Below are 288,358 nucleotides of genomic sequence, written 5' to 3'. Positions count from 1 at the left end.
AGGGGTGATGGGGAGAGTAACAAATGTGTTCTGGAGAGCAGCTGGAAGATGGGATTTGGTGCAGACAGAGTTGGCCCCGGGAGGTAACCACCTGCGACATGGCCACATCCCTCTGGAGCAGGGAAAGCAGGCGAGACAACTCTATCGCTTCCCAGAGGAGCTCCTCTGTGCCCTCCTGCAGCCGAGGCAACAGAGTCTGCAGGTAGGCCTGCAGCAGCATGGTTGCGTTGGTAAGGCGGCCAAGAGAGCAGAGTGACCCATATGTGGCTTTCAAGTCCGTATCAAAGACTCTGGAGGGTCCCAGCTTCAGTCGCAGGTGGCTAACCGAGTGAGTAGGCTCCTCATAGCCTTTCGAGCCTCTGGGGGTGATGAAGCCCCACTGCCGGCTTCTGATGGCCTGTCAGAAAGCGAATCGGAGGTACTGCCAATGTGCTGGGTGAACAGGAACATGGAAGTATGCATCCTTCAGTGCCAGCATCGTCCCCCAGGAACAGCCTATCACTGGCCAACAGAGAACAGCTGTCGTCACCATCGAAGCTATCAACCTCCTGACCCAGGGCTTGCGCCCTCCGTTTAAGGTAGTCCCAGCGGTCCCACTCCTGCCCCCGTCCAGGACTGGCAGCAGATGGGCTCTGCCTGCGGTGGCTCCGACCACGCTTCCTGGGAGCGGTACTGGGCCCAATAGAGGGACTAACAGCTCGCTGATGCACCATTCCGGAGGGAGGGAGCTCGTTGCCAACCTGAGCCTGGCTGACACACTCGCGCATGGCCTCAAGCGTTCTGAGAACACCACACAAAACAGGCATCCAGTAGGGTGCTCCACCGCCCTCTCAGCGTGGCTCAAACCCAGCCAATCCATACACGAGGTATGCGGATCCCCAGGGGGATGCCACCATCACACCTGTCACAAAGGGAAGCCATAAGCTCAGCCAAGCCAACAAGGCCACGAAGCAGGGGTCCGGCGCCCTGGGAAAGCTTATGTTGTGACCCGCTTGGAGGAATAGGAACCCGGTGAGTAATAAATTACCCAGTACCTCTGCAAAAAACAGGGAAGACCTGTGTGGGAAAAGCAGGCAGACAAAAAAACAGCAACCAGGTAATGGATTTAATATATTTATTTTTGTTTTACGGCAACTGCAATATTACCTAGCCGGTTGAATGTAAAAACAGCACCATATGAGTTACCATATGAGTAACTCTGTTAATTAAGGAACTCCAAAGTTAATGTCTCAACGTCGTGGAAAGCACACCACTATACTCTTACACTCTGCAGGGGAAAGAACAAGAAGAAAACAAACCTGCATGGTAATTAGCAGAGAATGTTTAAGCAATTCACAACACACACATGCCAGTCGACAAGTTGTGTAAGGTAAATTACAGTGTGTGGCAGCAAGAGCCACCATACTAATGGATGCACACGGAGTCGTAGTGTAATGCTAAGGAAACACAAGTACGACAAACCACGGGCGGAAGATACAGATCAACCGTGCGCAGCGAGTGGAGCACTCAAGATGAGGGGCTGGCCATGTGGCCGGCTGGTCCAGGCTGCAAACAGCCAGTGAGTATACTTCTGCGCAAGATATTACACTTACCAGTGACTTACCAAGCGAACTTCAGAAAGTTTGTACCTCAAACCATACGGAGGTCCGCTTAGAAAATGAAAGAAGATGCGTGTGGCTGTACACAAGAGTAAATCTGTAAATTCTCTCCTCGGATGTATCCCTCCGCCGCGGAGTGATAACAATTTATTGGAGTGATCCAATATAGTGAAACATAACATTGTATTGCTAAGATGCTCAAACTTAACTTCATAGCTACACTAGCTACACAGGATAAACTTTATCCCTCATGCTGGCCCTGACCAAACCGGTAAATCGCCCCTCACTATAGCTGCACTTCTCCACATGGCCAGAAGTGGTCTTCTTCCCTTTTAATATTCTTAGGCTCATTCTAGAAAAATATCATAAGGTCTAAAATAGACACCAATGTCGACATACGGTACAAACAATTATCTAGGCTAAGTAAACAAAGTGATTTTTTGATCTACTGTTCTGCTAATTATCTCGCTAAAGTGTAGTCAGTGGCTAGCTAAGAAAGAGAAAGGGGACGCAAATTAATGGATTGGGCACAGAAGTTCTCTGGGCACTTAGGTCTCTGATAACTCTGGTGAACGGTAGCTGACAGTGTCGGCTGAAGATGACGTGCAGGAATTTCCTGCAGGAATTTGTAGACTTGCTGAGATCTTCTCTGCTGAGGTTTTGCTGAGGTTTTACCGCTAGGTTTCATGGGTATTATGACGCGTCCACTGTGCCGGTCTATGTACACTGAACAAAAATATAAATGTAACATGTTAAGTGTTCCATGTTTCATGAGCTGAAATAAAAGATCCCAGAAATGTTACATACTCACAAAAAGCTTATTTCTCTAAATTGTTGTGCACAAATTTGTTCACATCCCTGTTAGTGAGCATTTCTCCTTTACCAAGATAATCCATCCACCTGACAGGTGTGGCATATCAGGAAGCTGATTAAACAGCATGATCATTACACAGGTGCACCTTGTGCTAGGGACAATACAAGGCCACACTAAAATGTGCAGTTGTTGCACAACACAATACCACAGAATCCTCAAGTTTTGAGGGAGTGTGCAATTGGCATGCTGACTACAGGAATGTCCACCAGAGCTGTTGCCAGATCATTTTATGTTAATTTCTCTACCATAAGCTGCCTCCAACGTCATTTTAGAGAATTTGGCAGTACGTTCAACTGGCCTCAGAACCGCAGACCATGTGTAACCACGCCAGCCCAGGACTTGCACATCCAGTTTCTTCACCTGTGGGATTGTCTGACACCAGCCATCCGGACATCTGATGTATTTCTGCACAAACTGTCTTAGGGAAGCTCATCTGCATGCTCGTCGTCTTCACCAGGGTCTTGACCTGACTGCAGTTTGCCGTTGTAACTGTCTTCAGTGGGCAAATGCTCAACTTCAATGGCTACTCCCATGCTGGAGAAGTGTACTCTTCACGGATGAACCACAGTTTCATCTGTACCGGGCAGATGGCAGACAGGGTGTATGGCGTTGTGTGGGCGAGCGGTTTGCTGATGTCAACGTTGTGAACAGAGTACCCCCATGGTGGCGTTGGGGTTATGTTATGGGCAGGCATAAGCTACGGACATCGCACACAATTGCATTTTATCTATGGCAATTTGAATGCACAGAGATACCGTGATGAGATCCTGAGGCCCATTGTTGTGCCATTCATCCGCCGTCATTGTCGTGGAAATACTTCTTAAAAATATCTCTTAAACACCGGAGCTTGTGAATTCAATATAGACGTTATTACAAAGTAACAAGCCGAGCTTGTCCATGGAGCAACTGCCGGTCCCAGACTCAGAGATCACTTTCTATACAGCTTCAGTTTGACACCACATACATAGTCACTCCTCTTTTATGTATATGATCCACATCTTTTAGTATTCTGCCACTTATTGTTACTTATCTTACTTCTAGTCTGTCTATGGCCATCTTCACTTGGTTTCTCCTCCCCTTCTTGGCACATACTTCAGGGCATAGATTATATTGGTGGCATAACCATAGCAACGATACAACAACAAAAACATACAGACATTCATTCATAATGCAGGTGCATGTCCAAGGACACCCACAGGACTAGGTAACGGCCTCCCTCAAGCCCACAGTGGCCCAGTCACACACACACAATGGCCTCCCCCCAAGCCCACACTGATTGTGCTCAACACTCCGAGACGCACAACACATGCACTGGAAAATCCCCCATATCTTCACCTCATGTTTCAGCATGATAATGCACAGCCCCATGTCGCAAGCATCTGTACACGATTCCTGGAAGCTGAAAATGTCCCAGTTTTTCCATGGCCTGCATACTCACCAGACATGTCACCCATTGAGCATGTTTGGGATGTTCTGGATTGATGTGTACAACAGTTTGTTCCAGTTCCCGCCAATATCCAACAACTTTGCACAGCCATCGAAGAGGAGTGGGACATCATTCCACAGGCCACAATCAACAGCCTGATCAACTCTATGCGAAGGAAATGGAAATGTGTCGCGCTGCAGATACATTTGTTGGTCACACAAATGGTGGTCTCACCAGATGCTGACTGGTTACCTGATTCACGCCCCTACCTCTTTTTTTACAGTGTCTGTGACCAACGGATGCATATCTGTATTCCTCTTCATGTGAAATCCATAGATTAGGGCCTAATTAATTAATTTCAGTTGACTGATTTCCTTATATGAATTGTAACTCAGTAAAATCTTTTAAATTGTTGCATGTTGAGTTTATATTTTTTGTATTAGGTATTTTTTTATGTATGATTTGTGACCTTTTCTGTGTAAATTGTTCAATGTAGCCCTTGTGCATAGAGTCGTATGGTTTGTGAAACTTTGAAATTAATTGTTTTTGTTTGGTATACATTTTAAAGGGAGTCCAAGCGTAATTCCATTTTCGTGGAATTTCCCATAGCTGTTGGTGTTGTTTAGGCTTATTTTTATTTATTAAGGAAACACATAACTGAATGTACTTGTCTTTTTATGAGGGCCCTGACAGCAGAGATTGTGACATCCGTGACATCACCGGCCTTAATCCACAGGTAATGACATCTTTCTTTAAAATAAATACTTGTTGTTCAAAATACCTGTGAAAGTATCTCCCAATGTCTAGATCAGGGTTTCTCAAAGTGGGGCCAGGGGTCCGCGGAAGTACAGCACGCGGCGGTCCGCGGCCAGATCTCAAAATATCTAAATATATACCATGAGTGTACAAAACATTAAGAACACCTTCCTAATATTGAGTTGCACCCCCCCCCCCCCCCCCCTTTTTTCCCTCAGAACAGTCTCAATTCGTCAGGGCATGGACTCTACAAGGTGTCGAAAGCGTTTCACAGGGATGCTGGCCCATCTTCACTACAATGCTTCCCACAGTTGTTTAAGTTGACTGTGTGTCATTTGGGTGGTAGACCATTCTTGATACACAAGGGAAACTGTTGAGCATGAAAAACCTAGCAGCGTTGCAGTTCTTGACACTCAAACCGGTGCCTGGCATCTACTACCATACCCTGTTCAAAGGCACTTAAATCTTTTGTCTTGCCCTTTCACCCTCTGAATGGCACACATACACAATCCATGTCTCAAGGCTTAAAAATCCATATTTAACCGGTCTCCTCCCCTTCATCTACTCTGCTTGAAGTGTATTTAACAAGTGACATCATCATAGACTGACCATGGGAATCCAGGTGAAAGCTATGATCCCTTATTGATTCACTCTAATTTAAGCTTTAAAACTTTTCTATCCGCCTCATGGAAGAAATGTTAGAATTGCAGAATATTAGTGTTAAAGCTGCAACAACAACAAAAATCTCTCTGCCCCATGACAAAATGTGTAGATTTACAGTAAATAGCTTGAAAACGGCAACAACAAAAAAATCCTATGCCTAGAGGCGGACCTTTAAAATGTTCCTTCCCAGAGCCAGAGACTTGGTTCGTCCAACCATGCTCTGCCGAAGTCATAGTAAAACTCATTGTATGCAATTCTTTTTTTTTTTTACCTCACTCGAGTTGTGTTCTGATTATGAGGGGATCCCTAATGAATTTGCTATCACAAAAGGGGTCACGACCCCAAAAAGTTTGATAACCCCTAGTCTAGATGAGGGTAATTATGAATGCATTAATAGTCCATAACGCTTATGTTTATTCTAACACAGTGAAAGTTACTGACACAAATCTTTGTAAAAGGTTTTACTTCAGATGCCCACGTTTTTTTTCTTCTTCAGCCTCCCTTTAATAAACGCATGAGAGTGTCTGTCAAAGACTATAATGTAATTGTATCTGTCTATATGCAGAGAGTCTGTTCTTCAGATGATGCAGGCTGGGCAGAGAGTAGTGGACAACCCCTTCTATCTGAGTGACATGGGAGCCGCTCTAACGGGCTGAGTCACACGAGCTACAGGACTTCCTGGAAGAGACCAAAGTGGACAGGGATTGTCCTTACTAGCAAACATTATCAGCTCTTTACAATCTTTTTTTGGCCTTTTCTCTCTCTGGATGTTCAAACTAGAAAAATAAAAAATAATGCCCATAAGTATATCCTTTGTAGCTTTGTAGATCCTTTGTAGATCAGTTGGTAGAAAGAGTGTGGTGTTTGTAACGCCAGGGTAGTGGGTTCGATTCCCAGGACCACCCATACTTAAAATATATGCATGCATGACTGTAAGCCGCTTTGGAGAAAAGCATCTGCTAAATGGCAAATATTATATTAATATTCTATTATATCGACATAACATAAAATTCTCAGTACTTCGTCAAGACAATACTTTTTCATTAACTTTAACATTCTCCTCAGATTCCCAAACGTCTGTACAAGGCTTTATTGCTGCTGAAGAAACAATATGAGTTGCAGCAGCGCCTTGGCAGGGAGGTAAGTGACGTCTAACTCCTTAGCCAATTTTGAGATGTACATTACCTCTTCAAAACCATTTTTTCATCACCTCTTTGCAAAAGTAAATAACACATTTTACTCAAAAATAGTGTCTTAAATGAATGGAAAAGATGGGCCATGCACCAATCCAATATGACAACCCTGGACAGAATTAAATAGATCACAATATTTGATATAATTATGATATTGTATCTGTATTATTCTGTGTCTCAGGTGGAGGAGAAAATCAAGCTGACCCATAGGAAGTACCTCCTGCAGGAGCAGCTGAAGATCATTAAGAAGGAGCTGGGCCTGGAGAAGGAGGACAAGGACGCCATCAAGGAGAAGTTCAGGGAGAGGCTGAAGGAGTGCACTGTGCCCCAGCACATCATGGACGTCATCAATGAGGAGCTGAACAAACTCCGCCTGCTGGACAACCACTCCTCAGAGTTCAAGTCAGTCCCTGAACCCTGAATCAACCCCTAGCCTGTCCCTGCCCCATAGGAACGTGTATATCGGAGAGGATTGCATGGGTTTAAGCAATATGGTGACAATTCCACCTGGCCTTTCAGAGGGCAAAATGGAGCTTACCACCATATTGCTTACACCTGTCCAATCCTCATAGATGTATGCAAGTGCCATGGGGGTAGGGGCTAGGGGTTGATTTTGGAATCAGAGAGTGGCCTCACCTTTGAAAAATCACTGAGAAAGATCATTAAACATTTTTGTCACATATGTCCTATTTTAAACAAACTCTGAAAAAACGCTCTTGAACATGTATGTGATGAACATGACTCATCTATTAAACTCTCTGTTGATTCTGTGTGCAGTGTGACCCGGAACTATCTGGACTGGCTGACCTCAATGCCCTGGGAACTAATAGTGAGGAGAACCTAGAGCTGAAACGGGCTGAAGAGGTGCTGGAGGAGGACCATTATGGGATGGACGACGTCAAGAAACGCATTCTGGTGAGAGAATTGCAATGTGGGATCACCATGGTTACAATCTGACAGTGATTGACAGTACGATAATGGATGTAAAAAATCTATAATAATCTGTACCAAATATTTCCTCATCAAGAAAAGACAGTTTTCCCTTTACCTCACCCATCTTCCTCTCTTTCCTCCTGCAGGAGATTATTGCAGTGACCCAGCTGAGAGGCTCACCCCAGGGAAAGATTCTGTGTTTCTGTATTATTATTGGACCATGCTGGTCATTTATGAACATTTGAACATCTTGGCCATGTTCTGTTATAATTTCCACCCGGCACAGCCAGAAGAGGACTGGCCACCCCTCATAGCCTGGTTCCTCTCTAGGTTTCTTTCTAGGTTTAGCTACTGTTCATTGCTCAATAAAACAATTCTGTCACCATTTGAAGTACTATACAATACAGAAAAACCACTGGTCCTTATTGATGAGGTGAATAATAACTTTATTTTCAAAGATCTTTTGCTATATAGTCAGCTCTTATTTGATTGACATTCATTTTGTTGTGTATTGTTTGTATCACTGTATTCTTGGTGAAGGAGTTGATTGACCGTTCGTTCTGTGTTTATTCTTCCAGGTTGACAAGATAGGTTTTGGTTACCAAGGCGACCCGTCCTCAGCTCTACTGGAGTTCCTGGACCCGGAACAGAATTTCAACTTTCTGGATCACTACCTAGATGTGCCTGTGGTCCTGTCCAATGTAGGTGGACACACACACAAACCCCCATTAGGATGCAGTGTGTGCAGGCTTTAGTTACAACACTAATAATGAATGGGATCATGGTCTTGAATCTAACAGTTTGTGTCCTTGTGTTCTTTCCAGGTTCTGTTTATCTGCACTGTCAATGTGACTGACACCATCACAGAGCCCCTGAGACCGCATGGAGATGATCAACATGTATGGATAAGTGGCCCAGGAGAAACTAGCCATCGCTGAGGTAATGTGTTACGAGATTAGATTATTAAAAAAAAAATGTTTACCCCTTTTTCTCCCCAGTTTTGTCATTATTCAATTGGTAGTTAGTCTTGTCCCATCGCTGCAACTCCCGTACGGACTTGAAGAGGCGAAGGTCGAGAGCTGTGCGTCCTCCAAAACACAACCCCGCCAAGCCGCACAGCTTCTTGACACAATGCACGCTTAACATGGAAGCCAGCCGCACCAATGTGTCAAAGGAAAACACCGTACACCTGGCAACCGTGACATCTGTGGCATTGTGTTGAGTGACAAAACTGCACATTTTAGTGGCCTTTTAAGCATTCAAATACAGTTAAATAGTTAACACACACACATGGATGCAGCGGTCTAAGGCACTGTATCTCAGTGCAAGAGGCATCACTACAGTCCCTGGTTCGAATCCAGGCTGAATCACATCCGGCCGTGATAGGGAGTCCCATAGTGCAGCGTACAATTGGCCCAGCGTCGTCCGGGTTTGGCTGGAGTAGGCCGTCATTGTAAATAAGAATTTGTTCTTAACTGACTTGCCTAGTTAAATAAAGGTTACACACACACACACCACACTGACTAAAGAGTTATTTTGTTGGCATTTACGTATGTCCTCATTACCAGTAAAACATAATCAAAACCTTTTTCTTTCACATTTCTCACCTTGGATTCCAGTGGCCATCAAAAGTGAGCATTTGCCCACTGAAGTCGGTTACAACGCCAAACTACAGTCAGGTCAAGACCCTGGTGAGGACGACGAGCAGATGAGCTTCCCTGAGACTGTTTCTGACAGTTTGTGCAGAAACTTCTCAGGTGTACAAACTCTTATGTACAAACCCACAGTTTCATCAGCTGTCTGGGTGGCTCATCTCAGACCATCCTGCAGGTGAAGAAGCCAGATGTGGAGGTCCTGGTCTAGCGTGGTTACACATGATCTGTAGTTGAGAGGCCGGTTGGACATGCTGCCAAATTCTCTAAAACTACGTTAGAGGCGGCTTATGGTAGAGAAATTAACATTAAATTCTCTGGCAACAGCTCTGATGGATATTCTCAGTCAGCATGCCAATTTCAAACTCCCTCAACTTGAGACATTGGTGGTATTGTGTTGTGTGACAAAACTGCACATTTTAGTGGACTTTTGTCCCCAGCACAAGGTGCACCTGTGTAATGATCATGCTGTTTAATCAGCTTCTTGATTTGCCACACCTGTCAGGTGAATGTATTATTTTGGCAAATGAGAAATGTTCACTAACAGGGATATAAACAAATTTGAGCACAACATTTTAGAGAAATAAGCTTTTTGTGCATATGAAACATATTTTATTTCAGCTCATAAAACATGGGACCAACACTTTACATGTTGGTTTAATATTTTCTTCAGTGTGGAAGAGATGTGTTTTACAAACATTATCCATAGAGAACAATACCAAACAACACAGTTCTGATTTTAAAGCCCCCCCCTTCATCACTCATCTCCAGGTGGCACTACGCTGTTTATAGAGACGTCCACGGGACACGGGGGGTAAGGATAAGGATGGCCACAGGGATGGGTCCCTGGAGATCACAGGGCAGCTTGGAGATGTGATGGAGAGTGCTAAGATCGGCCAGTACCTTCGCCAGGGCCTTCCTCATGAAGCAGCAGCCGGACAATGACTTATTTTCTGTCTCCCATCTACATCTGCACGTCCCTGATGTAGGGTTGATATCATGGCACTGTCCTTAGACTGTAGCAGTTTTAACGTTTTGTCTTGTATACACCTGTATCTGCACATCTCTTTCGTACAAACTGTGTCAGTTTGGTGTTTTTGCCTCTGTACATATTTCGATGCACATGTACTGACCATGTTATCTGATCTTCATGTCATATACCTGGCAGGTAGCCTAGTGGTTAGAGCGTTGGGCCAGTAACCGAAAGGTTGCTGGATCGAATCCCCCGAGCTGACGTTCTGCTCCTGAACAAGGCAGTTAACCCACTGTTCCCCGGTAGGCAGTCATTGTAAATAAGAATTTATTCTTAACTGACTTGGCTAGTTAAATAAAACAATATATATAATAATTACAGTATTATATGAAAAGGGACCTTCAATGTACACAAACATCCATTGTAGACAAGCAATACCAAAAGGAACTGTGTTCTGTATTGATTTTTATACATAACTACAACATGAAGTTTCTTATTAAAACCTCTTCTCTCCCTGTATCACTCACTGAGGACTACTATGGTTGTTTACAGGGTGCTACTCCCAAGGACAGTGCCGGCTGCACCATCGTTACGGGTCTGCTGTCCCTGGCGACCAACACGCCAGTGCGAGGGAATGTGGACATGATGGGAGAGGTGTCCCTGACCAGAAAGATCCTGCCTGTGGGAGGCATCAAGGACAAGACTATTGCTGTGAGTCACATCACTTTTACTAATAACACAGTTTATTACCCAGGGATGTTCGTGGGATAGATTCACCCATTGATACCTTTTATGAGGACATTAACCAAGAAGGAAACAAAATGTACTTCAAGTAGCCTGTTAGTTTGTTATAGTAGAACAGTATGTGAAGTAACTCTTCCAGATTAGCTGATATTCAAAACTAAATGCAAACAATGTTTTGTATGTGACTTATTTAATTGATGGTTCAATATTTTATTCTGAAAGCCTGTTCATAATAAATCATGAGGGCACAATGGTAGTCTGAAACTGGAAATGCCAGTGTAGTATGCATAGATATCAGAGGCTGGTGGGAGGAGCTATAGGACAGACTCATTGTAATGGCTAGAATGGAATAAATAGAACAGTATCAAGCATATGGAAACCACAGGTTTGACTTCCATTTATACTATTCCAGCCATTACAATGACCCTGTCCTCAAATAGCTCCTCCCACCAGCCTCCTGATAGATATGGTTGAATACAGTGCATTCGGAAAGTATTCCGACCCCTTCCCTTTTCCACATTTTGTTACGTTACAGCCTTATTCTAAAATGGATTAAATGAATAAAAATCCTCAAATCTACACACAATACCCCATAATGACAAAGCGAAAAGTTTATTTACATAAGTATTCAGACCCTTTCCTATGAGACTTGAAATTGAGCTCAGGTGTATCCTGTTTCCATTGATCATCCTTGAGATGTTTGTACAACTTGATTGTAATCCACCTGTGGTAAATTTAATTGATTGGACAGGCATACACCTGTCTATATAAGGACCCACAGTTGACAGTGCATGTCAGAGCAAAAACCAAGCCATGAGGTCGAAGGAATTGTCCGTAGAGCTCCGAGACAGGATTGTGCCGAGGCACAGATCTGGGGAAGGTTACCAACATTTCTGCCGCATTGAAGGTCCCCAAGAACACAGTGGCCTCCATTCTTATATGGAAGAAGTTTGGAACCACCAAGACTCTTTCTAGAGCTGGCCGCTTGGCCAAACTGAGCAATCAGGTGAGAAGGGCCTTGGTCAGGGAGGTGACCAAGAACCCGATGGTCACTCTGGCAGAGCTCCACTGTGGAGATGTGAGAACCTTCCAGAAGGACAACCATCTCTGCAGCACTCCACCAAACAGGCCTTAGAAAGTACACTACCCAGATGATTAGACACTCGGATTTCAAATAAAGTTAATGTCTTATTTAGACACAGACGTGCCCCAAAGACATCTGAAGAGCTCCACTCCAGGTCTAATGTCTGCAGGCATCTCACCCTAGTAAACTTGAAAAGACATGCAGCCTACAAGGCATATATATGCTCAAAGATAAATTGAGATAAGTAGTTCAAGTCCATTGCTAAGCATAGTACCACTTAGTCATTCTAAAATGAGAAACAAGGAATTAGCTGACAACTCTCTTTTTTTTTTTTTTTTTTTTTTTTTATAAATACAAATATTTATTTGCAAGAACCGCTTAATCCTTCTTGGCAGCGGCTTTCCTCATGGCAGCCAGAACATTGCTGAGCTCTTCCCTCTTTCTCTTGGCGCGGATGTGAGTTCCAATCTGTGGAGCAAACACACATTAGAATGTGCAACAGGAAAAACCCAACAAATGCATCTGCAACTTTCAGAGCAGGTTAACTACCATGCTCAGGATGAAATTAACACGGAAGCATGATTCTGGGACAGTTATGTCAGCGACAAATTCAGTAATCAACAAATATGGGGCTAGCAGTTCAATAATACAGAAATGATTGGACAAACTATAGGAGAATAATTTTACTGATCCAATAGTTTTGATTCATCTTACCAATAAATACTCCACAAAGGAAACAGTCCATCACATTTCAGAAAGCTGCCCACTTGACAGCTGCACAAAATGCTAGACATTCCCAAACATATGTCTAATACAAAATCTGTTTGGTTTGAAAAATGTACTTATTTGTTCTGAAACTGTCACAAGAGCAGCTGCAGAAAGCTGACGACAAATGCATCCATACTGCCAATATCAACACAAATACACCCAGCCATGTTAGTAGCAGGGGAATCATACATACCCTCTTCTTGATGAACTTGAGGGCACGCTTGTCCTTGGAAACTTTCAGCAACTCCATGGCGCGTCTCTCGTAGGGGGCGAAGCCACACACCTCACGGATCATGTCACGCACGAACTTGCTGTGCTTGGTCAGACGCTGAAATACAAATCAGCGAAGAGACACTGAGTTAGAACTAACAGTAACTGTGGCCTATGTTTCAGCCATATTGTGGACTACTGGGCCCATTATCTCATAATAACAGGTTCAAACATTTGTGGTCATCTACTTTGTTTCAGAACATATACATGTCGCTAATGTAGAGGAGACAGCCGAAGTGAATCCTGAACCCCGGCCCTCAATCACTACACTGCAATGGGATTAGAACACAAACTTGAACCAGCACCCAGCAGTTCTAGGACAAGCAAACAACCTGTGGTAAAGGGTCTAGACCCTTTACCAGAGGACATAGTGACCTGATAGACTCTATCAATATGACACTATTTGTGGTTGTCATGTTTCTATCCATTCAGATGAACTCACCCCTCGCCTACGAGCATGTTTAGGTGCTGTCACATTCTTGGTTACTGGGTGGCCTTTACTAAGGCCCACGGCCATAGGATACCTGATAGCCATGTCTGTGGAAAGAAAGAACAGTGAGTCAGTGGTGCCTGCACCACGTGGAGTTAAAATAAATGTCTGATCAATAAATAATCTATATCTTCACATTTCTCGAGGCCTAAATAATTTAATTACCTACATCATGTTATCCCTTTGGAACGCAACGTCACGTTGATAAAAAAGATGCCTAAATTGGAGATGCCTATAAGTTGGGAAATATAAGGCATCTAGGGCTTATGTTAACTTTGATTGTGTTTGATGAAAACACTGTATGCAACATTATCGGCAAGAGACTTGATGCCTATTGTGCCAAAGAGATTTAGTTGTTAAACGGGAGTGACAACGAGTGTGTTGATATAACGGTAATTTTGTTAAAATGCCGCTTTAACCATCAGAATTCAATAAAGTTATTCATGCCAACATATTAGCTAATAATTAAGAGTAGGCAAAGTGATTCAGGCAAATTATATCAAATGTTTCACCATAGCAACATTTGATGTACAGCCACATTCACGGTGGTTGTCTGAAGCATGCTATTGGAGTTCACAGCTTGATGATGCCTCATGATTGACGTTGCAAATGATTGGAATAACCAATGAGCTTCAACCTTTCCTTTGCAGTACCTCAAACTGACGTGATTACTAGCTGAGAAACTTACGAGTTGATTTTACTCCTGGTTCAAAGTTTGTCTAGGCAGTGTCTTAACATCATCCGACAACCTACGGAGTTTTTTGTGTGTCTTAAACAGGTTTACAAGATTCCTAGGACCTTTTCTAAGATGCTTTGTGGATACAATCCCTTGTCTGGCCTTACCAGAATAATGTTTTCCTACAATGCCATCACAGTATTGTCAACTGCAACGAACATTTAAAGGACAATTACGCCACTATTCACACCCCCTTAACTCTTTCCACATTTTGTTGTGTTAAAGTGGATTTAACTTTTTTAAATTGTCAATGGTCTACACAAAATAGATAAGTATTCAACCCAGAGTAAATACTTCTGTGAAGCACCTTTGGCAGCAATTACAGCTGTGAGTCTAAGAGCTTTGCACACTGGACTGTACAATATTCTTAAAAATGTTTTTGCTACACAGCCATTTAAGTCAAAACAAACTAGGCCACTCAGGAACATTTAACTAGGCAAGTCAGTTAAGAACAAATTCTTATTTACAATGACTGCCTACCCCGGCCAAACCCAGACGACGCTGGGCCAATTGTGCGCCGCCCTATGGGACTCCCAATAACGGCCAAATGTGATAGTTTGGATTTGAACCAGGGACTGTAGTGTCGCCTCTTGCACTGAGATGCAGTGCCTTAGACCGCTGTGCCACTCGGGAGCCCTCCAGTGATAAGTTGCATGGTAAGCAACTCCAGTGTGTATTTGCCGTTGTTTTAGGTTGTTGAAAGGTGAATGTGTCTGTTTGGCTCTATCCCGTTTATTTTTATCATAAAAAAACTCCCTAGTCCTTGCTGATGACAAGCATACCCATAACATGATGCTGCCACCACCATGCTTCAAAATATGAAGAGTGGTACTCAGTGATGTGTTGTATTTGATTTGTCCTGAATACCAAGCGTTAATTTGACATTTTTTGCAGTTTTACTTTAGTGCCTTATTATAAACAGGATGCATGTTTTGGAATATTTGTATTCTGTACAGGCTTCCTTCTCACAATGTCATTTAGGTTAGTATTGTGGAGTAACTACAATGTTGATCCATCCTAGTTCTCCCATCACAGCCATTAAAACTGTTTTAAAGTCACCTTTGGCCTTATGGTGATATACCCTGAGCGGTTTCCTTCCTCTCCAGTAACTGAGTTAGGAAGGACGCCTGTATCTTTGTAGTGACTGGGTGAGACACCATCCAAAGTGTAATTAATAACTTCTCCATGCTCAATGTCTGCTTTAAAAAATATATATAACCCATCTACCAATAGGTTCCATTTTTTGCAAGCTATTGGAAAACCTCCCTGGGCTTTGTTTGAAATTCACTGCTTGACTGATAATTGTATGTGTGGGTTACAGAGATGAGCTAGTCATTCAAAAATCATGTTAAACACTACTTGCACACAGAGCGAGTCCATGCAACGTATTATGTGACTTGTTAATAAGCACAGTGTTACTCCTGAACTTAAGTATTCGACCCCTTTATGGTAAGCATACATAAGACATTTCAGCTTTTCATTTTTAATTAATTTGTAAAAAATATAACTCCACTTCGACATTATGGGGATTGCGTGTAGGCCAGTGAAACAAAATTTAATACATTTTCAGCTGTAACAAAATGTGTAGAAAGTCAAGGGGTGTGAATACTTTCTGGGTCTTTCTATAAACTAGGGTACAAGTGAGGATTTCCTACTGCTGTTAAGTCATTGATAGTAATCTGCCATTTTTTTCTTAATGTCATTACATTTAATATATAAGGGGTGAACATAGCTATATTCAATCAAATTCACGAGTTGAAAAAACCTGTTCCAACCCCTTCTCTTAGATTGGTGACATTTGTCAAATTGTTTGACATACGATTTATTTATGTCCTTGCATTTATGGCACTATAAGTTGTCGTTATATCGGACACTCCTTCAATGAGTGGATTCAGTTTCTGACAGGTGTATAAAAATCGAGCAGAGCCATGCAATCTACATAGACAAACATTGGCAGTAGAATGGCCCGTACTGAAGAGCTCAGTGACTTAACATGGCACCTTCATAGGAGGCCACCTTTCCAACAAGTCAGTTGGTCAAAATTCTGCCCTGCTAAAGCTGCCCCGGTCAACTGTAAGTGCAGTTATTGTGAAGTGGAAAAGTCCAGGAGCAACAGGCTCAGCCGCGAAGTGGTAGGCCAAACAAGCTCATCGAACGGGACCGGTGAGGGCTGAAGCGTCTATCCTTGGTTGTAACACTCACTACCGAGTTCCAAACTGTTAGTCGGGAACTTAATGAAATGGGTTTCCATGGCCTTGCAGCCGCACACAAGCCTAACACCACCATGTACAATGCTAAGCATCGTCTGGAGTGGTGTAAAGCTCGCCTCCATTGGACTCTGGAGCAGTGGAAATGTGTTTTCTGGAGTGATGAATCACACTTCACCATCTAGCAGTCCGACGGACAAATCTGGGTTTGGCGGATGCCAGGAGAACGCTACCTGCTCCAATGCATTGTGCCAACTAAAGCTTAGTGGAGGAATAATGGTCTGGGGCTGTTTTTCATGGTTCGGGCTAGGCCCCTTTGTTCCAGTGAAGGGAAATCTTAACACTACAGCATACAATAACATTCTAGACAATTCTGTGGTTCCAACAGTTTGGGGAAGGCCCTTTCCTGTTTCAGCATGACAATGCCACCGTGCACAAAGCGAGGTCCATACAGAAATGGTTTGTTGAGATCGGTATGGAAGAACTTGACTGGCTTGCACAGAGCCCTGATCTCAACCCCATTTAATGCCTTTGGGATGAATTGGAACGCTGACTGCGAACCAGGCCTAATCGCCCAACATCTGTGCCCGACCTCACTAATGTTCTTATGGCTGAATAGAAGCAAGTCCTCACAGCAATGTTCCAACATCTAGTGGAAAGCCTTCCCAGAAGAGTGGAGGCTGTTATAGCTGCAAAGAGGGGACCAACTCCATATTAATGCCCATGATTTTGGAATGAGATGTTCAACGAGCAGGTGTCTACATACTATTGTGTATATTAAGAATTGATCTGTTAAAGTAGATATTGACATTGAACCCTGTAAGAATCTTGGATCTAGCTGTCGGACAATTCTTGTAGAGTTCTCAGAAAAGGCAGTGTAACTAGGCAACACTTCATATCTCCTTTTGTTACAGGATGAAAACAGTTAATGGGCATACAAATCCCCCAAAATGTATGTGGTTGCAAAATCAAATGAGTCTAGCCGAAACAGTCACCTTGATACCTAAAATTGATAATGTCATTAATAGAGCCCGACCAATAGCATTTTTTATTTTATTTTTTATTTTTCTCCCATTTTCTCCCCAATTTTCGTGGTATCCAATCGCTAGTAATTACTATCTTGTCTCATCGCTACAACTCCCGTACGGGCTCGGGAGAGACGAAGGTTGAAAGCCATGCGTCCTCCGAAGCACAACCCAACCAAGCCGCACTGCTTCTTAACACAGCGCGCCTCCAACCCGGAAGCCAGCCGCACCAATGTGTCGGAGGAAACACCGTGTACCTGGCCCCCTTGGTTAGCGCGCACTGCGCCCGGCCCGCCACAGGAGTCGCTGGAGCGCGATGAGACAAGGATATCCCTACCGGCCAAACCCTCCCTAACCCGGACGACGCTATGCCAATTGTGCGTCGCCCCACGGACCTCCCGGTCGCGGCCGGCTGCGACAGAGCCTGGGCGCGAACCCAGAGACTCTGGTGGCGCAGTTAGCACTGCGATGCAGTGCCCTAGACCACTGCGCCACCCGGGAGGCCCCTCGACCAATAGCATTTCACAGAAATATTTATCGGTCTTTATGCCACCAATAAAATATACATAGGACTGACCCTATTTAGTCGACCAAGATTTCTTTAGTCGAGCAGTCGAACAATGAACAAAAATTCCATGGTGCACAAGCCACCTGTGGATAGCCATGTGAGGCCATGTGGATAGCACAGTCCTATCACGCTAAGACATGTGATACTAAAATTGTATATGGTTACATTGTATAAAAATAAATGGTGAAACACTAATAATCTAATATTATTTTATAACAAATGCGCTTTCTCCCACGTTGGATATGGTCGCTGTCCACGGTTCTGAAACAATCTAGAATTGGTGCCTTTCCCTATGTTGCTGTGTCCATAATAGCAAAGTTAACCAGCATGTTGGGATTGAGTAGAATACGGCGGAGGCAGCAGCAGCAGAGACGAGGAAACAGCCCTTACCATAGCCTAAATGTCTAAGAAAATTGAGGAAACCTACTTTAATTTTAGACTAAAATCAATAGCCTGGTTTCATAAATCATCCATATACAGTGCCGTTGGAAAGTATACAGACCTCTTGCCTTTTCTACATTTTGTAATGTTACAGCCTTATTCTAAAATTGATTAAATAAACATCCTCAGTAATCTACACATAATACCCCATAATGACGAAGCGAAAAGAGGTTTAAACATGTTTGGGAATGTATTTTAAAGAAAAGCCTTATTTACATACTGTCAAAAGTTTTAGAACACCTACTCAATTCAAGGGTTTTTATTTTCGACATAATAGTGAAAACAAACTATGAAATAAAGATATGGAATCATGTAACTACAAATGTTAAACAAATTAAAATTATATATTTGAGATTCTTCAAGTAGCCACCTTGGCATTCTTTCAACCAGCTTCACCTGGAATGCTTTTCCAAAAGTTCCTACATATGCTGAACATTTGTTGGCTGCTTTTCCTTCACTCTGCAGTCCGACTCATCCCAAACCATCTCAATTTTGTTGAGGTCGGGGGATTGTGGAGGCCAGGTCATCTGACGCAGCACTCCATCACTAATTATTGGTCAAATAGCCCTTACACAACCTGGAGGTGTGTTTGGTCATTGTCCTGTTGAAAAACAAATGTTGTCCCAGTAAGCACAAACCAGATGGGATGGCGCCACTGTACAACAGATGTCCTTAAATTACAATTAGTTCTTGAAAAGTCCCTGCAAGTCCTTGAATTTGACTTACCAATGTCTGTATGAACCCCGCTTAAAGGATGTATAGTCTGGCCTATGTTGTTGTTGTATAGGTGGAGTTATGGTTCAATTTGCATATTCAAAACGTCACAATGGCCCCATTTATTTATCGAAAGACCCATATGAACTACTGCAAGATTTCACACATTTTGATGGTCATACTGCACAATTCCTTGTTTTGTAATTGTTTAAGCTTCTGCCTTGCCCTCGTCTACAGTATACTACAATTCACAGGGTGCATCTCATCTCCCATGATGCAATGCTCCACCTTGTGAGCCTGCAGTTACAGTAGCTTAGTTGATTAGCATGCCAAGACGTCATAAGTTATGAGTGCATTTCACATTGCTTTTGGGTTGTATTATAATGCTTGCATGAATATCAAGCTGGAATGTATGTTAATGTTGTAATTAATCAACTGCATTATACTCAAAAATAACTTGAAATGAGATTCTAACGAATGCTAACCATAAGTTACTTTGTCTGACGCTGTGAGCTAACATGCTAGCCAGTCCAACTGCTACAACCAAAATAGTGTTTGCTACAATAGCCCAGTTTAATCTTAGTGACTGTCTTAAACAGGTAGGCCTGTTAGAAAACAACATTTATTATGAAATTTACAGGCAAATCACTACAGAATCCTAATCTCTTATGTTTGAAACTTGCTGTATCTTTGGTGCTATTAGCAATGCTAGCTAGCTAAACCTGCTGCATCTGAAAGCGTTTAAAAAAAATAACAGCCAATACAGTAATTTACTACGAAAACAGTCTATTTGGAAAGGGCGCAATGGTTGCCAGAGCTGCAACTTCAGCACAATTTTTGTGTATTGTTCGTATATTGTTGTATTTCAAATTTGTGTGACTGTCCTTGTCTATCAGTGGTGTTACTTGTAGCTGCTGCTTCTGCAAAAGCTAATGGGGATTCAAATAAATAAGTGATGTGGGAGTGGTTTTGCCAAATGGAATCATGGGTGTTTGAGCCTTGAACAACAGAAAAATACTGAGAGTGAGCTAACTATAAATATCATTGTACAGGTTTTTGACCATCTATTAGACTAAGACAACCAGAGCTAAATAAAACAGGGATAATCCGAAAACTACGGACAGCTGGCTATCTACTCCGATTTCAGAGCACTCTCATCTGAGTGTGACAGAGAGCAGAATAACTGATGCATTTAAAACACTCAACTATTAAATATGGCATGTGTCATTAAACGTGTGCAAAAAAAGCATAATTAAATTGTTGCCAGCAGCAGTTACAGGCAATAACATACTTAATAACATCCAAACAGCTTAACCAGCTCTGCTAGGGTGAGTAAAATGGTCAGTGAGATTCTCTCATTTGTGTCTGGAAGTAGCTAACCCAACGTTAGTTTGGGTGCTTGACTGCCCTCGGATCGACCCCACTCCCCGGACAGAGCGTCCAGTGTGCGCTCTGAACGCATTTAGCTTAAAACGCTCTTAATTTAGAAACGGACAATCGAACTACTGGCACTCCAGAGTGAATTTAAGAACACACCTTAAGATACATTGTATATATGAGCGGGGTTTATGACTGTTTGTGGTAACTAGTTAATAGTAGACATGAAATCATAACATTACACAAACTGTGTTGGTCATCACTAAATACTTCATAGATACCCAAATATTAAGTGGCGCAGAAGAAGCTAGCTCAACAAGCAGTCTAACGTATTGAGGCGTATGTCTCTTGATTAAACAAGTTAGCTAACGTTAACCAAATATGGCTGTTGTAACAGACATAATGCTACCAATGTTAGCTAGATAGCCAACTAACGTAGCTATCTAGTAGTTGCTTACTTCTGTCGAGGAAAATGACTAGAGGCCGACTAAGTTATAGTAGACAAGGACATACATGTCATCTATCTGCAGTCATTACGGCTCGTTACGAAAATCCAGCAACAAGGCGATATGATTACGATTCTCATATGTAGGGGAAAGTCATGTCAACGCAACAAATTTCCGGTGACGTTACAGCTAAATTATATTATTTATCACCACAATATTGGCGCCATGCTTTTGGTAACAAATAAACCTTATGTTGGTTCTATCATAATTGGTGATAAACGAAGGATGACATTGATTTCGTAAAGATTTCAGCTGATGGTAAATCTTCAAAAAAATTCTTACCTACTTTCTTTAATGGCGGACAAACCGGAAGGAACGCCTAGCGGTGGATGCTGGGTCATGAGGGTTTTTAATCAAATGTAAAACATCAGGAAAATCTTTCTAGCGCCACATGAAGGTGTGGACCACTCAGACAGTAGTTTTTCAATTAAAAACTTTATAGCTAGCTATGTAATCCAAACGAGAATAATTTAGACCTCTCAGCAGTATCAACAAAATTAAATCAAATGTTATTCGTCAAATGCTTTGAAAACAACTTGTGTAGACTAACAGTGCAGAGAGAAAGAAAATAGAGAAATAATAAAAAAGTAAAACACGTAATAATAAATACACAATGAGTGCAAAAAGGGTCAATGCATATAGTCCAGATAGCTATTTGGTTAACTATTTAAGTTAACTAACTATTTAGCAATCTTATGGCTTGGGGTAGACGCTGTTCAGGGTCCTACTTGTTCCGCTTGCCGTGCGGTAGCAGAGAGAACAGTCTATGACCTGGGTGACTGGAGTCTTTGACAATTTTTAGGGCCTTCCTCTGACAACAGCTGGTATAGATGTCCTGGATGTCAGGGAGCTCGGCCCCAGTGATGTACTGGGCCATACGCACTATCAATCAATCAAATGTATTTATAAATCCCTTTTTACATCAGCCGATGTCACTAAGTGCTGTACAGAAACCCAGCCTAAAACCCCAAACAGCAAGCAATGCAGATGTAGAAGCACAGTGGCAAAGAAAAACTCCCTAGAAAGGCAGGAACCGAGGAAGAAACCTAGAGAGGAACCAGGCTCTGAGGGGTGGCCAGTCCTCTTCTGGCTGTGCCGGGTGGAGTTTATAACAGAACATGGCCAAGATTTTCAAACGTTCATAGATGACCTGCAGGGTCAGATAATGCAAATCACAGTGGTTGTAGAGGGTGCTACAGGTCAGCATCTCAGGAGTAAATGTCAGTTGGCTTTTCATAGCTGATCATTCAGAGTTAGAGACAGCAGGTGCGGTAGAGAGAGGGTCCAAAACAGCAGGTCCGGGACAAGGTAGCACGTCCAGTGAACAGGTCAGGGTTCCATAAGCACAGGCAGAACAGATGTACACTCTATAGCACCTTGCAGTCGGATGCCAAGCATTTGCCATACCAAGCAGTGATGCAGCCAGTCAAGATGCTCTCAATGGTGCAGCTGTTGAACTTTTTGAGAATCTACAGGCCCATGCCAAATCCTTTCAGGCTCCTGAGGGGGAAGAGGTGTTGTTGTGCCCCTTTTCATGATTGTGTTGGTGTGTGTGGACCATGATAGATCCTTAGTGATGTGGACACCGAGGGACTTGAAGCTTTCGACCCACTCACTCTAGATATCCTCATTAACACTTTTATATTTGAATAAAGAAAATCAAAAAAGAAAATAATTGGGTAAATGTCACAACCATTTATTTATTGTGTTTATTTGTATTTTACAGAGAAACTTCTATCCAACCAGTAATTTTCCAACTCTGGACTACAACTACCAGCTAGATCAGAGGCAAAACTCAAGCACAAGGAATGGCTGAAAGGACCTGCAGATAGTGGATGACTGTAGGTCGAGTATAGGCCTTAGCATGGCCCTCAAGGAAGCAAGAAAGAGATTATGACTTGGAAAAGTGAAAAATATTTTCAGGAGTCGGGTAATTGGTTAAGGGAGGAGGATTAGAGAGAAAGAGATGAGGTTAAAAAGACTGAGGTAGGCAAAGGATGGGTGTGAATCCGTTGAAGATGGCAATAACAAGGGAGAGGGTATGTCGAGGAAGATTGGTGTCAAGTTCAAACAGAGTGAGCCAGACACCAGTTTAAGGTGAAATGGAAGAGGTGGAAGGTATGATGAGGAGCTTGGAGCCCAAGCCTTGCATCGATGGACAAGGTTATGATAGAAATGTTTGGTCCAGTGGGAAAGAGATTTTTGAAGAGGGTGGATCCACGCCTTTTGGCTGATCCATGGGTCGTTTCAGGTTGGGTGGAATATGGTGGGTGCTGTTGAGTCGGTGAAGGTAACCCAAAGTGGACTTCTAATGTTTGTTTGTGTTTCTTAAGATCAGAGGGAGCAGGCGCAACTTGGGGAAAGACCTGTATCTTGCTTTACGCTTAGGCACAGGGCACCATTGAAGGGAGTGATTTCTGGGGTAGAGTTAAGTGTGAAGGTGGAGCAATTGAAGTTGAAAATGCCAGGTGTTTGTGGAGCCCACTGTTTGGTGCGATGCAGACCCGGCGGAGAGCTTGGTGAAACAGAAGTGTTCGTTTGAGCTTTGATTTAGTCTTTACCTGACAAAGTAATGTTAGGATATATGAATTATGCTGTTAGAGCTTTTCTGCCAAATCCACTGTGGTGTTATAGGTGTCATGTTTATGGGCATGTCGCAGCACTGTGTACAGTGCTGCGACATGCCCATAAACATGACACCTATAACACCACAGTGGATTTGGCAGAAAAGCTCTCCTCCTACACTGTAGGAGGAAGATGCACACGTGGGAAGTGTGCAGGAGGACATGGGACAGAGGAATGTGTAGTTTCGGTTGAACGTTGTGTGTGCCAACTGTAGGGGTGCCCATGTAGCTGGGGATCGGAGGTGTCCGGTGCGAGAGAGGCAGGTTGAAGTGGCCAAGGTCAGAGTAGTGCAGAAGGTGTCGTATGCTGAGGCAGTGAAGAAAGTACAGGAGGGTGGATCAAGGGTGAGTGATTCTGAGAGGATCCCTGTGAATATTAGAGCTGTGCCAGAACAGAAGGATAGCCAAATGAGTGATATGTTTCAATAATGTTGGCTTCTTAGCGTTCATAGCAATGGTTATCAACTGTAAGCCACAGAAAATAGATGTTGTGGTTGCAGCTGCAGAGAAGTACAGTTGAAGTCGGACGTTTACATACACCTTAGCTAAATACATTTAAACTCAGTTTTTCACAATTGACACAAAATTATACAATTACTATGAAGTTAAAGTGCAGACTGTCAGCTTTAATTTGAGGTATTTTCATCCATATCAGGTGATGAATGGTAAATAATGCATTGTCACTTTTATTGTAAATAAGAATAGAATGTTTCTAAACACTTCTACATTCATGTGGATACTACCATGATTTTGGATAGTCCTGAATGAATTGTAAATAATGACGAGTGAGAAAGTTAGACGCACAAATATCATACCCCCAAGACTTGCTAAACTCTCACCATTAAAATAACATGGGAGGTTAGCATTTTTTGGGTGGTATGATATTTGTGCGTCTAACTTTCGCACTCATCCTTATTCATGATTCGTTCAGGATTTTCCGTAATCATGGTAGCATCCATATTAATGTAGAAGTGTTAAACATTCAATTCTATAATTTATAAAAAATCTACAATAAAAGTGACAAAATGACAATACAATATTTACCATTCATTTCTATAGGGCACAAAATTATCTGAAACAACCTAAATAAACAACAAATGCTGTTGTCACATGCTTGATGTAATCATTGTGTGCTAGGAATATGGGACCAAATACTAAACTTTTGACTACATTAATACACATGAATTTGTTCCAATACTTTTGGTCCCCTAAAATGGGGGGGGGGGGGGACTAAGTACAAAAATTGCTGTAATTTCTAAACAGTTCACCCGATATGGATGAAAATACCCTCAAATTAAATCTGATAGTCTTCACTTCATCCTCATAGTCATTGTATCATTTGAAATCCAAAGTGCTGGAGTACAGAGCCAAAACAACAAAATATTTGTCACTGTCCCAATACTTTTGGAGCTTACTGTAACTGCTTGGATCTGGGTGGGAAATCCGGATAAGTGAAAGAAGAATGGCACAGGTCAACTAGAGAATGCTATCACCTGGGCACAGTTTGATTGAAATGATCCTGTGTTAAATTCTGCTCCCCCTTCAGATGTGGCCCCTCCTTGCTTTTGGATGCAAGAGAAAACTCAATCACATCTCTTACATACCACATCATATGCCAAAATAAATATCATTTTATATGATCCCATGACATTTGGTGGTGAAATATTGTCTTTCTAAAATGAAGTGGGAACTCAATGGGGGATCAGGATTAAATGTTTGGAAAATCTGGGCCCTGTGCAGTTTTATTCTGATCAGGGAAATGGACAAGGAGGCTGCACTAGGGTGTTGAGATGTAGACACTGATAGGCACTGCTATTCTAATATTGTCAAGTAATAAAGCTATCACAATAACCATATCAGAATTAGGTGGGAGGGAGGGCATTTTGGACATTTCTATGTAGTATGGACAGAGTTTACTAGTGCATCTTTTCTAACCTTGTAGAAACAGTACTTGGCAAAAGCACTCAGTTGTAATCATGCAGTGCTGTTGCATTCATCATCTTTGATCATTTAATTTGTGCACCTTCAAATTGTACTGACATCGTTTGGATAGCCTTGATTCTCTTGACGGATCAATTGTAGAGGAAGATGAGTAGTGGGTGAGAGAACCATGCACTTTTATGTAGAGGATTCAGAATGTGGGCATTGTCTGTTTTACATCAAACGGTTTACATTGGTACTTCAGAAAGATTCAGATCAAAGGTAGACTTAAAATTAGCCATTATGGATGTAGATTGTCCATGTTTTTAGACTTATGCATGCCTGACTAATGTATTCCATGACTTTGCATATTTTTTTTCCGAAAAGAGTATGAGTGGCTGAATGTTAATTAGAATTTTATAAAGCAATGTTGTTAAATTGTTTACAGGATTTTTAGATATTGCCATCTATCCATTTTTTGTGAGTACATTTCTGCCAAGAATTATGTGATCAAACCACTTCACTAGCTAGGTTTCCTTCCAATTGGCAACAGATTTTCAGTCAAATGTTCTAAAATCTACATAACCATATGTGCATTTTCCAACCAAAGATTTTTCCATCAAATTGAATTGTTGCGGAAAAAGGCTGTGCATGATGTAGTGCACATAAAAATAACTTAAATTCCCATGGTTTTAGCATGTGTGCTCTAGCAAATAGCTTGCAGAAACAGTGCGGGTATAGTCTACTACATGATGAGATTATTATAGACAAAAGAGCAAGATTTTTATTTGTCAAACGGCAGCCAAGCATCGATCATCATGTCACCAGAATAAAATACCTTTTGCTATATATCCAATCCAGTCCAGTATCCAGTATCATCATTTTGTGTTTTCTCAGGCTCATCATTTAAAAAACAAAAAACTATTTAAAACAACAATGTAGAATACATGAATAAAAATAAAAGAAGGCAGGATAATACAATGACGAATGATGATGGCCAAAATTGAACTAGGACAATATGTCTGGAAAGTAACTGTAAAATTAAACGGTTAACAATTTCGTCTTGGGTCCATAACGGCTAAATGCTCAAATTTGCCTGTAAGGCATATCTTAGATCATCATAGTGGAAACACAAAACGGACTTGGATCAGTGTGTGGTTGAGGTCCTGCCCGACTAGACGCGTAGGCGTTGCATTGCATTAATCGATGGACATTCAACAGACATTCGCCAAAAGCCATTTAAAAATGTAAAAATCAATAACTAATTCACAGTGTCACAGAATCATCAAACTAGATATGATTTATTCTATAAATGTCTAGCATACTTTTACAACCTTTGTTTTGAGTAGAAATTCCAGTTTTGACTTGATAGAAATACATAATCTATAAAATGCAATTTAAAGCGGTAAAAATCAATAACTAATTCACCATTTGTCACAAACATCAACCTAGGTATGATTTATTCTATAAATGTCTAGCATACTTTTACAACCTTTTGTTTTGAGTAGAAATTCCAGTTTTGACATGATATAAATACATAACATCTATAAAATTACATTTTAAAGCTATACCAATCATTAACGTTTTCACTGATTATGACAATCATCAAACTAGGTATGATTTATTCTATACATGTCTAGCATACTTTTACAATCTTTGCTTTGAGTAGAAATTCCAGGTTTGATTTGATAGAAATACATACAATCTATAAAATGCCATATAAATCAACGTTTTCACTGATTATGACAATCATCAAACTCGGTATGATTTATTCTACACTGCTCAAAAAAATAAAGGGAACACTTAAACAACACAATGTAACTCCAAGTCAATCACACTTCTGTGAAATCAAACTGTCCAATTAGGAAGCAACACTGATTGACAATAAATTTCACATGCTGTTGTGCAAATGGAATAGACAAAAGGTGGAAATTATAGGCAATTAGCAAGACACCCCCAAAAAAGGAGTGATTCTGCAGGTGGTGACCACAGACAACTTCTCAGTTCCTATGCTTCCTGGCTGATGTTTTGGTCACTTTTGAATGCTGGCGGTGCTCTCACTCTAGTGGTAGCATGAGATGGAGTCTACAACCCACACAAGTGGCTCAGGTAGTGCAGTTCATCCAGGATGGCACATCAATGCGAGCTGTGGCAAAAAGGTTTGCTGTGTCTGTCAGCGTAGTGTCCAGAGCATGGAGGCGCTACCAGGAGACAGGCCAGTACATCAGGAGACGTGGAGGAGGCCGTAGGAGGGCAACAACCCAGCAGCAGGACCGCTACCTCCGCCTTTGTGCCAGGAGGTGCACTGCCAGAGCCCTGCAAAATGACCTCCAGCAGGCCACAAATGTGCATGTGTCTGCTCAAACGGTCAGAAACAGACTCCATGAGGGTGGTATGAGGGCCCGACGTCCACAGGTGGGGGTTGTGCTTACAGCCCAGCACCGTGCAGGACGTTTGGCATTTGCCAGAGAACACCAAGATTGGCAAATTCGCCACTGGCGCCCTGTGCTCCTCACAGATGAAAGCAGGTTCACACTGAGCACATGTGACAGACGTGACAGAGTCTGGAGACGCCGTGGAGAACGTTCTGCTGCCTGCAACATCCTCCAGCATGGCGGTGGGTAAGTCATGGTGTGGGGTGGCATTTCTTTGTGGGGCCGCACAGCCCTCCATGTGCTCGCCAGAGGTAGCCTGGCTGCCATTAGGTACCGAGATGAGATCCTCAGACCACCCTTGTGAGACCATATGCTGACACATGCACATTTGTGGCCTGCTGGAGGTCATTTTGCAGGGCTCTGGCAGTGCACCTCCTTGCACAAAGGCGGAGGTAGCGGTCCTGCTGCTGGGTTGTTGCCCTCATACGGCCTCCTCCACGTCTCCTGATGTACTGGCCTGTCTCCTGGTAGCGCCTCCATGCTCTGGACACTACGCTAACAGACACAGCAAACCTTTTTGCCACAGCTCGCATTGATGTGCCATCCTGGATGAACTGCACTACCTGAGCCACTTGTGTGGGTTGTAGACTCCGTCTCATGCTACCACTAGAGTGAGAGCACCGCCAGCATTCAAAAGTGACCAAAACATCAGCCAGGAAGCATAGGATAACCCTGATAAAGTTTCAAGACAAAGTTTCTTAATTCTAAATGTCTTGAAGGATGAAACTACATGAGTTTTCATAGCCTACTGTTATATTACACAAAGACAAGCGCAGTTCGTCAGATCATCATTTTCTCTGGATGATGCAAAGCACACATTGAGCAGTCTTGCTTTGACTGGAAAAAGGAGGACCACATTTTTCTGCATTGTTGACACATTTAAAGATGCTTTCTGGTACCCATAGTTCTCAAGGTTGTGCTTCAAAGACTAAATATGTCCCTCACAGTTGCATACTACATTGTTCTCTCACTGTCTGTGCTTTGCCCCCTTCCCACACCCTATAGCAAAGGATTCCCCAAAGATTGTCCTTCTGCTTTCTGCAAAAGTTTACCTCGAACACACCTAGTCAACCTTGTTGTAAGCTACTGTAAGTCTGAGAATGTCCCTCCTTTTTTTCTGTATTTGCTGTTAGTCTAATGTACGGTAGAATAAAAAATAACACCTCCCCCTAGTGGCCAAAACAAAAACAGCAAGGTTCCATGAGTTCACCATGTGGGATTTAGAAATATATGTAACATGAATTACAATAACTATAGTAGGTACATTAAACCTACGTCAAAGTACACTAAACCTCCCAAAATGTATTTCCTAGTATAAGTATTTCCTTTTTCAGGCTTTTTTCCTGAGGTAATAGATTCAACTGTTCATCACTTACAGCCAAATGTTTAATACCTCGGGTATTCCCAGAACACATTCTGGAAAGTCTATAGATACAGTGGTCACTTTATTAGGTGCAACCCCCTTTGCATACTGGAACAGCGTAAATTCAAAGCTGTTGATGAAACTGGGAAAGGAGATAGACTGTTCAAGGTAAGTGCAGTTGGAGTTTATTACAGTCAGTACAAGCTGAGTGTTGAAATGATTAAAAAACAGTTATGGAACTTTTCTGCGTTACAAAAGACCATCACAGACTGTGCTGTCATTTCACACATTCTAAAGTTCAAACAAACAGCAACAGAATACTTGAATACTTCTTTGCATGCTTTAGTGTCTAGCAAGCAAAGACCACTGGACTTGGTGTATGTAGGAGCAATTTATTTTCGTGAATAGGGTGGTGAACCTAATAAAGTGGAAACTGAGTGTAGATATCACAAATAACTTATTTTGAGCAGTGTCTGTCTGTTATACATTTGATCAATGGGTATAATGGTAAATCTGATCCCCCAAGGTCCTCATAGGCTCACTTGGATATATAGAGTTGGAGGTAAAGAAAGAAATATGAAACTAGGACATTAAAACAGTGGCAGAATTCTTTCATTCAAATCCATTCACATAAAATGTGTATTTTAAAGTATAAATACCCTTCTAAGACCAGTCTTTCTGGATGTCTTAAAAGGTTTGCAAATAGTTCTTTCTCCAAGGAATGTGAATTGAACGGGATATGGTAATACCTATGAAGGTTACTTAATTTCTACACTGGTATAATGGGTATAATGTGTGCTGAATTATGTAGACCTGATTTGGGCCAGTTATCTTTTGTGAAAAAAACACATTTTCACTTAGGCTTTGTGCTAGCAGTTTAAGAGAGAAAGAGAGCAAATAGCATAGGGACAGCCTGGTTGAAGTCCTAGTATTTAATGGTTAGTGCCAGTAGATTGCAGAGGTGTTCACATACAGTTCAGAGGCAAATCATAATGTATACATTTAGCCCAAAAACCAAACATGTACCGTCTACTTCTTATATTAGTGCTTTTTCTGTTATCCACCCTCTGGTATCTTTCAATACCCATGCTAATATATACATGTATATACGTATGCTATGGTTCACTCTTAGTTTTCCTTATCTCCACTGTGGAATGTCCATGTTGATCCTCTTGGTTATCTTGGTCCTCTTAATCCATCCACCTGTCTTCTTTGTTAGTCAGGCCTGACCCCTTCATCCCGTAGTTTTTTTTCCTGATATCTAATTTAATATGACTGAAGATGCAAAATTTTCTGCCAGGACCCTTCTAATAGGGTATAACAGACTCGTTAGAACTTTGACCACACGCCCTCTAGACAGACTACATGCCCTCTATAAAATCAAAACTGGAATTATTCCTCAAAACAAAGGTTGTAAAACTATGCTAGACTTTAGACGTTTCTGTGACAAACGGTGAATTAGTTATTGATTTATATTGCTTTAAATGGCATTTTATAGATTTTATGTATTTCTATAAAATTAAAACTGGAATCTTTCCTCAAAACAAAGTGTCAGGTTTTGGCCAGGACTGTTCAGGTTTTGGTCACTAGATGTCCCCATTGCACCTTTTTTGTACCTTTTGTTTTTCCTTGCTCTAATTATTGTTTGCACCTGTGTGTCGTTCCCTTGTTAGTATTTAAACCCTGTGTGTTCCTCAGTTCCTTGCTCAGTGTTCGTATGTTAGCACCCAGCCCCAGCCCAAGCCTTGTTCTGAACATATGATTCTCTTATTGGATTTTCCAGAGGTTCTCTGGTTTAGTTCTTGTGTATTTTTGAGTAGTCTTTTGAGGTTTGTTTTTCCCTGCTGTTTTTACCACTTTGTGGAGTTTCTTTGTATTTTGGAGGATATCCATTTTGTGCTTCTTGGCTTTATGTTTGGACATTGTGGATTTAGATTCTTTGCCTGAAGATTTTGTTCTTTAATTAAACCACCATCTCTAGTACTGCTGTGTCTGCCTCATCTTCTGGGTTCTGACGATTATTAGTGACTGTTTCTCGCGCCGGGTCCTGACACAAAGGTTGTAAATCTGTTAGACATTTATAGAATAAGTCATATCTAGTTTGATGTTTCTGTGACAAACGGTGAATTAGTGATCGATTTGTATCGCTTTAAATGGCATCTTTTCGATTTTATGTATTTCTATCAAGTCAAAACTGGAATTATTGCCCTAAACAAAGGGTGTAGAAGTATGCTAGACATTTATATAATAAATCATATATAGTTTGATGATTCTGTGACAAACGGTGAATTAGTTATAGATTTTTACATTTTTAAATGGCTTTTGGCGAATGTCTGTTGAATGTCCAAATGTGTGAATATAAAACCAACTTCACCTCGGTCGGCTGTGCAGTCAGGCATCAGATTGCTATCATATGATGAGGTTATGTTACGAAACCAATTGATCTAGCCAGCTCCTTCTTGACCTCTTGGTCAACTGCTGTGCAGTCCATGCAGATTATTATTTAAAATCAAATTAAAGTTTATTGGTCGCGTATACAGATTTGCAGGTGTTATGCCAGGTGCAGCGAAATGCTTGTGTTACTAGCTCCAACAGTGCAGTCGAATGTCTCGCAAATACAATACAAATACAAAATTTAAAAAAAGAATAATAAAAAAATCAAGAAATAACAATCCAAGTATACGCATTAGAGCGAGAATATAAGTATGTGGTGTGTATAAACAGAATATAATTTGGAAAATGGTATGTACAGTATGGTATATTAGAATGAGCTATGATGAGATTACAGTATATACATACACAGTGAGTAAACAACAGAATATGAGGTGACCAGTGTTCAATGAGTATGTTTACATGCATACTAATAATTTGATATTAAACTGATTATGGTAGTAGGCAGAGTATGGCATTAGTCATGTGTACATCTTACTCTATCTTAATGAATCAGTGTACGATCATAATCAAAGTAAGCATACACCGATTAAAACACCTGGTTTTCTGAGCAATCTTTCTCCTTATTAGGACATCTAAACACCTTAATCCGAGTTCCAGCGGTGTATTTGATCTGCACATGTGCTAGCACCAGCTGAGCGAGCCTCCATCTTTAGCATGTGTGAAATGAGTTCGGCAAAAACAACTGAAAGTATGCATCTTAAAGTCATTTTCACATAGAAACTTTATATGTCCGAATTTGGAAATAAATAGACTTCCTTAAAATAACATGTTCATTGTGTTACAACGTTTATTTTGATTGGCAATTGTCTGCATTTATCAAAGTCCCATCAGGTAGCCTGATTTCAGATGTGTAAACAGAATTATTAGAGAAATCGTTCTTCTTGCAAAGCATGTAAACGTTTTAATCAAACAATTATATTAATCTGACTAGCCACACAATCGTATTGTTGTGTGCATGTAACCATACTCAATGATTATATATATGGGGCATTAGTCTGAAGGTGCAAGGCTGAGTGCTGGGCAGGTAGCCGGCTAGTGATGGCTGGTCAACAGTCTGATGGCCTGGTGGTAGAAGCTGTTTCTCAGTCTCTCTGTCCCGGCTCTTATGCACCAGTACCCTCTCTGTCTGCTAGATGGTAGCAGAGTGAACAGACCGTGGCTTGGAAGCCTGATGTCTTTAATGATCCTCGACACTGAGTGCTGTAAATGTCCTACGGTTGAGGGCGGTGCAGTTGCCATACCAGGCAGTGATGCAGCCCGACAGAACTTCTGTAGAAGTTTGTGAGGGTCTAAAGCTTTACCGTATGCTTCCCAGTCAAAACAATGTGCGCATATATTATGACAATTTTGTGACGTTTATGTTCGTTTTGGTGTTCGGCAGGTTTTTTTGTCTGTTCAGCACACTTTTTCTTTTTCTACGCCCCTTCGTCAGTGATTGGTCAACAGCAGGGATTCTTCAATTAAGTGTTTGTTGTCATTCAACGACAGACTAGTTTCATGCACATTTTTTTCATTTGAGAAATACTGCACTAAACATCTTAGTTGTATGTAAAATGTTGCTACTAAATCTTTGTTCACACTGGCAATTGACTCAAATTACTTTTTGCATATCCGATTCAAATCGGTTATTTTCCCTGCAGTCTAAACAGACAAACAGATGGAATAGGATATTTCAAGCCATATTTCAAACCACCTTTGTAGGTGTTTTGAAATCAGATACAAATCTGATTCCTGGCCATGCGACTTGTCTGAACGACCAAATCTGATGTATTTGCCCTCAGTGGTTTTTAGACTGTTATTTGGCATATCTTGTTGCTTGCTAGCTACTCTGTTGACAGTTTGACAAGAACATACTGGGGCCATACTTGCGAACATAAGTCACCCATTTCGTTAAATGGGTTCTCCAGCTCAAAATGCATGTCAGCCAATTAAAATTGGCAATTTACTTGCACGTGACAGAGCGCTAAATTGGAAATTGTACCTTGTCCCATCAGATAACATGGCATATGTTAGCCCAATGCTAATTACAACAGGTGGCACTGATTATATCCTGGCACAAGTACATTAGCCAATTAAAATCGTCGAAGTAGTTGGAGGTAACGCTTGTTTATGGATGGATGACAAAGTGAAAGCATGTTTTTAGACATTTGCTAATTTATTGAAAATGAAATACAGACATCTAATTTACATAATGCTATGAGCTCAGGTGCAATCAGTTTACCTTGATCATCCTTGAGACGTCCCTACAACTTGATTGGAGTCTACCTGTTGCTTGTGTAACAGTATAACTTTCGTCGGTCCCCTCGCCGGGCTCGAACCAGGGACCCTCTGCACACATCAACAACTGACACCCACGAAGCATCGTTACCCATCGCGCCACAAAAGCTGGTGCACTTGCAGAGCAAGGGGAACAACTACTTCAGGTCTCAGAGCGAGTGACGTCACTGATTGAAACGCTATTAGCGCGTACTACCGCTAACTAGCTAGCCATTTCACATCGGTTACACTTGGACATTATTTAGAAATAAACACACCTGTTTTTACAAGGTCCCACAGTTGACACTGCATGTGTTACTATCCTAAGATGGAGATCTGAGAGCAATAGGATAGTAATCTGAGATGCGGGGAAAAAGTGCATGAGACTGTTTCAACTTTTTCCAAGTTACTCGTTTTAATAATGAAGCCAGCTCAGAACTCCCTTGATTCCTAGTTCAACACCAAAGTTAGAGTTCCCTCTTGTGTCTTGAATGTAATTGCATCTACTACTGCATAGAAATGGATAGACTCAGTCCAGCAAAATAAAATAAAAAGTATCCCCTTTTAGTTCTAACTCAAGGATTGTCAATCCGCTACACTCTCCTGCTCTTTAAATAGTGGCTCCTGCTATTACTAATTAAGTCTGTAACTGAGCGGGTATGTCTGGTGTTCTGTATAGGTTTCGGTACTGGTATTGATATTGGCCACACTGCTGACATTGGTAAGTAGGCATACATACTGGCAGAGTGGGTGGTAGAGTTTGGTATGAGGCATGGACGTTAGGTTTCCACACCTGGTTGGTTGGCCGCCCAAGTGTGTCATAGGTTAGCATGCCCCTTGGTTTTTGGATCCGTTGGGATCTTCTGACATCCATCCCTTCCTCTACGCACTGCTGAATTGAATCAGTGAGGTCATTCATACATGAGGAACCATTGTCTGGATTGGGCCCAACTTCAGTTTCGGGAGCGTCATTTCTCCTTTCAACATGGTCCTCTCTCTTCGGCATTGTCCCCATCCACATTGTTTGGTTCTTTTAAGATCTCTGATTCCTGCTCCATGTTCTCATCCTGATTACTTTCTGTATCCTGCATATATGGATGAAATGCATAGGCCTGTTATGTCAGTGATTTTGTCTTAGGTCTTGGTTCTTCTGCGCTTGCAACTGGATTAACTCCTGGAGTCCAGAAGTCTTCCTCCTCATCAGAGTCTGCTGAAGTGTCATCCCCATCTCCTCCATGTTCTGTGTTTGATCTTCTTTTTCTAGCAGGCTGTTTCCTCTCGTCCAAGGTCTCATGTTCTACAGTTAAGTTGTTCACTAACATCATCATGTTGCGATTGATCGCTCTGATGCCCTTAGCACCATTCTCCCTTTTCACCTTGTAGACAGGTCCTTCCCCAATCTTATTTTACCACCCAATGTATGGCAGCCTTCCAGTAGGCCCGCAACTTGCCCGGCCCTCCTCTCTCTGACATATTCTTCACTCTGTCTCCAGGTTGGAAGGCCACTGCCTTTGCACCATGATCGTAGTGTCTTTTGCCTTTAGCTGTGGACTTTTTAATGTTTTCAGATGCAACTTGGTAAGCTTCCTGCATTTTGATGGCCCAGTTCTGAGCGTAGACAGGGTGTGACACCTGTTCATCACTCTGATTGAGGCCAAACAACCGGTCAATGGGCAGGAAGGGTGGCTGGCCAATGAGAAGGAAGTGTGGTGAGAAGTCTGTTGCTTCGTGACGAGTGCAGTTGTATGCATGTACGATATGAGGTAAGTGCTTTCCATTGTGATTTATTTTCTTCAGGAAGGGTGCAATTCATCCATTCCACTTGGTTCCCCTGGGGATGATATGGTGTTGTGCCAGCTCCTGCCAGCTCCTGAAGGCTCCAAAGAGTTTGTTTTCAAATTTACGGCCTTGATCGTGGTGGAGCCTCTGAGGATATCCGAAGATGGGTATGAAGATTTTCTCTGCTGCTGTCTGCAGACTTGTTGCGGGTGGCGTAGGCCTGTGTAAACCTGGTGAAATGATCGACTAATACTAAGATGTACTCAAACTAGTAGGGGGGTTATAAGTGCAAAAAGTCCACTGAGACCAACTCAAAGGGAGCACTTGCTGTGAGCTTGCCCATTGGAGCTTTCTGTGGCACATTTGGTATTTTCTGCTTGATGCAACTACATTTCTTTGTGACATAGTCCTCAACTTCTTGTTACATAAATGGAGAGTAAAATCGCTCTCTCACCAGGTGAGTGACTTTTTTCTGCACCCACATACCCCATTGTCATTATGTAGGTGTTTAAAAACAGTGATTTTAAAAAAAAAGGGATGACTAACTGCTTCCTGTCACCAACCCTTCTGTAAATGATTCCATCCTCAGGCTGCAGTTTTGTCCACAAATGCATAAGTGTTTGGCTCTCACACACAGTTGCCTTTTCTCTATGTCTGTTTGTTGTTTGTTGTTCTGGCAGAACGCCCAGAATATGTTCTAGAAGTTAAGATAGGAGACGGTGCCAGACACATGCCGGAACCAACCCTATGAACTATGCCTATGTAATGTGTATGTAACCAGTATATAAGAGATCTAACTGGACTGCCCAGGAAGAGCTCCTGATAGAGGTGTACTATGGTGCATCAAGTTTGTTGGAACCTCTCCAGTTGACTGTTAAAGTCAATCTTCATGAATCATTGTTTATTGAGTGTCTCTGTGTAGAATTTCCACGACACTAAAATTTGTAGCATTCCCTGCTGCCTCTGGTAGAGTACTGCACCAAACCATTTTTGGAGGTGTCTGTATGTAGGGTGAACGGATAGGATTGGGTAACTACATCCACTAACCTGTCTACAATGGCCTGGTAGGCTTCTGTCCATTCTAATTAGCATCTTTGATCGCAATTGACCTGAATATTTTGTTTTAAGCTATCCTCTGGATTTTGATGTTCTTTTGGACATTTTGCTTTCCTCTGTATTTTCTCTGTCGGTCTGGAGCAGGTCATACAACGGTTTTGCGAGTCTCTAGAAATCTTGTATGAAGGACCTATAGTAAACTAGAAATCCGAGAAGAGGCCACACCTCTCCCACTGTACTGGGTGATATTTCTTTAAACACCTGCACTGCCTCCAGGTCCTTTGGATCGATACATACTCCCTCACTGGAAACCATGTGGCCAATGTGTCTCCCTTCCTTTTTGAAGAGCTCACACTTAGTAGGCCTAAGCTTGATTCCATGTTCACGCATCTGTTTGAGGACTTCTCTTAGGTCTTCCACATGCTCTTCAAATTATTTGGAGTAACACAACACATCATCCAGATAGTGTGAGCAGCATTCATTTCTAATTCCCTGAAGTTTCTCTTCCATGCACCTCTGAAATGCCGCTGGGGCATTCATCAAGCCTAATGGGATCCTGACCCATTCATACCCATGGTGTACTAAATGCTGTGAGGTGTCTTGACTCTTCTGCAACAAGTCCTTGATGATATGCAGAGTCTTGGTCAAAAATAGAGAACCATGAGAAACCTCCCAAGTTATCCAGCAAGTCTTCAATTCTTGGCAGTGGGTGTATGTCGGGAATTGTTTTATTGTTCAGTCCTCTGAAATCAATGCACATCCTGAGACGCAACAGGTGATGAGTTTGACGACTTTGACTTTCTTATCCACCCTCTTTCAAGTAGTGCGTGAAAATACTCCTTCACTTCCCTGTACAATGGTTTTGGAATGGAGTTGTATGATTTCTGTACAGGTATATCATCACGTAGGTTCACTTTCAAGTTTTAACTCTGGCACACAACCTATATCTCCATCATTCTCAGAAAACACATCTGATTCCTCCAACATTTGTCTCACTATTTCCTCCTGTCTTGAATCTAGATTACTTAAGTTCACCGGGGGATGCCATTTCACACGTTGCATTTGGGGTCTGTTGGATTTGTCATTGGTGCCATCACTTGCTGCTGGGTCTGTCTGCATGGTAAAGAGTGTAGCCTTCTGGTCTCCCTGAGAGGTAAGGTAAATGGGCACAGGGACTATCAACTACTGACTCAATACTGCCTCGACATGATCTTGATGCAAGCAACCTTGTTTCACACAGTTGTTACATGTACCCTTAGTATCCTTCATAGACACTGCCGTGTTTTCTACCATAGTCAGCATACCGTCCACTCTCACTTTTTGGTCTGATCATTTTTCCAGGTTCTTTGCAATGGCTGGGACTTGACTAGGTAACTCTTGGATGGGTACTCTGTTTGCCTGTAGATCTCCTTGTATGTGACCTTGGTTAGGGTTTTGTTCTGTCGCACTTTCATCCTTTGGTGTGATACATTAGCAGCTACTGAGCGTTGTCTGTAAGACCCTCAAATGCGCCTTTGAATTTCTGCATCCTCCCTTGCTGACTCAGTGATTAGATCTAGGAGGAAATCATCTTTAGCCTTAAGATCAGATACATATGCTTTGAAATCACTTCTGATGTTTGCATGTTTGACACTGAACCCTTGATATACAGTGCAAAGGAACACACACTTGGCCAATGGTTTGTCATGTTAGTGAGTCTACACCCTCATGGCCAGCACTGTATGCACTGTTTCAACCCAATAAGCCTACTACTTTACTGAAACAGCTCACTAATGTCTTTACCTTTCATGCGTGATTTGAAAACATTTCAATTCAGCAACTGTGAGCCCCTCATAGTAAACGAACATCTCTTTGAATGTGCCCAGTTTGATAACCTTGAGGACAGCTCTAACCATCTCAGATTCAGAAATGTTTGCTCTTGGTCCCTCATCAATTTGCTTACAAATGCTACTGTAACTCATATCAGCACCTGAATCGGTTATTTGACCACCAAAGACCTTAAATTCACATTGTGGCAGAAGGGCTGCCATGTCTGACACTCTATGAGGCATGTGTAAGGTCCCTGGATTGCTGACGTCCTCAGGAACCTGCACATGGCCACTGCACGTTGGTGTGTCTGAGAGTTTGTTGTCTGTTGACTCCCGTTGTCCTTGTTCGTTTCTTCTCTCTGGCAGTTGTGTAGTCGAGGGTGTTCCCCAGCAGCTGGGTGACAAGATCCTGGAGAAAAGACAGCTGACCGACCGCTCTTATCTTCCACCTGACCTCAGCTGTTTACTGTTCATGTATCTCACAATGTAGTCATACATTTCTGCTTCGTTAGCCCCTGTGACAGTGGGAGCCTCCATTTTCTCACTCAGGACAGCTGCCAGTTTGTTTAACTGCTCTTCTTTGAGCTGGATCAACCATTTTTGTCACACCCTGATCTGTTTCACCTGTCTTTGTGCTTGTCTCCGCCCCCCCTTTAGGTGTCGCCCATCTTCCCCATTATCCCCTGTGTATTTATACCTGTGTTCTCTGTTTGTCTGTTGCCAGTTTGTTTTGTTTTGTGAAACCTACCAGCATTTGTTCCCCTGCTCCCGTCTGTTCTTGCTCCTGTTTTCCAGTCCTTCCCGGGTTCTGCCTGCCCTTACCCTGAGCCTGCTTACCATTCTATACCTTGCCCCACCTCACTGGATTATTGACCCCTGCCTGCCCTGACCCTGCCTGCCGTTCTGGACCTTTTGCACCCTCTCTGGATTCCTGACCTCTGCCTGCCTTTGACCTGTCGTTTGCCTGCCCCTGTACTAGAAATAAACTTTTGTTTCTTTGACACTGTCTGCATCTGGGTTATACCTGAAACCTGATAGTACGAATTGGCCATGACTGACCCAACAGACTCAGACCAGCTCCACAATGCTGTCTCCCTGCAAGGAACCACCCTTGGAAGACACAAGGAGTTACTTCAAGGTCTTATGGATGGACTCCATACCCTGACAGAACGCCATGACCAGGCGTTCGATACCTTGCTGGAGCAATTCTGCCGATTCCCCACCGGGCAGCGGGTTACACCAGTAAGTTAGAGCGCCCTCTTGTGTCCTGACTTTAATTGCATCATCTACTGCATAGTAAATGTCTGACTGCATAGGAATGGATATACTTAGTCCAGCAGAAAAAAAGTATTCCCTTTACTTTTAGTTCCAAGTCAAGGATTCTCAACCCGCTACACATGTCAGAGCAGAAACAATACCATGAAGTCAAAGGAACTGTCCTTAAGTCTCCGACATATGATTGTGATGAGGCATATTAAGGTAAGGGTTAAAAAACTATTTCTAGAGTGTTGAACGTTTCCAAGAGCACAGTGGTCTTCATCATTGGGAAATTGAACAAATATGGAACTACCCAGACTGCCTAGAGGTGGCTGTCCGACCAAACTGAGTAAGAAGGACCTTGGTCAGGGAGGTGACCAAGAACCCATTGATCACTGACATAACTACATTTCCTTGGCTGAGATGGGAGAACCTGCCAGATGGACAAGTCCCTATAGCACTTCACCAATATTGGCTTTATGGGAGAGTGTCCAGACTGAAGCCACTCCTGTGAAATAGGCACATGACAGCACACCTGGAGTTGGCAAAAAGGCACATGATAGACTGAGCATTAGGCAAAATATTCTGTTGTCTGATGAGGCAAAAATTGTAATCTTTGCCCTGAATGTAAAGCACTATGTCTGGAGGCACAGCTGATCACCCATCTAACACCATCCCAGCAGCATCATGCTATGGGGCAGCAGCAGGGACTGGTAAGAATAGAGGAAACAATGAATGGAGCCAAATACAGGCAAATCCTTGATGAGAACCTGCTTCAGAGTGCAAATGACCTTAGAGTGGGGTGAAGATTTACCTTCCAACAGGACAATGACAGCCAAAGCAACAATGGAATGGCTTTAGAACAACAATGTGAAAGTCCTTGAGTGGCCCAGCCAAAGCCCAGACTTGAATCCCATTTGAAAATCTGTGGAAAGACTTGAAGATTGCTGTTCGTTGCCACTCCCCATCTAATGTAAGCTTAAGCTTGAGAAAATCTGCAAGGAAGAACGGGAGAAAATACCCAAATCCAGATGTGCAAAGCTGATACAGACATACCAAAGACGACTCAAAACTAATCGCTGCCAAAGGTGCTTCTACAAAGTATTGACACAGCGGTGTGAATACTTATGTAAATGAGATCTGTATTTCATTTTCAATACATTTGCAACAAATTCTAAACATGTTTTCACTGTCATTATGGGCTATAGTGTGCAGATGGGTGGGGAAAAATCTATACATTTAATTAATTTGGAATTTGGGCTGTAACAACAAAATGTGGAATAAGCCAAGGAGGTATATAAAAACTTTCTGAAAGCACTATAGGTGCCGGAATTCATTTTGGGTGACGGTACTGTTTATATTTAGGTTCAGGAACTGCACAATACTTTTGAGCTAATACTTTTGAAAATATGCAGGAACTCAAGCAGTAGAACATTTTAGGTGCCAGTTTTCAGTTCCGGTGAGCTTCTGCCCAAGTCCAAGCACTGTTAGTGTTGAAAAGGGACACCTACAGCCTATAGCTTAAAAAATGAAGGTCATGAATTTAATAAGTTTATTGTGAATCTGCAAGACTCAAAATTTTGTCTCATCACTGCAACTCCCCAACGCGCTCGGGAGAGGCGAAGGTGGAGTCATGCATCCTCCGAAACATGACCCACCTAACCCCGCTACCTTAACACCCGCCAGTTTAACCCTGAAGCCAGCCGCACCAATGTGTCGGAGGAAACATCATTCAACTGGTGACCGGGGTCAGCCTGCAGGCACCCGGCCCGCCACAAGGAGTCGCGAGAGCGCGATGAGCCAAGTAAAGCTCCACCGGCCAAACCCTCCCCTAACCCGGACGACACTGGGCCAATTGTGCGCCGTCCTATGGGACTCAGGCCACGGCTGGTTGTGGCACAGCCCGGGCTGTGATGCAGTGCCTTTAAACCACTGCGCCACTCGGTCTTAATGTAGGAAGACGGTTGGCTTTCATTAGTATATTCTTATGTAGGCTACACTTACATGCTGGCTAACTGCTATGCATTATTATAATCATCCACTTAATCACGAGTTTTGAATCGAGCATAAGGACCGGCAGTGAACAGTTTTTTCCTCAACAAAAAAGCTTGCTGTGAGGGGGGCTCGAATCCACAGTTAAAGTGCACTATTGATTGCAAGTCAACATGTTACAAGTGACCAAATCAGATTTGTGTGTGTTCAGACAGCAGTCATTTGCTGATATACCTACGCTAGTCGCTGTAGTAACGACGGGTGTGTGCACAGTGGTCTAGGCTGATTGGTGGTGGTACTCGTGCTTCCTACAAGCTAAGGTGACAACAGTGCCTGCCATGGACATTTCCCAGTTGTTTTGAATGTTTAAAATTATAAGTGTAAGAATTTTTAGGCCTCAAAGGATAAGATGATCCAACTTTCAAAATGAATCCTAACTAGCTAGCTATGTATACTGTAGTTGTTTAGCTTTTTAACACATTCACTAATTTGTTTGTAAACAATTAACAAGCTAGTTAGCCATCATGGGGCCATACTTGTGAACATAAGCAACCATTCAAATCTAAATGGGTTCTCCAGCACAAAATGCATATCAGCCAATGAAAAGCGTCTATTTACTTGTATGTGACAAAACACCAAATTGTAGCTGGTCCCATCAGATCAAATCAAATTATACTTGTCACATGCCCGGAATACAACAGGTGTAGACCTTACTGTGAAATTCTTACTTACAAGCCCTTAACCAACAATGCAGTTCAAGAAATAAAGTTTAGTTTATTCAGTAAATATTTTCAGTAAAAAATAAAAAGTAACACAATTAAAATAGCAATACCGAGGCTATATACAGGGCTATATACTACTATATTCCTACATTACTGATTATATCCTGGCACAACTTCTTTATCAGCCTATGAAAGATCTTAGACTTTATATCCACCAACCAATGGCATTTCTTAAAATGGTTCAACCCTGGGCACTAGAGGGATATTGTAAACCTACAAAACCAAGTTTATTTTGTTCTGTTGGTCTGTAACAAAACGTAGTGTGCCAATATTGCAGTGATGCATCCTTGACTAGGCTACTAGCTACTATTTACGTTAAAGACATTTGCACGTTTTCGCATATGGCAAAATCCCATGTTTCTGTTGATCAGTTTCACACACATCCATGTGCTTTTATTGGAAAAAGATAAGAGGTCCTTACATGTAACCTTATAGTACATCATTTAAAAAAACGATAGGCCTTATGGGTTTGTCAAATAGTAGTCATGTAGGCCAGTGGTTCCCAACCTTTTTTGGTTACTGTACCACCAACTGAATTTTGCTCTGCCCCGGAATACCCCTGAAGTACCCCCCTCATGTGCATTTTACCAGTAGGCCTATGGTTTCGAATTTTCTGAAGTCCTAGTACCCCTGGTTTGGAACCAATGATGTTGGCTATGATTGCCATCGCTTCACACTGGCACACACTGCTAAAGCTGTTTGGACAGCCTGTATTCCAGGCTGTGTGGCGGCAGGGTAGCCTAGTGGTTAGAGCGTTAGACTAGTAACCAAAAGGTTGGAAGCTAAAATCCCCGAGCTGACAAGGTACAAATCTGTCGTTCTGCCCCTGAACAGGCAGTTAACCCACTGTTCCTAGGCCGTCATTGAAAATAAGAATTTGTTCTTAACTGACTTGCCTAGTTAAATAAAGGTAATAAAAAACAGATTTGAAAAACAAAGCTGATTTGAGCATTAAGGCCTGCAGTGAACAAGGCTTTAGACCTCAGCAACGATGGTGTTGAAAGCAGAGCTGTAATCAATGAACAGCGTTCTAACATGGGTATTATTTTTGTCCAGGTGGGATAGTGGCTGGTTTCCCCTTTATAATCCGTGATTTTCAGAAGTCCCTTTGTTCAGATGGTGACGAAAATAAGCATACAAAACAGAAAACTACAAACAGGCATGCCCAAATGAAAGACTCAAAACCAAGCAAAAGGCCTCATGGCCACCAAACAAACCAGCAGCCTCACGACTCTGCAAGCTGAGACACTGACTGACGATCACCTTATTTGCCTGCACCTGATGTGCTTATCAAGCCTTCCTGGCAGAGCACTGCCCTTAATGGTTAGTGCTGCCACCTGGGAATGAGGTGTGGAAGTGCTTGTTTATGTCCTAACGCTAACCTTTCCCCCCATATCATAACAGTTAGCTGATGTGATGTATTAAATACCTATCCAGGCTTTGTAAGATCTGGCATACGTCTGCAATGTAGTGGGGGAGGAATTCAACCATTGTCTATCGGAAAACTTCTAAACTTTAAAGTCCTCTAATAAGGTTAGAGGTCACCCAGGTGGGAGTCTTGCTGGTGTGAAGTCATTGTGACAGATCAGCAGAGGATATTACACAGGTGCTTCCTGTACATCAACTTACTGCACTTCCTGGAACCATCTACACTTTAATGGCTATTTGTGGTTGAATACTAAAAGTTACTGGATCAGCGTGTTAAAAGAAAACGGATGTGTATAAGAACGTTTTTAGGTCAGTCGAATGTAGTCATTCATAAAGCCTTTAAAAATAACATATTACATACCGGTATTTAAAACAATGTAACAACGCTAAAATGATACAATTACAAGCTTGTAATCAACGTATGATCATTGTTATAGAACATGATGAAAGAGCATAACATGTAGTGCTAATTAGAGGCATGACACAAACAACTTAAACACAACACACAAAAAAACTAAAATTGCTCTACTGAAATATCCGCGTACGTAAACCTTTACTGACTGTATTCCGTAGGTCTGCCTCTACCCCAGACTATTGAAGGGTGATGAGACTGGTGTCAGGGTAGCTCTAGTGACAGGTGGGTTTCTCAGGGTATGGGGTGTATGGAGGGGGCAGGGGGTTCTGTGTCAGACATCAGCTGAACTTCTCCCAAAGTCAACTGTTCTCAGAGACAGGTGCACATCGCCAGAGAGCCTACCTCGGCTACACTTAGAGCTGTGTGTGTGAATCAGAATCTCAGGCACAGCTAAAAAATGAGAATGAGCAATGTGAACAAGTGGATTCATCCTAATCCTTTAATGAGAAACTGATTCTTGCATCATTCTTGCATCTTGCAATCATTTTTATTCTATATTGACCTTCAATTCAGATGCTGTCTCCACTGTAGATGTAGTCAATGTTATGTGGTTGAATACGATCCCTGTTCACTATCTGATCGGGGCTTTCCCTGGCATGCCAGACAGCTTTGGGTTCGGGCTGGGCTTGGGCATGCAGTGTTACCCAAATGTTACATCAGGATGACTCGTTTGGTTGTGGCTGTACTGTACTAGTCAGGCTGTGGCAATACAAATATACATATTATTTATTTTGTGTTACATCAACGTTCTGCACCCATACATAGTCTACCTCTTGACCAAAAAACTTCCAATCCAGAGGAAAGTGTTTACTTTCTGGTCTTGGAGAAGATGCTACATTATGGGGTTGTTGGTCTGAGGATGTTGTAGGTGTGCAACCTCTGTAACATTATGGGGTTGGCGGTCTGAGGCTGGACATGGACCAGTGAACACAGGCCAGACCATACAAGACCCACCACGGGAACACAGGCAAGGCCAGCCAGACTGAAGAGGGGATTGGCTGCTTGGTTGGTACATTGTTGAGGACAGAGTAATTGTCCAAAGGAATTGGTCTAATGGATGCCATCTCAGATTTTGACATTACAAAGGACAGCTGCACCCTCTGTGGAGTACAAGGGACTTCTGGTTGCTTTTATTATGGGCTGTGTTACAGTTTCACACTGTGGTTACAACCTTGAAGTGCCACCGCCTGGGTAGCATAATTCTATTAATTTATTTAAAAAATGTAAGAAATCTCTTAACCATTCATGAACATGGAGCATAATTCAGCCCACTAAATAGAGATTTAACCTGCTGCATTCCGATAGCCTAATGTTGATATTTTCATCAACTGAGTGAGCCAAAGGCATATTTACGCTGTGCATATGTCACGGCCGTCGCAGGGAGGAGACCAAGGCGCAGCGTTGTAAGCGTACATTCCTCTTTATTTAAAGAACGAACACTGAACAAAACAACAAAACGAACCGTGAAGCTAATATGGATAGTGCAGACAGGCAACTAAACATAGAATAAGAACCCACAAAACCAAAAGGGAAAATGGCAACCTAAATATGATCCCCAATCAAAGACAACGATAAACAGCTGCCTCTGATTGGGAACCAATTCAGGTCACCATAGACTTACATATACCTAGATTTATCAAAACCCCTAGACATACAAAAAAACCTAGACAATACAAAACAAGCATACCCACTCTCGTCACACCCTGACCTAACCAAAATAATAAATAAAACATAGATAACATTAGTGATTACTCACAAAACAGACAAAAAATACCATAATTTGGGTCATTTCCATGAAATTTAATACGTAGAATAATCCTTTGGTGGAAGGATTGTTGACATATATTTCACATTTGTATCTAAAATCTGAATTGAGAAATAATTAATCAAAGTTGGCATATTTATGACATTTTGATCTTGCCCCGGCCTCCTTTAAGACTCCATAGAGCTTCATCTATAGGTGCTAAAAAGCAAATATTGGTGTCAAGAAGCTTTACTCCTTGCTCTGTAATATAAATAGTATTTTGGATTTCAATTACATATTTTTACATTCATTGATGAATATTGAAATATAAAATGTTTGACTAATTATTCTATATATATTGTTGAATATTATATACAGTGCCTTTTGGAAAGTATTCAGACCCCTTGACTTTTCCCACATTTTGTTAGGTTACAGCCTTATTATAAAATGTATTAAATTGTTTTTTCCCCACTCATTAATCAACACACAATACCCCATAATACAAAGCAAAAACTGTTTTTTAAATGTTTTGCTAATTTATTAGAAATTAAAAACTGATACCACATTTACATAAGTATTCAGACCCTTTACTCGGTACTTTGTTGAAGCACCTTTGGCAGCAGTTACAGACTCGAGTCTTCTTGGGTATGACACTACAAGCTTGGCACATCTGTATTTGGGGAGTTTTTCCCGTTCTTCTCTGCAGCTCCTCTCAGGCTCTGTCAGGTTGGATGGGGAGGGTTGCTGCACAGCTATTTTCAGGTCTCTCCAGAGATGTTAGATTGGGTTCAAGTTCGAGCTCTGGCTGGGTTAAGGACATTCAGAGACTTGTCCCGAAGCCACTCCTGCATTGTCTTGGCTGTGTGCTTAGGGTCATTGTTCTGTTGGAAGGGGAATCTTTATCCCAGACTGAGGTCCAGAGCGCTCTAGAACAGATTTTCATCAAGGATCTCTCTGTACATTGCTCCGTTCATCTTTGCCTCGACCCTGACTAGTCTCCCAGTCCCTGCCGCTGAAAAACATCCCCGCAGCATGATGCTGCCACCATGCTTCACCGCCATGCTTCATGCATTCAGGACAAAAGTTAAATCTTGGTTTCATCAGACCAGAGAATATTGTTTCTCATGGTCTGAGAGTCTTTAGGTGCCTTTTGGAAAACTCAAAGCGGGCTATTGTGTGCTTTATACTGAGGAGTGGCTTCCATTTGGCCACCCTACCATAAAGGCCTGATTGGTGAAGGGCTGCAAAGATGGTTGTCCTTCTGGAAGGTTCTCCCATCTCCACAGAGGAAATCTAGAGCTCTGTCAGAGTGACCATTGGGTTCCTGGTCACCTCCCTGAAAAAGGCCCTTCTCAAATCAAATCAATCAAATCAAATGTATTTATATAGCCCTTCTTACATCAGCTGATATCTCAAAGTGCTGTACAGAAACCCAGCCTAAAACCCCAAACAGCAAGCAATGCAGGTGTAGATACACGGTGGCTAGGAAAAACTCCCTAGAAAGGCCAAAACCTAGGAAGAAACCTAGAGAGGAACCAGGCTATGAGGGGTGGCCAGTCCTCTTCTGGCTGTGCCGGGTGGAGATTATAACAGAACATGGCCAAGATGTTCAAATGTTCATAAATGACCAGCATGGTCAAATAATAATAATCACAGTAGTTGTCGAGGGTGCAACAAGTCAGCACCTCAGGAGTAAATGTCAGTTGGCTTTTCATAGCCGATCATTAAGAGTATCTCTACCCCTCCTGCTGTCTCTAGAGAGTTGAAAACAGCAGTTCTGGGACAGGTAGCACGTCTGGTGAACAGGTCAGGGTTCCATAGCCGCAGGCAGAACAGTTGAAACTAGAGCAGCAGCATGACCAGGTGGACTGGGGACAGCAAGGAGTCATCATGCCAGGTAGTCCTGAGGCATGGTCCTAGGGCTCAGGTCCTCCGAGAGAGAGAAAGAAAGAGAGAATTAGAGAGAGCATACTTAAATTCACACAGGACACTGGATAAGACAGGAGAAGTACTCCAGATATAACAGACTGACCCTAGCCCCCGATGCATAAACTACTGCAGCATAAATACTGGAGGCTGAGACAGGAGGGGTCAGGAGACACTGTGGCCCCATCCGATGATACCCCCGGACAGGGCCAAACAGGCAGGATATAACCCCACTCACTTTGCCAAAGCACAGCCCCCACACCACTAGAGGGATACCTTCAACCACCAACTTACCATCCTGAGACAAGGCCGAGTATAGCCCACAAAGATCTCCGCCACGGCACAACCCAAGGGGGGGCGCCAACCCAGACAGGAAAATCACGTCAGTGACTCAACCCACTCAAGTGACGCACCCCTCCTAGGGACGGCATGGATTAGCACCAGTAAGCCAGTGACTCAGCCCCTGTAATAGGGTTAGAGGCAGAGAATCCCAGTGGAGAGAGGGGAACCGGCCAGGCAGAGGCAGCAAGTGCGGTTCGTTGCTCCAGAGCCTTTCTGTTCACCTTCACACTCCTGGGCCAGACTACACTCAATCATATGACCTACTGAAGAGATGAGTCTTCAGTAAAGACTTAAAGGTTGAGACCGAGTCTGCGTCTCTCACGTGGGTAGGCAGACCATTCCATAAAAATGGAGCTCTATAAGAGAAAGCCCTGCCTCCAGCTGTTTGCTTAGAAATTCTAGGGACAATTAGGAGGCCTGCGTCTTGTGACCGTAGCGTACGTGTAGGTATGTACGGCAGGACCAAATCGGAAAGATAGGTAGGAGCAAGCCCATGTAATGCTTTGTAGGTTAGCAGTAAAACCTTGAAATCAGCCCTTGCTTTAACAGGAAGCCAGTGTAGGGAGGCTAGCACTGGAGTAATATGATCAAATTTTTTGGTTCTAGTCAGGATTCTAGCAGCCGTATTTAGCACTAACTGAAGTTTATTTAATGCTTTATCCGGGTAGCCGGAAAGTAGAGCATTGCAGTAATCTAACCTAGAAGTAACAAAAGCATGGATTAATTTTTCTGCATCATTTTTGTACAAAGTTTCTGATTTTTGCAATGTTACGTAGATGGACTGTACATGGACTGTACAACCATCAAGATTAATTGTCAGATTCAACAGAAGATCTCTTTGTTTCTTGGGACCTAGAACAAGCATCTCTGTTTTGTCCGAGTTTAAAAGTAGAACGTTTGGAGCCATCCACTTTCTTATGTTTGAAACACAGGCTTCTAGCGAGGGCAATTTTGGGGCTTCACCTTGTTTCATTGAAATGTACAGCTGTGTGTCATCCGCATAGCAGTGAAAGTTAACATTATGTTTTCGAATGACATCCCCAAGAGGTAAAATATATAGTGAAAACAATAGTGGTTCCAAAACGGAACCTTGAGGAACACCGAAATTTACGGTTGATTTGTCAGAGGACAAACCATTCACAGAGACAAACTGATATCTTTCCGACAGATAAGATCTAAACTAGGCCAGAACTTGTCCGTGTAGACCAATTTGGGTTTCCGCTCCGTTTGGTCGGGCGGCCAGCTCTAGGAAGAGTCTTGGTGGTTCCAAACTTCTTCCATTTCAGGATGATGGAGGCCACTGTGTTCTTGGGGACCTTCAATGCTGCAGAATTGTTTTGGTACCCTTCCCCAGATCTGTGTCTCGGCACAATCCTGTCTCTGAGCTCTACGGACAATTCCTTTGACCTCATGGTTTGGTTTTTGCTCTGACATGCACTGTCAACTGTGGGACCTTATATAGACAGGTGTGTGCCTTTCCAAATCATGCCCAATCAATTGAATTTACCACAGGTAGACTCCAATGAAGTTGTATAAACATCTCAAGGATGATCAATGGAAGCAGAATGCACCTGAGCTACATTTTGAGTCTCATAGCAAAGGGTCTGAATGCTTCTGTAAATAAGGTATCTGTTTTTAATTTTTAATATATTTGCAAAACATTTTAACAAACCTGCTTTCCCTTTGTCATTATGGGGTATTGTGTGTAAATTGATGAGGAAAAACATTTATTTAATCCATTTTAGAATAAGGCTGTAACATTGTAACATAACAAAATGTGGAAAAAGTCAAGGGGTCTGAATACTTTCCAAATGCACTGTATATATACAGTATCAGTCAAAAGTTTGGACACACAGACTCATTCCAGTTTATTTTTTATTTTTACTATTTTATACATTGTAGAATAATAGTGAAGACATCAACACTATGAAATAACACATATGGAATCATGTAGTAACCATATATTTTATATTTGAGATTCTCCAAAGTAGCCACCCTTTGCCTTGATGACAGCTTTGGACACTTTTGGCATTCTCTCAACCAGCTTCATGAGGTAGTCACCTGGAATACATTTCAACAAGGCACACCTGTTAATAAACAGTTCATTTATGGATTTTCTTTGCTTCTTAATGCATTTGAGCCAATCAGTTGTGTTGTGACAGGGTAGGGGTGGTATACAGAAGATAGCCCTATTTAGTAAAAGACCAAGTACATATTATGGCAAGAACAGCTCAAATAAGCATAGAAACGAAAGTCCATCATTACTTTAAGACATGAGGGTCAGTCAATCAGGAAAATTTCAAGAACTTTGAAAGTTTCTTCAAGTGCAGTCGCAAAAACCATCAAGCGCTGTGATGAAACTGGCTCTCATGAGGACCGCCACAGGAAAGGAAGACCCAGAGTTACCTTTGCTGCAGAGGATAAGTTCATTAGAGTTACCTGCATCTCGGATTGCAGGCCAAATAATATAAATATTGCCAAGAGTGTGCAAAGCTGTCATCAATGCAAAGGGTGGCTACTTTGAAGAATGTCAAATATAAAATATATTTGGATTTGTTTAAAACTTTTTGGGTTACAACATGATTCCATATGTGTTATTTCATAGTTTTGATGTTTTCACTATTATTCTACACGGTATCATGTAATGAGTAGGTGTGTCCAAACATTTGACTGGTACTATATATGTGTGAATTCGGAAAGTATTTAGACCCCTTGACTTTTTCCACATTTTGTTACATTACAGCATTATTTAAAAATAGATTGATGACATTTGTATTTTTATTGAATCTACACACACCCCATAATGACAGTAAAAACATGTTTTTAGAAATTGTATTTACTGTACATAAGTATTCAGACCCTTTGCTATGAGAATAAAAATTGAGCTCAGGTGCATCCTGTTTCCATTGACCATCCTTAAGATGTTTCTACAACTTGATTGGAGACCACCTGTGGTAAATTCAATTGATTGGACATGATTTGGAAAGTTACACACCTGTTTATATAAAGGTCCCGCAGTTGACAGTCCATGTCATAGCAAAAATCAAATCATGAGGTCGAAGGAAGTGTCCGTAGAGCTCCCGAGACAGGATTGTGTCGAGGCACAGATCTAGGGAAGGGTACAAAAATGTTCTGCAGCATTGAAGGTCCCCAAGAACACATTGGCCTCCATCATGCTCAAATTGAAGAAGTTAGGAACCACCAAGATTCTTCCTAGAGCTTGCCGCCCAGCCAAACTGAGCAATCGGGGGAAAAGGGCCTTGCTCAGGGAGGTGACCAAGAACACGATTGTCACTCTGACAGAGCTCCAGAGTTCCTCTGTGGAGATGTGAGAACCTTCCAATAGGACAACCATCTCTGCAGCACTCCACCAATCAGGCCTGGTAGAGTAGAGTGGCAGGACGGAAGCCACTCCTCAGTAAAAGGCTCATGACAGCCCGCTTGGAGTCTGCCAAAAGGCACCTAGACACTCAGAGAAACAAGATTCTCTGGTCTGATGAAACCATTTGGTTGAACCCTTTGGCCTGAATGCCAAGCGTCACGTCTGGAGGAAACCTGTCACCATCCCTACGGTAAAGCATGGTGGTGGCAGCATCATGCTGTGGTGATGTTATTCAGTGGCAGGGACTGGGAGACTAGTCAGGATCGAGGGAAAGATGAACAGGGCAAAGTACAGAGAGATCCTTGTTGAATACCTGCCCCAGAGCGCTCAGGACCTCAGACTGGGGCGAAGGTTCACCTTCCAATAGGACAACGACCCTAAGCACACAGCCAAGACAACGCAGGAGTGGCTTTGCGACAAGTCTCTGAATGTCCTTGAGTAGCCCAGCCAGAGCCCGAACTTGAAGCCGATCGAACATCTCTGGAGAGACCTGGAAATAGCTGTGCAGCAACGCTCCCCATCCAACCTGACAGAGCTTGAGTTGATCCGCAGAGAATGGGAGAAACTCCCCAAATACAGGTGTGCTAAGCTTGTAGCGTCATATCCAAGAAGACTCAAGGCTGTAGTCAATGCCAAAGGTACTTCAACAAAGTACTGAAAAGTACTGAGGAAAGGCTCTGAATACTTATGTAAATTTGATATTTCCGTTTTTTTGTTGTTGAATAATTTGGCAAAATAATTAAAAACCTGTTTTTGCTTTGTCATTATTTGGTATTTTGTGTAGATTGATGAGTGGAAAAACAATTTAATCAATTTTAGAATAAGGCTGTAAAGTAACAAGGGGTCTGAATAATTTTCGAATGCACTGTATATAGTTGAACATAGCATCCTGCAAATAACCAGCAGAGGGTGACTCCATTTTCACATTCACACTGTTGGTTATGCTTACAAATGGGATCATAGCTATAAAAGTAGCAGAGATCTCACCCTTGAACTTTGATATGCTCAGAGTATATTATGTTAAACAATATATTTAAAAAAATTACTTTTTTTAAATGTTGATTTTTCTATATTCATAAATGAATGTAAAACTTAAAAAAAAACGGTAAAAAAAATCTAAATACTACTCATCGTACAGAGCCAGCGGTAAAGCTTCTTATGACACCATATTTACTTTTTAGCACCTATAGATGAAGCTCTATGGAGTCTTAAAGGAGGCCTGGGTGAGGACAAAATGTAATAAATATGCCAACTTTGATCAATTATTTCTCATACGTTTTTAGATACAAATCTCAAATATATATCGACAATCTTTTGCCAAAAAGACTATTCAATAGTTTAAATTTCGTGAAATTTTCCAAAATCATGGTCTTTATTTTTGTCTGGGTTTTGCTAGGAATAACTCATTAGTGGATATTTTAGATTAAAAAAAAAAACTTTGGATAACATCCACCATGAGTAGTCTAACTTATGTTGACATAGTAATGAAATGATAGCAAGCACAGTGTTTTTGTCATTTTTTCTAATGTAGGCCTCTGGACACACTATACAGAATTGGCCTCTGTTGAATAAGTGGGAGTGAAAATGCACTATGGAGGGAAAAAGTAGTGTAGCCTACATCTTTCATGTTACTATATATGGGCAAATTAATGACAAAACATCTCAGAACTTCACAAGTTTCAAGTTATTATTCAACAGATGGGTAATTTTTTCACTACCTTACATTCAAAATGATTTCACTTGTCCAATCGACAGATAGGCTCTGTGGACAGTTTTCAACTAACTTTCAACTATTCTTAACATCGTTTAAATTCATAGTCTCTAGGCCTATAGACAGTCCCCAAATTATCTCCAAATGTAACAGAATGAAGCAGCCGTGATTTATTGCTAAAACAAACTCTCAACTCTATTCCGCAACTTTGTGGCGTTGAGTTGTAACTATTTAAACATTTTCATAATTGTTACACCCGCCATCAATAGTTTCAGTCGTTTGAGAGATTGTTTTGTAATCACGAAACTGTCCTAAACCCCTCTCGCGCAGGAGCTCATGAATAATTCATGAACGACTGCTGACACAGGCGTCGTAAAAAAGTTGAGTTAAACTTTGGGACGGGAGTGAAGTTCGGGCAGCACCAACAAGAGCTATCGAACTGGCCGAGGCAAAGAGAAAGTACAGTTCTTATTACTTTTCTAATGTAAGGATACATTTTAGTGTTTTTTTTTATCTAACTCTTTCAGAATTGTTTTAACGCGAGTTTGACGGCAGCAAGGTGATAACTATTTTTGTCCACACAGAGGAGGGTTTATGAACGTTTCAAGAGAGCTCAAGGTTTGATATCTCTCTTCGCCTCGAAACGATTTCGTTGTATATTTTCTGTATTGCGTTGTAACTTTTCTACTAAGCCAAAATGAGCAACCCACTGCAGCCAATGCCAGGACAACAAGTTATCCATGTCGCTCAGGACCCTGATACGGATCTTGAGGCGCTTTTTGATTCGGTTATGAACCCGAAACCCAGTTCATGGAGGAAAAAAATGTTACCCGAGTCTTTTTTCAAGGAGCCAGATTCTGGATCTCACTCCCGACAATCGAGCACTGATTCGGGCAGCCACCCGCCCAGGCTCACCGTACAACACGTACGGTCACATTCCTCGCCCGCGTCCTTACAGCTTGGATTGGGAGCCAATCCAACTCCAAGCCCAGTACATCACTCGCACATCCGGCACCAGTCTTTCGATGTTGCCGAAGAGTTGCCCCTGCCTCCTGGATGGGAGATGGCCTACACGTCAACTGGACAGAAGTACTTTCTCAAGTAAGGTTTTTTTTGTTATACAGAAAACACACAAATGTCCCCAGTCCCTTTAAAAAACAAAACACCAGGTTCAGTCAGTGCAAGCCTCACTTCAGATAACTTTGGTTCATCTCAAGTGATGGGCCTAAATGGGTTGTGGAAAACAAGTGTAATTTCAGTGTAAATCCCAACAACAATAGTTTTGGATCACTGTGCGGTACAAGTGGCCCCTTTGAGCGCTGTGCGGCCAGTTTGACTGTCTTTGTTTGGCGCTGTCAGCTAAGACCCTATAATGCCACCACTTATGCCGCGTTCAAAACAACTGGGAACTCGGAAATCTCCCACTTACGACTTCAGTGCGTTCAAAACAACTGGGAACTCGATCATCCAACTCGGAATTCAAACTCGGCCTCTTTCTAGAGGTCTGACTTTCCGACTTGAAGATCACCGATGTCATGATTAGACCTCGTATTTTTCAGAGTTCCCAATTGTTTTGAATGCGGCATTGTTCACACAAGTCGAACCCAATAGCCTCAAATATTTTGCGTGAGCCGCAGCCTACCTGTCTGTGCTTGCAGTGAACACTGTCAAATGCAGGCTGGAAGGTTAATCTCATTGCTAGAATTAGTCAGTGTGTTGTGCTAGACCTATATAATAATATAAACACACACCTGGCCCTAGTAAATTTTAGTGAAGTATCTCCTTGTGCAATGTGATCACAGACCACCTCTAGTGTATTGTGCAACAGCAGTGAAGTTGTCTTTGGTTTCGTTCTCTGAGCCCCAACCGGTTAAACCACAATGGCTGTAGTGTTTCTAATCCTCACCCATGGGATAGATCGCACAGGGATAAATCCTATTTTATTTGTCACATGCGCCAAATACTACAAGTGTAGACTTTACTGTAAAATGCTTACTTATCATCTCTTTCCCAACAATGCAAAGTAAGAAATTAGCGTAGAAATAAAGGAAATGGTAACACAATAAAATAGAAATAATGACACTATATACAAGGGGTACCGGTACCGAGTCAATGTGCAGGGGTACGAGGTAATATGTACATGTAGGTAGAGGTGAAAGTGACTTGGCAATCAGGATAGATAATAAACACAGTAGCAGCACCGTGTGTGAAAGTATGTGTGTTTGTGTGTGATATCAATATGCGTGTGTTGGAGTGTCAGTGTAGTATACGTGAGTGTGTGGGTAGAGTCCAGTGAGTGTGCTTAGAGCTCGTGCAAATAAAAAATGGGTCAATGCAAGTAGTCAGGGTAGCCATTTGATTATCTGTTCAGTCTTATGGCTTGGGGGTAAAAGCTGTTCAGGAGCATTTTGGTCCCAGACCGGTACCGGTTGCCATGCGGTAGCTGAGAGAACAGTCGATGACTTGGGGGGCTGGAGTCTTCGACAATTTTTAGGGCCTTCCTCTGACACCGCCTGGTATAGAGGTCCTGGATGGCAGGGAGCTCGGCCACAGTGATGTACTGGGCTGTATGCCACTACCCTCTGTAGCACCTTACGGTCCGATGCCAAGGAGTTTCCATACCAAGCAGTGATGCAGCCAGTCAAGATGCTCTCAATGGTGCAGCTGTATAGCTATTTGAGGATCTGGGGACCCATGCAAAATCTTTTCAGCCTCCTGAGGGGGAAGAGGCATTGTCGTGCCCTCTTCACGACTGTGTTGATGTGTTTGGACCATGACAGGTACTTAGTGATGTGGACACAGATGAACTTGAAGCTCTCGACCCGCTCCACTACAACCGTCTGTGAATGGGGGCGTGCTCCGCCCTCCGTTTCTTGTAGTCCATGATCACCTCCTTTCCTTTGTTTTGCTGACACTGAGGGAGAAGTTGTTGGTCTGGCACCACACTGCCACGTCTCAGACCTCCTCCCTATAGGCTGTTTCATCGTAATCAGTGATCAGGCCTACCACCGTTGTGTTGTCTGCAAACTTTGATTTATTTAACCTTTATTTAACTAGGCAAGTCAGTTAAGAACAAATTCTTATTTACCCACGAACTAACCCGGACGACCCTGGGCCAATTGTGCGCTGCCCTATGGGACTCCCAATCACGGCCGGTTGTGATATAGCCTGGAATCGTACCAGGGTCTATAGGGATGCCTCTAGCACTGAGATGCAGTGCCTTAGAACGCTGTGCCACTCGGGAGCCCACACTTAATGGTGGTGTTGGAGTAGTGCACGACCAAGCAGTCGTGGGTGAACAGGGAGTACAGGAAGGGACTAGGCATGCACCCCTGAGGGGCCCCCGTGTGTAGTTGCTTACCCTTATCACCTGGGGGTGGCCCGTAAGGAAGTCCAGGATCTAGTTAGAGGGAGGTGTTTAGTCCCAGTGTTCTTAGGTTAGTGATGAGCTTAGAAGGCAATATGGTGTTGAACTCTGAGCTGTAGTCAATGAAATGCATTGTCACGTAGGTGTTCCTTTTGTCCAAGTGGTTAAGGGAGGTGTGGAGTGCAATAGGGATTGTGTCATATGTGGATCTGTTGGGGCAGTATGTGAATTGGAGTGGGTCCAGGGTGTCTGGGATGATGGCGTTGATGTGAGCCATGACCAGCATTTCAAAGCATTTCATGGCTCCAGATGTGAGTGCTACGGAGTGATAGTCATTTCAAATCAAATTATATTGGTCACATACACATATTTAGCAGATGTTATTGCGGTTGTAGAGTAATGCTTGTGTTCCTAGCTCCAACAGTGCAGTAGTATCTAACAATTCACAACAATACACACATCTCAATGTAAAATAATGGAATTAAGAAATATATAAATATTAGGACAGGTTACCTGGGCGTTCTTGGGTACAAGGACTATGGTGGTCTGCTTGAAACATGTAAGTATTACGGACTGGGTGAGGGAGAGGTTGAAAATATCAGTCAAGACACTTGCCAGCTGGTCAGCACGTACTCTGAGTATGTGTCCTGGTAGTCCATCTGGCCCTGCTGTGAATGTTAACCTGTTTCAAGGTCATACTCAAATTGGCTATGGAGAGCATGATCAGACAGTCGCCCAGAATAGCTGGAGCTCTCATGCAAGGTTCAGTTTAGCTAGCCTCGAAGCGAGTATAGAAGGCATTTAGCTTGTGTGGTAGGCTCGCGTCACTGGGTAACTTGCGGCTGGGTTTCCCTTTGTAATCCTTGATAGTTTGCAAGCCCTGCCACATCCTACGAGCGTCAGAGCTGTTGTAGTAGGGTTCAATCTTTGTCCTGACGCTTTGCCTGTTTGATGGTTCACCTGAGGGCGGAGCCAGATTTCTTATAAATGTCTGGATTATAGTGTCCTGCTCCTTGAAATTAGCAGCTCTAGCCTTTAGCTCAGTGTGGATGTTGCCTGTAATACATTGCTTCTGGTGGTGATATGTACGTCCGGTCACTGTGGGGACGACATCGTAGATGATTTTATTAATAACTGATATGGTAAATTCCTCAATGCAATCAGATGAATCCTGGAACATATTCCAGTCTGTGCTAGGAAACCAGTCCTTTAGCTGAGCAGCCGCTTCATTGGCCCACTTCCGTATTGAGCATGTCACTGGTACTTCCTGTTTGAGTTTTTGCTTGTAAGCAGGAATCGGAAGGATAGAGTTATGGTCAGATTTGTCAAATGGAGGGTGAAGGAGAGCTTTGTTTGCGTCTCTGTGTGTGGAATAAAAGTGATAGAGTTTTTGTTTTTCCGCCTCCAGTTGCACAAGTGACATGCTGGTAGAAAGGAGGTAAGACCGATTTGGGCCTGGTTCGGAATGTGCAGTATGTAATTCGCCTCAGTGTCATTGAAGTAGAAATCCTCATTCACATCGAGGTTAGTGATCGCTGTTCTGATGTCCAGAAGCTCTTTTCGGTCATAGGAAATCATGGCAGAAACATTATGTACAAAAAAAGTTAGGATCAGATAGAAACAAAAAAAATGGCATAATTGGTCAGGAGCCCGTAAAACAGCTGCTATTCCCTCCAGCGCCCTCTTTTCAGAATAAGTGACCTTTCACCTCTCACTTTAGCACATGCCCAAGGTATACTGATACGAAATGTGTGTGTTTGACAATATCAATGTGAGGCTCTGTTTTGTAACCTGTTTCAAACACACACACACACACACACACACACACACACACACACACACACACACACACACACACACACACACACACACACACACACACACACCTGTGATCCCTGTTCTTGTTCACCTTCATAAGAAAGGGATTACCTCTGAAAATAAAATGACAAACTAAATAAAAAGTGATTACCTTATCAGTGCAGAGCCTTCCTCTGCTGGCTCATACCTCTCCTGCTGGAGACAGTCAGTCTTAATGCAAATGAGTGTTGTGACTCTTGACTCTGTGGAACAAGATGACCAGGCAGACCCATTCTTCCCTGCCCCAGGGGTCACCATGGCTATTTGACTAGGCAGAGGTTAGGGTTGTGTGGTAGGGGTCAGCTCAGCAGGGTGTCCTCTATAGGGGCAGCAATTATAGAAGGTGTGAACACACCCTGATCTCCACAAAGTCTCACTGCAGCAGAGGCCTCTCTGCTAAAACATACACTCACTTCATACACTTCTAATTTTTTTTTTAAATATTTTTTTTTACACACTTACCTGGATCTGTTCCTGGATTACTCTATTTAACAGTATCAACAGCCCATCAAGACATTAGCCCGATGTTCATTGTCTCCAAGAGTAATCCATATCAGTTCAACATTAGCTTAAACGCCAGTTTAGGTGAAATAATGAATAACAATACAGAGGGGGTGTTTTTCCCAGGAAACAGGCAGGCTGAAATGTAAACACAGTGTGAGATGATGAGAGAAGCAGAGGGACATGGCTGGTCTGTACTGCCTGGCTCTATGGCTGGCTGGCTGTATGCTGACCCTCAGGAGAACTAGCCACGTCAGGAGAACAACCACGGAACAGACAGAACACTGATCAGTAGGTCTGGGTGTTCATTAGCTAGATAACTTTCCACAGAAAAAGGAGAGGGGGTTGGCTGTGCTTGCATGTGACGATTTTGTAATGGGAGAAAAACAGAGAGGGGAGGAGAGACTGAGAGATGGGAAAGGGCGAGAGGGGGTGGACAAGTGGGAGGGAGAGAACGAGAGAAATAGAAGGGTGTGAGAGTGGAAGGAGAACAAGTGGGAGTGAGAGGCAGGGAAAGAGTTTGAGGGGAGGGATGGAAAGACGCTGAGGCTGTTCTTTGTGAGCGCTCTTGTTGGCACCTGTGGAGAGGAGGAAAGGAAAGGAAAGGGAGGGAACGACTGCAGTCTAACCCCAGGCTCAAGGAGGTGTCTCCTCTCCCTCTCCTTTCTCTGGTTCCCGGCCGGGGGAGAGAACATGCCTGCTCATGCAGAGGTTTTCACAGTTGGCTCTGTCACCACCAACAAAGCTGGGAGCCCTGGCCTCACCGCACCCTGCAATTAACTAGGCAGGAAAACAAAGTCTGCCTGCTCGTCCCGAAGCTACTGGATCTTTTTAGTTTCACTCTGAGCTCTTTGTTAAGGATGCCACTGCTGCTCCATCATGTCTCCTGTCCTGTCTGCCTTTTAAAACCCTTTAAGGCATTAGTTTTTTCAGAACTTTTTCTTTGTTCTATTGCAGAATTTTACTGTACAGTTGAATGTTCCAAAAAAGGATGGGATACACTGTGTGTACTACTCAAATGAAAAATAATAGGGTTAAGGCCTTTATGGCTTTAGAGTCCTGACATTTTTTTGAGTCCTGTGGTAACACCTGGTAATAGGTCAGACATGTAGAGCTGGGACAATAAACCGAAAATTACTGACATCCACATTGCCTTCCTCTCACCAAAGCATTTTGCATAAGTCTGTAATTTTCTGTGATTATGCGACACAACGTTCATGTAGATTGTACTTAAACCATTATTTACTAAAACCATTACAGTAATAGTCGATGCGTTTTGTTGATTCCTGCTAAAAAAAGTAAATGCCTGTCCCTGTTTTGCTGTCAGCTGTTGTGTGAGCGAGCCACTTACTCCCTCTCCCCACTGTGCACATGGAGGAGGGAGATATGCATTCAGAGAAGCACAAGCATATGTGACCTACCGTCTCATACAATGTAGTTGGAGGAAACAAGTAATGCTGCTTTAAAAGTTCATAAATGTATAATCCCATTTAGGAGCAAAAGGCATTCAAACATTTTGCTGTGATTTTCACACTTGCTCTACATTAATCGAATCCTTGGGAAACATAGAGAAAAGGAATACTTTCACCAAATTTCCAAAATGGATTCTCTGAACATTATCTCACCAAGTTACCCCATTAGGCAAACCATTTACAGTATTAAATAGCCTATTGTTGTATAATAAAGTACCACTCCCATTGAACAGTTTAACTTCTTGAGCCTATGGGGGGGTGCTATTTCGATCTTGGAAAAATTGGTCTCCAAATTAAACTGCCTCGTACTCAATTCTTGCTCGTACAATATGCATATTATTATTACAATTGGATAGAAAACACTCTAGTTTCTAAAACCGTTCGAATTATGTCTGTGGGTGAAACAGAACTCTTTCTACAGCGAAATCCATGACAGGAACTGCGAAGGTCTGAAAACTAGGCTCTGCTCTCAGATCAGTTTAAAGCTCTGTCTGTATCCTATGGGTCGACATGAACTGCACCCGCCTTCCCCTGGATGTCAGTAACCAATGAGAAGTGGAATGGACTTTCTACGTAGCTCTCAGAGTTCATAAAAGGCCAAGGAACGAGGGGACCTCTCTTTTCAACGCTCGCCATTACGCAAAGCAAGACCTCAGGATGGCGTTTTGAAATGCTCAGTTATCGACCTTAGATATATCCGTCTGTAATTTAATTCGATATAGGTGTTAGAAACATCATAACGAAGTTATTTTAAACCGAGTTATATCAGTTTATGCGAGTATATTGCTATTTTCGGAATTTCCTTAGTATTGAGTTTGAGGATTTGGGCATGCTGTGGCCGCATAGCTATTGGTAGCTGCTAATTCCGAAGTTGAACACGACGTTTTACAACCAAGCAACAATTCTTTTGGACAAAGGACCACTTCGCCAAGATTCTGATGGAAGCTCGTCCAAAAGTAAGAGCTATTTATGATGTTATTCCGTATTTATGTGGAAAAATGTAAATGTACTTGTCCGCCATTATTGCGGCACTAGTCTGGCTGTAACGCACACTGTATGTCTAGTAACGTTAATTTTAAAAATCTAACTCAGCGATTGCATTAAGAACTAATTTGTCTTTCAATTGCTGTCCAACCTGTATTTTTTTTAGTCAAGTTTATGAATAGCTTTCGATAAGAATAGGTGCCTTTCCAAGATGGCGCAGGACAGATTGCTTGATTTTTTTTGCCCACTAATCACGTTGTGTAACCACGAATTGTGCGGCTAAATATGCACATTTTCGAACCAACTCTATATGAATTGTGTAATATGATGTTACAGGACTGTCATCTGAAGAATTCTGAGAAGGTTAGTGAAAAAATTAATAGCGTTTGGTGGTTTATAACGTTATTGCTATTTTTGCCTTGAATCAATGCTGCTGTGTGACTGACTATTGTAGTAAGCTAAGATAACGCTATATTGTGTTTTCGCTGTAAAACACTTAGAAAATCTGAAATATTGGCTATATTCACAAGATCTGTGTCTTTCATCTGCTGTACGCTGTGTATTTTTAAGAAATGTTTTATGATGAGTAATTAGCTAATACACGATGGTCTCTGTAGTTATTCTAGTCATTTTAGTGAGAGTTGTGATGGGGGCTGCAATTGTAAACTATGATTTATACCTGAAATATGCACATTTTTCTAACAAAACCTATGCTATACAATAAATATGTTATCAGACTGTCATCTGATGAGGTTGTTTCTTGGTTAGTGGCTATTTATATCTTTATTTGGTCGAATTTGTGATAGCTACTGATGTAGTAAGAAAATGGTGGAGTAAGAAAAGTGTTGTCTTTTGCTAACGTGGTTAGCTAATAGATTTACATATTGTGTCTTCCCTGTAAAACATTTTAAAAATCAGAGATGATGGCTTGAATCACAAGATCTGTATCTTTCATTTGGTGTCTTGGACTTGTGATTTCATGAACATTTTATTTTATGATATCCCTGTAACTTTAGGCTAGGCTATGCTAGTCAGCTTTTGTGATGGGGGGGATCCCGGATCCGGGTTTGGGAGGTGTTAGAGGTTAAATCAAAGTTTATTTGTCACGTGCGCCGAATACAACAGGTGTAGAAGACCTTACAGTGAAATGCTTACTTACAGGCTCTAACCAATAGTGCAAAAAAGGTGTTAGGTGAACAATAGGTAAGTAAAGAAATAAAACGGTAAAAAGACAGGCTATATACAGTAGCGAGGCTACATACAGACACCGGTTAGTCAGGCTGATTGAGGTAGTATGTAGATGTGGTTAAAGTGACTGCATATATGATAAACAGAGTAGCAGTAGCTTAAAAGAGGGGGTGGTGGGTGGCGGGACACAATGCAGATAGCCCGGTTAGCCAATGTGCGGGAGCACTGGTTGGTCGGGCCAATTGAGGCAGTATGTACATGAATGTATAGTTAAAGTGACTATGCATATATGATAAACAGAGAGTAGCAGCAGCGTAAAAAGAGGGTTTGGGGGGCACACAATGCAAATAGTCCGGGTAGCCATTTGATTACCTGTTCAGGAGTCTTATGGCTTGGGGGTAAAAACTGTTGAGAAGCCTTTTTGTCCTAAACTTGGCACTCCGGTACCGCTTGCCATGCGGTAGTAGAGAGAACAGTCTATGACTGGGGTGGCTGGAGTCTTTGACAATTTTTAGGGCCTTCCTCTGACACCGCCTGGTGTAGAGTTCCTGGATGGCAGGCAGCTTAGCACCAGTAATGTACTGGGCCATACGCACTACCCTCTGTAGTGCCTTGCGGTCAGAGGCCAAGCAATTGCCTACCAGGCAGTGATGCATCTAGTCAGGGTGCCCTCGATGTTGCCGCTGTAGAACCTTTTGAGGATCTCAGGACCCATGCCAAATCTTTTTAGTTTCTTGAGGGGGAATAGGCTTTGTCGTGCCTTCTTCACGACTGTCTTCGTGTGTTTGGACCATTGTAGTTTGTTGTTGATGTGGACACCAAGGAACTTGAAGCTCTTAACCTGCTCCACTACAGCCCCTCCTTTTCCTGTAGTCCACAATCATCTCCTTAGCCTTGGTTACGTTGAGGGATAGGTTGTTATTCTGGCACCACACGACCAGGTCTCTGACCTCCTCCCTATAGGCTGTATTGTTGTTATCGGTGATCAGGTCTACCACTGTTGTGTCATCTGCAAACTTAATGACAGTGTTGGGGTCGTGCCTGGCCATGCAGTCGTGGGTGAACAGGGAGTACAGGAGGGGTCTGAGCACGCACCCCTGTGGAGCTCCAGTGTTGAGGATCAGCGTGGCAGATGTGTTGCTACCTACCCTCACCACCTGGGGGCGACCCGTCAGGAAGTCCAGGATCCAGTTGCAGAGGGAGGTGTTTAGTCCCAGGATCCTTAGCTTAGTGATGAGCTTTGAGGGTACTATGGTGTTGAACGCTGAGCTGTAGTCAATGAATAGCATTCTCACATAAGTGTTCCTTTTGTCCAGGTGGGAAAGGGCAGTGTGGAGTGCAATAGAGATTGCGTCATCTGTGGATCTGTTTGGATGGTATGCAAATTGGAGTGGGTTTAGGGTTTCTGGTATAATGGTGTTGAAGTGAGCAATTACCAGCCTTTCAAAGCACTTCATGGCTACGGACGTGAGTGCTACGGGTCTGTAGTCATTTAGGCAGGTTGCCTTTGTGTTCTTGGGCACAGGGACTATGGTGGTCTGCTTGAAACATGTTGGTATTACAGACTCAATCAGGGACATGTTGAAAATGTCAGTGAAGACACCTGCCAGTTGGTCAGCACATGCCCGGAGCACACGTCCTGGTAATCCATCTGGCCTCAGTGTTGCTTGCCGCGAAGCGAGCGTAGAAGCTTGATTTAGCTCTTCTGGTAGGCTCGTGTCACTGGGCAGCTCGCAGCTCTGCTTCCCTTTGTAGTCTGTAATAGTTTGCAAGCCCTCCCACGTAAGACGAGCGCCGGAGCGTGTGTAGTATGATTCAATCTTAGCCCTGTATTGACGCTTTGCCTGTTTGATGGTTCGTCACAGGGCATAGCAGGATTTCTTGTAAGCTTCCGGGTTAGAGTCCCCCTCCTTGAAAGCGGTAGCTCTACCCTTTAGCGCAGTGTGAATGTTGCCTGTAATCCATGGCTTCTGGTTGGGGTATGTACGTACAGTCACTGTGGGGACGACGTCCTCGATGCAAATTGATAAAGCCAGTGACTGATGTTGTGTACTCCTCAATGCCATCAGAAGAATCCCGGAACATGTTCCAGTCTGTGATAGCAAAACAGTCCTGTAGTTCAGCATCTACTTCATCTGACCACTTTTTTATAGACCGAGTCACTGGTGCTTCCTGCTTTAATTTTTGCTTGTAAGCAGGAATCAGGAGGATAAGGTTTTGGTCAGATTTACGAATTGGAGGGCGAGGGAGAGCTTTGTACGTGTCTCTGTGTGTGGAGTACAGGTGATCTAGAATTTTTTCCCCCTCTGGTTGCACATTTAACATGTTGATTGAATTTTGGTAGAACTGATTTAAGTTTCCCTGCATTAAAGTCTCCGGCCACTAGGAGCACTGCCTCTGAGTGAGTGGTTTCCTGTTTGTTTATTTCCTTATACAGCTGACTGAGTGCGGTCTTAGTGCCAGCAACTGTATGTGGTGGTAAATAAACAGCCACAAAGTATAGCTGAAAACTCTCTAGGCAAGTAGTGTGGCCTGCAATTTATCACAATATACTCTACTTCAGGCGAGCAAAACCTAGAGACTTCCTTAGATTTCATGCACCAGCTGTTGTTTACAAATATGCACAGGCCGCCCCCCCCCCCTATTCTTACCGGAGTGTGCTGTTCTATCTTGCCGGTGCAGCGTATATCCCGCTAGCTGAATATCCATGTCGTCATTCAGCCACAATTCCGTGAAACATAGGATATTACAGTTTTTGATGTCCCGTTGGTAGGATATTCGTGATCGTACCTCGTCTAATTTATTGTCCAATGATTGCACGTTGGCGAGCAGTATTGACGGTAACGGCAGCTTTCCCCGTCGCCTTCTCCGGGTCCTGGCCAGGCATCCGGCTCTTTGTCCTCTGTACCTGCGTCGCTTCCTCTTGCAAATAACGGGATGTCGGTCCTGTGGTGTGTTTGGAGAATGTCTTGTGCGTCGTCTTTGTTGTAGAAAAAAATCTTCTTCTAATCCGAGGTGATTGATCGCTGTCCTGATATTCAGAAACTCTTTTTTGCCGTAAGATACGGTTGCAGAAACATTATGTACAAAATTATTTACAAATAATGGTCAACGAGAGCAGATACAAATTCATTGCTTTAACTAATTATGATAAATGTAAAGAAAATGTTGAGCAATGCAATAAAGTAATGACTTTTCAAATATGTTACCTTAGTCGTTATATTGGCTGACAATTTGTTAGCTATGCTGTCCTTACAAACCACATAGCGTATCATTACAGCAGTATGTACCGGTAAGTTGTTAGCTAGCAACCTAACGTTAGTTGGTTACTTATACATCAAACTTGCCAGTATATTAACTATAGGCTATCTAACTAACTACCAAATGTTTATTGACTTGATTATTTCCCGTCATTCTTAGCTTAGCTAAATGGTATAGTCGTTGTGCGTTCTCAATGGACATTCGGGTGCTTCCGTAAATTCGCTCTGGCTATCTACTCCGATTTCAGAGCACTCTCGTCTGAGTGTACCAGAGAGCGCGAATAATGAATATACGAGCACTCAACACCCGTTGAATATGGCCGGTGTCAGTAAACGTCGGTAAAAAAAGCGTAATTAATTTGTTGCCAGCAGCACAGTTACAACCACCAACACTCTGGATAACAAGAGAACTGGCTAACCAGCTCTGCTAGGGTGAGTAAAATGGTCAGAGTGGTCTCATATATATATATGTGTCTGGAAGTAGCTAGCAAGCTAGCCAACGTTAGCTTGGGTGCTTGACTGCCGTTGTAAGGTCAGAAAGCTCAAATCAACTCTACTCCTCAGCCCGAGCGTCCAATGTCCCCCCCCCGAGAGCCAAACGCTCTGAATTTACGGACAATCTGACAATGCTCTGAATTTACGAGCGCACTCTGGCACTCCAGATTGAATTTAAGAACACACCCAAAGTTATAAAATAATAGTAATTTGTTATGCTAACTAGCAAGCATAGCAACAGCATCAACTTCCGGTAGACATGCGAATAGTTAGTACGCTCAACTGAAAGCATACTGTTCATTTACAGTATACTAAAATTAACTAGTAGTATATACTCATTAAGTAGTTTAGTATACAGTATGTTAGTATGAGTATTGGAACACAGCTAAAGGCTTTTAAGTAACTTTGCTGCAGGTTATGATATGAACAAAGGAATCTAGCCTGAGAGCATATTTCTCTCCTGTCCTTTGGAGCAGGACATGTAATGTTCATGGCCTTTTCATTGCAAAACTCCTTATCTTCTTAAAAATATATGTTTGCCGAGTTGTGTCCAGTCCGGGGAATGCTTTCACATCTCTGGGAGGAAGGACGTCAACATTGTACAGCAGCTGAAACCTTGTTACATCTGAGTGAAAGGCCACAACAACACCAGGCTCTAGACAATTAAAGCTGTGAAGGAGGAAAGCAGACAAAATAGACAAGACATTAAAACCTTGCATACCAGCAATAACATTCATTCAATAACGTCCAAGCAATAAACTCCAAGTACAAAGAAAAAAATAGCAGAATTGTTGCTTGTTCACCCATGATCATCTTGTACTGGTGGTTTATGCTGAAAGACAAATTCCAGAAAAATTGGATAAAACATGAATTAAAGTCCTATAGCTTGCTATTTATTGCCTGTTGACTGCTACAGCTGTACTAAAATGCCCTGTACACGCCTGCTTCCAACCCAACAAAGGCAATGCAGACACAAGATAACTAGCTAGATTTAGCAAACGTTAAGCTTCATAATTACCAGCTGGCTAGATGTAAATGGTATTCATCTAGCTAACCAGCTAGTAGAGCATGCAAAAAACTACCTTAATCTATAATCCAATAGCTATTTAGCTATCATTTCATTGTGGCTAGCCAATTTAGCATGTGTCCCTATAACGTAACATGGTGTTTGATTAACTTGCTAATCGATTAGCATTCGGACCACAGTGGCCATCTGTAAACAATGGCTCATTGCGGGATAAAGCAAGCTACAATGGTACCAGTATGCCATTGTCTAGCTAGCTAGCAATATAGCTAACAATAGCTAGCAATCAAATGTAAGAAGGGCTATATAAATACATCAGCTGATATCTCAAAGTGCTGTACAGAAACCCGGCCTAAAACCCCAAACAGTAAGCAATGCAGGTGTAGAAGCACGGTGGCTAGGAAAAACTCCCTAGAAAGGCCACAACCTAGGAAGAAACCTAGAGAAGATCCAGGCTATGAGGGGTGGCCAGTCCTCTTCTGGCTGTGCCGGGTGGAGATTATAACAGAACATGGCCAAGATGTTTAAATGTTGTTCAATGAAGATGTTCAAGATGTTCAATGAAACTACTTTGAGACAATAACGCATGTAGCTTATCTTAGCATTTTAACTGTAGACTCTTACCGGTCTATGGATTATAATGATTCATGGCAGACTTAAACACTTTCAAAATAATCCTTCCCACTCGGCTTCAACCAGTCCAGACAGCGTCAGCGACAGAAGACAGAGCTGTGTCGATACCAGCAGCTGTATTCAGGACAACACTGGTATTGAAAGCTGTAGCTACACTTTGCATGTAGTCCATGATTCAAATATTAGTAAAAACAATGGATCTTTCAAATATCCGCGGTAGCATAGAGCAGGATGTGCCATTTGACAGAAGCCTTGAGTGACAGAATGGACTCTCGTTCTCGTGAATGTCCCAGCCCCCTCATCTCAACCAATCATGGTTCGGCAAGATTTTGTTTTTCTCAGTGTCTTAACAACTTTGTGATTTCACATTTTAGTTACATTTACTGATTGCATACGAGTTTGTTATTAAGGCACATGAAAGCTCACATCTTCAAAAAGGCATTTTCCCCCCCCCAAAAAAATGCATTTTGTTGAAAAAAGGTTTTTGGTTCAAATGCCTCTCCTGTAAAGTAGTGACGTGCGTCATATGCTCAGCTATCTGTAACGGGTCACATATGACCGTTGCTCAAAATGCAATTGCGGGAAAAATACAGTTTTCAAAGCAACTACTGTTCTAGTTACAAAGAGGACAGTGTTTCCACCAAACGGACTTGCTGCAGATAAAAGTCAGTGCATGAGGACGTAGTGCACACAATGTACTTTTTCGGTCATGTACCGAATAAAAATCAAAAGTTCAATGTGTTTATATTTGCATTTTCAATAAAATAGCAAATGTATCTGCTCTGGTCTTTGCACGTGCGCTCTAGCCAACAGCTTACAGAAACAGTGGGCGTAAGCTGTGCAGGTAGGCTAGACTACATGATAAGAATAATTTTTATTTGTCAAATGGCAGTCAAGCATCAATCATCCTGTCACCAGAATAAGACCCTCAATATTTATTGAACAGGAGCAACAAGATAACTGTGCACTTTCACCACCCTGTGAAGTTAATCTGTAGCCTAATAGACTGCATGGCTTCCCGAATCATAGTGGACCACACACCATATCATCACACACCATATCATCACGTGACTCCAAGAGTACTTTGATATGATAGTTATTATATCAATATTTGTGCAGCACCACCACCATTTCTCGCTTAGTGGGATCTTTTTGTGTCTGTAAAATGAACTATGTCAAACGAACCAATGATATGTACCCTATTTTGCATTGATAAATATAATCTCAGTGACTGTTCAAACAACATTGTAACCTTATTAAATTATTGGAATCCCCCGAAAAGGTATTTTATTTAGACCGCTGCTTGCCGTGTGATATTCTTTTTTTTCTGTTCTTGACAAAAAAGTATGACATTCTATTTTTAGCTGAGACGGGAGCTATTACATTACAGCAGCATCTCAAACTGGTATACCTTTGTAGGTTACACTGGCAAGTAAAATAATATTTGCCAGGGCATATTATTTTATTATAAATCTCATTATTTCACATGAGGGAGATGTGGAAAGCTAAAAGACTAGCTTGCTTGCTGATTATTATTTTTTAGCCAGCTAGCAAGCTGCTAGCTGAGGAGCCTACAGCCTACTGGCAGACACAAAATTAGGTCATGTAAAACAAACCTAAACTTTTAATTACGTGTAGCTATTATTTAAATATGCTTTTCTTTCAAATTAGCTTAAATTGTGAGTGTTGCTATTTGGGAGTCTAGGAATGCATGGACCGGTGAGGCATCATGTTACCAAAAGATGCGCGTTGCTCCAAAAAATCTGACTTCCCGAAGCACCAGTATAATAACAGAGTAAAGTGAGCGGAGAGCTTAACCCTGCGTTCCCAAGCTGGACTGAGTAGTAGCTGCCTAGCTCGCTTCAGTAGGCCTGATAGAGGTGTGTGGGAGGTACAGTACACAGTATAACTTACTGTAAAGTCTTACTGGTCTGTGTGATAGGGAATGATGGTGAGAGGGATAGAAAGAGTGATAATAGAGAGAGGGAGATCTGCGTGGGTGGCTTTGACATCCCTGGATTCAGGACTGGAGGAGGTAGGTGATTAATGCTGAGGCAGAGGAGCAGAGAGGTCAATCAGTGTTTAGCTAACCAATGTCTTGTTCTCTGCTGGGTTGAGTTAGTACAGGGGTTTGAGTTGGGACTGAGATCTGGACAGTCTGTCCTGATGCATTGAGGCGGAGGTGAAAGTCATGACACCGGAGAGAATGGAGGAGATAAACGAAACTTCATCTTCTGCTTGGAGCCCTTCATAGATCCTTACATGTCTGCTATCTAGTTTATGCCTAGTGTACTGCCTTCATCTGGGCTGCAGACTCCAAGCTGTATGTGTGTCTCATACACAAGGCTGTCTCACACACTGCATACCAGGGTGTCTGCTTTACTTGGAAAGCCCAAAATTCCTCAATGTATGGATGTTTTTTTGTAACAAAAATCTATGAATAATAAGGGTAGTCTGTAATTAAGCATGAGTTTGATGTTAGATGGCGGTCAGTATCTTCAAAGTGCTTCATACAGACCCACATGAATCAGACCTAAATCTGATGCAAGTTGAATTCTGTGTAGCTGAAATTCTATGGCAGATTTTATATGTAATGTATAACAACATATTGGTTGTGATTGTTTCCATTTGTGGAATCTGACCTATCACAGACCAGCCGTATCTGTAGTGCTGCCTGTGTTTGTCCTGGTCTTATCAAGGTTCCGACTGAGAAGTTGTTGCCAGACGCGTGTTTATAATAAACACTCAAACGAGCACAGACACACAGGCCCAATCGAACCAATGCTTGAGTTAGACTAACCATGGCCTGGTTTCCCAGTAACAATGGAACTTAGGCTTACGAGTGTTTTTAACGATGCATCTTTTCTACATCAGATGTAGAGATGTAATATGCATTTCCCAAAACACCACGCAGAGAGAACAGTCGCTAAGGGCGTCATGGGTCATGTATCTACTGATGGGATCGAAAGACCGTAGCCTACAAGTAGCAAAATGGAACTCAATTTATTGAACATGAATAGTATTTCAGTATGATCTGTCGGTGCCGACAGATGGTCGCCTCGCTTCGCGTTCTTAGTAAACTATGCAGTATTTTTTTTTTTATGTATTATTTCTTACATTTTTACCCCAGGAAATCTTAAGTCTTATTACATACTGCCGGGAAGAACTATTCGATATAAGAGCAACGTCAACTTACCAACATTATGACCAGGAATACGACTTTCCCGAAGCAGATCCTCTCTTCGGACCACCACCCAGGACAATGGATCTAATCCCGCAGCTGACCGAAAACAACGGCGACGCAGAAGGGGCATGCGGCGCGATCTTCTGGTCAGGCTTCATAAACGGGCACATCGCTCACCACTCCCGAGCATACTACTCGCCAATGTCCAGTCTCTTGACAACACGGTAGATGAAATTCGAGCAAAGGTTGCCTTCTAGAGAGACATCAGACATGGTAACATTCTCTGTTTCACGGAAACATGGCTCTCTCAGGATATGTTGTCGGAATCGGTCCAGCCACCGGGCTTCTCCATGCATGGTGCCGACAGAGATAAACACCTCTGGGAAGAGGAAGGGCGGGGGTGTATGCTTTATGATTAACATCTCATGGTGTGATCATAACACACAGGAACTCAAGTCCGTCTGCTCACCCGACCTAGAATTCCTCAAATGTCGGCCATTCTACCTACCACGAGAATTCTCGTCAGTTATAGTCACAGCTGTGTACACCCCCCCCCTCAAGCGAACACCAAGACGGCCCTAAAGGAACTTCACTGGACTCTATGTAAACTGGAAGCTATATACCCGGAAGCTGCAATTTTTGTAGCTGGGTATTTTAACAAAACTAATTTGAGATCAATGTTACCTAAATTTTATCACTATATTGATTGCACGACACGTAGGGCTAATGCTCCCGATCACTGTTACTCTAACTTCCGCGAGGCATACAAAACTCTCCCCCGCCCTCCCTTTGGAAAATCCGACCACGATGCCATCTTGCTCGTCCCCGGCATAGGCAGAAACTCAAACAGTATGTACCAGCTACGAGAACCATTCAACGCTGGTCTGACCAATCGGAAGCCACGCTCCAAGATTGTTTTGATCATGCGGACTGGAATATGTTCCGGTCAACCTCCGAGAACGACATATTTAATCGCTCCCTATACTAGTCTGTTGTCCCCATATGCTTCAAGTTGGCTACCGTTGTTCCTGTACCCAAGAAGGCAAAGATAACTGAACTAAATGACTACCGCCCCGTAGCACTCACTTCTGTCATCAAGAAGTGCTTTGAGAGACTAGTCAAGGATCATATCACCGCCACCTTACCGGCCACCCTAGACCCACTTCGGTTTGCATACTGCCCCAAAAGGTCCACTGATGACGCATTCGCCATTGCACAGCACACTGCCCTATCCCATCTGGACAAAAATAATACCTAATGTAAGAATGCTGTTCATTGACTACAGCTCAGCATTCAACACCATAGTACCCTCCAAGCGCATCAAACTGACGGCCCTGGGTCTCAACCCCTCCCTGTGCACCTGGGTCCTGGACTTTCTGACGAGTCGCCCCCACCCTCAACACTGGGGCCCCACAAGGGTGTGTGCTCAGCCCTCTCCTGTACTCCCTGTTCACCCACGACTGCGTGGCCATGCACGCCTCCAACTCAATCATCAAGTTTGCAGACGACACTACAGTAGTGGCTTTGATCACCAACAACAGCCTACAGGGAAGAGGTGAGGGCACTCGGAGTGTGGTGACAGGAAAACAACCTCTCACTCAACGTCAACAAAACCAAAGTAGATGATCGTGGACTTTAGGAAACAGCAGAGGGAGAACTCCCCTATCCACATCAGATGGACAACAGTGGAGAAGGTGGAAAGTTTTAAATTCCTTGGCGTACACATCACAGACAAACTGAAATGGTCCACCCACACAGACAGTGTGGTGAAGAAGGCGCAACATTCCCTTCCTCAAACTCAGGAGGCTGAAGAAATTTGGCTTATCACCCGAAACCCTGACAAACGTTTACAGATGCACAATCGAGAGCATCCTGTCGGGCTGTATCACAGCCTGGTACGGCAACTGCACCGACCTCAACTGCAAGACTCTCCAGAGGGTGGTGCGGTCTGCACAACGCATCACCGGGGGCAAACTACCTGCTCTCCAGGACACCTACACCACCCGATGCCACAGTAAGGCCAAAAAGATCATCAAGGACAACAACCGCTATCATCCAGAAGGCGAGGTCAGTACAGGTGCATCAAAGCTGGGACCGAGAGACTGAAAAACCGCTTCTATCTCAAGGCAATCGGACTGCTAAACAGCCATCACTAACTCTGAGAGGCTGCTGCCTACATTGAGACACAATCACTGGACACTTTAATAAATGGATCACTAGTCACTTTAAACAATGCCACTCTAAATAATGCCACTTTTAAAAATGTTTACATTACTCATCACATGTATATACAGTATTTTATACCATCTACTGCACCTTGCCTATGCCACTCGGCCATCGCTCATCCATACACTTATGTACATATTCTCATTCACCCCTTTAGGTTTGTGTGTATTAGGTAGTTGTTGGGAATTGTTAGATTACTTGTTAGATATTACTGCACTGTTGGAACTAGAAGCACAAGCATTTCACTACACTTGCATTAACATCTGCTAACCATGTGTATGTGACCAATACAATTTGATTTGATTTTTGATCCTACTCTTTATATTTTCACGCAGTCATCTTGGTTTTCATTTGAAGCATATTTTTAAACATCGCTTGTTTTTTGCAAAGACATAAGTTGCCATTTTTTGTTTTTAAAAAATCCTGACTTTGTCGGCGGTCACATGTATAGACAAATAAACCATGATCTTCTATGTGTAGCGGAGATCAAAAAAGAATCCAACACACTTGTCTGTTGTACGAGTGGTCTGAGGCTGGTGTTAGATTATGAACATTTTCAAGTGTGACAATAACGATGGTTTTGGGGAAACAGCTCAGAGATTTAACGACGCTCCTATGAATGTTCTAACGATAAACTTTGCCTTAAGATGCTTTTGGTGAAGCGGGACCAGCACATTGAAAGTTTTACTTTTACCCACTGTTATCATCTCATCAGTATTTGATCAATGTTATAGTAGCTACTTTAAGATTACGGTGTTTGGGGAATGTTTATGAACAGCTTGTTTGATCCAAAGGGTCTTTGAAAAGGCCAGTTCTTTGCCCGGTGAGTACCAGGTGCAAACCACAAACATGCCTGGATGGCCCTTGAACAGTGTATTGCCAACTTGAAAGCATCCAGTGCATTTTAATCATTTAATGTTAGTGGCTCAGTTGGGACAAAAGGCTGATTTTAATCTCTGGGTCCTCACCGCACAGAGGGATGTGATTACCACTTACTACAGCACTACCACAGCAGGCTTGGATAAAACAATCTGTTTGAAGCCCTCTTTGATATCAAACCAGTAGGGGAATGTGAGAGGGGGGAGTGATCTGATAGCGTCACTTGAGCCTGAACCTTGCCTTCTGTTATAGCGGTCCTAGATCCCAGGGAGTGGGGGTGTAATCATGGCCCGGCTAGTCCCCTGGGTGTTTATGCTGAGTAGGGTAGGCCTAACGGTCAGTCTGCTGAGAGCAGAGTATGTATGCTTGTACACTGCTCCAGCTCAAGTCCTTTCAAACATGCTCTGCTAAAAAAACGCTCCTTGCGGCCTCCCGAGTGGCGCAGCGGTATAAGGCACTGCATCGCGGTGCTAGAGGCGTTACTACGGACCCGGGTTCGATCCCGGGCTGTATTGCAGCCGGCCGCGACCAGGAGACCCATGATGTGGCGCACAATTGGCCCAGTGTCATCCGGGTTAGGGGAGGGTTTTGCTGGCCGGGATGTCCTTGTCCCGTCGCACTGTTGCGACTTCTTGTTGTGGGCCGGGCGCATGCACGCTGACTTCGGTCGCCAGTTGTATGGTGTTTCCTCCGACATATTGGGGTGGCTGGCTTCCGGGTTAAGCAAGCAGTGTGTCAAGAAGCAGTGTGGCTTGGCAGGGTTGTGTTTCAGAGGACGCATGGCTTTCGACCTTCGCCTCTCCCGAGTCCGTACAGGAGTTGCAGCGATGGGACAAGACTAACTACCAATTGGCTATCATGAAATTGGGGTAAAAAATAAATATGCTTTTTTTTTTTTTGTGTGTACCTGTACATTCCATTTACTTTTGAATTATTGAAACTTAACCATATGATTTGAATAAAAAGTATTTTAATAAACAACATGAAAAGGTGATGGCAAGAAGCACTCATCATTTAAAATAAGCTACATGTTGTATTAAACGGCACTCTAAATAGGTCAGGAGCCAGACGGGTGGCCTAAGAAGGAACGGAAATGAATTATTTAGGCTATTTTATTGTTATTATTTCAAGGCTATAGCCTACAAATAAATAAATTGAAGCATTTGCGAGTGTGACACTAGGCTGGTAGGAACATTAAGCACCCAGCATTTAAACTACGTTTCGTTGTATTCAATCATTATATTCTGGAAATTGCGCGTATAGGCTGTGACTTACTTAGAATTAAATAAACATTTAACGAAAAATTCCTTCAGGCTCTGTCTACAGTGCCTTTTGAATTCACTTTTAGAAACACTGGTTTGGCCAGAGCCTGTGGCTTCAGGCTCATGCGATGGTGTTTGGAGAGCAGGCCAGCAGCTGAGATTATCCTCTCTGTGCTTGCAGAGCCACTGGGGATGCTTTTCGGGCCACTTTTGCCAGGCTAGACAGGGATGCAGAGTTGTTTTTTAAAATGTTCTATAGGTAGTCCTGAAGGTTTTTCCTTGATAGAGATGTGTAGATAATATAACAAAAATTGACAAATCTTTTAAGAGATCAGATATGTTTGTAAATACTTTGCTAGAATGTGAGTAATTTTTGTTCTATTATTTATGGGCCGGGCAGTGAGCTCTATTGGAGCGGGCGAGAAGGCCGACGCTCCAGCCTTTGGGGGAAACTCGCTCCAGTCAAATTGGGCGCACTCCAGCTCCATTCTGCTCACATGCTCTGGCTGAGAGTAGGGTAGGCCTAATGGTCGGTCGGTCAAGCTGGGTTAGGGCTCTCCCAGGGCTATCCTGGGTGGATTTATAGGTCTAAATGGGAAGGTGGGATTTTTGTTCTGTTTTGCACCTGTAAGATGGACTGGTGGCTAAGCGCCAGGTGGATTGTGGGGGTGGGCTCTACCAGGAAGGTAGGGTGGGGAAGTGGCTGAAAATAGCACCAGACCACCGATTTAAAATTTGGGTAAGTCTAAGTGACTGGTGAATGTTTTGATTAAGGTCACAGCTACATCTTAAGGGCAAGACCAGGTCAGAGCAGAGTCAGATATTCTCAGAAAACTATCCTCCATGTTGGCACAATGTGTTCCATGACAACAACGTTCTAATTTGGATTCTTCCTAGAGAGTGTCGTTGTTCTGGAATGCTTGGTGCCAGACGTTCTATGGCTTGGGCCAGAGCACTCTTGACCAATGGCAGAAGAAGAATGAACGATTAGTGTGGCAACAGTTGGCACTAGTAGGACCCAAACTTACAGTAGGCAGCCAGGTAGAGTACAGTTGATTTGAGTGTCTTTTTTATTTTCTGCCCGTTGGCCAATCCCAACCACCAGTGTTTTGGTTGGTCAGTAACATTTTAGTTCACTACCCTGGAGGTCAGAGTTTCACTGGGTCTCTATAAGCTGTGAGCCACCTAGCTGTGACATGTTACATCTGCCGGGCAAAGGCACATGGTCTCTCTGGTCACTGCTTGAGCAGTTGTAGGGCCATAGAAAATCACAGAATCCAGACATTGAAATGGAATTCAACAACAATTGTTTTTTATTGAACTTAGTACGAAATCAACTAAATGTATTGAACTTATTAGAAAATGCATTAATTTGCCCAATTTAATCATAAGACATGAAGAAAATGCATCAGTGATTTGTATTTTCCTGCAACTTTGTGTGAGCGCGCCCTTTGTGTTGTGGTTAATGATGATGCTAAAAATAAGCTTCTTCTGGTAGAGATGGAAAGGCTTTCCCAAAAACCTTATCAATTAAATGTTAACTACAAAGTAGCCTATGCCTGGCAGAATATCATGAGTTTTGTCTCCTGATGTTGTTTTTGTAAAAATCGAAAGTATTAGTGTGCTTTAAAAAAATATATATATATATATTTTTTTTTTATAAGAGTGAAAACCTGACAGAACGAGGAAAAACAAAACAGAATTTGGTAAAAAACTAAATGGAATCAGATAAAAAATAAAACTGAATATATAGGGCCATACTGTTTTTTGGGAATAATTGAAAAGCCTCCATCCTCCTCCTCCTTCCTCTTGCTCCTCCTCTCCCTCTCAGACTTGGCTAGAAGTAAAGGCTCAAATTCAGGGGACACGAGGCTCGCCCTCCCTTTCTTGATCTGCTGCCTCATACACTGCTCTAGGCCAAAGGAAGGAGGGGGCAGAGGGGTAATGGTTAGGGAGTTGTACACAGGGAAAGTGAGGGAGTGGAAGTTCTAAACCCACAAGGGGCATGATAAAAACAATAGCCTGTACTGCTGCAAAGAAATAGCCCTGTCTGCAACACAGACAGATCTGAAGCCTCTGGGCCTATCTGGAACAGCAAGAACAGATGTTTGTCAAGACTGGCAATCAGTCTGCCAGGCAGTGAAGCAGCTAGCCAAGCAAGCAAGCAAGCAGGCAGACATGCTGGATACCTCTGCCTCTCCTTTCTAGACAGGCAGACCCTGAGGCTAGCTCTGTATTTTCCTGGCTGGGGCCTGGGCACTGCGGCCACGCCGGATCCACTTTCTGTCCTGATATGTTAGTTGGAAGAGCATGAAGACATGCTTGTTTGGCCGTCTGGGCCGCTCTCCTCTCCTACTGATGGGGGCTAAACAGGACAAGAGGGGCTTTGTACAGCAAGAGTTGCACAGCTCCAGGTCCTTGCGTGCCTCGCAGATTTAAATGGTATGAAAGCAATTCAAGTTGAAGGAAATGTCATGTGGGCTGAATTTAAAACCAATGGAGTTTGTGGTCCGAGTCTGTTTTTCTCTCTGGCCTTGAATAGGAGCAGGGCTGGCGGCAGAGGTTAGTGAGTTGGAGTGGTCTGAGCTCGGGGTTAGAGGAAAATCCTCCAGGGCTCTCGGTTTAAAGGGACAACAAAATGGCCGCTTTGAAGCAGCCCAATAACACAGAGCAGAGTGGAGAATAAGGCAGTACTTTAGTTTGTCCTCTATTGAATCCTAACAAGGGGAGGCATACAGACTAAGTGAACAAATGTTTCGTTACTGCAGTTTAACTGTTGGTTTGAAGTGTTAGCCAAGAGTAAGGCGCTCAAGATGTTCACTAAAACTATTCATGAGAATATTACTTTCACATGTACTTTTTTACCCATTTGGATTGTAAATACATACATTATAATGTGTGTCAGTGGAGGGAGAGGAGGAGCGCTACATGATAGTAAGGAAGTTAGCCACAACAGAGAAAGAGAACAAATTAGAAAGTGAGGTGTTGAGGCAAATGGGGTCTGCCAGCACAAAGTTTGTGTGTGAGAATGTATGATAATCTCACTAAGGTCTACTACAGTCTTGTTGTAGTTCCCTTCCGGTATCCTCCACACAACAGCTGAGGGCACAGCTCTCTCTCCTGTGGTGCCCCCGTCCAACCCTCACCCAGCCTCCAGCCCCATTCCCTAACACACAGTAAGAAAAAGGTATGAACATTTATGCACTCGCTACTTGAAGTAGCTACTTTAGCGTCTGCTAAATGACTAAAATGTCATATTTAATCCATGGAAACAGCCCTGATATTTATGGGCCAAGAGCCAGAGACTGCCAGGATGTGTATGGGTGTGTTTGCGAGATACCTGACCTTCCCTGGTCTCCCTAAAGGACACATCCTCTGGGGGCCAGGCGTCATGGTGTATATGGGGCGACGGAGGGGTAGACTCCCTCCTTGTTTACCCTGGATGTGTTGCCCCTTTCTTTAGTCACATCAGTCTACTGCCCTAAACAATGCTCATTTTGAGTTGTGGCGTTGAGTTGATCAAAATAGATATATTTTTGCACATCACAAGGTGTATTTTATATGTGCTGATATTCAGCAGTGATTAAATTTACTGTACACTAAGAAAATAAAAACGCATCTGTGTTTGTTGGCAAACAAATTCTCTAGTCTGAAATATAATATTTCTGATGCTGAGAGAGTTCAGGAAAGTTCTAGACGTGTGTGTGTGTGATATCTGTGTTGTGCTGTCCTGGCTGTGAGTTCTGAGCGCAGCAGTGTATGTGTTTTTTTTTAATGGTGTTTAAATAAAGAAGCAGGTCATTGTCAGAGCATGCGCACATATGTGACATTGACCCCCCCCCTTTCCCCCCACCTTCATTTCCACCGGGTGGTCTTCAAAGACACCATGTCCTCTGCATTTCATCCATGTAGTTGTTAATTGTTTTTTACTTTTCCCCCTCGTTCGCTCTCTTTCTGCCTCTCTCGCTCCCTTTCCATTCCAACATGTACAGTATGTTGTCTTTGGCCCGTCTCTGTTGCATAACAAGCCTTATTTGTTCTTGTTGATGTATGTCTCCTTTTTACAGTGATAGAAGGAAATAAAGAGCTAGTGCCAGGGTTTTCCACATGACGATGGAGATGGGCTGTTTTTAATGGCAAAGTGGTATTTTCCATAGACTACCTCACACAATAAGCAGTTGAAAGATGGTGCAGTCCACAGGATATAGAGCTGGTCATTTCCTATTGTTTTGAAGGGAGAGAGAATGGCTACAGGGGACTCATAAGGCTCTCTCTGGGCTCTGACAAAGTAAAACAATGATCATGACTCACTCACTTCAAAGGCACGTACAGCGGGGAAAGAAATGGACAAGAACTCCCTGACACACTTAACTCACAAAAAATGAAATTATTGCCTCTTTCCACATTACTTCCTGTCTGACTGGGCAGATGGCTGTCGAGCCAGAATGGCAAATCAAATCAAGGTTTGTGCCTACTACAGCAGGTGTAGACCTTACAGTGAAATGCTTACTTACAGGCTCTAACCAATAGTGCAAAAAAGGTATTAGGTGAACAATGGGTAGGTAAAGAAATAAAACAACAGTAAAAAGACAGGCTATATACAGTAGCGAGGCTATAAAAGTAGCGAGGCTACATACAGACACCGGTTAGTCATTTTGATTGAGGAAGTATCAGCTCAGCGTTCAACACCATAGAACCCTCATCTCATCATCACTAAGCTAAGGACCCTGGGGACTAAACACCTCCCTCTGCAACTGGATCCTGGACTTCCTGACGGGCCACCCCCAGGTGGTAAGGGTAGGTAAAAACACATCTGCCACGTTGATGCTCAACACAGGGGTACATGCTCAGTCCCCTCCTGTACTCCCTGTTCACTCATGACTGCACGGCCAGGCACGACTCCAACACCATCATTAAGTTTGCTGATGACACAAGTGGTAGGCCTGATCACCGAGAACGATGAGACAGCCTATAGGGAGGGGGTCAGAGACCTGACCATGTGGTGCAAGGACAACAACCTCTACCTCAACGTGATCAAGACAAAGGAGAAGATTGTGGACTACAGGAAAAGGAGGACCAAGCACGCCACCATTCTCATCGACGGGGCTGTAGTGGAGCAGGTTGAGAGTTTTCAAGTTCCTTGGTGTCCACATCACCAACAAACTAACATGGTCCAAGCACACCAAGACAGTCATGAAGAGGGGCACGACAAAACCTATTCTCCCTCAGGAGACTGAAAAGATGTTGCATGGGTCCTCAGATCCTCAAAAGGTTTTACAGCTGCACCATCAAGAGCATCCTGACGGGTTGCATCACTGCCTGGTATTGCAACTGTTCGGCCTCCGACCGCAAGGCACAACAGAGGGTAGTGCGTACAGCCCAGTCATCACCAGGGCCAAGCTTCCTGCCATCCAGGACCTCTATACCAGGCGGCCACCCTAGTCATAGACTGTTCTCTCTGCTGCCGCATGGCAAGCGGTATCAGAGCGCCAAGTCTAGGTCCAAGAGGCTTTTGAACAGCTTCTACCCCCAAGCCATAATAATCCCAAACAGCTAATCAATTGGCTACCCAGACTTTTTGCATTGCCCCCCCCCCCCCCCCCTCTTCTATGCTGCTGTCTCACTCTGTTATTATCTATACATAGTCACTTTAATAACTCTATCTACATGTACATATTACCTCCACCGGTGCAGCCGCACATTGACTCTGTACCGGTACCCCCTGTATATATATTTTTCAGATATTTTCTTAACTGTGTTGTTTAAGGGCTTGTAAGTAAGCATTTCATTGTAAGGTCTTCACCTGTTGTATTAGGCGCATGTGACAAATACAATTAGATTTGATTTATAAGGTATTGAGCAATCAATACAGCAGAAGGAATTAAATTCATGATGGGTCGTCAGGCAACCATTTTCCCCCAATATGATGACAACATTTTAGTAAAGATAGATGGGGGAGATTGGTTTGGTTAAATTGATTCTACTTCTTTTGTCTGTTTATCTTGTTTAATTTGGTACACACGGTTTGTGAGACAACAATTCACATTATATACTCTGTGCCTGTCTTCTTTTCCAAGCCAAAGCGTGTGAAGAGCCAGAGAATAGCCCACCGGACTCCTTTTCCACGGCTATTATAACAGTTATACATTTAAAAAAATATATATCTTCCTATAGGCCGATCTCGCTCCTCAATGCCCACTATAAATCAATTTCTAAGGCGACGGCTAATAGATTAGGACAATATTTACCAAACCTGATTTAACAGGCTTTATACAGAAAATATCCTCCTCCCAATAATTTGTGCAGGTTACTTAATGTAATTCACATGGCCAGTGTGAGGAGTGATCCTAGTATAGCAGTATGCTGCAGGATGCTGAAAAGGCCTTTAATAGGTTGGAGTGGCCATACCTATTCAAGGTCCTTGGTAAATTTAACTTTGGTCCTTCATTTGTCAACTGGGTTAACTTTATTCCATAAACCGCAAGCCAAGATCACCATTTAATGGTATGACGTCAGCCATATTCCCACTCTTTAAAGGTAGTAGACAGGGCTGTTCACTTTCCCCACTGCTTTTTGTGCTAGCCATAGAACTGCTGGCGGAGGCCATAAGAACGGATCCTGGCATAAAGGGCTTTCAGGTGGGCCAGGTAACACACAGGATCTCATTGTTCACAGACAACATATTTTGTTCCTCTCTGACCCGACCGGATCCCTCTCAAAACTACAGACGCTTTTGGGTACATACAGCTCTATATCAGGTTACAAAGTGAAATACTTCCACTGACTCGCTTTGACTATAACATCTGTGAACGAACGCGTCCCTTCAGATGGTTGCCACAAGGGTTCAAATATCTAGGAATCACAGTTGATAATGACTTAAGAAATGTGTACAAGCTTAACTACTCTGTCTTGGTTCAGAAGGTGGTGGATGACTTGAATAGATGGATAGATCTGCCTCTTACATTATTAGCTGTATTAAGATGAACGTTCTGCCTAAGATGATGTACCTATTTCAATCTTTACCCATATCAACACCGAGAGTTTCTTGAAGTCCCTTAACAAGTCCACAAGACAATTTGTATGGAACCGTAAAACTCCAAGGGTAAGCCTGGACAAATGAACATGGGATTATAGTCTAGGAGGTCTCCGCCTACCAAATTTCAAGATGTATTACTGGGCAGCGCAAATTAGATTAATTTCATTTTTATTTGAAACTGATACAGCCCCTTCTTGGACTCCGATGGAAATGTTTGCTTTTAATGAAGTGGGTTAGAGTAATATTATCTACAAGTGGAACCCCAAGACCATATCAAGAAAAATGAGCAATCCCCGTACCATCAGTTTGGTAAGATCTTGGTATGAAATTTGTAAGTTATTTGGTCTGAAACAAGACTTGTAACCTAAAACACCCCTGTGGCAAAACAGACTCCCGCCAATGATCTTGGATAGCAACATTTTTAAACATTGGCATGAGAAGGGAATAACGCATTTAGAACATTTGTTATTTAGATGTGGTACTTACAGTTGATGTCAGAAGTTTACATACACTTAGGTTGGAGTCAATAAAACTTGTTTTTCAACCACTCATCAAACCAGAAGACATTTCTCCAAAAAGTACGATCTTTGTCCCCATGTGCAGTTGCAAATCTGTAGTCTGGCTTTTTTATGGCGGTTTTGGAGCAGTGGCCTCTTCCTTGCTGAGCGGCCTTTCAGGTTATGCCGATATAGGACTCGTCTTTACTGTGACAAGATTGTACTTTTTGGAGAAATGTCCTCTGGTCTGATGAAACAAAAATAGACCTGTTTGGCCATAATGACCATTGTTATGTTTGGAGGAAAAAGGGGGAGGCTTGCAAGCCAAAGAAAACCATCCCAACCGTGAAGCATGGGGGTGGCAGCATCATGTTGTGGGGGTGCTTTGCTGCAGGAGGGACTGGTGCACTTCACAAAATAGATGGCATCATGAGGCAGGAAAATGATGTGGATATATTGAAGCAACATCTCAATACATCAGTCAGGAAGTTAAAGCTTGGTCACAAATGGGTCTTCCAAATGGACAATGACCCCAAGCATACTTCCAAAATTGTGGCAAAATGGCTCAAGGACAACAGTCAAGGTATTGGAGTGGCCATCACAAATCCCCGACCTCAATCCTATAGAAACTCTGTGGGCAGGACTGAAAAAGCGTGTGCGAGCAAGGAGGCCTACAAACCTGACTCAGTTACACCAGCTCTGTCAGGAGGAATGGGCCAAAATTCACCCAACTTATTGTGGGAAGCGTGTGGAAGGCTACCCAAACGTTTGACCCAAGTTAAACAATTTTAAAGGCAACATTATCAAATACTAATTGAGTGTATGTAAACTTCTGACCCACTGGGAATATTTGGCTAAGGTGTCTGTAAACTTCCGACCTCAACTATATGTCATTTGAGCAACAAAGAGAAATACCAGTTATCCAATAATAATTTCTTTGTTTATTTACAGTTAAGAACATTTTTTAGGATCACTCTTGGAGATATGACTTTACCAAATCTATCAAGTATTGAACAACTACTTCATGATAACCCATGACCCATAAATTTATAGTGTACTCATTGCTAATGCAACATTGCACAAAACCAGATGTACATAAGTCAAGAGAGTCTAAGGGAATCCGATTTGAATACTACAATTTATGAGGGGCTGTGGTCAGACCTATGCCAAGATAGTGTGTCAGCGACCATCAACTCTAGAAATAGACTTATACATTACAACTTCCTCCACCAACTCTGACACCTCAGAGGCTACATAGATATAACCCTGAAATATCAGAAATGTGTTTTCGATGTGGAACAACAGAAGGCACTTTTTTTGTTGCATTCTACGTGGCAGTGTACTAAATTTCAAGCCTTGTGGCATGATGTTTGTGACACCCTGGCCTTTATTATGGAGGTCCCTTTCCCACTTGACCCTGAAATATGCCTTCTGGGTAACTTCACAAATGTGAATTTGAGGAATAACTTCAACATCAAATTGACAGAAATCGCCCTTGCCACTGCAAGAAAACGTGTTACATTGACATGGAAATCAGAATCCCCTCTACCAATTACATGATGGCTCTCTGAAATGAGTGTGTATTCCTATGGAGAAGATTACCTATGCTTTAAAAATAAATTAAACTACTTTGTGAAATATGGCAACACTTCCTGGACTATATGGAAACACTTCCATTGGGGTTGGTGGATGTGAGCTTGTAGATTAACGTAGCTATTGTCTCTCAAATGTACTGTTTGAGTTGCTTTGTTTATATGTTGGTCTTTTGTCATGTCTTATTTAGTCATTATTAGTATTATTACTATTCTCATTTAATTTATTAACATTTTTTGTTAAAAAAAATATTTTGGGGATTAGGAGGGTTGAATGACCTTTTGTCGTAGTACTTTTGCTGTATTCTGTTGAAAAATAAAAAATATATTTTTTAAAGGATAGTGATGTAGGGTCTTTCACTAAAGAAACACTGTAAGACAGAGTGTGAGAGCTGTAGTGCCACTGACTACAGTCTCTCAGAATGAGAGTGTCTGTATCTGAGTTGAGCTTGGACAAGTTAGTCTACACAAGTTAGTCTACACGCGCTCTCTCTCTCTCTCTCGCGCTCTCTGTCTCGCTCTCGCTCTCAAAATGTATGGGCTTTATTGACATGGGAAACACATGTTAACATTGCCAAAGCAAGTGAACTAGAGTACTAGATAAGCAACAAAAATCAACTCTTACTCTCTAACCTACCCACCCACCCGACTCCCTGGGTTCCCCAGGACCCCCTCCCCCCTCTCTAGCCTATTTCCCCCCCCCCCCCCCCCCCCCACTTTCTCTCTCTCCACTGCAGTCTGTTTATGGCCCCAGGAATGTGAGCAGTAGCTATGTTGGTGTATTGTTCCCCAGGCAGAGCAGAGGCTTTAACAGCCCTCTCTGCGCCTCTATCCCATACCACTGGCATTTCATTCACCAGTTACCATGCCCAGACTACGACACTGCTACTTTGTGCCACAGCATTGTGCTAGCAGCTCATTGGACTGGTGCGGTGGTGAGGATGGGGAGTTTGTATTGGCACGAGGGGGTTGCCCTCCTTCATTGGGGTGTTTCAAAGTATATTTGCCACGTGCGCAGCATACAACAGGTGTAAAACAGTACGGTGACATTCTTACCTTGATAGCCCATTCCCAACAATGCAGTAATACTAATAATAGAAACCACATAAGAACTACGATGTGAATAAGACTCCAGCTTGCCGCCTCCAACAACTCCCCAACAACCCCCAGTCTAACGGCCAGTCGGAGTGAGCCAATCAAGACCTGGACACAACTCTTCACTGCCTGGTCTCTGCTAATCCCACCACTTGGAGCCAGCAGCTCGTGTGGGTAGAGTACGCCCGCAACACCTTCCCTTGCTCAGCCACTGGTCTCTCGCCTTTTGGGTGCTCCCTGGGATATCAGCCCCCGCTCTTCCTGGAGGAAGAGGTTAGCATAATCATGTAACAATTAATTGGATGTTCTTATAGGCACTTTAGTATTGCCAGCCTAATCTCGGGAGTTCATAGGCTTGAAGTCACAGCGCTGTGCCTCATGCATTGCTAAGAGCTGTAAAGTGCTGTTTGAATGAATGCTTACGAGCATGCTGCTGCCTACCACCGCTCAGTCAAACTGCTCTATCGAATATCAAATCATAGACTTAATTATAATAAACACACAGAAATACGAGCCTTTGGTCATTAATATGGTCAAACCTGGAAACTATCATTTCGAAAACAAAAAGTTTATTCTTTCAGTGAAATACGGAACCGTTCGGTATTTTATCGAATGGGTGGCAACCCTAAGTCTAAATATTGCTGTTACATTGCACAACCTTCAATGTTATGTCATAATTATGTAAAATTCTGTCAATTAATTACAGTGTTTGTTAGGAAGAAATGGTCTTCACACAGTTCGCAACGAGCCAGGCGGCCCAAGCTGCTGCATATACCCTGACTCTGCTTGCACTTAATGCAAGAGAAGTGACACAATTTCCCTAGTTTATATTGCCTGCTAACATGCATTTCTTCTTTTAACTAAATATGCAGGTTTAAAAAAAATAAATACTTATATATATATATATATATATATATACTGTGTATTGATTTTAAGGAAGGCATTGATGTTTATGGTCAGGTACATTTGTCCAATGATTGTGCTTTTTTCGCGAATGTGCTTTTGTTAAATCACCCATTTCGCGAAGTTGAAATAGGCTGTGATTCGATGATAAATTAACAGGCACCTCTTTGATTATATGCAATGCAGGGCAAGTTAGTTAACCTAGTAATATCATCAACCATGTGTAGTTAATTATGATTATGTTGAAGATTGATTGTTTTTTATAAGATAAGTTTAATGCAAGCTAGCAACTTACCTTGGCTCCTTGCCTCACTTGTGTAACAGGTGGTCAGCCTGCCACGCAGTTTCCTTGTGGATTGCAATATAATCGGCTTCCAAAAAGGCAGATTACCGATTGTTATGAAAACGTGAAATCGGCCCTAATTAATTGGTCGACCTCTACTCCCAATATAAGTGAACCCCAAGTCAATGTGGTTCTCATCATATTTGCGCCTTTTCGATGGTCCAACGTCCCTGTCTGTTGTTCGGTGCTTTCCCGGGTAAGGGGGCAGTAGCTCTTCGGCTTCATCAGATTCACAACTGTCAGTGTCCATGGTAGCTGTGTTAACAAATGTAGAATTACTGATGCTAGCATTGGATGTGCAGTACTACCAGTAGAGCTGGTATGTGTGTGTCTGGACGCGGGCCTTTTATTTTTTTTAACCATTTATCAATTTTCTAGCAAGCGGAATGAGCAGCAGCTACGTTTGGCTACATATGGACCGTTAGTGGAATTCCCGCGAGAGACTAACGGTTAATGTGATTGGATGTTAATTATTTGATTAGGCTACCTGTATTTAACGTTGTTGTTCGCAAAATTTTATTTTTGGCAGTGGAACGAGGCTACTCGGGCGAGGAAAAAACCTCACCCGAATGTATTAAAAAAAATATATATATTTTTTAAAAGTGAATCACATTTTTATTTGACATACCCCCAGATTGCATTTGGCATTGCATGTACCCCAGATTGGGAATACCTGTATTAGACAGATGTTCTATTCCGGTCCAGTGCTGCTGCTTTATCAATATTGTTTGTGAGAGGTAACCTCCCTACAGTGAATGAATGCATTAAGTCAATCAATAGACATTGATTAATTATGATTGTTTTGCTGCACCTTTAAAACCTCACTATTTAATGCTGGAAGTACCTGTAGCCTTCTGATGCGATCAGTGTCCTTCACATCCATAATGACGGAGGCCTACTGCTACCTGCCTGGGTGTGAAGTAAGAACAGGTATGACCACATAGCAGCCAGCCTGCAGGTTAGGCCTTCCACCCACCCTTCCTCCTTACCACACTGATACCAGACACTGATTGCACCCATCGCCTTTACCAATAACTCCTCTTTCTCATCAAACCAAATGTTATTTGTCAAATGCTTTGTAAACAACAGGTGTAGACTAACTGTGAAATGCTTACTTATTGTCTCTTCCCAACAATGCAGAGAAAGAAAAATGTAAAAATAGAAAAGTAATAATAATAAATAGACAATGATTAACTTGGCTATATACATGGGGTAGTCGGTGTGCAGGGGTAAGAGGTAATTGAGGTACATATAATTAGGAATAAAGTGACTAAGCAACAGGATAGATAATAAACAGTAGCAGCAGCGTACAGTGCCTTCGGAAAGTATTCAGACACCTTGACTTTTTCCACATTTTGTTAGGTTACAGCCTTATCCTAAAATATATTTTAAACTCATCAATCTATACATAATTACCCCATAATGACAAAGCAAAAACAGGTTTTTAGATTTTTTTTTTGCTAATTTATTAAAAATAAAAATAACTACCACATTTATATAAGAATTATGACCCTTTACTCAGTACTTTGTTGAAGCACCTTTGGCAGCGATTACAGCCTCGAGTCTTCTTTGGTATGACGCTACAAGCTTGGCACACCTGTATTTGGGGAGTTTGTCCCATTCTTCTCTGCAGATCCTCTCAAGCTCTGTCAGATTGGATGGGGAGCGTTGCTGCACAGCTATTTTCTGGTCTATCCAGAGATGTTCAAATCCGGGCCCTGGCTGGGCCACTCAAGGACATTAGGAGACTTGTCCTGAAGCCACTCCTGCATTGTCTTGGCTGTGTGCTTAGGGTCGTTGTCCTGTTGGAAGGTGAACCTTCACCCCAGTCTGAGGTCCTGAGCGCTCTGGAGCAGCTTTTTATCAAGGTTCTCTCTACTTTGCTCTGTTCATCTTTCCCTCGATCCTGACTAGTCTCCCAGTCCCTGCCGCTGAAAAATATCCCCACAGCATGATGCTGCCACCACCATGCTTCGCCGTAGGGATGGTGCCAGATTTCCTCCAGACGTGACGCTTGGCATTCAGGCCAAAGAGTTCAATCTTGGTTTCATCAGACTAGAGAATCTTGTGTCTCATGGTCTGAGAGACTTCAGGTGCCTTTAGGCAAACTCCAAGCGGGCTGTAATGTGCCTTTTACTGAGGAGTGCCTCCGTCTGGACACTCTACCATAAAGGCCTGATTTAGTGGAGTGATTTCGTGGAGTGCTGCAGAGATGGTTGTCCTTCTGGAAGTTTCTCCCATCTCCACAGAGGAACTCTAGAGCTCTGTCAGAGTGACTATCAGATTCCTGGTCAACTCCCTGACCAAGGCCTTCTCCCCCGATTGCTCAGTTTGTCCGGACGGCCAGCTCTAGGAAGAGTCTTGGTGGTTCCAAACTTCTTCCATTTAAGAATGATGGAGGCCACTGTGTTCTTGGGGACCTTCAATGCTGCACACATTTTTTTGGTACCCTTCCCCAGACCTGTGCCTCGACACAATTCTGTCTCAGAGCTCTACGGACAATTCCTTCAACCTCATGGCTTGTTTTTTTTCTGACATGCACTGTCAACTGTGGGACCTTATATAGACAGGTGTGTGCCTTTACAAATCATGTCCAATCAATTGAATTTACCACAGGTAAACTCTAAGCAAATTGTAGAAACATCTCAAGGATGATCAATGGAAACAGGATGCACCTGAGCTCAATTTCGAGTCTCATAGCATGGGTCTGAATACTTACAGTACCAGTCAAATCTATGGACACACCTACTCATTTAAGGGATTTTCTTTATTTTTACAATGTTCTACATTGTACAATAATAGTGATAACATCAAACGTATGAAATAACACACATGGAATCATGTAGTAACCCAGAAAATGTTAAACAAATCCAAATATATATATTTTAGGTTCTTCAAAGTAGCCACCCTTTGCCTTGATGACCGCTTTGCACACTCGTGGCATTCTCTCAACCACCTTCACCTGGAATGCATTTCCAACAGGCTTGAAGGAGTTCCCACATGCTGAGTACTTGTTAGCTGCTCTTCCTTTACTCTGCGGTCCAACTCATCCCAAACCATCTCAATTAGGTTGAGGTCGGGTGATTGGAGGCCAGGTCATCTGAAGCAGCACTCTTCTTCTTGGTCAAATTGCCCATACACAGCCTGGAGGTGTGTTGGGTCATTGTCCTGTTGAAAAACAAATGATAGTCCCACTAAACACAAACCATATGGATGGTGCATCACTGCAGCATGCTGTGGTAGCTATGCTGGTTAAGTGTACCTTGAATCCTAAATAAATCACAGACAGTGTTACCAGCAAAGAAGAAAGCCTGTACAGAATCAAAATATTCCAAAACATGCATCCTGTTTGCAACAAGGTACTACAGTAATACTGCAAAACAGGTGGCAAACCAATTCACTTTTTTGTCCTCAGTACACAGTGGTATGTTTCGGGGCAAATAAATACAACAATGAGTAGCAATCTCCATATTTATTTTTTGTAATTACCCTTTTTCTCCCAATTTCAATTACGATCTTGTCTCATCGCTGCAACTCCCCAACGGGTTCAGGAGAGGTGAAGTTCGAGTCATGCGTTCTCCGAAACATGACCCGCCAAACCGCGCTCCTTAACATCCACCAGCTTTGGCCAGCTGTACCAATGTGTCAGAAGAAACACTGTTTAACTGACAACCAAAGTCAGCCTGTGGGCAACCGGCCCATCACGAGGAGTCGCTAGAGCCAAGTAACCCCCCCCTTATGTAAATTACATTTCTGTATTTAATTTTCAGTAAGTTTTCTAAAACATGTTTCACTTTGTCATTATGGGGTATTGTGTATGTATGGGTCAGAATTTGTTTATTCTATTTAATACATTTTGAATTCAGACTAACGCAACAAAATGTGGAATAGCGCAATAGAGATTGTCATCTGTTGGGGCGGTATACGAATTGGAGTGGGTCCAGGCTGCCTGTGATGATGGCATTGATGTGAGCCATGACCAGCCTTTCAAAGTGTTTCGGCGATAGTAATTTAGACAGTTCCTGTGGCCAAGAACCCCAAGGTAACCTATGGTGATCTGCTTGAAATATGAGAGATTGAAAATGTCAGTGAAGACACTTGCCAGCTGGTGAGCGCATGCTCTGAGTATGGGTCCTGGCAATCCGTCTGGCCCTGTGGCCTTGTTAATCTTAACCTGTTCGAGGGTCTTACTCACATCGGCTACGGACAGCGTGATCACACAGTCGTCCGGAACAGCTGGTGCTCTCATGCACGGTTCAGTGTTGCTTGCTTCGAAGCGAGCATAGAAGGCATTTAGCCCATCTGTTAGGCTCACGTCACTGGGCAGCTCGCAGCTGGGTTTCCCTTTGCAATCGGTAATAGTTTGCATCCGACGAGTGTCAGAGCCACCGTAGTAGGATTAAATCTTAGTCCTGTATTGAGACACTGCCTGTTTGATGGTTCCTTGAAAGCGGCAGCTGTAGCCCTTAGCCAAGAGCAGATTTTGCCTGTAATCAATGGCTATGGTCTCTGTGGGGGCAGACGTTGTCGATTCATATATTAATGAAGTGGTGACTGATGTGGAAAATTCCTCAATGCCATCAAATTAATTCTTAATCATATTCCAGGCTGTGCTAGTGAACCAGTCCTGTAGCTTAGCATCCGCTTCATCGGACCACTTCCGTATTGAGCGCGTAACTGGTACTTCCTGTTTTGAGTTTTTGCTTGTAAGCATGAATCAGGAGGATAGCGTTATGGTCAGATTTGCCTCATTGGAGGGCGAGGGAGCGCTTTTTATGCATTTCTGTGTGTGGAGTAAAGGTGATCTCGAGTTTTGTCTCTCGCCTCTAGTTGAACAGGTGACACATGGATTTCAGTTTCCCTGCATTAAAATCAGCGGCCACTAGGAGCGCTGCCTTTGGATGAGCATTTTTTGTTTCGTTATGACTCTATACAACTTGTTGAATGCGGTCTTAGTGTCAGTATTGGTTTGTGGTGGTGGTAAATGGACAGCTACTAAAAATATACATACACTCTCTTGGTAAATAGTATGGTCAACAGTTTTTCATTAGGTTTTCTAACGAAGGCGAGCAGAACCTTGAGACTTCCTTAATATTAGAGATTGCGCACCAGCTGTTGTCAACAGACACACCTCCACCCTTGAGCTTACCCGAGGCTGAGGTCCTGTCAATGAATATAAAAACCAGTGAGATGTATATTATCCATGTCCTTGTTCAGCCGCTACTCCAAGAAACATAGGATATTACAGTTGTTCAGGTCCCATTGATAGAATAGTCTCGTCCAGTTTGTTCTCCAGTGATTGTACGTTCACCAATAGAACGGATGGTAGAGGTGGTTTATTTACCCGCCAATGTCATTTCATCGGGTTGCCCACACGTCGGCCTCTTTTACACCGTCTCTTCCTTTTCCAAGTCTCAGGATTAGGGCCTGGTCCGGGGTGAGCAGTATGTCCTGCGCTACCGACTCGTTGAAGTAGAAATCTTCATCCAAATCTAGGTGAGCTGTTGAGATGTCTAGAAGCTCTTTTTGGTCGTAGGAAACAATGTCAGAAACGTTCGTTTTAGGGTCAGAAGCCCGTAAAACGGCAGCTATCCATTGCATTGCCATTCTTTCATCCTCTGTTCTTTCTTCTTCTCAACCACCACTTCTGCAGTTACAACTTCCCCTCTCTGTTCCTTGGTTCTCCTCTCCTCAAGGCCAGCTTGAGGAGACAGCTCTCTCGATCCCCAGCTGAGGAATTCAACATTCTTAAACAATCTCTCCTGCCAAGACAGTGTTCGTTGCCACAATGTTGAAGGAATGTTTTCCCATTCAGCTGCCCCCCCCCCCCCCCCCCCCCCCGTGTTTGTCTCCAGCTTGTTCTTCCTGTGGTGAAGTTTGACCGCTCCCTGTCACGTGTTGGCGGTGGCTGAGTGCAGGTTTGACAGCAACCATTCGTTATTTTTACTGATATTATTATAATGAGTTCCATAACCATCTGAAAGCAAGCTGTTGTCAAGGGGCTGTTGTAGTGAGCAGATGCAAGAGGGATGACGGGAGAGAAAATAGATTTGTTTTCATTCCTTGTGCGGTAAACACTGACAGGCCAAGCACAGAACAGTCTGTTCCACAGAGGGCTATCAAGATAAAGATAATATATAAAGGGGTGATAGTTGGGTGTAACCCCCCCCCCACACACACACACACACACACACACACACACATATACACCCTCCCCTCCTTCCGCATGCCAAAATATAACTTGTAAAAGTGCCTGTAGAGGGAGTGGGGAGTGGAGGATAGAGAGGCTAGTATGGTGGAGCCAGAGTTCATTCCGATGTCTGCTTTAGGATTAATAACAATGGCCGCTTTGTACAGTAGGGCATTAGGCTAATATCTGTCCACTGATTATTATTTTTTTCAGCCTACACTGGACAGACACAGAGAAAGAGGTTTGTGTGTCCTACCACCAGTCTATTATTTGGCCAGCGAGAGGGGTGAAATGTTTCTTTGACACTTCAGTGTTGCTGTGATGTATAGCTTGAAGCACGGTGAGGAGGTCGTCTTAAATGAGTTGGAAACACACAGAACTCTGCGAAGGCTTGATCGTGTGACCTCCGGCCTCAGCCCATGTTGGACTGCTACTGAACTGGAGGAGACTTCCTATCAACAGCAAGGTGTTGCTGCTTCACTGGATTACATAACCGTTACAGTATATCTAGCTTCATACTGATCATTTTGGCCAAAAAGTACTACACTTTAAGGTTTTGTATTAAGTCACTCCTTGTTTTCTAGTCCCAGTCCTTGTTCTCTGATCCAGGGTCATCCACCAGACACTGGGCTCTTTATCCAGGCAGAGGAGAGCCTGCGTGGGCCACTGTGCCAGCCATCTCCCTCCCTCCCTCCCTGCCTGCCATCTCTCTCTCCCTCTACAGCCTCTTCTTTCACTCTCTCTGTCTCTGTCTCTCCTCTGTTTTCCATGGCAGGCAGAGTGCTTTTCCAGCCTACGCTCTGTCTGTCTGGGTCTCTCACTGTATCTCTGTCTCTCGTTCAAACCCTAGATGTGGACATGTACCCAGCTGTCAGGGAAAGTTAAATCACTGTCCACTATTGTGCTACATACTTCAGTTCAAGTCCAGGTAGCAGATAATGGACCCTAAAAGATATTTATGTAGTTGGTGCTGTATATTGAGTACAGTGCATTCAGAAAGTATTCAGACCCCTTCCCTTTCTCTACCTTTTGTTATTTTACAGCCTTATTCTAAAATGATTACGTTTGTTTTTCCTCATCAATCTACACACACATACATACCCCATAATGACAAACTGAAAACAGGTTTTAAGAAATGTTTGCAAATTTATTACAAGTAAAAACATTTAAAAAATGAACTACTCGAAATTGAGCAACGGTGCATCCTGTTTCCATTGATCATCGTTGAGATGTTTCTACAACTTTATTGGAGTCCACCGGTGGTAAATTCAATTGATTGGACATCATTTGGAAAGGTACACAACTGTCTATATAAGGTCCCACAGTTGACAGGCATGTCAGAGCAAACACCAAACCATGAGGTCGAAGGAATTGTCTGTAGGGCTCCAAGACAGGATTGTGTCGAGGCACAGATCTGGGGAAGGGTACCAAAAAATATCTGCAGCATTGAAGGTCCCCAAGAACACAGTGGCTTCCATCATTCTTAAATGGAATAAGTTTGCAACCACCAACACTCTTCCTAGAGCTGGCTGCACATCCAAACTGAGCAATCGGGGGTGAAGGGTCTTGGTCAGGGAGGTGACCAAGAACCTGATGGTCACTCTGACACCGCTCCAGAGTTCTCTGTGGAGATGGGCGAACTTTCCAGAAAAACAACCATCTTTGCAGCACTCCACCAATCAGCCTTTATGGTAGGGTGGCTAGACGGAAGCCACTCCTCAGTAAAAGGCACAATACAACCCGCTTGGAGTTTGCCAAACTTTTCTGATGAAAGCCTGAATGCCAAACGTCACGTCTGGAGGAAACCTGGCACCATCCCTACGGTGAAGCATGGTGGTGGCAGCATCATACTGTGGTGATGTTTTTCAGCGGCAGGGACTGCCGGATCAAACTAACCCGGATCGAGGGAAAGATGAACAGCGCAAAGTACAGAGAGATCCTTGACGACAACCTGCTCCAGAGCGCTCAGGACCTCAGACTGGGGCGAAGGTTCACCCTCCAACAGGACAACGACCCTAAGCACACAGCCTAGACAACGCAGGAGTGGCTTCGGGACAAGTCTCCGAATGTGCTTGAGTGGCCCAGCCAGAGCCCGGACTTGATGATTTTCTTTCCTTTTTTTCCATTTTTAGAATAAGGCTGTAATGTTACAAAATGTGGAAAAAGTCATACACTCAATCTGAAGCAACTTCAGAGGTAAGATGGCGTTTAATACTGCTTTCAGTATTATCCTGTACTATGGGTAACAAGGTAGTAAAAATATTCCATGGTGATCAAATAAAGCAACATCAACAATAGAGGAAATTATAGAAAGCCCCTTGGTGATAACCAGGTCCAGAGTATGGCCGCGGTTATGGGTGGGCCCAAAACATGTTGGATAAAGTCAAAAGATTCATAAATTCAATGGCCTTGAATTCATTCTCTTTGTCAACATGAATATTAAAATCGCCCAACGCAAGGATTTTATCATAGTTCTCAAGGACAATCGACAGTAGTTCAGATAAATCAGTAAATCAGGGTTATGGCCTGCACTGGTGGCTAACATTTAAACAGTATAGCATGATGATAAAAATACCAAAAGTTGCCAAACGAAATGTCCTTACAGCATTAGTAAAAATGCCCTTTTCTGATTTGAGTATGAAAAGATGTAGAGTGGTACTACAATCTGACAGCCATGTTTTTTTAGTGAGAAACATGCAATCAACTTTGCGCTCAGTAATGATGTAATTCACGAGAAAGGTTTTACTAGTGATTGCTCTTAACATTTAAAATCGCCATATTCAATGAGTGTGGGCCATTCTGCCCCTGGAGCATCTGCCTCAAGGTAACCAATGAGAATAACAACCAAATTATTAACATTACAACAATGTTTTCTGACCGTCTCCAATCTATCAGAATGGTACGAGATAACAGTTTGTATAAACTCTGAGGCGGAGTTAAAGGAACAGAAACGAGGTTACTCACAATAACCATTGTGCCATTTCTACAGGAGTTGATATGCTTTCTATGTCCTCTGTTGCTTATTCTGACAAGGAGAATTGGAGCACTACCAGACCCTGTCAGTCTCTAAAACATCTCGCACCTGACGCATTTGTGCCCAGCTGTGGGTAAAAACAGCTAACTGCTACTTAACAGGAATCCGGGACACAAAGTTGCGGTCCCAGCTGTAAAGGCTGACCACATTGCGGAATCCGTAGCAATACAAACTTTAGCTATGATTTTAAAAACGATTTAATTAAAAACAATTTCATAAAAACAACAAACCGAGTATAGACAGGACTCTGTTCAGTTGCGCGCTTCTGGCCAGGTGTATCCTTCTGGCCAGTGTGAAAGGTATGATCCCTTATTCATGTCACTTGTTAAATCCACTTCAGTCAGTGTAGATGAAGGGGAGGAGACGGGTTAAAGAAGGATCTGTAGTTCTATTGACCAATCACTGAAGAAAGGCGTAGACTTCAGCTACCAAACTTCGACTTGCCTCAATCATTTGTTAGGTTCGAACAGCTGAAAAAGACCCTGCCAAACACTAAAACGAACAAAATGTCTTCACAATATATGCACAAACTGTTTCAACTGGAAAGCGTGCAACAGGCTTTAGGCATCTGGAATCTGCTTTGTGCCTGCCTGAATGGGCAGATGAAATGTTGTCCCAAAGGCAATTGTTAATTCACGTTGACTCTAGTGTTCCTTCCATATCTTATGTGCATTAGCGACTCACAACAAAGAAACCTAGCCAAGTGATAAGTTATTTTCCCGACATTCTCTTTCCCCTACGTGTCTCTCACTAAATTTAGAATCTGACAGCTCCCTCTACACACACATGCTACGCAACCAAGGTCCCATTAGGCCTACAGAAATGACTGCCTATTAAAACGTATCTAACTGATAGGATACACAAAAATCCGTAGACAAGGTATATTCCTTGCCAAGTCATGACCGCTTTATCACACATTCAAAATGGACTGGTTGAATTAAAGTAGGGAAATACAGTATGTGTTCCAACCATTGCCTGCATCTTTTTAGGTTTTTATTTGCGAACTGCTATAGTATGACTTTTAGAGTAGGTTACAACCCCCCCCCCCCAACTAAACCTTCCAGATTCCAGACTGAAATATGCAACAAAACATTGTTTTGATGAAGGGAAGTGGCGTATTCATTAGTTTAGTAGGGCCCTATGTAATCCGTTTAATTTTTTCCATTTTCTGAATTCTGTGTTTTACGATTTACGGTAATTTTATCATCAGAAAGAGTATCTAATAATGTGAACGAATGTGAAAGATATATAACAGTACATTTGTAATGATACAACACAACATTGCGCAATTTTTTTTTATCAAGGCAAGTGCTTCAATATGGAGTTCTACTAAGTGTTTCATTATAAATGGAAAAAAAGTAATGCAAGAATCTAGGCAACAATGCTGAGTTATACTTATGTAAAAAAAAAAAACTAAACATTGCATTCAATCTGCTTTTCCATGGCTGGAGCCTGCCTAGGATCAAATACCCTAGCTAGCCTGTAGACCTCTGGCTGGATGTGTGTCCCAGTGCTTTGACAACTTTGAAGGCCAAGTGGAATGCATCATGGAGATGGTCAAGCACCTCCCTCCTCTCTCCAATCCCAATCTTTCTCAAAAGCTCATCTGTCTTGGCACCATACCCACATGTTTTTGCCGTTCCATTCACTAGGTAAGAGCCCAGATCCTCCATGACATTGTATGCAGACACTGTTGTGACGGTGGGTTCCTTCCAGGATTGACAGAGCTGTCATCAGTTTGGAGCAGCCCTCCGAGATGAAGGTTAGTTTAACAGTGAAGGACTGCACCTTCTCCTCTGTTTCCAGCTGGCTGAGGATGTTTGTGACTGCCTGGGATGATGACTTTTCTGCCAACCAAAACTCTCTGTACAGATGAACCTGCTCTGCATGGTACTTCACTGCCTCAAACCAGCTATTCCATCTGGAGCTCACTGCTTCAGGAGGAGCCTTGGCCTGCACAAACGCCTTCATAATAAGGAAGCTCACCCATCTTCTCTTTCTGGCAGGCTTCTTGAAGGAGACCGATCTCATCCATTTCACAAGTGTTGCAACTTCAGAGGTATTTGTAGTGTTGCCAGGTCTCACCCACCAGATTGATGACATAGCAGAGACCGGTTACATGGACACTGTTGGGCATCACTCCTTTCAGAACCTCCTTGTATGCCTTCAGGCAGTGGGAGGCATTATCTGTGACCACTGCCCAGGCATCATTCAGGTTCAGATCGTTGCTGTGGAGGGAGGCTAGTATAGCTGGGAAAACGTTGAGTAGTTGCATCTGTCCATGACAATGACATCCACCAGAAAGTACTGGTTTTCAACACCTGCAATGAAAGATAAAGAAAAACTTAAATTATGTTTTCACCTAAAATAATATTGTGACAAAATAAAAGTGTTATTTAAATGTCAAGTGTAAACAATATAGATACAGCGATAGTTAGCTAGATGGAGGCAGACAACTGCTGACATTATGCATCGCTATATTTCACCACGATAGCTCATCTTTTGGAATATCACAATTTGCATGCAGACAATTCACATTGCAGAATGTAAATGTAGGCTATTGCCATGGTATATTAATAGGCTGTTAACTCACCAATGACGATGTTTAGAACGCTGCAATCCCTTGGATCTGTTGTCTTGTCAACAACCACTGCAAACGTCTTCCCATGGATCTTCTGTAGAACGGCAGTCATATGTTGGTTGAACACATGGGGCAGGTGAGTTTGAAGGCTGCTCTCATTTTTGGGCAACGTTCCTCCCTGTTTGCAATGCTTCACGAGAAACGGCCGTAGCTTTCTTAGATTTTCAAAGGTGTCAGACTCGGCGTACGCAGCCACAAAGTTCTGAATAAATTCTCGTCTTGAATCTGCTGATGCTCTTGCACTAGAAATGGTCGTTTGAACAGGCATGCTCTGGCTAACACGGTGCTTTTCCTTGTTCTACACATGGGCTTTAGACTTTAATTGCTCATCTCACACATTTTTACGGGTCCAATCAATAGTATGTTGACAGAATTAGCGAAACAGCTTATCGCCTGACTCATAAGTGCTTTGGATATTGCTCTGCTCTGAATTTAGGGGTTAGGGTCTTTAAAAAAAAAATTGACGACTCTTCGACATGTTTCTCAAAGTGACAGCCAAGTTGTGAGGTGACGCAATGGTCCCACGAACGACCCCCGTCCCCTCTCAAAACACCCCAATCTCTAGGCCTACTCGTCTGTAGTTTTACAATCATGAAATTATTTAGGTTACTACAATAATTAGGCATACTTTTGATGATTAAAAAAAAATCTATTTCAGCCAAATCAGCAATATTCCACGTTTTACAGTTGATTCCATTTTTATTACCAAATTCTGCGATTCCGTCCGCGTTTTCCACATTGCGGAAATCTTAGGGCCCTAGTTTAGGGGACTATTTTGTTTTATGTTTAATAAAAGGCTGCCCACCTAGTATAAACTCACAAATAAAAAACAGGGCTAAAGAAAACATGTATGTACTGCGGGTATATACTGTTTAAAAAGGGAATCATTTTTGCTTTCTAATGCTGTTAAGTTTGTCTCAACTCTCATAATAAAGAAATAACACCTGTTGAAACGGGAGTAAAAGGTGAACGGTGATATGGATGAAAGATGGACCTGTTTCAGTAGCGCGAGTCACGGCTCAAATGGTGCTTTGTCTTTCATTTAGCAAATTACCTCAACTAAAGTAGGCCGTTGACAATGGCTGCATATCAACTGCAATAATTTCTGTAATCAGCACTTTTTTCCCCCTTCAACTGTTAATGACAATGAGGTGCAGAGCGCTTTATATCCGTGGCAAATCTTTTGAAAGATGTAAATCCCCTCTTAATAACTAGGTAGGCCTATTTGTTGACATTTTTTCTCCCTTTTATGATGATGATCATTAGTGATAGTTTTGATAACTGCACTGTGATTTTAAAATGAAATGCTAATGACTCAATTTCGTTTAAATGTGTTAACGTTTAAAACGTTCACACTAACACATACAGAGGTAATTGTATAGGCCCAGGCCTTCTTCCGAGTGCAGTGTTCTTGATATGCATGAGTTCTCTCCTCTAATGGAGTTCTTTGAGGAAGCTGTGTGTGTGTGTGTACGCGCTACAGGCGTAGGAGAGAGAGACTCTTACATCCAGTATCGCTGCCCTCCATCTCAGTCTGTCTGTTGTTGGACTCCAGTGTGGGTTCTGGTTACTGGTTTAACATACTGGGATGTGGGCCAGGCCTGGCACATGAAGGCCTAATGAAGCCTGTCCCAGACCAGTCTGAATGTTTGTCTCCTGCTGTTCAGTACAGGATAAATCAGGATCACATCAATCAGAAGGAGTGAGCGGAAGGGTTGATGTAGCGGTTAGGGGTGGGGTGATTTTGGCCATTGGAAGCGAAGGACATTTTCGTAAACAAAAAATCTGCCATGTGACTTATCTTTTAAACAAAATTGAGTCATTGACATACATTTTAAATCACAGTGCAGTTATCAACATATCTTTGAAATCGCTAGAATAATTTTAGCTGAGATTTATTGCTTGCACTTATGTCAGATTTTGACCAGGGAGACCGTAGCACCAGAAGAACTTGTCATGTCTGGATGTCCTCTGCCCTAGTGGAAAACAAACCACTGTAATTCATATTATTAGGTTTGAAAGACCAAATTGGCCTTCTCTGAGAACATCCATCTGTCATCCAGCAAAGGTCCTCTCTCGCTCTTGATCTCTCTCCGTCTGTGCCTGTCTGTGTTTTAGAGCCTTGACTCAACAGTCTTGAAGTCACAACTGTGCTCTCTTAGGTTGTGATGATATATGAGTGTTTATACAGGGTAGGGGTGTGTAGGTGGACAGTTAAATACTGCCATTTTCAGGTGAAGGTAGGTCTGGTCCCTCTTCCTCCATGGGGTGTGTTTGTGTGTGAGAGAGAGAATGTGTCTTGCACCACCAAGCCTAGCCAGCTACAGGTCTATAGTTAGACGGCCCATCAACAGCTGCCATTTATATTGCGCCCACTCGCCCCCTACCCCTCCACACTCAACCCCTCTTTCCCCTCTCACCTCTCCCAAACCACCAGTTGTCCCCAGCAGTAACAAGAGGAGCCACCCATAGTGCTTTGCCACAGATGAGGTAGATCTGAGGGGGAACTGGTTAAACTTTCCATTCGACCAATGATATTTATGGATATAATTTCCAACTAATATCACCATAATATTGACCTTGATACACAAATGACTGTTGCTGCCCAACATAATGCTTTTCCTCCCATTAATTTGTTGTTTCAAACATTGGCAAACTTTGTTTGAGATGTAGAATTCTAACGGGCGCCATGTTGGCACCAAAGCTCCAATAAGAGAACTACCCCAACTAACCCTAAACTACAATTCTTTCATCACATTTGGTGCTAACTAGAGAACGACAGTAATTGTCCGATATATTGGCCTTTTGTATTCTTGGCTATCGGCCCTTCTCTATCGGCTTTGCCCATAGTCCCTGTACATAGTTAAGCTGCTACTATGCCACCCGCCACTCACCGCCTGAGCTACGAGCACTGCACAATGCCGAGGAATGTCTAGGTGAGAAAATCAGCAGCAGCAGCAAGCTAGCTCATTCTCCAACAGAAAGGTGCATTATTGAGAAATGGATGAATTGACACAGTGACCAAATTCGAACTCCTCCTGTTGCAAATATTTGTTTAGTTAATTCACTAACAAGATAGCTAAGCAGAGAGCTATGTGACCGGTTAGCAAAGATTACGATAACTAACCATTTTATGTGGTGTTAGCTAGCTATATTAGCTACTATGCTAGCTAGCTGTCTAGGTAAACATGGTGCTAAGCTATCAGATAGGACAGGGGTGTCAAAGTCAAATGGACGGAGGGCCAAATAAAAAATTTAGCTACAAGCCGAGGGCCGGACTGTTCGAATGTTCATTGAAAAATTTTTAAATGACGCGTATAGTCTAGTGAACCTAATTGAACCTACTGAAAACCTAACAAATATATTCCAATATGATCAGATAAATAAAGCAATATTTTCTTATGGCTCTGTCAGTAATCTTTAATTTTCAACAGACACAAAAGACAAATTTCCTTTATATAAAAATCCCCATAACATGAACATTAAATGAAAGAAACCGGTATTCAAGGCACCATCAGTAGCCTATATTTTCTATTTTAGCAAAAGTGGGCTAAATTTACTTCAAAGAAAAAAACAATAATAGCAATTTTCCGTTGCATTGTGGGAAATGTAGTATTGGTGCGTGTAAAAGATCTGCGGGCTGCCGGCTTGCTGCGGTCTGCGGGCCGGTTCTAATAATAAATCAAGATCATCCCAGGGGCCGTAAAAAACCTTCTCGCGGGCCGGATGTGGCCCGCGGGCCTTGACTCTGACATATGTGAGATAGGATCTAATAGCTAACATAGCTAGCTACCCTTAGATGGTTATCATTTTGAACATGCACCGTTTTCGTCAACAAAGCCATCTGACTTGCGGTGTAATGCTAGCTATTTACTAGTGTGCTGATATGACCAGCCGCAATCGTATCCGTAAATCGACAGTTGATAGTCAGATTAGATGATTGTCGTAATAGGGAAAGATGGAAGTGTTTTAAAATGCTTAAATAAAGGTTGGCAATAGGGTTAGCTACCTAAAGAATGCTGAAGGTCAGCGCTCGTGTGTGTGTGTGTTCTCACTTCTCAAACTATGGGCAGATTGGAGTCATTCAGACAGAACGCGACTCGGGTTTTCTAATGATCAATTAGCCTTTTAAAATGATAAACATGGATTAGCTAACACAACGTGCCAGATTCCATAAACAATCTGCCGTTTCCAGCTACAATAGTCATTTACAACATTAACAAGGTCTACACTGTATTTCTGATCAATTTGATATTATTTTAATGGACAAAAAAACGTGCTTTTCTTTCAAAAACAAGGACATTTCTAAGTGACCCCAAACGTTTGAATGGTAGTGTACTTTATTTAATATATGTAAAGATAAGGAATTATTGGGGGCTCCCGAGTGGCACTTGGCACTGCATCTCAGTGGTAGAGGCGTTACTACAGACCCTGGTTCGATCCCGTGCTGTTTCACAACCGGCCGTGATCGGGAGTCCCATAGGGCGGCACACAATTGGCCCAGTGTCATTCGAGTTAGGGGAGGATTTGGCTGGGGTAGGCCGTCATTGTAAAATAAGAATTTGTAATTAACTGACTAAAGGTTAAATAAAAATGATCAAGTGCTTGTCAAATTGTGAATGAGAGACTAATGAAGTGTGTACAGCCTGCACAAAAAAACAAAGCAGAGCTCATGCCTTCAAGCAACTTTTTTCAAATCATCAATCGCATGATGCAGCCTTATACATGTTTAGATTTGTAATACATTGTATCAACTAAAGTTACACTAACTCTAAATTGAGCATATAGGAGTACCTATTTCTTTGTTAACCGCTCAACACAGAATAGCCACATGCGCGCACTCCCTCAAATCATTTGGAGAAAATATTTATATTTTATTCAGCTTTGTTCAATTGTATTCTTCATACTATAAAATAATGCAAATCTTGTTTGCAAAATGAACTAGTGTAGCACACAGCCATTTGGCATAGCCACATCAGGACCGAACATAAGGACAACTGAGTATGCTATTCTGTTCTGAATTAGACTACATTTTCTTCATATCATGTTTCTTTAGACCGGTCTAAAATAAATAATGGATTTATTGTGATGGTGTAGGCTATATTACATGGATTTCTTAGACTTTTTAAAATGTAGATGTTCCAAAGGTCTGCATCATGTGTGGAAGCCAGGAGATGGTAAGTGTGTTTTGTTAATTTACGGTCAATTACCGTGAGACCGACTGCTATTTGCTTGACAATCACCGGCTGACAATTTCATGACCGCCACAGCCCTAGTTTACAGCCCACCTATTTCTTGACAGATAGCTGAACGAGCCATTTGAGTTATTTCAAATTTCGTCCTGGCAGCTGAGTTGTTTAGAGATGCGTTGTGACAGCTGGAGAAAAAAAAATATCCCGATCATGGAAAACTACAAAATATACTAGTTTCATAAGCATCCGTGATCACAAGTCATGACGTTACGTTGGACCCATTTGCATTGAATAGATGTTATTTTATATTTTCAAACTATCAGCAGAGCCTATGATCAACAACATTTGCATTGAAGCATCACTCCAGCATGTCACGCCTGTTTGGAAGAACATCATAATGTGATGCTTCTATGCAAATGGAGGGCAAACAGATTGTTTGTCATCTGTAGCATCCTAGACTCCACTGATCAGCCAGGAAAACCCAATAACTCAATGCATGCACACACTCCTATTGAAAATGCCTTTGTCTGTGTTTCGAGTAGGCCCATTCCATCTTAATTTACCCAGTTTGTCAAGACATTCAAATAAGATTATTACCGTTATGTAGTTAGATTGGTACAAACAAAGTCAAATGTATTATTTGATTTTCATATTGATACATTAATGACATGGCTGTCTCTGGGAAATGTTGTCATCCAAATTTTCAAATGTAATGATATTGAATATCGGCCTAAAGTATAGACCTTGACCCCCAAAAATCGGTTTTGGCATCAGCCCTAAAAAAAAATCCATATTGGTCGTTCTATAGTGCTTCATAGAGGTTTTTGTGCTAACCTACGGTGCATCTCTGACTGTGGTCAGTCGGGGCTAGTAGCTGCTAGCCCTAACATGTCTCAGGGAAAATGGCAGTCTGGTCTCTTCCTGTGTCAAGCCAGCTAGCGCTATTTATCCCTGCTGGCAGCCAGGCCGGGGCAGGCAGGCAGGCCTGGCGAATGGGAAGGCCTATTATTAGCAAGTCACATTCCACTTCCTCCCTTGCCACTCCTCTCCTCTTTGTTCTAATGTAATTGAATACGATTTTCAGCTGCTGTCCAGTGTAACATTCCACAACAAACCCAGAGAACTCTGAATCCGAGCCCTTCTGATATTGTCATTTTTGGGTTGTTGGAATTCAAGAAACCCTCCAATTGATGGAAGGCCATTAAGGCTATCTATCTGAGGATGTTTTCCCTTAGAAACCCAGAGATCAGCTTTTCCCAAACTTGGTTCTGGGGACCGCTAGCCAGAATGCGACTTTCGTTAATTTCTTCTCTCTAGTCGAAACGGTGCTATGCCACAATGTGGACAACCAGAGTCCGGCGCGGTATATGGCTGGGAAAATCCAGGGATGGAATGTGTCTCCTGTACTCCTAATTATCCCAGAATGGTGAATCGAGAAGATTGGAATACTGCTGGTTTCAAATTAAAATGCAGTTTTTGACAGCATGCTAGGCTATCTAATGCTATAGCAGCCCTTTGGATTCCATGAAAATGCAACGTCTTGCATTGGGGTGAGTTGCTGCTGGAAGTGTTGTCGAATCCAATGGGTTGATTTAGCATTAGCTAGCCTAGCATGCTAACAAAAAACGGCAGTTTAATTAAAAACTCAGTATTTCAATCTTCTCAATGTATAATTTTGGATAATGGGATAATTAAGAGTACAGTGCCCTCTCCCATCCCTGGATTGAGGTATGTTTTCCAAGCCATATCTCGCAGCGGCTCCGCAGTGTCCTGATCATGGCAGCCTGCCGCTCAGACCTTACAGAGAACTGAAGATCTTGATCTTTAGGCTAGGGGACCCCAAGGAATACACATTTTGGTTTTTGGCCTAGCACTATACAGCTGACTCAAATAATCAACTCATCAAACTTTTATAATTTTAATCTGCTATAGTGCTTGGACAAAAACCCCAAAATGCACACCTTGGGGTCCACAGGACCGAGTTTGGGAAACACTGCCGTAGATATATAGCTAATACTATTCTTGTTAGAATTCTATGGTTTCCTATTAGTTTGGGCAAGTCTTCAGCCCCTGAAATACAGCGTTTAGCCATAGATAGACAGACAGCGAGACTCCTATTCCCATAGAGACCCAGTCCTCTAAAGTCAGTGTTGGATTTCCATTGTGTGGATGACATGGGGGATTCTCCTTGTAACCAGAGCTCTGGAGCCTGGGCTGAATGGGAAAGCAATCCGCACCTTTATGCCGGCCTCTGATTTAAGGTTACAGAGAGGGAACGGGAATGCTGTTCATTCCAACAAGGCCCGGTCACTTTCTGGTGTGGTTCAGTGATTCAGACGACCTTTAATTACATATAGGACATTGTTTTACCATAACGTGTGTGTGTGTGTGTGTGTGTGTGTGTGTTATTGTAACCATTCGCCTTCCTAAACTCCAAATCTGATTTTTTGTTGTTAAACCGTCATCCCGTGTCTGTTCTTTTATAATAGAGAGTGTTGGAGAGGGTGTAGGATGTAGAGTAGTCTCTATGTCAGGGCAGTTATTGTACCATTGTATGTCCATCTCAGTTTTTCTCTTATCACTGGATCTCAGAAAGCAGCACAATCTGTGCCTCTGGGTTTATCAGCGTACAACATCACAATCAGACAAAATCCAGTGTGGTTTCACACAAAACAGTCCTCAGCATTCAGCTATAGGCCTATAATGTAGGCTGCCACCCGATCTCCATATTTACATATACTTCTACTGTAACCATTTCCCCACCATTTTACCTTACATTGCATTGTCATGGTCTTCAACAAGGCCCCATAGTGGTCTCTTATAATAACCCCTGCACTCAGTCTGCTATTGTCTTCATGCAGCCATAGAGAAACTTTAGTGTTTTGGCTTAATGAAAGTTGAATGTGATATGGAGAAGGCCTGTAGGCTCTCTATTAGACAAGAAATTAGCAGAAGGCAGACCAATCAGAGCAGGTTCTGGATGTATACTGAGAGAAAAGCCAGCTTTTAGGCTTAACCTGATGAACCAGTGGGCTTGTTCATGTCCATGTAAGAGGCAAAGGATAGATTAACATGTACACATAACAACACCAGACGAGACCTAGATAACGCCTACACAGGGTAACAATAGTAAACTATGTGTTGGGGTTTCAGGTTCCATTCTAAGACTGGTTACATTCTAGTGAGAATGTGAATCAGAATGGTATTGTGCTGATTTGATTAAACATTTGGCACCAGTATGGAGGATAGTTTGCCTAACTGTGTACATCTAAAGGCTCTCCATATTGCCCAGTGTGTATCACCGTAGTTACAGTGCCTGTCTGGCAATGTCGTGGAGGGAACCAAACAATGTCTGGTGTCTTGACGTCTCCATGGCTCCAAGTCGGACAAATTCCCTTAGTTCAGGATGAGTTGTTAACAGTGTCTGAACTGTGTCTGATGTTGAGCCATGTAGCAGTTAGACCACCTACAATATGTACTCCCACCTCCCATAACACTACATGGTGGCAATCATAGAGCCATCACATTAACCACTTATTCACTTACATAACTTGTATCACTGGCCTTGTATGGCTTAATGTGTGTGTACCATGAATACACTAAGTGTGTGTGTGTGTGTGTGTGTGAGCAGCAGCTGCCTGCTTGCCAGCCTCGTAGGCAGTGTATTTATAGAGACACTGCTGGCTCTCCAGCATGTGAGGGGCAGCCGGACGGGACAACCCAGCACCTCTCAAGCCCCTCATTCCCTCCTCCCTCCCATACCGTAAATATGAAACACAAAAGGACAACACTCGGCAACAACAACAGCAATACTCAGAAGAGGAGCTAGTATCCCCCCGCCCCACTTTTCCCAAAGTAAATAGTGAGCTCCGCCATTTTTCTGCTGTGATTTAGCCCTTAACCACTCTGGCTTTCCTCACATTCTCATACATTGTCATGCAGGCAGAGATTTAAATGCATTGCAGGCATCAATCTCAAACAAATGGGGAAGATGAGTACCATAGTGTGTTGCTGTTACGTGTAGATCCAGCCCCTCAGTAGGTTATGTACACACAAGGCCCTGTTGGTCTGTGGAGCGCTGGCGTAAACAGGGAGGCTAGGGAGGAAGAGGACGGAGAGAGACTGTTTATACTGAAGTCCTGTGAGTTATGAGGTGTGCTAGAGACAGTCCAGTGGGATCGTTTGTGTGTGGTGGCGTGCAACAGATGGGGACTGTTGTTTCAGCCTGCAAGGCCATCCCTTACCGTTGCTCCAGCCATTGTTCCCATTTCCTCTGTAAACAATGTGCTTCTCTTTCCCAAACACCGCCACACGAAGCCCCCCAGGCCTACCCAACAACTCAGCCCCCTGCAGGCTTATGCAAGCCCCTGTTCATGTGTTTTCCTGATTCTGACACTGTGCCATCCTGGTGATGGCTTTAACGCCGGATCTTCAGGTTCAACTTGGCAAGAGGACAGGATCACCTGCTTTCTGCTTTGAAAGAAAAGGGAAAAGAGAGCTGATCCACTGCTGTTCAGAGGTGAGGAGCAGTGGTGGTTGGTGCCATTTAAGATGAGGACATTTTTTTTTTATGAGCGTGGCCTTATTTCTGTTAGAGCATATTGGATGACTGTCATTCATATTTGAATTCATATTCAAATGTTCCCTGTACCCATCATGAGATTGCTACATCCTAGTCTTTAAATGAAAGTTTACACACATTGACACATTTAATACCGCTTTGCACCGTCTTGCCTGCATCTAGCTGATCTAGGGTGTAATCATTGGTCCAACAGTTGCAAACGAGAGTTCCTATTGGACAAATTCAGGTATGTTTATCTCCTTTCATTCTGTTTGCTTCCTTTTTAAGAAATGTTTTTCAACAGAATCGTCAGAATGAATACAATCCTGATCAAACACAGTTAACTTTCATAGCAGCCACATACAAACAGCATGATTCCTTTGATTGAGCTCTCCTACTTTCACCTTTTCCATTCACTTGTGGACTCCAGTGCACAACACATCAGCTGTCTGTGACCAGGTGAAAAAACCTTTCCAAGCCAAACCTTCATATCATAACCGCTAACCGCTACACACAGCCTACATATTAGCTAACGTCATAGTCAACATAGCTACTAGAACTAACATGATTGGAGTAAACCCGCTACAAACATGCAGTACAGTGTACAGTCAGCAAGCAGTTGAGCAGTTACACAGTTGTGCCGCGGTTTAATAAATTAATAAAAATCTAAAATGTTCCTTGACTTGGAACAGTTCCAATGTTGGGATAGCCATAACCAGCTAGCTAACATAGCATCCCTCTCTGTTTGAGCTGGGTGTTTGAGTAGGCTAAACTAGCTAGCTGCATGTGAAAGTGAAATAAATTATGAAATCTAGATAGCTCTTTCTCGCTCGCTTCGCATTCATTTTTGAATGAATGAATTTGTTATACTATTGTATTTCTCTCTCTCTTTGCATCAGTTACTCATCACATTTTATGCACTCTCTAGTGCTAGCTAGAAGTATCTTATGCTTTCAGTACAAGATTAATTCTCTGATCCTTTGATTGGGTGGACAATGTCTATCCCCTAAGAGCTCTGATGGGTTGGGGAGGTCCTACGGATGTTCTAATCATTACTGTGTAAGTCTATGGAAGGGGGTGAGAACCACGAGCCTCCAGGTTTTTGTATTGATGTAAAGGTACCCAGAGGAGGATGGAAACTAGCTGTCCTCCGGCTACACCATAGTGCTACCCTACAGAGTGCTGTTGAGGTGACTGTTGAGGTGACCTTCATTGCAAAACAGTGTGTTTTAATCAATTATTTGGTGACCTGAATATATAATTGTTAGTATAGTTTTATTCCATTAAGGATAACTAAGTTTTCACTATTTTTATAAAAATCACTGAGGATGAGGGTCCTCCCCTGGTGAGATATTCCCACTTAACACCTTAACGAAACCGGCACTGCGAGTGCGCCATCGTGCGCATGTTGATTTTATCTATCCCCACCCAGACACGTTCATGACACGCAGTTTAAAATACCAAAACCAACTGTGAACCAACTATATTAATTTGGGGATAGGTCGAAACGCATTACACATTCATGGACATTTAGCTAGCTTGATGTTGCTAGTTAATTTGTCCTGGGAGATAAACATTGGGTTCTTATTTAAGCTGAAATGCATATGGTCCTTTTTTTGCTAGATGTTTGTAGAATTCTGACCCATTTTGGGTCATACAAAATTGTGTGTTCTCTACTCTGACAATTCATCCACAGATAAAAACCTAGTTTGTTTTCTTTAATTAATTTCTCCTCGTAGAGCTTTCAATCACCCACGTGGAAACCAATAAGTAGTAGAAGATAACTCCTCCAGAGTGAGGCCTAGTTAAAAGGCATGGGCCTTAATTCAGGGGTCAATCCCATCCCCTCCACATAGCCGGAGGCCCTGCGGTGATCTGATGTCCACCAGGCAACCCCCACCCCAGGCACAGATCTAGGATAAGCCTACCCTCTCCAAGTTCTACCCTTAACTATTTAGGGGAAACACAAACTGACCTTTGATCAGTGTCTAGAGGCAACTTCATCCAACTCTCCCACATACCTTTCATAAATCTGCCCTGAAGAGCGACGCTCTGCCGCCCCACGTCTTAAAAACGTTAATCAGCCTTTCCTCTGATGTCTCTCTCTCTCTCTCTCTCTCTCTCTCTCTCACACACACAGACACACACACACACACACACACACACACACACACACACACACACTCAGCACCGCAGCTAGTTGTCTTACTGGAGACTTGTGGTTACTTAGAGCTGCAGGCCGCAATAATAATTTAGAGCCTGACCCAGATTAGGGCCTACTACCATGTTTGGTGTTTAGCCTCTGTCTCTGTGTTATGATGGAGCATCTGGAGTGGCTGCAACTGAGGTTTGATATTGAAATACACTTTCACTTTTTGGAAGCATGTCTGTTGGTATTCTCTCTACATTAGCAAAGGCTTTTGACCACTGTTTTTTCAGAGTAAACATGATTATACTGACTCAACAAAATGTTTCTCACTGTTGCAGTAAATCACAGAGCAATGTCCGGTAATCTACATCTCAGTTCGGTGTTGTTTTTTTGGGGCCCTGTTGCTTCTGGTGACTAACCCCACAGTGGATTCTTCCTGACTGGGTTAGAGTAACAGGAAGTGGCTTTTACCTTCCCAGTGTGCCTCTGTGAGTCACAACATGGTGTGGGAAGCCCTTTATGCCCTCACACCGCACCACTCTGACTGACTATTTAGTGTCCATTGTAAACAGTTTATTAAACCTAGCTTTTTAGTGTTATTCTCTTGATTGTATTTATCTACAGTACCTGCCAAAAGTTTGGACACACCTACTCATTCTAGGGCTTTTCTTTATTTTTACTATTTTCTACATTGTAGAATAATAGTGAAGACATCAAAACTATGAAATAACAGATGGAATCATGTAGTAATTAACAAAAGTGTTAAACAAATCAAAATATATTTTATATTTAAGATTCTTCAATGTAGCCACCCTTGATTACAGCTTTGCACACTCTTGGCATTCTCTCAACCAGCTTCACCTGGAATGCTTTTCCAAAAGTTCCCACATATGCTGAGCACTAGTTGGCTGCTTTTCCTTCACTCTGCGGTCCAACTCATCTCAAACCATCTCAGTTGGGTTGAGGTTGGGTGATTGTGGAGGCCAGGTCATCTGATGCAGCACTCCATCACTCTCCTTTGTCAAATAGCCTTTACACAGCCTGGAGGTGTGTAGGGTCATTGTCCTGTTGAAAAACAAATGATAGTCCCACTAAGCACAAACCAGATGGGATAGCGTATCGCTGCAGAATGCTGTGGTAGCCATGCTGGTTAAGTGTGCCTTGAATTCTAAATAAATCAGTGTCACCAGCTAAGCACCATCACACCTCCTCCTCCATGCTTCACGGTGGGAACCACACATGCAGAGATCATCCGTTCACCTACTCTGTGTCTTTGTGAGACGCAATCTCAAATTTGGACTCATCAGACCAAAGGACAGATTTCCACCTGTCTAATGTCCATTGCTTGTGTTTCTTAGCCCAAGAAATCTCTTCTTCTTATTGGTGTCCTTTAGTAGTGGTTTCTTTGAAGCATTTCGACCATGAAGGCCTGATTCACACAGTCTCCTCTGAGCAGTTGATGTTGAGATGTCTGTTACTTGAACTCTGTAGCTGTTATTTGGGCTGCAATCCTCTGCAGCAGAGGTAACTGGGTCTTATTTTCCTGTGGCGGTCCTAATGAGAGCCAGTTTCATCATAGCGCTTGATGGGTTTTACGACTGCACTTAAAATTTTAAAGTTCTTAACATTTTTACGAATTGACTGACCTTCATGTCTTAAAGTAATGATGGACTGTCATTTCTCTTTGCTTATTTGAGCTGTTCTTGCCATAATATGTACTTAGCCCTATTTGGTAAAAAGACCATCTTCTGTATATCCCCCTACCTTGTCACAATGCAACTGATTTGCTTAAATGCATTAAGGTAAGACATTCCACAAATTAACTTTTAACAAGGCACACCTGTTAATTTAAATGCATTTCAGGTGACTACCTCATAAAGCTCGTTGTGAGAATGCCAAGAGTGTGCAAATTTGTCATCAAGGCAAAGGGTGGCTATTTGAAGAATCTCAAATATAAAATACATTTTTATTTGTTTAACACTTTTTTGGTTACTACATGGTTCCATATGTGTTATTTCATCATTTTGATGTCTTCACTATTAATCTACAATGTAGAAATTAAAAACCCTTGTGTTTGACTGGTACTGTAAGTACACTCCAGTTCATTTTCACGTCATGCAAAAGTTAATTTGTGCGGCTTTTATGGGTGTATATAAATGTGGAATGAACGAGACTATGAACAGGTCTCTTGTCCCATGCAGTTATTTAACAGTGCCATCAAGACTCCTTCCTGGCCCTTGTATTTTAAACAAACTAGTTTGACATTCCTTGCACTGAGATGGCAGTATAATAGATGGATACATAGATATAACTTTATTGCCCTTTAAGGGAACTGGTTGGTCTTGAACATTTTGAAGGAGAATTTTACAATTTAGGAACATAATCTGTATTTTTGATGTAAATGGCATGTTATAGAATGGTGTAGATATATATTTTTTTTACATTTTCACTGGGTTTTGACAAACTTACCTCTGCAGCGATTGACATCCTGAGCGTCATTCTGGAGTTCCAGGGTGTCCAAAAACATGAACAAAGGCTCCAAGAACACCCAAAGGTCTCAGTATTGTGATGCAGGTCTTTTAGATGCTGTACACATGAAATTGTCATTCCGAACTTTATCCGCAACGTTATCATCCATTTTGTGGAACTCGAGCAACAATTTCCTGTGTGTGCATATTGGCGTGCCTGCGTGTACTTTCTCGTTCCAGCCTGGCTGATCTTTTGAGTAACAATGTAACTAGCTACAGGTAATGAATGTCTTCATGGTGCAATATGCAGAAATCGGTAAAATTCTAATAGCTAGCTTAATTTCAGTTTGTGACCAAACAAGAAATGTATAGAGCATGGGTTTCCAAGCCAGGGGTCGCCTGATATGAAAATGGGGTTGCAGGAGAATTTCCAAAATCCTGGTTAAAAAAACCTACGAAAATGTATATTATAATATCGTTTGTCTCTCAAATCATTGGAATGTGGTTAACCTTAACCTCAATTTAAATTATTCAAATATAAAAGTTAAAATTCAACCAGAGAGCACCCTTAGATCATGGGAAAACCTCACTTGACCTTTGCACTTGAATCATTCCACGGTGAATGGCTAAGCCCGCTACGCTATGAAACTACACACTATTGCAGAGACTTTGATATTACCGGCCGCAATTGATAGGGTAAAAACAATGTGTGGGGAGGCTGACGCACAGAAACTCACATCAATACCTTTTGTCAGATAACACCGTGAAACTAAGAATTGATGCTATATTTAGCAATCAAGAGGAAACTCAAAAACTCCCCACCTTATGTTCTCCAAATGAACGTTAGCTGTGAGGGCCGAGATGCCCATGCATTGACTCTTGCTCGCTACATGTCGGGATGTTCTTCACAAGGACATATTGTTCTGTTCCCAAGCATGAAACTGCACAGGGTATGTTCAGTGTGCTGCGTGGCTATATTAACAAAAAAAAGATTCCATGGGATCGAATGGTTGGCTTTTGCACACATGGGGCTCAATCTCTCACGGAATGGCAGGCAGGCAACTGCACTCTTGTTTATAATGTGTCTCCCTCTGCCATATGGACACATTGTATAATACACCCACTGAGCTATAATGAATACACTGACGGCAACTGGTGGCAAAAGAGCTGAGCGCGGAACTCCGAGTTATGCAGCAGGTAACTTCGATTGTAAACTACATCATGCACGCCTGTTCGCAAAACCATATGGCGATATGGGATAAGAGCATGAAAATGTTACTTCACACCGAGGCTTGGTGGTTATCGAAGAGGAGTGTTGGCAAGATTTTTTTAATTGAGAGAGGAACTGTTATCATTCGCAACTAAACAAAAATATAAAAGCAACACGCAACAATTTCAAAGACTTTACTGAGTTAGTTCATATAAGGAAATCAGTCAATTGAAATAAATTCATTAGGCTCTAATCTATGGATATGAAATGACTGGGAATACAGATATGAATCTGTTGATTTTATATATATATATATATATATATATATATATATATATATATATATATATATATATATAAATAAATAAATAAATAAATAAATAAATAAATAAAAGTTTGTGGTCACTTAGAAATGTCCTTGTTTTTGAAAGAAAAGCACATTTTTTTTGTCCATGAAAATAACATCAAATTGATCAGAAATACAGTGTAGACATTGTTACTGTTGTAAATGACTATTGTAGCTGGAAACGGCAGATTTTTTATGGAATATTTAAATAGGCGTACGGAGGCCCATTATCAGCAACCATCACTCCTGTGTTCCAATGGCACGTTTTTAGCTAATCCAAGTTTATCATTTTAAAAGGCTAATTGATCAGTAGAAAACCCTTTTGCAATTGTTAGCACAGCTGAAAACTGTTGTTCTCCTTTTTAAGACAAAAGTCTAGCAATGATACAAAAAAACATTACACCAGAAACATGTTCTTATCAACGTACCGTACACTATATATACAAAAGTATCTGAACGCTACAGGATACGAAGACATTCTAGACAATTCTGTGCTTCCAACTTTGTGGCAACAGTTTGAGGAAGGCCCTTACCTGTTTCAGCATGACAATGTCCCCATGCACAAAGCGAGGTCCGTACAGAAATGGTTTGTCGAGATCTGTGTGGAAGAACTTGACTGGTCTGCACAGAGACCTGACCTCAACCCCACCGAACACCTTTGGGATGAATTGGAACGCCGACTGCGAGCCAGGCCTAATCGCCAAACATCAGTGCCCGACTTCACTAATGCTCTTGTGGCTGAATGCTGCGGGAACTTGCTGCCAATGTTCCAACATCTGGTGGAAAGCATTCCCAGAAGAGTGGAGGCTATTATAGCAGCAAAAGGGAGACCAACTCCATATGTTCGATGAGCAGGTGTCCACATACTTTTGATCATGTAGTGAATTACACTTGTATTAGTGCAGGTCTGTAGAAACTGATTTAAAGGCTGTTGTACTCTCTCTCTATCATGGCATTCCAACAGAAACTTGCAGCCTCTTGCTAGTCTTGTGTAATCCCTGATGATATAATGATCAGAGTGATAGTTATAATGAGCCACTGAGCTGCGGTAACGAACCACCTGTTAGGCCTGCTGCTGCTTATGTGGTCCTATGGAAGAATGCAGCGGGGCAGGAATATCATGTACAGTAGCTTAGCTACCGTCAGGCTAGCCGTGGGTGTAGGGCTGGGATATGCCAGTGAGCTCACAATACAATATTATCACGGTGCCGATACAATATGTATTGAGATTCTCACGATTCTATATGCATTGCAATTCGATATTGCGATTTGGTGTTCCAAACATATTGCTCTGCTGCAGAGGGACAAGAGAGTGCCGCGAGAAAATTAATTTGATCAGTCATGGAATTTAAAAGTGCTGAAAACATGTAGGTTCACCATTTAAAAAGAAGATTGATAACAAGCTAGAGATGGAGAAATACGAGGTTTGGTGCAGGTACAACTGACTAGCACCAGCTAATGTTTTTTGTTTATTTTGAGAATCCATACTTGGAGTCATAGAATCGATATGATATCGTCAAATGATATTGCTATATTCTGTGTCTATTTGTTTTTCCCCCCAATCACTATGTGGATGTGGGACAGAGATGAGGAAAGGGAGACGAGTAAGGGAAGGAATTGAAGACTGTTACCCTGGAAACAATCTCTGACATGTAGTAACTCTGTTTAGTTTTTTCTCCTGTCTAACCTGATGTTTGCTTCTCTTTCTCCCTCTGTCTCTCTGTAGTCACGTGGAGAAGATCACTACTTGGCATGACCCTCGTAAGACCATGACGGCCGCCATGAATCAGATGAGCCTCCACGCTCCCCCACCCTCCGCCACCCCACAGCAACGCAACATGGCCCTGTCCCAGCCCAACCTCGGTTAGTGTCGCACACACACACACACACACACACACACACACACAGCCTAGGGTTGAATACTTTCCTGGTATTTTACAAATGTTCAACTCTGAGAATAAATCACTTTTCTCCCGGGTAACCTGGTATTTCCCACCAAAACTGGAAGTTTAATTCTAAAACAAATGCAAATGTCTGGATTTTATTAGAGCTTTGATCAGAGCTTTGATCTGCATGAAAACTCAAGGCTGATGCTACCTAAAGCCAGATGAGCCCTACATAAAGCCCAAATGATTGTGCCGTTATTCAATAGGCGTACTTCTGATAGGCTATAGGCCACCGCACATTACGCACAACAGAATAACATAAAAGCTCATCGATGTATGCTCTCTTAGGTAAATAAATAAAACAGCCTCCAGTAATCTTTTTGGATGTGGACTTTATTATTGTATTATATGGACTGGAATTACACACCTCATTCAAACCATGAAGCTGGGAGAGAACATGCAATGCTGGTGCAGGACATGCGGCCTACAAAGTTACAATTATAGGCTAGTGAATTAGTTTCATTCTGAAATATAATAGGCCTATTTAAAAAAACGTGATAATTAGTAGGCTGACACATTAGCCCACCTTTCACAATATTTCCCCTAATGTTGTGCGACGTGTGTATTACCTTCATTCCTTCCTCGCGCTCATCAGGTAAATTATATTATATTTGTTTTGTTGTCCTTATCTTCATTGTAATTACATGCTTGAATAATATAGGACTAAAATAAGATGCAGACGGCTTATGGGTCTGAATAAATAACTGCTATAGCAGCCAAACTTAACTGGCAGACTGTGGTCTGGGTCCGAACCCAGAGAAGGGTCAATCCGGACCGGACAACATCGCATTTTGTTATATAAATGTCAATCAATTATATTTAGACAGCTTTAAAAAAATCAACCGGGCGCAGCTGCCTCTCAGCAACCTCTTTCTCGCGCTCTCTCGAAGCAACGCCGACCCCACCTCTACAATCGCGTGGTTATATGCAAATACAAGAGGCCGCTTACCCAATCACATCAATCCAAATATCCTCTGCGGAACCTTGGGACAAGCAGGCAGAAATAAAGTGCGGTTCAACTGTTAATATCACACACAGAAGACGCTTAGTTACCAGTTTCTTTGTTAATATGGCTTGTTAAAAAAATATGTTTACTCTTTAAACCGTATATTCATAGACGAGCGGGCGGAAATGTATTTATTCATTCTCCCCGCGAGTCCATAACTCTCCTGAAAAGTGCCAATGTTAAGCGCCATTATGACATCAGGCATGGTATCCATTAAGCTATTCTAGTCTTGCTTTCTTTTCCTGGGATCCCACAAGAGCTAAGGGAGAGAGGCCAGCGGAGAGCATGTGCGTATTGCTTAAGAGTGAAGACCGAAACTATAAGTTCGAAGCTTATGCATATTAAACCTTCTGAGTCGATTGAAACACCTGAGCATCAATCTAACATAAAACATTCCCCATCAAAATCCGCCTGTTTAAACTCGATATGTTTTTGTTTTTTTGTATGGACTGCGTCTCAATCTACCGCAGCCGTCTATGTCAGCCTTCCGCATCTGCAGTGGAAAGTGGCAGAGCTACAGCACTGTTTGTTAGATCATTCCGAAAACGAATATGATCACTCTATGGAAGGATAAGACTCTCACGAACACGATGGTGATCTCCGTTTTGCTCTAGGAACCCCACAAGCTCCGCGGGACTCGTCTGAAGTCGGTACCGTCGATGTGCCAACTTCTGTCTGTAATGTCCGAACCGTTTGGGCTACAAACTCTCACAAACACGATCGTTCTGCTCTACGATACCCCCCCCCCCCCCCCCTTCCTAAATAAAATGGCTAAATGATCCATGGTACGAACACCTTAAAACAATTCCATATGTTAACTTAGTAGAACCCACCCCCATAATGAATTAGCTAAATATAAGGGCTAATGCTGCATTGAATTTATTAGCTAGGCTAGGACATCTATCTACAGTATATCTATATCAATACTGTATCGTCAACAGGATTATATATTTTGGATACAATTTGAATGGAATTGACGGCGAGAGAAAGACCATGCTCACGTATGCACTGACTTAAAGCAACGATATTCGAGTGCACCTGCAATTTTAATGAAGTCACCCCCCCCCCCCCCCCCAAAAAAACAACTATAAGGTATTTGTATATGTTATGGATCCCCATTAGCTGCTCCAAGGTCCGGCAGAATTAAGGCAGTTATACAATTTCAAAACATCACAATACATTCATTACAGAATACACAATAAGTGTGTGCCCTCAGGCCCATACTCCACTACCACATATCTACAACACAAAATCCATGGTGGAAATTAAATTAGACGCGCATTCAGATATATTGGTTATAATATTACTGTAGCATACAGTAGGCTATGCTGCAGCAAATGTACCAGTCACAAGAAAAAAAAGTTACCAGCTGATGAAGTGATACATGCATTGTGAACTGCGCTCCATATGAGATGCGCTGTCTGTCCCCACCCTGAACGTTGGCTTGATCATGCACATAGCAGAACACATAAGACAGATTTAGACGTCGCATATAATTTAACAGTTCCATTTCACATCATGCTGTTCATATAATTAATTTATAATAATTTACTGGTTTCTCGCAGTTATTTATCCCGGGAAACGGTAGTGAGTTTGGGCAGGATATCTCTGTAAATCTCGGTAACCCGATTCACGCTATTAAACCCTAACACACGCAACTGAGCCAACCGCCGTGAGCTAGTAGCTTACCAAAACACACTAATATCCCACTTCTCCTGACGCCTATGTGCTTACATATCCGCCACAGACACTGACCATTATCACTCTGACCAATGACGTCTTTCACCCTGGGGACTACCACAATAACATGCGCAGTCCCTTTCCACAATAACGCCAAAGAATGTGTGTGTGAACCAACCAAAAGCCAGGATCTGTGTTGCCTGAGAGAGACATGTTATTGTGTTGAAGGTGAGATAAGGAAGCCCTCCCCACCCTCTTATGCTCCACTTAGTCTGACAGAGCCTGACAGCTCCTTCATAACACAGATTGGCATTGACTGGTTAATCTCATTCACGTTAGCATTAGCCTAGCTCGCACCTATAATAGACCTAGCTAACCCATATCACAGCCACCTGGCTCAGCCTGCAGAACATCACCACTGCCTCGTTCAGTTCCACTGCCTCGTTCAGCGCTTTGTTATGCCATTTTAGTCGATGACATGGAAAAAAGGTGTCTGCAGTTGGAGAGAGATGGGCTGAGTGTGCAGTGGAGGGGTAAACTAAAGAAAGATTGAGAGAGCCAAACAAGTGGAAAATTTAAAGAGAGACCTAGGAAATTTAGGACAGACAGAAATGGAGAGGGATCGCGTGTGTGTGTGTGTGGCCCAGTGTGTGAGTGTATGAATGGAGTCGCTCAACCTGAGTAGTTGTATATACACCGCCCTGCTCGACTTGTTCAAACGTCACTGGGATGTTTTTCTCCTCCCTACTCTCTACCACTGCTCTATTGGAGTGATGTCACACACACACACACACACACACACACACACACACACACACACACACACACACACACACACACACACACACACACACACACACACACACACACACACACACACACACACACACAAACTCTCTAAAACCTATGACTTTAAAATAACTCTGATGGCTGTTCCTAAAGCACATCAGGACTAATCCTGACTGGAGCCTGTGGGCCTAATTCAAACTTCTGTGCACATCTTCCATGGAAAGTTTTCATAAGTTAAATTTTGACAAATGTATATCTCAAAACTGGATTTGATCATCATCCCCCCTCTTGCTAGAACAATGCTTGCGGACACCCCAGTCTTTGTTGAAGGGGAATTATCTTTGTCTTTGTTGTCCTGGTGGCTGTTTTCTACCCCTTTTGTTTTCTTCTGTTCTCTCCTCTCAGATGGACATGTTAGCACACTCTGCTTTAGGGTTTTAACAGACAACACACAGGTCTATGGTTGCCAGTTAGAGGTCTTGATCCCGTACTGTAGATTCTGTCTACTCCCGGAGGAGTGCTGTGATTCTTGTACGGGTATCTAGAGTGATCATCACCAATCCTGGTTCTGGAGAGGTGATGGTGTGCAGGGTTTTGTTTCAGACCAGCACTAAAACACCTGATTCTAAGAAACGAATAGAAATATACTGTAGCTACCTGGTATCTCTCCACTACTACGTTGGTGATCATGACCACTGTCTCTGTAGTTCTAGAATAGATTCAGTGGAATTTCACCTCCCACTCATCCCTTGACACTCTCCCATGGCAACTCAGCTGTTTTCAGATTTAGCTCTAGTCATGACTAGGCTCATCTCCACTGTTAGCCATGTTGACTCATCATGAAACTTGTGAGAAAGCCCTCTGCTCCTCTCCATTCCACTTCAACTCCTTGACTGTATTCTTAGTCAAATCACCCAATGAAACAAAAGGTGAGTGACTGAGGAAGAAACATTGAAAATGTGTCAAACTGTAATTAGTTAGATTACTGTTCACCAGTATGTTTCTGCTCCAAATAATTAAAATCCCCCAAAAGCTTTATTGTCCAATCAAATTAACATACTGTAAGATATGAAATTTGGATACAAGAAACCTGCATCAGTCAGGCTTGGTAAAGGTGAAGTACTCTGGCTGATGTGGTATTGCTGCTGCTTGTGAACAGGAGAGCTACCTGATGGCTGGGAGCAGGCTGAAAACCCTAGTGGAGAAACCTACTTCATTGACCACAAAACACACAGAACGTCTTGGCTTGACCCGCGCGTGGATGCTCGCCTCAGTAAGTACCCTCTGGACCGCAAGTGGAGCGCAAATCCCCCAAATCGCTACCTTTTTCAACTTGCTCAAACCTCAAACCCAACCAACCAATCAACCCCCTTCATCCCCAATATTACTAGCATTAAACTAATCAAACCATGCCCCTTGATCTCTCATACCTGACCATTGACCCCTTGCCCCCTGTTGCTTCCTGGGACCGAGCTTTGCCTGTGAGAAGCTAGAAGCTAGAGGAATGCTTTGCTTGGACAAGAGTTAGCTAAATCTTCCTGAGAAACCCAATCACATGCTTATCTGGATATCAAGTCTGATTCCAATATCCAATGACAGTGCCAAGTCTGATTTATGAAAGCCAATAAAAATGATTGCCTCTCCCTCCCACCAGTGACCAATGGTTCTCCTGCTTTCTACATGTGATTGTGTCACTTCCTGTCCTGACAGTGCTCTCCTATCCCTGCATGATGATTGATTGATTTTGTGTGTGTATTTGACGTATGCATTTGTGTGCTTGTATTTCAACTAAAGTCTGTTTAGTTTCTCAGTGTTTTAGTTAGTGATGTGAGTGAAATAGTGGGAGATGTGTTTATGCATGGACGAGGTGTGTGTATGATTTGGCGTGTCGATGAGGTGTGTGTCTGGGGGAGCAACAGGAGAGTACCCAGGAGCTCTGTGCGCTGGATAACCTCCACACCATCAGGTCCCTAGATGGATGTTGTCAGGTCCCTAGATGGATGTTGTCAGGTCCCTAGATGGATGTTGTCAGGTCCCTAGATGGATGTTGTCAGGTCCCTAGATGGATGAGGTAAGACCAACGAGGCCAAACAGAAGCTTTCTTTGACAGAGGAGAATTAATTGGTGTCAGATTTTAAAATGGGAATTGTTTTCTGCCTGGAGTATGGACTGGTTTACACATCCAGGAGAGGAACATATCAACACTAAATTGCTCTGTTAAAAATTCCTTTGATGAATGTGGAAAACATTAACTTATAGTCCGCTTTATCTTTAGTTGGCACTGACCTTAAAATAATGCATTTACATTTTAGTCTTAGTCTTTCATTCCTCAGCCAACTGCCCAAACGGGTCCTGTTGCACAAGAGGCTGTCCTCAAAGACTGGCTGTGTGTGAGTGCTGCCGGCCTGCCTGATCCCCGACCACACACACTCGCGTGCAAGCATGCACACACAAACACACGCAAACACACACACAAAACTCGATCCTTACAAGTGTCACTTCCACATATCCTTTTATATGATATTAAATCACTCTGCTGTCTCTTATCAAATGTAACACACCCACGAACGCACGCACACACAGGAGATGGTGGAGGTTTTAATGAGTTTCTGTTTTTCCACGTGTTAGCTGACGCTGTTTCTGGGAAGTAAACTAAACAAGGTCTTTGTTGGCAGAGCAGCGCCACTCGGTACCTACCGTCTCCCCCCCCGTTTCTCAGCCTCCCTCTCTTCCTTATTGTTTTTCTCAATGCCCTTACCTCCTCCCTTTTACTTTGACCCCAACTTCTCTGCTACTCCTTTCTCTCTCAATCTCTCTCTGTCTCTATTTCTCTCCTGATGTTGTGAGGGGTTGTAGTGTGCTGGCTCGTCTTGTTGCTCTAGTCAATCGGAGAGGTTAGAGAGGGGGAGGTGAGGGGAGAGAGGTGGGGAAGCGCGAGGGAGATCATGGGAGAAGAGGAGGGTAAAACAGGAGGGAGTGGAGGAGTGTTCTTTTACTTGTGACTGAGGCTGTGTGGAGCTGTGCAAAGCCTGCAGTCTGTTTTCTGCAGCCCCAATATGCACACTCTGACAGGGTGTGTCCTGCCCTGTAAAGCTTGTCCCAGACCCAAACCAAAAAATGCTGCTCTGAGTGTTTCTGTGTGCAATTGCATGCATGCCATGCCATGTGTATGCATGTGTGTCTCTGTCTGTTTGGCCCCTATCCAAACTTAGGGCCTCCACTCAAGCTATTTGGTTCTAACAAAACAAGGGTGTAATACATAAATGTTCCCATCATTGTCATGTACTTTAGCCCAGGCCTCTTAATAGCTGTAAGCATACTCTATTTGATATGTTTGAATGTCTAATGGACGGTTTCCTTCACCAACATGAAGACTGTTGGTTGCAATGAATAGCTTTGGAACCAAAATGGCCGTGCATCGAGCCTCTGGGAATTACATCATTGAGTGTAATAGGACGATTATGGATGGTTATTTTGCCGAATTGTGAAGTACGTTAAGGGGCTCTGAGGAACACCTTATGGTCCACAAATGTGTTGCTTTTATAGAAAGAAAGATGAAATCATACATTGCATGACAGCTAGGCCAAAACCATTTTTTTCTTACATGAGTCAAACTTTCCCCACACACTTTGAGCCTGTGTTGAACCCATTTGGTTGTGATTTGGGAAAGGAGATTAGGTAAACTATGTATGTTCCTTTACTCTTCATCCAGACTTCAAGTAAACTACAGGTCCAGCTGACAGATGGGGGGGAGAGAGGCACACTGAACTGCCAAGGGAGAGAGGGGAGGAGGAGATAGAGAGAGGAGGCAAAGGAGAGTGAGATGGAGGGAAAGAGAAACAGATGTGCTGAGAGAGATAGAAGGAAAGAGATGGGGTGAAGGAGAGAGAGCCCGACTGTCTGTCCACACTGAAACCACCAGACTGTCTGCTTTTTGTGCCATGTGCCTTTTCAGCTCCAAATCGGGCCTTTGCTGCTACATTTATGCCATGTGTGATTAGTTTACATCGCACACACACACACACACACACACACACACACACACACACACACACACACACACACACACACAATGACTTTGTGCTCTGGAGAATCCATTAAAAGTTTGAGCAAGTTTTTCTTCAATACTGTTGAAAAAATACTGGTGAAGCTGCAGTTAAAGACCTCCATTGAGGTGTGAATAATGTTGACCAAGTGAATGAACTGACCATATCATGATCACATTTCTCCCTGTCCAGAGCCAAGGCAGGCTCTGTCCTGTACAGTAACTAAATACTGTATGCTTGTTGTGCTTGGATCACACATCTTTCTCTCCCCCCCCCCCCCCCCCCCCCATTTCTCTCTCTTTTTCTGTCAGTCTAGTTGTTCCTGTGAGTAGGGTGACTGTGTCTGTCCTGTCCTGAGACAGAAAACGGAACACTGCATCACTGTACTGGCCTCCATTAAGCTACACTTCTCTCACGCTGTGTCACTGAGCTGGCTGGGATCACAGAGTCGGACATAGGGGCTAGCTAATTATTAACGACCACTGGTAACAAAGAAAACAGCTCATCACTGCTTGATAATGATTTTTCAGTCTTCGAAAGAATGTGCTGATGATTAACTGACTAGAGACAGTAGACAAGTCCCAAAAACAATGTTCTCTGATTTTGTTTAGTTTTAGTTTTTCTGAAACCAACCTTACTGACCCCTTTTGGCTGTTGTCTGGAATAGCCAGGTCTAGATGCTATTGCTGGAGGTCTAGTCTGTCCTGGCCATCTGGTTTCCCTTAAGCGCAGGAGCAGTATTCTATCCATATTGCTGGTGTGCTTTAAAGTATATGGCTTAGGCTCTGTTGACAGTGAGAAACAACCTGACCAAGCTCTATCACATGTGCAGTGTTTATGCCGACAGTCTACATCTGTGTGCGTGTGGTGTGCGTGCGCGCACACGGTGTTTTTGTGCATGTACAAAGGACGTCATTGTAAAACAAGAATTTGTTCTTAGCTGACTTGCCTAGTTAAATAAAATGAATACATGTAGCCTATGCGCGGGTGATCAATTTCCAGCCTAACTTACTATCTGGACCTTGTCTCCTTCCCAGAGCAGTGGTGTGAAAAGAGGTGATGTGGAACTAGTGAAGTGACCTGAGCTCAAAGTGTTCAGAATCAGCTGCTGTTCACCTGATTGAATAGACCTGATAGAAGTGTCTACAGTAGTACTGTGTACATACTAGCGCAGTCATTCTTATCACCGTACTATAAGCCTCAAGATAACCCTCTCACCCTTTTTCTCTGTCCTCCACTGTGTTTGTTGTTTCTAGCCTTAATAACAACCCCCCCTCCCTCCTATCTCCCTCCTCTCTGTCTCTCCCTCCACAGTGATGTCCCAGCACCATCACCAGCAGCAACTGCAACACACCCAGCAGCAGCAGCCCCAGCAGCCCCAACAGGCCCAAGCCTTAGGCTCACCTGGCTCACTCCCCCAGCAGCAGAGCTCCCAGGCTGGGATGATGAGCCTCTCCAGTCCCCTGGGCGTGGGGGTCAGTTCCCAGCACCAGCAGAAGATGAGGCTGCAGCGCATCCAGCTGGAGAGGGAGAGGATCCAGAGACGACAGGAGGAGCTCATGAGACAGGTGAGGCAATCTAGACCTCAACAATAACCCCCAGCTGCTAAAGTATGATCCCGTATGAGTCCTCTGAGCTCTAATCAAGAGAGAAAGGTCTTGGTTAAGTAGATGTGACCTAGTACAGTATAAGCAACAGGCCCCTATTTCTAGTAAGCCCTATAACACACAAATGTATTACACCCCCCCTTCCCTCATCCTCCCAGTCTGGTCTGCCCCTATGGCCTTGGTCTCACAGATAGAGAGACTGCTCTGTTCTCAGTCTTCCTGTTCAAGTCTCACTCTTTTGTTTATTGCTCACAATATCGCTAATCACTCATTATCTCCTCTTTTCCTCATAGAGACACTTCGACCCAATTTATTCAAGCTAAACACACATTAGCATGTAGGCATACACATACACACTGGCCACAAGCCAACACACCACAAGCCAACACATCTTTCTCAGAAAGACAGGAAATTGACCGCTTACCTCGGCAGTAGTTTCTTTTGAGCGCATGCTTTGGGCCTTTTTATGGCGTGCGGCGGGGGGGGGGGGTTTGGGGGGGATTAAACATTAGCATCACCTTGTGGCTGAAAGGGGTAGTAGCTACTAGCTACTCTCTGTTTTAAGTATCTACTCCTACACTTACACGAAGGCAGGGTAGTGTTTAAAAGCAGTGTTTACATTGAGAGTGAAAGAGAGAGGGCACACTGAACTCTTAAGGCTTGCTTCCTAGCAGAAACAATTCAGAAGAGTTCGACAACATTTTGTGACGTTTTGGACTTCGACAGTTTTTCGGCTGCTCAGGCACACCCCAAAAATGTATTGAGGTAAGCTGAAGTCGGTAGCCGATTTGTCGGTGATTGGTCAACAGTAGAGATTCTTCAATAAAATCCTTGTTGTCATTCAACGAGAGACGACTCATTTTCATGCACATTTTTTTCATTTGAGAAATACTGCACCTAAAATTACGGCTAAGATCTCCTTTCTTGCCTATTTTGAGGAAGTTTATACTGGCTACGGCATCTCAAAATGGACAAACAGTACTATTGTTTTTGAAACAAAGATCTTTTAAGGGAGTATGCGAGCACACTTGTTCAGCGCTAGCCGAACTGAAGCATGCTGAAGCCTTTAGTGTGTCAGAGATGTGCACACCAGTCTGTTTACAAAATGGCTGCCTTCAACATCCAGCAGTGACCTCATCCAGGAAGTGTTTATCTTACCCAGAACTCTTTGGCTCTCATTTGGCCCACCCTGAGCACTGAGCAGCACTGAATGGCCTGGGGTCTGTGGGGTTGGCCAAGGGTTGGGAGAGGGGAGGTGTGTGTGGTGTGTCAATAAGGCCCACCCTTAGCAGTAGCGTCTCTATTTTCCACTGTCCTCCCCTAGACTCTGCTTTGGTCTGACTGTCTGCAAATAGATCCCTATAGACCGTTGTATTCCTCCTCTAACCGTTCTGTTCACTACCATACAGTGTGGTGTTCAGTCCATCCAGCTCCAATGTCACACACACCTATCAACTGTTATAAAGCTGTAGCCTGGAAAGCCCCTTCCCTTTAGATATACAGCCATTTTGTTACACACACAGCCCATCAGATGAATGGGGAAGCCATTCAAAGTGAATTGGAACGGCAAGCTGGTGTTTCTCAGGTGACTGTGCACTGGGAGTTAGTAGTGCCTGAGGCATGGAGACTGACACTGATCCAACCCCAGAAACAGTGTCAGGGCAGCGGGACAGGCAAAGGTTAGCCCCCTCTCTCTCCCCTCCTCCAAGTCCCACCAGTGTAGGTCTGTCTTTGACACTCATCCCGTGCGAGTGCCTAACTGTGTGTGTGTTTGGGTAGGGTTACCTGTACATCAGAAAGCACACACCTGTTACTTAACCAGTGGCCCACTTTCTTTAAGACTGTTAAGTGTGTGTGTGTGTGTGTCTTCACATCAGATAATTGCTGTGAAGTTCACACACTCACTAATATATTATGCTCTACTGATGCCTGGGGCCTGGAAAAACACGACTTGGTTAATTGTTCTGTAATAGTTGTACGAAGCAGATTCTGTCCCTGTTCTGGAGTCAGCAAATGTTTCTCCTCGTTGTGCTGTAGCACATGTGTTCTTGAACAATAATGAACATAGTTTCAGTAATCTTGAATCTCTCCTCCCCTTCTCCTCCTCTTCTCCTCCCCCTTCCCCTGCTGCCTATTGCTTCCCCCTAGGAGGTGGCGCTGTGTAGACAGCTGCCCATGGACTCGGAGAGCATGGCACCAGTGCCCACCCCCGGTGGCAACCCTGCCCAGCCCATGACACAGGGCAACATGCCCACCAATGGAGCCGACCCCTTCCTCAACAGGCAAGTGCACTCCTGACTCCTCCCATATATTACCTATCCCTCCTCTCTTTTGCTTCTGTTTCGTCTGTCCGTCCCCCCCCCCCTGCTCTCTCTCCTCTCACTCCCTTCTCTCTCAACACCCCCTCCTCTCTGCCCCTCTCCCACTTATCCCCTGGCTATTCTCTTCTCCTTCTCCTCTCAACCTGTCTTCTGCTTTCAGCTTTCAAACTGTAGTGTGTGATCCAGTTTGTGGACAGAAGGGATCAGTGTATTAATATGTGTGTCATGTATGTGATCCACAGTGGTCACTTCCAGCACTCACGGGAGCAGAGCACAGACAGTGGCCTGGGGCTGGGCTGTTACAGCATCCCCACCACCCCAGAGGACTTCCTCAATAACATGGAGGAGATGGACACAGGTAGGACTCTCTCTCTCTCGCCCTCTCTCTCACTCTCTCGCCTTCACTCTCTCGCCTTCTCTCCCACATGGCTTTATTGACATGGAAAGTATTACCACATACATTGCCAAAGCAAACATATCAACACATATCAAGTCAGGTAGCAATCTTCTCTCTCTTTTTCTCTCCCCCCTTTCTCTCTCTCTACCTGATTATAAGTGACCATCTCTCTCGCTCTCTCTCTCTTCTCCCCCCCCCTCGACTCACCTTCATCTCCCCTCTCCCCCTCCAGGTGAGAGCATGTCCCAGGCGGGCAATATGAACGTGCCCCAGCACAGCCGCTTCCCGGACTTCTTGGACTCTCTGCCAGGCACCAACGTGGACCTGGGAACCCTGGAGGGAGCAGACCTCATTCCCATCCTCAACGACGTGGAGTCAGTCCTCAACAAGAGCGAGCCCTTCCTCACTTGGCTGTAAACACACATAAACACACACACAATTTCTTTACACATATATTCACAGCCATACAAACAGGACGAAAGACTCACTCCACATATCTAAAGACTACCTTTTGCTACTTTTTCAAATCAGCATTATCTCTTCGTCCCACTTCTCCATGTGTACAGTAATATTATGCTCTGTCTATTATGCTTCGGATCAAAGATATAGAGTATTAATCAAAGCCTTGAGAGAACAAAAACAAATCAAAACATGACACGTATTAAAGTATACTTCACTATTGAAGTTACTGTATGGTAAACTAACAACGTTAGTAGTTTTGGTTTTGTATGTTCTATAAGACTTCCTCCGATAACCCACTCTGGTTTTGGAATCACAATTGATAAAAGCAATTATACAGCATTCCTTTCTTTCTTGGGGTGACTTTCTATGTGGAACAAGTACTTGGTGAAAATAAATACATTTGGCTTCCAATGGTATTGCTTTGACGTGACTGTCAAAATGTATGCAGGGAGTCTTTTTCACCAATAGGTGGCGCTATTGCTTAACTTACTGCAGTTATGAAATGGATCTTTACTGGCTACAAGGTTGTCCAGTCTGTAGGTTCTTTGTATAAAGTGGACCTCTGTTGGCAACAGCACTGTAAACCTTCTTCTATATCACCAACAGTATCCTAACTGTCAGTTTGGGTTAGAATGAAAACCCGATTGGCTTTGTTACTGTTGCTTCTGTTCACAAAAACAACCATCTTCGATTCACTTCTATATCAGCATTAGCGGCCATGAGAGCAAAGTGTGTTGTATACCAAATAATGTTTCCTGTTGTTCGCTACAATGTCACTACAAAAGCTTTAAAACTTTAAAATTGTACTCAGTTAGATTTTTTTTTTTACATGTTTTTTGTTTTTGTCATTTTATTAATTGTACTCAAGCTGATTCCAATATAGTTATTATAACACTAAAAGCTCATGCCTCAGTTATGCAATGACGTGCATACGTAGAATTGTGTTTTATACCATGTACTTTTTATATCATGCTACAAGTATTATTTTTTCTTTACTGTAAAATAGCACAGATGGGTTCTTTGCATCTGGTGCCATTTGTAAGACCTATAATATAAAGTTAGCATTTTTAGTATTTATCATGAGCTATGGCTCATCATTACATTACATTTCTTTTTTTTTAATGCAATTGAGATTTCAAAGCACTGCAAATCAGCAAGGGATTCAAAGATATCTGATCATGAAGTGAATGTTGAAGTTAGATGATCACCAGAAGCTCCCACTAGACGTTTTGGTTCAATGTGCGTTGAGGCTTGATAATCCTTCATAAGCAAACTCTGTCTTTGGTCCTCAGTTGGTCTTTGGGCTTGCAAAGTTGGGCCTGTTTGAAAACCCAAAGGACAACTTTTCTAATATCTGTTCTGCGGTGAAATATGCAACGATAGTATTTTATATGGTCTTTATATGGCCTTTAAGGATTTTTACTGAATTGTCAGATTGGATTGACATGGGGTTGGCATTATGATTTTGTTTTAACGTGCCAGCCCCTCAGCACAATCTGCTCTAATCTTTTTTTTTCTACATTTGTCTCAGTTTTTGTATTTGCATGTTGAATGACATATTTGTTATTCTTAGCGTTAGGTTTTCTATAGCCCGACCTTATATTGTGACTATACTGAGTCTGGTTACTGTGTAGAACGTTAGGACTGACAAGGCGAGAAAGTGATGGATCCTGGGAAGGGGCAATGAATAGAGGGGGAGAGGGGGAGAGAGGGAGGAGGGTTGAGTTTAGGGAGGGAGGGGGCGGGCGGGCGTTCAATGCACGCCAAAACCCGCTGCTTTTCAACACGGCGGCCAACACCGCGCTCATGACGTCCTAACGTCAAGGTGAAGAGGGGCCTAGAGGGGGGTGAGAGGGGGCACACAGTTAACCCACCATCACCACTACCACGTCTCATTGGAGAGGTGTGGATTGGGGGAAATGGTGTGGATTAGTGCCAAAGATTGGAGGCCTCTCTATTACCCAAGCATGGCCTAAGAAAGCTAGCTCTGACAGGACTAGCAACATGCTAACTTTTCCCCAGGCCTAGCTGATGAAAACCGCTCCAGTGAGAGGTGATGAGGTCCTTTGAAAATCAGACAAGGTGATTGGATGAGGCTTAACACTGTCCAATCGCACAGCTTCCTCTCCTGGTGTGCATCAGGGAGGTTTCCTGTCTGTTTTCTGTTGAATGACCTGCTGTTAATAACACAAGCCAGAGGGGCACTGAGGGGGGACACTGGGCAGGGCTGTTTGTGTGTGTGTTGTTACTGGGACATAATTCAAGGGTGCACCAGTATGAAGGGCACAAGTTAAAAGTTCAAGAAAATGGATAATCGCATTTTATATCAGATTGTCTTTTTGTAAGTCTATACTTTGGGGGTTAACAAGACCTGATAAAGAGATGGATCCTTTGAGACCATAGATAGGGGATGAACACAGCGGTGGTGTTATAGAATAAAGAGTTTGAGGAAATGGTTTGGTGTGGAGCACGTTTGACTACAGCTGTGCATAGTGAGTGGCATGACATGGATTGGAAAGGATAACGCTGTAGCAATATATAGCGCAGTATAGCGCAGTGGCTACAGCTGCATGGTTGGATGAGACGGGGATATGTTGTCAGTAGGTACAGTGTTCTTGGAATGCTCATTGGTTGTGGAAATCACACACCAACAAAATGGCCGTATACTGTATCCTGGCAATGTGGAGTTAATTTTACGTAAAGTAACCTGGGCAAGGAGTCTTTGAAAATGAGAATTTTAAAGTTGTGTAACATGTAAAAAATGAATAAAATGGTGTCAGAACCGTGGATCTTTTTTGTTGATGCCATTTAATACAGAAGTTCACTTTTGATCACTAATATCACAACCCACGGATCACACATAACCGTACACCGATCCAAGGATGACCTGAGAGCATTAATAACTTGCTAAATTGCAATTTTCGTAAATTAATTTGCTGACAAACAAATATGCACAAACGTTTGTCTCCATATTAAATAACATTCCTCTCAATTGTAAATTTTTTGCTTGACTCGTTATGACGTTATAATTACTTATATTTGCTTCAATCGTAATGTTTTGCCAGCCATCTTTGCTGAAGAAAATCACCAGCGACGGGTGGCTCTTGTCAAATTCGTCATTGGAACCACTCGATATGATTGGTCAAATAAAAACCTTGGGACCCAAATGCATAATGAGTGCTCTAACTCCCCCTTGCGGCAGTCTGGAGCAATGAAGTGGTAACGCTGGTACCTCTAAGTTCCACGGTGTAAGCTCGCAACTTTTAAAGGAGGAACCACTGTAGGTAACATTTGCTAATGTCTCATATATATATATATACAGTATATACACTGCTCAAAAAAATAAAGGGAACACTAAAATAACACATCCTAGATCTGAATGAATGAAATATTCTTATGAAATACTTTTTTCTTTACATAGTTGAATGTGCTGACAACAAAATCACACAAAAATTATCAATGGAAATCAAATTTATCAACCCATGGAGGTCTGGATTTGGAGTCACACTCAAAATTAAAGTGGAAAACCACACTACAGGCTGATCCAACTTTGATGTAATGTCCTTAAAATAAGTCAAAATGAGGCTCAGGAGTGTGTGTGGCCTCCACGTGCCTGTATGACCTCCCTACAACGCCTGGGCATGCTCCTGATGAGGTGGCGGATGGTCTCCTGAGGGATCTCCTCCCAGACCTGGACTAAAGCATCCGCCAACTCCTGGACAGTCTGTGGTGCAATGTGGCGTTGGTGGATGGAGCGAGACATGATGTCCCAGATGTGCTCAATTGGATTCAGGTCTGGGGAACGGGCGGGCCAGTCCATAGCATCAATGCCTTCCTCTTGCAGGAACTGCTGACACACTCCAGCCACATGAGGTCTAGCATTGTCTTGCATTAGGAGGAACCCAGGGCCAACCGCACCAGCATATGGTCTCACAAGGGGTCTGAGGATCTCATCTCGGTACCTAATGGCAGTCAGGCTACCTCTGGCGAGCACATGGAGGGCTGTGCGGCCCCCCAAAGAAATGCCACCCCACACCATGACTGACCCACCGCCAAACCGGTCATGCTGGAGGATGTTGCAGGCAGCAGAACGTTCTCCACGGCGTCTCCAGACTCTGTCACGTCTGTCACATGTGCTCATGTGCTCAGTGTGAACCTGCTTTCATCTGTGAAGAGCACAGGGCGCCAGTGGCGAATTTGCCAATCTTGGTGTTCTCTGGCAAATGCCAAACGTCCTGCACGGTGTTGGGTTGTAAGCACAACCCCCACCTGTGGACGTCGGGCCCTCATACCACCCTCATGGAGTCTGTTTCTGACCGTTTGAGCAGACACATGCACATTTGTGGCCTGCTGGAGGTCATTTTGCAGGGCTCTGGCAGTGCTCCTCCTGCTCCTCCTTGCACAAAGGCAGAGGTAGCGGTCCTGCTGCTGGGTTGTTGCCCTCCTACGGCCTCCTCCACGTCTCCTGATGTACTGGCCAGTCTCCTGGTAGCGCCTCCATGCTCTGGACACTACGCTGACAGACACAGCAAACCTTCTTGCCACAGCTCGCATTGATGTGCCATCCTGGATGTGCTGCACTACCTGAGCCACTTGTGTGGGTTGTAGACTCCGTCTCATGCTACCACTAGAGTGAAAGCACCGCCAGCATTCAAAAGTGACCAAAACATCAGCCAGGAAGCATAGGAACTGAGAAGTGGTCTGTGGTCACCACCTGCAGAACCACTCCTTTATTGAGGGTGTCTTGCTAATTGCCTATAATTTCCACCTGTTGTCTATTCCATTTGCACAACAGCATGTGAAATTTATTGTCAATCAGTGTTGCTTCCTAAGTGGACAGTTTGATTTCACAGAAGTGTGATTGACTTGGAGTTACATTGTGTTGTTTAAGTGTTCCCTTTATTTTTTTGAGCAGTGTATATACACACCACCGTTCAAAAGTTTGGGTTCACTTAGAAATGACCTTGTTTTTGAAAGAAAAACACTTTTTTTTGTCCATTAAAGAAATACAGTGTAGACATTGTTAATGTTGTAAATGACTTCTGTTTTTAATGTAATATCTACATAGGAGGGATGGTTGCTGATAATGGGCCGCTGTACTGTAGGCTTACAGAGGCCCATTATCAGCAACCATCACTCCTGTGTTCCAATGGCACAATGTGTTAGCTAATCCATGTTTATCATTTTAAAAGGCTAATTGATCATTAGAAAACCCTTTTTCAGCTGTGCTAAAATAATTGCAAACTGTTGTTCTGGTAAAGAAGCAATAAAACTGGCCTCCTTCAGATTAGTTGAGTATCTGGAGCATCAGCATTGGTGGGTTCAATTACAGGCTCAAAATGGCCAGAAACAAATAACTTTCTTCTGAAACTCGTCAGTCTATTCTTGTTCTGTGAAATGAAGGCTATTCCATGTGAGAAATTGCCAAGGAACTGAAGATCTCGTACAACGCTGTATACTACTCCCTTCACAGAACAGCGCACACTGGCCCTAACCAGAGTAGAAAGAGTGGGAGGCCCCGTTGCACAACTGAGCAAGAGAACAAGTACATTAGTGTGTCTAGTTTGATAAACAGACGCCTCACAAGTCCTCAACTGGCAGCTTCATTAAATAGTACCCGCAAAACAGCAGGCCTTAATGGTCAAATTTCTGCATAGAAACAACTACTAAAGGACACCAATAAGAAAAAGAGACTTGCTTGGGCCAAGAAACACGAGCAATGGATATTAGACCGGTGGAAATCTGTCCTTTTGGTCTGATGAGTCCGAATGTGAGATTTTTGGTTCCAACCGCCGTGTCTGTGTGAGACGCAGAGTAGGTGAACGGATGATCTCCGCATGTGTGGTTCCCACCGTGAAGCATGAAGGAGGAGGTGTGATGGTGTTTTGTTGGTGACACTGTCAGTGATTTATTTAGAGTTCAAGGCACACTTAACCAGCATGGCTACCACAGCATTCTGCAGCGATACGTCACCCCATCTGGTTTGCGCTTAGTGGGACTATCATTTGTTTTTCAACAGGACAATGACCCAACACACCTCCAGGCTGTGTAAGGGCTATTTGACCAATAATTAGTGATGGAGTGCTGCATCAGATGACCTGGCCTCCACAATCACCCAACCTCAACCCAACTGAGATGGTTTGGGATGAGTTGGACCGCAGAGTAAAGGAAAAGCAGCCAACAAGTGCTCAGCATATGTGGGAACTCCTTCAAGACTGTTGGAAAATCATTCCAGGTGAAGCTGGTTGAGTGACTGCCAAGACTATGCAAATGGTGGCTACTTTGAAGAATATTAAATATATTTTTGATTTAACAAATTCTTGGTTACTACATGATTCCAAATGGGTTATTTAATAGTTTTGATGTGTTCACTATTATTCTACAATGTAGAAAATATTACAAATAAAAATAAAAAACTGGAATGACGTGTGTGTGTGTATGTATCTATACACAAACACATATATATATATATACACACACACACACATACATACATACATACATGTCGGAAGTGTATATACACTTAGGTTGGAGTCATTAAAACTAATTTTTCAACCGCTCCACAAATTTCTTGTTAAAACAAACTATAGTTTTGGCAAAACGGTTAGGACATCTACTTTGTGCATGACACTAGTAACAATTGTTTACAGACAGATTATTTCACTTATAATTCACTGTATCACAATTCCAGTGGGTCAGAAGTTTACATATACTAAGTTGACTGTGCCTTTAAACAGCTTGGAAAATTCCAGAAAATGATCTCATGGCTTTAGAAGCTTCTGTTAGGCCAATTAACATAATCTGAGTCAATTGGAGGTGTACCTGTGGATGTATTTCAAGGCCTACCTTCAAACTCAGTGCCTCTTTGCTTGACATCAGGGGAAAATCAAAGGAAATCAGCCAAGAACTCAGGAAAACATTGTAGACCTCCATCAGTCTGGTTCATCCTTGGGAGCAATTTCCAAACACCTGAAGGTACCACATTCATCTGTACAAACAATAGTACGCAAGTATAAACACCATGGGACCACGCAGCCTTCATACCGCTCAGGAAGGAGACTCGTTCTGTCTCCTTGAGATGAACGTACTTTGGTGCAAAAAGTGCAAATCAATTCCAACAAAGGACCTTGTGAAGATGCTGGAGGAAACGGGTACAAAAGTATCTATATCCACAGTCAAACGAGTACTAAATCGACATAACCTGAAAGGCCGCTCAGCAAGGAAGAAGCCACTGCTCCAAAACCGCCATAAAAAGCCTGACTACGGTTTGCAACTGCACATGGGGACAAAAATCATACTTTTTGAAGAAATGTCCTCTGGTCTGATGAAACAAAAATGGAACTGTTTGGCCATAATGACAATTGTTATGTTTGGAGGAAAAAGGGGGAGGCTTGCAAGCTGAAGAATACCATCCCAATCGTGAAGCGGGGGGTGGCAGCATCATGTTATGGGGGTGCTTTGCTGCAGGAGGGACTGGTGCACTTCACAAAATAGATGGCATCATGAGGCAGGAAAATGATGTGGATATATTGAAGCAACATCTCAAGACATCAGTCAGGAAGTTAAAGCTTGGTCGCAAATGGGTCTTCCAAATGGACAATGACCCCAAGCATACTTCCAATGTTGTGGCAAAATGGCTCAAGGACAACAAGGTCAAGGTATTGGAGTGGCCATCACAAAGCCCTGACCTCAATCCTATAGAACATTTGTGGGTAGAACTGAAAAAGTATGTGTGAGCAAGGAGGCCTACAAACCTGACTCAGTTACACCAGCTCTGTCAGGAGGAATGGGCCAAAATTCACCCAACTTATTGTGGGAAGCGTGTGGAAGGCTACCCGAAACGTTTGACCCAAGTTAAACAATTTAAAGGCAATGCAACCAAATACTAATTGAGTGTATGTAAACTTCTGACCCACTGGGAATGTGATTAAAGAACAAAAAGCTGAATTAAATCATTCTCTACTATTATTCTGACATTTCACATTCTTAAAAGACAGGGAAGCCTAGTGGTAAGAGTGTTGGACTTGTAACCGAAAGGTTGCAAGTTCAAATCCCCGAGCTGACACGGTACAAATTTGTCGTTCTGCCTCTGAACAGGCAGTTAACCCACTGTTCCTCGGCCGTCATTGAAATTTAGAATTTGTTCTTAACTGACTTGCCTAGTTAAATAAAGGTTAAAAAAATAAAGTGATGATCTGACCTAAGACAGGGAATTTTTACTAGGATTAAATGTCAGGAATTGTGAAAAACTGAGTTGAAATGTATTTTGCCAAGGTGTATGTGAACTGCCGACTTCAACAGTATATACACACACACACAAAACATCCACTACCATCATAATACCGCGCCACACACCCTAGCCAACTAGGTCTATCCAAAGCCATATATTTATAAAGTATAAGTATTTAAATATATTGTTTTGCATCTACCATTCGAACATGTTTAATGCAAATCGGGTTTGGGTTGGAGATACCTGCATTGTTGTGTGTTTGTATAATATAGTGGAATCAACGTCCTCATAATGTCACAGATAACCCAACATGACAAAGACTCCTCAGTAACCCCATGCCGTTACAGTACATTTTGACACAGAGGAGGGAAGCTAGCCATGTCCCTCCATTAACAAGAAGTAGCCAGAATAAAGTTATAAAATGAATTTTTAAATGTATTTTTTTAAATCTTTATTGAACTAGGCAAGTCAGTTCAGAACAAATTCTTAACTTAACCCACAGGCCTACTAAAATAAGGCCAATGCAGGTGTGGTCCACTCACTCTGTCAAACTTATGAATGTTTTTTTTGTGTGTTTGTAAATAGCGAAAATGATTTGCAATTAAATAAGATAAATATTTGATAGATTTAATTGATGCCAAGTGTTCTGTTGGACATGTCTTTTACGGTACATAATATGAAATGACAATATAACATGTAAAAAATACTATCATGTTTTAAACATATTGAATAATAAGTTTAATTACGTTAAATGTATTATCTTCATTTAAATAAATCTAATATTTTCTATATAGCAAAAGGCCAACTTAAGTAGGTAGGAAATTGTTGAATTTAAAAAATATATATTTAGCTAAATTAAATACACCTCATAGAAAGCCAGTTGTTATAAGAAGTCTTCTGAGAGGCTCAAACATCCTCAGACTGCACCATCAGTACTCTGAAAGACAAACACAGGACAAAACTTTCAAATCAACTCTTACTCAAATACAAACATATTTATACAGTGTATTAGTGTGACAATCATGGATGAGCTAATTGTTGCTAAGCTCACTGCAGTTCATGGTCAGACAACACATGGCCCGAGAGGTCAGTGACACAGGTGGGTGAAAATGTCAATAGGGGGCTAGCCTTATTGAGCGTTAGATGTGGGCAGGTCCAGTCCAGCTCTGGGCTTTAGAATACAATTAGTTAAAAGGTATGTTCCACTAGAGCAAAAGTATTTGTGACCCCAATTTGGCATATGGGCTAGATGTGTATTTAAGATTGTGGTGTTTCAAGACGAGGGTTGGTCCTCCTACCCCACAGCGGCCACAGCAGTCTCCACAGATGGCACCGATGAGTCCGTTGATGACCTGGATGGCACAGAGTACAGCCTGCAGCAGGCCCATCACCAGCAGCATGGAGAACAAGGTCAGGTGCCAGGTCACAATGCCCTGAGGTGCCTTACAGGCCTTCCACAGGGTGTGGTTATTCAGGTAGTCACTGGTGAAAATGGTGAAGTTCAGCAAAAAGTCAAATAAGATTCAGCACACTGTAATGTATGTGAGTGACAGACACATTGTCAAAGCATAAACAATGTTTTAACAACAATGTGTTTTGAGTCGTAAAACAGTTCTTACCCGTCAACAAAGGGGTTGGTCCATAACTCTGTTGTACCATTGGTATAGAGACACATTGGTCCATTATGAATTGCAACAGCAGACACAATGATGGAGTAGCCAGCCCCCAGAACCCCCACCGCAGCAAAGATGATCGAGGTGAACATCTGAGGAAAATAAGGATCACAGTTACAGAGGTCCAATTCAATCAATCTGGGTATTGAACCCAGGCCATCCAAGTGACTCAAAGACTTCGTTAGCCCCTCCTACCACTTTTAGCTCAGTGGACTAACACTAGTGTTCAGGGCCCGTATCCATACAACGTCTCAGAGTAAGGATCAGTTTGGCTTTCAGACCATAATTGATAAGATTATATGGACAGGTCTGGGCTCCTGATCCTAGATCAGGATGGACTTTAGGTCTTTACTTATACTGTGAGCATATCAGCTTGATATATCAGCAACAGTTTGAAACAATTATTTCCTTGAACCAACCAATGCAACAATGGACAATAGATCAATTGATCCTTTTGCCCCAAAATCTGTTGAAAGCAACGGCACCCTCATAAACAATGCTGCAGTATGGTACCAGTATGAGATCGAATAATACTATTGGTCAGGTGGTAAGAGAGCGCTGTAGCTAACGGCCTCCTCTTTGTTTCCTTTCAGTCGGTGAACTCCGTACATTGGGTGTTCGCACGCTAACTCCCTCTAATGAAGAACATTAGAATCGCGCCTGACAAGGCCAATGAATACCGTGCCTCACCGGAAGCCCCGCCTTCCACAAGTGATAATCCCGAAACGCAGATTAATTCCTTGAAGGTGTATATGGCAGCTAATTCAGCGTTTCGTGTGAAAATTGATGGTGCCACTCCTGGGGCTCTTCCCCTGGCAGTGTGGTTTTAGGCCGGTTTCTAAACCTATTGCGGCTACATGGGATTTGGCTTGGGTTTTGGATGTGCTGTGTGAGGCCCCATTTGAATCGGTGGAGTCTGTGGATCTGAAGATCCTCTCCTACAAGATCCTCTCCTACACTCGTGGCTTTGGCCTCAGCTAAACTCGTTGGAGATCTCCACGCGTTATCCGTTCACCCCTCCTGTATAAAGTTCTCCTTTGGCAACTCTAAAGTCACGTTGTGTCCTTCGCCCCTAAGGTCATGACTATGTCCTACAGGTCTCTAGCTTTTGAGCTTTTTCCCCCTGTTTGCTTCTGAAGAGCAGAGCGGTACATGCCCTCTGTCCGGTATGAGCATTACGCATACTTGAGCGGACCAGGGGTGTCAGTTTGTGTGACCAATTTTTTTATTCTGTTTTTCTAATCTGGCTCGTGGTAGAGCGCTTTCTAAACAGGGTCTCTCCCAGTGGATTGTGGAAGCTGTTTCTCCGGCATATGACAGCGAAAGGCAGGAATGACCTAACTGTGTACGTGCCCAATCCCTGGCGGCATCTAGCCAAAGGTCGACAGATGGCGATATTGAGTCGTAATTTTACCGTCCAAAGTGAATGTATGCAGCCGACTGTACACTTCTATCCACCGTGCACAGGTTCATACATACAACATTCTCCATTCAGGCTGCAAAGGAGTCAATTTCCTCCTTAACTCAATTTAATAGTGAGAAGGTGGGAAAATATCCATACTTTCTTTGTGAAACACAATTTTACACCACCATACTTGAGTGCCTAATGCTAGTCCCGGATGTTGCGTATCGCATTCAGCCAATCAGGTTGCAGCAGTCTGTTTTTTTTCACCGCTGGTCTGATAGTTTCAAAATAAAAGTTGTGCTTACTGAACAAGCAGTTTCTGGCATGAACTTGTTTACAAAACATTATTCACAACTTTTAATAAGAAAAATGTAACATTTATGAAGTGAAATTATAATGTTAAAATTAGATTTATTAAAGGATATGTTCATAAACGTGTGCAATATGAAGTGCAATTAATAGTCAATAAAGAATGAATATCAATAAAACATTGGATCTGAATGCCCCCACTAATTAGCCCATTTCTCTCACTCTACGCCTGAGGATTCCTGGCTGTGCCTGTCCCCAATCCACCTGGTTGGGCTGCCTCTCCCGTGCTGCTGACTACCTGGTGTGACCTGAACTGATCCCTAACTACCATGTCTCTTACCACCACACCCACACACATTGACTTCCTAAAGCATGAAAAGCCATCTGACCTTACAGTCTTGAAGTGTTTGCACCCTCTATTCATTATGGGTTTTAGGCTAGATATCTGTAAAACACTTTGAGACAATTGCTGATATAAGAAGAGCTTTACGAAAGAAATGTGATTCATTGATTGAAGTGTGCTTTCTTCTATTTCATGATACATAATCAGATAAGATTGACTTACACAATTTGTTAAGAGATCCTTTCCATATGTGAGCATACAGTAGACAATAAGCTGGACTGTGCATCATTTTGGAGCGGTCTTGGTGAGGATATTGTGATGATGATGACTGGGTGATATGGTATATTATCTGAACGGGTTTCTTTTAACACATCTTGTAAGCCAATCGTATGTATCATAAAGGCAGGTTTTCTGTCGGGTCGCCGTTTTCATTTGGTGTCTGCTGGGGTCTACTTAGGGTGTGATTTTCTATCCCCATAGCTGTTTTGTACTGAGTTGACCTACTGAAAGGGAATGTACAGTTATGACTATAGCTACTGTTCCATGAAGGAGGGAAACGAGGTACAAGAACACAATTGAAAGAATGAATCCTCTGATTTATCACCTGTGGAAGACCGGGTTTACGGTCAGGCACAGTGTTGATTGGCCTTGTCAGGTGTGATCTAATGCTCTTCAGTAGGGGGCGGTAGTGTGCAAACTCCCCATAGCCTTCTTCAGGGAACAGTAATTATAGTCATAACTGTACGCTTCTCTTATCTGCTGGCCACCAGTATAATGAGGGCTTTGTCTGTAGGAGTCCTGTGAATTGCCAGTGTACTGCTTTGGGTGCCCCATGCTTTAACTAAATAAATATATGTTATTAAGTTGCATGTTTTTTTTTTCTCTCCATGTAACGTTACTCACCGCAAATCTTTTTCCACAACTCTCGTTGCCACAGCAACCGCAGCAGTCATTGTTTTTGAGTCCTAGGAAGACCAGTGCTGGGAGGGTCATCTGTTCAGAAAGATATACAGCACACAATCATTAGGATCAGAGCGCAATAATATACGCACAACCAATTAGGATACACAACTATTGATTTAAGATCTGGACAGAAAGACATCATACTACCCACAACCATTTAGATAAGACCAGGAAGACTGCTCTCCATTTTGTAAATGCTCACTATAGCGCAGACAATCATATTGGCTTGAATCCGAATAGTAGGGAGACTACTGTGTCTGTCATCGGCAACAGGAAGGACAACGGCAGGTTGGCTTAAGAAGCGAAAACAGCGTGGCACTGTCTTTTGAACACCGGGAACATTATTCTAAACATTTCATCACATTCTAATAATGCTGGAATAACACAAGCATGTTGGTCAAGCCCACCTCAGTCCTTCATTTTTAATCGTTTAAAATTGTACCTCATATACTATTATGCAGTTATAATACATTATAAATGATTTACATCTGACCCACTCCCAGCCTCTCAACCAAAACCCACAGCCTAGTTCGTAGTAGGAAACAAATCTTCTCAAAAGGGACCGTTCATCTCACTAAAGCCGTCCTGTAGACAGAGACGGGCTCCTAAACACACCGCATAGGCCGATAGCCACGACTGTATATATCTGCCTGACTGTTCACCTGTTTTCTGAAAGGCTCAAGCCAATATTTCTACATTTCTGTTTCTCCACACGTTGAATAGAGATATTCAAGTAAAACCATTGAAATTAGAAATGCGTACATTAGAGAGCTATTAGAAGTTATTAAAAGCCCCACGTCAAAAGCCCTTTTCCATCCCTTCCGTAACAGTTGACTTACCAGAACCCCAGATCCCATGATTCCCCCAAAGTACCACACCTCTTTAGTGATATGGTCATTGTCATCAGCGACCAGCCCCCCAGGGAAGAAGAGCAGGATGTTACTGACCACACACAAGATGGCCAGGGGGATCAGGGTGATGCCCAGGGACTTGGCAAAGCTACCCGAGCACATGGTTCACCTTATCAGCCAAAACAGTCACACAGGGCCAAAAGGGGTTCTCTAAAGTCCAAAGGGCTCCCACACAAACTCGTACACACCTAAACTGTACGTCCTCCGTAAAAGGTTCCTATCTAGGATTGTACCTGTCCAGACTCACCAAACGTTCTCAATCCCTCAGATTGGGAAGGGGTGTATATATAGACTGCTGGTTGGATGATGTCATGATGTAACTGCCTTAAATTGAATTTACAGTGGTTGTGCTATGGCAACCATCCGGTCCGGTTAATGTTCTACAATAGCATTTGCCTGCCTGGCCCCAGCCCTGACAGAGAGATAGAGGGGGGGGGAGGTATTGAACACACTGTCAGCCTATTGGAGTCCCTACATGGTTATGAATGGGAGTATGTTTCAGGCTATACTTTTTCCTGATACTTTATGGTATTTTACTCGGCCAATGTTGTAGTGAAACACCCATGAAGCCTCTCATAATTTGACATTACATGATTTAAATAATGCATCACACATTGCAAACATTCCAATACAATCTGATTATCATTCAAGAATAACTTTTTTCCTTTACATAGTTTTATTCACATTTAAGCTTATATTAATGCATAATATTTAGTCTGAAAACAACAATGCCAACAGCATATTGTGCACTATTAGATTTATGACGTATAGGCTACAAGGTAAATGTACACTGAGTGTACAAAACATTAGGAACACCTTGCTCATATTGATTTGCACCCCCTTTTGCTCTATGAACATCCTAAATTCATTGGGACATGGACTCTACGAGGTGTCGAAAGCGTTCCACAGGGATGCTGGTCCATGTTGACTGGCCCATGTTGACATCAAGTTGGCTGGATGTCCTTTGGATGGTGGATCATTCTTGATACATACGGTAAACTGTTGAGCATGAAAAAGGAAAAAGCCAGCAGCTTTGCAGTTCTTGACACACTCAAACCGGCGTGCCTGGCAGCTACTATCATACCCCATTCAAAGGCACTTAAATATTTTGTCTTGGCAATTCACCCTCTGAATGGCACACACACCATCCATGTCTCAATTGTCTCAAGGATAAAAATCCTTCTTTAAACTGTCTCCTCCCCTTCATCAACACTGATTGAAGTGAATTTAACAGGTGAAATCAATAAGGGATCATAGCTTTCACCTGGATTCACTTGGTCATCCTATGTCATGGAAGAGCAGTTGTTACTAATGTTTTGTACACTCAGTGTAGAACATAACACAACTAGACAATCAATATAGGGCCAATACCCCCAAAAGACTTTGAACCCCTTTGTACTGTACAAAGGGGTTCAAAGTCTATTTGGGGTATTGGCTCTATACTGATTGTATACTGATTTGCCTTCGGAAAGTATTCAGACCCCTTGAGCTTTTCCACATTTTGTTACGTTACAGACTTATTCTAAAATGGATTAAATAAAAATCCTCAGCAATCTACACACAATCCCCCATAATGACAAAGTGAAAACAGGTTTTTAGAAATGTTTGCAAATGTATTACAAATAAAAAACAAAATACTTTATTTACAAACATTTAGTCGGAAGTTTACATACACTTAGTCATTAAAACTCGCTTTTCAACCAGTCCACAAATTTCTTGTTAATAACAAACTATAGTTTTGGCAAGTCGGTTAGGACATCATTGTTTACAGACTGATTATTTAACTTATAATTCACTGTTTCACAATTCCAGTGGGTCAGAAGTTTACATACACTAAGTTGACTGTGACTTTAAACAGCTTGGAAAATTCCAGAAAATAATGTAATGGCTTTAGAAGCTTCTGATAGGCTAATTGACATAATTGGATGTATGTGGATGTGTTTCAAGGCCTACCTTCAAACTCAGTGCCTCTTTGCTTGACATCATGGGAAAATCAAAATAAATCAGCCAAGACCTTGGAGATGAACGTACTTTGGTGCAAAAAGTGCAAATCAATCCCGGAACAACAGCAAAGGACCTTGTGAAGATGCTGGAGGAAACAGGTACAAAAGTATCTATATCCACAGTAAAATGAGTCCTATGTCGACATAACCTGAAAGGCCGCTCAGCAAGGAAGAAGCCACTGCTCCAAAACCGCCATAAAAAAGCCAGACTACGGTTTGCAACTGCACATGGGGACAAAGATCCTACTTTTTGGAGAAATGTCCTCTGGTCTGATGAAACAAAAATGGAACTGCTTGGTCATAATGACAATCATTATGTTTGGAGGAAAAAGGGGGAGGCTTGCAAGCCGAAGAACACCATCCCAGCCGTGAAGCACGGGGGTGGCAACATCATGTTGTGGGGGTGCTTTGCTGCAGGAGGGACTGGTGCACTTCACAAAATAGATGGCATCATGAGGCAGGAAAATTATGTGGATATATTGAAGCAGCATCTCAAGACATCAGTCAGGAAGTTAAAGCTTGGTCGCAAATGGGTCTTCCAAATGGACAATGACCCCAAGCATACTTCCAAAGTTGTGGAAAAATGGCTTAAGGACAACAAAGTCAAGGTATTGGAGTGGCTATCACAAAGCCCTGACCTCAATCCTTTAGAAAATGTGTGGACAGAACTGAAAGAGCGTGTGCGAGCGTGTGCGAGCAAGGAGGCCTACAGTGACAGGCCTACAGTGACACGAGCCTACCAGATGAGCTAAATCACTTCTACGCTCACTTCGAGGCAAGCAACACTGAGGCATGCATGAGAGCATCGGCTGTTCCGGATGACTGTGTGATCACGCTCTCCGTAGCCGACGTGAGTAAGACCTTTACAGGTCAACATACACAAGGCTGCGGGGCCAGACGGATTACCAGCGCCACTCGGGAGGCCGAATACACTGTATTTACCATATACAATGTTCCCTCTTTTTTTAGGTCTGCTGAGCGCAAACTTGAAAGTTGTGAAAATTCGGTGCAACTTCCAGCACGCGTTTCTGTGAACACTGAGGCTGTACACGCATTAAGTTACAGTTTCAGACAGTTGTCAGGTAGGCTACTGTGGCTATTTGATCATAATGTAGGCCTACCAGAGTGTCCTACTATAAAAAAACAATGCGTAAAATGCATCCCATAACATTTTAACATGGAAATAGCTGTTCTGTCATTCAGCCTACAGCAGCAGCCAATGTGTGGTGTTCAACATAGGCCTTCATTCCATGATACTTTTGGAAAAAAACATGCAGGGCTTGACATTAACCTGTGTATCCACTTGTCCTTCAGACAAGGAGGTGACTGAAAATGTTGTGTTGTTTGATGCAAGAAACCACTTAAAAAATAAATATAATAATAAAATGCATTATTATTCCCATACCATTATTGCAGAGAATCAGACAAATTATGCTACCCTCTGCATATTGACTACTTAGCTTATTTCTGCCTTTCTCAAAATACAACACTGCCCCTTTAAGACAAAACAATTCTCTTTACCTGACTAGCTTTTCAAAGATGTCTTTTAATGTACACGTGTTGTGCTCTTGTAGGAAGCAATAACTCCCCCATTGCTGACAACAAATGATCTATAACTGGGCTAATAATTCACTAACTAGCAAAAGATATGAACACATGTGCACATGTGGCTACATGCAGCTCTCCCTTAGATCTCAAAACAAGCACATCTACTCATGACCGCTAATGCTGTAAACACAGTCTAGTTCAAAGTGAATGGCAAAGATCCATGTATGGCAATGGTCTATTTGCATATAGGCCTACTGATTGGTTGATCACTGATTGGTTATGCCTCACTGGTCTGTGTAGAGTACGGGCCAGTCTTCCTCTGATGCATTCTGCCTACAACAAAACGTCTTGCATAGTTAGTTTTGCGTACTAAAAGGCCCTGCATGGTCAATCTGGTATTGCGCTTGCCTGAGCAGAGCAGAGCTGTTGTTTTTTATTTATTTATTTCACCTTTATTTAACCAGGTAGGCAAGTTGAGAACAAGTTCTCATTTACAATTGCGACCTGGCCAAGATAAAGCAAAGCAGTTCGACACATACAACAACACAGAGTTACACATGGAGTAAAACAAACATACAGTCAATAATACAGTAGAAAAAAACAAGTATATACAATGTGAGCAAATGAGGTGAGATAAGGGAGGTAAAGGCAAAAAAAGGCCATGGTGGCGAAGTAAATACAATATAGCAAGTAAAACACTGGAATGATAGATTTGCAGTGGAAGAATGTGCAAAATAAAGATAGAAATAACGGGGTGCAAAGGAGCAAAATAAATAAATAAATACAGTAGGGGGAGAGGTAGTTGTTTGGGCTAAATTATAGATGGGCTATGTACAGGTGCAGTAATCTGTGAGCTGCTCTGACAGCTGGTGCTTAAAGCTAGTGAGGGAGATAAGTGTTTCCAGTTTCAGAGATTTTTGTAGTTCATTCCAATCATTGGCAGCAGAGAACTGGAAGGAGAGGCGGCCAAAGGAAGAATTGGTTTTGGGGGTGACCAGGGAGATATACCTGCTGGAGCGCGTGCTACAGGTGGGTGCTGCTATGGTGACCAGCGAGCTGAGGGGACTTTACCATATCAGGGTCTTGTAGATGACCTGGAGCCAGTGGGTTTGGCGACGAGTATGAAGCGAGGGCCAGCCAACGAGAGCGTGCAGGTCGCAGTGGTGGGTAGTATATGGGGTTTTGGTGACAAAACGGATGGCACTGTGATAGACTGCATCCAATTTATTGAGTAGGGTATTGGAGGCTATTTTGTAAATGACATCGCTGAAGTCGAGGATCGGTAGGATGGTCAGTTTTACAAGGGTATGTTTGGCAGCATGAGTGAAGGATGCTTTGTTGCTCAATAGGAAGCCAATTCTAGATTTAACTTTGGATTGGAGATGTTTGATGTGAGTCTGGAAGGAGAGTTTACAGTCTAACCAGACACCTAGGTATTTGTAGTTGTCCACATATTCTAAGTCAGAACCGTCCAGAGTAGTGATGTTGGACGGGCGGGCAGGTGCAGGCAGCGATCGGTTGAAGAGCATGCATTTAGTTTTACTTGTATTTAAGAGCAATTGGAGGCCACGGAAGGAGAGTTGTATGGCATTGAAGCTCGTCTGGAGGGTTGTTAACACAGTGTCCAAAGAAGGGCCAGAAGTATACAGAATGGTGTCGTCTGCGTAGAGGTGGATCAGAGACTCACCAGCAGCAAGAGCGACATCATTGATGTGTACAGAGAAGAGAGTCGGTCCAAGAATTGAACCCTGTGGCACCCCCATAGAGACTGCCAGAGGCCCGGACAACAGGCCCTCCGATTTGACACACTGAACTCTATCAGAAAAGTAGTTGGTGAACCAGGCGAAGCAATCATTTGAGAAACCAAGGCTATCGAGTCTGCCGATGAGGATGTGGTGATTGACAGAGTCGAAAGCCTTGGCCAGGTCAATGAATATGGCTGCACAGTATTGTTTCTTATCGATGGCAGTTAGGATATCGTTTAGGACCTTGAGCGTGGCTGATGTGCACCCATGACCAGCTCTGAAACCAGATTGCATAGCGGAGAAGGTATGGTGGGATTCGAAATGGTCGGTAATCTGTTTGTTGACTTGGCTTTCGAAGACCTTAGAAAGGCAGGGTAGGATAGATATAGGTCTGTAGCAGTTTGGGTCAAGAGTGTCCCCCCCTTTGAAGAGGGGGATGACTGCAGCTGCTTTCCAATCTTTGGGAATCTCAGACGACACGAAAGAGAGGTTGAACAGGCTAGTAATAGGGGTTGCAACAATTTCGGCAGATAATTTTAGAAAGAAAGGGTCCAGATTGTCTAGCCCGGCTGATTTGTAGGGGTCCAGATTTTGCAGCTCTTTCAGAACATCAGCTGACTGGATTTGGGAGAAGGAGAAATGGGGAAGGTTTGGGCGAGTTGCTGTGGGGGGTGCAGTGCTGTTGACCGGGGTAGGGGTAGCCAGGTGGAAAGCATGGCCAGCCGTAGAAAAATGCTTATTGAAATTCTCAATTATAGTGGATTTATCGGTGGTGACAGTGTTTCCTCTCCTCAGTGCAGTGGGCAGCTGGGAGGAGGTCCTCTTATTCTCCATGGACTTTACAGTGTCCCAGAACTTTTTTGAGTTTGTGTTGCAGGAAGCAAATTTCTGCTTGAAAAAGCTAGCCTTGGCTTTTCTAACTGCCTGTGTATATTGGTTTCTAGCTTCCCTGAAAAGTTGCATATCACGGGGGCTGTTCGATGTTAATGCAGAACGCCATAGGATGTTTTTGTGTTGGTTAAGGGCAGTCAGTTCTGGAGAGAACCAAGGGCTATATCTGTTCCTGGTTCTAAATTTCTTGAATGGGGCATGCTTATTTAAGATGGTGAGGAAGGCATTTAAACCTGGTAGGTTCATTGATAATTTGTGTGAAATTGAGTGCATCAAGCTTAGATTGTAGGATGGCTGGGGTGTTAAGCATGTTCCAGTTTAGGTCGCCTAGCAGCACGAGCTCTGAAGATAGATGGGGGGCAATCAGTTCACATATGGTGTCCAGAGCACAGCTGGGGGCAGAGGGTGGTCTATAGCAGGCGGCAACGGTGAGAGACTTGTTTTTAGAGAGGTGGATTTTTAAAAGTAGAAGTTCAAATTGCTTGGGTTAAGACCTGGATAGTAGGACAGAACTCTGCAGGCTATCTTTGCAGTAGATTGCAACACCGCTCCCTTTGGCCGTTCTATCTTGTCTGAAAATGTTGTAGTTAGGAATGGAGATTTCAGAATTTTTGGTGGTCTTCCTAAGCCAGGATTCAGACACGGCTAGAACATCCGGGTTGGCAGTGTGTGCTAAAGCAGTGAATAAAACAAACTTAGAGAGGAGGCTTCTAATGTTAACATGCATGAAACCAAGGCTATTGCGGTTACAGAAGTCATCAAAAGAGAGCGCTTGGGGAATAGGAGTGGAGCTAGGCACTGCAGGGATTCACCTCTACATCACCAGAGGAACAGAGGAGGAGTAGGATAAGCGTACGACTAAAAGCTATGAGAATTGGTCGTCTAGAACGTCCGGAACAGAGAGTAAAAGGAGGTTTCTGGGGGCGATGAAATAGCTTCAAGGTATAATGTACAGACAAAGGTATGGTAGGATGTGAATACAGTGGAGGTAAACCTAGGTATTGAGTGATGATGAGAGAGATATTGTCTCTAGAAACATCATTGAAACCAGGTGATGTCATCGCATGTGTGTGTGGTGGAACTGAAAGGTTGGATAAGGTATAATGAGCAGGGCTAGAGGCTCTACAGTGAAATAAGCCAATAAACACTAACCAGAACAGCAATGGACAAGGCATATTGACATTAAGGAGAGGCATGCTTAGTCGAGTGATCATAAGAGTCCAGTGAGTAGTGAGGTTGGTTGGGGTAACGGCGATTCAGACAGCTAGCTGAGCCATTGGTAGCAAGCTAGCATAGGATGGAAGTCTGATTTTAGCCACCTCGTGCGTTTCCGACAGTAGATTAGTGGGGTTCCGTGTGGTAGAGGGGATCAATCCAATTGGCAAAATAGATATAGTTATAGTGACCCAAGAAAAATTGTCCGATAGATAGACCTATTCAGATAGCAGCCAATAAGACAGCTAACGATTAGCGGGCCGCAGATGGGCGTTCAGGTAACGTCGCGACGGAGGGGCCAGTTGGATAACTCCCTCGGGCCGATAACGTCAGTAGTCCAGTCGTGAAGGCCCGGTGGGGAAGGCCCGGTACTGCATCCGCAGTAAAACGGGTCCGGATAGGTGATTGTAGTCCAGGAGTGGCTGATGGAACTCTTCAGCTGGCTAGCTCTGGAATAATAAATGTTTGCTCCGGGATCGACGTAAGCCAATAGTCACATGGATAGCAGCTAGCTAGCTGCGAGATCCAGGTGTAAATGTCCAGAGCTTGCGGTTGAAATCTGGGGATATGGAGAGAAAAATAGGTCTGGTATGTTCTGGTCTGAGTCGCGTTGTACAAAACTGGCGATGGCTAAAGGATAGCTGATGACCACAAACCGTGGTTAGCTGAATACTAACGTCTAGCTTCTGGCTAGCTTCTGGCTTGCTTCTGGCTAGCTTCTGGTTAGCTTCTGGCTAGCTTCTGGTTAGCTTCTGGCTAGCATCTGGTTAGCTTCTGGCTAGCTTCTGGCTAGCTTCTACTGTGGATTTCAGATTTGAGGTAAATAATACTTTTTAAAAATAATTGGTGAGGCGGGTTGCAGGAGAGTGTTTTGAAGTTTAGTTTTTGGAAAAGAAAATATATAAAAGATATGCGAAGAAAGATGTAAATATATATATATATACACGGGACACGACAAGACGAGGACAAAGGACGTCTGACTGCTATGCCATCTTGGGGCATCATAATTGTGCAGGAAGTTGTCAAGGAAGTGAGTTAGTGTTTATACTGGACCTCCCGCAACCACTTACTGTCAACCAATCATGTCAATGAGGAGCTATATGGAGCCCTTTGCATTGTTACAAAATTTGGGTAGGCATGGCGATGCTGTACAGAGGTCAATTTGGCCTCTGCATGCCTCTGGAGGCTCTGCAATTGCTTCACACCATCCATATGGCCCCTCCGAACACATATTCAGATCAAGCATACATTGTCTTTAAGTCTTGCATAGTTCCTTTTGTTTCCATATGTTGAAAGTGGCTAATATTACGTTGATTCGATCAAAATTCCTACAGTAAAGGGAAAGGTTGATAGTGTTAACTAATAAGGGGGAAAACTGTAGAAAGTTGAGTGAAGTTCAATCTCGTGCTTGTCTGCACAGGCTGATACTTTCTGCACAGGCTGATACTTTCTGCACAGCAGTCCTGGGGGAGCTGTGCGCCAGCACATGCACACAATTTGGAACATTGGTCATATACAGTATGTTGGTGAGTAGACATTCACTTTGGTCGTCTTTGTTTTGTTGATAAATTAACAATAATCTCGTGTTGTGTAGGCTAAGTTTACTACAACGTACTGCCACTTGACATCACATAATGAAAAGAAAAACTTAATTTTAATGTAATGCATTGCTCATTGATGTGGTATGTAATCTATCCACCATTCCTGGATCAATCGACCCCGGATTAATCGAGCAGAAAGCAAAGTGACACAAAATTGTGTGAAATTATATCAGATTATTAATTTTACATTTAGATTCGAATAATTGTCGAGTGACGGTATGCCACAGGGAAACGTTATTGAGCAAGTTATTTTTGCCGTCCAAATACAGCGCCTCTCAACAGAAATGCCTGAACTTTGAGGAAACGTAGGGGGGGAAAAATGTTGCGTGATAAAAGAGCGTTAGCCTAGGCTATGGACGCACATGCACGCAGTTTAGAGGGAACATTGGTCATATGTTGGTGACTAGACATTCACTTTGGTCTTCTTTGTTTTGTTGATAAACTAACATTAACATTGTGTTGTGTAGGCCTAGTCTACTACAATGTACTGCCACTTGACATCACACAATGAAAATAAAAACGTAACTTTAATGCAATGCATTGCTCATGGATGTGATCTGCAATCCATCCACCATTCCTGGATCAATCGACCCCCGATTAATCGACCAGGAAGCAAAGTGACACAACGTAGCAAAATAGTGTGGAATAATATCAGATTATTCATATGACATTTAGATTATAATAATTGTCGAGTGATTGTCACAGGGAAACGTTATTGAGCAAGTTATTTTCGCCGTCCAAATAGAGTGCCTCTTAACAGAAATGACTGAACTGTGCACATTGCGTTTCATGTGAGGAAATATTGAAGGAAATAGTTTTTTGTGTGATAAAGGAGAAGTAGCCTAGGCTATGCAGCCCGATCTCCCCTTCACCTCGCGCCGGTCAGCTGTTGTTTGTTTACATGGCTGTGTGGCATCAAGTCAACCCTTGGCATCAAACATTGGTCTGGGTGAGTGTCTCTGGTCCAATGCTTTAGTACGCCTTTGATGAAGGCCTATGTGAAAAATAGTATCTTAATTTGCACGTTGTTTCATGTTTGTAGGCTATATCACTTGTCATCAATTTATGCTTTAAATGACTCTCCAATCCGAGACCAGACCCTGGCTGGACCTGACATATTCAGATACCATCTGGACTTGCTCCCCTCACAGACATCTTGAAGAGAGGAGGGAATGCTGCTGATGCTGCTGTGGCTGTGGCTGCCGCCCTGGCCGTGACAGAACCCTGCAGCAGTGGGATCGGTGGGGACAGCTTCTGTCTGTTCTATGACACAAGCACAGGCCAGGTGCGCGGCCTGAACGGCAGGTGAGGGAGTGGCACTGCACTGCCAAGAACCAGTAGCTCATGTTTTGTCATCTTTCATTGTGTTGTTTTTAACCACAAACTTTACAACAAGATAAAAACATGTGGTAGGCTAACAGTCAGCATTTTCATCAAAGGGTTATTGTATCATGAATGGTTAGGCTGGTAATATGATCTAATATATTCTCAATGTTTTTGTTGGAAAATAGCCAGTGATCTGTATCGTACAGTGAGACTCATGTTCACAATGGCAGTTTCATGAAATCGGTATTATGAATACTATGCAGCATAAATGGAGACCGATTCTGACCTTTAAAAGCAGTAGATAAATTCCTTAGCATGCTTTATGTGTTATGACTAACCTTCCTTGATTTACACCCCCCGTTGGTTTTGTGAACAAACATAAAAAATACTCCAACAATCAGTTACTCAGTGAATAATGCCTTTCCCTCTGTTTCTTTATGAGTGTGTTATTACCAAGTAATGTGTCTTCGGTTGTAGTGTGTGTGTGTGTGTGTGTGTGTGTGTGTGTGGGCAGTTCCAGTTGACTCTGGAATCATCTTGGCGTTGTGTTATTTCGAGCCACTATTGCGTTAGACTTTCTATTTAACCCTTGTGTGTTACTTACTAGACCAACACATTTCGCTTCTGTTGATCCCTGTGTGACTGTGTGCGTGTGTTTGTGTGTGTGTCTTGTTCCAGTGGCCGGGCTCCCAGAGCACAGACAGTGGATCTCCTGGAGAGGTATGGCTACAGTGAGTCTAACCCTATCCCATCCTTCCACGCCCTGAACGCCACCGTGCCGGGGTCCGCGGCCTGCTGGTGTGACACCGTCCGCCTGTTTGGCAGTCAGAAGGTAAAGTATGATGTATGGTTATTTTATTATAGCTCCAGATGGACGATAATGTTTCATTCTTTAGTATGTTATAGAATTTCTACTCTATTCTATTTCTATTCTATTCTAATGCTTCTAATGCAGTGAGACCCCTCATGTTGTGAAGCAGTGCATTCATAGTGCACATCCATCTTAAAAAAGACATTAGATCTAAAACATCAACAAACGGCTCCTTTCTATCCACTTGTTTTTTTTTGTAGCTTATCCATGGCAACAACTGAACGAATCTGCACTCTGAGTGCGTCCGTCCTTCAGTAAGCATTAAAAACATGCCCCCCAGTCCCACACACTGTCTGTCCTCTTGTTATTTTTAGATCTAATTTGTTCGTTCTTGACCTGTATTTGACCTGGGTCCAGCGGTTCCTCCCTAGCAGGCACTTGTACTATGTTTCCATGGCTTCCTCAGAGGAGCTGTTGCTTTGTTTTGATCTGTATAGTACAGTGTGTTATATTGAGACTTCATACTCATACTTCATACTTTCTCTCCATGGCAACCTGCTGCTGGCTGTTAGGGCAGCTGTATTTATACCTGTAGTTAGAAACAGAATGATATGTAAACATTGATAAACATATTCGCCTCAATTCGTCTGGGCATGGATTCTACACGGTGTCAAAAGCGTTCCACTGGGATGCTGGCCCATGTGGACTCCAATGCTTTTCACAGTTGTGCCAAGTTGGCTGGATGTCCTTTGGGTGGTGGACCCTTCTTGACATAAACCAGTGTGCCAGGCACCTACTACCATATCCGTTCAAATGCACTTTAATATTTTGCCTTGCCCATTCACCCTCTTAATGGCACACATACACAATCCCATGTCTCAATTGTCTCAAAGCTTAAAAATCCTTCTTTAACCTGTCTCCTCCCCTTCATCTACACTGATTGAAGTGGATATAATAAGTGACATCCATAAGGGATCATAGCTTTCACCTTCATTCACCTGGTCAGTCTATGTCATGGAGTGAGCAGGTGTCTTTAATGTTTTTTAAACTTAGGGTGGGTTGCACCAACATGGATTAACTCTTAAACTGGGTTAAATAAAGGTTTATCTATTAATCTTGGGGCACCAAATTTTAAACCTAGTTTTAAATTAATCCTAGATACATTAAATCCTTCTTCTAATCCAAGTTTAGTTTTCACTTTAATTTTAAGCCTGTTGCTCAATTAATAAAAAAATAAATATACATTTAGATTGGAGATTAATGCTAAACTTGAGGTGGTTTACCTGAGAAAATGGCATATCTACTGTGGAGACCAAAACAAGTTCCTCAGAGAATAGTTAGACAGGCTGAATTCTGTTGAGTTTTATGATAATTAACTCATCATTAACAGGCTAGTTACGTGCCCATTTTGTACAACAATTGAATTGGGGCTTATGATATGCCCAGCCTTGGTACGAATGATGATGTTATGCAACATGCTGTAACGGGCCTGATAACGGTAACATTGTAGAACACCATCCCAACCCGTGAAGCACGGGGGTGGCAGCATCATGTTGTGGAGGTGCTTTGCCTCAGAAGGGACTGGTGCACTTCACAAAATAGATGGCATCATGAGGCAGGAAAATTATGTGGATATATTGAAGCAACATCTCAAGACATCAGTCAGGAAGTTAAAGCTTGGTCGCAAATGGGTCTTCCAAATGGACAATGACCCCAAGTATACTTCCAAAGTTGTGGCAAAATGGCTTAAGGACAACAAAGTCAAGGTATTGGAGTGACCATCAGAAAGCCCTGACCTCAATCCTATAGAAAATTTGTGGACAGAACTGAAAAAAATTGTGTGAGCAAGGAGGCCTACAAACCTACATCTTAGTGTATGTAAACTTCTGACCCACTGGAATTGTGATACAGTGAATTACAAGTGAAATAATCTGTCTGTAAACAATTATTGTCCTAACCAATTTGCCAAAACTATAGTTTGTTAACAAGACATTTGTGGAGTGGTTGAAAAACGAGTTTTAATGACTCCAACCTAAGAGTATGTAAACTTCCGACTTCAACTGTACGCTTCCATTAATTTGTTCAACTGGTACCAGCGGACCTTCAGACGAGTCTTGTGAGGCCTGTGGGCGTGCTAGAGGAAAAACAACCGACATGTACGTGTTCTTGAGATTCTCACCTTTCCACAGAGGGGTCATAGTGTGTAGCCCAAACTGTTCAGATGCTACAGAAAGAAGTTGGCAGATCGGCTGTACCGAATTCTGATGAGTCCCAAGACGCTGGTGGGGATCGTAGAGTAAAACAGAGAACACCATCGTGTTCGTGAAAGTCTCATCTTTGTAGGCCAAACCGGACGCTACAGATGATTTTGTGAGAAGAGCGATTTTTGGGATGTCTCATGGTCTGACAAACACCCCTCTAGCTCTGTCACGTTTCACAGCAGATGTGGAAGTGTTACATAGGCGGATGCGGTGGATTGAGACTGCAAAAAAACGGATATATCTATCTTAAACTGACATATCTTTATGGTGATGTTTTTATTATGCTAATTAGATTCCCGTGGGGCGTGAACATCGACCTTAGGGTTTTTTAAACCTAACCCTAGCCTCAACCACAGTGCTAACCTTTATGCATAACCCTAACCTTAAATTTCAACCAAAAAGCGGAAAACATCATCATTATCATGAATTTCTACGATATAGACCGTTATACTTTGTGGCTGTGGTAACTAGTGGAAACCTTAACTCCTTAACTGTGTGTTTCCTGTTCCTGTGTGTCTACAAGCTCTCTCTCCAGGATGTCCTTAGGCCCGCCTCCGACCTCGCACTGTGTGGGTTCCCCGTTGCCCAGGTGACCGCGCACCACTGGGCCAAGTGGGTCCGTACCATGAGGGCTGCAGGGAGGGAGCTGGGAAGAGACTTCCTGATTAAGAACGATGCGCCCAAACATGGACAGGTGTTCTCCAACCCTCATCTGGCCCAAACTTTCCAGGTAACCCTGTCCTTGACTGAGAGGAGAATCAGTGATGCGCAACATTTCTCAGAGAGGAGTGTCTGTGTGTGCATTTCTCACTACCGGGGCAGGCTCAACTCTACTGTGTATAGTATTGATCTCTGGTGTCATGCCTGACAGGTTTGTTCCTTTCACCCGTGAGTCCCTGAGTCACTAGTCTGGTTTTAATTGAGTAAGAGGGTAGACTCCGCCCCAAAATCTGTATACGCGAAAATAAGCGTTAAGCAGACCATGTGAGGAGTTTTTGTATGGGGGGCAATGAAAGCGTGTCGAGGCTTATTTGATCTAATAGAAGTTTCATAATGCTTAGGACTTAAGTTGTTACGAATGTACTGATATAAGTGTAATGCAATTGACATTCCGGAAAGTTTGAGAAAAACGATTTTATATCGGAGTTGTGCCTGTTGTTCACAGGCGTATCTGCCCTCATTGGCTAGAAAGTTCCCAACAGATCTCGCCTTCTCCCGCCTGCCTATCGCCTTTGCGGACATGTATTTCTATTGTTAGAGGGGCCAGTCAACCATCTTTTCTATATAATACATCTTTGATAAAACCAATAGCTCGTCTACTCATGATGATGTATTGCCTGTTTGTTTTTTGCTTTTGAAGCACTTGAAATGTACTTCTGTTATGAAAAGCGCTATAGAAGTTGAATACATTCATATTAGTATTTATTACTGAGTGATGCCATGGATAACATGGATACCATCAGGCCATCATCCATTCATAATCACATTCAGTTGATTATTCTTTTCTGTTCATTGATTCTTTTCAGTTCATATCATCTGACCCACAACTTCTTCCACGGGAATGGCGTGTGTTCAATGTCAAACTGTTTGTGGTGACACATTCCTTTGTTGGCGAGGAAACACATCACCTATTATTGACGGCGTCTGTTATCAGTCCTGTACACTAAGGAGCCCCTAGCCCAGTCCTTCTCAAATAGTGGGGCGCGCCCCCCTGGGGGGGGCTCAGAGCGATGCCAGGGGGGGCGCGTGTGACCCCGGGGAACATGCTTTTTTTTGCCGCAGGGAGTAGGTGCAGATAACAAACCCTTAAGGAACACCAAAAATATTTAACAGGGATGATAAGAAAGGCGGAGAGAGACGGAGATAATGAGACAAACGTAAGTCTCCCGAAAGCTAAGACGAGGAAATATGACGACGCGTATGTAGCGCTTGGCTTCACTGTGACTACGGTGGGAGAGGAGAAAAGACCGGTATGTTTACTGTGTCTAAAAATGTTGGCAGCATGAAGCCAAATAAATGAAGGCGTCACTTAAAGACATTACACCCCAATCACGCTGATAAGCCGCTTGAGTTTTTTCAGCGAAAACGTGCCGAATATTACCAACAATCGTCCCGCTTTGCAAAACGTTCTCATTGTAGCCATTAATCCTGACTTCCTCATTTTGATAAAAAAAATCAGCACAAATTGTTTTATTCATTTTTGTTTTATAAGTTAAAGTGTTTCATATATTGTGCTCCTGAGTTAATGTTGCTGATCAATTTGAATGTATTATTATTTATTGATTATATTTAATTTAATTTTTCAGTATCTAATGGTCAAAAAATGTTTACAGTTTAAATAAGGCTTGAATTTTTTTTTTTTTCAGGCAAAGTGATGCACTTTAAGTCTTTTCTGTTACAGACTAAAAAACAATGTTAATAAAGTTATTCTTTGTTGTAAGTTGATCTATATTTCTTTCTTTTTTTGTTTTCTTTAATGTTAATAAGGATACAATGTTATGCAGAGGTGTACATATAACAATTTTATAGACAAATGATACTATTTACAGTAGCGGCGGAGAGTTGGGGGCGGCGCGAAATGTTTACTTCTTCCTAGGGGGGGCGTAACAGAAAATAATTGAGAAGCACTGCCCTAGCCTAAGTGGGCTGACATGTCACGTGTACACAGAAACTCCTTTCTGACTCACATTGCGCTCACTGGAATATCAGATGAGTAGTTTTGTTATCGTGTCACTCCCAAATATGCATGTAAATATTTCCCAGTCATTGATTGATTCATTGATTGATTGATTGACATCTCCGATCAGGAGCTGGGCCAGCACGGTAAAGTAGGGTTCTATGAAGGCAGAGTGGCAAAGTCGATTGTTGATGTCATCATTCGGAACGGAGGAGTGATGAGTCTGGAGGACCTACGTGACCATGACAGCGAGGAGATCAGACCCATCCACACTGACTACAGGGTAGGTTCAAGGACACACAACACGCCACAACCAACTAAACAGGAATTTGATACTGTAGGGATGGATCACAGTGACACAATGTTCATGTTGCTATCAATCCCTTACTGTGGTCTCTCTCTCTCTCCCTCTGTCTCTCTCAGGGTGTGAGGCTATGGGAAGTCCCTCCTAACGGTCAAGGCATGGCAGCACTCATGGCCCTCAATATACTGGAGAACTTCCCCATCAAAGGTAGCTACATCTTAACCTTCAGTCTCCCCAACGAAGGACAACCCCAGCTACGTATTCATTGTGGGGAAGAGCATAGATATATAAACTCCACTGAGACAGTGAGTACATTTACATGAACACTAATAATTTGATCTTAAACCGATTATGGTAGCAGGCAGAGTATGCCATTAGTCATATAAACACCTTACTCTGCTTATCTTAATTGAAGTAAGCATACGCCAATTAAAACCCCTGGTTTTCTGGGAAATCTTTCGAGTTATGAGGACGACCCTGGGTCTGCTCCAGAATCGGAGTTGACAAACACTGGCCTGTTCAATGCAACCCACTGACTGATTCTCTTTGTGTGTATCTGTGCTCTGCAGAGATGGGTCATAACAGTGCACGTTACCTCCATGTGTTGGCTGAGGCCCTGAAGCTGAGCCTGGCTGATACAGTCCATTACTGTGCTGACCCGGATCATGTTAAAGTCCCTCTGGAGAGTCTACTGTCTAAAGACTACAGCCTGCAGCTCTCACACACCATACAAATGGACAGGTAAGACCACAAAGGTGTGTGTGTGTGTGCGTGTGCGTGCGCTTGTTATGAGTGAGCAAGTGAGAGAAAAATAATTAGAAGGAGAGAGTTAGTAAGTGCAAGAGAGAGAGAGAGAATGTCTCGACCCATGACAGGATCAGGGCTTTGAGTGAATGACACCTTTTTTGTTTTCAAGGACCAGAGAGAAATGTTCTCTTGTTGCTGGGTCGTTCTTGAATTGCGGTGGCATTTGGGCATGGCATTTAGGAAAAAATGTAATCTATTTTGTATTTATTTTAATGTATTTGGGTACATCTTCCCATTCTAAATCAACTAATATGGCAGCTTAATGACTTTAAATACTTTTTACCATTAGGATAACATTGTGCCACCAGTAGGAGTAGTAACACCAATGATGGTAACACTAATGAGACATTTTAGGTTATTGAAGATTTTCTTAAATGGAGGCCACAGATGCTCAAATCTAAGGTTTGAGCCTTTAAAAATAATTTACTGCAGTGATATGATTATTACTTTTGCTCACAATGTTATTTCCCTTCATTTAAATTGAGTAACACTGGACTCAGACACCAAATTATTAATGGAATCCTCAAAATTATGACATACTAAAAGGGTGTGATTAGCTAATAATTGTATGTAACAACAGTGACATAAAACTGAGGGACAGACATTATACTAGTAAAAACAATAGGTATTTTAATAGATAATTGATCTATACAATATATTGTTATAGTGTTTTAGTTACTCAGCTCCATGTTCTTGGATTTATCTCCAGACCAACTTGAAACTCCAGGATCTTGTTTCCTTGGAGGAGTTTGGTTGACTCACATGTTACTGAAGAATGTGATCGTCAAATCAAATCAAAGTTTATTTGTGATGTGCGCCGACTACAGCAGGTGTAGACCTTACAGTGAAGTGCTTACTTACAGGCTCTAACCAATAGTGCAAAAAAGTTATTAGGTGAACAATAGGTAGGTAAAGAAATAAAACAACAGTAAAAAGACAGGCTCGATACAGTAGCGAGGCTACATACAGACACCGGTTAGTCAGGCTGATTGAGGTAGTATGTGCATGAATGTATAGTTAAAGTGACTATGCATATATGATAAACACAGAGTAGCAGCAGCGTAAAAAGAGGGGTTGGGGGGGCACACAATGCAAATTGTCCGGGTAGCCATTTGATTACCTGTTCAGGAGTCTTATGGCTTGGGGGTAAAAACTGTTGAGAAGTCTTTTTGTCCTAGACTTGGCACTCCGGTACCGCTTGCCATGCGGTAGTAGAGAGAACAGTCTATGACTGGGGTGGCTGGGGTCTTTGACAATTTTTAGGGCCTTCCTCTGACACCGCCTATGTGTAGAGGTCCTGGATGGCAGCTTAGCCCCAGTAAAGTACTGGGCCGTACGCAATACCGTGTAACCACGCCAGCCCAGGATCTCCACATCTGGCTTCTTCACCTGCGGGATCGTCTGAGACCAGTCACTCAGACAGCTGATGAAACTGAGGAGTATTTCTGTCTGTAATAAAGGCCTTTTGTGGGGAAAAACTCATTGTGATTTGCTGGGCTTGGCTCCCCGGTGGGTGGGCCTATACCCTCCCAGGCCCACCCGTTGCTGCGCCCCAGTCATGTGCAATCCATAGATTAGGGCCTCATTTATTTATTTAAATTGACTTTGAGTTCCTTATATTAACTGCAATCCTGTAAAATCTTTATATTTTTGTTCAGTAGGGGCAGGGGAACATAGATAGTAATATGTTTTCACAACAAAACATATTTCAATAAACAGTTGACAGCCTCTCTCTGTGTGCTTGAGAAAGGAATGAAGGAGAGAGAGGAGGAGATGGAAATGCACTATGGTGAGATATTCTGTAGTTAAAGTTAATGTGTCAGCCTATTAATTATGAAAATATTGAAAATATGCTATTACTAGGCTATTCAAATACAAATTCACTATAATTGTAGGCTAACTCTGAATTAGTTTAATTTTGGAGTATAGGCAAGACCAATTATGTACCAAAGACAGTTTAAATAAATTATTTTTTCCCCCTTTTTTTCTGCCATGCATAATATGCGGTAGGCTATGTATTGTATAATGGCACAATCATTATTTTAATTAAAGTTTATGTGACTGAGAGGCTCAAATTCGTCTTATGTCGCAAAATTTGAAATTGTGTTTTTTACATTGGATAAAAGTAGAGACTCAGAGCTACAAAATGGTATATCATACACTGCATTTGAGGAACAATGGGAAAGTAATTTTGCTTTGAAAGTTGATAAACTTGTAAACTCACTTTTGAGAAAATGGCCTTTGAATACTATGGTACTACTACTGGAGAGCCCTTCTTTGTCTACACCCATTCAGCATTGTTCACACCCTCTTAAGCTTTAGCACCACCCATTTCTTTAAGGGTTGATCAGAGCGTTCTGTACAAACAACAGCAGTCAAGCACCCCTGTCAAGCACACAGATTCAAAATGGCTATTGATAACAAATGTGTATTTTGTGGTTGTGACCCAGAGACTCTTGACCATTTATTTTGGGACTGTTCTTATGTCAGAAGATTTTGGAGTGAGTTAGAAGATTTTATTTTAAAAGAAACTACTATTAATGTTAATTTGAAAGACTGATTTATTTTGATCCAAATTATATGGACCCTGATTTAACTTTCATTGTTGATTTGTTTATTTTTAAAATAAAGTGGGTGGAGAACAAACCCCTCTTCACATTGTATAAGATAGATTTTAAATATTATTTAGAAATTATCAGTAAGTGTAAAAAGAAAAAGCAATACATACCATAAAACTTTTTGACAACTTAAAAATGTATCTCGATATGTAATACCCATCTGTTAAGTTTATGTAGTCTTGTTTTTGTATTTGTTTTGTTGTTAATAATAATAAAATACAAAAAATACAAAAATAACAATCAAGCAGACAAGCTAACTTGCTAGCTACTTCCAAACACAATGAGAGAACAGCTCACTGAACATTACTCGCCCTTGCAGAGCTAGTTAGACTGTTATGTTATCCACAGCGTTGGTGACTGCAACTGTGCTGTCAGTTTGTAAATTCAGAGCGTTTCGCTCTCCAAGCGTTCAGAGCGCACACTGGACGCTATGGCCGATGAGTAGTGTTGATCCAAACATTTTTACCTCAGAACGGTAGTCAAGCACTCAAGCTAACTGTCTAACATTGGCTAGCTTGCTAGCTACTTCCAGACACGTAATGAGAGAACACCCCACTCTGATCATTTTACTCGCCCTAGCAGAGCTGATTAGGCTGTTTTCATTTCAGAGCGCTGGGGAGTGTAACTGTGCTGCTGGTAACAAATTAATTGCACTTTTCCCCTGATGTTTACCGACACCGGTCATATTCAAATGGTGTTGAGCGTTCGTAAATTCATCAGTTATTCTGCGCTCTGGCACACTCAGACAAGAGTGCTCTGAAATCGGAGTAGATGGTTACGAACGCACCCGAAATGGTTACTTGCATAGTGGGGTCTTTTGTTAAGACCGTTAGATTAATTGACTAATCTAAAAAACATGTAGCTGACATAGGCTAATTGAGTGACTGACATAACAAGAGAAAAACTGCAGATGCACAACCAAATTTTGAAATTGAAACGTTTTTTTAAGACAGCCACCAAATATGCCCACGGTATCAAATACTTATTCAGCATCTATTGATATTGACACCTTTGGAGCGTTCAAGTTCTTGGTATGATGGATTATATTGAAAAAAACGTCAGAGATTGTCTGAAGACATCCTGTTCCATATAAACCCTGTTTGATCTGAGTGAATCAACTTTTGTATTACCGTTTCTATGCGAAAAGCCAATACCTTAGCAATGATTTTGTAATCCACATTCAAGAGTGATCCTGTGCGGAAGAATCCGCATAACAATGGATCCCTATCTTTCTTTTTAAGTAGGGTGATTGTAGCCAAATGTAGTGACTAGTGAAGTACATTTTTCTGTAGAGCTTTTGTGAGCATAAGTAACAAAAGGCTTTAGTAACTTGGGACGAAAGTGTCTATAAAATTAGCAGGAGATTTCCCATTTTGTAGATTACTGATGGCCTACAACAATTCACCTGGGGTAATGTTTCTATCCATATTAATTTTCCGTGGTTCACTTATAATTGGTAAAATGGCCTTATTAAGGAAATTGTCTATATTCTCTTTAGAACTTTTGTTTTCAGATTCATACAGTTTGTGTTAAAATGTTTTAAAGACTGAGTCTATTTCAGAAGAATCCATTAGGGGTTTGAATGCTATGGGTGGTATGTTCCTCTTCCCCGCAAGCATTTTCCCTACACTGAAAGTGCAGGGAATGGCCATGGCCAGTCCCGCTCCTGCCATGGAGAGGGACTGGACACTGTGCCTGGACTGGGCACCGGCACCGAGGAAGGCTCCGGCCATGGAGCTGGGTTGGACGCCGTGCCTGGACTGGGCACCGGCGCAGAGGAAGGCTCCGGCCTTGGAGCGGGACTGGACACCGTGCCTGGACTGGGCATTGGCGCAGAGGAAGGCTCTGGCCATGGAGCGGGACTGGACGCCGTGCCTGGACTGGGCACCGGCGCAGAGGAAGGCTCCTGCCTTGGAGCGGGACTGGACACCTTGCCTGGACTGGGCACCGGCGCAGAGGAAGGCTCCTGCCATGGAGCGGGACTGGACGCCGTGCCTGGACTGGGCACCGGCGCAGAGGAAGGCTCCTGCCATGGAGCAGGACTGGACACCGTGCCTGGACTGGGCATCGGCGCAGGTTGCACCGGACTGATGACATGTTCCTCCGGTCGAGTGCGTGGAGCCGGCACAGGACGTACCGGACTGGGGAGGCGCACTGGAGGCCTGGTGCGTGGAGCCGGCACAGGTGGCACCGGACTGGTGACACGCACTTCAGGGCGAGTGCGAGGAGCAGGCACAGGACGTCCTGGACTGGGGAGGCGCACTGGAGGCCTGATGCGTGGGGCTGGTACAGGTGGCACCGGGCTGGTGACGCGCACCTCAGGGCGAGTGCGAGGAGGAGGCACAGGACGTACTGGACTGTGGAGGCGCACTGGAGGCCTGATGCGTGGGGCCGGTACAGGTGGCACCGGGCTGGTGACACGCACCTCAGGGCGAGTGCGAGGAGGAGGCACAGGACGTACTGGACTGTGGAGGCGCACTGGAGGCCTGATGCGTGGGGCCGGTACAGGTGGCACCGGGCTGGTGACACGCACCTCAGGGCGAGTGCGGGGAGGAGGCACAGGATGTATTGGACTGTGGAGGTGCACTGGAGGTCTAGAGCGTAGAGCTGGCACAACGCGTCCTGGACCAATGACCACCTTCGCACGGCAAGCGCGGGGAGCTGGCACAGGACGCACTGGGCTGTGAAGGCGCACTGGGGACACAGTGCGGAACAGGTGGGGAAAGGCTTTCCACACCAACAACAGGTGGGGAAAGGCTGCCTAAATATGATCCCCAATCAGAGACAACGATAGACAGCTGCCTCTAATTGGGAACCATACCAGGCCAACATAGAATACGAAAAACTAGAATGCCCATCCTAATCACACCCTGACCGAACCAAATAGAGAAATAAAAAGGCTCTCTAAGGTCAGGGCGTGACACATTTATATAGGAGTGGTTAAAACATGCTAATTATGATCCTCTGGTATGCCATCCAGCCCTGGAGCTTTCCCAGACTTAAAGGCTTTAATTGCATCAAGAAGTTCCTCCTCTGTAATTTGGCCTTCACATGAGTCTTTCTGTACAGATGTTAGTTTTACATTATTAATAGGAAAAAATCCATACAATTAGCTTCGGTTATTGGAGATGGAGGAGACTGAAACGAAAACATATGCTTAAAGTACTTTAATTCCAATTTCAAAATATTGTTTGGTGAATCATGAGTGACTCCGTCATTTGTAACAAGTTTCAGTACATTTTTGAAGAATGTTGAAGGCTGAAAAATATTTTGGTGCATTTTTCCCCATATGCCATCCAGTTCGCATTATTTTTATAATATAAACTCAGCAAAAAAAGACATTTCCCTTTTTCAGGACCCTATCTTTCAAAGATAATTCGTAAAAATCCAAACAACTTCACAGATCTTCATTGTAAAGGGTTTAAACACTGTTTACCATGCTTGTTCAATGAACCATAAACAATTAATGAACATGCACGTGTGGAACGGTCGTTAAGACACTAACAGCATACAGACGGTAGGCAATTAAGGTCACAGTTATGACAACTTAGGACACTAAAGAGGCCTTTCTACTGACTCTGAAAAACACAAAAAGAAAGTTGCCCAGGGTCCTTGCTCATCTGCGTGAACGTGCCTTAGGCATGCTGCAAGGAGGCATGAGGACTACAGATGTGGCCAGGGCAATAAATTGCAATGTCCGTACTGTGAGACCCCTAAGACAGCGCTACAGGGAGATAGGATGGAGAGCTGATCGTCCTCACAGTGGCAGACCATGTGTAACAACACCTGCACAGGATCACTACATCCAAACATCACACCTGCGGGACAGGTACAGGATGGCAACAACAACTGCCCGAGTTACACCAGGAATGCACAATCCCTCCATCAGTGCTCAGACTGTCCGCAATAGGCTGGACTGAGGGCTTGTAGGCCTGTTACAAGGCAGGTACTCACCAGACATCACCGGCAACAGCGTTGCCAATGGGCACAGACCCACCGTCGCTGGACCATACAGGACTGGCAGAAAGTGCTTTTCACTGACGAGTCACAGTTTTGTCTCACCAGGGGTGATGGTCAGATTCGCGTTTATTGCCGAAGGAATGAGCGTTACACCGAGACCTGTACTCTGGAGCGGGATCAATTTGGCAATCTCAACACTGTGCGTTACAGGGAAGACATCCTCCTCCCTCATGTGGTACCCTTCCTGCAGGCTCATCCTGACATGACCCTCCATTATGACAGTGCCACCAGCCATACTGCTCGTTCTGTGCGTGATTTCCTGCAAGACAGGAATGTCAGTGTTCTGCCATGGCCAGCAAAGAGCCCGGATCTCAATCCCATTGAGCACGTCTGGGACCTGTTTGATCGGAGGGTGAGGACTAGGGCCATTCCCCCCAGAAATGTCCGGGAACTTGCAGGTCCCTTGGTGGAAGAGTGGGGTAACATCTCACAGCAAGAACTGGCACATCTGGTGCAGTCCATGAGGAGGAGATGCACTGCAATACTTAATGCAGCTGGTGGCCACACCAGATACCGACTGTTACTTTTGATCTTGACCCCCCCCCCCCCCCTTTGTTCAGGGACACATTATTCAATTTATGTTAGTCACATGTCTGTGGAACTTGTTCAGTTTATGTCTCAGTTGTTGAATCTTGTTATGTTCATACAAATATTTACAAATATTAAGTTTGCTGAAAATAAACGCATTTGACAGTGAGAGGACGTTTCTTTTTTTGCCTAGTTTATTTTACTGGATCTTTCTTGAATAAGTTCCTCCATTTCTTTTTGTTTTTCCTCTGACGTATTCTGAGCCTCTATGGTACAGTTTTTATTGCTATCGATCTGTACTGTTAGTCTCTCTATTTCCTCTCTTAATATGGACTATTTTGACCTAAATTGGTTTTGTTTTATAGATTAGTACTGAATTGCATGCCCTCTAAAGGCACATTTAAGAGTGTCCCATACAATAAGGGGATCTGCTGTACCTATGTTATGTCGGAAAAAGTCAGTTATAAATTATTCTGTCCTAGTTAAAAACAAATTATCATCCAGTAGGCTTTGATAAAATTTCCAATATCCTCGCCCACGTGGAAATTCTGTAAGAGTAATATATATGCCAATTATGTGATGGCATTCTGTCCCCTATCAACACTTTTTAAACTTTTGGTGCCAGAGAGAATGACATAAGAAAGTAATCAAGACGACTGGCTTGATTAAGCCTCTGCCATGTATATCTCACTAGGTCAGGGTATTTAAGCCTCCAAATATCGACTAATTCCAATATATTCATGACATTCATGATTTCCTTAATTGCCTGAGGGTGATAGTTTGTAGTGTGATTTCCTTTACGGTCCATAGAGGTATTTAAAACCGTATTATAATCTCCCACCATAATAATAGAGTTTTGTGTTGCTCGTATGGTTGATAAATTTTTATATTTTCAAAGAAGCATGGATCATAATTATTTGGACCGTATAGGTTACTAATTAAAATAAAAATTACTGTTAATTAATATCATCACCCCTTTTGAATTTCTTTGCCCATGGTAGAAATATATTTCGCCCCCCAGTCCTTTTTCCACAAAACTTCATCTAAAATTGTTGAATGAGTTTCCTGTGAACAATAGATATTATATTCCTTCTCTTTTAGCCAGGTAATTACTGATCGTCTTTCTTATTATCTGCTAAGCCATTACAATTTTAACTGGCTATACTTATTTCACCACTTACCATAATGAGACACAAGTTGAAATTCTATTTATCACAATATATGTTTGTAAACGTACCATTAAAAAGTAACATGATGATTGAGTGTCTATATAGCTGTACCATGATATTTGCATTGCTACTAAGTAAACCTCCAATTGGTCCCCACTATTCCACCCGCTAAAAGCCCTCATCCCGAGTCGGGTTGTCATCCCAATGACCGGCAGACCGCACCCGACCCCCCCGGATCCCATGGCCCCGGAGAGACCGGGACCCATCCTTTGAAAAGAGCACACAGTGCCACCCACAGAACAGAAGCAGATCAACCGCCAAAAGCATTTCCATTACCCTCACCTCGATTTGTATTATACACTGCTCAAAAAAATAAAGGGAACACTAAAATAACACATCCTAGATCTGAATGAATGAAATATTCTTATTAAATACTTTTTTCTTTACATAGTTGAATGTGCTGACAACAAAATCACACAAAAATTATCAATGGAAATCAAATTTATCAACCCATGGAGGTCTGGATTTGGAGTCACACTCAAAATTAAAGTGGAAAACCACACTACAGGCTGATCCAACTTTGATGTAATGTCCTTAAAACAAGTCAAAATGAGGCTCAGGAGTGTGTGTGGCCTCCATGTGCCTGTATGACCTCCCTACAACGCCTAGGCATGCTCCTGATGAGGTGGCGGATGGTCTCCTGAGGGATCTCCTCCCAGACCTGGACTAAAGCATCCGCCAACTCCTGGACAGTCTGTGGTGCAACGTGGCGTTGGTGGATGGAGCGAGACATGATGTCCCAGATGTGCTCAATTGGATTCAGGTCTGGGGAACGGGCGGGCCAGTCCATATCATCAATGCCTTCCTCTTGCAGGAACTGCTGACACACTCCAGCCACATGAGGTCTAGCATTGTCTTGCATTAGGAGGAACCCAGGGCCAACCGCACCAGCATATGGTCTCACAAGGGGTCTGAGGATCTCATCTCGGTACCTAATGGCAGTCAGGCTACCTCTGGCGAGCACATGGAGGGCTGTGCGGCCCCCCAAAGAAATGCCACCCCACACCATGACTGACCCACCTCCAAACCGGTCATGCTGGAGGATGTTGCAGGCAGCAGAACGTTCTCCATGGTGTCTCCAGACTCTGTCACGTCTGTCACATGTGCTCATGTGCTCAGTGTGAACCTGCTTTCATCTGTGAAGAGCACAGGGCGCCAGTGGCGAATTTGCCAATCTTGGTATTCTCTGGCAAATGCCAAACGTCCTGCACGGTGTTGGGCTGTAAGCACAACCCCCACCTGTGGACGTCGGGCCCTCATACCACCCTCATGGAGTCTGTTTCTGACCATTTGAGCAGACACATGCACATTTGTGGCCTGCTGAAGGTCATTTTGCAGGGCTCTGGCAGTGCTCCTCCTTGCACAAAGGCGGAGATAGCGGTCCTGCTGCTGGGTTGTTGCCCTCCTACGGCCTCCTCCACGTCTCCTGATGTACTGGCCTGTCTCCTGGTAGCGCCTCCATGCTCTGGACACTACTCTGACAGACACAGCAAACCTTCTTGCCACAGCTCGCATTGATGTGCCATCCTGGATGAGCTGCACTACCTGAGCCACTTGTGTGGATTGTAGACTCCGTCTCATGCTACCACTAGAGTGAAAGCACCGCCAGCATTCAAAAGTGACCAAAACATCAGCCAGGAAGCATAGGAACTGAGAAGTGGTCTGTGGTCACCACCTGCAGAACCACTCCTTTATTGGGGGTGTCTTGCTAATTGCCTCTAATTTCCACCTGTTGTCTATTCCATTTGCACAACAGCATGTGAAATTTATTGTCAATCAGTGTTGCTTCCTAAGTGGACAGTTTGATTTCACAGAAGTGTGATTGACTTGGAGTTACATTGTGTTGTTTAAGTGTTCCCTTTATTTTTTTGAGCAGTGTATATAGCTCCCACATAAACAGGCCATGCATTTCTCAATGGCTGCTGAGGACTGGGGTGCACAGTGTAGCCAAAGTAATTAGTGTTCTCACTCAATGGAGTTGACATCCACTCAGAAAGACAAATTTTCATGTGTGTCTGCATGTGTATGAGAAAGTCTAATTCCTGTTTATTTACAGGAATTAAATGAATCCCCCGGAGTGCTCTATCTTTCTCTCTCTCTCTCTCTCTCTCTCTGTCCCTCCCCCCTCACTTTCTCTCTCTCCCTTTCCTCAGGGCCAGCGTCATGGCGGAGCGTGATGTGCCCACAGGAAGTGACACGGTGTATTTCACGGTGGTGGATGGCCAGGGCAACGCCTGCTCATTCATCAACAGTAACTACATGGGCTTCGGAACTGGTCTGGTGCCTCAGAGCTGTGGCTTCTCCCTGCAAGTGAGTGGCAGCCTGTCTCGGTCGTTGAGGAACCAAGCGCTAAATTCAATCCGTACCCCAATTGAAATGTAAAGGTTATTTCCAATTGAACCGAAATATGCAGCTTTTCCCGTGAATGCAGTCTCCGCAAACTCAGGAACATTGCCTTTGAATTTCTATCACGCTATAGGGCGGATCTTCTGCGATACAGATTGAAACTATGGGAATAGAACTATGGGAATAGAAAGGAAACTTTTTATTGTCAATATTTAGGCTTCAAGTTTATTCTAGTCCTGCCACAAACAGTTAAATTTGCACTATGCAGAAATCGCTCCGCCATTTCCTGTTTGCTAAAACTCTGAAAAGCTAGCCTAATTTCAGTTTATGTGACAAAATAAGTTAGTATAGTGTAGAGAATCATTGTACCATTTAAACCGCTGTGAAGTATATTTTACATAACCAAAAATATTGTTGTTTTAGCTGTTTGTAGCTGATGTACAAAGCTAAAAGTAAAAGACGCAAAAACAAAACTTAAGAATGGGAAGCATAGAAATAGCGCACATAGAACAGATCCACCGCTTTCAAGTACAATGATAGATCGATCTATGAATCACATTTCTGTGAATTTGATCAGGTCGCCCAAAATGTGACATATTGCCACATTTACATAGTTCGGAATACACACACCCACATATTTATCGTAGGAATACAGTTTGGAACTGAAATATATCTGTTGAATTGCTTTCATTGTTTCCTCCTCGTTCCATCTGAACTCTGTGTCCCATCAGAACCGAGGTGCTCACTTCTCTCTGGAGCGTAGCCATGGTAACTGTGTAGGCCCGGGGAAGAGACCGTACCACACCATCATCCCGGCCCTGCTGACCGACCCCGCCTCTGGACGTCTACTCTGCTCCCTCGGTGTCATGGGAGCCTTTATGCAGCCGCAGGGCCACATACAGGTGCCCGCACACACACACACACACACACACACACACACACACACACACACACACACACACACACACACACACACACACACACACACACACACTCACACTCACACTCACTCACTCTCTCTCACTTTCCTGGTGCTTTAGTTTAGTGGCCTGTGTTCTCTCTCTCCTCTCCATCCAGGTGTTGCTGAACATGCTGGAGTTTGGGATGAACCCCCAAGAGGCGCTAGATGCCCCTCGCATGTATGTGCAGCATGACAAGGCTGGTAAGCTCTCTGTGAACCAGGCTAGAGGCCAGGCCACATGACCCTCCTTTCTCTCTCTCTCTCTCTCTCTCTCTGATGTTAATCAGCCAACCCACAGTAGAAATATGCTTACTGTACTGTAGATCAGGTAGAGTAACCCTAACCCCCCTCCCCCCTCGATGCCCAGACCTTCTGCCTGACGGACTATGTTAACATGTTTAGTAAACTACACTATAATATTTTGCCTGCATCAGGAAGAAATACTATCATAATTTAGTCTAAGAAACATGCACACACATGTTGTTAGTAATGCATAGAGATAGGAAAGTGTGTGAAAATGCTATATATATTTGTCATAATAAAAACTCTGGGGTTATGGATCCACATGTCCTACCGGAAATCCTGCTTTATCTGTATCCTCTCCTCTCACAGCGCAGCAGTGGCGTGTCAATTTGGAGGTGGGTGTCGACGAGGGTGTTGCTGAAGACCTGGAAAAGCGTAGCCATGTGGTTTGCTGGCCTATCACTGGCCATGACCGGAGTCAGTTTGGGCGAGGCCAGGTCATCTCAGTAGGGGATTGGTGGAACCTGTCTACCCAGGAAGCAGAGCCTAATGTTAGGGTGTTGTGGGCAGGATCAGACCCCAGAGCTGATGGTTGTGCCCAGGGGTACTAGTGACTAGGGCTGCACAATATCGGCAAAAAAATCTCATAGCGATTTTTTGAACCAAATATTGCAATTGCGATTTGGCTTGCGATATAGATCAAAACATCTGGGTGAACTTTTGGAATCAGTGAAATAGAATGATTTATATTAAGAAGCAAAGTAGAAAGCAGCATTGATCTTGTTTGGGAGAGAGACGTCAAACAGAGTAAACTATAAAAACAGATGTTACACGCAGCTTAGTGGCGGTTCAAAATATTGCATGCAATATGGATCTCTTGCATTATGGATATTGCACATGTCAATATTGAGATTTTGATATGAATTTGAATAATCGTGCAGCTCTACATTCTTCGTAAAAAGGATTCCAAAAGGGTTCTTCGACTGTCCCCATAGGAGAACCCTTTTTGGTTCCAGGTAGAATCATTTTGTGTTCCATGTAGAACCCTCCGTGGAAAGGGTTCTATATGGAACACAAAAGGGTTCTACTTGGAACCATCATTCAACGTGTTCTCCTATGGGGACAACCGGAGACCCTTTTAGGTTCTAGATAGAACCTTTTTTTCTGAGAGTACTAGTGACCCTCTCCCCTCCCTAGGGGGAGCTAGAGAGCTTACAGAATATTTACAGTATGACTGTGCACTACACTTGTCCACTCACTGACCATGTTTACATGCACAGCAATATCCCGTTATTATTCAGGATACTAAAGTATTCTGTTTTTGAGTTGACGCATATAAACATCATATAAACATTATGAGAAACTCGGATAAGATGCCTGTTTTTGCTTATAATTTTGGACATTTGGTAGGCCTTATTATATTTTCCAACATTTGGTAGCCTATTTGTTTGTCAACTATAGTTTGATACATGCAGCTTCTCTTCTGTCATTATTTGTTGCCCCAGAAGACTAAATACAGTAGTGCTCACCAGAATAATGTTGTAAATCGATAGAATGCATTAGTAGTCTAGTTAAAACCAGTAAAGTTGTCTGTTTTGTGTAGGGACCGTGGAGAAAACGCAATAACTCCAAAACAGTGGTCTGTGCAAAATGTCCAAAATGTAATCAGTTTGACCGGTTTTAAGAAAATGAAAAGCTGAGAAAATGACAAAATATGTTTCTGATAAGACTTCAGTTCATCTTAGGTGTGATTGAAATACTGTCTGCTTGCATAACAGTGTCAAAGATAACACATTACATGCGCATTCACATTTCTAAAGCGATGCTGAAAGAAAGAAATCATGTTTCTCATCTCCTGTTCCTGAGACAAAATGAACATTTGTTGTGTAATTTCACTTCAAGAAATGCATAATTCTGCAGGAGTTAATGTTATATTATACCACAGTGTTGTTGAATACTCATTTTTGATTGGCTAGAAGGGCATTCTAGGATGGACATTAAAACCAGATTAAGGCACAGTTGGAAAAGATATTGGGACACCTTGCAATCATGATGCAATAAGCACCTACATTTTTTAATTAATACATTTTTTATTTCACCTTTATTTAATCAGGTAGGCCAGTTGAGAACAAGTTCTCATTTACAACTGCAGACCTAATTCCTCATTTACATATGCAGACCGTACTTGCTACAAAGTTACAGAAAGCTAAACCAACAACCACACAAACCGAAATTGGATACATTGTAAACGCAGGTCCAACGAGGACAACCTTAGCTAGCATTGATTTGTTTTTACAGAGACATATTTTTTGGAGCATCTGATGACCTAACGTGGTGAGTGATGAACATGAATTTCTCTGGTCCCTACAGTTGCAGTCATGACACAAGTGACGCTATGCTGTCAAATCCTCCCACGTTTCTAGTTTGACCAGCTATTTTTACCAACTGATCTTTTTTTATTTGGTTGTCATATTGGCAGTTTTGCTGGGAGACAAAATATTTAGATAGCTTCTTGCCTAGTTTTTGATATGCAGTGCGGTCTCCTCGTAATGAACACTGTCGAGTGACCTGATGAGATGGCAAACTTTTCTAGCTATGCCAGGCATATTCAGGCATCATCAGCTCATTGTTAAGGATTTATCTAAATTAATATCAATAGAAAACAGTTACTTTCCTGTTATTCTGGCCCAGATGTCGTGGCTGTTTTAGCCGTAGCTAGCTGGCTAGTTAGAAAGCAAGGGAAAATAACTTTGCCAGCGAGCATACCAACAGAACATAAAGAACGAATGACAAGGTGGTGTCCATAAATATCTAACTAATTGAACGAACGACTGGGTTGCATCTTTAGCAACCAAAAGATGAGAAAGTATGAATTTGCTTATATAAATGAAAAGATAAATAAAAAAAATGTTATTTCTACCGGTAAATATGTGCTTATAGTATTGTTTTATTTGGCAACTGTGTTATAAGCGGGATAAACAGCTTAGACCAGGTATTCCCAAACTGGGTACGCGCAATGCCGTCGGGGGTACGCCCCCCCAAAATGTGATTCACATTTAAAAATATATATATAGAAAAACTCCGCGAAAAAAGAAACGTCCCTTTTTCAGGACCCTGTCTTTCAAAGATAATTTGTAAAAATCCAAATAACTTCAAGGTCTTCATTGTAAAGGGTTTAAACACTGTTTCCCAGTGTTTGTTCAATAAAACATAAACAATTAATGAACATGCACGTGTGGAACGGTCGTTAAGACACTAACAGCTTACAGACGGTAGGCAATTAAGGTCAAACTTATGAAAACTTAGGACATTAAAGAGGCCTTTCTACTGACTCTGAAAAACACAAAAATAAAGTTGCCCAGGGTCCTTGCTCATCTGCGTGAACGTGCCTTAGGCATGCTGCAAGGAGGCATAAGGACTGCAGATGTGACCAGGGCAATAAATTGCAATGTACGTACTGTGAGACGCCTAAGACAGTGCTACAGGGAGACAGGACGGACAGCTGATCGTATGATGATCGGTACATACGAACATCACACCGGTAGATACAGGATGGCAGCAAAAACTGCCAGGAACGCACAATCCCTCTATCAGTGCTCAGACTGTCCGCAATAGGCTGAGAGAGGCTGCACTGAGGGCTTGTAGCCCTGTTGTAAGGCAGGTCCTCACCAGACATCACCGGCAACAACGTTGCCTATGGGCACAAACCCACCGTCGTTGGACCAGACAGGACTGGCAAAAAGTGCTCTTCACTGAAGAGTTGCGGTTTTGTCTCATTAGAGATGATGGTAGGATTCACGTTTATCGTCGAAGGAATGAGCGTTACACCGAGGCCTGTACTCTGGAGCGGGATTGATTTGGAGGTGGAGGGTCCGTCATGGTCTGGGGCGGTGTGTCACAGCATCATCGGACTGAGCTTGTTGTCATTGCAGGCAATCTCAATGCTGTGCATTACAGGGAAGACATCCTCCTCCCTTATATGGGACCCTTCCTGCAGGCTCATCCTGACATGACCCTCCAGCATGACAATGCCACCAGCCATACTGCTCGTTCTGTGCGTGATTTCCTGCAAGACAGGAATGTCAGCAAAGAGCCCGGATCTCAATCCCATTGAGCACATCTGGGACATATTGGATCGGAGGGTGAGGGCTAGGGCCATTCCCCCCAGAAATGTCCGGGAACTTGCAGGTGCCTTGGTGGAAGAGTGGGGTAACATCTCACAGCAAGAACAGGCAAATCTGGTGCAGTCCATGAGGAGGAGATGCACTGCAGTACTTAATGCAGCTGGTGGCCACACCAGATACTGACTGTTACTTCTGATTTTGACCCCCCCCTTTGTTCAGGGACACATTATTCCATTTATGTTAGTCACATGTCTGTGGAACTTGTTCAGTTTATGTCTCAGTTGTTGAATCTTGTTATGTTCATACAAATATTTTCACGTCAAGTTTGCTGAAAATAAACGCAGTTGACAGTGAGAGGATGTTTCTTTTTTTGCCTAGTTCATATACACTACCGTTCAAAAGTTTGGGGTCACTCAGACGTTTCCTTGTTTTTGAAAGAAAAGCACATTTTTTGTCCATTAAAATAACATCAAATTGATCAGAAATACAGTGCAGACATTGTTAATGTCTCAGCCCTCTCCTGTACTCCCTGTTACCCATGACTGCATGGCCATGCACGCCTCCAACTCAATCATCAAGTTTGCAGACGACACTACAGTGGTAGGCTTGATTACCAACAATGACGAGACGGCCTACAGGGAGGAGGTGAGGGCCCTCGGAGTGTGGTGTCAGGAAAATAACCTCACAGTCAACGTCAACAAAACAAAGGAGCTGATCGTGGACTTCAGGAAACAGCAGAGGGAGCAGCCCCCTATCCACATTGACGGGATAGTAGTGGAGAAGGTGGAAAGTTTTAAGTTCCTCGGCGTACACATCAAGGACAAACTGAAATGGTCCACCCATACAGACAGCGTCGTGAAGAAGGCGCAGCAGCGCCTCTTCAACCTCAGGAGGCTGAAGAAATTCGGCGTGTCACCAAAAACACTCACAAACTTTTACAGATGCACAATCGAGAGCATCCTGTCGGGCTGTATCACCTCCTGGTACGGCAACTGCTCCGCCCACACCCGTAAGGCTCTCCAGAGGGTAGTGAGGTCTGCACAACGCATCACCGGGGGCAAACTACCTGCTCTCCAGGACACCTACACCACCCGATGTCACAGGAAGGCCAAACAGATCATCAAGGACAACAACCACCCGAGCCACTGCCTGTTCACCCCGCTATCATCCAGAAGGCGAGGTCAGTACAGGTGCATCAAAGCTGGGACCGAGAGACTGAAAAACATATTTTATCTCAAGGCCATCAGACTGTTAAACAGCCATCACTAACATTGAGTGGCTGCTGCCAACATACTGACTCAATCTCTAGCCACTTTAATAATTAAACATTGGATGTAATAAATGTATCACTAGTCACTTTAAACTATGCCACTTTATATAATGTTTACATACCCTACACTACTCATCTCATATGTATATACTGTACTCTATACCATCTACTGCATCTTGCCTATGCCGTTCGCCCATCGCTCATCCATATATATTTTTATGTACATATTCTTATTCATTCCTTTACACTTGTGTGTATAAGGTAGTTGTTATGAAATTGTTAGATTACTTGTTAGATATTACTGCATGGTCGGAACTAGAAGCACAAGCATTTCACTACACTCACATTAACATCTGCTAACCATGTGTATGTGACAAATTAAATTTGATTTGATTTCAAATTACTATTGTAGCTGGAAACAGCAGATTTTTTATGGAATGTCTACATAGGCTTACAGAGGCCCATTATCAGCAACCATCACTCCTGTGTTCCAATGGCACATTGTGTTAGCTAATCCAAGTTTAGCATTTTACAAGGCTAATTGATCATTAGAAAACCCTTTTGCATTTATGTTAGCACAGCTGAAAACTGTTGTTCTGATTAAAGAAGCAATAAAACTGGCCTTCTTTAGACTTGTTGAGTATCTGGAGCATCAGCATTTGTGGGTTCGATAACAGGCGCAAGATGTCCAGAAACAAAGTCCTTTCTTCTGAAACTCGTCAGTCTATTCTTGTTCTGGGAAATGATGGCTATTCCATGCGAGATATTCCAAAGAAACTGAAGATCTCTTACAACGCTGTATACTACTCCCTTCACAGAACAGCACAAACTGGCCCTAACCAGAATAGAAAGAGGAGTTGGAGGCCCCGGTGCACAACTGAGTAAGAGGACAAGTACATTAGAGTGTCTAGCCTGAGAAACAGATGCCTCACAAGTCCTCAACTGGCAGCTTCATTAAATAGTACCCGCAAAACAGTTCCTCTGTCCAGTTTCTGTGTTCTTTTGCCCTTCTTAATCTTTTATTTTTATTGACCAGTCTGAGATATGGCTTTTTCTTTGCAACTCTGCCTAGAAGACCAGCATCCCGGAGTCACCTCTTCACTGTTGACATTGAGACTGGTGTTTTGCTGGTACTATTTAATTAAGCTGCCAGTTGAGGACTTGTGAGGTGTCTGTTTCTCAAACTAGACACTCTATGTATATAAAAAAAAAAAATAAATCCTTCACATTTTCAAATAGTCCATTTATATTTTACATTTGTCCAAAACTACATTTGGGTGAGGTTTTTTTCACTGCCAAAAAATTAAACCATCTAGTGTTCAGCAAAATAACGTCAAATACAGGTAGCCTAGTCAAATAATTAACATCCATTCACATTAACCGTTACTCTCTCGCGGGAATTCCACTAACGGTCCGTATGTAGCCAAACGTAGCTGCTGCTCATGTTGGTATCTGTACTGATGGCGCCAAAGCCATGACTGGGAGACTGGCCTATCTTGGGGATGTTTTTTTCTCGCCTAAATGATCTGAATCTAGGATTACAGGGACTCTCTGCAACTATATTCAATGTGCGGGACAAAGTTGAGGCTATGATTAAGAAGTTGGAGCTCTTCTCTGTCTGCATTATCAAGGACAACACCACAGGTCTTTCTATTATTGTATGATTGTTTGATTGTGATTATTGTACAATTCCCCTCAGTCAAACCCATAAGGGGCTCAATGCTCCTTGCACTCGCTACTGAAGGCTCAGGCTTGGGCTGTTATTATAGCCCAGGGTTGGGGGCCAATTCCATTTCCATTTCAAATCAAAATGAGGATTTTTTTCTCATACTTGAGTTAGAATTTCTATTCCTTTCCTGAATTGATTTAATAGAAATGTCAGTGACCCAATAATTCTGTGAGGAAAGTATCATAACAAGATAGAGTAACAAACTCATTCAACAGGCAGGACTCATTAAGCAGGCAGACTATACAGAAGTACAGTAGGGTGGGCGCGGAACAACCCTGTGTGTTTTATCTCTGTCTATTTTTAGAGACGGGTACACGCCTTAATATTCCCCCGAACCACAGACAAGAGGAACAAATGCCAAGGCTATGGGTGAAATGCTACCTGTGTTTAACTCTCTGTGGTTTATTAAACACACACACGCAAACACACGCACGCACGCACGCACGCACGCACGCACGCACGCACGCACACACACACACACACACACAATGTCATTATTGTGTGGAGACAGTACAAGACTAGTTTCATTGATTATCATTTGGTTTTCTTGCATGAGTGCATCCATGAGCAGTGAATCTACGCCCATAGAATCCCCACCACATCAACAACAACCCAACATCTCAAGCCTGTGCCCCTCAGTCAGTGGATTGGATTTTGTCCTCTGTTTTATCGCCTTACAACAGGCTTCCCCTGGTACACAGCCTCAAATCCCCTATAATATGTTAGTCAGCTAATTAAAGAATGAAACACTGTATTCCTGTGGGAGAAAAGCATGCAAACCAAACACTGTTTTCACTAATTACAGTTGTGGCTCGTTAGCGAGTCCAGCTAACATTTGTTATGCCAGATTAGGGCTGGTTGGGGTTAATCCAGGATCACTAGACTACATAACACTTTATCATGTTCTTTCCATTCTAATGCATTCCTGCCTCGCTCATTACAACATGCGTGTAGTAGGCCTATTGTACAGTCCTTAGCTAGTAAACACATAACATGGTTACTCTTAAGACCCATTGACCTATATATTGGGTTTGGGTTATTATCAAATCAAATTTTACACAAGGTGTAGACCTAAAAATAAAACATAATTAAAGAGCAGCAGTAACATAACAGTAGCGAGGCTATATACAGGGGGTACTATGTAATATGTATCTATGTAGGTAGAGTTAAAGTGACTATGCATAGATAATAAACAGAGTAGCGAATATAAAATAGGGGGTGGGGGGGGGGGGCAATGCAAATAGTCTGGGTAGCCATTTAATTAGCTGTTCAGGAGTCTTATGGCTTGTGGGTAGAAGCTGTTAAGAAGCCTTTTGGACCGAGACTTGGTGCTCCGGTACCACTTGACGTGCGGTAGCAGAGAGAACAGTCTATGACGAGGGTGGCTGGAGTCTTTGACAATTTTTAGGGCTTTCCTCTGGCACCGCCTGGTATAGGGGTCCTGGATGTCAGGAAGCTTGGACCCAGTGATGTACTGGGCCGTACGCACTACTCTCTGTAGTGCCTTGCGGTCGGAGGCCAAGCAGTTGCCATACTAGGCAGTGATGCAACCTTCAGGATGCTCTCGATGGTGCAGCTGTAGAACTTTTTACGGATCTGAGAACCCATGCCAAAACTTTTCAGTCTCCTGAGGAGAAAAGGCTTTGTCGAGCCCTCTTCACGACTCTCTTGGTGTGTTTGGACCATGATATGCTCTCAACATGCTCCACTACAGCCCTGTCGATGAGAATGGGGGCGTGCTCGGTCGTCCTTTTCCTGTTTCCTGTCATCTCCTTTGTCTTGATCACGTTGAGGGAGAGGTTGTTATCCTGGCACCACATGGCCGGGTCACTGACCTCCCTATAGGCTGTTAGGACATCTACTTTGTGCATGACACAAGTTGCATGACACACTGATTATTTCACTTATAATTCACTGTATAACAATTCCAGTGGGTTAGAAGTTTACATACACTAAGTTGACTGTGGCTTTAAACAGCTTGGAAAATTCCAGAAAATGATGTCATGGCTTTAGAAGCTTCTGATAGGCTAATTGACATAATTTGAGTCAATTGGAGGTGTACCTGTGGATGTATTTCAAGGCCTACCTTCAAACTCAGTGCCTCTTTGCTTGACATCATGGGAAAATCAAAAGAAATCAGCCAAGACCTCAGAAAAAAAATTGTAGACCTCCACAAGTCTATTTCATCCTTGGGAGCAATTTCCAAACGCCTGAATGTACCATGTTCATCTGTACAAACAATAGTATGCAAGTATAAACACCATTAGACCACGCAGCCGTCATACCGCTCAGGAAGGAGACGCATTCTGTCTCTTAAAGATGAACGTACTTTGGTGCAAAAAGTTCAAATCAATCCCAGAACAACAGCAAAGGACCTTGCGAATATGTTGGAGGGAACAGGTACAAAAGTATCTATATCCACAGTAAAACGAGTCCTATATCGACATAACCTGAAAGGCCGCTCAGCAAGGAAGAAGCCACTGCTCCAAAACCGCCATAAAAAAGAAACTGAAACTGCACATGGGGACAAAGATCGTACTTTTTTGAGAAATGTCCTCTGGTTTGATGAAACAAAAATAGAACTGTTTGGCCATGATGACCATCGTTATGCTTGGAGGAAAAAGGGGGAGGCTTGCAAGCCGAAGAACACCATCCCAACCCGTGAAGCACGGGGGTGGCAGCATCATGTTGTGGGGGTGCTTTGCTGCAGGAGGGACTGGTGCACTTCACAAAATAGACGGCATCATGAGGCAGGAAAATTATTAATTATAATTTTCCATAATTTGTACAATCCCCAAGCCTCTACCTCCTTAATCACATGCCAAATATTATGCTTGACTCAGACAAGACAAGATTGCTGATAACTATTTCATACTTTGCAAAGAAATGTATTTTTGTGTGTTGGAAAATGAAAACCCACCTGCTTTTCAATTGTGGTTAAAACAAGTTGACAATGGACTGACAGAGTCGCGGTCCCACATTCTTGAAAGTATGGTCTCCTTACTGTCCTTTATTGGAAAAACTTTTAAAAGGTATCCTTGTTTCATAGAAAGAGAGGGAAAGGGAAAGAAATGACAAAATAACAATAATTGTACTAGTTGATCCTACAATCTCTGAAAATGTAACTGTATTCTGATATTGTATCTGCTGCTATTTGTCTCCAATTTATAATGCTAACTGTACATTAACTGCATTTCCTGCTGATAATTGTACCTGCTGCTACTTGGTATTTGATTTGGTTTTATTATTTATATATAATGTATGTTATCTTGTTATCTTTCTATTATTATTATATATATATATATATATGATTTTTTTTGTCTTTATAATTGTATGACATTTAAAAAAAAAATACAAATAATGATTGTCTGAAGCCTGCATTTCCCAATCATAATTTAGTTCACCCAAGAATGAGGTTGTGACTGAGTAAAATGAATGATCTTCCAGATAGACTGTTTCTGTGTTACTGTAGGTCTGTGAGGATGGGTTAGTATATTCTTCTCTCTTCTGTTGATATTTTACATTTACATTTTAGTAATTTAGCAGACGCTCTTATCCAGAGCGACTTAGTGCGTTCATTTTAAAATAGCTAGTTAAGACCACCGCATATCACAGTCATAGCAAGTACATTTTCCCTCAAAGTAGTTATCAGCAAAGTCAGTGCTAGTAGGAGAGAATTGATGGCTCAGGTAGACCACACCTGCCAATAAACTCAATGTCACAACCTAATAACGCACAACATCTGCCATGGGTCTGATTTGGAGGAATGGTTTTTGGTTTAAAATGTCTGTGTAGGGTTAGAACTATCTGCTTTTACAAAAATAAAACCCAAGTCTTATTTGACACACTAACAAATACTCTTGTCATACCTTCGTATACTGGTCATACAGTGCATTCGGAAAGTATTCAGACCCCTTGACTTTTTCCACATTTAGTTTCCCACCCCCTCATTAATCTAAACACAATACCCCATAATGACAAAGAAAAATCAGGGTTCTATACATTTTTGCACAGGGAATCTTGTTTATCATGGTCTGAGAGTCCTTTAGGTGCCTTTTGGCAAACTCCAAGCAGGTTGTCATGTGCCTTTTTCTGAGGAGTGGCTTCCGTCTGGCCGATCTACCATAAAGGCCTAGTTGGTCGAGTGCTGCAGAGATGGTTGTCCTTCTGGAAGGTTCTCCCATCTCCACAGAGGAACTCTGGAACTGAGTCAGAGTTACCATCGGGTTCTTGGTCACCTCCCTGACCAAGGCACTTCTCCCCCGATTGCTCAGTTTGGCCGGGCGGCCAGCTCTAGGAAGAGTCTTGGTGGTTCCAAACTTCTTCCATCTAAGAATGATGGAGGTCACTTTGTTCTTGGGGACCTTCAATACTGCAGAAATATTTTGGTACCCTTCCCCATATCTGTGCCTCAACACAATCCTGTGTCCGAGCTCTACGGACAATTCCTTTCGACCTCATGGTTTGGTTTTTGCTCTGACATACACTGTCAACTGTGGGACCTTATATATAGACAGGTTTGTGCCTTTCCAAATCATGTCCAATCAATTGAATTTACCACAGGTGGACTCTAACCAAGTTGTATAAACATCTCAAGGATGATCAATGGAAACAGGATGCACCTGAGCTCAATTTCAAGTCTCATATTAACGAGTCTGAATACTTTTGTAGATTTTTCTGTTGTTAATGTCTAATACATTTGCGAACATTTCTAAAAAACTTTCACATTGTCATTATGGGGTATTGTGTGTACATTGATGTAGATTTGATTTGATTTGATCCATTTTAGAATAAGGCTGTAACGTAACAAAATGTGGTAAAAGTCAAGGGGTCTGAATGCACTGTACATTCTTTGTGATGGTCAGTTGACTTATTGGTTAACGTTGCCAGGTTGTTTGCTGCCCCTGCCGTAGGGGAGTAGGCTCATAAGGAAGGGTGGATGTTGAGTGCAGCGTAATCTAGAACATTTTTGTGCAGATTTTTCACAAAACATGGAAAGAGACTCTTTTGTCTCTGAAGTAGCAGGTTTTGAATGCAGTCTGGGGCCCAGCTGCCCAGCCCAACTACCTCTGCCTCTCAGATTGGGGTGGGTGTGGAAAATAGACACACATACTCTCTATCACTATGTGTATGTGTCTGTCTTTCTTACTCGCGCCCTCTCTTTCTGTCCCTCCCCACTCTCTCTTTCTTTCTCATCACCCCTCCCAGTTCCTGAGGGATTTGTCACCGTTTTTCTTGCTGAATCACTTGCAGGCCCTGAGGGATTGGTTAGGGCTCAAGACACTCACCTCTCACTCTTCCTGTGGCAACCCCTCCACTCAGCCCCTCGCCGTAAAACGGAACTGGTTGCGTGATCAGCCTCAGTGTGACTGGCAGGAGGTGGAGGGTTTAGCTAAAACCCTACACACTAGGTAAACCATTCAGTTTCCTTCCTTGATTAAAGCTGTGAACAGACCCCAGACCTTCATCTCTCTCTCTCTCTCTTTCTCTCTCTCTCCATTGTTACTCTCCATTCCTCTCCCCCTGGTGATACCGCTCCACTCCTCTCTGGTGCTCCACACCTCTACTTCTCTCCATTCCTCCTCATCCTGTGTGGTAGGGCAGATGTGCTCCATAGGTTTTGCGCGGTCGTTGGGCTTTGCCCTTCTGCCCCTGGCTGTGTGCTGTATCATGGCCAACATCCTGCTGTTCTTCCCTGGAGGAGAGATCCAGTATGTCCAACAGGAGAGACTGTCCAGGCTGATCTGGTTCATGATGGGAATCGGAGGGGGAGGTGTGTTGGTGAGTAGCTATATGTTACTCTATTGCTACTACACAGGCTACAGTAGTATTATCGAGTTGATGGTTTATGGGTCAGATTTACAGGCTGTTCAGGGAATGAATGGTAGATTAAAATATAAATATAAAGAGAACTTTCAGGGTCAAACCAGTTGGTCTTGTAACAGTTAGTCTTGTGTATATATATTATTTTGGTCTTGTATTTCCTTTCTGATAATAACAGGTGGTAATCTGACACAGGTGCAAACACTGACAATGAATTTATCTTGTGCTGTTTTTGTAAGAGGGCAGTTTGAGTGTGTGGCTAATCTGTATCCTGTATGTGTGTGTGTTTACCTTTCGGATAATGGGGACTTGCCTCATGGCTGTTTTCCTTACTGTGGAGATACTATAGGAGACAAAGGAAAACGGTTGTCAGCTCTTCCTCCGACATGCTACCCCAGGAGTTTTACTTTCTTCTTTTGGAGGATTTTTCCAGAAACCCATTGTAGGAATTAGCCACCATTTTATGAAAATGCTCTACGGACCATATTTTTGTTATTCAGCGATGGTTGTACAGTACAGTGCTACAACCACAGAGCTCTTGATTGATCGGATTGATTAGATAATTCAATGTTCGCATTTAACATCGCACACACAACAAATTATTGAAGATAAAAACACGATAATGCCTGTAGGCTTATTTACATTGTGGTCCACATTTCACAGTGAGATACTGGGCAAGACTGACACTTTAGATGCACTCAACGTAACTAAAATCAACACATAGCAGTCTCGAGGATATTGTTTTATATAGATGGTATACACTGAAATGTCATACTGTGACAGACCCTGAGATCTCCCGAATTGTGTGTCTCTGTAGATGTTCCTGCCTGCTGGAGTGTTCATCAGCCTGGGGAAGTGTACAGGCTGCTGTTGGAATGAAAGCTTCATGGTGAGGACTGATGCTTTGGTTACTTATTGTGATTTCAGCCAGTGATTCTATTACTGTGCAAAAAGCAACGGTGACAGGTCCGCCTTGATGTGTTCTTCAGCTCAGGTTTTTTTGTTTGTTTTTGTTGTAAACCGTCAAAGTAGGTTAGTGGATGTTATTTGGTTTGTTACACAAGGCTTTGATCCTATTAATAAAAGTACAGATGGTACAAAGGACTATTCTAACACTGTGAGGGACTATGCTAAGCTAAGACTCATGAAAGGTAGGCTATGCCTAGCTAATCATACAAAGGGGCCATTGTAACACTATTAGGGGGTACACTATGTGAAGGATATGTGAAGGAGGCTTCACCATCAGGGAGTACAAAGCGTCTGGGCCAGGGAGAGGAGCTGAACCTTATCTGTGTATAAACCGGTTTGTAACAGTGATAAGCCAACATTTCTCCTCACACAACCACACACTACTCCCAGGGGGATTGTTATGCTGTTGATCTGGGATTAACAGGCAGGCTTGAACCGTGTGTGTGTGAGAGAGTTTTTTTTTTAAGGATAGAGAGTTTGTGAGTGTGTATATTTATATACTAATGTACAGTATGTGTATTATATAGATGTGTGGGTCGGTAATGGCAGCTCTAGTGGGTCTGGCCGGCTCGGGATACTGTTTCATCATCTCAGCCATGGCCATGTTGGAGGGACCTCAGTGCTTCACTGCTCTGGGATGGTCTTATCCCTTCGCCAATGAGGGAGGAAGGTTAGTTTCACCCTCTTCTCACAGGAAATGCTAATTGTTCTGGAAATATTCTAGCTATGTAGGTTTCTTTTAGGTGCCAAAATGCATTTGAAACAAATCCTCTGTGAGTGTGTGTGTCTGTGTTGTTCTGTTTTTGATTTGGAGTTAATTTTCTGTTGTGTGTGTGTGTGTCCATTACCTATTGTGTGTGTGTGTGCGTTATGAAATAACATCCTGTCGAGTGAGTCACAGCTTCTTAACCCTATTTAATATCAAACTGCAATACAGACGGCAATATACACAACTTTAATTGAATTTCCCTCTTTCTGTGTCTGTCCACAGGTACCTAATGGAGAAGGACACGTGGTCTAAGTGCCTGCAGCCTGTCAGCGTTGTAGAGTGGAACGTGACCCTGATGTCTATCCTGCTGGGCCTCAGTGGGCTGGAGTTCATCATATGTGTCCTGCAGGTCATCAATGGGCTGGTGACAGCTGTCTGCAGACCCTGCTGCTACAAGCAGGACTACACCCTCAATGCCTAAACACACACATAGATGAGACACACACACACACACGCAGAGACACACACACACACACGCAGAGACACACACACACAGACACCTGCACACACACACAAAATTTGACACACACACATGTAAATTATACATACACACGCATGCATATAACATAAGATTGATGTGCATACACATGATATGACACATAAGACACATGCACACACATACGATACACGCCAGGAGCGTGTACAATGCCATCTGTTTAACATTGCTTTCCAAACACTCCTGGGGGCGCATCTCAATAGTCCAACTTCCTCTCCTCGTATCCTACATAGTCCCTGGGCCAGTTTCTAATCAGAAAGTGTGATTAATAAGCGAATGCTGTCTCATCCCTGTATGAGGGAGAGATACCTGTCTGAAAGTTCAGTTAATTTATAGTATTCATTTCAAAGCACTGTATTAGAAATACACTGAATGAATGTGTGTATAATACAGACCGGAACTGTAGTATTTTTTATGTCTTAAGTCTACATTTTACTAAAGCACAAAAGTATATATTTTTTTGTATGAGAGTTTTGTCTTTTGTATTACTGTTTTCATTTTCTGAAAATTGTTGTCTCGCAGATGCTAAATTGTTAAGGCCATTTTATATATTTAGTGCATTTGTCATATATTTTAGTGTTTGTGCTGCCTTAACTAAATACGTATTTTCCATTTTAATTGTTCTGATTATAATTTTTTGTAAACATACATTTGTCAACGCTGTATACTTTGATACGGGTTAACGGGTTGGTTGGTTAGCAACAAAACTGACACGTGCGCAACTATGGGGCAAAACAAACAGGGTTGGCTTAGATTGTTGAAAACATGTCAATTATATTTTGTCTCTAATGTTTATTGAAAACCTAAATATACTGAACAAAAATAAAAACGCCACATGTAAAGTGTTGGTCCCATGTTTCATGAGCTGAAATAAAAGATCCCAGAAATGTTCCATATGCACAAAAAGCTTATTTATCTCAGATTTTGGCAACAAATTTGTTTTCATCTATGTTAATCAGCATTTCTCCTTTGCCAAGACAATCCATCAACCTGACAAGTGTGGCACATCAAGAAGATAATTAAACAGCATGATCATTACACAGGTGCATCTTGTGCTTTGGACAATAAAATGCCACTAAATTGTGCAGTTTTGTTACACAACACAATGCCAGAGATGTCTCAAGGTTTTAGGGAGAGTGCAATTGGCATGCTGACTGCAGAAATGTCCACCAGAGCTGTTGCCAGAGAACTGAATGTTAATTTCTCTACCATAAGCCACCTCCAACATCGTTTTAGAGCATTTGACAGTAAGTCCAACTGGCCTCACAATCGCAGACCAGGTGTAACGAGGCCAGCCCAGGACCTCCACATCCGGCTTCTTCACCTGCGGGATTGTCTGAGACCAGCCTCCCGGACAGCTGATGAAACTGTGGGTTTGCACAACTGAAACATTTTTGCACAAACTGCCAGAAACGTCTCAGGGAAGCTCTTCTGCTTGCTCGTCGTCCTCTCCAGGGTCTTGACCTGACTGCAGTTCGGCGTTGTAACCGACTTCAGTGGGCAAATGCTCACCTTCGATGGCCACTGGCACGTTTGAGAATGGCTCTTCACAGAAGAATCCTGGTTTCAATTGTACCGAGGCAGATGGCAAACTGCGTGTTTGGTGTTGAGTGGTTTGCTGATGTCAACGTTTTGAACAGTGTGCCTCATGGTGGCGGTGGAGTTATGTTATGGGCAGGCATAACATTGACAACGAACACATTGTATTTTATCAATGGAAATTTTAATGCACAGAGATACCGTGACGAGATCCTGAGGCCCATTGTCATGCCATTCATCCACCGTCATCGCCTCATGTTTCAGCATGATAACCGTATGTCGCAAGGATCTGTACACAACTCCTGGAAGATGAAAATGTCCCAGTTCTTCCATGGCCTGCATACTCACCAGACATGTTACCCATTGAGCATGTTTAGCATGCTCTGGATCGATGTGTACGACACCGTGTTCCAGTTCCTGCCAATATCCAGCAACTTCGCACAGCTATTGAAGAGGAGTGGGATAACAATAAAGCTTCCTTTGTGGATATGGTTAGACAAAGTAACAAAGGGTAGAATGATGTACACGGTGGCCTGTGTGTGTGTGTGTGTGCGTGCGTGCGTGCAGCAGCAAAATAGACAATGTTACTACATAACGTTTGGGGTAAATAGGTAATGACTTTATCCCCAGGTCAAAGGTCAGAGGTCTGTGGATGTTTGTGTGTGGGGGTCTCACTTTGTGTTTGCATGAAAGTCAATGAGGTCACACTTCCTGTCTGTGATTGGCTGTGTGGACCCATCACCCCAGTATCTATAGGCTGTGTGTCTGTCCAAAAGTTTTCTGACTGACTGTGCCAAAATGGCAGCTCTCCAGCGATCCTCTTCCTTCTACTGGGATGTGCCACTACTGTGTCCTGTATCACACAGGAATATTTCATTGGAATTAAGGAGATCCAGTGGGATTATGGTCCAGCTGGGGAAAACAATCCTCATCAAAACGCTGAAGGAAGATGAGTAATTAAGTACAGCTCTAATTTACCTGTCATGTTTTGGGAAATTATAACACGAATGTGTAAGGAATTATTTGAACACAGAATTGCCCGTGTAGTCCAGCAGATAGATAAATAATTGTGCATTTTATGGTAAAATTATCAAACTTAGAACACAAACACTAGCTACTAGGAACATTTTATCTATTGGAGGCTGGGAAGAATGTCAGTCAACCAGATTTGGATTTCATGTTAGAAGAAAATAGGGTAAAATAATTACAAACAATATCAAAATTATTTGTATTGTTATCTACCCATTAACTAAACCCCACAGATAATATAAACAACTGAGTACAACAGTATGAGTCATAATACCCATCAAATCTAATGGTAAAACACAGAAATGGTTTCAATTGTTTTTTCTCTATTCATTTTTGCGTCAGGGATTTTAGAACTATATCAGTGTAGGCTTACCCTGGCATGACATTTTGATAACCACATTCGCCTGCAATCACCCTCCAAAAATGACTGTGGTTAGCTAGGTGCGTATGAAAACTTGTTAGATAACCACCAACTGTGGTTAAGTATACAACACACGTTACCTTCCTTACAAGTAAAAAGAAAACCAGTATAGGCTAGCATAACGACTGTGACCTTTTTATTGACAAGTTCAGTGAGCTAGCCAGCTACTTTTTCACGTGGTGACATGCTAGTTAGCGTTAGCCCACCAAATCAAATCAAAGTTTATTTGTCACGTGCATCGAATACAACAGGTGTAGACCTTACAGTGAAATACTTACTTACAGGCTCTAACCAATAGTGCAAAAAAAGGTATTAGGTGAACAATAGGTAAGTAAAGAAATAAAAACAACAGTAAAGAGACAGTGAAAAATAACAGTAGCCAGGCTATATATAGTAGCGAGGCTAGAAAAGTAGCGAGGCTACATGCAGACACCGGTTAGTCGGGCTGATTGAGGTAGTATGTACATGTAGATATGGTTAAAGTGACTATGCATATATGATGAACAGAGAGTAGCAGTAGCGTAAAAGAGGGGTTGGCGGGTGGTGGGGGACGTGACCCTGTGGATGGACAAGTCAGTAACTTTTGAAATGTGATACAACAATGAATTTGTAGATTTATCTGCGCATTATGTTTGTCGTGTTTGTGTATGGTTCTCATGACTTAAGATTGGGTGTTGAGGGACCACTTGTTACATTGTCCAAGGTGTGTTTGTGTTATGATAAACAATATGTTTTCTGTTCAGATAAAGATGGAATTACAGCTTTGAAAAAGAACTACCACTGACTAAATGTCTCTTTGTTTTCCAGTCCAACAGAAGTGCATCCCTCAGACAATTCTGTGCATGGACATCCTGTGCCAGTGTGAACAGAGCGCGAGCGTTCACTTGTGGAGACCACAGCACATCGAGCCTGTGGATGGACAGGTCAGTAACTCATCAAATATGATACAATATGGTGTAAAACATAGAATATGCAGATGCATCGACATTTCGACTTTATGTCCCCTTTTACCCATGTTTTAGACATGAGGAGTGACAAGCGGAACATCAGGCTCACCCCACGAGAAGCAGTGCATGATCAACACCACCCTCAGCAAGGAGATCTGCTCTCTCACCCTCTCACTCTGGGGGTAAGACATCATTTAAACATCACCAATATAAATTCCCACTGTGCCCATGATAAAATGCAATGTGAATTGTGTTGTACTACTGAATGAAACTGAGGAGATGCACTCAGACCAGCCTTTGTGATTGAACTTATGTTAACTACATTACTTTAGTTGGCTGCTTTGAGCAAAACTTGAATGTAATATAATCTATTCTAGGAGCCTATTGTTTGTGTGTGAGGATGCTCTTCACGGAAGCTGTAAGACCCTCGCTCCTTGATATAGAAATCCTTCGACTTCCCTGCCTCTTCAATGGTAAGGTCCCTTGCACCATAGGGACACTTGACCTCCACCACTGCTGTAGTGCACACCAGACCATCCGGTAAGGCACCCAGGATGCCTGACCCAAAGCACTGACTCCTGCACATCCTTCCCTGTAGCCATTTGAATGTCTTGATGCCCTCTTCTTAGTTATGTGCCCCACTTTACAGACAACACCCGATCCAACGACTGTGATTTGAGGACCATTTTTAGCAGCGACGGAGTAACCACTGCTCCATAATTGCTGGCCGTCAACTTCCCTCTCCTCATCAAATCAAAATCAAATCAAACTTTATTTGCCACATGCGCCAAATACAACAAGTGTAGACTTCACCGCGAAATGCTTACTTACAAGCCCTTAACCAACAGTGCAGTTCAAGAAGAAAATATTTACCAAGTAGGCTAAAATAAAAAGTAATAATAAAAAGTAACACAATAAGAATAACAATAACGAGGCTATATACAGGGGGCACCGGTACCGAGTCAGTGTGTGAGGATACAGGCTAGTTGAGGTAATCTGTACATGTAGGTGGGGGCGAAGTGACTATGCATAGGTAACAAACAAACAGTGAGTAGCAGCAGTGTACAAAAGTGGGGGGGGGTGTCAATGTAAATTGTCCGGTGGCGATTTTTATGAATTGGCTTGTGGGTAGAAGCTGTTGAGGAGCCTTTTGGTCCTAGACTTGGCGTTCCGGTACCGCTTGCCATGCGGTAGCAGAGAAAACAGTCTATAACTTGGGTGACTGGAGTCTCTCACAATTTTATGGGCTTTCCTCTGACACCGCCTATTATATGGGTCCTGGATGGCAGGAAGCTTGGCCCCAGTGATGTACTGGGCCGTTCGCACTACCCTCTGTAGCGCCTTACAGTCAGATCGCCGGTCTTTGTGAAACGCAGAGTAGGTGAATGGATAATCAAACCAAATTTTATTTGTCACATGCGCCGAATAGGTAGACCTTACAGTGAAATGCTTACTTACAAGCCCTTAACCAACAATGCAGTTCTAAGAAAATACAAAAAAAGTAACAAATAAAAATAACAAATAATTAAAGAGCAGCAGTAAAATAACAATAGCGAGGCTATATACAGGGGGTACCGGTACAGAGTCAATGTGCGGGGGCACCGGTTAATTGAGGTAATATGTACATGTAGGTAGAGTTATTAAAGTGACTATGATAGATAAGACTTGGCTCTCCGGTACTGCTTGACGTGCGGTAGCAGAGAGAACAGTCTATGACTAGGGTGGCTGGAGTCTTTGACAACTTTTACGGACTTCCTCTGACACCGCTTGGTATAGAGGTCCTGGATTGCAGGAAGCTTGGCCCCGGTGATGTACTGGGCAGTACGCACTACCCTCTGTAGTGCCTTGCGGTCGGAGGCCGTGCAGTTGCCATACCTGGTAGTGATGCAACCCGACAGGATGCTCTCGATGGTGCAGCTGTAAAACCTTTTGAGGATCTGAGGACCCATGCCAAATAATTTCAGTCTCCTGAGGGAGAATAGATTTTGTCATGCCCTCTTCACAACTGTCTTGGTGTGCTTGAACCATGTTAGTTTGTTGGTGATGTGGACTCCAAGGAACTTGAAGTTCTCAACCTGCTCCACTACAGCCCTGTCGATGAGAATGGGGGTGTGATCGGTCTTCCTTTTCCTGTAGTCCACAATCATCTCCTTTGTCTTGATCACTTTGAGGGAGAGGTTGTTGTCCTTGCACCACACGGTCAGGTCTCTGACCTCCTCCCTAAAGGCTGTCTCGTCGTTGTCAGTGATCAGGCCTACCACTGTTGTGTTGTCGGCAAACTTAACGATGGTGTTGGAGTCTTGCCTGGCCGTGCAGTCATGAGTGAACAGGGAGTACAGGAGGGAACTGAGCATGCACCCCTGAGGGGCCCCTGTGTTGAGAATCAGCGTGGCAGATGTGTTGTTACCTACCCTTACCACCTGGGGGCGCCCTTCAGGAAGTCCAGGACCCAGTTACAGAGGGAGGTGTTTAGTCCCAGGGTTTAAGCTTAGTGATGAGCTTTGAGGGCACCATGGTGTTGAACGCTGAGTTGCAGTCAATGACTAGTATTCTCACATAGGTGTTCCTTTTGTCCAAAGCAAATCAAATTTTATTGGTCACATACATGTGATTAGCAGATGTTATTGAGGGTGTAGCGAAATGCTTGTGCTTCTAGCTCCGACAGTACAGTAATATCTAACAAGTAATATCTAACAAATTACACAACATATACCCAATACACACAAATCTAAGTAGGAACGAATTAAGACTATATACATACGGATGAGCAATGTCAGAGCGGAACGGAATAAGATACAGTAGAATAGTATAGAATAGAGTATATACATATGAGATGAGTATTGCAAGATACGTAAACATTATTAAGTGAATGACATACCGTAGAATAGTATAGAAAACAATATATACATATGAGAAGAGTAATGCCAGATATGTAAACATTATTAACCTCTCTAGGGTATGTGGGACGGTAGCGTCTCACCTCGTCAACAGCCAGTGAAACTGCAGGGCGCCAAATTCAAAACAACAGAAATCCCATAATTAAAATTCCTCAAACATACATGTATTTTACACCATTTTAAAGATACACTTGTTGTAAATCCAGCCACAGTGTCCGATTTCAAATAGGCTTTACGACGAAAGCAAACCAAACGATTATGTTAGGTGAGTGAGTGCCTATTCACAGAAAAACACAGCCATTTTCGCAGCCAAAGAGAGGAGTCACAAAAAGCTAAAATATAGATAAAATTAATCACTAACCTTTGATGATCTTCATCAGATGACACTCATATGACTTCATGTTACACAATACATGTATGTTTTGTTCGGTAAAGTTCATATTTATATCCAAACATCTCAGTTTACATTGGCGCGTTATGTTCAGTAGTTCCAAAACATCCGGTGATTTTGCAGAGAGCCACATCAATTTACAGAAATAGTCATCATAAATGTTGATGAAAATACAAAGTGTTATACATGGAATTTTAGATCCACTTCTCCTTAATGCAACCGCTGTGTCAGATTTCAAAAAAACTTTACGGAAAAAGCAAACCATGCAATAATCTGAGTACGGCGCTCAGACGACAAATCAACCCAAAGAGATATCCGCCATGTTGGAATCAACATAAGTCAGAAATAGCATTATAAATATTCACTTACCTTTGATGATCTTCATCAGAATGCACTCTCAGGAATCCCAGTTCCACAATAAATGTTTGTTTTGTTTGATAATGTCCATCATTTATGTCCAAATACCTATGTCCAAATACCTCATGACGAGCAATCACTAGGTGCAGACGAAAAGTCAAAAAGTTCTGTTACAGTCCGTAGAACCATGTCAAACGGTGTATAGAATCAATCTTTAGGATGTTTTTAACATAAATCTTCAATAATGTTCCAACTGGAGAATTCCTTTGTCTTCAGAAATGCAATGGAACGCAAGCTAACTATCACGTGAACGCGCGTAGCCAGCTCGTGGCTCTCTTGCAGACCTCTGACTCATTCCCTCTCATTCGCCCCTCCTTCACAGTAGAAGCATCAAACAAGGTTCTAAAGACTGTTGACTTCTATTGGAAGCCTTAGGAAGTGCAATATGACCCCATAGACACTGTGTATTCGATAGGCAAAGAGTTGAAAAACTACAAACCTCAGATTTCCCATTTCCTGGTTGGATTTTTTCTCAGGTTTTTGCCTGCCATATGAGTTCTGTTATACTCACATACATCATTCAAACAGTTTAGAAACTTCAGAGTGTTTTCTATCCAAATCTACTAATTATATGCATATTCTAGCTTTTATGGCTGAGTAGCAGGCAGTTTAATTTGGGAACGCTTTTCATCCAAAATTCCAATGCTGCCCCCCCTACCCTAGAGAAGTTAAGCTGACAGTCCCCGATAAATCAAGCACTAGAAAAACTTTGTACTCTGTATGTTTACTTTACTTATTACCCATCATTTTATAAGTAAGAAGACAACAGCCTTCCAAACCGTTTTAGGACCATGTGAAGAATCTCTGTCGAAGAAGCTTGTATTTGCCTCCCTCTGGTGGTCGGCTTTATATCATATATCAATCAATCAATCAATTTTATTTTATTTTATATAGCCCTTCGTACATCAGCTAATATCTCGAAGTGCTGTACAGAAACCCAGCCTAAAACCCCAAACAGCTAGTAATGCAGGTGTAGAAGCACGGTGGCTAGGAAAAACTCCCTAGAAAGGCCAAAACCTAGGAAGAAACCTAGAGAGGAACCAGGCTATGAGGGGTGGCCAGTCCTCTTCTGGCTGTATAGATTTATATCACTTCACTGCAACCTCAAATTAAATTCAAATAAAATGTTATTGGTCACATACACATGGTTAGCAGATGTTAATGCGAGTGCAGCGAAATGCTTGTGCGTCTAGTTCCAACCGTGCAGTAATATCTAACAACTAATCTAACAATTTCACAACTAACTTATACACACACAAGTGTAAAGGAATGAATAAGAATATGTACATATAAATATATGGATGAGCGATGGCCGAACGTCATAGGCAAGATGCAGTAGACGGTATAGAGTACAGTATATACATATGAGATCAGTAATGTAGGGTATGTAAACATTATATAAAGTGGCATTGTTTAAATCCAATAGTTCTTCCCAGCTGTATATAATAAGACTTAAGATTTCCTGGGGTAACAGTGTAAGAAATAATACATACAAAAACAAAATACTGCAACCTTACGACAAAGGAGCGAGCAGGCGGATCTAAACACTTAACTTTCATTGCTCTACAATAAAGAATGTGACCTAAACACTTCCTTAAACCTAAAATAAATAATGAAGTAATTTTGTGTGGAAGTCAAACATTTGTTTTACGTCAGATGCAGACACATTGCATACGCTCAGAACGACAAAATCGAGACCTTTACATAGCCCTTCTATGTTAAACAACCCTAGTCACGCTGTTTAAAATGGCACAAATGTTGATTTAGACATTAACACATTTTTACTATCACTAATGTCATCATATGTTTGGTAAAGTAATATAGAAAGTGAAATATGTTGGGTAGATAGATGTTCCGAAAACAGATTGTAACTATATATGGATATATTATAAAGTATGAAATGGCTTATATATATTTTTTATCATAACATCATATTTGTATATGTTTTATTATACTTTTATTCTGTACTAGATCATATGGGTTGAAAAGTGTTTTTTTCCTAAGACATAAATAAACAATTCCAGGCGAAAACCAAAGGTCATAGCTTCTAGGTGGGGGTGGGGGGGGACAATAATACATTGATAAAATATTGCCCTCTTGCTAGATTGATGACTAAAGTCATAGCGAAACAGTGCAAAACGGCTGTCAGTTAAACTTAAGTGCTGCCTGTCTTCCCTGTACCCTACTTGATGTGTGCACTGCTGACTGCACATAAATTGCTGATGATTGTTGACACATCAACCAGCATTTATGGGGCAGGGCAATTTGTGACTTGTTTTGATAATCAGTGGCTGTATTGGAGGCGGAGTGGTCTCTCCTCTCCTAGGCAATCAGCAATTAGTAAATGGAGGCATGCTCTTCACCTCTACTAGGCAATTAGCAATTTGTGTTACTACTTCAGTCTCTCCTGGTTTCTAACTGTCGCCGAAAACAAAGACAGTTCTGCTGAGTTGCTTGAGGAAGGAAATAGAAGGCCCCTCTCACTTGAGTATCTTAGCAAGTTATTTTCTGATTCTCTTTTTGCTCTTTTGTAGCTTTGTCAACTATGTGTGTGTTTTCTATATCTGTTCACTCCTCTCCCAGTTGGCTTTACAGTCACTCCCCACCCCTTGGCTGCAACCCTTCTAATTTAGTGTACCCTGCGCATACAACCCATGTGGAATTCCGGGTCTCTGGCAGCGTTTGGAACTGACAATCTGCTGCAGAGAACGCAGAGTTCATCTCAGCCTATGCTGTCCTTCAGTCCCTTTTGGCCCTGACAGAGATGTGGATCAACTCAGAGAACACTGATACTCTCGCTGTTCTCTCATCTGACTACATTTTCTCAAAGTCCAAGAGCTTCTGGTCGTCGCGGTGGCAGCACACTAATTTCTCCTAACTGGAGATTTTCTATTTTCTCCCTCTCACCTGTCCATCTCCTTATTTGAATTCCATGCTGTCACTTGTCCATTCAAGCTTAACATTGTCATCTATCGCCCACCTGGTGCCTTTGGAGTGTTCCTCCATGAGCTTGGACACCTTGATACTATCATTTCCTGACGATGGCTCACCGTCCTTTGTACTTGGTTACTTCTACCTCCCGACATCTGCCTTCGAATCATTTCTTTCCCTCCTTGCTTCTTTTTGACCTCAACCTTTTCCAATCCCCTCCAACTCACAAGGCAGGCAATATGCTTCACCTCCTCTTTACTAGAGGCTGTTTGCCTACTAATCACACTGAAAACCCCCTCCAGGTCTCTGATCACTACTTTGTTTCTTGATTTGACCCTACACTCCTCCCTTTCTGCATCCTATGATTCACACTGTCCCCTTTCATCCTGGCCCGGCTCGGACTTAACCTCCTGCTTCGTGGCTGAGTGACTCATTGCGAGCTTGCAGAACGGGGCTGCAGGCAGCTGAGCCAAATGGAGAAAAACTAAACTGCCGGAGGACCTGTCATCCTTTCACGCCCTCCACCTTCTCTTCCTCTTCCTCCTCTTTTCTTCCTTCACGCTGCTAATGCCACTTTCTATCAATCTACATTTCAAGCTTCTGCTTCTAACCCGAGTGAACTCTTTTCCACCTTCTCCTCCCTCCTTAATCCTCCCCCTTATCTGCGGACGACATTGTCAAGCATTTTGAAAAGGTTGACGACATCCGCTCCTCATTCACTCAGCCTACTGAGTCACTAGTCCCACTCACGCAGAATTACCTTACGCCCTGAACTCGTTCTCCCCTCGCTCTCCAGATGAAATCCTGCGACTAGGGAGGTCTGGCCGCCGACAACCTGCCCGCTCGACCCCATCCCCTCTTCCAGATCATCTCTGGAGCCCTTCTCCCATCAACTCATCCCTGACCACTGGCTGTGTCCCCGCTGACTTCAAAATGGCCCGAGCCACTCCCCTCCTCAAGAAACCAACACTCGACTCATCTGATGTCACCTATAGACCTGTATCCCTTTTATTTCCAAAACACTTGAGCGTGCGATCTCTGCTCAACTCTCTCGTTATCTCTCTCAGAACTATCTCTTGACCTTAACCAGCTTCAAGACGGGTCACTCAACTGAGACTACTCTTCTGTGTCACGGAGGCTCTTCGCACTGCCAAAGCGCACACTCTCCTCTGTTCTCATCCTTCTAGATCTAGACGCTCTCTTCAACACAGTGAACTATCAGATCCTCTCCACCCTCTCAGGGCTGGGTGTCTCAGGCTCCACTCTTGGATTGCGTCCTACCTGGCAGGCCACTCCTACCAGGTGACGTGGAGAGGATCTGTGTCTGCACCACACACTCTCACTTTTGGTGTCTCTCCATCACGGTTGACAACTCCAGTATCGCCCTCCCGGAGTGCAAAGAATCTTAGCGTGACCCTAGACAACCATCAAAGCTTGCGTCCACTACAAGACCATGGTGCTTGCCTACGGAGCAGCAAGAACTGCCCCTCCCTACCTTCAGGCTATGCTCAAACCCTACACCCCAACCCAAGCACTCCGTTCTGCCCCCCCTCCTTCCAAAAGCACCTGAAACCCTACCTCTTTAAAAAAATCCCCCTAGCTCTGACTTTGCTGATATACTTTGAGGAAAAGTGTCTTGACTATGCCTGTGACATTTGTCCCACCTAGAACATGAATGCACTAAGTCGCTCTAGATAAGAACGTCTACTAAATTACTGAAATGTTGATGCTTGTCTAATGTCAATGCTCTAAAATTAGTTTTGAAAATATAAAATCCTTTTGTTTTTGGCAACATTGGCATATGTACACTTGGTGAAAGGAAGAATGCAAATTAAATACTTTTATTTTTTTAGAGCATTTATTAATGCCGCAAGCAAAACATCACGATTTATACAGCGAGGTCATAGCTTTCAGAGAAGCTCCCTTCATTCCAAGTTATTGAACCACCTTTTCTCTTCAACCAATGAACAGTCCAGTGTGTAACTTAACATCAAGTTCATAATACTCTGTCGTAAAGAAAAGGTCTCGCAGTGTATCAGGGGAGTCTACATAGAGGACTAGTACCACTGCAGGGTATGACTAGGGACGCGGCATCAATACTTTGGAACAGAAAGACAGAATTGAGGTCGTAAAATCAGTGTCTCTGCACCTCAATTAACTAATGACTATAAACATGGTTGTTTTTGGTATGTGGGCCATTTTCATTAGGCTCTACAGTAGTAGCTAGTGTTTGAGAGGCTCACTCCACACTAAGTGGTTGATTGTCCAGTACGGTCCAGGTTTAAGACCCTCTATTGAATTAGAATCGTTAGGGAAATTCCCATTCAAACCAGCATACCGTTTGATTAATGGACACTTGTGTTCTACTTATTCAAAAGCTGTCCTAGAATTTGGGTGGACCATGAAATGTTTTTTAAGAGCTACTGTATATCCGTTCCACACGGTTCTTACGTCATGAGATTTCTCTGGCTGCATTCCAGCAGGTGAGGCAGGAAGAAGTGTGCCGTCCCATCATCAGGCAACAGGTCCAGGAACTCCAGTGGGTTCAGCTCCATGGCAACCACCACCAGCGTTTCTGTTGTCAGGGAAAATACAAATGTTACGGTCCAAACTCTCTGAATATTAAAGGGGCAATCAGCGAGTTCTACATATTTTGTATTAATGATATACTGATTTGATTCTTGAGGAATAGGACTTATACATGCCTCATGATCTTAGTTCAACTGTCGTACCCCATCAGAAACCAAAAATATACACTTGTTTTAGTCCACTGTGTGTAAACAATGTAATTGTAAACAAAAACTCTATAGCCTCAAAAAATAGTTGAAACTATAATTTTGATATCATGGATGGTCAATCCTTGCATCCATAACACTGTCTAATAATTTAGGACGGGTTACATTTCTTTAAGTACAGCAAAGGAGGTGACATTATGGAGTTAAACCCTATGCTTGAATCACAGGCTAGTCTAAGTGTACCTTTGAGGGCAGACAGTAAGATGGCGTTCTCTCCCCCTGCTGCTCTGGTTCTCTCACACAGCTCAGGAAACAGTTTCTGCCACCACAGAGTCTGAACAAAATCACATGAATATATATATATATATATAGAAATGTTATACAAATGTTAGAGTTCAGACTTTAGGATTGAGGTAAGGGGTTATGAGGATTTAAGGTTGTGATAAGTACTATGAGTTCCGCAGTAGGGCCAGAGGAGTTGGGGCAGTGCGTTTCACAGTAGGGTGAGAGTTACAGTGCATAGCAGGACCCACCATTTTGTTATTCTGCAGCTCGTGGTTAGCATAGGGGATGATGGCCTGAGGACATCGGTCCAGAAGCCTCTCGATCGAGCTCTCGTGGCGGTCCAGCTTGGTGGCACAGAGCAAGTGCACACTTAGCCCCGCATTGTCCCCGTCCGGCAGCTGCTCCAACAGGGGCAGGATGGACGACACATCCAGGGTGGGACCGCACAGCAGGGACTGGGGAGGAGGGGACATTGAGGGTTTATTGTTTGTTCGCCATATTGGTGAATTTACATATCCTACATATTTACAAGTAAGGCTTAACAAAGCTTTATTTTACATGTTGATTGGTTGGTTAACTGATAGACAATGTAGAGAGATTGACCTGTAGTTTCTGGAGGTCCTCCTGGTGATCTTGAATGATACTGAAGTAAGCTGGAGTCAGGATGCTGACCCAGGGATACGGCACACCATAGTGAGAACATGAGTTGATCTACAACACAGAAACAATGTTGTTGTGGTCCTGAACTGGCTCACCTGATGCACCTAATAAATGGCTTGATGGTTAGTTGACAACTTGAATCAGGTATGCTGGCTGCGAAATAGTTAAAATGCATGGAACATCTGGGGGTCTCCGGAGGAGAGGTTTGAAAACCCCTGATCTACACAACAGATACACAACCGATACTTAGACAGTCTTACTGTAGGACTACCTCTCCACTACCTCCTAGCTAGGCTATAACCCTGGGGAACATCACGCCATAGTGACAAGAACACAACAAACTACAGAGACAGAAACACACCAGGTCGTCTGCGGTCTTGAGTGGTTTCATGCCGTGGCTGTCTCGGCGCGTGACGCGGTCAATGTAGACAGAGGTGAGGCGGAACAGCAGCTCCTGGATGACAGCTTTCTGTGACGAGGCTATCAGCAGGGCCTCCCAGAAGTCCACCAGCAGCTGAGGGCCTCCCTGGGGCCCCGGCAGGTTCCCACAAAGCTTCTACAGGACACACATTTCAATACATTCACAATGACACATGAACATTTTAAAGATCATACTTGGGATCGAATCCTACAGAAATCCTTTTAGGAATGACGTACACACAAACACTGTAACCCTAACCTGGAAGAAGAGGTCAGCCTCGTCCAGTTTGACCTTGTTATTCTCGTGTAGCGCCACCATGGCTGCTACCAGCAGACCTTCCTGGCTGTCCCTGAGGTGGCGTGCCAGGGGGGTGGGCACCACCGTGTGCCCTCTGCCATGCAGCAGCAGTTTGTGCTCCTCGATGAACCCATATACCTGCAGCATCTGGGTAGGTATATAGTACATAGACAGTTAAAGCTGCAATATGAAAATTTTTAGGCAACCCAACCAAATTTACATAGAAATGTGAGCTATAGATCTGTCCTTCTCATTGAAAGCAAGTTTAAGAAGCGGTAAATCTGTTTTATGTGTGCTATTTCTATGCTTCCCGTTCTTAAGTTTATTTTTTTGCATCTTTAACTTTAGTTTTTTGGTTATGGAAAATATATTTCACAGCGGTTTAGATGGTACAATGATTCTCTACACAATGACTGCTTGTTTTGTCACATAAATGGAATTAGTTGAACTTACGACGTCGCCGGAGGGGAGGGCTGCCGTCTTATCGGCTCTTAACCAACCATGCTATTTTGTTTGTTTATTTCACGTTGTTCGTAACTTGTTTTGTACATAATGTTGCTGCTACTGTGTCTTATGACCGAAAAGAGCTTCTGGACATCAGAACTGCGATTGCTCACCTCAAACTGGACGAAGAGTTCTTCAATGAGTCGGACGGGAGGGATATACTACTACAGACACCCGACCAGGCCCAGATTCCCGTGATTCACTGGAGAAGGAAACTGATATTTTGTGGAAAAAGATCAGGGTGCCTTGCGAGGATCAGGCGACGAGTGGCTAATCTGCCCTTGCCTTCCGTCCTGCTAGCTAATGTTCAATCGCTGGAAAATAAATGGGACGATCTGAAAGCATGTATATCCTACCAACGGGACATTAAAAACGGTTATTTCTTATGTTTCACTGAGTTGTGGCTGAACGACGACATTAAGAACATACAGCTGGAGGGTTATACACTATCGGCAGGACAGAACAGCAGCCTCTGGTAAGACAAGGGGCGGGGGCCTATGCATATATGTGAACAACAGCTGGTGCACGATATCTAAGGAAGTCTTCGAGGTTTTGCTCGCCTGAGGTAGAGTATCTCATGATAAGATGTAGACCACACTATCTACCTAGAGAGTTTTCATCTTTTTCGTTGCTGTCTACGTACCACCACAGACCGACGCTGGCACAAAAACAGCACTCATTGAGCTGTATACCACCATAAGCAAACAGGAAAACGCACATCCTGAGGCGGTGCTCCTAGTGGCCGGGGACTTTAATGCAGAGAAACTTAAATCAGTTTTACCTAATTTCTATCAGCATGTTAAATGTGCAACCAGAGGAAAACAATTCTACACCACCTTTACTCCACAAACAGAGACACGTACAAAGCTCTCCCTCGCCCCCCTGACCATAATTCTATCCTTCTGATTCCTGCTTTCAAGCTAAAATTTAAGCAGGAAGCACCAGTGACTTGGTCTATAAAAAAGGGGTCAGATGAAGCAGATGCTAATCTACAGGACTGCTTTGCTAGCTTATAAGAAATCCCACTATGCCCTCCAACGAACCATCAAAGAGGAAAAGCATCAATACAGGACTAAGATTGAATGTACTACACCGGCTCCGACGCTCGTCGGATGTGGCAAGGCTTGCAAATTATTACAGACTACAAAGGGAAGTACAGCTGAGAGCTGCCCAGTGTCACAAGCCTACCAGACGAGCTAAATAACTTCTATGCTCGCTTCGAGGCAAGTAACACTGAAACATGCATGAGAGCATCAGCTGTTCCGGACGACTTGTGTGATCACGCTCTCCGCAGCCGATGTGATTAAGACCTTCAAACAGGTCAACATTCACAAGGCCGCAGGGCCAGACGGATTACCAGGACGTGTACTGCGAGCATGCGCTGACAAACTGGCAAGTGTCTTCACTGACATTTTCAACCTTTCCATGTCTGAGTCTGTAATACCAACATGTTTCAAGTAGACCACCGTAGTCCCTGTGCCCAAGAACACTAAGGTAACCTGCATAAATGACTACCCATAGCACTCACGTCTGTAGCCATGAAGTGCTTTGAAAGGCTGGTCATGGCTCACATCAACACCATTATCCCAGAAACCCTAGAACCACTCCAATTTGTATACCGCATCCACAGATAATGTAATCTCTATTGCACTCCATACTGCCCTTTCACACCTGCTCAAAAGGAACACCTATGTGCAAATGCTATTCATGGACTACAACTCAGTGTTCAACACCATAGTGCCTTCAAAGCTCATTACTAAGCTAAGGACCCTGGGACTAAACACCTCCCTCTGCAACTGGATTCTGGACTTCCTGACGGGCCGCCCCCAGGTGGTAAGGATAGGTAACAACACATCCGCCACGCTGATCCTCAACACGGGGGCCCCTCAGGGGTGCGTGTTCAGCCCCCTCCTGTACAGCCCTGTTCACTCATGACTGCACGGCCAGGCACGACTCCAACACCATCATTAAGTTTGCTGATGACACAACAGTGACACAATCACCGACAACGATGAGACAGCCTATAGGGAAGAGGTCAGAGACCTGACCGTGTGGTGCAAGGACAACAACCTCTCCCTCAATGTGATCAAGACAAAGGAGATGATTGTGGACTACAGGAAGAGGAGGACTGAGCATGCCCCCATTCTCATCGATGGGGCTGTAGTAGAGCGGGTTGAGAGCTTCAAGTTCCTTGGCGTCCACATCACCAATAAACTAACATGGTCCAAGCACACCAAGACAGCCGCGAAGAGGGCACAACAAAACCTATTCTTCCTCAGGAGACTGAAAAGATGTTGCATGGGTCCTCAGATCCTCAAAATGTTTTACAGCTGCACCATCGAGAGCATCCTGACGGGTTGCATCACTGCCTGGTATGGCAACTGTTCGGCCTCCGACCGCAAGGCACTACAGAGGGTAGTGCGTACAGCTCAGTACATCACCGGGGCCAAGCTTCCTGCCATCCAGGACCTCTATACCAAGCAGTGTGAGAGGTAGGCCCTAAAAATGGTCAAAGACTCCAGCCACCCTAGTCATAGACTGTTCTCTCTGCTACCGCACGGCAAGCGGTACCGGAGTGCCAAGTCTAGGTCCAAGAGGCTCCTAACTACCTTCTACCCCCAAGCCCATAAGAATCCTGAACAGCTAATCAAATGGCTACCGACACTATTTGCAATGCCCCCCCCCCCCCCCCCCCCCCCCCCCCCCGCCTCTTCTACGCTGTTGCTACTCTGTTATTATCTGTGCATAGACACTTTAATAACTCTACCTACATGTACATATTACCCCAATACCGGTGCCACCACACATTGACTCTGTACTGGTACCCCCTGTATATAGCCCCACTATTGTTATGTACTGCTGCTCTTTTATTATATGTTATTCTTATCTTTTTTCCCCCCCTGTATTTTCTTCAAACTGCATTGTTGGTTAATGGCTTGTAAGTAAGCATTTCACTGTAAGGTCTACTATATATTCTATACCTGTTGTATTCGGCACATGTGACAAATAAAATTGGATTTGAACTATTAGAATGTCAGCAACCAGGAAATGGCGGAGCGATTTCTGCCTATTGCGCCTTTACTGTACACACATCATGGAAATACGCAGTAGTACGTATACCACATCTACATACCAAACCACTTCATTTGGATCCACAGTCAAACATCACAGTATAATATAATCTACATTTCAATACACACTAACCTCTGTGTGTCTGTCCATGTGTTGTCTGTAGAGCTGCAGGTCTCCCATGCGGAGGGCCAGGGCAGCCTTGGAGAGAGTGAGGGGTACAGAGGGGGCTCCGATGGACTCTAGGCGCTCTAGGTGGGCCAGTCCACTGTCAGGACTGGCTCTGACCATGGAGGGGCTGGCTATAACATGGGGCAGCTGGGACGGCTCGGCCACACCGAAGATATCCAGCACCTCGTTGGCTGCCTCCTACAATACGCACACAGGCAAGAACCCTTGAATATCAACATTCAACACTATTGAATCAGATGTGCTAGTGTTGGAATTTAACAAAAATGTGGAATGGCTGGAGGTCTCCAAGGACTGGTGTAGCTACCTCAGTGAGCTCCTCCATGGTCTCCTCATAGAGTGAGTGTTTGAGGAAGAAGAGGAACCCCTTCCCATAGCCACAGGGGCTGCTGGACAGACACCTGTTCCTGGAGATCACCTCTGTCACAGACAGGCCTGACATCTTATAGTAGGGCAGGGCCAGGTGGCAGTCACGCTTATCAAACCTACACATCAGTGGAAGAGACAGTCACACTTTACATTAAGTGTCCAGTAACACATTTAAAAAATAGTTGTTGACAAACCAGTCAAAAAAAAAATCAACAAAATCAATCAATCAGCTAACATATAAATCAATAAACTAGCATATTAATCAACTAACATACTGTATCAATAAATAACATATCAATCAACCTTGATTTTAATGTGACCCCGAACCAACTGACCTACTGAAGCAGTCTCCTAAATGGGCACAGCTCTCCTGGAAGGCCTGCTGCAGCTCCTGTCTGTCTGTGGTTCTGTCAGTGGTGCTGCCTATTTTGTCTGTTGCTGTATATCCCAGGGACTGGGCTAGGTTCTGGTCACTGCTCTGAGGCTGCTCCACGGGATTTCCCACCCGGGGGTCCAGGAGCGTGGCTCTCAGGAGGAGGTGGGCCTCACTGAGCAGGTGCAGACAGCTCTGAGACAGAGGGTTGGTCTCCTCATACTTCTTACTATACTCCACCTAGCCCAGAGAAAAGGTTCATTGTTAAACGCAAGGGTACACAGCATAAATGCATCATTCAGCACAACAGACCCAAAGAAAAATGAATGGTAAAAATGAGTAACGTCTCGTAAACATTAAGGCTTTGGTTGACATGTTGTTCTGGTGTTGAGGTGCTGTACCATCTCATTGTAGAGTTGGAGTGGGGGGACGGTGTTGACCACGTATAGATTCCAGCCGTGACTCATCTCAATGGGATCCCGGTGCTTGGTGAAGGACGACTTCCTATTCCTGGGATCAGAGGTCAGGGAAGCAGGAAGTACAGTCAGCTCATCTCCATAACGCCAGTCACTTCTGTAACACCGGTCATTCTGGGCCACAGATGGCTGATATTACAGCTTCTCGGTCAGAAACTACAGCTCAGCTCCAATGACATTAAACACAAGAGGTTACAGTAAACCCCTGGTGTGGACCATGCAGAACGCCAACTCTCTAGCTCAATTTGAGTTCACATGAATGGCACAAACCTATTCGGTAAAAGACCACCAAACATTTAGTTTCAGTTCCAGTTTAAATTATCCAGTTTAACTTAGAGGTTAGTTTAAGGAACTAGCAAGCATGACTACCTACAAATCCAAAACAATCACCAGTGGAAGTTATTGAGGGCAGTGTTTCTGGAGTTGATGTGAATCAAACATGTTGCATGTTTTTCTTCATGACTCCACAAGTTAACACACAAGGCTGAACTCATTGTGCACACCATGTGCTGAACCCATTGTGGGTGTGTGTTCTATCTGTCCTGTATAGCCTCTAGCAGCTACAGCTAATGACGGACCGGACACTATTAGCCAGTTAAACACTCCCTCTACTTCTTCTTCCTAAGTAGCTTATGGCTACAGTGCCAAGCACTCTCATATGATATTAAAGCCCCCTGTGTGTGATTTGTGTGTGTGTGATTTGGAGAAAGGGTCAGCTTGGTGGAGGATAGGAATTGCCTGCATGTTTCCCTACTTCGCTTCTGTGAATGCCTGGCCTCACTTCTTAATTCTAGTGGTCATGTGGTGCCTGTTGCACATGACTTGATCACATAAATAAAGTTGAGAAATAAGTTCTCATGAAAATATCAGATATAGTTCTTTCTTCCGACCTCTGGATCCTTCATGCTCTCTAGAGCAGGGGTGGACAAACCACAGCGTGCGGGACATTCCAGGGCAAACTTGAACTTTTAGAACTAGATAGAAAGTATGTAGAAATTATAATGGACCTACACTACAGGTCAAAAGTTTTAGAACATAGTTTTGATGTCTTCATCATTATTGTACCATGTAGAAAATAATCAAAATAAAGAAAAACCCTTGAATGAGTAGGTGTATCCAAACTTTTGACTGGTACCGGACAAAAATGAAGTTTCAGAATGTCCCCAGTGAAAGTTGCGCCCGATTGTATGTGTGGGGTACAGATATGAGGTAGTCATTCAGAAATGATGTTAAACACTATTACTGCACACAGTGAGTGGGTTCATGCAACTTATTATGTGACTTGTTAGGCACATTCTTCCTCCTGAACTTATTTAGGGTTGCCATAACAAAGGGGTTGAATACTTAGACTCAAGACATTTCAGCTTTTCATTTTTTATGAATTAGTAAAACTGTCTAAAAACATAATTCTACTTTGACATTATGGGTTATTGTTTGTAGGCCAGTGACACAAAATCAACATTTTATCAATTTTTAATTTAGGCTGTAACACAACAAAATGTGAAAAAGTAAAGGGGTGTAAATACTTTCTGAAGGCACTGTACATGGAACATCATGTACATCATGTACAGTGAACATTAACGTTTAATAATCCTAGTGCGCCTGACTCTAGAGCAGGGGTGGGCAAAGTTTTTGGCTTGAGGGCCACATCAGGATCTCAAAATTCAGAGGGCCGCACAGATTTCTTTTAGACCGATTTGGTCGCCCATTTTGCGGATAGAAAAAGGGCAGTTATTTGAAAATATACGGATCAAAAGTTTTAGAACACCTACTCTGGGTTTTTCTTTATTTTTTGTTGAACACTTTTTTGTTTACTACATGATTCCATATGTGTTATTTCATAGTTTTGATGTCTTCACTATTATTCTACAATGTACAAAATAGTAAAAATAAAGAAAAAACCTTGAATGAGTAGGTGTGTCCAAACTTTTGACTGGTACTAATAAATATATATATTACCAATTATATGATGTCCCCCCCACTTCTAAAACCAAAGTTGCACCCCTGCATACAATTATCTGTGAGGTTCCTCAGTCGAGCAGTGAATTTCAAACACAGATTCAATCACAAAGACCAGAGAGGTTTTCCAATGCCTCAAAAAGAAGGTCACCAATTGGTAGATGGGTAAAAATAAAAACAATCAGACATTGAATATCCCTTTGAGCATTGTGATGTTATTAATTTGCTGCATCATGTTATGGGTATGATTAGGGCTGTTGAGGAGACCCTATTACTGACACACCGGAGATCATGAGTCAGGACTACAGTAAAATTCCATGTGACCGTTGAGTCACGGTAATCTACTCTTACGCACTCTGGACATGCGTTGACAGTACCCAACTCACTAACAACCATCAGGTCGCCAATGGCCTGGTACTCAGCGCTCTATTGTCCCTCTAACCACTCTGACATCAATGCAATTGAAAATCACATAAAACATTTACCATCAAAATAGTATTGTGCTTTTAAAACTCATCTTACTGCGATGATCAATCTGTAGAAAGAAGTTCAACAACAGGTTGAAACTGAGTGGAAAACACGGTCATTGTTGATGTTGTTTCAAAGCCTAACACAACAAAATGTAAAATGTTCTAAGGGGATTATTAATTCAAAACACCCATACGCATATTAGAGCTTATGCATACAGTGCATTTGGAAAATATTTTGTTATGTTAAGTCTTATTCTAAAATTGATTTAAATGACAAAGCGAAACGGGTTTTTAGAAATGTTTGCAAATGTACTAAAAATAAAAACAGAAATACCTTATTTACATACGTTTTCAGACCCTTTGCTATGAGACTTGAAATTGAGCTCAGGTGCACCCTGTTTCCATTGATCATCCATGAGATGTGTCTACAACTTGATTGGAGTCCAGCTGTGGTAAATTCTATTGAGTTGGACATGATTTGGAAAGGCACACACCTGCCACTATAAGGTCCCACAGTTGACAGTGCATGTCAGAGCAAAAACCAAGCCATTAGGTCAAAGGAATTGTCTGTAGAGCTTTGAGATAGAATTGTGTCGAGGCACAGATCTGGGGAAGGGTACAAAAAAATGGCCGCAGCATTGAAGGTTCCCAAGAACACAGTGGCCTCCATCATTCTTAAATGGAAGAAGTTTGGAACTACCAAGACTCTTCCTAGAGCTGGCCGCCCCGCCAAACTGAGCAATCGGGGGAGAAGGGTCTTGGTCAGGGACGTGACTATGAACCCGATGGTTCCTCTGTGGAGATGGGAAAACCTTCCAGAAGGACAACCATCTCTGCAGCACTCCACCAATTAGGCCTTTATGGTAGAGTGGCCTGACAGAAGCCACTCCTCAGTAAAAGGTATGACAGCCCGCTTGGAGTTTGCCAAAAGGCACCTAAGGACTCTCAGACCATGAGAAACAAGATTATCTGATCTGATGAAACCAAGAATCAACTCTTTGGCCTGAATGCCAAGCGTCACGTCTGGAGGAAACCTGGCACCATCTCTACGGTGAAGCATAGTGGTGGCAGCATCATGCCCTGGGGATGTTTTTCAGTGGCAGGGACTGGGAGACTAGTCAGGAGAGGGAAAGATAAACAGAGCTTTGATGAAAACCTGCTCCAGAGCGCTCAGGACCTCAGACTGGGACTAAGGTTCACCTTCCACCAGGACAATGACCCTAAGCACACAGCCAACACAACGCAGGAGTGGCTTCGGGACAAGTCTCTGAAGGTCCTTGAGTGGCCCAGCCAGAGTCAGGACTTGAACCCGATCGAACATCTCTGGAGAGACCTGAAAATAACTGTGCAGCAACGCTCCCCATCCGACATGACAGAGCTTGAGAGGATCTGCAGAGAAGAATGGGAGAAACTTCCCAAATACAGGTGCGCCAAGCTTGTAGAGTCTTACCCAAGAAGACTGTAAGGCTGTAATCACTGCCAAAGGTGCTTCAACAAAGTACTGAGTAAAGGGTCAGAATACTTACAGTTGAAGTCGGAAGTTTACATACACTTAGGTTGGAGTCATTAAAACTCGTTTTTCAACCACTCCACAAATTTCTTGTTAATTAAAACTTCTTCAGGCTAGGGTCCTTTTTTCTGAATTTCCGCCTGACTGATGTAACCAAAGTAAACTGCCTGTTACTCTGGCCCAGAAGCCAGGATATGCATTTAATTGGTACCATTGGATAGAAAACACTTTGAAGTTTGCAGAAATGTTAATAATGTATGAGACTATAACACAATAGATATGGTAGGAGAAAATACAAAAAATACAAAGAAAAACCAATCAGAATATTTTTTTTTTGAGAGCCCATGCTCTTTTAATGGAAAGTCTAGGGGCATATCCAAATCCAGCTCCCAGATTGCAATTCCTATGGCTTCCACAAGATGTCAACAGTCTTTGTTCAAGGTTTCAGGCTTCAGAGTTTTAGTACTGGGACTCAGAGTTGGAAATCAGTCTGTGTGCGCGCGATGAAGAGGACGTGCACCTGCTAATATCGCTTTCCTATTGAACATACCTTTCCTTATAAAATATTATAGTTTAATTACATTTTAGGGTACCTGACGATTAAATAGAAACTTATTTTGACTTGTTTTAACTTCTCTAGGTTAGGGGGCAGCATTCGGAATTTTGGATGAAAAGCATGCCCAAATTAAACTGCCTGCTTCTCGGGCCCAGAAGATATGATATGCATATAACTGGTAGATTCCGATAGAAAACCCTCCAAAGTTTCCAAAACTGTTAAAATAGTGTCTGTGAGTATAACAGAACTGATTTGGCTGACAAAAACCTGAGAAAAATCCAGGAAGTAGGATTTTTGGGGGTTTTGTAGTTTTCTATTCAATGCCATTACAGTATCCATTGACTTAGGACTCAAATTGCAGTTCCTATGCCTTCCACTAGATGTCAACAGTCTTTAGAAATTGTTTCAGGCTTGTATTCTGAAAAATAAGGGAGTAAGAGCAGTCTGAATGAGTGGACCCTGCCGTGTCACAGAGCTTTTTCATGCGCGCGGCCGAGAGAGTCCCTTTCATGTTTACCTTTTATATTGACGACGTTATTGTCCGCTTGAAATATTATCAATTATTTATGTTAAAAACAACCTGAGAATTGAATATAAACATCATTTGACATGTTTCTATGAACTTTACGGATACAATTTGGATTTTTTGTCTGCCTGTTGTGACTGCGTTTGAGCCTGTGGATTACTGAAGAAAACACGCGAACAAAACGGAGGTTTTTGGATATAAAGAGACTTTATCGAACAAAAGGAACATTTATTGAGTAAATTAATGTCTTCTGAGTGCAACCATATGAAGATCATCAAAGGTAAGGGATTCATTTTATCTCTATTTCTGACTTGTGTAACTCTTCTACTTGGCTGGTTACTGTTTGTAATGATTTGTCTGCTGGGCTATGTTTTCAAATAATCGTAAGGTATGCTCTCGCCGCAAAGAATTTTTTAAAATCTGACACCGTGGTTGGATTCATAAGAAGTTAATCTTTAAACCTATGTAAAATATGTTTTGTTTTCTGAATTTTTATAATGAGTATTTCTGTATTTGAATTTGGCGCCCTGCAGTTTCACTGGCTGTTGAAGAGGTGGGACGCTACCGTCTCACGTACCCTAGAGAGGTTAACAAAGTTTTGCGGTAGCTTTTTGGATTCCTTTCTCTGCACGTTGAACGAGTGGATTACTCAAATCGATGGAGCCAACTAAACATACTTTTTGGGATATAAAGAAGGATTTTATCTAACAAAACGACACTACATTTTGTAGCTGGGACCCTTTGAATTGCAAATCAGAGGAAGATTTTCAAAAAGTAAGTCGCTATTTGTGATTTGTGATTTTATGAAGCCTGTGCCGGTGGAAAAATATGTTGATATGGGGCGCCGTCCTCAAACAATCGCAGGGCATGCTATCGCTGTAAAGCATATTGTAAATCTGACAATGCAGTTAGATGAACAAGAATTTAAGCTTTAAACCGATATAAGACACTTGTATGTACCTAAATGTTTAATATCCATAATTTTTATGATTATTTATTTGAATTGCGCGCCCTCCAATTTCACCGGAAGTTGTCAACGGGTGTCCCGCTAGGCATTGACTGACCTTCATGTCTTAAAGTAATGATGGACTGTCATTTCTCGTTGCTTATTTGAGCTGTTCTTGCCATAATATGGACGTGGCCTTTTACCAAACAGGGCTATCTTCTGTATACCACCCCTACCTTGTAACAACACAACTGATTGGCTTAAATGCATTAAGGAAAGAAATTCCACAAATTAACAAGGCACACCTGTTAACTGAAATGCATTCCAGGTGACTACCTAATGAAGCTGGTTGAGAGAATGCCAAGAGTGTGCAAAGCTGTCATCAAGGCAAAGGGTGGCTACTTTGAAGAATCTCAAATCTCAAATATATTTTGATTTGTTTAACACTTTTTTGGTTACTACATGATCCCATATGTGTTATTTCATCATTTTGATGTCTTCACTATTATTCTACAATGTAGAAAATAGTAAAAATAAAGAAAAACCCTGGAATGAGTAGGTGTGTCCAAACTTTTGACTGGTTCTGTATATACTTACAATGCAATCTTTTGAATACCAATGTGAAGAAATAGAGTGTAGTTTCAGTGCTTCATAAATGATGGATGTGTGTAGTGACAATGTTTCCGTAATTGTGCTACACACCAAGTTGTTCTATGGGTAGGATCAGATTTTGTCTGGGTGATTTGGCCAAAATATCCTATCACAATATTTTTACATTTTTGACAGTATTTTATGTTTCTGAATAAAATAAGGCAACAAATGAATTCTAAGTGGTTTTAACAGGCTTTCTCCATACTGATTGTTTTATACTCAACCAAACTAGGTCAAAACTGACAGTGAAGTAACTTTTCATTCATTTATCTGTATCAAAATACCATTATAAACTCAGCAAAAAAGAAAATGTCCCCTTTTCAGGACCCTGTCTTTCAAAGGTAATTCGTAAAAATCCAAATAATTTCACAGATCTTCATTGTAAAGGGTTTAAACACTGTTTCCCATGCTTGTTCAATGAACCATAAACAATTAATGAACATGCACCCGTGGAACGGTCGTTAAGACACGAACAGCTTACAGACGGTAGGCAATTAAGGTCACCGTTATGAAAACTTAGGACACTAGAGGCCTTTCTACTGAATCTGAAAAACACCAAAAGAAAGATGCCCAGGGTCCCTGCTCATCTGCGTGAACATGCCTTTGGCATGCTGCAAGGCATGAGGACTGCAGATGTGGCCAGGGCAATAAATTGCAATGTCAGTACTGTGAGACGCCGAAGACAGCGCTACAGGGAGACAGGATGGACAGCTGATCGACCTCGCAGTGGCAGACCACGTGTAACAAAACCTGCACAGGATCGGTACATCCGAACATCACACCTGCGGGACAGGTACAGGATGGCAACAACAACTGCCCGAGTTACACCAGGAATGCACAATCCCTCCATCAGTGCTCAGACTGACCGCAATAGGCTGAGAGAGGCTGGACTGAGGGCTTGTAGGCCTGTTGTAAGGCAGGTCCTCACCAGACATCACTGGCAACAACGTCGCCTATGGGCACAAACCCACCGTCGCTGGACCAGACAGGACTGGCAAAATGTGCTCTTCACTGACGAGTCGCGGTTTTGTCTCACCAGTGGTGATGGTCGGATTCACGTTTATCGTCGAGGGAATGAGCGTTACCCCGAGGCCTGTACTCTGGAGCGGGATCGATCGTCATGGTCTGGGGCGGTGTGTCACAGCATCATCGGACTGAGCTTTTTGTCATTGAAAGGCAATCTCAACGCTGTGCGTTACAGGGAAGACATCCTCCTCTCTCATGTGGTACCCTTCCTGCAGTCTCATCCTGACATGACCCTCCAGCATGACAATGCCACCAGCCATACTGCTCGTTCTGTGCGTGATTTCCTGCAAGACAGGAATGTCAGTGTTCTGCCATGGCCAGCGAAGAGCCCGGATCTCAATCCCATTGAGCACGTCTGGGACCTGTTGGATCGGAGGGTGAGGGCTAGGGCCATTCCCCTAGAAATGTCTGGGAACTTGCAGGTGCCTTGGTGGAAGAATGGGGTAACATCTCACAGCAAGAACTGCCAAATCTGGTGCAGTCCATGAGGAGATGCACTGCAGTACTTAAAGCAGCTGGTGGCCACACCAGATACTGACTGTTACTTTTGACCCCCCCCCCTTTGTTCAGGGACACATTATTCCATTTCTGTTAGTCGCATGTCTGTGGAACTTGTTCAGTTTATGTCTCAGTTGTTGAATCTTGTTATGTTCATACAAATATTTACACATATTAAGCTTGCTGAAAATAAACGCAGTTGACAGTTAGAGGACGTTTCTTTTTTTGCTGAGTTTAGATGGTATTGAAAAAAATCATACCGGTTTACCTTAAAATATGATATCGGCCAGCCCTAGATCAGTGTCTTACCATAGATCTATAACATTCTCATAATTTGAATTGGTCAGATTTTGAAGCAGTATTTAGTTTGGTTTGAGTCAATTGCACAGGTATATTTCCTTTCTAATCAAGCGCAGCTCTAGCTATGACTACAGTCTCTGACTGACTGAATGATGTGTGACCTACAGGTTCCTGCGAGCAGCCCTCTCTGTGTCCTCCCTGGTCTCCACGTCTGCAGCGGTTAGCAGGACGATGTGGTGGCGATCATGACACAGAGCCTTTAGACCAATGAACAGCTGGATCCGCAAAGCACACACCTCCATGGTGATGGGAGGACAGGCCTGCACACAACACAACAGCCAGTTACACTTAAGCGACTTTTATTACCTGGTGGTTGTTTATGTTTAGTTGGTGAAATTGTAATAACCACTTTTGTATCTTTGGGATTCATTAAAATAATCACATTAATGCTGCTACATGTCAACCGTTTCTTGCAGATGTTATGGTCTTACACTGGAAACTGAAGGTAGGCCTAAATGGTTTTGTTTGAATATGGGTCACAGGGCAGTGTAAATAGTCAAGAAACACAAAGACAAAGTCACACTTTAGTAGCCTTTCGGGTAAATTCGATCAACTTCTATGCCTGTGCGCTTCTAAAAATGAATCTTTCAGCACTTCACTCACGGTGGGCACAGCACCCCAGGCACAGTTGCTGCGTGAGACTCTGGGATATATGGGACTCTTCGTAGTTCCTTGTGTGATTAGCTACCAGCTATGAAACAAAATGTCAGAAATACTTTGAAAATAGCTACAGCAGCAATTCTTTGCACATGCACTCATACTTTACTTTTTCAGTTCGCACACATCTATTTTTTTAGGCGCATATGCGAGTGTGCTGCTCTGATTCCACTGTATAACTGTTTGGCACGCACACATGTATAGACGCAAACTGCAACTGTGTAAGTGGTTGTCATTTTGATCCCTTTCCAGCTCTTCCATCTTTGTGAATGTAACACACTGGTCTTGAGCCAAGCAGCCATCCATCTGTAGTTCTGCAGAAGCTCTTATCCACTTTAATGGCTTCCTGTCTCATTGTGTAGCAGGACCAATCAGAGCACAGCCAACCGAGGCACAGCCAATCACACACAAGAAGGGAAGACACAGTCAAAGTATCCTTCAGATCAATAATGAGGAGGTCTAAGGCATAGAGGTAGGTGTAAGCAGTAGGCGTAAGTGGGATTGATCTGTCTTCCATTAGCTAAGGGCAGTGGAGTGATCCTCACCTTCATGGTGGTATCGATGTAAGGGTCCTCAGCTCTGGCTGCCACTGCAGAACACCTCACTGAGAAACACTGGAGAGCATTCCTGACAAACACAGAGGTACTATTACGTTTAGAAAAGGTAGATGAGAGCAGTCTCAAATAATCATTCAATCAGTAATATCAGTCTCATGAACTTCATATTCTTTCTCCTGTCCTTACTTGGTGATGATGTGGAGGAAGAGGTCAGTGAGGACGGCCTGCTGGGCTTTCTCTGGATACTGATAGACTGAGACCATCTCCACTCCGCCCCTCACGCTGTACACGTAGCCCGTGTTGGGCAGCGAGAAGAAACAGAACACACACGTTGGCTCCACCCCTCCCCCCCCCCCAGCACACACTTCCTGGTTACCTGGTTGTCAGGGAGAGAAGACCAATAGAAAGGGATGAGGAGTGAAGGAGAGAATGTAGAAATAGGTCCTACTTTACAATATGTGTGCCTCCTACCTACCTATGTATTTACAGTACATGTTAGTTCCATAGGCAGGGACAGCGTAAGGAAGTTATGACTCACTGGTGAATACAGGGTGGAACTGCAGGGAGTGCAGGCGGGTATCCTCCACACTGCAGCCTTGGAAGAAGTCTGGAGCAAAACGTCTGGAGGGGAGACCCAATAGGATGAGACCAACCCCTAGTTCACACACACGCACGCAAACACTAACAGACACAGACAGAGTAGGGCTCCCGAGTGGCGCAGCGGTCTAAGGCACTGCATCTCAGTGTAAGAGGCGTCAATACAGTGGTTCGAATCCAGGCTGAATCACATCCGGCTGTGATTGGGAGTCCCATAGGGCGGAGCTCAATTGGTCCAGCGTCGTCAGGGTTTGGCCGGGGTAGGCCGTCATTGTAAATAACAATTTGTTCTTAACGGACTTGCCTAGTTAAATAAAAATACAAAATAAAAATAACGACAACAGCTCCCACACGTACACACCTGTATAAGATATAGGTGATAGCGAGGATACCCCTGGCCTCACTCTCCATGCCTGTCCACTCCAGAGAGACCTTGACCCCACAGTCCTTGGCATTGTCTCCCAGCAGCTCCTGGTGCTTAGGGAATATGAAGAAGTCATCCTGATCAAGGTGACCAGCAAGACCCTCTTTCCTCACCTCTGGTGAATACAAAGACAAGATAAACACAACCACAACCCAATCAGACAGAATATACAACCATACCATTTTCGGTGCAGTTTGTAGTACAGTGTATTCAGACCCCTTTACTTTTCCCACATTTTGTTACGTGCCTTATTCTACCACCGTAGGGATGGTGCCAGGTTTCCTTCAGACGTGATGCTTGGCATTCAGGCCAAAGAGTTCAATCTTGGTTTCATTAGACCAGCAAATGTTGTTTCTCATGGTCTGAGAGTCTTCAGGTGCCTCCAAGCAGTCTAGCATGTGCCTTTTACTGAGGAGTGGCTTCCGTCTGGCCACTGTACCATAAAGGCCAGCATTGAAGGCCCTTCTCCCCCGATTGCTTAGTTTGGCAGAGCGGTCAGCTCTAGGAAGAGTCTTGGTGGTTCCAAACATCTTCCATTTAAGAATAATGGAGGCCAATGTGTTCTTGTGGACCTTCAATGCTGCAGAAATGTTTTGGTACCCTTCCCCAGTTCTGTGCCTCGACACAATCCTGTCTATGTACAATTCCTTCGACTTCATGGCTTGGTTTTTGCTCTGACATGCACTGTCAACTGAGGGACCTTATATAGACAGGTGTGTGCCTTTCCAAATCATGTCCAATCAATAGAATTTACCACAAGTCGACTCCAATCAAGTTGTAAAAACATTTCAAGGATGATCAATGGAAACAGGATGCACCTGAACTCAATTTTGAATCTCATAGCAAAGGGTCTGAATACTTATGTAAATAAGGTATTTGTGAAAAAAGCACAATCGTTGCACGAATGTACCTAACCATAAACGTCAATGCCTTTCTTAAAATCAATACACAGAAGCATATATTTTTTAAACTGCATATTTAGTTAAAAGAAATTCATGTTTGCAGGCAACATTAACTCGGGAAATTGTGTCACTTCTCTTGCGTTCATTGCACGCAGAGTCATGCAACAGTTTGGGCCGCCTGGCTCGTTGCGAACTAATTTGACAGAATTTTACATAATTATGACATAACATTGAAGGTTGTGCAATGTAACAGCAATATTTAGACTACGGGTTGCCACCCGTGCCACCCGGAACGGTTCCGTATTTCACTGAAAGAATAAACGTTTTGTTTTCGAAATGATAGTTTCCGGATTTGACCATTTTAATGACCAAAGGCTCGTATTTCTGTGTTTATTATATTATAATTAAGTCTATGATTTGATAGAGCAGTCTGACTGAGCGATGGTAGGCAGCAGCAGGCTCGTAAGCATTCATTCAAACTTTACTGCGTTGGCCAGCAGCTCTTAGCAATGCTTGATCACAGCGCTGTTTATGACTTGAAGCCTATCAACTCCTGAGATTAGGCTGGCAATACTAAAGTGCCTATTAGAATATCCAATAGTCAAAGGTATATGAAATACAAATGGTGTAGAGAAATAGTTGACGCGTCATAATTCCTATTATAACTACAACCTAAAACTTCTTAACTGGGAATATTGAAGAACTTGGAATATTGAACCACAAGCTTTCATATGTTCTGAGCAAGGAACTTAAACTTTAGCTTTTTTCGATGGCACATATTGCACTTTTACTTTCTTCTCCAACACTGTGTTTTTGCATTTTAACCAAATTGAGCATGTTTCATTACTTATTTGAGACTAAATAGATTTTATTTATGTATTATATTAAGTTAAAATAAGTGTTCATTGTTCATTCCGTATTGTTGTAATTGTCATTATTACAAATATATATATATATATATACACTGCTCAAAAAAATAAAGGGAACACTAAAATAACACATCCTAGATCTGAATGAATGAAATATTCTTATTAAATACTTTTTTCTTTACATAGTTGAATGTGCTGACAACAAAATCACACAAAAATTATCAAATGTATCAACCCATGGAGGTCTGGATTTGGAGTCACACTCAAAATTAAAGTGGAAAACCACACTACAGGCTGATCCAACTTTGATGTAATGTCCTTAAAACAAGTCAAAATGAGGCTCAGGAGTGTGTGTGGCCTCCATGTGCCTGTATGACCTCCCTACAACGCCTAGGCATGCTCCTGATGAGGTGGCGGATGGTCTCCTGAGGGATCTCCGCCAACTCCTGGACAGTCTGTGGTGCAACGTGGCGTTGGTGGATGGAGCGAGACATGATGTCCCAGATGTGCTCAATTGGATTCAGGTCTGGGGAACGGGCAGGCCAGTCCATAGCATCAATGCCTTCCTCTTGCAGGAACTGCTGACACACTCCAGCCACATGAGGTCTAGCATTGTCTTGCATTAGGAGGAACCCAGGGCCAACCGCACCAGCATATGGTCTCACAAGGGGTCTGAGGATCTCATCTCGGTACCTAATGGCAGTCAGGCTACCTCTGGCGAGCACATGGAGGGCTGTGCGGCCCCCCAAAGAAATGCCACCCCACACCATGACTGACCCACCGCCAAACCGGTCATGCTGGAGGATGTTGCAGGCAGCAGAACGTTCTCCACGGCGTCTCCAGACTCTGTCACATGTGCTCAGTGTGAACCTGCTTTCATCTGTGAAGAGCACAGGGCGCCACTGGCGAATTTGCCAATCTTGATGTTCTCTGGCAAATGCCAAACGTTCTGCACGGTGTTGGGCTGTAAGCACAACCCCCACCTGTGGATGTCGGGCCCTCATACCACCCTCATGGAGTCTGTTTCTGACCGTTTGAGCAGACACATGCACATTTGTGGCCTGCTGGAGGTCATTTTGCAGGGCTCTGGCAGTGCTCCTCCTGCTCCTCCTTGCACAAAGGCGGAGGTAGCGGTCCTGCTGCTGGGTTGTTGCCCTCCTCCACATCTCCTGATGTACTGGCCTGTCTCCTGGTAGCGCCTCCATGCTCTGGACACTATGCTGACAGACACAGCAAACCTTCTTGCCACAGCTCGCATTGATGTGCCATCCTGGATGAGCTGCACTACCTGAGCCACTTGTGTGGGTTGTAGACTCCGTCTCATGCTACCACTAGAGTGAAAGCACCGCCAGCATTCAAAAGTGACCAAAACATCAGCCAGGAAGCATAGGAACTGAGAAGTGGTCTGTGGTCACCACCTGCAGAACCACTCCTTTATTGGGGGTGTCTTGCTAATTGCCTATAATTTCCACCTGTTGTCTATTCCATTTGCACAACAGCATGTGAAATTTATTGTCAATCAGTGTTGCTTCCTAAGTGGACAGTTTGATTTCACAGAAGTGTGATTGACTTGGAGTTACATTGTGTTGTTTAAGTGTTCCCTTTATTTTTTTGAGCAGTGTATATAAATAAATAGGACGATTAATCGGTATCGGCTTTTTTAGTCCTCCAATTATTCTCAGAGGCAACCCATCATATCCCAGTCCGCGTGATCAAAACAATCTTGAAGCATGGATTTTATTGGTCAGACCAGTGTTGAACGGCCCTTACCACGTGTACTTCCTGTTTGAGTTTCTGCCTATAGGAAGCGAGGACAGGATGGAGGCATGATCTGATTTGCTGAAAAGAGGGTGGGGGAGGGCCTTGTAGCCATCCCAGAAGGGAGAGTAGTAATGGTTGCGAGTTTTTTAAGCACAAGTGGAGCAGGAAATGTGTCGATAAAACATTGGTCATGTTTTCTTTAGATTTGCTTTATTAAAGTCCCCAGCTACAATAAATGCGGTTTCCAATTTACACAAAGTCCAGTGTAGTTCCTTGAAAGCCGCCGTGGTATCGACTTGATGGGGAATATACACGGCTGTGACGATAACCGAAGATAATTCTCTCAGGAGGTAATGCCGTCGGCATTTGATTGTGAGGTATTCTAGGTCGGGTGAACAAAAGGACTTGAGTTCCTGTACATTACCACATCACACCATAAGTAGTTAATCATGAAACATACTGTGTAGAGCTAGTCGTGTTACCTATCTCATTGTTGTGTTCTGCTCCAGTGATCATATCCTTGGGGACTAGACAGTGGTCCTGGGACTTCTTGTCAGCTGACTTCTGGGTAGGGGCGGAGCCAGGAAGTCTCTCCAGCTTGACCACCAGCACTTCGAGCTCTGCCTGCAGGGCAATGTACCCCGCACAGATCGCCACCTGCAGGCAGGGATGGCAACGTTAATAAATACTCTATTAAATAATATTTTGTATGCAAAGTTTGCATTACAGAATTAACTTCCCAAACCCTAACCTTGTCCTCCCCAGGCTAAATGCTACCAAATATAACATGCTCCACAGAAAGAACAGGCTGGTAGATGAGATTACCGAAATCCCAACCCCTACCTGTTGGGGCGACAGTCCTGGGAGGTGGAGGATCAGACAACGCTCAAAGTCCAGGATGGAGAGCTTATCGTTGAGGGCCTGTCTCTTGAGACTGAACAGCACCAGGCTCTTAGGACACCCCACCAGCAGGTCCCCTGTCACCCCACAGCACGCTACACACAGTGGGCGCTCAAACAGCGGAATCTCAATGATCTCCATCTGCTCCTTGGGAGCTCCACGCATGGATGAGCCACGCAGGAAGTGGCCCAGCAGACGCACACCCACACGGGTCTTCTCGGCCACCTGGTAGCGCCAGTTGGTGTAGGTGCGGAGGTAGGTGACATTGTTCTTCTCCTCGATGGTCACCAGGTAGTCCCCTGGGGTGGGGAGGGCAAGACAAGGGAGGACAGAGGAGAGAGGCTTGAGAACACGGATGAGGAGATTGTCATGAGTGGAGAGTTATTTAATAATTATATTCCAAATTCATTCATTTTTATTCTGTGTATATTCTGTGGGAAATTACCCTGGATGAATTTTCAATGTAAGACACTTTTTTACAAGGGATCCAAATTAGACTACTGTTTTTTTTCCCTTTGACTGCATTTACAAACTCTAGCTATATGTAACGGATGTGAAATGGCTAGCTAGTTAGCGGGTACGCGCTAGTAGCGTTTCAGTCAGTTACGTCACTTGCTCTGAAACCTAGAAGTAGTGTTGCACCTTGCTCTGCAAGGGCCGCGGCTTTTGTGGAGCGATGGGTAACGACGCTTCGTGGGTGTCAGTTGTTGATGTATGCAGAGGGTCCCTGGTTCGCGCCCGTGTCGGGGCGAGGGGACGGTTTAAAGTTATACTGTTACATATACACACATGCTGGTGCACCTCACTCCCTCAGCAGTTTACCAAAGACAGTACAGTATGAAAATAAGCTTAAACTGCTTCTCCAATAGAAATCCCCGCTCAAACTTTCAGGTGATGTCATGGCGACGTTGGCTAGCAAAGCTCATGCGTAGAAACACGTCATCGGTTCTAACAGTCGTCTCGATCCGAACGGCGCATTTGCACCCATCCCATTTTTTTTAGCAGTTTTGAAACTGCAGTAAAAGTGCAGTAACTGCATCGGACTGTGGTATTTTGGACGCAGTAATTGCAGCACACTGCAGTTATACTGCACTCTAACTAAAGTTATATTACAGTGTACTGCAGTTATACTGCATTCGAGGGGTGCAACTTTCACTGGGGACAGGGAGGCTATGCCCCCCCCCCCCCCCCCCACATTCTGAAATTGCATTTTTGTCCCCACCTGTTTTATAATAAATGATGCAACGTGCTTTAGGACCATGCGGACGCTTCCAAGCAGCCGGGTAGGTTGTTTTGAGTATTTATCCAACTGGATAAAAACAAAAAAATATTAATAATGTCCCCCCCCACTTCTAAAACCAAAGTTGTGCCCCTGCTGCAATCTTTTTTTCGCATGGGCAGGCCATCAAATCAAAGGTACTCCTTCGATATAAAAGTTGTTTTTGACGAAAATGAGGGGGTGGGCGTAATAACATGTTCAACTACTTAAGACATTGGCTCGAATCGAGGTCGTGCCTTTAGATTCCGAGAAAACTAACAACTAAGGAAGAATGTTTCACTCATTGACTTCTCAAACCCCTAACCCCGGCCTGGTCTGTTTGCTGCGCCTCTGGGTTAATAAACAATGTGAGTAAACAACAGCGCAAAGACAGAATGTAGAAGTGTGGTTAAGAAAGTGACACACCTATCTCGCTGTGCAAGATGCTCTGCACAGTCCCCATGGTGGCGAAGCGGCAGATAAGAGGACACCCCTCCGCTTCCAGTTGAAATGCCTCGATCTTGCATCCTCCCGCGGACTCCACAAACAAGACACCCCCGCCACAACACACTAACCCAGGCTCCTGTTCGGTTTGCACGATTTGCTGGGAAGCGAAGGGATGGCAGTTGTATACGTGAACCATCTTCACTTTTTTCCCGTAATTTACGTCGAGAAACACGATGTGTACATCAAGGTAGATACATCGTTTCTGTCCGGATAATACAGGGCTTTGTTTTCACTGTCTATGTCGAGGTTAGCCAGCTACACCCAGAGGCTAGCCAGCTAGCTAGATAACTTGATCATATCACATGCCCCCACCGTCTTGTGATGAGCAGGCAGAATTCGTTAAACTTGAAAATTAGTTTTTTTTTACCCAGTCCCTGGTAAGTTTACTCCACTTGCTCTTTTCTACACAGAAATCCTAAGTATACGCTAATTATATCTAAAAGGGAACACAGTTTGAAGAATTCATGCGGTGCTAATGGTGAAAGTGAAAACTAGAAACAACTCCTTCTCCAGCGATGATTGGTTGATTTCCCTGTCATTAAGGCGCTGTCACTTTCATTTGCTATTGTGCACCACAACTCCATCTACTGTAAAACTACAGTGCCAGATTGCGAAATATTTGTGAGTCATTTGTTTGACATCAATCATGGTTTTGAAACACACACTTTTGCCCTTCACGTCAGATGAGAACATGTTTAATTGTATAAAAACATCTGTCAATGTCACCTCCAGGGCTCCATATGAATTGGCTACAATTGCACAATAAATTATGACCATTGAAAATATATGAATTGTAAACTATTCATGTATTGCTCTGATACACACACGTCATAGTTCATATTATCATACAGTACAATGTTGTGGAATTCTTTACATCTGTGATCCAAAATAGCAAAAGAAACATCCAGCCAGGGCAAAAGAGGGGAAGTATTGGAGTCATAGTGCCCTCGTTACCAAATAGCTTTGTATCTCATAAAAGTGTTAATATACATTATGCCCCCCCCCCCCCCCCCCGAGATCAACCCCTTCGTTTCCCCTACCCCTAGACCTAGTCTTGGTCTTGAATTTAGTCAGATCTGGACTGGAACAAACGCCTGCATTGTGGGGGTCTCATCTGCCCAATTTCTGAGGTTACTGCTGTGCTGTCTCTATGTTACTGAGGTTTCATCATGGTATGGCAGTGATGGCACTGTTGTGGAAGTTCCCTACCTCTGGTTCAAAGATTTCACACTTGAACTTGATGGGAAGTTTGTTCTCAAACATGCCATCATCCAGAGTGGTGTGAGAGCCTGTGCAGAGCCCTTGTGCTAGGGGACAGAACACGGAATATTATTGGGCAAACAGAGAAACAGGATATGATGACATAGTGAAATCACTGAGAATGGTGTGATGCTGATGTGGGTCTACAGTAGGCTACCTTCCTCCATTGAATAGTTGCCAGCTTGTCACATACAAATCATAATTTTGACCAGTTGGTTTTCCCTTTTTACCTATTTCAGAATGTGATAGACAGTGTGTAGCTGTAGTGTAGTACTCCATTGAAAATTCACAGTCCATCATTTTACATTGGGTCAGATCAACGTCAGGATTGTCCTTAGCAGAGACCGTCTCTTGAGTGGTGAACTCCACAAAGTAGGACGGACACTCAACCCACTGTGAGGATGACAGCAAAGTGATTTTAACTTGAAATAGTTGTTACAACATCGAGTTTTGTGAGAGAGAGTCACATCTATTCCTATAAAATGCTTTTATGATTTTTGGTTGCACCTCATATCATGTTGGTTAAGTGCCTCCTACTCCTCTCCAAGACAATAGCAAAGTAACATTTTATTTTAATAGCAAAATTGTCATATTTGCCATACAACATAGAATGAACGAACTCACCGACCTGCATGCTAGCTCCTGTTAGGTTGAGGAGGGTGTAGTAGTTGGTGAGGCGACTCTTTCTGTTGTATGTCTGGAGGGACAGATTGGCCGTCTCTACTATGATGGGGTCATCCAGGCGCTCTACTGTTGGACAGTCTGGACACGTGTCGACGATGAGGTAAGGGCTCACTACTATAGGTCATTACTACAGGTTAGTCAAACTAAAGCAACAATACACCAGTAGGTCATTCAGCTGAAGGTTTTTTTTGGTTACAGTGCATACTGTATATTTTTCCTGACCTATTGACCTGACCAGGAAAAACAAAACCCTACTAGTCAGACTCTACCTTGTTGGATGGTACATTTTATTGCTGCGGAGTTCCACACTTTTCCCAACGTACAGTAGATAGATGCCATACACTGCCCATACAACTGTTTAGTGGTAAGAGAGTTTCATTCAAAAATCATATTCCCCCACACCCTGTAAGCCAACCTGGACTCAGGGGTAGATGTAACATAGTAAACGAAAAATCTGGGACGCTCAAATATGTTACATTTGGTATTTCTTAATTTGTGGATGTCCATCATCCATTTGTATGATAGGTTATTGATTGCAATTCGTATGATGTGTTACGAATTACAATTTGTATGATATGTTACGAATTACATTTGCTGTGGCTAACGTTAGATAGGTGCATAACGTTAGCTAGGTGGCTAAAGTTAGCTAGGCTAAGGGTTCGGCTTAAGGTTACGGTCAAGGTTAGGTTAAAGGAAGGGTTAGCTAACATGCTAAGTAGCTAAAAAGTAGTAAGTAGTTGCTAAAATGCGAAAGTTGTCCGTGATGAGATTCCAACACTCAACCTTTGGGTTTCTAGATGTTTGCCCGACCAACCACCCTCCTTTTGTTTTTGCCTTAAGTAACCTCTCTTATCCAACCATACCAAACATAACATATGGGCCGGAGGAGATGGCTGCCGTTTTACACGCTCCTAACCAATTGTGCTATTTTGTGTGTTTTTTTCGCGTTGTTTGTAACTTATGTTGTACATAATGTTTCTGCTACCGTCTCATATGACCGAAAATAACTTCTGCATATCAGAACAGCCATTACTCACCTCGAACTGGACAAAGATTTTTTCTTTAATGAGTCAGACGCAAAGGATTAACTGCTGACATCGGACCAGGCCCAAATCCCTGTCATTCACATGAAGAAGAGATGCCGATATAGGGGACACAGGTCCGGGTGCTTTGTGAAAAGTCGTCGGCGAGTGGGTAACCCGCCTCTAACATCTGTCCTATTGGCCAATGTGCAATCTTTGGAGAATAAACTGTATGAGCTCCATTCGAGTCTATCCTACCAGGGGACATTAAAAACTATAATATCTTGGATAATATAATATACGACATGGATAATATACAGTTGGCTGGGCTTTCCGTGCATTGGCAACACAGAACAGCTGCCTCCGGTAAGAAAAAGGTTGGTGCTCTGTGGCTATTTGTCAATATGAGCTGGTGTGCAAAATCTAATATTAAGGAAGTCTCGAGGTTTGGCTCGCCTGAGGTAGAAAATCTCATGATAAGCTGTAGGCCACACTATTTACCAAGAGTTTTCATCTATATTTTTCGTAGCGGACTATTTATCACCACAACCCGATGCTGGCACTAAGACGGCACTCAACGAGTTATTTAAGGCCATAAGCAAACAAGGAAGTTGTTATGCGGAGTGGAACTGGGGAACCCAACGGCTGACTCAGACGAGGAGACTGGGTTGAAGTAACCACGGTATTTATTGAAACATGGGGGAGATGGAGTGCAGGTTAGGGGAAGCTCGGGGGGGTTGCTGGAAACCAGGTGCGGAGGCTGAGGCTGGAGCAAGAGGGGTTGAGACAGGGTAAGCAGGTCCAGAGGGGAATCCAAGGGAGTAGTAGAGTGGGGAATCCAGGACAGAGTGCAGGATGACGAGACGTGGGACTGGAGACAGGGACCAGAGTCAGAGAGGGCAGAACTGTAGCGGAGAGGAAAACAGCGCCAGGCAAGCAAAACAGGGACAACAGGATAACTGGATCTGAATAGTAACAAACGGCTAGAAACGTAGACTGACTGACTCACAGAGAGGGAGAGAGTACTGGGGGAGTGGCGGCAGGTCAAGGAGACACAGGATGAGCAGTAGAGGGCGTTGCAGGAGCAGATGTGACAGAAGTGCTCATCCAGAGGCGGCGCTCCTAGTGGTCAGGGACTTTAATGCAGGTAAACTTAAATCCGTTTTACCTCATTTCTATCTATGTGCAACCAGAAGAAAAAAAACTCTAGATGACCTTTACTCCACACACAGAGACTGTAATTCTATCCTCCTGATTCCTGTTTACATGCAAAAACTAAAGCAGGAAGTACCAGTGACTCGCTCAATACGGAAGTGATCAGATGCTAAGCTACAGGACTGTTTTGCTAGCACAGACTGGAATATGTTCCGGGATTCATTCGATGGCATTGAGGAGTATACCCACATCAGTCACCGGCTTCATCAATAAGTGCATCGATGACGTCGTCCCCACAGTGACCGTACGTACATACCCCAACCAGAAGTCATGCATTACAGGCAACATCAGCACTGAGCTAAAGGGTAGAGCCTCTAACCCAGATGCTTATAAGATATCCCGATATGCCCTCAGACAAACCATCAAACAGGCAAAGCCTCAATACAGGGCTAAGATTGAATCCTTTACACTGGCTCCAACGCTCGTCGGATGTGGCAGGGCTTGCAAATTATTACGGACTACAAAGGGAAGCCCAGCCGTGAGCTGCCCAGTTACATGAGCATACCAGATGAGCTAAATTACTTCTATGCTCGCTTCGAGGCAAGCACTGAAGCATGCATGAGAGCACCAGCTGTTTCCGACGACTGTGTGATCACGCTCTCTATAGGCCTTTAAACCTTCAAGACTGTTGGAAAAGCATCCCAGGGGAAGCTGATTGAGAGAATGCCAAGAGTGTGCAAAGCTGTCATCAAGGCAAAGGGTGGCTACTTTGAATGATCTAAAATATAAAATAAATGTTGATTTGTTTAACACTTTTTTGGCTACTACATGATGCCATATGTGTTATTTCATAGTTTTTATGTCTTCACTATTATTCTACAATGTAGAAAATAGTAAAGATAAAGAAAAACCCTTAAATGAGTAGATGTGTCCAAACTTTTGACTGGTCCTGTACATATTACCTCAATTACCTTGACTAACCTGTAACCCCACACATTGACTCGATAACGGTACCCCCTGTATAAAGCCTTGTTATTGTCTACACCTAAGGTCTACACCTGTTGTATTTGGTGCATGTGACATAACATTTGTGATTCTAATTTGAGTGTCCTCGATTTTCGTTTACTATATTACGTCTAGTCTTTGAGACCCCTACATGGTATACTTCTTACTGGTATGTCAGCTACATCCTTCACTTCACATTTCTTCCATGGCTTCCTGCTGATCACGTGACATTTTGTCTCTAGCACATCTATGGTTAAATATCACCTCTCCTTCCTGGGGAAAGAGGTGGAGGTAGGGAGGGAGTTAGTCCAGTAAATGCATGCATATTTGGCTTTCTACCCAATAGCCATTTGACAGCTTTGCCTGTTCACTTGACTTAATATTAGGAAGACTTTACTCTCATAATTGACTAATAAACGTATTTACTGTAGGCTGGTAGTGGAGGATTTCTCAACACTTCAAAACTCCTGGCTACCTCTGGCGAGCACATGGAGGGCTGTGCGGCCCCACAAAGAAATGCCACCCCACACCATGACTGACCCATCGCCAAACCGGTCATGCTGGAGGATGTTGCAGGCAGCAGAACGTTCTCCACGGCGTCTCCAGACTCTGTCACGTCTGTCACATGTGCTCATGTGCTCAGTGTGAACCTGCTTTCATCTGTGAAGAGCACAATGCATCACTGGGGGCAAACTACCTGCCCTCCAGGACACCTACACCACCCGATGTCACAGGAAGGCCATACAGATCATCAAGGACAACAACCACCCGAGCCACTGCGTGTTCACCCCGCTATCATCCAGAAGGCGAGGTCAGTACAGGTGCATCAAAGCAGGGACCGAGAGACTGAAAAACAGCTTCTATCTCAAGGCCATCAGACTGTTAAACAGCCACCACTAACATCGAGTGGCTGCTGCCAACATACTGACTCAACTCCAGCTCACTTTAATAATGGAAATTGATGGAAATTGATCAATGTATCACTAGCCACTTTAAACAATGCCACTTAATATAATGTATATGTATATACTGTACTCTATATCATCTACTGCATCTTGCCATCTTTATGTAATACATGTATCACTAGCCACTTTAAACTATGCACTTTTATGTTTACATACCCTACATTACTCATCTCATATGTATATACTGTACTCGATACCATCTAATGCATCTTGCCTATGCCGTTCTGTACCATCACTCATTCATATATCTTTATGTACATATTCTTTATCCCTTTACACTTGTGTGTATAAGGTAGTAGTTGTGGAATTGTTAGGTTAGATTACTCGTTGGTTATTACTGCATTGTCGGAACTAGAAGCACAAGCATTTCGCTACACTCGCATTAACATCTGCTAACCATGTGTATGTGACAAATAAAATTTGATTTGATTTATCAAGGGCCATTGCTTACTGAACTGTTAGTTGTTGATGAACAAGTTGTTGATGAACAATTTGAGAAGTTACAATGTACAACTTCCCACCAGTGACATAGATATAGATTATCAGTTTGTGGTGTCCATCAAGGTGCCATAACGAGTTTGGTCCAGCAACATGGTATGACCTTCTATGCAGCCTCTGCGACATGGTTCTGAGGGCAGCCGCCCTTGGCCTAATCAGACTTACAATATTAGTGACACATAGGCCGAAGTTACTTGCACTGCTGTCTCAGTGTCTGATATTCCAACATAACTGCATAGCCATACACAGATCCGTCCTCTGTGTTAGCTAGCAGATCAACTTTATGATTAAGTAATAATAGTATTTAATCAGAATCAACCTTGTTAACGTGGACTGAAGGGCATCAAGTCTAGGATTATCGGAGAGCAGAAGCCGAGTGGAGCCATTTACGGTCTGTTTGCAGCGGATATGGAAATTCCTTCTCGCCATCTTCAATTGTGGTGTTGTTGCATCAAACTGACTGTACACCGATTTAATGAAAGGAGGAGCTAGGGAAATTGCTGGTACAATTAGCATATTAAAGAATGCATTAAGTTAGCGTGTGTAGGTGTTTATTTAGCAGCTGTAGGCGTTCATTTGAAGTGTACAGGACCGCGTGCAGCCGTTTATTTAGCACATTTGCACGCGCTTATTTGACTCGTGTAGGCCTTAATTTAGCGAGTGAAGACGTTAATTTAGCGCCTGCACCTGCTTACTTTACACACACAGCATTAAAAATATTGCGTTTTCACCACGTGCTTTGGGAGCCAAACGGCATTCCATAGAAAACACAGAATCCTACTCATTACTCCACGTGCTAATTAGGTCACTTTTGTTTTGAACCGATTTCGCCATTGACTATGAACAGGGCACCTGGTTTACACCCGGGAGGCAGGAAGAGTTCCAAAACGAATGCCAGATTAATCGAGTCCCCTCAATGAAGGGAAGCGAAGTGGGAGGATGGTCGATTTTCACGTGGAGCTTGGCAAAAGGGGGCATGGTTTGTTTACATAATTGTCATCCAAACCAAACCTTCACTCGTTGTGACGAACTGAAGTTCCAAACTGTTTTAAACGAGACTGACAAAAATTATTCTATTTACACTTTGTAGACACTTTTGACACTAGAGTAAATGTTTCTGACTCATATTGATGCCACACAGGCCGTTTTCAAAGGGATTACTTGCTTTTTGGGGCAGTCGTTCTTTAAATGAAGGGTTAGGTAAGGGTTTAAGATTAGGGTAAAGTTAGGGTTTAGGGTAGGATCATTCCAAAGATTCCAGATAGTACTGACCCTTTCGATACATCTTTCCACACGCCCACTATTTTCCTTTTGACATGTGGTCGCCAGATTGGGCTGCAGCATAGAGATAGATAGAGGGCTCATCTTTGTTTGCCTGACATTTCAAACTGAATTCTTCTGCTGCTCTCGTTCGCTACATACTTCAGTCTGAGACTGCCATCGTTGAAGTCGTTTGTAGTGATGTCAAAATGAGCAGTGGCGTGCCGTGGGCCTGGGGCCTGGGCCTTCAGTGAGGTCCTACACAATCCCACCCGAATTAATCCACCTCTTATTACCATCATTATGATGCCATGGCTCTAGACACTATACATTTAGACAGAAACGCAGTATAACCAGGTGTTGCGTCACCTTGAAATTGACATTTTTATTCAGAGAATTGCAGGGGAAGAGTACAATACAGTACAGTTCAACTAATAGGCAAGAACATAGTCGAGTGCAACAGAGTTATATTAATATTCTTCTTCTATCCATTTCTGGTCCACAAACTTTGAGCTTTAAGTCCCCCCCCAAAAAATACAGTGTGTTCACTAAACAGCGCATTGTCGCACCCAAAGCAGTTTCACCGTGATGATAAAGACACATAACTATTCACTGAAAATAAAAGAAAGAAAACAAATAATTTGCAACATAGGCTATTTGCCATTTTATTTTGTTAATATATAGGCTATTTAATATTAACGAAATAAAATGCGAAACATACATACACATTTAATAAAAAATAAAATGCATTGTATGCCTACTCACCAAAGACTGATTATTTGAACACAAAATCCTTCCTCCTTTCTTTCCTCAAGAAGACTTCAATGACTCTGTTGTACAGTCTATCTGTGCGTTTTAGTTCCACCAATAAGTCCTTTTCTATTGACATGGAGGCTAATGCTGAAAGCCGAGTCTGTCCAGTAGCATTTCTGGAATACGTTTTGATTCGCTTTAAGGCCGAGAATGACCGCTCGACAGAAGCCGTGGACACAGGGATAGTCACTGTCACACATGCCAATGTGTAAAGTTGCCCCATGTCCTCATTCAGATTTTTCTGCTTAAGGAAATCAAGGAGATCAGAGGGACTTTTCCCTTCAAAATCAGTCATAGCATACATTACAGTCAGTTCTGTTTTTAGCTTGGATAGGTCGAACAGTGTTCCGTGACTCTCTGTTAAGCTGGAGAAGGCTGTTTGCGGGAATTTTTTCCGGTAGGTCTGAAAGTGCTGGGGGTCCAGGAGGGAGAGAAACATTAATTTTTCGTGGTCTTGAAACCTGTTTCGTATCTGGCAAAGAATGTTGTCCAGAATATTGCTGTGGAGTTGTTGGTAGTATGTGCGAGGGTCTCCTTGTGCTGGGCCTCTGCGTGCGCTGGGTGAACTTGAGATGCGCGCTGTGTCATCGTAGATTTGACTGAACCTGCGCCTCTCTCGCTCAATTGTGTCACAAAACTCGTTCACCCTTGTCAGGCAGAATTGTACATCCAAAGTTTGTTTCTGTAGAATTCCAAAAAGCACATCCGAATAATTAAAAATCCCATTGAATGTTTCAAGCAAAAAACAAAACTCAAAATCATCCAAACGTGCATTAAATCCATCAGCCATAAGCACAGTATCCCCGTCATGGTCATCATGATGTTCCAGTAAGTGGTTAAACAGCTCCTTTAGGGCAACTCTCTTTTCAAAGACTGCATTGACCAATCTAGATGTATATTGCCACCTCGTTGGTGCAACCTTAGGAAGACGACGCTTGCAGATGTCATCCAGCAGTTGCGTGCGCTTAGGGGATCGTGAGAAAAATGCTGCAAGGCCATTGAGGTTGGCAAAGAAGACCTTGCATTCTTTAAGCTTTGAGGCTCCTTGAGTCAGTACTAAATTTAGTCGATGTGCATAGCAGTGAATGAATAAGGCCATCGGTGCCCTCTCCTTAACTTTAGCCTGCACCCCATTGAGTCCAGATGCCATGACTGCTGCGCCATCAAAACACTGTGCCACAACTTTATCCAGACTACATTCATTTTCCTCCAAGAAACGGAAAATAAGAGCGGCAATGTCATCAGCTCGCTTGCCGCTTGTCACATCTTCAAATCGGATAAATCGCTCCTTGACTCCTGTGTCCATCACATAACGCAGGACGAGTGAGAGCTGTGCTGCATTTCCCACATCTGTTGTCTCGTCCACCATAACAGCAACAAAGGGAGCTTTTTTAATCTCCATTTTGATCTCTTCACATGATGGCTGAATATGATTGGATAAAAGATCTAACATAAAGACCAGCCCTCCAAATCTCAACCTGGGGCTGGAAGCAGTGCAACCAAGAGGAAAGCTATGAAATGAAGAGTATAACTCTTACTCTGGGGAATAATTTAATACATATTTGTGGGAAAATATATTTTAAAAAAAATTATATTCTGATGATGTTTAGGCCAGCAGAGAAGGCCTTGCTGGAACTGACGGCCCACCACTGAAAATGAGAGATGTTGTACAAAACAAAGTCAGTGATTGGATCATCTCTAACCAATCAGAGTATGAAAGCCAATGACGAATTTTCAAACTCTGCCTTACCCATGTGTGTTCTGGCTCTGGCCCAACCCATTAGTTTCTGGGATCAGATGGTCTAGAATGGATTTCCATCTAGAAATTGTCGGGGAGGTACTCAGATCCAGACTCATTGTGGAGAAGAAAATATTGTCTGTGGGCGTAGTGTAGTGTTTGGCCAGAACAAGGAGTTTGGGTAGCCAGGCAACATCTTTCTACCTGTGCCACTATAGCAACTGTGACAGTCTAGGCAGCGCCATTGAGGCTATCTCCATCTTTAAGTAGTCCTTTTTCTTTTTCAGAATTGGTTGATCCCTCCTGATGACCCAGTTGTACATGACTCCAACCGGGTCACCAGGAGGGTTCAGCCAATGAAGTTGGAAGTCCCACCCAGTTGACTACATTAGAATGGTGGACGCTCTCAATTGTGCTTCCCATGCTAAGACGCCATTTTGGCCACTGGAGACCTCTATAATTCTCTATGGTATAGTGTTTGCGCTTAAATATGACGCAATCAGTAAGCGACAGCAAACAAATGAGACCGATTGTTTGACAAGTGATTTTTTTTTATATCGTTGTTGTAGCGGTGCAACTTGTTTCACTATTGCAGAAATGTGGTAATGTATGTGCTTTTATGTGTTTCTATTGGCGAGTTATCGTTACTGGAAGAACGAGTTAAACTAGTGTTTCTGTGCAGACCGATCGCTTTTTCAGCCATGGAAATAACAGGAATAACCATTTGTGTTGGTAGCTAGTCAGTTTACAATGCCAGCAAGCTTGTTCGCCCCTCCTACGTTATCGTGGCTCTTCTGTGTTTTGATACAACATTCACAGACATGACGACAAACAGTAGAGAAATAGCCTTGCCTTATCCAACACGCAAAAGTAGTTCCAAGTTATATTGTATACATGGCTGAGCGCCGAAGACGTGGATGTCGATTATGGCACCGCTCTGATTGAGGGGCTGGGTTAAATGCGGAAGACACATTTCAGTTGAATGCATCCAGTTGTACAGTTTACTAGGTATCCCGCCCCCCTCTTTCCCTTCCCATACTAGCTAGGTAACTGGGGCGGCAGGTAGACTAGCGGTTAAGAACGTTGGGTAACCGAAAGGTCGCTGGTTCGAATTCCCAAGCCGACTATGTGCCTAATACGTCCTTAAGCAAGGCACTTAACCCTAATTGCCCCTGTAGTCGCTCTGGATGAGGCCGTCTGCAAAAAAAAAAGACATATGTGAAACAATAGAGTTTGCCAGTTTATAGTCCGATAAACGAGGTACCTCTGGTTGTCATTCATATGGGGAAACGGTTTTGGGATGAACGACGAAAATAAGGTCTGAGGTTTAGGTTAACACCGGTTTAGGAGATCGTATGCGTTTTGTTCTATGAGAAGTCAGTTAACATGATCGTGAATTATGAAGCCATATGTGCTTTATGTACTTTTTAAAAATTACATACATGTTTAACAATTCAAAGTGACGTTAGCTGATTGATGATCTCTTGGAACAAAACGTATACGATCTCCTAAACCTGTGTTTACCTACCTTATTTTCAGCGTTTATCCAATGACACCCCCCCCCCACATTTTTATTTATTTATTACCCATGAAAATCTTTGTCCAACGAACCATGACGGAGTTAGTGCCTAGGCGCCATTATTATTGCTCTCTCTATACCCCATGTCCCGGACTCAAGGTGCATATAAGTATGCCCCCAATCCACACCCACAGTGCGATTTCAACTTTTTTTTGTTGGTCAGATTAACTTTTGTTTTTTGTTGAATTTATATAAAAACCTTGTGTAGCATTACTTTGTCCAAATATGGCATGATTCCACTATTTGTAGCCGTTTGCATCACTTTTAAATTGCGGGGCTTTTTTATTTTGAAAGCCAACAGAAAATTCCACTTGTGGCTAATCCTTATTGTGGCTAACTTCACATGGGCGGTAACTTGCTTGCAAGCTAACGTCCAACAGCAACTGAACTTGTCAGTGAGATGTTTTATTTCTTAGACATAATCATTATTAGCTGTAATACATGTTACTTTAGGAAAGGATTAGCCCTATAAATAGTATGCCAATATTAATTATAAACATTTGTTTGAATATTGTCTTTATTTACGTAATATTGTCTTTATTTACGAAATGATAGACGGTAAATGTCAGAATCGTAAATATAAATGTCACATCAGTATCCTAGTTGTAGTGGAAGCAAAGAAAGGATTACCTCAGACCTAACATGACGACCAAAATGGCTCCGCACGTGCGCTTGTTGAGTTTGTCTATCCCACCAGACATGATCAGGACAAGCAGGTTGAAATATCAAAACGAACTCTGAACCAACTATATTAATTTGGGGACAGCTTGAAACATTTATCTAGCCAGCTTGCTATTGCTAGCAATTTGTCCTGGGATATAAATATTGGCTTGTTATTTTACTTGAAATGTACAAGGTCTCTTTTTGCTGGATCTTTGTAGAATATCAACCAATTTTTAGTCACATAAAATTGTGTGTTCTCTACTCGGACAATGAGTCCACAGATAAAGGGGAAACCTATATAGTTTCTAGTAATCTCTACTAGTTCAGTCGTCTTCTGTGGATTTATATGGTGGAGGCTGGTGAGGGGACAGGCTCACGCTACAGGACAGGCTCATTGTAATGGCTGGAATGGAATTAATGGAACACTATCAAACACATATGGAAACCACATTTTTTTATACTGTTCCATCTATTTCACTGCAGGAGCTGAGACCAATGTAGCTGCCTGAATGGCCCTGCATCCTCCCCCTACCTTCCAACCTCCACCTCTCCCTGATGCTGTCTCTCCTTTTCATAAAACAAAACGAAGCCATAGACATGGATTGTTAACTACTGCATGTGTGTCATGGATAAAGAATGAGAAACATGGATTCGATTTACGTTCTTCTCGTCCTCCATGCTTCGGTTTTGTATTTTTTTAGCCCCTGCAGACAGGAAATTTGAGACCTATACGGGATGCTACCCTTCACAGCATAACCTTCACTCCAGATCAAAAATCCAAACCTACAACCTAATTTTGGACAAAATGACTTGGAAGGATTAAAGCTACCATCCAACCTGGAACTGAGACAGACCAGATACAACTTCAGTTAGCACTGGCGTGTGAGGTGAGGTGTCAAAGCCTTTGAGCCCAACAAATGGCAGGCTACCCCACCCAAATTCCAAGGCCTTGAAGCCCCCTCCTGCTGTTCAGAGACCATCTATTGGCATTTTCTACAAGAGATCTGCCTCCAGAAAAAAGCTTCTTCCAAGTGGGTGTGACACCTACTTCCATTGCCTGCTGCACTGCTGCTTGGATTCCACCTGGTGATCTGTTCACCGTCTGCCCTGGTTGTCTCCCCCTGGTACAGGTACCCCCCTGAGCTTTCGCTCGCCTCCAGCACACAGGCACTGTTGGGGCGAGTGACTCTGACCTTATAATGGCTAGCCCCAATTCGTTTATTCTTTTTCTTGTGCATTTTGCTATTTATCTCATGACTCCTGCATGCTTTGTTAACTGAACTTTCTTGTTTACCCAACCGTGGGTCAGACTGTTTGTTCCCGCACTCGGGACTCTGACTCTCTATTGGTTACACGAATTCTTGGCCTCCCATCCTATTCTAACCACCTCTCGCCGGCTTTGTATTCATGTTACCGGATGAAATGGCTGTGTAATATGATTTTGTCTCCATCTGATGCACATTCAAATGTAATAAATCATCACTGCAGAGCTCTCCCTGTCCTATGCCGTTGATTGATTGTATTACTGTTGATATCTGGAAATGTGCATGTACACCCTGGCCCATCTACTTGTTGCTAGCCCCAATTCTGACTTGTGCTCTGATATGTTTCACTGATTTCTGCTCTTGTAAAAGCCTGGGTTTTCTGCACATTAACTCTAGAAGCTTCTTACCTAAAATGGATCAATTGAAAGTGTGGGTTCACAGCTCCAATCCAGGTTTTTGGTTATTACTGAGACGTGGTTAAGTAAGCGTGTTTTGAATACTGATGTTAACCTTTCTGGTTATAACCTTTCTTGGCAAGACAGATCTTCCAAAGTTGGAGTGGCAATCTTTACCAAGGATCACCTTCAGTACTCAGTTGTTTCCACCAAATCTGTCCCCAACAATTTTATTTGCTTGTTTTTAAGCGTTAAACTTTCAAATAGCTCTGACTGTTGACTGTTGCTGGGTGCTATCATCCTCCATCAGCACCGGCCTGTACCCTACCTGCACTAAGCTCTCTCCTGGTCCCTTACACTAAGTCTGAATTTGTACTGCTAGGTGACCTAAACTGGGACATGCTTAAACCACCTGACCAAGTCCTAAAGCAATGGGACTCCCTAAATCTTTCTCAGATTATTACCAATCTCACAAGATATGACTCCAAACACCCAGAAAAGGCTACTCTCCTTGATGTTATCCTCACAAATAATCCTGATAGGTATCAGTTTGGTGTTTTTTGTAATGACCTTAGTGATCACTGTTTTACAGCTTGTGTTCCTAATGGCTGCTCAGTGAAACGACCTGTCCTGATTTGTCATAGACACTTGCTAAAAAAACGTTAATGAGCAAGCCTTCCTTCATGACCTGGCCTCTTTAAATTGATATAGAATCAGCTTGATCCCCCCTCTGTCGAAGATGCTTGGTCCTTATTTTTGGATCATTTTAGTGATATTGTTAACCTCTCTGGGATATGTGGGACGAACACGTCCCATATGGCCAACATCCAGTGACAATGCAGAGCACCAAATTCAAATAAATTACTAGAAAAATTTTGCTTTCATGAAATCACACATGCAATACACCAAATTAAAGCTACACTTGTTGTGAATCCAGCCAACGTGTCAGATTTCAAAAAGGCTTTACGACGAAAGCACACCAAACGATTGTTAGGTCAGTACATGGTCACAGAAAAACACAGCCATTTTTCCAGCCAAAGAGAGGAGTCACAAAAAGCAGAAATAGAGAAAATTAATCACAAACCTTTGATCTTCATCAGATGACACTCATAGGACTTCATGTTACACAACACATGTATGTTTTATTCGATAAAGTTCATATTTATATCCAAAAATCTGTTTACATTGGCGCGTTACATTCAGTAATGTTTTAATTCCAAAACATCCGGTGATTTTGCAGAGCCACATCAATTTACAGAAATACTCATCATAAATGTTGATAAATACAAGTGTTATGCATGGAACCTTAGATCCACTTCTCCTTAATGCAACCGCGGTGTCAGATTTCAAGAAATCTTTACGGAAAAAGCACACCATGCAATAATCTGAGTTCAGAGCCCAAACAAGCCATACAGATATCCGCCATGTTGTGGAGTCAACAAAGTCAGAAATAGCATTATAAATATTCACTTACCTTTGATCTTCATCAGAATGCACTCCCAGGAATCCCAGTTCCACAAATGTTTGATTTGTTCGATAAAGTCCATCATTTATGTCCAAATACCTCCTTTTTGTTTGCGCGTTTAGTACACAATCCAAACTCACAACGCACGGGCAGGTCCAGGTGAAAGTTCAAACGAAAAGTCATATTACTGTTTGTAGAAACATGTAAAACTAAGTATAGACTCAATCTTTGGGATGTTTTTATCAAATCTTCAATAATGTTCCAACCGGAGAATTCCTTTGTCTGTAGAATTGCAATGGAACGGAAGCTACGTGAACACGCGTGACCAGCTCATGCCACTCTGGCAGACCTCTGACTCATTCAGCTCCCATTCCCCCCTCCTTCACAGTAGAAGCATCAAACCAGGTTCTAAAGACTGTTGACATCTAGTGGAAGCCTTAGAAAGTGCAATATGACCCCATTTCCACTATCTTGGATAGGCAAAGACTTAAACCTACAAACCTCAGATTTCCCACTTCCTGGTTGGATTTTTCCTCAGGTTTTTGCCTGCCATATGAGTTCTGTTATACTCACAGACATCATTCAAACAGTTTTAAACTTCAGAGTGTTTTCTATCCAAATCTACTAATATATGCATATTCTAGCTTTTAGGACTGAGTAGCAGGCAGTTTACTCTGGGCACCTTTTTATCCAAGCTACTCAATACTGCCCCCCTGTCCCAAAGAAGTTAACAAACACGCCCCCATAAAGATAAATTAGCATTAAAAACAATTTCAGCCCTTGGTTCGACTGTGATCTTGCAGATTTACTCCACCTCAAGAATTGCATTTGGCGAAAGGCTCGACACATGTATACTCAGGCTGTGACAGGCTCTTGTTCAGGCAAATGAGAAATATGTGCACTCAGGCTATCCGGAAGGCCAAAGTTAGTTACTTTAAGGAGCAGTTCTCTCTCTGTGGGTATAACCCCAAAAAGTACTGGAAAAATGGTTAGACCTGGATCCTAACTGTTTATCAAAGCTTGTCAATAATCAACTGGCTTTCTTGATGTCTATAGTATTCTCTCTGGTTTCGGCTCAGGTTATGGATGTGTCACTGCAACCTTAATGGGCCTCAATGATGTCACCATTGCCCTTGATTCTAAGCAATGTTTTGCTGCTATTTTTATTGACTTGGCCAAAGCTTTTGATACGGTAGACCATTCCATTCTTGTGGGCCGGCTAAGGAGTATTGGTGTCTCTGAGGGGTCTTTTGATCTGGTTTGCTAACTACCTCAAAGAGTGCAGTGTATAATGTCAGAACATCTGCTGTCTCAGCCACTGCCTGTCACCAAGGGTGTACCCCAAGGCTTGATCCTAGGCCCCACGCTCTTCTCAATTTACATCAACAACATAGCTCAGGTAAGAAGTAGGAAGCTCTCTCATCCATTTATATGCTGATGATATACTTATACTCAGCTGGCCCCTCCCTGTATTTTGTGTTAAACGCTCTACAACAAAGCTTTCTTAGTGTCTAACAAGATTTCTCTCCCCTTAACCTTGTTCTCAACACCTCCAAAACAAAGGTCATGTGGTTTGGTAAGAAGAATGCCCCTCTCCACAGGTGTGAATATTACCTCCTGAGGGTTTGGAGCTTGAGGGAGTGACCTCATACAAGTACTTGGGAGTATGGCTAGATGGTACACTGTCCTTCTCTCAGCAGATGCTGAAGCTGCAGGCTAAAGTTAAATCTAGACTTGGTTTCCTCTATCGTAATCGCTCCTCTTTCATCCCAGCTGCCAAACTAACCCTGATTCAGATGACCATCTTACCCATGCTAGATTACGGGGATGTAATTTATAGATCGGCAGGTAAGGGTGCTCTCGTGCGGCTAGATGTTCTTTACCATTCAGCCATCATATTTTGCACCAATGCTCCTTCTAGGACACATCACTGCACTCCTATACTCTTCTGGTCATCTCTGTATACCTGTCACAAGTCCCACTGGTTGATGATTATTTATAAAACCGTCTTAGGCTTCACTCCCTACTCTTTCCTATCTGAGATTTCTACTGCAGCGGTCATCCTCCACATGCAACACCCGTTCTGCCAGTCACATTCTGATAAATGTTCCCAAAGCACAGACATCCCTGGGTCGCTCATCTCTTCAGTTCGCTGCAGCAACAAACAGCACAGTTTTATTTCAATCTCTTCATTCAAAGACTCCATCACAGATACTCTTACTGACTGTTGTGGCTGATTTGCGTAATGTATTGTCTCTACCTTCCTGCCATTTGTGCTGTTTGTACCATGTCTTGTGCTGCTACCATGCTATGTTGTCTTAGGTCTCTCTTCATGTTGTGTTGTCTCTTGTCGTGATGTGTGTTTGGTCCTTTTTTAAATTTAATTTTAATCCTAGCCCTCATCCCCGCAGGAGGCCTTTTGGTAGGCCGTCATTGAAAATAAGAATTTGTTCTTAATTGACTTGCCTAGTTAAAGAAATTCCATTCCAGCCGTTACAATGAGCCCGTCCTCCTATAGCTCTTCCTACCAGCCTCCACTACTGGTTGGCAACCAACTTTAAGGTGCATTACTGCAACTAACTGTACTGGAGTCTGGACCGCTCATCTTTCAATCACCCACATGGGTATATGCTCCTAAAAACCGATGGTGAGGCAGGTCAAGTGTCTAAAATAGAACAAAATACAACCCAAGTTATATTTTAGTGGCTGGATATAGACGCTCACTTAAAATGATTGAATAACATGTACGTGTACATTTATTTTGCAGCGCACGCAATGCGTCCGGTGTGGTCAGCATGTAACTAGTGCCTATTGAAGTATCTTTTTTCCTGGGGGACTTTTGTTTTGAAGAGCCCCGATGCTCATTCTGAAAGTCAACACGCATCACTTCCGGTACTGTTTTGGAAACATGAGTTCCTTTCATATTAGCAATACATAATTTTCAGAACATGATGTTAAAGCTGTAATGTAACTTTTGGGGGACCCGATCAAATTCACCTAAATGTGTTTATAGATCTGTCATTGAAAGCAAGTCCTAAGAAGCGATAGATCTGTTCTATGTGCACTATTTCTATGCTTCCCATTAAGTTTATTTTTTTGCCTCTTACTTTAGGTTTTGAACACCAGCTGAAAATACAATATTTTTGGTTATGGAAAAGATTTCACATGGTACAATGATTCTCTACACTACACTTGCTTGTCACAAACTAAAATCACTTGGTCACAAACTAAAATTACACAATCTATTAGATTTTTAGCAACCAAGAAATAGTGGAGCGATTTCTGCATAGTGCATCTTAAATTACTACACATGGCCATATCTCCATGTTACAGCGGGTGTTTACTGAAGACTGAGGCGGCACCTGTGCTAATTAGCTATGTAGTATGCTCAACACTTGTGTAGCGGAAGAAGGCCTTTTTACAAAACTGTCTGCTGCAGCGCAGCTGTGCTAAAGCCGGTTAAAACAGTGTACAGAAAGTGTATATTTTCCATTTGAAATTATTTGGATGTGATATGAAAGTTAAGGGCTTTATGCTTCTAACTGTTTTTCAATTGAGAATCGATTCATGTTTAGATGGAGTTTTTGGCTGCCAGTTTTGGCTGCCACAAATAACCTATATCCTTGGACCTAAAGAAGTAACTGTAGGCTCTCCTACACTCCTTAAGAGTACGTTCTTGAGCTAGGAAAATATTAGATATCTGTGATGGGGGCAACGTTTGACAACGCAGGTCATACCACTTTCTTCTAATATGCCTAGCTATCTATCTACACAGTACTGTTGTCATCAAATTGCACAGAGTAGTACGTTCATTTCACACACTAATTGTTAATTTTACACATTTAGCCTAACACGGCTCTTTACTTGAATGCAGCTTCTTCCTTGGCTCCTAAGAAGATTTGTCCGAGCAGGTTGTGAGAAGACCACCCAAGGAACTGAATGCTTGTTGGTACGGTGTATGTTCACAAATCCGCCAATCCGAAGTACTGCTTAGGGAAGCATAGGCGGAGCAGCAAGGCCTAGTCCCTGAGACTCTACATTCTCCACCATCTGAGAGACTGGGGTGACTCATCTAGAGTCCATCCACTGGGGAGCTCCATGGTTCAGGGCCCCTGAAGGGCTGGGACCAGCACTGAGGGCCAGAGGCAGCTGTGGTGAGATGGGGTAGGGGCTGAGGACAGAGGCATGGTTCATAACGGCTCAGGTGGGCACCTGCCGGCACAGGTGGGCACCAATGGCCGCTCTTCTGAGAGGAAGAGGACACCGAAGGCATGTGAATGCTGTGGGCCCAACTCCAAGCTCCATGATGGGAAGGCCCCACATGGGAAGAATCCGGGTGGCAAGTCCCGACAACGCAGGGCCCAGCCGGGCAAGGGCCAGGCACTGGGGGAGACCCCTAAGAGAAAGGGTGGTCGCCCATCTTATAAGAAGACCCTGATGACAGAGGAGCAGGTAACAGCTATCCGAGAGGAGCTGGAGAAAGACTCTGCTGTGGAGCAGGTAACGAACTCTTTGGCTTCACCTGTAACCAACTCTGTTGATCAACCTCAAACTGTAACAAACTCTATGGGTCAACCCTTATTGAATTCTATGGGTCAGAAGTTAACGTACACTGTGGTTAAACTGGTGAATAAGTCTGTGGTTCAACCGGTAATGACATCAGTGGTTGAGCATTTTGCTGATTCAATGATAGAGCAGGAGAGAGCCTGTGAAGGGGCTGTGAGTGAGGGGGAGAAGGCCACTGGTTCTGGTTCAGTCAAACAGCCGGTTATAGACCCTAAGATGGAGGTCCTAAAGCAGCCCCCACCCCAGGCTGGTGACCCAGCTGTCTTCCTTTCCAACGGTACATCAGCTGTCATCAAAGAGGAACCAACAGACTGTAGCGCCCCTATGGAGGTGGAACCATCAGCCATAGCCTGTGTTTCCCCAGGCATTATTCTGTGCAGCACCCTCCACCCATTTGCTCTGTGGGACCACCGAGGTTACTGCAAGATAGGAGTGTGGGCTCCTAGACCTGAGCAGGGAAGTGCCACAGACCCAGCACAGCAGTCCCAGCCATCACCACAACAACCCAAACCAGAAGAGGGCATCCATGAAGGAATCAGAGACCTCATCCATGGTACTAGGCTTTTATTGTAACTATGATTTCACTGGATATAACCTTTTTATTTAAGGTGCCTGTCTCTCCCTCAGAGTTCCTGGAGCTTTTCTATGTGACGTACGGGAGTTTCATCCCCCTCAGTGAGACTGATGTCTTGGAGCACCTGAAGAACAAGTGTAACACGGACTTCAATGACAAGTATGAATCATGAGACCCCCCCCCACAAACCAGTTTTACTTTCACCACTGATTTCCATTGTTATGCTGATTGCATCTGTTCTTTTGTCTACTTGTTATTCCATTTGACCTTTTGGTTTGACCTGTTTCATCGCTCTGTACCAGGAAGCTAAACATCCATTTAGAAGTTTTGAAGTACAAAGCGGGTCTAGCCTCCATCCCTATGAACTGCTTTAAAGTGGACTACAACAAGCACACTCTGACCCTGGAGGACCTGTCCACACTGGACGATCAAAACTGGGTCAACGACCAGGTAGCTATGGCCCATAGAAAACTGTGCTTGCTGCTTATAAACCTGATTCACGGTTTTATCTAACCTGAAATTCCAAAACTTTAGTACAGGGCCCTATGTTCCACCAAGAATGACAAGGATTTAGTAAATAGTACATTTTCATTTTTCTTTGTCTTGTGTGTCTAGGTGATAAACATGTATGGCGAATTGATCATGGAGGCTACAGAGCACAAGGTGGGAGTACATTCCTAAGTGCATTCTTTTTGGATCCTTGATCAGAATGTTCAACAAAGGGTTATTGGTAAAAGGGAGTTGTTAGGATGGCAGTCTTATGTTGGGTTTCCAAGGTTACTGAATTTTCTGTTTTCTCCCGCAGGTTCATTTCTTCAACAGCTTCTTTCACAGGCAGCTGGTGGCCAAAGGCTATGAAGGGGTTAAGAGATGGACCAAAAAGGTAAGCTGATGGTAGGTCAGATCATAAGCTCTGTAGTGCTGAGTGATTAACCAAAATTATTTATTTTTGTGGTTATTAAACAACTAATTGACTGATTTTAGATCAATTAATTAGTTGTGAGCCCAATGTGCCATTTCTCTAGAGAAATTGAATTATTAACGAGAGAAACCATGGACTCTGGGCTGAAGCAAGTTTTAGTTTTATTAAGCAAATATTCAACATAGTTCATTGCAGAAATGTGGTAATTAACAAAAATATAAATGCAACTATTTCAAAGATTTTACTGCGTTACAGAAAATCAGTCAATTGAAAAACTCTAATCTATGGATTTCACGTGACTGGGAATACAGATATGCATCTGTTGGTCACGGATGCCTGAAAAAAAAGAAATCTCGTCACATGATTTTTGTGCGTTCAAATTGCCATTGATAAAATGCAGTTGTGTTCGTTGTTTGTAGCTTATGCCTGCCCATACCATAACCCCACCGCCACCATGGGGCACTCCGTTCACAATGTTGACATCAGAAAATTTCTCACCTACACGTGGTCTGCGGTTGTGAAGCCGGTTGGACGTACTGCCAAATTCTCTAAAATGACGTTGGTATGCTTATGGTATAGAAATGAATATTCAATTCTTTGCCAATAGCTCTGGTGGACATTCCTGCAGTCGGCACGCTGATTGCTTGCTCCCTACAAAACTTATGACATGTGGCGTTGTGACAACTGCACATGTTAGTGGTCTTTTATTGTCCCAGCACAAGGTGCACCTGTGTAATGATCATGCAGTTTAATCGGCTTCTTTATATGCCACACCTGTCAGGTGGATGGATTATCTTGACAAAGGAGAAATGCTCACTAACATGGATGTAAACAAATTTGTGCTTAATTGGTGAGAAATAAGCTTTTTGTGCGTTTGGAGCATTTCTGGTATCTTTTATTTCACCTCATGAAACACATGGGACCAACACTTTACATGTTGTGTTCATTTTTGTTCAGTGTACAGTCGTGGCCAAAAGTTTTGAATGACACAAATATTAATTTCCACAAAGTTTGCTGCTTCAGTGTCTTTAGGTATTTTTGTCAGATGTTACACTGAAGTATAATTACAAGCATTTCATAAGTGTCAAAGGCTTTTATTGACAATTACATGAAGTTGATGCAAAGAGTCAATATTTGCAGTGTTGACCCTTCTTTTTCAAGACCTCTGCAATCCACCCTGGCATGCTGTCAATTAACTTCTGGGCCACATCCTGACTGATGGCAGCCCATTCTTGCATAATCAATGCTTGGAGTTTGTCAGAATTTGTGTTTTTTTGTTTGTCCACCCGCCTCTTGAGGATTGACCACAAGTTCTCAATGGGATTAAGGTCTTGGGAGTTTCCTGGCCATGGACCCAAAATATCCATGTTTTGTTCCCCGAGCCACTTGGAGCACCTTGCCATAAGGCAAAAGTGATAACTATCATACTGGAAAAGGCATTGTTCGTCACCAAACTGTTCCTGAATGGTTGGGAGAAGTTGCTCTCAGAGGATGTGTTGGTACCATTCTTTATTCATGGCTGTGTTCTTAGGCAAAATTGTGAGTGAGCCCACTCCCTTGGCTGAGAAGCAACCCCACACATGAATGGTCTCAGGATGCTTTACTGTTGGCATGACACAGGACTGATGGTAGCGCTCACCTTGTCTTCTCCGGACAAGCTTTTTTCCGGATGCCCCAAGCAATTGGAAAGGGGATTCATCAGAGAAAATGACTTTACCTCAGTCCTCAGCAGTCCAATCCCTGTACCTTTTGCAGAATATCAGTCTGTCCCTGATGTTTTTCCTGGAGAGAAGTGGCTTCTTTGCTGCCCTTCTTGACACCAGGCCATCCTCAGTCTTCGCCTCACTGTGCGTGCAGATGCACTCACACCTGCCTGCTGCCATTCCTGAGCAAGCTCTGTACTGGTGGTGCCCCGATCCCACAGCTGAATCAACTTAAGGAGACGGTCCTGGCGCTTGCTGGACTTCCTTGGGCGCCCTGAAGCCGCCTTCACAACAATTGAACCGCTCTCCTTGAAGTTCTTGATGATCCGATAAATGGTTGATTTAGGAGCACCCCCCCCTAGTACAACTGAACTTGCACTTATTTTATCGATATGAGTGGGGGGAAAGGTGCTTGTGCGTTGACAAGGGGGGATACCTAGTCAGCAGTACAACTGAAATGTGTCTCCTGCATTTAACCCAACTCCTCTGAATCAGATAAGCACGCCAAAGACTGAAATACCGATAAATAAAATGAAGATGGCTATTCTAATCAAATTTTATTTGTCACATACACATGGTTAGCAGATGTTAATGCGAGTGTAGCGAAATGCTTGTGCTTCTAGTTCCGACAATGCAGTAATAACCAACGAGTAATCTAACCTAACAATTCCACAACTACTACCTTATACACACAAGTGTAAAGGGATAAAGAATATGTACATAAAGATATAGGAATAAGTGATGGTACAGAACGGCATAGGCAAGATGCAGTAGATGGTATCGAGTACAGTATATACATATGAGATGAGTAATGTAGGGTATGTAAACATAAAAGTGCATAGTTTAAAGTGGCTAGTGATACATGTATTACATAAAGATGGCAAGATGCAGTAGGTGGTATAGAGTACAGTATATACATTATATTAAGTGGCATTGTTTAAAGTGGCTAGTGATACATTGATCAATTTCCATCAATTTCCATTATTAAAGTGAGCTGGAGTTGAGTCACTATGTTGGCAGTAGCCACTCGATGTTAGTGGTGGCTGTTTAACAGTCTGATGGCCTTGAGATAGAAGCTGTTTTTCAGTCTCTCGGTCCCTGCTTTGATGCACCTGTACTGACCTCGCCTTCTGGATGATAGCGGGGTGAACAGGCAGTGGCTCAGGTGGTTGTTGTCCTTGATGATCTTTATGGCCTTCCTGTGACATCGGGTGGTGTAGGTGTCCTGGAGGGCAGGTAGTTTGCCCCCGGTGATGCGTTGTGCAGACCTCACTACCCTCTGGAGAGCCTTACGGTTGTGGGCGGACCAGTTGCAGTACCAGGCGGTGATACAGCCTGACAGGATGCTCTCGTTTGTGCATCTGTAAAAGTTTGTGAGTGCTTTTGGTGACAAGCTGAATTTCTTCAGCCTCCTGAGGTTGAAGAGGAGCTGCTGCGCCTTCTTCACAACGCTGTCTGTGTGGGTGGACCAATTCAGTTTGTCCGTGATGTGTACGCCGAGGAACTTAAAACGTACTACCCTCTCCACTACTGACCTGTCGGTGTGGATAGGGGGGTGCTCCCTCTGCTGTTTCCTGAAGTCCACAATCATCTCCTTTGTTTTGTTGACGTTGAGTGTGAGGTTATTTTCCTGACACCACACTCCGAGGGCCCTCACCTCCTCCCTGTAGGCCATCTCGTCGTTGTTGGTAATCAAGCCTACCACTCTAAATGCCTATTTCACATGAGTCTGCTGAATTAGCAATAACTTTTCTTTAATTTTGATTTCATCACAAATTAAAATGTGGCATGGACTTGCCCATGAATTTGTTTCAGCATTGTCGCAATGAAGAGTTTGACTAGCCACACACGACATGCACGCACAGTTACAAACCTGCTAGAATTGGTGGCAGGCGGAGGAGCAATATCCATGGTCGTAGTATGGACGAAGCCTGAACTAGAATGTGACGCTAACTGAAACTGGCTAGCTTTTAGGAAACCTGAGTAGATATTGCTTGCTTCGGAGTATACCACTCGGCTCTCTCTCTCTCCGTTTGGCAGGTGGATCTGTTTTCCAAGAGTCTGCTGCTGATTCCTATCCACCTGGAGATCCACTGGTCCCTGATCACAGTAGACATGGCCAACCACCACATCCACTACTATGACTCACAGGGCATCGTCTTCAAATACACCATAGAGGTAGGCTCACACACCTTACAGTCCTCTGCTGCTCAATGAAACTCACGCGTCTCTGAATTTCATCCTAGACTTGAGGAACATTGATTTGATAAGCATGGAAAATATTAACATTGGTCTACCTAGGCCCGCTGATTACTTTTTTGGGGGGGGGGGGGGGGACTCAGTCGGGGTCTCAACTTAATGTTGAGTACAATTTAGAAATTTGGTTGTGCATCAGATGTCAATCAATTAGCCCATGACAGCAATTTGTTTGGGGGATTGGTAAATTAGTCTAGTGGCCAGCGATATAAATTTACGCTAAGCATGGTTGAATTACATCCAAGGTGGAGCCCATTGATCATCAGTTATCATAAACTCAGCAAAAAAATAAGTCTCTTTTTCAGGACCCTGTCTTTCAAAGATAATTCTTAAAATCCAAATAAATTCACAGATCTTCATTGTAAAGGGTTTAAACACTTTCTCATGCTTGTTCAATGAAACATAAACAATTAATGAACATGCGGAACGGTCGTTAAGACACTAACAGCTTACAGACAGTAGGCAATTAAGGTCACAGTTATGGAAACTTAGGATGCTAAAGAGGCCTTTCTACTGACTGAAAAACACAAAGAAAGACCCCCAGGGTCCCTGCTCATCTGTGTGATTGTGCCTTAGGCATGCTGCAAGGAGGCATGAGGACTGCAGATGTGGCCAGGGCAATAAATTGCAATGTACATACTGTGAGACGCCTAAGACAGGACAGACAGCTGATTGTCCTCAGTGGCAGACATCCAAACATCACACCTGTGGGACAGGTACAGGATGACAACAACCACTGCCCAAGTTACACCAGGAACGCACAATCCCTCCAGCAGTGCTCAGACTGTCTGCAATAGGCTGAGAGCGGCTGGACTGAGGGCTTGTAGGCCTGTTGTAAGGCAGGTCCTCACCAGACATTGCCTGTGGGCACTAACCCACCGCCGCTGGACCAGACAGGACTGGCTAAAAGTGCTCTTCACTGAGGAGTTGCGGTTTTGTCTCACCAGGGGTGATGGTCGGATTCGTGTTTATCGTCGAAGGAATGAGCGTTAGAGGCCTGTACTCTGGAGCGGGATCGATTTGGAGGTGGAGGGTCCGTCATGGTGTGGGGCGGTGTGTCACAGCATCGGACTGAGCTTTTTGTCATTGCAGGCAATCTGAATGCTGTGCGTTACAGGGAAGAAATCCTCCTCTCTCATGTGGTACCCTTCCTGCAGGCTCATCCTGACATGACCCTCCAGCAAGACAATGCCTGTATTGCTGTGGGTACAGACCTAGCAGCCACTGCGGCCTCATGAGTTCCCTTTTTTTTTGTGGCCCCCATCACTTGCTCATCCCTGGTCTACCTAGTCCACATTTTGGGAACCCTGAAGGAGTCCATGTGTAACTCAACCTTTTTTGTGAACTAAACCCTCGTTTTCCTCCTGTTATCGGCCCGACAGAACATCATGAGATACATCCTGGCTGAGGCGAAGGAGAAGAAACAAGCTACCTATCAGAATGGCTGGAAGATGATTATAAACAAGGTATTGTTTCAGATGGCACCATGTGACTGTTCTCTCTCAATTTCCAATTGGCTCTGTTTTGACTAATGTCTCTGGTTCTCACCCTCAGGGTATTCCTCAACAGAAGAACGACAGTGACTGTGGAGTCTTCGTATTGGAGGTGAGTAAAGAATTTCCCTCATACTGCCAACTCCCCACACACACTGCTATGGTGAGTTTTTTTTTATTTTATTGAATTGTTTTATCTCTGCTTCTCTCACAGTACTGCAAGTGCCTGGCTTTAAAAGAACCGCTGCAGTTCACACAGGACGACATGCCCAACGTCCGCAAGAGGATTTACAAAGAGCTCTGTGACTGTAAACTGAGTGACTGACTGATCACAGCTGAGAAAGTACACCTGCCTTTCCAGTGAACCATGGGTTAACAACTGTTTGACCGTTATTGTACAAGGGCCATTAACACTTTAAAAACACTACTGGAGCCAAGGAGAAACTGAAGGAACTGCTGTAGAGACAAGACATTTGACTGGTGACAGTCTTTTCTTCAGAGGGCCAGCGGTGCATATTCTGCAATAATTATTATTGTTTTTTTTTAATTGCCCTGTTTTTAACATCTTTAACGGGAGAGAGGGACCTGAGACTTTGCATTCCTTTGGGAGTTGAAGTCCACAAAGTTTCCATTGTTGACTGACTGACCTGGGTCTGGAGCTAACGCTGCTACTATGTTTCAGATGCCAGTAACGGACCTGTATGTGCTGATACCGTTTCCTAACTTCAGTTCTTGAAATGTAAACGGCAGATTATATGGGACATTAGGTGAAATGTGAAGGTTCTTGTTATATCATGTAATCTCCGCCTGACTAGTGCTGTACAGAACAAGAAGACTCATCAAAGGCTAGCTTTTAATTGAATGTACTGTTTTGTTACAACTTAATCTCAAACCGCTCTCTTGGGCTAGATTCAATCTGTATCACGGAAGATCCGCATTTTTAAAGGTAATTTCCAATTGAGCTGACATGCCGCATTTACGTGACTGCAGTCTCTGCGAACGCGGGAACATTGCCTTGAAATGTAAATCGAGCTATAACGTGGATCTTTCCCGCTAGGGATTGAATCCAGCTCTTAGTTCTTGTGAAACTCCTTCGCATCAAACAGCAGTTGAGACAAGGGCTTAGATTCAATGTGGAAGATCCGAACTATAGGGAGACTGCCTTTTTAAAGTTCAATGTTTCCGCATTCGGTAAACATTGCATATGTCGGCTCAATCAAAATTACATTTACATTGCGCCATTACATGGATCTTTCAGGAGTTAAGTGGGAGATATTTAGTTCCAATTGGCCATGCTACTCCACTGAAAATGGCTTCATAAACACCGCTCTTTCTGCGTCTGTCAAATACTGTACACCTTATTGTTTTTGAACAGCATATCTTGACATGGTGTACTGAGGAAGAAGTAATGCCTTTTTTTGTATGAGGGGCTGGCAAGCTATGGTTCTCATTGGAGGACCACCAAGCACTTGCGCTGACTCAGTTGGTGTCAGTTACCCATCTGAGGGAGCTGGTCCACAGACTGGGTGTAGTTGGGGAAACGCTGCTGTAGAACATGCTAAAGGAATCCCATCTATACCGTTTCATTCAAGCACACTAGGTACCATTAGAGATCATGTTCACAGCATTCTCTGTACTAGGGTTAAATCTGTTTAATCTTCGTTGAGAGAGACCTTTTGGTTTTTATTTGATGTTCTTGATTTAAGCTGCTGTGGTAAAACCTAAAATATTGTATTGCAATATCTTGAAGTAATACAGGGTTGTACTTACAAATGGATACCCAGAGGGGTTAAATTGGGATTCTCTAGATGTGAAAACTGTCCTCAAATTTCATGTTAATGGAAGTTCCCAATGTATGTGTCTCATCCTAAGTGGTGGCACAGTTTCCTTTCTAAGTTGACCCCTGAATACATTCATACACATGATGTAGCTTGTATGACTCAGGCATTCATTTTCTCTACTTACTCTATTACTCTGGGTTGTTGCATGAGGAGGATGCAACAACCGAGGCCCAGACACACCAAACAGAGGGGTATCCTACGACACAAGCTAAATCTACTCAGGGTTTTCTAAAGCTAACAAGCTTGTGTTAGCTTCACGTTCCAGGTCTGGCTTTTTGTACTAGGACGGTGGATATTGCTTGTCCGCCTGCCGCTAACTCTAGCAGGCTTCTAACTGCGCGGGCTAGTCGAATGCCGAACTCTTCATTGAGACACTGAAACATCAATCCATGGTGCAATCCGTGCCACATTTTTCATTTGTGCCAAAATTAAATCTTGCAAATTCAGCAAGCTATAGGCTCAATCCGAATGGTGTGAAAAGGCTTTTAGAAGTGCCGGCTTAATTGTATTATCGTTAATGCTGTCTTTGGTGTGCTTATCAATGCATAAGCACCTTTTTCCTTTCCACTCCTATTGCTAAAATAATTGTATCAATTTTATTTATCATACTAAACTTTTACTGTGTTAAGTTCAAATGCATTCTGTAAATACAAAATAATTTGATGGGTATTTTAACATGTTACTATAAAAAAATGGATTAATAAAATATTTAATCAGTCTTTTGCAAATTAAGGGGATGATGATGCAATCTTTGCGCAGGGGAGGGAATTTGATTTCAGTGGTCCTCAACTCGCTGCTCAGACACTTCATTCAGGATAAATGGAGTTTGCCGTGGAGCAGGTTAGTTTTGACGGATTTGTTGCCATAGAAATGCACCTGACTGAAAGGTGAGCCACATTCTTATAACTAGTTATCAGGAGTTGAGCTTCGAGTTGACAAGTTACCCCGCTAACTCCTCAAACCTGATTCGTAGGATAGCCGTCTGGAGCGATGGCCTTATGCTTTTGTATTTTTATTCTGTAAAGAAAGTAGTACTACTATTGTGACCTTTGTCGACTCAGCATATTGGTGACTGGTTGGATCTCTGTTAATATTAACTGCTTTTTGCAAACATTGTCCCATGTGAGGATGTTTAATGACCAACTTATGGGCGGTGATGGGGTGGTTTGTAAAGTTACTTGAAGTGTAACAACTGTTTCTCTGACAGGAGTCTATGGGTGGTGATTCCATGATACTCGGGCTGTTATTCAATCTGATCGCATGTTAGGCATTGTCTTTTTTTAAAGCAATTATCCCCCAAAAAACGACTTCTCATTTAGAAAACAGCCTGTGGCATTGATGTGAGTCAGAAACATTTATTCTACTGTCAAAGTTGACTACAGTGTAAATAGGATAATTTTGGTCTAAGTCAGTCTTGAGTTTTGTGAGACTTGTGGTCGTGACTGTGTCACCACCTAAATGAAAGTTGGGTTTGTTTCAATCCTGCCCACTGATGGCCGCACACAAGTAATCATTAATTTGGAGTGCAGCTGCACGTGACCCGATCGTAATGCCTGTGGTAAATTTGGGATCACTTTGGATATCCCAATGGTGCTATAGGGACCATTGGCAAATTACAAGATGTAAATGGTTAATATGTAAAAAATCCACTAGCTCTAAATTACAATGACTTAACCTCAAACCATCTATAAATTGTAGAAATTCATATACAGTACTTCTGTACTGTTTACCACACTTGCCAAATATCGGAACTGAAATCATACTCTCTGTGCTATAAAATATGCTTTTGATGTATATTGGATCAATTTCACTGATCTTGACTACTTTAAAACGTCTTCCCCAGAACTGCTGGACCGATCGGCACCATTTGAGATATATATATATATATATATATATATAGCATCTATATACACACATCTTCAAATGCAATATTTTCCAAGACAGCTGGAACAATATGGCATCTGAGCTTGCATGAATTCTTTTATTGTTTCAGTTCCACAATGTGGCCAAACTCAACCATACTTTACAGGTTAGCTGTGTGCCAAATTGAATAACTGAGACAAAGGGATCAAGATATAATAGTGCCACCGTGTGGTCGACATGAAAGTGCTTGCATATGTTGAGTGGTGACTGTGTTTGCAACAAGAGTACCAAATTTGGTTAAAATATGAATATCCTTGACTGATTTTTATATGCATTTGTGACAGACCACGCCCACATGAATGCTTATTGGTCACTGTATTGTTTGCCGTACTAGCTTGGAATATAGTTTTTTTACAGAACTTGGTCCATAGATGCCATATATCAGATTTGTGCAGATTGGTCATTTGGTGCCAGAGGACTAGCGTTTTAAGTGTTTCACAAAATTCTAAATGGCAGAATATCCATCATCGTGGACCTTATGGCTCTGAGGCAAATGTGTTCCTTGTGAAAAGGACCTATGTACCAAATTTCATGACTAGGTCACACGGGGATGTGACCTTTCAAAATGTGCATCTTCAATCGCTTTATATAGCGCCACCATGTGGCCAATTGGCATGGCATTTCAAAAGGGGGTGTGGTCATATAAAGATGAGTCCTATCTCTATCTGTGCCATTATAGCTCCTGTGACAGTATGGGCAGCGACATTGAGGCTACAACCCATAGGAATTCCCACCCAGTTGACTACTTTAAAATGGTGCAAGCCCTTAATGGTGCTGCTGTTGGTCACAGATACCTTAAAAAAAGGTAGGGGGCGTGGGTCAGAATATGGTGTGACCCCCATTTGCCTCATGCAGTATGACACATCTCATTCGCATAGTTGATCAGGCTGTTGATTGTGGGCTGTGGAATGTTGTCCCACTCCTCTTCAATGGCTGTGCGAAGTTGCTGGATATTGTCGGGAACTGGAACACGCTGCCGTGCATGTCAAGCCAGAGCATCGCAAACATGCCCAATGGGTGACATGTCTGGTGAGTATGCAGGCCATGGAAGAACCGGAACATTTCCAGCTTCCAGGAATTGTGTACAGATCCTTGCAATATGGGGCTGTGCATTATCATGCTGATATACGAGGTGATGGAGGGGGATTAATTTTACGACAATGGTCCTCAGGATCTTGTCACGGGCATAGGCCTGGCTCCCCAGTGTCCCCACCTTAAGATGGCACTGACAGAGATGATCGCTTCGAGTTCTTAGGAAACTATGCAGTATTTAGTAGTTTTATGTATTATTTCTTAGTGTTACCCCAGCAGAAGGGGCAGACGACGCGGCCACCTGGTCAGGCTCCGTAGCCGTGCACATTGCCCACCACTTCCGAGTATTCTACTAGCCAATGTTCAGTCTCTTGACAACAAGGTAGATTAAATTTGAGCAAGGGTGGCCTTCCAGAGAGACATCAGAGATTGTAATATTCTCTGTTTCACGGAAACATGGCTCTCTCGGGATATGTTGTCGGAATCGGTTCAGCCATTGGCTTCTCCATGCATCGCACCGACAGAGATAAACACCTATTGAGGAAGGGCGGGGGTGTATGCTTCAGGATTAACGACTCATGGTGTAATCATAACATACAGGAACTCAAGTCGTTCTGCTCACCTGACCTAGAATTCCTTACAATCAAATGCTGGCCATTTTACCTACCAAGAGAATTCTCGTCAGTTAAGTCACAGCTGTGTACATTCCCCCTCAAGCAGACACCGAGATGGCCATCAAGAAACTTCACTGGAATATATGCAAACTGGAAACCATACATCCTTAGGCTGCATTTATTGTAGCTGGGGATTTTAACAAAGAAAATTTGAGTACAATTTAAGCTACCTAAATTCTACAAGCATATTGATTGTAGTAACCGGGCTGGCAACACTGGATCACAGCTACTCTAACTTCTGCGACGCATACAAGGCCCTCCCCTGCCCTTTGTTTGGCAAATCTGACCACCACTCCATTTTTCTTCTCCTTTCCTATAGGCAGAAACTCAAACAGGATGTACCCATGACAAGGACCAAACCGTTCAACGCTGGTCTGACCAATCGGAATCCAAGCTTCAAAATTGTTTTGATCATGCAGACTGGCACGTTCCGGGTAGCCTCAGAATAATATTGATTTATACGCTGATTCTGTGTGTAAGTTTATAAGGAAGTGCATAGGAGATGTTGTACCCGCTGTGACTATTTAAACCTACCCTAACCAGAAAACGTGGATAGATGGTGGAATTCATGCAAAACAAAGCACAAGCCACCACATTTAACCATGGAAAGATGACTGGGGATATGGCGGAATACAAACAGTGAAGTTATACACATAACTGTGGTGACATCATTGAGGGCCTTTAACTATTGCATACAACTCTAATGCAGTAGGGGAAGCAGAGAGACAAGTAAAAGAGGCGTGGGCAATAAGTCCCGAGGGGGGACATGACGTAGTACCAGGACAGTGGGTGATGGTAAAAATATTTTAACAGAGACATTAGGGCCAAAATGGGAAGGTCCTTTATAAAGTTTTGCTCATAATGAGGTCAGCAATAAAAGTCCAGGGAAAATCATTATGGATACATGTCACTCATTGCAAGGTTGTCCATTTTGATGACAAAGCGGAGCCTGGAGAATAAAGAACTGATTGATTAGCAATCGGGGGGCCAGTCTCGGGTGAAGAAGCATAGTAAGATGGTCAGAACCTGATAAGCTTCTATGTTGTACACCGCAGTCATCATATTAGGGATATGGTTCAACATTTTTTTTTATTGAACACACAAGAATGGTGTATAGGTATAAAAGACAAGTATACAATTCTTATCTTAACATAAAAGAGCAGACAGAAACAAGACCCAGAGTTCTGGGTACAAAACAAATAATACAAATATAAACACGACATACAGAACCAGGACAGGTAGAAAGAAAGAGGGTAGATGTCACCCCCCCCCCCCTGTTCCCCTCCCGACTGCTCGGGTGGCGGGGCCAGCACATGCTGCCCAAAGGTAGATTTAAAATATTACAATTGAGAGTGCGTTAAAATGTACAAATTCACAGCGCCGACTGATCCAAGTAAGAGAGGAAAGGCTGCCAGATTTGATCAAATGTTGATCATTTATTGTTCAGAATATATCTAATTCTTTCTAAGTGTACAGTGTTTGCCAATTCGCTGAGCCATAATTTGGTAGAGGGCGCTTCCCTCCTTTTCCAAAACAACAAGATAATTTTTTTTGCCGAAATGAGACTGTAAGAGATGAGTTGTTTTTGGGGGTTGGTTAATCCGTTTAGGGAATCAGACACTCCCAGGATTATCAGAAGCGGGTCTGGGTCTATTGAAGTCTCCAGAACTTCAGAGAGGATCCTAAAAATGCCACACCAATAACCATACAAGCTAGAGCATAGGGCAAAGCAGTGGAGTAGTGTACCCTGCGCAGCCTGACATTTATCACACATAGGGGATGTATCAGGAAATATCCTATGCAGTTTGGTTTTGGAATAGTGTAACACCTTGAATTGTATGAGACGATGTCTTGAGTTAATGGAGCATGTGTGGATATACTCCAAGCTATCTTCCCAGTCTGCCACAGAAATGTCAGTCCCTAGTTCTTCCTCCCATTTTGCCTTAATGGCATCTGTAGAAGGTGTGCTAACAGATTGAAAAGCGTCATATAGACGAGATATCAGTTTGTCTGAGGTGGGGCATATTTTTATGCATCCGTCAAACATGGAAGGTTTAGCATTCCCAAATGTTGGGAGGTGTTTTCTAACAGTCTCCAATTTGTAGGTATCTGAAGAAGTTACTTCTGGGAAGATTATAAGTTTCCCTCAAAAACTCAAAGGAAGCGAAGGTCCCTTCTATATATAAATCCCCTATGGTACTTATCCCTAACTCTCCCCATTGCTCAAAGGTGTTATCAAGGTTAGAGGGGGCAAAGGAGGGATTCCTGGCAACAGGGAGCATGAATGATATTGGTCTAAGCTCAAAGTGGACTTTAATTTGCTTCCAGATTCGGACTGTGCTATGTATAATAGGATTGTTACAATAAAGTGTCATCTCCAGATTGACAAGTGACAAAATCACAGCACCAATAGAGAAGGGGTGACACTTCTCACGCTCCATACTAAGCCAGCTGGATGACGGAGGTGCGTCATCCAGCAAAAATTTAACAGCGCGGAGGTTACCGGCCCAATAGTAAAATATAAAATTTGGGAGAGACAATCCTCCTTCCATCTTGGATTTACAGAGGTGTTTTTTACATATCCTGTGTGTTTCATAATCCCAGATGAAAGGATTGATAATTGAGTCCAGTTGTTTATGAAAGGATTTAGGTATGAATACTGGGATGTTCTGGTATAGGTAGAGCAGTTGTGGGAGGAAGACCATTTTAATGGCATTAATTCTTCCGAGCAGAGAAATTGGGAGAGTTCTCCAAAATTGTATGTTTGCCTTGAGTTTTTGCATCAGAGAGGGGAAATTATATTTAAATAGTGAGGAGTATTGTTTGGTAACTACAATTCCTAGATAGGTACATTTTTCTGAAGATAATTTAACTGGAAGATGTTCTAGCCAAGAGGTGTTTTGCAACCGTATGGGCATTAATTCGCTCGTTTCAATTTATTCTGTATCCCGAGAAGGTACCAAACAAATTAATCACATCAAAAATAGCTGGAATACTAGCTTGGGGTTCTGTTACATAGAGGAGAATGTCATCTGCGTATAGGGAAATCTTATTTAGAGTATCTTTAGCATTATAGCTGTGTATTGCTGCATGAGATCTGATCGCCTGAGCGAGAGGTTCAATAATTAGGGCGAAGAGCATAGGCGACAGCGCACAACCCTGCCTTGTCCGTCTGTAAAGGTTGGGCAACAATGATTGGTTAGTGAGTATTCTCGCACTGGGGTTCCTATATAAAAGCTGTATCCAATTTATGAACCCATCTCCAATATTACATTTCTGTAGGACCTTGAATAGATAGGACCACTCAACTTGGTCAAAGGCCTTTTCGGCGTCAAGAGATATAACGGCAAGGTCCACGTTGGGTAACCTCTGAGAATACATAATGTTGAAGAGGCGCCTGAGATTGAAGAATGAGTTTCTGTTAGGGATAAAGCCAGTCTGGTCCGAATGGACCAATTAAAGTGCTAAGCCTGTTAGCCAGAGTTTTTGCTGAAATCTTTTGGTCTGTATTAAGGAGGGATATTGGTCTGTATGACCCTACCTCTTCTGGATATTTACCCTTCTTATGTATAACTGTAATGAACGCCTCATCCAAAGTAGATGGGAGAGCTCCATCCTCATTGGCCTGAACCAACATTTTGTGCAGGTAGGGAGAGCATGTTGCTGAATGTTTTATAGAATTCCCCAGGGTATGCATCTGGGCCCGGGGTCTTGCCACTCTTTAGAGATTTAATTGTTTCTCGAATTTCTTCAAGAGATATTTCCTTATTCAGGAAGTTACAATCTTCCTGGTTCAGGGCAGGAATATTACAATCCTCCAAAAAGTGTTGCATAATTAAGGGGTTAGGATCCGCTTTAGATGTATATAGAGTCTCATAAAACTGACGGAATCTGTCATTGATGTCTTTGGGGGAAGAGAGTAATTCCCCAGATGCAGATTTAACTTTGTGAATCATTCAGTCACTCACATTTTTTCGAAGTTGTCTGGCGAGTAATTTGTGTGGTTTGTCACAACTCAAAATATTTTTGCTTGGCATAGAGAAAAGATTTAGCAATTTTAGCTGAGAGAATCTGATTATATTCAAATTTTAAAGAGGTCATTTTTTTATGTTTCTCCATAGATGTATGGCTAGTATTCTCCCTATCCTGTAAAAGGAGTATTCCCTACCCGTAGGGTTAGAGATCCTCCATATATCAAATAAGTTAGAATTTTTTATGTAGGTATTCTAGAATTTGCTTGAATAGGGGGTAGGGGTTCGCCGGGTAGAGGATCTATCCAAATATTGGTCTAGCACACAGTTAAGGTCCCCTTCAATGACCAGGTTATTAGTATGGGAGATATCATGAATCAGGGCAAGGACTCTTTTGAAAAAAGAGGGGCTATCACTGCTTGGCCCATAGATACAGTGGGGCAAAAAAGTATTTAGTCAGCCACCAATTGTGCAATTTCTCCCACTTAAAAAGATGAGAGAGGCCTGTAATTTTCATCATAGGTACACTTCAACTATGACAGACAAAATGAGAAAAAAAATCCAGAAAATCACATTGTAGAATTCTTTTATGAATTTATTTGCAAATTATGGTGGAAAATAAGTATTTGGTCAATAACAAAAGTTTATCTCAATACTTTGTTATATACCCTTTGTTGGCTGTTACGAATCCCTTTGGCCCGACAGTCTAGGGGGGGATGGTAATGGGACCCGTAACATAACTCATGCAAATTATAGTAGTGACAAAGTAAGAGTGAGAACGAAATAACACAGACAACTTAATTACCGTCAAACACTCAGGGTTTATTTCTAAACACACGGTAAAGGGGGGCAGGAAAAGGGGCTGAGCTGGACCCAAAAAATACCCCTAAGTTAGACTAGCCTACTTCACCAACAGCTAACTAACTAACCAAAAATACAGTGGGTGGTCCGCCCAGTTCTAACTAGTGTATTTAACAAAGTTTACCTACGGGTAGTGTATGCCCATGGGCGAACTGTCTGGTTATCCCCTTTTCCCACTATCAACCAAACACCATAACAAACACAATACTCACAGGTGGGGACAAAGTGACATGTAGATGCTAAACCACACAAGAGATCTACAGACATACAGACAGGAGAAGAGGACATTCTACAACCAAACAACGATTATTCTGGACAAAGGACAACTTGTACAACATTCTGATGGAAGCTCATCAAAAGTAGGAACCATTTATGATGTTATTTCGTATTTCTGTTGAAAATGTTTAGTCATATTTTCCGTCCTTATTTTGGGCGCTGTCTCGCTATAACGTAAGCTGAATGTCGTACTAAAGTTATTTAAAAAAATCTAACACAGCGGTTGCATTAAGAACTAGTGTATCTTTCATTTGCTGTACAACATGTATTTTTTAGTAAAGTTTATGATGAGTTATTTGATTAGATTAGGTGACTCCAAGATTTCTCCGGACAATTTTGTGCATTTTGACTACGTATTCACATTGTAAAACCACGATTTGTACCGCTAAATATGCACATTTTCGAACAAAACATATATGTATTGTGTAATATGATGTTATAGGACTGTCATCTGATGAAGTTTGTCAAGGTTAGTGAATAAATTTATATCTTTTGCTGGTTTTTTCGCTATCGCTACCTTTGCGGTGAATGAATGCGGTTGTGTGGTTGGCTTTTGTAGTAAGCTAATATAATGCTATATTGTGTTTTCGCTGTAAAACACTTAAAAAATCTGAAATATTGGCTGGATTCACAAGATGTTTGTCTTTCATTTGCTGTACACCATGTATTTTTCATAAATGTTTTATGATGAGTATTTAGGTATTTCACGTTGCTCTCTGTAGTTATTCTAGCTGCTTTGTGATATTTGTGATTGTAGCTGCAATGTAAAACTATGATTTATACCTGAAATATGCACATTTTTCGAACAAAACATAGATTTATTGTATAACATGTTATAAGACTGTCATCTGATGAAGTTGTTTCTTGGTTAGTGACTAATTATATCTTTATTTGGTCGAATTTGTGATAGCTACCTATGCGGTAAAATTTTTTTGAAAATATGCGGTTGAGTCTTTTGCTATCGTGGTTAGCTAATAGAAATACATATTGTGTTTTCGCTGTAAAACATTCTTACTGGTTGGTAGGTGATCAAATACTTATGTCATGCAATAAAATGCAAATGAATTACTTAAAAATCATACAATGTGATTTTCTGGATTTTGATTCCGTCTCTCACAGTTGAAGTGTACCTTTGATAAAAATTACAGACCTCTACATGCTTTGTAAGTAGGAAACCCTGCCGATTTTGCAGGTTATCAAATACTTGTTCTCCCCACTGTGTGTGTATATATGTATATATGTATATATATATATATATATATATATATATATATATATATATATATATATATACACACATACACCCACACACACACAAAAAATATATACACATATACATATATATATATATATATATATTACATACATACACATACGTACACAAACATTCATACCCCAGAATAATAATCTACACTAATTTAAAATATACACATACATAATTATACAAAAATGATAAGAGATAAAATAATAATAAAGTACAAATAATAATTATATGTACGCACACCTACACAGACACAAGCATCACCGAGGGCTGGTGGTAATCTAATCGGAAGAGCGGCCCACGGCTATGACATAGGCAGAACGGCAGAAAACATCAACTTGCTATCCAGGTGTCTGCGTCTGCCCCTTCCCAACCATCACCCCCAGTCCCCTGCAAGCAATAAATAAATGGTATGGTAATAAGAATGTAAGGATTGAAGAATAAATAACGGAACAAAACAAAATGGGGGAATATAAGTATATCCATCCGAAAGTGTCAATGATCAAACCTGGAAGGCCACCCAAACAGGCATCGCTCTGAACCCAGCCGGAATGAAAGTGAACTTAACATTAAATGAGAGCTCTGACCGCCCTCCATTGGTCGGCTCAGCGTCTTACATGTTCGGTAGCCCTTGCTGAGACCGTTTAATACAGTTTCACCCATTATGGTATAGTATGGATTTGAGTACATGAGCAGACCTTAACACACAATGACAAGGCACTCTAACCCGTACGGGGGATTGGTGTATATTCCCAGAAACTTCTCTGCATCCAAAACCGAGGAGAGACAAATCTTCTCACCGGAAGGCGGGGTAATTCTGAGTCTTGCAGGGAAGAGCAAGGCTGGGCGAAGATGGAGTTTGTAGAGTTTGGTCATGACATCTCTGTAGCCGGCGCAATGCTTTGCCACATCGGGCGCATAATCCTCATAGACACGGAAGGGGTGCCCTTTATGTAACAGGTTACCCCTCATTCGAGCCTCATGCAGGATAAGATCCTTGGTCTTGAAACTGTGACAACAGATGATTACTGGGCGAGGACGTTGGCCCGGTCCAGGCATTGGGACAAGGTCGCGATGTGCACGGTCCAGCTGGGGATCCGAAGCCAAAACATCCGATCCCATTGCATCCCTTAATAGCTTGGCGAAGAAGTCAGTGGGGCGAGAGCCAGCCTCCACCCCCTCTGCTAGACCAACAACGCAAAGGTTATGACGTCTGGATCGGTCCTCTAGGTCGACCACTTTCACAGAAAGCCTCTGCACACTATCCTGCAATGACGTGCATAGCTTCTCTAACTCGTCGATCCTACCAGCGTTGAATTCGAAAGATTTCTCAAGGTCCACAATACTCTGGCCCTGTGAAGCGACCGTTCGAACGGTGCTCTCGATTTTGGTGTCCAGTTCAGCAATAGTAGCCTTAAAATCCTCAGCTATAGCAACACGTAGTTCTCCCAAAGCCCGGGTAAGTTCTGTAAGTGTCACGTTGTTACCTGTGCCTTTCGCCATATCTGCCTCGTTGTTTGGTGGGGAGTAGGCCTCCGATGTGGATTTATTGTCCTTTGGTCGCTTATTACTCTGCATTTTCACAAAGAAAGTTACAATATTTTATTAGAAAGAAACGTTTGTTGTAAAAACGTTTAAAATTAGTTATATTATTTCACAAAAATGTTGCAGGAGCCTCACACACAGCCGTTCCCTCCAACATGCTAGCTCCGCCCCCCCATATTAGGGATATCTAGGTGAAATGCCAGTTTTCCTGAAAATCGGGACATGCATATAGGAAATATATTTGAAATATCAATTTCTCTTGAAATCAGGACATGTTACTTTCACTTTTTTGTTTCCTTCGTTACAGGTTATGAGAATCTACCGTCTGAAGCAATATCCCTTGACCCAAGAACGGAAGAAGAATTCCTCACTACCGGCAGACTGTCAGAACATAATTTCTAACAGTTATCTATGTGGGACTGATACCAGTGTGGAAGAGCTTTTAAAAGACTTGGTGAATGATGACCTTGCCAATAGGATGATTGAATATTATTGTCTAGTAGACAAAAATGTTTTTGTGAGTTTCCTCCTAATACAGAATGTGGAAGGAATTGTAAGGGACATCATCACACCTGTTGATATTTATTTTCTATAACTTTTTGAAATCTATTTCTTATTGTAACAGGAAGTACATGACATCATGTTGCTAGCATGTTGCGCAATGTCTAATATTAAAGATGTCTCGAGGTATTGCTCACCTGATGTAGAGTACCTTATGATAAGCTATAGACCACACTATCTACCAAGAGACTTCTCATCTATATTATTCGTAGCCATCTATTTACCACCACAGAACGAAGCTGGCAGTAAGACCGCTCTCAACCAACTCTATAAGGCCATAAGCAAAGAAGAAAATGCTCACCCAGAAGCAGCACTCCTAGTGGCTGGGGACTTGAATGCAGGCAAATTTATATCAGTTTTACCTAATTTCTACCAGCATGTCACATGTACAACCAGAGAAAAAAAAACCTCGTAGACCACCTTTACTCCACACACAGAGATGCATACAAAGCTCTTCACTGCCCTCCATTTGACAAATCTGACACAATAATTATATTCTCCTGATTCCGGCTTACAAGCAAAAACTAAAGCAGGAAGTACCAGTGACTTGGTCAATATGGAAGTGGTCAGATTATGTGGATGCTAGACTACAGGACTGTTTTGCTAGCACAGACTGGAATATGTTCTGGGATTCATCCAATGGCGTTGAGTACACCACCTCAGTCATCGGCTTCATCAATAAGTGCATCGTCAACGTCATTCCCACAGTGACCCACTGATGTTCCCACAGGCAACATCCGCATCGAGCTAAAGGCTAGAACTGCCGCATTCAAGGTGCGGGAGACTAATCCGGACGCTTATAAGAAATCCCGCTATGCCCTCAGACGAACCATCAAACAAGCAAAGCGTTAATACAGGATTAAGATTAAATCCGACAACACCGGCTCTGATGCTCATCGGATGTTGCAGGGCTTGAAAACTATTATGGACTCCAAAGGGAAACCCAGACGCGAGCTGCCCAGTGACGCAAGCCTACCAGATGAGCTAAAAGCCTTCTATGCTCGATTCGAGGCAAGCAACACTGAAGCATGCACGAGAGCACCAGCTGTTCTTGATGACTGTGTGATAGCGCTTTCGGTAGCCGATGTGAACAAAACCTTTAAACAGGTCAACATTTACAAAGCCGCTGGGCCAGACAGATTACCAGGACGTGTACTCAAAGCATGCGCGGACCAACTGTCAAGTGTCTTCACTGACATTTTCATCTCTTTCATCTCTAGCAGCGTTCGGCAGCAAGACATACCTGTGGCTGATGTGAAAAAGCAATGGTCTGACCTTAAACTGACCTACATAACCACAGCATTAAGGCACCGGAACCCCCTTCCGGTGCCTTAATGCTGTGGTTATGTATGGCTATTATTTTTTTCCCTTGCAGTTTAAGGTCACGCCGGAGCTCTCCCTAATGGACCAGCGCATCAGGGCAATCATTAGGGAAAGCGCATACACTGGCACATGCTCCGACAGTGAACGTTTAAAAAAAGGTGAGTTTCTTCTATTTTTCTTTATTTACATTTTTCATATGGTTTAATCCCAACTTTTACATTGTTTAGCAGTTACATCGGAAATTATGAAGTCTGTGTGTGAAACCCCCACGACTGCATCCCTGGCTCACGGTAAGTAATTAAGAGAATGTTGTCAGTAACTTAATATACAAGATATGCACCGATTTTAGTTTATTATTTTATTCACATAGAAACAGGGAAAGCTGTGTTGGGGTATTTATTTGAATCTATATGTTATGCTACGTGTGTACAATCAGTCAACCAAACAATGGCCCAGTCAGTCTTACATGTGCTTTGTCCAGCAGGCCCTAGAGTGTGTAGATGTTGGTGTCGGCCGTACCATGACGGCGGGCGAGGGGACCTGGGCCAGGTTACAGTGGCCATACTGGGTCACCTCCACCCTGGAGCCCTGGGGGCATAGGAGCTGGAAGTCTTTAGACTGCAGGTCAATTGCCCACGACTCACCTGAGTAACCTAGAGAAGAGATAGATATACACAGTACCAGTCAAAAGTTCCGATACACCTACTCATTTATTTTTTATTATTTTCTACATTGTAGAATAATAGTGAAGACAACATTATGTACTAAACCACCCAGACACCTGAAAGTTACAATCGTTCTTCTGAATGAGCTTCAGGACAGGAATTAAACTTTTGGGGGATTTTAAAACAGCTACACAGTGCAATGGCTGTGATGGGAGAGAACTGAGGATGGATCAATAATATTGTAGTGACTACGCAATAATTTCCACCGGTCTAATGTCCATTGCACAATATTGACCTAAATGGCAAAGTGACAAGATAACACAAATGAACGAAATACATGCATCTTATATGCATCAAGGCACTAAAGTAAAACTGCAAAAAAAACATGGCAAAGGAATAAAACTTTTGGCCTAAATGCAAAGCCCCATGTTGGGGGAAATCCAACACAACACACACTGAGTAACTGCCTCATTTTTTTTGCATGGAGGTGGCTGCATCATGTTATGGGAATGCTTGGCATCAGAAAATACTGGGGAGTTTTTTAGGATAAAAATAAATGGCATAGAGCTAAGCACAGATAAATCCAAGAGCAAAACCTGCTTCAGTCTGCTTTACACCGGACACTGGGAGAGGAATTCATCTTTCAAAGGGACAATAACCTACAGTTGAAGTCGGACGTTTACATACACCTTAGCCAAATACATTTAAACTCAGTTTTTCACAATTCCTGACATTTAATACGAGTAAAAATCCCTGTTTTAGGTCAGTTAGGATTACCACTTTATTTGAAGAATGTGAAATGTCAGAATAATAGTAGAGAGAATGATTTATTTCAAGCTTTTGTTTTTTTTCATCACATTCCCAGTGTCAGAAGTTTACATACATTCAATTAGTATTTGGTAGCATTACCTTTAAAAATGTTTAACTTGGGTCAAAAGTTGGGTGAATTTTGGCCCATTCCTCCTGACAGAGCTGGTAACTGAGTCAGGTTTGTAGGCCTCCCTGCTCGCACACGCTTTTTCAGTTCCGCCCACAAATTATCTATAGGATTGAGGTCAGGGCTTTGTGATGGCCACCTTGACTTTGTTGTCATAAGCCATTTTGCCACAACTTTTGAAGTATGCTTGGGGTCATTGTCCATTTGGAAGACCCATTTGCGACCAAGCTTTAACTTGCTGACTGATGTCTTGAGATGTTGCTTCAATATATCCACATAAGTTCTCTCCCTCATGATGCCATCTATTTTGTGAAGTGCACCAGTCTCTCCTGCAGCAAAGCACCCGCACAACATGATGCTGCCACCCCCGTGCTTCACGGTTGGAATGGTGTTCTTCGGCTTGTAAGCCATCATGGCCAAACAGTTCTATTTTTGTTTCATCAGACCAGAGGACATTTCTCCAAAAAGTACGATCTTTGTCCCCATGTGCAGTTGCAAACCGTAGTCTGGCTTTTTTATGGCAGTTTTGGAGCAGTGGCTTCTTCCTTGCTGAGTGGCCTTTCAGGTTATGTCGATATATGACTCATTTTATTGTGGATATAGATACTTTTGTACACGTTTCCTCCAGCATCTTCACAAGGTCCTTTGCTGTTCTGGGATTGATTTGCACTTTTCGCACTAAAGTACGTTCATCTCTAGGCGACAGAATGCGTCTCCTTCCTGAGTGGTATGACGGCTGCGTGGTCCCATGGTGTTTATACTTGCGTACTATTGTTTGTACAGATGAACGTGGTACCTTCAGTTGTTTGGAAATTTCTTCCAAAGATGAACCAGACTTGTGGAGGTCTACAATTCATTTTCTGAGGTCTTGGCTGATTTCTTTTGATTTTCCCATGATGTCAAGCAGAGGCACTGAGATTGAAGGTAGGTCTTGAAATGTATCCACAGGTATACCTCCAAGTGACTCAAATGATGTCAATTGGCCTATCAGAAGCTTCTAAAGTCATGACATCATTTTCTGGAATTTTCCAAGCTGTTTAAAGGCACAGTCAACTTGTATGTAAGCTTCTGACCCACTGGAATTGTGATACAGTGAACTAAGTGAAATAATCTGTTTGTAAACAATTGGGAAATTACTTGTGTCATGCACAAAGTAGATGTCCTAACCCACTTGCCAAAACTATAGTTTGTTAACAAGAAATTTGTGGAGTGGTTAAAAAACAAGTTTTAATGACTCCAACCTAAGTGTATGTAAACTTCCAACTTCAACTGTACAACACAAGGCCAATTCTACACTGGAGTTGCTTACCAAGAAGACAAGATACAGCTTTGAAATACTATGGCAAGACTTAAAAATACAGTAGCTGTCTAGCCATGATTCCCAACATCTTGACAGAGCTTGAAGAGTTTTGAAAAGAATAATAGGAAAATATTGCACAATCCTTAGAGACGTACCCAAGAAGACTCACAGCTATAATTACTGCCAAAGGTGTTTGTAACCTATATGGACTCAGGGAGCTGAATCATTTTGCAATGACTATATTTTATTTGTATTCATCTAAAAAATATATATACAAAATAATTTTCAACTTTGAGTATTGTGTAAATTGTTGACAAAAACTGACAATTAAATCAATTTTAATCCCACCTTGTAACACAAAAAAATATGAAGAAATCCAAGTGGTCTGAATACTTTTGGGGACCATAGAGATCAGTTCAGAGCTGGTGTTCCAAAAGTGGGATCGGCGGTCTCTTCAGGGTCCAAGGAGAACCCCCAGATGTTCTGCACAGTTAGCTGAACAAAAAGTTACTGAACCTTTTAAGATGACACTTTATTTTGTATTATTTGCCATGTTCAATAATCCTCTTGGTCTGAATGTTGGGACTAAACATGTTATACTCAAACATGTAGAGTCTACATCAGCACAACAGCAGACTACATCATGAAATAATCAGATGCCTCCTGTCCGGTGGTACTACATATCAACTACCTGACTTATCTGCATCCACTTACAGATAAGTAGCCTTGCACAAGCTTTGACCTCTTACAGATACCTCTCCTTTATTGCCCCACTTCAGTTGTTCATAACAGGAAATAAATGTTGCGTAACCTACAGTTAGGACATGAACCCGTTAACATCCTTAGAGAGTCTGTGTGCCAAGTTCTCATTGATTAGATTTTGTAGCCAATCACACTAGCAGACTGAGCCATTTCTTAAAACAACAGAGACACACCAGGCATGTTCATGTTACATACTCACAAAACAAAGATAGATTAAACGTTATAAATTTTCCCTAGGAGGAGATTATAAAAAAGTGGATAAAATGCCTGCGATGAATGAATTCCAAGAATATAGTAAGCACATACTATAACAAGTATTTTTTATCTCCGCAAAGGCCCCAAAGTAGACATGGAAAAAGTGTTATCGCTTTTGTCACTTTTGGTTTATGCGAATGATTTTGTGGATCCTGGAACTCTCTAAATTACACTGAGAAGAGTGTTTTTGTCTGAGTAGAGTTAACTCAATTAAAAAACAGGACACCATTAGCTTAAGAGTATCAGAAGAGGCAGCGAGAGACACATCACACCGCAATGTAGTCACACAACACTGCAATGTAGTCACACAACACTGCAATGTAGGAGAAAGGGTTTATTGGCAGTTCTCTTCATAACAAATGGAATGAATCAGGAAGGGGATTATTTACAGACTCCAATCCAAAAGTGAGATAGAAAGCTGTGGTGAACTGATGAAGAAGAAGAAGTTGTATAGAAAACAATCATCTTTGTGGAAGCAGGAGCGGGAGGGAGGATTCCAGCACGGCGCCCTCCGGAGGACATGTAAAGGCATTGCGCTTTGGAGAGCGTTGTCAGCTCTTTTCCATTCAAACGGACACACTACAGGACTGTCTACTGCTGTGTGTGTACACAATTCTGCTGTGTTTGTCTGGATGATCCCCGTGCAGAGCTTGAAGATATGACCTTGTCACAATCCTTGGTGAACAGGCTCCTTTTTCTTGTCTTTCTTTTCCTTGTTTTTTTATTTAATAAAGACTATTGCTTTTAAAAACCATGCACATCACATGAACAAAGAGAACTCACAGGGAAGTGGAATGGACAGGGGGAAAGAACCAGCTGCCACAACATTGGTTAGTTTACAGTGCTTCACCAACACACAGTTTACTCCTCAGCCAGTCACTGGAGTTCAGAGTCAGGGTTTACATGTGTCCTGTCGCCAAACTCAACCCATATTCCTATTTTATATTTGAGATTCCTCAAAGTAGCCACTCTTTGCCTTGATGACAGCTTTGCACATGCTTGGCATTCTCTCAACCAGCTTCACCTGGAAAGCTTTTCCAACAGTCTTGAAGGAGTTCCCACATATGCTGAGCACTTGTTGGCTGCTTTTCCTTCACTCTGCGGTCCAACTCATCCCCAAACCATCTCAATTGGGTTGAGGTTGGGGGATTGTGGAGGCCAGGTCATCTGACGCAGCACTCCATCACTCTACTTCTTGGTCAAATAGCCCTTGCACAGCCTGGAGGTGTGTTGGGTCGTTGTCCTTTTGAAAAACAAATTATAGTCCCACTAAACTCAATCCAGATGGGGTGGCCTATTGTTGCAGAATGCTGTGGTAGCCATGCTGGTTAGTGTGCCTTGAATTCTAAATAAATCATTGACAGTGTCACCAGCAAAGCACCCCCACACCTCCTCCATGCTTCACGGTGGGAACCACACATGCAGAGATCATCTGTTCACCTACTCTGCACCTCACAGACACAGCGGTTGGAACAAAAAATCTCAAATTTGGACTTATCAGACCAAAGGATAGATTTCCACCGGTCTAATGTCCATTGCTTGTGTTTCTTGGCCCAAGCAAGTCTCTTCTTATTATTGGTGTCCTTTAGTAGTGGTTTCTTTGCAGCAATTTGAACATGAAGGCCTGATTCACACAATCTCATCTGAACAGTTGATGTTGAGATGTGTCGGTTACTCTGAAGCATTTATTTGGGCTGTAATCTTTGGGCTGTAATCTGAGGCTGGTAACTCTAATGAATTTATCCTCTGTAGCAGAGGTAACTCTGGGTATTCCATTCCTGTGGCGGTCCTCATGAGAGCCAATTTCAGCATAGCACGTGATGGTTGTGACTGCGCTTGAAGAAAAGTTCTTGAAATTTTCCAGATTGACTGACCTTCATGCCTCAAAGTAATGGACTGTCGTTTCTCTTTGCTTCTTTCGGTTGTTCTTGCCATAATATGGACTCAGTCTTTTACCAAATAAGGCTATCTTCTGTATACCACCCCTACCTTGTCACAACACAACTGATTGACTCAAACGCATTGAGGAAAGAAATTCAACAAATTAACTTAAGGCACACCTGTTAATTGAAATGCATTCCAGGTAACTACCGCATGAAGCTGGTTGAGAGAATGTCAAGAGTGTGCAAAGCTGTCATCACGGCAAAGGGTGGCTACTTTGAAGAATCTCAAATATATTTTGATTTGTTTAACACTTTAGGTTACTGCATGATTCCATGTGTTACTTCATTGTTTTGATGCCTTCACTATTATTCTACAATGTAGAAAATAGTAAAAATAAAGAAAAAACATGGATTGAGTAGGTGTCCAAACTTTTGACTGGTACTGTATATATTAATATTCATAAACTGTACCTTCGACAACAAATAAAATAAATCCCCATATCTGTAAGAGTTTAAGTAAAGCTCAATATAGACATTTTATTATAACAAAATAGGCAGTAGACTGAAGGTTAAATATCAGTTAAAATCTCAGTGTACAATTCATTATTTTGCATCAGTGTTTTGCTTCTAAAATTAATACATGGACACCTGGAGTCAGTTCAAAAACAGCCATTCATTCATTCACTCCATTTCTGGTCGGGAAGTAGACCCCCCAAAAGCTTAGTGACATGAATAGATTAAAACCATCATTGATCGTAGTGAACGAAGGCGGCTAATGATAGAAAACTACTCACCTAGTTACCTCTGCAGTTCGAAAAGACTAAAACAGGTATGTATGGCTGCTTCAGATGAGCAGAGACGCAGTTGGTGTGTATGGATATATAACATGTGAAAATAATGGCTATGAGTAATGCAGTTCAGATACAAGTCTAAATGAGAAACAAAGAACAAAAACGTGACAAGAAAATAATCAAAATTGTCCGAGACATGCTCTTTAAAGCTATAACATGCTAAGTTTTGCCTCATGTCATTTCCTTTGATGAACCTATACATGACAAAAGGGGGAAAAAATATATATAATTAATATTGCATCTAAATCATGTTCCTTAAACATTAAGGAATTGTACCAACATAAAAAAAATCTCCCCATAAGCAAGAAAAACATCCAGAGACAAGGTCCAAACCCATGTCAGAGACAGCCCAATAAAACTCCAGAGAGTGTATGTTTGTGTGTGAGAGGAAGAGACAGCATTAAATAATTTTGTGTGTGTGTGAGAGAGAGAAAGATAGATCTTCAACTCCAACGCGTGATCAGCTCTCTAGCCAGTGTGACAGAGGGGAGCAGGGCGGTGTGTGTGTGTGAGAGAAAGATGGAGACGTGTGTGTGTGTGTGTGTGTGTGTGTGTGTATGTGTATATATATATATATATACGCATGTATGTGTAGGAGGGGGGTGCTAAGCTCCGGGCAAGAGGGCCAGCGATCACACCAGGCCAGGTTGGTAAAAATAAAAATATGTAAAATCAGAGAAGACATGAAGACAACTTAAAGAAAATAAGGGTAATCTCTTCTGTCCTCCTTTCACAACTTCTCCTTGGCAGGCACCCAGATGAAGGGTCCTGACTGCTCCTCGATGATGATTTTCACCGCGTTGTAGATCTCCTCCAGAGAGTCCCCCTGGACTATAGCTGCAGTGACACAGAGGGGATATACATTAAACACATCCCTACATCGCAGTAATAGACTAGCGTCCCGACTAGGAAGTGTACTTGTAGATTAAGCTGCCTCATGCTACAGAAACAGGATATAGGCTCCTGATCCTATGAGCCGTTCCGTCTCACACAAGCCAAGGCTCGAGCAAGGCTACTTACTACATCTCAAAGATACTAAATGCATACAACGAGTACACAAAACATTAGGAACAACTTCCTAATATTGAGTTGCACCATCCCATTGTGCCTTAAGAACAAATTAAATTCACGGGGCATGAACTCTACAGTGTTGAAAGCGTTCCACAGGAATGCTGTCCGATTTTGACTCCAATGCTTCCCACAATTGTGTCAAGTTGGCTGGATGTCCTTTGGGTGACAGACCTTTGATACACACGGGAAACGGCGGAGTGTAAAAAACCCATCAGTGTTGCAGTTCTTGACACAAACCGGTGCGCCTGGCACCTACTACCATATCCCGTTCAAAGGCACTTAAATATTTTGTCGTATCCATTCACCATCTGAATGGCACACATAAACAATCCATGTCTCAATGCTTAAAAATCCTTCTTTAACCTGTCACCTTCATTTACACTGATTGAAGTGGATTTAACAAGTGACATCAATAAGGGATCACAGCTTCTTCGGATCAGTCGATCATGGAAAGAGGTGATCTTAATGTTTTGTATACTCAGTATATATACTGCTCAAAAAAATAAAGGGAACACTTAAACAACACAATGTAACTCCAAGTCAATCACACTTCTGTGAAATCAAACTGTCCACTTAGGAAGCAACACTGATTGACAATACATTTCACATGCTGTTGTGCAAATGGAATAGACAAAAGGTGGAAATTATAGGCAATTAGCAAGACACCCCCAATAAAGGAGTGATTCTGCAGGTGGTGACCACAGACCACTTCTCAGTTCCTATGCTTCCTGGCTGATGTTTTGGTCACTTTTGAATGCTGGCGGTGCTTTCACTCTAGTGGTAGCATGAGACGGAGTCTACAACCCACACAAGTGGCTCAGGTAGTGCAGCTCATCCAGGATGGCACATCAATGCGAGCTGTGGCAAGAAGGTTTGCTGTGTCTGTCAGCGTAGTGTCCAGAGCATGGAGGCGCTACCAGGAGATAGGCCAGTACATCAGGAGATGTGGAGGAGGCCGTAGGAGGGCAACAACCCAGCAGCAGGACCGCTACCTCCGCCTTTGTGCAAGGAGGAGCACTGCCAGAGCCCTGCAAAATGACCTCCAGCAGGCCACAAATGTGCATGTGTCTGCTCAAACGGTCAGAAACAGACTCCATGAGGGTGGTATGAGGGCCCGACGTCCACAGGTGGGGGTTGTGCTTACAGCCCAACACCGTGCAGGACGTTTGGCATTTGCCAGAGAACACCAAGATTGGCAAATTCGCCACTGGCGCCCTGTGCTCCTCACAGATGAAAGCAGGTTCACACTGAGCACATGTGACAGACGTGACAGAGTCTGGAGACGCCGTGGAGAACGTTCTGCTGCCTGCAACATCCTCCAGCATGACCGGTTTGGCGGTGGGTCAGTCATGGTGTGGGGTGGCATTTCTTTGTGGGGCCGCACAGCCCTCCATGTGCTCGCCAGAGGTAGCCTGACTGCCATTAGGTACAGAGATGAGATCCTCAGACCCCTTGTGAGACCATATGCTGACACATGCACATTTGTGGCCTGCTGGAGGTCATTTTGCAGGGCTCTGGCAGTGCTCCTCCTTGCACAAAGGCGGAGGTAGCGGTCCTGCTGCTGGGTTGTTGCCCTCCTACGGCCTCCTCCACGTCTCCTGATGTACTGGCCTGTCTCCTGGTAGCGCCTCCATGCTCTGGACACTACGCTGACAGACACAGCAAACCTTCTTGCCACAGCTCGCATTGATGTGCCATCCTGGATGAGCTGCACTACCTGAGCCACTTGTGTGGGTTGTAGACTCCGTCTCATGCTACCACTAGAGTGAAAGCACCGCCAGCATTCAAAAGTGACCAAAACATCAGCCAGGAAGCATAGGAACTGAGAAGTGGTCTGTGGTCACCACCTGCAGAACCACTCCTTTATTGGGGGTGTCTTGCTAATTGCCTATAATTTCCACCTTTTGTCTATTCCATTTGCACAACAGCATGTGAAATTTATTGTCAATCAGTGTTGCTTCCTAAGTGGACAGTTTGATTTCACAGAAGTGTGATTGACTTGGAGTTACATTGTGTTGTTTAAGTGTTCCCTTTATTTTTTTGAGCAGTGTATTATAGCAAGGACAGGCTTTCCCATATTTTGCCCATTATTTAATTCAGGGATCTGCTACAGACACTTATCATGCTAAGTGCAGAAATAGATGTAGTGTATGAAGCAGGTTGAGAATGGACTGGTGTGGGGGGCTGGACTCACCAGTGCAGTGCTCAGTGAACTCCTGATCCAGTTTTATGGCTCTGTCAAACATCTTCCTCCCCTGGTCCTCTGTTAGCCTCTTATTTATCTCTCTATAGGGAGGAGAGAGAGCGCGAGAAAGAAAGAATGACTAAGACATTGCCCTATCTACAGCTAATAGGTGACTGAATAAAAACAGAGTCTGAACTCTTAATTGCCATTGCTTTGGCCTCTTAATATGAAAAAGAAAATGTTGAATTAAAACAACTTACAGGATATTCTCCACAGACTTGGGCTTGACGAAAATAGCGATGGGGTAGAGCATGGTCGACTGTAGTTGTTTGATGGCGTTGCCTGAAACATCCAGGATGCAATGCTTCCCCTGGACATAGAGCGATAGATAAGACAACTCAACACATCACAACACAACAGCCATATGCTGACACATCCTCCTCTACTCACCTTCTCAGCGACATCCCGTACAGACTGGACGCTGGTTCCATACAGGTGGTGGTTGTACTGGCCTGCCTCGATGAACTTGTGATCCTGGATGTCTTTCTCCATCTGCTCCCTGGACACCACAAAATGGTAGTCTCTGGCATCAACCTCGTAATCCCGTTTTAGTCTGGTTGTGTCTGGAAAACCAAACAGACCGTTTCATAGAAATGTAGTTATATTTGTTTGATACATTTAATTATCAACAACTCTTGCAAACTCGTTATCACACCTTCAGGTACAAGACAAGCGTCAACATAAGGTGGCAGATAACCACTAGGCTATGAATGTTGGGCCAGTAATCGAAAGGTTGCTGGTTCGTAACTCTGAGCCGACTAGGTGAAAAATCTGTCGATATGCTCTTGAGCAAGGTACTTAACCTTAATTGCTCCTGTAACCTGCTCTGGATACGAGTGTCTGATAAATGACTAAAATGTAAATAAAAACATAAAATTGTGTATGTAACAAAAATGTTGGTTCTCACGTGGGACACAGGACCCAAATTTGTCAGGGAACTCTGAGATGAGGTCATCGTTGATACGGTCCTTCAATGGCCCCAGGATGATGACGGGCCGTGTGTAGTTCACTAGACAGACAAGAAGGATCTACTGTATCAATACTGCCCTTGTATAAGCAAAAGTATTCACCCCCTTGCATAACAATCTAATTTAAATATATTTTTATTTGGATTTCATGTAATGGACATACACAAAATAGTCCAAATTGGTGAAGTGAAAAAAATAACTTTTTTCAAAAGTGCAAAAAAAAAATTACATTAAAAGTGGTAGGTGCATATGCATTCACCCCCTTTGCTATGAACCCCCTAAATAAGATCTGGTGCAACCAGTTACCTTCAGAAGTCACATAACTAGTTAAATAAAGTCCACATCTGTGTGCAATCTAATTGTCACATGATCTCAGTATAGAGTTGAAGTTGTAAGTTTACATACACCTTAGTCAAATACATTTAAACTCAGTTTCACAATTCCTGACATTTAATCCTAGTAAAAATTCCCTGTCTTAGGTCAGTTAGGATCACCACTTTATTTTAAGAATGTGAAATGTCAGAGTAATAGTTGAGAATGATTTATTTCAGATTTTATTTCTTTATTCACATACCCAGTTGGTCAGAAGTTTACATGCACTCAATTAGTATTTGGTAGCATTGCCTTAAAATTGTTTAACTTGGGTCAAACGTTTCAGGTAGCCTTCCACAAGCTTCCCACAATAAGTTGGGTGAATTTTGGCCCATTCCTCCTCACAGGTCTGGTGTAACTGAGTCAGGTTTGTAGGCCTCCTTGCTCGCACACGCCTTTTCAGTTCTGCCCACAAATTTTCTATAGGATTTGAGGTCAGGGATTTGTGATGGCCACTCCTATACCTTGACTGTTGTCCTTGAGCCATTTTGCCACATCTTTGGAAGTATGCTTGGGGTCATTGTCTATTTGGAAGACCCATTTGCGACCAAGCTTTAACTTGCTGACTGATGTCTTGAGATGTTGCTTCAATATATCCAATGAATTTTCCTGCCTCATGATGCAATTTATTTTGTGAAGTGCACCAGTCCCTCCTGCAGCAAAGCACCCCCCCACAACATGATGCTGCCACCCCGTGCATCACGGTTGGGATGGTGTTCTTCGGCTTGCAAGCCTCCCCCTTTTTTCTTCAAACATAACAATGGTCATTATGGTCAAACAGTTCTATTTTTGTTTCATCAGATCAGAGAACATTTCTCCAAAAAGTACAATCTTTGTTCCCATGTGCATTTGCAAGCCATAGTCTGGCTTTTTTATGGCAGTTTTGGAGCAGTGGCTTCTTCCTTACTGTGCTGCCTTTCAGGTTATGTCGATATACGACTCGTTTTATTGTGGATATAGAAAATGTTGTACCTGTTTCCTCCAGCATCTTCACAGGGTCCTTTACTGTTGTTCTGGGATTGATTTGCACTTTTGGCACCAAAGAAAGTTAATCTCTAGGAGACAGAACGCGTCTCCTTCCTGAGCGGCATGACGGCTGCGTGGTCCCATGGTGTTTATACTTGCGTACTATTGTTTGTACAGATGAACGTGATACCTTCAGGTGTTTGGAAATTGCTCCCAAGGATGAACCAGACTTGTGGAGGTCTACAAATGTTTTTTCCGAGGTCTTGGCTGATTTCTTTTGATTTTCCCATGATTTCAAGCAAAGAGGCACTGAGCTGGAAGGTAGGCCTTGAAATACATCCACATGTACACCTCCAATTGACTCAAATGGTATCAATTAGCCTATCAGAAGCTTCTAAAGCCATGATATCATTTTCTGGAATTTTCCAAGCTGTTTAAAGGCACAGTCAACTTAGTGTATGTAAACTTCTGACCCACTGGAATTGTGATACAGTGAACTAAATGAAATAATCAGTCTGTAAACAGTTGTTGGAAAAATTACTGCACAAAGTAGATGTCCTAACCGACTTGCCAAAACTATAATTTGTTAACAATAATTTTGTGGAGTGGTTGAAAAACGAGTTTTAATGACTCCAACCTAAGTGTATGTAAACTTCCGACTTCAACTGTACACACACATTCTGAAAGGCCCCAGAGTCTGCAACACCACCAAGCAAGCGACACTATGAATACCAAGGAGCTCACCAAACAGGTCAGGGACAAAGTTGTGGAGAAGTACAGATCAGGGTTGGGTTATAAAAAAAATATCCGAAACTTTGAACATCACACGGAGCACCATTAAATTCATTATTTAAATGTTTTAAATAATGTGGCACCACAACAAATCTGACAAGAGAGGGCCACCCACCAAACTCAGACCAGGCAAGGAGGGCATTAGTCAGAGAGGCAAAAATGCGACCAAAGATGACCCTGAAGGAGCTGCAAAGCTCCACAGCGGAGATTGGAGTATCTGTCCATAGGACCACTTTAAGCCTTACACTCCACAGCTGGGCTTTATGGAAGAGTGGTCAGAAAAAAGCCATTGCTTAAAGAAAAAAATTAAGCAAACACGTTTGGTGTTCGCCAAACGGCATGTTGTAGAGTCCCCAAACATATGGAAGGTACTCTGGTCAGGTGACAAAAAGTTTGCTTTTTGGCCATCAAGGAAAACGCTATGTCTGGCACAAACCCGAGAATACCATCCCCAGTGAAGCATGGTGGTGGCAGCATCATGCTGTGGGGATGTTTTTCCATCGACAGGGACTGGGAAACTAGTCAGAATTGAAGGAATGATGGATGGCGCTAAATACAGGGAAATTCTTGAAGGAAACCTGTTTCAGTCCTCCGTTCCAGTCTCAAATCTCTGGAGGTTCACCTTCCAGCAGGACAATGACCCTAAGCATACTGCTAAAGCAAAACTTGAGTGGTTTAAGGGGAAACATTTAAATGTCTTGGAATGGCCTAGTCAAATCTCAGACCTCAATCCAATTGAGAATCTGTGTTGTGACTTAAAGATTGCTGTACACCAGCGGAACCCATCCAACTTGAAGGAGCTGGAGCACTTTAGCCTTGAAGAATGGGCAAAAATCCCAGTGGCTAGATGTGCCAAGCTCAGAGACATACCCCAAGAGACTTGCAGCTGTAATTGCTGCAAAACGTGGCTCTACAAAGTATTGGCATTGGGAGGGATGAATAGTTATGCACGCTCAAGTTCTGTTTTTTTGTCTTATTTCTTGTTTCACAAAAAACATATTTTGCATCTTCAATGTGGTATTCATGTTGTGTAAATCAAATGATACAAATCCCCCAAAAATCTATTTTAATTCCAGGTTGTAAGGCAACAAAATAGGACAAATGCCAAGGGGGTGAATACTTTCGCAAGCCACTGTAACTAATTCTAAGATGGTTTGTTATCATCGTTACTGTAACTAACTAAGACACCATAACCAAGTGAGATAACTAACTCTAATGGGGCAGTGAGAGCTGAGCTATCCTGTGATACTGCTGCTGTCAGATGATGTGTGACAGAGATGATAATGTAAGCTGTGTCTTACCTTCCTGCTGTGTGACTTGCTCGTAGGACAGGACGTACTCCTCCTGGCCACCTGATAGGACGGACAGAACAGGCGGCCATGTTTAGACAGATAGTGGCGATGCAGTAGATACTGTGATTATGGTTAGGAGTCAGACCAGCTGTTGGCATGCTGTGTGTGTGTGGGTTAGTATTCTCCTTGTCCCTTGTTATTAGTGTGCGTATCAAAATGGAGTTAACATAATGACCCCCTTTGCTCCATCTGTACAGAACATTAAAAGAGTAGCTAATGTGCATGCATGCCACGAAGCTTGTGAATATGTATGAGCAGTTTTGCTTTTCTTAAAGTATTTAATTGCAGTAAAGAAAGCAGAACACTGTATAGTCACAACAGGAGACTCTGTTCCTCTCACACAAATACACTGGTAAAGCTCTACATTGTTTTCATATCAATCCAGTAACTGTCCTAATACAGTGGTTCTCAACCTTTTTTGGTTACTGTACCACCAAATACATTTACAGTAGCTCTGTCCAGAGTACCCCTGAAGAACCCTGCACGGGAATTTTACCTGTAAGCCTGTGGTCTCATGAGTCTTATTGAGAACCACTGTCCTAATACGACTGCTATTTCAACATGCATCCCTGAAGTAGCTTGGGGACTCTAACGTGTGTGATCCTCGGAGTATGCTGCTCAGACCAAACAAACAGAATAGATCATAAAAGAGAAGATGGAGACATGCAAAACAAATGAAAGAACACAGGCAGCCCGTCGACGGAGGTAGGGATTGAGGGGGACACCAGGACATACAGTAATTACTTTCACTATCGCTGGCATTAGAGGTTACATGCTCTGAAAGTATAGCAAAGGGAATGTCAGCATCACAGAAACATGTAGATACAGATAACTCAATAGACATCAGTGGGAGTGGGTAATGTAATACAAGGTCACAACATGAAGACACACAGGATCACCAGGAGAGGGCAGTGCTAGGAACGTTTTGGAGATGGAGGTGTGAATATTGTACTTTCTAAAAACGATACCCTCTCAAGTTAGGTTTTGTGAAGGGCAGCGTGACGGTATATCTGTGAGACCTTCCTCTTTCATCCTAGAATTTGATCACAGCAGGTCATCCTATCGAATCACATCGAGGTGCATGTCATGGCCATGTCAAGGTCATAGAGCTTTATACACCATGTTAATGTGTGTTTTTCTGTCCAACACTGTGGCCATTTTGGACCAGGTCTCGTGTAAAAGATTATACCGGAAGAAATAACGGTGAACTAAAAATACATGTTTTAAGTTACGGTTGAAACCATACTCGCACAACATTCAGCACTCATGAAGGGTCTTAGCACAGCCAAGGGGGTAGAATAGGGATATTTTCAACAGAAAAGGTCCCCAATAAAAAGGTGATTCTGACACCTCTGTAACAAACACACATCATTGTAGTTTTGTTATTTTAATATTCTTTTTTAAATTTCTATTCGTTTTAAGATTTAAACTTTGGATCATCAGAGTTAAGTCTTCTGGACTACACAGGAGTCAGGACTGTCTATTATGTCCCCTACAGTACATTATTCTACAGACTATGTGTCTCTAAACTGGCCTATCTATGCTGAGTAAGGGGAAACAAATACCAATAGTGTTGAGGAGCCTGCTGTAACAATGCAAAAGCAGCATACATGATCTGCAGTACAATACCCACCGACGAGTCACCATTGATTTAGTGACATCACACTGACTCAGTGTGCTGGTCATAATGTAATGCTAACCACAGTGTAAATGCTGATCAGTGTACAGAGGCTGATGTCAAGATGATCTGTTAGAAATATGAGTGTTGGGTAGTGTTACATAGATGCAATGCATGTTTAGAGGTACTGTTTGGGCTTTGAACGGAATAGAAATAAAGCACACTGTTTTGTTTATATGTTTTTATGTAATCAAACTAAGCCGATTGTCAATAGAGGCTGGATGACAGAGAGAGATTTTGATGACAATGCATTGGATGTCATAGCAAAGGCTTAAATTACAATATTAAATGACTGTGGGAATCATGGATGAGCTTCAGATGGTTGTGTGACCGTGAAATCCTTGTGACTTACTCAGTGCTTTGTCGTCAGGGACCTGTGAAGTAGCCGTCAGAGAGCAAAGCAACAGGAGACACAACCACAAGAGAGATATTCATTACTGGAACACATCACGCTGTTCAACCGTCATGCACAATCGCAGCGCTGCACTGAAGCCAAATGGTCAAACTAACCAACTGATAAACCAATGAGCAAAGCTACTGGAGACGCAGGCTCAGTCCATAGACCTCCCGTAGGGGTGGTAGGGCCAAGAGACCAGAGGTGGCAGAACGGAGTGCTCAGGTAGGGATGTAGGCTTTGAGCAAAGCTTGAAGGTAAGGTGTAGTTTCCCTTGCTGCTCCGACTGGAAGCCAGTGGAGTGTGCAGAGGAGTGGGGTGATATGACACCCCTAAAGATTCTTATAAATAAAGTAGTCAAAAGTTTAGTATTTGGTCCCATATTTCTAGCACGCAATGACTACATCAAGCTTGTGACTCTACAAACTTGTTGGATGCATTTGTAACCTGATTCAGGAAACTAGACGTATGACACAACTTCACAGGAGAGCCGTTTGAACGCAATTTTTTTAACATTTTAAAATCAAAATGTGTTTTTTTGGGGCAGAAATGCCTTCTCGAACATGTGAACTTTCATGTGCCTTAATATCAAACTTGTATGCCATCTGTAAATACAAATAAAATTGTTAAATTACGAGCCTTGTTGGTTAAGCCACAGAAAAAGTGAACAACCTTCCCGCTAGCCATGATGGGCTGAGATAATGAGTGGGCTGGACATGCCGAGAGATGAGTTTGGATTGGTCTGTCTATTGAGCTGGTCAGTATGTCTAGGTAATCGTGTTGAATGTGGCTTTTAAGAAAATGTAGCGTGTAGTAAAACTGCATGAACCAAATTAAAGTGTACTGTTAGCTAGCTTTTGTGTATGCTCTCCAATTTCTGGAGGACTGAGTTTTGAAAAATCTGTGGAATTCGAGTATGATAGTGTTGGAATCGGCTAAACTTTGAACATTGAGATATTAAATGAATGATAGGAAATGAAAGAGACTATGTTAGAAGTTAATGGGTCTCAGAAGTAAGAAGAAGGCTTTGGAATGTGTTTGATGGAGGAGAGGAGAGCGATGTGTTGATACAGGGGAGACAGATGGACATCTGTGTATTAGATGAAAGAGGGGTTGAGGTCAGGAGGTGAGGACAGAGTAATAATTGTTTGGAATCCTGTTACCCTCTTTATTAGCTTCCTGTAGAGCCATAAAATGTAAGGATTGGAGAGAAAGGGGAGTGTCTTAAGTAGGATACATATAAACTGTGAAGTCTGAAATCTTTTACTGTCTGATCACAGCTGTACAGAACCATTTGGGGATGATTAAACTTGGTTAAAGCTTCTCTAGTGTCCGTGAGTCATTTACTCTGAAAAATAAGAACCTAACAATAGCTAAGGAGATGGAGAAAACACCAGTCTGGAGAACATCGTCAAACTAAGGGCACAACTATGATGTATACTGGTAAGATAGTCTAGCTAGCTACTTTCAGTTATTACATGTTTCTAATTTTGACAGAAAGTGGTTTCATTTCAAATGTACTGTTAGCTAGCTAACATTATCTGGCTGGGTCGCTTGCTAACGTTATGTGTATGATCTTATTCTTCGTATCTCAGACACATTTGCTTGACTAGTTATAGCCATAGAACCTGGTTGGTTAGCTACCTGCAGATTCATGCAGGGTAGTAACGTCATAAATTGTGATTATGGTCCATTGTTTAGCTAGCTACACGTCTTACAGAAGACTCCTCTAATTTTGACAAAGTATTTTCATTTCAAGTTAAAGTGTACTGTTAGCTAGTTAATGCTAGCTGGCTGGCTCGCTAACTAACGTTACATCATGTGTTGGGATTCATTGTTTACTTAGCTAGCTACAAAAATCAAAGATCATACCCCCAAGACATATGGTTCTCAATCAGAGACAACGATAGACAGCTGTCCCTGATTGAGAACCCTACCCGGCCAAAACATAGAAATACAAATCATAGAACATAGAATACCCACCCCAACTCACGCCCTGACCAAACCAAAATAGAGACATAAAAAGGATCTCTAAGGTCAGGGTTTGACAGTAGGCCTACCATAAAAAAAAAAAATGCTGTTAACAGTCCAGTTCAAAGTAAAAGGGCACAGATCCATATTTAGCAATGGTCTAGTTGCAGATAGGCCTACTGCAGGTCTGATTAGTTGTACTGCACAGGTCTGTGTAGAGTACGGGCTGAGTCCTGTGTGTCAATGCAACAGAACCCTACTCCGATTCTGTTGCATAAACTCTTGCATAGTTTGGCATACTAAGTCTTGCATAGTTGGTTTTGTTTCGGTGTGTTGCATATAAAGCGGCTAATATTGCGTTGATTCGATCACAATTGCCACAGTAAAGGGAAATGTTGACAGTGTTAAAAGGAAAAACATTTGAAAGTGGAGTCTCTCCGTGGCTAATATTTGTTCTGTGCGGTTGTCCCGGGACAGTCTCAGGACTACTGCGGCACCATCAGCTTAGAAGTAACATTGTTCAGCACCACAGACAGTGATCGGAATTCTCACGATTTGACAGTTGGGTCCAACAGAGGAAAGTGGAAGATGTATTTGACAAAATTATGTTGTTAAACAAAGTTAATGTTGCTAAACAGGCTTCCCACAGTCAATTACACCTTTCATGCAATGGGCATTGCACATAATGTGTCCAAACTGGTCACAGAAGCTGGACAAAAATAATGTCTAATATAAACAAGGGGGAATGTCTTGCCGGTTTTTCAGCAGGTGATATTTTAATAAAACATTGGTGATGTACACTGAACAAAAATATAAACGCAACATGTAAAAGTAAAGTTTCATTAACTGAAATAAAAGATCCCAGAAATGTTTCATACACACAAAGCGTATTTCTCTCAAATTTGGAGAACAAATTTTGTTAAATCCCTGTTAGTGATCATTTCTACTTTGCCAAGATAATCCATCCACCTGACAGGTGTGGCATATCAAGAAGCTAATTAAACGACATGATCATTACACAGGTGCACCTTGTGATGGGGACAATAAAAGGCCACTAAAATGTGCAGTTTTGTCACACAACACAATGCCGCAAATGTATAAAGTTGAGGGAGCATACAATTGGCATACAATTGGCTGACTGCAGGAATGTCAACCAGAGCTGTTGCCAGAGAACTGAATGTTCATTTCTCTACCATAAGCCGCCTCCAACGTCATTTTAGAGAATTTGGCAGTACGTCCAACCGGCCTCACAACCGCAGACCAAGTATAACCATGCCAGCCCAGGACCGCCACATCCGGCTTCTTCACCTGCAGATTGGTCTGAGACCAGCCACCCGGACAACTGATGAAACAGTTTGCACAACCGAAGAATTTCTGCACAAACTGTTAGAAACCGTCTCAGGTAAGCTCATCTGCAAGCTCGTTGTCCTCATCAGGGTCTTGACCTGACTGCAGTTCGGCATTGGTACCAACTTCAGTGGGCAAATGCTCACCTTCGATGACCACCGGCACGCTGGAGAAGTGTGCATTTCACAGATGAATCCCGTTTTCAAATGTACCGGGCAGATGGCAGACATATGGCGTTGTGTGGGCGAGCGGTTGCTGATGTCAACATTGTGAACAGAGTGCCCCATGGTGGAGGTGAGGTTATGGGCAAACATTTCCTCCCCTCCCACCTCAGCGCAAGCGAGCTGATATTTGACAGACAAATTGCCGAACCTGGCGTAATGGGTGGAAAATGCCAGTGCCCAAGTTTTTACATGGCGAAAGTGCACTTGACCGGCGTTTGACACTTGCACCACCTGAATTTAGAGCAATCAGAGTAGGAGTGCTGATCTATGATCAGTTTTGCTTTTTAGATCACGATGAATAGGAGAAAACATCTGATCCTTGATGAGCAATTCTACTCTGAGACGCTTTGTGAATTTGGGGACCGATTAGATCTATATAGAATTTGTGCTGGAACCCACCACTGTTTCAACGCAGCACAGTTTTCCTATGGGAGATTCACTGAGTCAGGTGGGAAATATAACAAAAGTGTTGTGGCTAGGAGAACTGGACAGTGATCACGGTAGACAGACAGCCTCAGACAGTCAGATATTAGTACATTCATTTAGGTTATATGGATAGAAAATAATAGCTTCAACAATATAATTATGGGTAGAACGCTGACTTGAAATATGTGTGTATCTCAAGTTTAGTACTCTGCCCATATTAAAAACATAAAAAATTAAGTCATAAGAATACTTGCATGCTCAGTTTTGAGAGGTCAGTGTTCTTTCTGATGATAGTGATTGTGCACCGAACTGTGACTAGACTATGGTTTCTGAGCAGGTAACACATTCATTAGCTCTATATAGGGAAGGAATGGAGATATCATTATGCTGCTCTGAACAACACCTGGGATAATATTAGATGGGGTGAAGTTTGTAATGATGCGAGATTTAGTTTTAGGACCATGTTTACTGAAGTGTTTATGGATTTGAACAAACCTTAAACTAACTTAATTTTTGTTTCCAAACCTAACTATCTTGAAGAGTGTGTTATTGTTGTGAGGGAGTGAGAGTGAGGGTGTGTGATGGCCGGTATATTCCTGCTCGTTGGCTACATCTGCTTGCCAGGATAGAGGTTGGCCCTGAAGGGTAAGAGCTTAATTACACACACCTGAATATCATTAGCTTGGAGGTTGGGTGGTGGCTGTTTAACCTGGCTCAAAGAGGAGCTAGGTTTTTGGTTTGGGTTTATTGTTACCCAGCGCTGTGGCGCATTCTGTTTCATTTCCTAAATAAAAGTCCTGGGT

General features: G+C 42.9%; 8 protein-coding genes and 2 pseudogenes across 14 annotated transcripts; 5 read left to right on the top strand and 5 right to left on the bottom strand.

Moving 5' to 3' along the window:
• The first annotated feature begins 4,575 nt into the window (after positions 1–4,575).
• Positions 4,576–10,839, top strand: LOC120052134 (annotated as a pseudogene).
• A 1,379-nt stretch (positions 10,840–12,218) lies between these two features.
• LOC120052691 (60S ribosomal protein L36) lies at positions 12,219–21,343 on the bottom strand. 2 transcript variants are annotated; one of them, XM_038999749.1, is made up of 4 exons: positions 21,281–21,343; positions 13,377–13,471; positions 12,858–12,992; positions 12,219–12,364 (listed from the first exon to the last, which is right to left on the bottom strand). In XM_038999749.1, the coding sequence occupies exons 2-4, from the start codon at positions 13,467–13,469 to the stop codon at positions 12,275–12,277; spliced, it is 318 nt and encodes a 105-aa protein (XP_038855677.1). In that variant the 5' UTR covers positions 13,470–13,471; positions 21,281–21,343; the 3' UTR covers positions 12,219–12,274. The 2 variants fall into 2 exon arrangements, with proteins under 2 accessions (XP_038855677.1, XP_038855678.1); XM_038999750.1 differs by having other exon boundaries at positions 21,285–21,335.
• Positions 21,344–54,058: 32,715 nt separating this feature from the next.
• LOC120052690 (WW domain-containing transcription regulator protein 1-like) lies at positions 54,059–130,187 on the top strand. 3 transcript variants are annotated; one of them, XM_038999747.1, is made up of 7 exons: positions 54,059–54,773; positions 116,988–117,124; positions 121,842–121,955; positions 126,043–126,296; positions 128,487–128,617; positions 128,899–129,014; positions 129,286–130,187. In XM_038999747.1, exons 1-7 carry the CDS (start codon positions 54,370–54,372, stop codon positions 129,468–129,470), a joined length of 1,341 nt encoding a protein of 446 aa, XP_038855675.1. In that variant the 5' UTR covers positions 54,059–54,369; the 3' UTR covers positions 129,471–130,187. The 3 variants fall into 3 exon arrangements, with proteins under 3 accessions (XP_038855675.1, XP_038855674.1, XP_038855676.1); XM_038999746.1 differs by having other exon boundaries at positions 128,484–128,617; XM_038999748.1 differs by lacking the exon at positions 121,842–121,955 and having other exon boundaries at positions 128,484–128,617.
• Positions 130,188–138,181: 7,994 nt separating this feature from the next.
• On the bottom strand, positions 138,182–143,718 carry LOC120052689 (transmembrane 4 L6 family member 4-like). Its single transcript, XM_038999744.1, has 5 exons — positions 143,278–143,718; positions 142,379–142,468; positions 139,365–139,510; positions 139,044–139,227; positions 138,182–138,682 (listed from the first exon to the last, which is right to left on the bottom strand). Exons 1-5 carry the CDS (start codon positions 143,449–143,451, stop codon positions 138,662–138,664), a joined length of 615 nt encoding a protein of 204 aa, XP_038855672.1. The 5' UTR covers positions 143,452–143,718; the 3' UTR covers positions 138,182–138,661.
• An 8,437-nt stretch (positions 143,719–152,155) lies between these two features.
• Positions 152,156–173,541, top strand: LOC120052687 (glutathione hydrolase-like YwrD proenzyme). Of its 3 annotated transcripts, XM_038999742.1 has the most exons (12): positions 152,255–152,277; positions 153,185–153,301; positions 153,504–153,657; positions 154,357–154,510; positions 157,274–157,480; positions 159,558–159,710; positions 159,851–159,938; positions 160,301–160,472; positions 171,087–171,243; positions 172,011–172,181; positions 172,357–172,441; positions 172,853–173,541. In XM_038999742.1, exons 2-12 carry the CDS (start codon positions 153,202–153,204, stop codon positions 173,092–173,094), a joined length of 1,683 nt encoding a protein of 560 aa, XP_038855670.1. In that variant the 5' UTR covers positions 152,255–152,277; positions 153,185–153,201; the 3' UTR covers positions 173,095–173,541. The 3 variants fall into 3 exon arrangements, with proteins under 3 accessions (XP_038855671.1, XP_038855670.1, XP_038855669.1); XM_038999743.1 differs by lacking the exon at positions 153,185–153,301 and having other exon boundaries at positions 152,156–152,277; XM_038999741.1 differs by lacking the exon at positions 152,255–152,277 and having other exon boundaries at positions 152,328–153,301.
• An 11,450-nt stretch (positions 173,542–184,991) lies between these two features.
• LOC120051926 (transmembrane 4 L6 family member 1-like) lies at positions 184,992–188,434 on the top strand. Its single transcript, XM_038998807.1, has 4 exons — positions 184,992–185,387; positions 186,247–186,318; positions 186,926–187,068; positions 187,390–188,434. Exons 1-4 carry the CDS (start codon positions 185,211–185,213, stop codon positions 187,586–187,588), a joined length of 591 nt encoding a protein of 196 aa, XP_038854735.1. The 5' UTR covers positions 184,992–185,210; the 3' UTR covers positions 187,589–188,434.
• An 11,626-nt stretch (positions 188,435–200,060) lies between these two features.
• LOC120052686 (Hermansky-Pudlak syndrome 3 protein-like) lies at positions 200,061–225,056 on the bottom strand. The gene is made up of 18 exons (XM_038999740.1): positions 224,467–225,056; positions 222,726–223,081; positions 222,365–222,539; positions 218,288–218,465; positions 217,868–217,950; positions 217,516–217,705; positions 217,318–217,399; positions 216,221–216,375; positions 207,539–207,647; positions 207,100–207,377; positions 206,703–206,880; positions 206,342–206,575; positions 202,595–202,780; positions 202,277–202,471; positions 201,859–201,966; positions 201,504–201,710; positions 201,214–201,304; positions 200,061–200,810 (listed from the first exon to the last, which is right to left on the bottom strand). Exons 1-18 carry the CDS (start codon positions 224,681–224,683, stop codon positions 200,683–200,685), a joined length of 3,150 nt encoding a protein of 1,049 aa, XP_038855668.1. The 5' UTR covers positions 224,684–225,056; the 3' UTR covers positions 200,061–200,682.
• Positions 225,057–225,714: 658 nt separating this feature from the next.
• On the bottom strand, positions 225,715–229,930 carry LOC120052133 (fetuin-B-like; the record flags this gene model as incomplete). The annotated part of the gene is made up of 4 exons (XM_038998975.1): positions 225,715–225,854; positions 226,113–226,200; positions 226,436–226,605; positions 229,834–229,930. Coding segments are annotated over 4 exons (495 nt in total), but the record flags the coding sequence as incomplete, so codon positions are not given.
• Positions 229,931–235,453: 5,523 nt separating this feature from the next.
• LOC120052685 (sentrin-specific protease 5-like) lies at positions 235,454–253,753 on the top strand. 2 transcript variants are annotated; one of them, XM_038999739.1, is made up of 10 exons: positions 235,454–235,549; positions 244,189–245,433; positions 245,508–245,613; positions 245,757–245,904; positions 246,070–246,117; positions 246,260–246,337; positions 250,120–250,257; positions 251,718–251,801; positions 251,890–251,940; positions 252,043–253,753. In XM_038999739.1, the coding sequence occupies exons 2-10, from the start codon at positions 244,500–244,502 to the stop codon at positions 252,151–252,153; spliced, it is 1,698 nt and encodes a 565-aa protein (XP_038855667.1). In that variant the 5' UTR covers positions 235,454–235,549; positions 244,189–244,499; the 3' UTR covers positions 252,154–253,753. The 2 variants fall into 2 exon arrangements, with proteins under 2 accessions (XP_038855667.1, XP_038855666.1); XM_038999738.1 differs by having other exon boundaries at positions 235,461–235,554.
• Positions 253,754–274,479: 20,726 nt separating this feature from the next.
• LOC120052132 overlaps positions 274,480–288,358 on the bottom strand; it is a 192,581-nt pseudogene continuing 178,702 nt past the window's right edge.

Source organism: Salvelinus namaycush, chromosome 8, assembly GCF_016432855.1.
Source record: "Salvelinus namaycush isolate Seneca chromosome 8, SaNama_1.0, whole genome shotgun sequence".
NCBI classification, from domain to species: Eukaryota; Metazoa; Chordata; class Actinopteri; order Salmoniformes; family Salmonidae; genus Salvelinus; species Salvelinus namaycush.
Note: the sequence above shows the minus strand (reverse complement) of the source record. Positions and strands in the feature narration are given on the sequence as shown.

Excerpts from the sequence above, each read along its gene's own strand:
- LOC120052691 (XM_038999749.1), bottom strand. The coding sequence starts at position 13,469 with ATGGCTATCAGGTATCCTATGGCCGTGGGCCTTAGTAAAGGCCACCCA. Across the intron at positions 12,993-13,376 it reads AACATGCTCGTAGGCGAGGG|CGTCTGACCAAGCACAGCAA; the intron begins GTGAGTTCATCT and ends TTTGTATTTCAG. Across the intron at positions 12,365-12,857 it reads TCAAGTTCATCAAGAAGAGG|ATTGGAACTCACATCCGCGC; the intron begins GTATGTATGATT and ends TTTGCTCCACAG.
- LOC120052690 (XM_038999746.1), top strand. The coding sequence starts at position 54,370 with ATGAGCAACCCACTGCAGCCAATGCCAGGACAACAAGTTATCCATGTC. Across the intron at positions 54,774-116,987 it reads GGACAGAAGTACTTTCTCAA|TCACGTGGAGAAGATCACTA; the intron begins GTAAGGTTTTTT and ends GTCTCTCTGTAG. Across the intron at positions 117,125-121,841 it reads CCTGTCCCAGCCCAACCTCG|GAGAGCTACCTGATGGCTGG; the intron begins GTTAGTGTCGCA and ends GCTTGTGAACAG.
- LOC120052689 (XM_038999744.1), bottom strand. The coding sequence starts at position 143,451 with ATGTGCTCGGGTAGCTTTGCCAAGTCCCTGGGCATCACCCTGATCCCC. Across the intron at positions 139,228-139,364 it reads ACCAACCCCTTTGTTGACGG|TGACTACCTGAATAACCACA; the intron begins GTAAGAACTGTT and ends CATTTTCACCAG. Across the intron at positions 138,683-139,043 it reads ACTGCTGTGGCCGCTGTGGG|AGTACTGATGGTGCAGTCTG; the intron begins GTAGGAGGACCA and ends TTTGTCTTTCAG.
- LOC120052687 (XM_038999742.1), top strand. The coding sequence starts at position 153,202 with ATGCAGCCCGATCTCCCCTTCACCTCGCGCCGGTCAGCTGTTGTTTGT. Across the intron at positions 159,939-160,300 it reads GGAGAACTTCCCCATCAAAG|AGATGGGTCATAACAGTGCA; the intron begins GTAGCTACATCT and ends TGTGCTCTGCAG. Across the intron at positions 171,244-172,010 it reads GCTGTGGCTTCTCCCTGCAA|AACCGAGGTGCTCACTTCTC; the intron begins GTGAGTGGCAGC and ends GTGTCCCATCAG.
- LOC120051926 (XM_038998807.1), top strand. The coding sequence starts at position 185,211 with ATGTGCTCCATAGGTTTTGCGCGGTCGTTGGGCTTTGCCCTTCTGCCC. Across the intron at positions 185,388-186,246 it reads TCGGAGGGGGAGGTGTGTTG|ATGTTCCTGCCTGCTGGAGT; the intron begins GTGAGTAGCTAT and ends GTGTCTCTGTAG. Across the intron at positions 186,319-186,925 it reads GTTGGAATGAAAGCTTCATG|ATGTGTGGGTCGGTAATGGC; the intron begins GTGAGGACTGAT and ends TGTATTATATAG.
- LOC120052686 (XM_038999740.1), bottom strand. The coding sequence starts at position 224,683 with ATGGTTCACGTATACAACTGCCATCCCTTCGCTTCCCAGCAAATCGTG. Across the intron at positions 201,711-201,858 it reads AGGACCTCCAGAAACTACAG|TCCCTGCTGTGCGGTCCCAC; the intron begins GTCAATCTCTCT and ends CCTCCTCCCCAG. Across the intron at positions 200,811-201,213 it reads CTTACTGTCTGCCCTCAAAG|AAACGCTGGTGGTGGTTGCC; the intron begins GTACACTTAGAC and ends CCCTGACAACAG.
- LOC120052685 (XM_038999739.1), top strand. The coding sequence starts at position 244,500 with ATGGTTCATAACGGCTCAGGTGGGCACCTGCCGGCACAGGTGGGCACC. Across the intron at positions 245,614-245,756 it reads AACACGGACTTCAATGACAA|GAAGCTAAACATCCATTTAG; the intron begins GTATGAATCATG and ends GCTCTGTACCAG. Across the intron at positions 251,802-251,889 it reads GGAAGATGATTATAAACAAG|GGTATTCCTCAACAGAAGAA; the intron begins GTATTGTTTCAG and ends TCTCACCCTCAG.